At 44.2% G+C, this 221,556-nt stretch overlaps 2 protein-coding genes across 6 annotated transcripts; both read left to right on the top strand.

Moving 5' to 3' along the window:
• Positions 1-23,710: 23,710 nt before the first annotated feature.
• Positions 23,711-29,716, top strand: NDUFB8 (NADH:ubiquinone oxidoreductase subunit B8). The gene is made up of 5 exons (XM_077259165.1): positions 23,711-23,922; positions 26,584-26,710; positions 27,219-27,318; positions 27,478-27,633; positions 29,550-29,716. Exons 1-5 carry the CDS (start codon positions 23,805-23,807, stop codon positions 29,643-29,645), a joined length of 597 nt encoding a protein of 198 aa, XP_077115280.1. The 5' UTR covers positions 23,711-23,804; the 3' UTR covers positions 29,646-29,716.
• An 8,126-nt stretch (positions 29,717-37,842) lies between these two features.
• On the top strand, positions 37,843-164,555 carry SEC31B (SEC31 homolog B, COPII component). 5 transcript variants are annotated; one of them, XM_077259158.1, is made up of 27 exons: positions 37,843-38,185; positions 69,373-69,454; positions 69,711-69,834; positions 75,724-75,919; positions 76,134-76,229; positions 77,045-77,185; positions 77,752-77,894; positions 78,923-79,022; positions 88,615-88,776; positions 89,671-89,823; positions 97,957-98,187; positions 110,459-110,533; positions 114,704-114,796; positions 115,661-115,766; positions 116,893-117,071; positions 117,418-117,544; positions 119,905-120,050; positions 121,184-121,357; positions 122,667-122,825; positions 125,097-125,298; positions 137,109-137,405; positions 139,989-140,027; positions 141,543-141,604; positions 147,072-147,215; positions 148,906-149,022; positions 159,771-159,842; positions 162,536-164,555. In XM_077259158.1, the coding sequence occupies exons 1-27, from the start codon at positions 37,847-37,849 to the stop codon at positions 162,713-162,715; spliced, it is 3,939 nt and encodes a 1,312-aa protein (XP_077115273.1). In that variant the 5' UTR covers positions 37,843-37,846; the 3' UTR covers positions 162,716-164,555. The 5 variants fall into 5 exon arrangements, with proteins under 5 accessions (XP_077115273.1, XP_077115278.1, XP_077115275.1 ...); XM_077259159.1 differs by having other exon boundaries at positions 37,982-38,185; positions 147,072-147,203; XM_077259163.1 differs by lacking the exon at positions 139,989-140,027 and having other exon boundaries at positions 37,844-38,185; positions 141,546-141,604.
• Positions 164,556-221,556: the final 57,001 nt, after the last annotated feature.

The raw sequence follows: 221,556 nt of genomic DNA, 5'->3' as shown, positions 1-221,556 counted from the left end.
GGATGGGTGGTCCTGGCTAGCAATCTCCATTCTTGTTCATCCCAAAGTGTTGGAAGGGGTTGAAGTCAGGGCTCTGTCCGGCCTTAGCGGCTGCAGATACCTCACTGCTCCTTTAAATGATGCTGCTCCTCTGTCCCGGAATTATTCACTGCACACTCAATTCGGTTCAAGCAAAAGTGATGATTTGTATTTCTTTACATAGGTATAGGTCATGTATTCAAAAGGAATAAATCGCTTCTTGATTGAGACAAGGGATTGATGTTTCGATTCAATGAATCTTTCTCAAATATGTTGCAGGGTATTCCAGAAGCCAGGGTTATATAGGTTGTCCTGTAACGACACTATGCTGCGTCGTGTGTTATGACCCACCACATACTATATACACACCACATACTATATACACACACGACATACTATATACACACACCACATACTATATACACCCACCACATACTATATACACACACCATATTCTATACACACCACATACTATATACACACACCACATACTATACACACACCACATACTATATACACACCACATACTATATACACACCACATACTATATACACACACCACATACTATATACACACCACATACTATATACACACACCATACTATATACACACCACATACTATATACACACCACATACTATATACACACCACATACTATATACACACCACATACTATATACACACCACATACTATATACACACACCACATACTATATACACACACCACATACTATATACACACACCACATACTATATACACACCACATACTATATACACACCACATACTATATACACACCACATACTATATACACACCACATACTATATACACACACCATACTATACACCCACCACATACTATATACACACACCATACTCTATACACACCACATACTATATACACACCACATACTATACACACACCACATACTATATACACACACCATATACTATATACACACACCACATACTATATACACACCACATACTATATACACACCACATACTATATACACACCACATACTATATACACACACGACATACTATATACACACACGACATACTATATACACACACCATACTATATACACACACCATACTATATACACACCACATACTATATACACACACCATACTATATACACACCACATACTATATACACACACCATACTATATACACACCACATACTATATACACACACCATACTATATACACACACCACATACTATATACACACACACCATACTATATACACACCACATACTATATACACACCACATACTATATACACACACCACATACTATATACACACACACCATACTATATACACACCACATACTATATACACACCACATACTATATACACACACCATACTATATACACACCACATACTATATACACACCACATACTATATACACACACGACATACTATATACACACACGACATACTATATACACACACCATACTATATACACACCACATACTATATACACACACACCATACTATATACACACCACATACTATATACACACACCATACTATATACACACCACATACTATATACACACACCATACTATATACACACACCACATACTATATACACACACACCATACTATATACACACCACATACTATATACACACACCACATACTATATACACACCACATACTATACACACACACCACACATTATATACTCACACCATACTATATACACACACCACAAACTTTATACACACACCATACTATATACACACACCACATACTACCGTATTTTTCGGACTTTAAGACGCACCGGACCATAAGATGCACCGGACCATAAGACGCACCCCAAATTTGGGGTGAAAATTGCTGAAAAAAAGATTTTTTTATAAGATGAGGGTCCGTCTTATTGTCCGAATTTACAGTATCTTACCTGAGGGCTGGCGGTGGCAGAGCAGGGTCACAGGAGGCATGGTGTCGGCAGAGGTGGGGTGATGCGGTACGGCGTGCACCTGAGCAGGGTCCCTTCCTGCTTACGTGGGCGACGCCACGGCCTGGTGTCCATGGGGGTTGCAGCAGTGGTGTGGCGACGGCAGAGGTGCGGGGATAAAGAGCGGTATGGCGTGAGCAGGGTCCCTTCCACAGGTGAGGTGACGCAGCGGCCCGGTATGCAATGTGAGCAGCAGAGCCGGGTTAATCACCGGTTTATCGGTGGCGGCGGCCATCTTCCTGAGGCCGCGCATGCGCAGATGGAGTGCTCTGCTTCCCGGGGCTTCAGGAAAATGGCCGCGGGAGGCCACGCGTGCGCAGATGGAGATCGCTGCGGCCTTTTTCCTGAAGCCAAGATCTAAATCTGCGAACTCGGATTCAGGAAAATGGCCGCCGCGATCTCCATCTGCGCACGCATGGCCTCAAGCGGCCATTTTCCTGAAGCCCCGGTAAACAGAGCACTCCATCTGTGCACGAGCAGCCTCAGGAAGATGGCCGCCGTCACCGATAAACCGGTGATTAACCTGGCTCTGCTGCTCACATTGCATTCCGGGCCTCTGCGTCACCTCACCTGTGGAGGGGAGCCTGCGCACGCCATACCGCACCTCTGCCGCCGCCAGCACACCACTGTGGGTAAGCCTGCATTTCGATTATAAGACACACCCCCTATTTCCCCCCCTTTTTTTGGGGGAAAAAGTGCGTCTTGTAGTCCGAAAAATATGGTATATACACACCACATACTATATACACACACCACATACTATATACACACATCATACTATGTACACACACCATACTATATACACACACCACATACTATATACACACACCATACTATATACACACACCACATACTATATACACACACCATACTATATACACACACCACATACTATATACACACACCATACTATATACACACACACCATATTATATACACACACCACATACTATATACACACACCATACTATATACACACACCATACTATATACACACACCACATACTATATACACACACACCATATTATATACACACACCACATACTATATACACACACCATACTATATACACACCACATACTATATACACACACACCACATACTATATACTCACACCGTACTATATACACACACCACATACTATATACACACACCACATACTATATACACACACCATACTATATACACACCACATACTACATACACACCACATACTACATACACACCACATACTATACACACACCACATACTATAAACACACACCACATACTATATACACACACCACATACTATACACACACACCACATACTATACACACACACCATACTATATACACATCACATACTATATACACCCCACACACCACATACTATACACACACACCACATACTATATACACACACCATACTATATACACATCACATACTATATACACCCCACATGCTATATACACACACACAAGCCACATAGTATATACACACCACATACTATATACACACACACAAGCCACATACTATATACACACATCATACTATATACACTCACTGGCCACTTTATTAGGTACACCTGTCCAACTTCTTGTTAACACTTAATTTCTAATCAGCCAATCACATGGCGGCAACTCAGTGCATTTAGGCATGTAGACATGGTCAAGACAATCTCCTGCAGTTCAAACCGAGCATCAGTATGGGGAAGAAAGGTGATTTGAGTGCCTTTGAACGTGGCATGGTTGTTGGTGCCAGAAGGGCTGGTCTGAGTATTTCAGAAACTGCTGATCTACTGGGATTTTCACGCACAACCATCTCTAAGGTTTACAGAGAATGGTCCGAAAAAGAAAAAAAATCCAGTGACCGGCAGTTCTGTGGGCGGAAATGCCTTGTTGATGCCAGAGGTCAGAGGAGAATGGGCAGACTGGTTCGAGCTGATAGAAAGGCAACAGTGACTCAAATCGCCACCCGTTACAACCAAGGTAGGCCTAAGAGCATCTCTGAACGCACAGTGCGTCGAACTTTGAGGCAGATGGGCTACAGCAGCAGAAGACCACACCGGGTACCACTCCTTTCAGCTAAGAACAGGAAACTGAGGCTACAATTTGTACAAGCTCATCGAAATTGGACAGTAGAAGATTGGAAAAACGTTGCTTGGTCTGATGAGTCTCGATTTCTGCTGCGACATTCGGATGGTAGGGTCAGAATTTGGCGTAAACAACATGAAAGCATGGATCCATCCTGCCTTGTATGGAGCATCTTTGGGATGTGCAGCCGACAAATCTGCGGCAACTGTGTGATGCCATCATGTCAATATGGACCAAAATCTCTGAGGAATGCTTCCAGCACCTTGTTGAATCTATGCCACGAAGAATTGAGGCAGTTCTGAAGGCAAAAGGGGGTCCAACCCGTTACTAGCATGGTGTACCTAATAAAGTGGCCGGTGAGTGTACACACATCATACTATATACACACATCAGCCATATACTATATACACACACCACATACTATATACACACACACCACATACTATATATACACACACACAAGCCACATACTATATACACACACCAGCCATATATTATATACTCACATCATACTATATACACCCCACATACTATATACACACAAGCAATATACTATATATATACACACCACATACTATATACACACCACATACTATATACACACACACAAGCCACATATTCTATATACACCATACTATATACACACTGTGGAGAAACGGGGTCAGTGGGTGCTCTCGTCCGCTGGCCCGGCTGTCTTTAGCAAGACTGCATGGACCACGGCTCATACCACTGAACGCCCGCTCTATCTCCCCGTGAGCAATACACTACACAGACAACACAGGGTTAAGGTAAAACAATGTGGCAATACTTTATTGAACCACAACACACAATAGCAAACAGAACAATCCCACCATGACTGGAATTGTTTGGTTACATGGGCGCATATAAAATATCACTGTGTCTCCATGTATTTCCAGTATGACATGATGTCAGAGCTCCCAGGGTCACATGGGCACATATAAAATATCACTGCGTCTCCACGTATTTCCAGTATGACATGATGTCAGAGCTCCCAGGGTCGCTACTCCATCTGTGGATGAACGCACAGAGAAGGGGTAACGACAAGCATAGGGAGATGACCAAGAACTGTCCATAGAGTCCATACAAGGTCCAAAGCCAGTTGACACGAGTCACCACCTGGCTTATCTGACCCTCTCCATGGAACCAGGCGACCAGCGGGTCCCAACCCTGGCTTTCTCCAAACATATTCATGGTTCAGAGATGGTCACTGGATCAGATCTGTGTCCTTCCAACCGGAGCCGAAAACCCCTAGGTTGTATGCTATAGAATCATAGATCAGTGTCCCTCGTGATGGTGCCATGATGAATTGGCTGCAGTCCTTTCTCTTGTCTCTTGGGTGGTTTTCAGAATGTCTGGCTCCTAGCTCTGTATTACTTCAGTCTCCCAGGATGTGATCTCTGAGACTCTTAAGGCTATGTGCACACTTTGCGGGGTCCTCTGGGGGTTCTCCCGCAGCGGATTTGATAAATCTGCAGGGCAAAACCGCTGCGGTTATCCCTGCAGATTTATCGCGGTTTGTTTTGCGGTTTCCGCTGCGGGTTTACTCCTATACTATTGATGCTGCATATGCAGCAATATGCAACATCAATAGTAATGTTAAAAATAATAAAAAATGGTTATATACTCACCCTCTGACGTCCCGATCTCCTCGGCGCTGCACGCGGCGGTCCGCTTCCAAAGATGCTGTGCGAGAAGGACCTTCGTGACGTCACGATCATGTGACCGCGACGTCATCTCAGGCCCTGCTCGTACAGCAACCCTGCAACCGGATGGCGGCGTGCAGCGCTGAGAGGTGAGTATATCATTATTTTTTATTTTAATTCTTTTTTTTTACACAAATATGGTTCCCAGGGCCTGGAGGAGAGTCTCCTCTCCTCCACCCCAGGTACCATCTGCACATTATCTGCTTACTTCCCGCATCGTGGGCACATCGTATACAACCTGTGCCGGCCGTAAAGTAAGAGCAGAGCACAGCGGTGACGTCACCGCTGTGATCTGCTTTCACTTTACGGCGGCACTCAGTCAGAGCGGGAAGCAGACGGCAAGGGACCTGACGGACACCGGAATGTGAGTATGTACTGTTTTTTTTTTTTTACTTTTACGATGGTAACCAGGGTAAACATCGGGTTACTAAGCGTGGCCCTGCGCTTAGTAACCCGATGTTTACCCTGGTTACCCGGGGCCTTCGGCATCGTTGGTCGCTGGAGAGCGGTCTGTGTGACAGCTCTCCAGCGACCACACAACGACTTTCCAACGATCACAGCCAGGTCGTATCGCTGGTCGTGATCGTTGGAAAGTTGCAGAGTGTGACAGTACCCTTACACAGTATGTTAGATAGTATATCAGTGGACAAGTCTGTCTTCTTGACCCACCAGACATAAACACTTAAATTCGCAAGCCAATATACAGATAAAAAGCCAGTTCTTTTGTTTTTGCAAAACATGGTTGTCTGGGAAATTAAGATACAATCTGGTTTCTTCACATTCCTCCCCCATCTTAATTAACCAGACATGATAGGCTTCCGATCATCCAGTTTCCTTAGAGCATATTCCATATGCTCCTTACGAAAATAAACTCCATACGTAATTGAAGAGTAACAACTGGTGTAACGGGGTCTACCATGCTGGAGTACCTCTTTCAGCACCACCCCGTGTCTCAGGAGGCCCACTCTGCCCTGGCTGGAGTCTGAATGAGGGACGCTGGCTGGAACTCCTTGGTTACATGGACGCATATAAAAGATCACTGCTTCTCCACATATTTCCAGCGCGACAACACTCCACTCACAGGACACAGAATATAAGGACGCTTGCTGGAACTCCTTGGTTACATGGACGCATATAAAAGATCACTGCTTGTCCACGTATTTCGTAGCTCCTGCATTAAATTCTATTCAATCCGTTGAAGCTGGAACATCTCCTGTAGTTTCCGTTTCTTGTTGCGGTCATATAGCCACTCTAGTCCTCTTCCCAAGGCCGATTTGGTGGGGTTGGATATAGTGGCATCCGAAACCTGCTGTGCATGCCTCATCAATGGTCTGCTGGGTCTGTCTGTATACCTCCCTGGTTGTGAAGCCCTGGACGGTGACTACGAACACCAGTCCCCTGCAGCTCCCCCGGTTCCGCCGGGCTGAGTAGTGTCCCACTGCTGCCACCAATTGTGGAGAAACGGGGTCAGTGAGTGCTCTTGTCCGCTGGCCCGGCTGTCTTTAGCAAGACTGCATGGACCACGGCTCATACCACTGCACGCCCGCTCTATCTCCCCATGAGCAATACACTACACAGACAACACAGGGTTAAGGTAAAACAGTGTGGCAATACTTTATTGAACCACAACACACAATAGCTAACAGAACAATCCCACCATGACTGGAATTGTTTGGTTACATGAGCGCATATAAAATATCACTGCGTCTCCACGTATTTCCAGTATGACATGATGTCAGAGCTCCCAGGGTCGCTACTCCATCTGTGGATGAACGCACAGAGAAGGGGTAACGACAAGCATAGGGAGATGACCAAGAACTGTCCATAGAGTCCATACAAGGTCCAAAGCCAGTTGACACGAGAGTCACCACCTGGCTTATCTGACCCTCTCCATGGAACCAGGCGACCAGCAGGTCCAAACCTAGGCTTTCTCCAAACATATCCATGGTTCAGGTTACACAGTATGCTAGATAGTATATCAGTGGGCAAGTCTGTCTTCTTGACCCACCAGACATAAACACTTAAATTCACAAGCCAATATACAGATAAAAAGCCAGTTCTTTTGTTTTTGCAAAACATGGTTGTCTGGGAAATTAAGATACAGTCTGGTTTCTTCACACACACCACATACAATATACACCCACATACTATATACAGACACCACATACTATATACACACACAAGCCACATACTATATACACACACCACATCACCACATACTATATACACTGTAAGACTATTCTTACTGAGTGTGTTGGGGGACACTCGCTTGGCCGCGATATTCAGCACGCGGGCACGGTTTTTTAAAACAAAACAGTCCATACGTTTTATTATGCCTCATAAACCATACCATGAGCAGTCCATTTACATACTGAACCAGGACCTCCCTTTAAGTTTCAGGCCCTTATTCTGTGGCAACTAAACACACTGGTCCGCACTGACCAGTTGCCGTGGGTTACCACACAGTTCATGTTACAAGCACCAACGGTTTATGGAGGTACCTTATGGGAGCTCCTGCTCCATCTGCTGACTCCTTGTCAGACCTCTCTCCTGGGGAAACTGCCTTACGGGGTTCACCAACTTGCCTGGCCGGCACACATCAGTCAGTCCAGAGCCACCGAAGGCCGGTAGCTTCCCCAACACCGATCACCGATCATCCAAGTCCCCAGTCTCTCAGGTGCTCCAAGAAGACTCCAGTCACAAGAGCACTTAACCCAGACTGTCCAGGACCATGTTCACACTGTGGTCTTCAGAACATCCATCCCACCTGGGACCGCTCAACACCGAGGCATGTGGCCTGTCTGGGTGCTATACAGGACTTAGTCCAACACCCCAGACCAGCAGGTCCAAACCATGTGCTTTCCAGGAAGCCTCCTCCCGGGTCTTCCAGCACAGGAGCATACACAGCGCATACACAGGCCCTCAGGACCTTGCACTTGGACCATTCAGATCCAAACACTGGAACCACACAGGAACCACGTGACCCACACCCTGGCTACATTATGTACCTGTAAGCACACCCACAGTAATGGATCACCTGGGCTGGTCACGTGATCCTGACATCACTGCAGGTCGATTCTCACGGCCTCAATACGACTCTGTGCACATACCGAGGAGACCATGCAGCGCACCCTACCTGTTACAGGGGTCACTGCATCACAACACGCTATACACACACACAAGCCACATACTATATACACACACCGCATACTATATATACAGTACAGAGCAAAAGTTTGGACACACCTTCTCATTTAAAGATTTTTCTGTATTTTCATGACTATGAAAATTGTACATTCACACTGAAGGCATCAAAACTATGAATTAACCCATGTGCAATTATATACTTAACAAAAAAGTGTGAAACAACTGAAAATATGTCTTATATTCTAGGTTCTTCAAAGTAGCCACCTTTTGCTTTGATGACTGCTTTGCACACTCTTGGCATTCTCTTGATGAGCTTCAAGAGGTAGTCACCGGGAATGGTTTTCACTTCACAGGTGTGCCCTGTCAGGTTTAATAAGTGGGATTTCTTGCCTTATAAATGGCACTGCGACGGGCCGACGTACCGACGCTAGCAGTGAATGCGCCGCACAACGGGGGGCATCGGATGCATTTTTCCAGCGCATCCGCCGCCCCATTGTGAGGTGCGGGGAAGTGGGGGCGGAGTTCCGGCCGCGCATGCGCAGTCGGAAATGGCAGTCCGTCGGCTGCAAAAAACGTTACATGTAACGTTTTTTGCCGCCGACGGTCCGCCACAACACGGCGCAACCGTCGGACGACGGTTGCGACGTGTGGCAAAGCGTCGCAATGCGACGCTAATGCAAATCAATGGTGAAAAAACGCATCCTGCCAGCACTTTTGCAGGATGCGTTTTTACAACCAAACGACGCATAGCGACCTGCAGTGCACGACGCTAGTGTGAAAGTAGCCTAAGAAAGACATAGCTGAACTGGAGTGGGTGCAGAGAAGAGCGACCAAGGTTATTAGAGGACTGGGGGGTCTGCAATACCAAGATAGGTTATTACACTTGGGGCTGTTTAGTTTGAAAAAACGAAGGCTAAGGGGTGATCTTATTTTAATGTATAAATATATGAGGGGACAGTACAAAGACTTTCTGATGATCTTTTTAATCATAGACCTGAGACAGGGACAAGGGGGCATTCTCTACGTCTGGAGGAAAGAAGGTTTAAGCATATGTCATGTCGGACGCTGTTCAGACCAGGTCATCCGACAGACAGCGGTAGTTCCGCTTTTGACCACTATTTGCTCATTGGCGTCGGCTAGATTTTGTCTAGCTGTTCCGGGGTTAATTTACCTGATCCTCGGATTGGAGGCTGGGCCATGCCCATTGCCTTTTTATAGTTCTCCTGATCATTGGGTGTCGCCGATTATAGCTTCTGTCTTGCGCATTTGTTATCTCGGTCTGGTGTGGAGAGCTGGTCGTTGGAGTATCGTTGCTGGTGGTGTATTTTCCCTTGTCTTATTTACTCCTTCCTATATTTGTGTTTATTTTGCCCTGCACATTTATAGTGTATTCCTGAGTGGGAATTGCAGGGGCTGCGGTACCAGAGGCAGCGTCGGGGGAGCCACTGTTTGCAGCCTCCCCCCTCGTCTGATCGTCGCCATGGTCCGGGTTCGGTGCCGCTGGTCCGCCCGGCTCCATGAGGACGCGCGCGCTCAGCGGCCGGCTTCTTATCCAGCAGCCGCCGCATGGTAAGGAGAAGCGGCGCGTCTAACCCGGAAGTCGCTGGAGCACTTCCGGGTTGGGTCCGGGGAGGCAGGAGATTCGGCGCCAGATTTAAAAGTGCGGCACTAGCGTCGGCCGGTGTGTGTAAGTATGGCTTCACCGGCCGATGTAGCGCACTTGCCTGCAACAGAGCGGTCTCCCAGTAAGGAGACAAGCGCCAGGAGCAGCACTAAAAGTGGAGATCGATCCCAGGTTAAGCGATCTGCCACCAAACAGAAGGATGTTTCTTCAGAGAATCCGCCTCCAGAACCGGTACCTGTCAGCTTCACTGGGTGAGTTTTTAAAAGAGTCTCTTCCCATATGCTGATATATGTTCCTCCTGTATCCCCTTCCTCTAGACTAAGAAAAGGACACATAAATCCAAACATAAAGAATGTGCCTTATGCTTACAACCCCTCCCGGACTCATACACAAAGAGATTATGTGCAGAGTGCATCATATTGACCTTACGGGAAGAAAACGTAATGACTCCGTCTGACGTTAGAGCCATAATACGTGAAGAGATGCAGGGTTTGGCGCATACGAGTAGCACCAGTACCCGTCAGCCTAGCAGGTCCCGATCTCCAGTAAGCTCGGAGTCAGAGGTAGTACAAAAATCCTCTGATGAAGAGGAGTCCCAGCCAAGTTCATCGGAATATGAAGGAGGCCTTTGTCTACCAAATAGTAGTGTAGACAGTTTAATTAAAGCCGTCAGGAGCACGATGGGGTGCCCAGATGAGAAGGGAAAGAAGTCAGCGCAGGACATCATGTTTGCGGGGTTAGGACAAAGAAAACGAAGGTCCTTCCCCGCCATACCCACAATTAAGGAGCTGGTTAAAAAAGAGTGGGAGAAACAACACACGAGAGGATTCTTACCATCCTCTGCTAAAAGACGCTACCCCTTCAGTGATGAAGAACTTAGTTCCTGGCAAAAGATACCAAAGGTTGATGCGGCAGTGGCTTCAACTTCTAAACAGTCGGTCTTGCCTGTGGAGGACTCAGGGACTTTAACTGATCCGTTAGACCGAAAGGCAGAAGCCTTACTTAAGAGGTCATGGGAGGCTAATACGGGGGCATTCAGACCAGCCATCTCTAGCACCTGTACTGCAAGGTCACTGCTAGTATGGACAGAGCAGCTGGAGGAACAAATTAGAGGTGGAGCTTCGAGAAATAAAATTCTGTCGAAAATCCCTCTAATGAAAGATGCAGTAGCATTTCTAGCAGATGCGTCGGTGGATTCGCTACGCCTAACAGCCAGGTCAGCCGGCCTAGTAAACACAGCCCGGCGAGCACTCTGGTTGAAAAATTGGAAAGGGGACGCACAGGCCAAAGCAAAACTTTGTGCGATTCCCTGCCAGGGTGAGTTCCTATTTGGGAAAACTCTGGACGAGCTCTTAAATAAGGCAGGAGAGCGGAAGAAAGGCTTCCCTAACCAGTACCTTCCCTCTTACAGGAGAGCTTTCAGGAGACGCCCCTTTACCAGAAACAAACCTACTGAACAAAGGGAGCGCTGGGAGACAAAGGATCCAAAACAAAGAGGTGCTCTGTTTTCGGGATCCTATAACCAAAAACGTAACAAGTACCGTTAATTATGAAGTGGGCGGTAGATTGAAATATTTCTTTTCTAAATGGAAGCTGATTACATCTAGTCTTTGGATTCTGGACATTGTTAAAAACGGATTAAAATTAGAATTTGATAGAATCCCTTGGGATTCTTTTATTGTAACATCTCCGAGAGGTCAGCAACAACAAGAAGCTCTAGAATCAGAGATCCTGTCGCTTCTATCTAAAAAAGTATTGATAAAGGTTCCACGAGATCAAGAAGGGAGGGGGTTCTATTCCCCTTTATTTTTGATCAATAAGCCAGATGGTTCATTTTGAACCATCATAAACCTCAAAAAACTAAATTCCTTTTTGCGTAACCACACTTTCAAAATGGAATCCATTAGTTCTACCATCAAGCTTTTGTTCCCTAGGTGTGTCATGGCCGGGATAGACCTAAAAGATGCTTACTATCACCTTCCCATACATGCTGAACACCAGCAGTATCTAAGAGTAGCGGTCATCCTGGAGGGACAGGTTCGTCACTTTCAATATGTAGCAATATGGGCTTTCTATGGCCCCCCGCATCTTTACAAAAGTGATGTTAGAAGTGATGGCTCATCTACGCCAACGGGACACTTTAATAATACCATACCTGGATGACTTTTTAGTGATAGGCAATTCTGTGGCTCAATGTAAATTGCGGTTGTCTAACACAATCTCATCCCTGCAGGACTTGGGTTGGATTATCAACTTCGAAAAGTCCAGATTGAAGCCAGACACTACTCAAATGTTTCTAGGGATCCAGCTGGACTCCGTAAGTCAAAAAAGCTTCCTCCCACATTCAAAGAGAATGACTATACAGTCAAAAGTATCACCAAGGAGACGGACTCAGTGCTACAGGACCCTTGCAGACTCCGCCCACTCCGGACTGCCTCTGTACCTTTTCTACCCTCCATTAAAAGTGTGGTTTTGACAAAGACCAGCCTTGGTCGAAACGTTAACCGTAACTTAAAGTATCCGTCATTTTCTCTGAACACTAATAAGCATTTGGTGATGCCTGTACTAAAAATAAAAAATACAACTTTCACGTAAAAACCTGCAAGTCTTGAGTGTGCGGCTGTTTTTTCTATAGACATTATACAGTCAAAAGTGTCAGAAGCAATAAGAAACCCCTACATGACACTGAGAAAGGCTATGTCCTTATTAGGGTCATTGTCCTCATGTATCCCGGCTGTACCATGGGCTCAATTCCATACCCGCCAATTACAGTACGAAGTACTGTCAGCCCAGGGACGGAAAGGACACCTAGAGAGTAAACTAACTCTCTCTAGAGATGTCGTAGAATCTCTATCCTGGTGGCTAGATATGGGACACCTTTCAGGAGGCGTACCTTGGATAGTAGATCCATCCAAAATAATTACTACCGACGCCAGCCCTACGGGATGGGGTGCACATATGGAAAATGATGTAGTCCAGGATACCTGGAATCAGGCAGAATCATCATGTTCTTCAAATTGGAAAGAATTAACAGCAGTAGGGAAAGCCTTAAATTATTTTCTTCCACAGATTCAAGGAGCAGATGTAAGAGTTTTCTCAGACAACTCCACCACAGTGGCCTATGTAAACCGTCAGGGCGGTACACGGTCAGGAAGTCTGATGACCATCGCAGGGGAGATCTTCCAGTTCGCAGAGATTCATCTGGCATCTCTAACAGCCCTACACATCAGAGGAGTAGAGAATACCAAAGCGGACTACCTCAGTCAAAACAGGCTGCGCCAGGGAGAATGGTCCTTAAACAGAACCGTGTTCCGACTAATAACAAAAGCATGGGGAGTGCCTCAGATAGATCTATTTGCCACAAGAGGCAACAGACAGGTAGAAAGATTCGCTTCCCTGAACTCCTTGGATCATCCAGACATACTGGACTCCCTACACCATCCTTGGAACTTCAAACTGGCTTACGCCTTTCCTCCAATGTCTCTAGTTCCGCTAGTGATCAGGAAGATCAGGAGAGAACGGGCAAGGGTGATCCTCATCACACCCTTCTGGCCAAAGAGGCCGTGGTTCTCCTGCCTCCAGAGCATGTGTCTATGCGAGCCATGGATTCTTCCATTGGACAGGGAACTACTGTTCCAGGGGCCGTTTTTCCACCCGCAAGTGAAAGGGCTTCACTTGACGGCGTGGAACTTGAGCGGCAGTTACTAAGCTCAAGGGGTTTTTCAGAACAACTAGTGAAAACCCTGCTACTAAGTAGGAAAAGATCTACCACCCTGATATATAGCAGGGTATGGAAAAAATTCTTAAACTTTCATACAATACCGTTCACTAAACACGTTCCGATAACACCTATTCTAGAGTTCCTACAAAAAGGTAGAGAATTAGGACTATCAGTAAACACCTTAAGTGTCCAGATATCAGCGTTAGGAGCCCTATATGGATATAATATAGCCGCTGATAGATGGGTCTCCAGATTCATTAAATCTTGTGAACGAAGTAACCCGGTACATATTCCCCGTCTACCTCCGTGGGATTTAAATCTAGTGCTAGAGGCCTTAACCAGCTCCCCATTTGAGCCTCTAGATTCTATACCTCTAAATGTCCTCACATATAAAGTAGCCCTCTTGGTAGCCCTGACCTCAGCCAGACGTGTTAGCGACATCCAGGCCCTATCAGTAGACCCACCCTTCTTACTGATATTCCATGATCGGATAGTCCTAAAACCAGACCCCTCATACCTCCCTAAGGTAGCATCCACCTACCACAGGTCACAGGAAATATTTCTCCCTTCCTTCTTTGATTCTCCTGTAACCCCTGAACAACATAAGTTCCACACCTTAGATGTCAGAAGAGCCATCCTGACTTATATAGAAAGGTGTCAGACATGGAGGGAGAGTAGGGCTCTGTTTATCTCCTTTCAGGGCCACAAGAAAGGACATGGGGTCACGAGAGCTACCATATCTCGATGGATCAGAGATGCTATCTGCTTGGCCTATACATCAAAAGGCGAGATTCCTCCAGAGGGTATTAAAGCACACTCGACACGAGCCATGGCTTCCTCCTGGGCGGAACAAGCGGATGTCCCGATCCATTTAATATGTAAGGCCGCAACTTGGTCTACACCTTCTACCTTTTACAACCATTATAGACTTGATCTATCTTCATCTTCTGATTTGGCCTTTGGTAGAGCTGTTCTTAGTACAGTAATCCCACCCGAATAATGACTCTCTGAAAGTCTCTCATGTGGGGTGCTGTCGTGGCGAAGGGTAAAAAGCCGGATTACTCACCGGTAATGCTCTTTTAATGAGTCCACGACAGCACCCATTTACAACCCTCCCTGATTATGCACAGCTCTTTCTTTAGATTCACAAATAATGGTTGTATAGAGTTTTTAAGATATTTTGCTGAATAAGAATTAATACTAAAGCTTTTGCGGTTCCCTTTTTATACTCTGTAAACTAAACTGAGGAGGAGAGGGGACCGCCTCCTTTTATTCTGTAGGTTTCCTGTTCCTATGGGCGGATCCCTCTCTCTCTCATGTGGGGTGCTGTCGTGGACTCATTAAAAGAGCATTACCGGTGAGTAATCCGGCTTTTCCCTAGTCTTAGGGAAATTGCAGGGGCCCGGGTTATAAGCTCTCGCCCACCTAGTCTCTCCGTGACATTATAATCGGCCAACATTATTTCCATGGATCCCATGATTTCCATAAACCGCCAGTTGAGGGCGCTGTTCCTACAGGTCACTGAGTTGAGGGGGGCAGTGCAGCAACAGGGAATAGCAGTATCTAATGTGCAAGCCGTTGTTACAGATAAAGTTGCTGAACCTAAGTATCCGTTGCCTGAAAAATTTGCTGGGAAACGCAGTAAATTTGTTACTTTTCGTGAGGCTTGCAAACTATAATTTCGGATGCGTCCGACTTCCTCCGGTAATGAGGCTCAGCGTGTGGGCCTGGTGTTGTCATTATTAAGCGGGGATTCCCAAGCATGGGCGTTTTCTTTGCCATCTGATTCTACTGCATTTGACTCTGTGGAGAGTTTTTTTTCTGCACTTGGAAACATCTACGACGAGCCTGACAGAATGGCTCTAGCAGAATCTAAGATACGCACTATTTGCCAGGGGGAGCGAGTAGCAGAGGATTACTGTTCTGAATTGACACTCAGTGGAATGATTCCCTGCTGCGGAGTCATTTTATTCATGGAGTTTCTGACAGGGTTAAAAAAGCCCTCCTGATGTACGAGACTCCTACTTCACTAGATTCCGCTATGAGTCTTTTATCCGTATTGATCACCGTTTGCGTCTGGGAGAGCATGTGACGTCATCTGGGGGAGAAGGTTTGGGTTTACGTGAGGTTGCTGCAGGTGAGCCCACGGAACCTATGCAAATCGCAGGGGTATCACATGTTAAGCATCAGGCTTCTGTACATGGGAGGCAGGGAGCCTGCTTTTTCTGCGGTAAAACTGGTCATTTTATTAATATCTGTCCTCTGCTGTCAAAGAAAAACGGCGGAAAGACTTCTAAACTCAGAGGGTGTGGAGGAGTCCAATCTGAGCTTGTGTATGTCCTCCATGATGGTATCTCAGTGCATGCTCCCTGCCAAGGTTGTTGTTGCTGGCAGAGAGCTGCCAATCACTGTTTTTGTGGATAGTGGTTCTGCCACAAATCTCATTGATGAGGAGTTTGCGCGCACTGCTGGTTTTAGGATCGAAAAACTGCCTCATCCTATCCGCGTAGTCGCTATCAATTCTGCTCCTCTCCCACAGGGGGAGATTACTGAGTTTGTGTCTGAGATTAAACTCCACATTGGGGTTCTTCATTCTGAGCAGGTTACATGTAAGGTGCTCAAGAGTCTTCCGGCACCATTGGTTCTGGGTTTTCCATGGTTGTCTACACACAACCCGGTGATAGACTGGAAAACTCAGGACATAATTCAGTGGAGTGATTTCTGCCAGGAGAATTGCTTGGCCACATGTGTGGCTGCTGTGACTTCAACTGTCCCTGAGTCACTTCTGGATTTTGTGGATGTGTTCTCTGAGAAGGGTTGTTCAGAGTTGCCACCACATCGTCCCTATGACTGTACTATCAGGTTTAAACCAGGGGCTAAATTGCCCAAAGCAAGGATGTTTAACATCTCCGGTCCGGAGAGACAAGCGCTAAAGGATTACATTGCTGAAAGTTTGAGCAAAGGGCACATCAGGCCTTCATCCTCTCCGGTGGCAGCAGGGTTCTTCTTCGTTAAGAAGAAAGATGGTGGACTACGGCCGTGTCTGGATTTCCGGGAGTTAAACCAGATTACGGTTCGTGATTAGTGTTGAGCATTCCGATACTGCAAGTATCGGGTATCGGCCGATACTTGCTGTATCGGAATTTCCGATACCGAGATCCGATACTTTTGTGGTATCGGGTATCGGGTATCGCAACAACATTAATGTAATAATGTGTAAAAAAGAGAATTAAAATAAAAAATATCGCTATACTCACCTGTCCGACGCAGCCGGGACCTCAGCGAGGGAACCGGCAGCGTTGTTTGTTTAAATTTCGCGCTTTTACTTGGTTACGTGAAGTCCCGGCTTGTGATTGGTCAGGGCGGCCATGTTGCCGGGACGCGGACCAATCACAGCAAGCCGTGACGAAATTACGTCACGGCTTGCTGTGATTGGTCCGCGTCCCGGCAACATGGCCGCCATTAACCAATCACAAGCCGTGACGTCACGGGAGGCTGGACATGCGCGTATTTTGAAAAGCGCGCGTGTCCAGCCTCCAGTGACGTCCCGGCAACATGGCCGCCATTAACCAATCACAAGCCGGGACGTCACGGGAGGCTGGACATGCGCGTATTTTGAAAAGCGCGCGTGTCCAGCCTCCCGTGACGTCACGGCTTGTGATTGGTTAATGGCGGCCATGTTGCCGGGACGCGGACCAATCACAGCAAGCCGTGACGTAATTTCGTCACGGCTTGCTGTGATTGGTCCGCGTCCCGGCAACATGGCGCCGTGACCAATCATAAGCCGGGACGTCACTGGAGGCTGGACACGCGCGCTTTTCAAAATACGCGCATGTCCAGCCTCCCGTGACGTCACGGCTTGTGATTGGTTAATGGCGGCCATGTTGCCGGGACGCGGACCAATCACAGCAAGCCGTGACGTAATTTCATCACGGCTTGCTGTGATTGGTCCGCGTCCCGGCAACATGGCCGCCCTGACCAATCACAAGCCGGGACCTCACGTAACCAAGTAAAAGCGCGAATTTTAAACAAACAACGCTGCCGGTTCCCTCGCTGAGGTCCCGGCTGCGTCGGACAGGTGAGTATAGCGATATTTTTTATTTTAATTCTTTCTTTTACACATTAATATGGTTCCCAGGGCCTGAAGGAGAGTTTCCTCTCCTTCAGACCCTGGGAACCATCAGGAATACCGTCCGATACCTGAGTCCCATTGACTTGTATTGGTATCGGGTATCGGTATCGGATTGGATCCGATACTTTGCCGGTATCGGCCGATACTTTCCGATACCGATACTTTCAAGTATCGGACGGTATCGCTCAACACTATTCGTGATCCATACCCTATGCCATTGATACCGGATTTGTTCAACCAGGTGGCAGGTGCTAAGTGGTTTACCAAGCTTGACCTCAGGGGGGCGTACAACCTCATAAGAGTCCGTCAAGGTGATGAGTGGAAGACGGCTTTTAATACCCCTGAGGGTCATTTTGAAAATTTGGTGATGCCATTTGGGTTGACAAACGCACCTGCAGTGTTTCAGCATTTCATAAACGATGTGTTCTTGCATGTTTTGGGGAAATTCGTTATTGTGTACCTTGATGACATCCTCATATATTCTTGCGACCGTGACACTCATTTAGATCATGTCAGGCAGGTGTTACAGCTTCTCAGAGAGAATAAGCTGTATGCAAAACTGGAGAAATGTGTGTTTTCGGTACAGGAGTTGCCTTTCTTGGGCTATATCGTGTCTGCCTCTGGTTTTAAAATGGACGCCACTAAGGTGCAAGCGGTGTTGCATTGGGAACGGCCTGATAACCTGAAAGCACTTCAGCGGTTCCTTGGGTTTTCTAACTACTATAGGAAATTTATCAAGAATTTTTCCACCATTGCTAAACCGCTAACTGACATGACTAAAAAGGGTACCAATTTCTCCGTTTGGCCTGAGGCTGCTGTGTGCGCATTCGAATCTCTTAAAAACAGGTTTGTTTCGGCCCCCATTCTGGTGCAGCCAGATGTATCGAAACCTTTTGTGGTGGAAGTCGATGCATCTGAGGTTGGTGTGTGTGGGGGAGATGCTGTCACAAGGCTCATCCTTGAGCGGTTTGCGTCCGTGCGCTTATTTTGCCAAGAAATTGTCGCCCGCCGAACGTAACTACGATATCGGCAACAGAGAGTAGTTGGCAATCAAATTGGCCTTTGAGGAATGGCGACACTTCTTGGAGGGGTCGATTCATCAGGTCACTGTTGTTACCAACCATAAGAATTTGCTTTATTTGGAGTCTGCCAAGCGTCTGTCTCCCAGGCAGGCTCGCTGGGCATTGTTTTTCACGCGGTTCAATTTTGTTGTCACCTACAGACCGGGGTCTAAAAACACTAAGGCAGATGCTCTGTCCAGGTGTTTTCCGGGGGGAGAACCTCGGGAGGATCCAGTACCCATCCTCCAAAAGGGTGTTGTGGTTTCGGCTTTCACTACCGAGGTGGAGGCTGAGATTGCCGAGGCTCAGGAGGAGGTACCATCTGAGCTTCCTATCAACAAATCTTTTGTACCGCTTCATCTCCGCTTAAAGGTTTTGGCGGAGCATCATGATGCTGTCCTGGCTGGCCACCCAGGGGTTAGAGGTACCTTGGAGTTGGTGTCACGTCGGTTTTGGTGGCCCAAGATCCGACAGGACGTGGTCTCATACGTGTCAGCTTGTACCACGTGCGCTAGGGCTAAGACGCCTCGCTCCCGTCCTGTTGGCACACTACTTCCTCTTGAGGTACGTAGTAAGCCATGGACGGAAATCTCCATGGATTTCATCACTGATTTGCCCTCATCAGCTGGGAACACGGTCATCTTGGTGATTGTTGATCGGTTCTCAAAAATGTCGCACTTTGTGTCTTTGCCTTCGTTGCCTAACGCTAAGACTCTGGCGCAGGTATTTGTGCAGGAGGTGGTCAGACTTCATGGGGTTCCGTCTGACATCGTGTCTGATAGGGGGTCTCAGTTTGTGGCAAAATTTTGGAAAGCATTTTGCTCATGGCTGGGGATCAAGTTGTCTCATTCTTCGGCGTTTCATCCTCAGTTAAATGGTCAGACTGAGCGTATGAACCAAAATTTGGAACAGTACTTGCGCTGCTTTGTCTCTGATAATCAGTAGGAGTGGTCTACCTTTCTTCCTTTGGCTGAGTTTGCCATCAATAATCATCGCCAGGAGTCATCTGGGGAGTCTCCATTTTTTTGTGTTTACGGGCTACATCCTCAATTTTGTACTTTGAGTCAAAGGGGTTCTTCCGGCGTTCCGGAGGAGGACCGCTTAGGAGCACAATTTTCGTCAGTCTGGAGGAGAGTTAAACAGCGTCTGCTGAGTGTGGGTGCTAGGTACAAACGTGTGGCTGACAGTAGGCGTGTGCCAGGTCCGGACCTGAGTGTGGATGACTGGGTATGGTAATCCACAAAAAACATAAGACTCAAAATTCCATCCCTTTAATTGGGTCCACGGTTTATTGGTCCATTTAGGGTCACCGCCGTCATTAACCCAGTAGCGTACCGACTGGAGCTCCCTACGGTGTATAAGATACACAACGTGTTCCACAGGTCTCTTCTGAAGAGGGTGGTGGGTTCTGTGGACGCGGCGCCTATGCCATATCCAGTCTTGGTGGATGGTAACCTGGAATTTGAAGTCTCCAAGGTGGTTGACTCTCGTGTAGTGCGCCGCACTTTACAGTACTTGGTACACTGGCGTGGTTATGGGCCTGAGGAGAGGTCCTGGGTACCAGCCTCAGACATTCATGCGGATTGGCTGATCAGGTTTTTTCATCGTCGTCATCCGGACAAGCCGGGTCCTATAAGCCATGAGGGCCCTGGGGTCCCTCGTAGAAGGCGGGGTTCTGTCATGTCGGACGCTGTTCAGACCAGGTCATCCGACAGACAGCGGTAGTTCCGCTTTTGACCACTATTTGCTCATTGGCGTCGGCTAGATTTTGTCTAGCTGTTCCGGGGTTAATTTACCTGATCCTCGGATTGGAGGCTGGGCCATGCCCATTGCCTTTTTATAGTTCTCCTGATCATTGGGTGTCGCTGATTATAGCTTCTGTCTTGCGCATTTGTTATCTCGGTCTGGTGTGGAGAGCTGGTCGTTGGAGTATCGTTGCTGGTGGTGTATTTTCCCTTGTCTTATTTACTCCTTCCTATATTTGTGTTTATTTTGCCCTGCACATTTATAGTGTATTCCTGAGTGACTGCAACGTGATGTATATTTTCCTTTATCCTTGTCCATGCTAACTGTGGGTACTGGTGTATTGCATTCACTGGGTGGAGGGCGGAGGTTTCCAGCTCAGGGTTGTATCAGGAGGCAGGGTGAGGTTCGAGGCCTGAACATGCACACCATCAGTGTAAACTTCAGGTAGAGGGCCAGTCAGTATTTCCCTAGTCTTGGGGAAATTGCAGGGGCCCGGGTTATTAGCTCTCGCCCACCTAGTCTCTCCGTGACAGCATAATAACAGACGCGGGTTCTTTACTGTAAGAGCAGTGAGGCTATGGAACTCTCTGCCGTATGATGTTGTAATGAGTGATTCGTTACTTAAATTTAAAGGGAACCTGTCACCTTAATTAGGCGGGACCGGTTTTGGGTCATATGGGCGGGGTTTTCGGGTGTTTGATTCACCCTTTCCTTACCCGCTGGCTGCATGCTGGCCGCAATATTGGATTGAAGTTCATTCTCTGTCCTCCTGAGTACCGGTCCCGCCAAATTCAGGTGACAGGTTCCCTTTAAGAGGGGACTGGATGCCTTTCTTGAAAAGTATAATGTTACAGGGTATATATACTAGATTCCTTGTTAGGGAGTTAATCCAGGGAACTAGTCTGATTGCCGTATGTGGAGTCGGGAAGGAATTTTTTTCCCCAATGTGGAGCTTACTCTTTGCCACATGGTTTTTTTTTTGCCTTCCTCTGGATCAACATGTTAGGGCATGTTATGTTAGGCTATGGGTTGAACTAGATGGACTTAAAGTCTTCCTTCAACCTTAAAAACTATGTTACTATGTTACTAAAATCCATTTGGGTTTTGGTTTTGTATGTTTTTTGGTGCACCTGTAAAAATGGCGTGAAACTCTGACAACATTGTTTACAGCTGTGACCTAGGAGTCAGGAATGCTTCCAGGGGCGATCCCCATGATGTTCCCATGTCATTTTAGCAGTGTTTCCATAATTTTCAGGTGTTTTTAGACATTAAAAGGACCCCTGGGGGGATAGCGGTAAAAATACTCGGGTTTCCCATAGACTTACATTGGGCTCGTTGCTCGGGTCGAGTACCTGAGCATTTTAGTGCTCGCCCATCACTACCTCACAATAGCTCACTGTCACTATGGATGCCTCACTAACCACACCCCAAAGCTCTTGGCTGTGAGGTCACTTCCTATTGGCCATGACTTTTCTGCACAAAAAAAGCAGCAAGTAATGATACCTGTATTTTTGCAGCGCTTTTTCCAACACCCATTCAAGCCAGTGGGTGAAAAAAGCTGCAAAAACGTTGAAAGAAGTGACATGCTCTATGTCCAAAAAAAGCAGCAAAGCACAAAATCCTGAGGACACAAAAAACCAATGTGTGTGCATGAGATTTCTGAAATCTCATAGGCTTTGCTGGTACTGTATCCTGTAGAATGTAAGCCCGCAAGGGCAGGGTCCTCGCCCCTCTGTATCAGTCTGTCATTGTTAGTTTGCTTACTGTAAGTGATATCTGTATTTTGATGTAATCCTGTCTCATGTACAGCACCATGGAATCAATGGTGCTATATAAATAAATAATAATAATAATGGAAAAAGCAGCTGAAAATTAGCATTAAAAAACGCTGAAAAAAAAGTTACGAAATTTTGAACATTTGTTCATTGGAGTGATTTTATGGACGTTGACTATTTTTTGCTTAAATTTGGCAATATTTTAGTGAACCGTGTGACTTTTTGCATGAAAAAGTTACCAAAAAGTTAAAGACAAAAAGACAATTTTTGCGCAAAACTCAAGAACTTTAACTGCATGCGCCATTGTGAAGAATTTGGCACAAATAAAGTAAACGAACACACGATAAAAAAAGAAAAGGGTCTTAAACCCCCCACAAACGAGGAGTCGGCAGCCACGGTGCTTTCTGCGGGTGTTTTGTCCGTGTCATGTATGGCGTCTGTAACTCTTGCTGGGAATACTTTTGCTTTCTTTGTGTATATATTTAATTACAGCTAAATATGGCCGCAGCTACAGAAAATTCGCAGATTTATATCTAATTCTCTCAAAAGAGTCAAAACAGAAAACTATCTCACACAAAAAAACTGAAAAAAGGCAGTAGAGGAATAATAATATTATAATATTCACATCTAGAACAGAATTCCAGACGAGAAATAAAGACGCGCCTGGATATGAGGTATTGTGAAGCGCGATAGTCTTGTTTTGGCCACACGGAGCCGCCGTACTACAGGTCTTTGGTCCCTCCGTGGGTTCCGTTCTTTCTGCGCCTGCGTATTGGGCTGCTGCGGAGTGTCTAATCATGGCGGCGCTCAGGGCCGTGTTCCTGGCCGCGGTGACCCGCCGGGCTGTCCTTGCATCTCTTGCTGGGCGGGGAGCTTGTGCCGGGCGGCTCCTGCACAGCTCTGGTATTCGGGCAGGTAGGTGACATGTGGTAAGATCCAGTAATCGTCCTGTGGGAGATGCCAGCGAGGGCTGCGAGTCACCTTCACAGTGTAGGTGACAGCGCCACTGCTGGGGAGTAATCCGTGTGTAGCAGTAGGGGGCACAGGGCAGGAACCCAGCCTAGGTCATTAACCCCTATCCCCTTGTGTAGCAGTGGGCGACCATTGTATACAGGGGCCCTATCTGTGGGGCTCAGCAGGCGCCCCCTGCCGTGTGTGCGACACATTCCAGTGTACTGTCAGCTGACCAGTGTTGGTGTGGAGGAGGCTGGCTGACTTCATTACAGTAGCCAAGCCAGCCCCTTCTGTGTGAGTTAGCTCAGCAGTCCATGCGCCCTTCTATCAGTTTTCTTTGTCTAGCATAGGTCGGAGGAGATATCTGCAGAGCAGGGCACCTGATATAGTATTTATGTAACTTACTGTTCTTAGAGAAGCCGTCCTGTCTATATTTATTTCAATTTATGTGAGCGTATTAACCCCTTCGCGCCGCAGCCCTTTTACGGTTTTCATTTTTCGCTCCCCTCCTTCCAAGAGCCATAACTTTTTTTTTTTTTTCCGTCAATATGGCCATGTGAGGGCTTGTTTTTTGCGGGACTAGTTGTACTTTTGAATGACACCATTGGTTTTACCATATCGTGTACTCAAAAAGGGGGAAAAAAAATTCTAAGCATGGTGAAATTGCACAAAAGTATAATTCTACAACTGTTTTTGAGATTTTGTTTTCTTACCATGGTCACCAAATGCTAAAACTGACCGGCCATTATGGTTCTCCAGGTCATTACGAGTTCATAGACACCAAACATGTCTAGGTTCTTTTAAGTGGTGAAAAAAAAATCCAAAGTTTGTTAACAAAAAAAAAATTGCGCCATTTTCTGATACCCGTAGCGTCTCCATTTTTCGTGATCTGGGGTTGGGTGAGGGCTTATTTTTTGGGCGCTGAGCTGATGTTTTTATTGATACCATATTGGTGCAGATATGATCTTTTGATCTCCCATTATTGCATTTTAATACAATGTTGCAGCGACCAAAAAAACATAATTCTGGCATTTTGTATTTTCTTCTTATTACGCCGTTTAGCGATCAGGTTAATTCTTTTTTTCATAATGATCGGGCGATTCTGTATGCGGCAATACCAAACGTGTATGTTTTTTTTTTTATTTTGAATGTGGCGAACGGGGTGTGAGTTGAACTTTTATATATTTTTGAAAAAATTTATTAATAGTATATTTAAAAACATTATTTTGTTTACCTTTTTGGCATGTTCCAATAGTCTCCATGGGAGACTAGAAGCTGCCATAACCTGATCGGCTCTGCTACATACAGGCGATGATCAGATCACCGTCATGTAGCAGAATTGCTGACGTGCTATGAGTGCTGACCACCACCATTGACAACCATAGAGTTCTGCAGGAGACCTCTGGTCGTCATGCTGTCCCATCGATGACCCGTGATCACGTGACAGAGGTCACCGATGGGTCGATTTTTGGTAGTTTGACGTCAGGTGTTCAAAACAGCTGACATGTGGCAGGAAAGATGTGGGCTCAGCGGAGCCCACATCAAAGGGGGAAACACGACATGTGCTGTACGACACATGTCATGAAGGGTTAATCTACCCACCTACTGCTGCTCTCTCCAGGATCCAGCACCGTTCTTCTCTTACCAGTGCTGTCACCGATCTGCAGACTTCCCGGGTCACGCTTTGCTCTAGATTTTGCAGTGTAAGCCTATGGAGTGTCAGAGCGAGGCCCAATAGGCTTTCATTGTAAAAGAGACTTGTGGCTCACACACAGAGCATATGGGAGCCGGCTAGTTGTAATTGTGAAGACACTGAAAAGTGAAGCAGAACAGTGCTGGATCCCGGAGAGTGCGGCAGTCTGTAACTGTATTAACACAGTATGCAAATTACCTCTTCAGATAGCGCTGGAGTTTAACTCCTCTACCTATCTATTAGAAGCAGCAATCCTAAAAGTCACTTTCGACCCTTTAATGAGACTTGTCAAATGACTGAGATTAAAAGCCAAATCAGAATCTGTTTGCAGACACGGTGTTTCGGGGTACTGCCCCTCGTCAGTGCAAAGTATGAGATTTGATTTGGCTGTGTGAGAGGCTTAGACTTGGATCTAAGAGGTAAGTTTTTTCCTTATGGAAAGTGACATGACAGGTCTGTTATGTTTGTGCTCTTCATAATTTAGGGTCTTAAGGCTAGGTTCACATTGCGTTAGTGCCATCCGTTTAACGTATCCATTAAACGGATGCGCTAACGCTGATGCTCAAAATCTTTTTCTCTATGAGTGTGCTAACGCATGGTACCATTGCGTCAGCAATGGAGGTCTATGCACAGTGAACACGTCCGTTCGCTGTGCGTTAGACCTAACGTACCAGACAACGCGGTAGACCGGGTTCGAGGGTGTGTCACAAAGTAACGGATTATCGCTAACGCATGCCGATTTTGACATGCGATAGGATGCGTTACGATTATGGATGACAATGGGTGCGTTAATGGATCCGTTACATAGCGTTAGTGCCGCTTAGTAACGGATCCTTTTAACTTATCGCCCTAACGCAAGGTGAACCTACGGAAGCACACGTGAACCACTGTCTGCTATTTTGAGTTGATGAATTTCATGTATTTTCCAGCATCCGACCTTCCAAAGCACCTCTTACCTGGACCTTACCCGAAGACTGAAGCCGAGAGGGCGGCTGCGGCCAAGAAGTATAACATGTTATTAGAGGACTACAAGCCTTTCCCAGATGATGGAATGGGGTGAGAAGACTCTTCTGTGTTTTCGTGCTAGTGATATTTTGCTTTTTTATCTGTCTATTTAGCCCGGTTGCTTTGCAGAAGAACTGCAGAATACATCGGGGCATCCCACCCTAATTTTGACTTTGTTGGTTATTCCTAGCTAGCTAGGGTATGTCATTACTCCACGATCGCTAGGTATGCCTGCCTCAGGTACCTCACTGATCCTGAGAATGAAGGCTCCATACTGCTTCTTTAGTACTGAGTAACCTTAAAAATTTCCCCGACACATTGGTGATCCAGACCATCTGGCTGTGCAGGGAACATTAAGAAAGACATATATTCTCTGAATCTTCTCCTGTATCACACTTGTAGATGTGATGCTGTGCCCATGGTAACAATAAAGGGGATGCTATACTTTTTTAAGTATCCTTTTAAATATGCTCCTGACAATCTAGTCTAGTTTCTAAAATGTATTTCTTTACTGTATGTGCCACTTATTAGCCATCACGTACTGTTCTATTTTTTATAGATATGGTGATTATCCAATGCTGCCTGATAAATCACAGGAAGAAAGAGATCCCTGGTACACATGGGACAATCCTATTTCTCGGAGAAATTGGGGAGAGGCGGTAAGTGTCTAATTGAGGGATGAATGTGTAAATTGTAACCAGACAGTGGATCTGTTTGCATAGTATGCGGTATACAGCGCGATGACAGATCTACTTAAATATCATATTTTGTGGAGCATTTTTGTATTTTACAAAGCTATTTTTACCTGTTTCTGTTAGATGCACTGGGACTTTGACAAGTTCATCCGTGTCAGAGTTGATACATCCCCCACCCCTGCGCCATTCAATACCATGGTTAAAGTGTTGGTTATATTCCTGGTCACAATGTCTGCCTTGTTCTACATCGGTCACGTGTTTCCCTCATACTCGCCTGTTGTAAGTATTTTATAGCCAGCAAGACTATGTGCAATCAGTATACAGTATAAATGTAATATAGTGTAGAATTCAACTAATCGCATCAATTTAAGGGCAGTGGTTAACCACTTTGCAGCACTGGGTTCAAATCCCACCAATGTCAACATCTGCAAAGAGTTTATATGTATATGGGTTTCTTATGGCTGCTCTGGTTTGCTCCCACATCCCAAAGACATACTGATAGGGAATATTGATTGTGAGCCCCAATGGCGACAGTGATGTGTATAAAGCACTGTGGAATTAATGGCGCTATGTAAGCAAGTAAAATAAGGCCTCTGATGTAGCAAACCCCAAATTATAGAACAATACATGTAGATGGGGTTTTAAAAAATGCAATCTACATATAGAAGAAAATACCATGTTGTGGATTTCAGTTAAAGGGTTAATATTGACTTTTGGGATTATTACATCCAATTTAAAGGGGGTTGTCCAGACCAGATCAGTAAGGGTACTGTCACACTATACGATTTACCAACGATCACGACCAGCGATACGACCTGGCCGTGATCGTTGGTAAGTGGTTGTGTGGTCGCTGGGGAGCTGTCACACAGTCAGCTCTCCAGCGACCAACGATGCCGAAGTCCCCGGGTAACCAGGGTAAACATCGGGTTACTAAGCGCAGGGCCGCGCTTAGTAACCCGATGTTTACCGTGGTTACCAGCGTAAAAAAAAGTAAAAAAAAAACCAAACAGTACATACTTACATTCCGGTGTCTGTCCCCCGGCGTTCTGCTTCTCTCCACTGTGTCTGCGCCAGCCGGAAAGCACAGCGGTGATGTCAACGCTGTGCTCGCTTTCCGGCCAGCCGGCGCTCACAGTGCAGAGAAGCAGAACGCCGGGGGACAGACACCGGAATGTAAGTATGTACTGTTTGTTTTTTTTTTTTTACGTTTACGCTGGTAACCACAGTAAACATCGGGTTACTAAGCGCGGCCCTGCGCTTAGTTACCCGATGTTTACCCTGGTTACAAGCGAACGCATCGCTGGATCGCTGTCACACACAACGACCCAGCGATGACAGCGGGAGATCCAGCGACGAAAGAATGTTCCAAACGATCTGCTACGATGTACGATTCTCAGCAGGGTCCCTGATCGCTGCTGCGTGTCAGACACAGCGATATCGTATGGATATCGCTGGAACGTCACAGATCGTACCGTCGTAGCGACAAAAGTGACACTGTGTGACAGTAACCTAAGTCACACTGTGTGACTGCAGACTTATAAATTCCCCGCCCCCCAGTGCACGCACTTCGCTCTGCGAGGATTCACCGGTTTCTGAGCTGGGACCAGAGGGTACGTATGAGATAGGCCGGAGTCTACCGTATAACACGGCTGAGTGCTATGTGATACAACATCGTATAGCACTCGGCCCAGTGTTACTCTACGGGGAGATCACATCTGTGATTATTTTCTGATGCCGATTCGGCAAGAGAGAATAATTGCAGATTGCTGTGAGTGGCAGCGAGACTCAGCTAACTCGCACCCATACAAATCTATGGGTGCGAGTGAAACATTGCACTGCACTCTATCACCCGAGTGCAGTGTGATATACAGTGGGTACAGAAAGTATTCAGACCCCTTTACGTTTTTCACTCATTATTTCACTCATTGTTTCATTGCAGCCATTTGGTAAATTATTTTTTTTTCTTCACATTAATGTACACTCTGCATCCCATCTTGACTGAAAAAAAACAGAAATGTAGTAATGTTTGCAAATTTAATAAAAAAAAAAAAAAAAAGAAAAACTGAAATATCACATTATTATGCAGGTCACACTTTGGTTTGGTTCTTTCCCTTAAAACCTCATAAGACTTTGAATGTCCACTTTTAAATATTTATTATTAATTGCTCATCTTTTACTTGTGTCTTCCCTTCCAGGCTCCCAAACAATATCCTTACAACAATCTGTACTTGGAATATGGCGGAGATCCTGATAAAGCCCCAACAGAAGAGAAAAACTTTGTATTCAAATAAAGTACAGTCGTGGTTCACCGCTGTCCTTTATGTAATAAAGTGGAATCCTAAACAAATATTTATTTACCCTACATGCATCTGATTGTATTTGTTACATGGCAAGAATGTATATGCTATTCATTTAAAAAAAAAAAAAAAGGCTACAAAGGGGAAACGTGGTAGTTACATGACAGAGAGATTGAAATTTTTTTTTTCCCCTAGCTTCAAAGTTCAGGTCTCCATTAATTTCAATGGGGTTTGGGTACAGTTCTGGTATCTGAATCGAACTTTGGACTAAAGTTCGGTCATGTACCGAAACCCAAACTTCCACGGTTTTGATTATTCGTAGTTATTACCTACATAAAGAAGGACAGCTAAGATATGGTTATGGGCTCCCGATCCTCAGTAGGTGAGTGGGGCCCACCTGGTTTGATACTACAGAAGAGCTACGGTAGCCCAGTTTGCCCAAAAAGTATTGTTTGTGAAGCACCGTCATTTCCACATCAGTTGTGAATAGACCATATTGCACACCAGGGTCAATCAGAATGGCAGCCATCAGACATAATAAGGTAAGTTCATAACGGTATGTGCACACGTCGTCTTTTTCAGGCAGTTTATAGAGCATAACCCAATTTTTGTTATTGATGCAGAATGCCAAGCATTAAATAAGAACATGAGCAATAACGACTCGATGTGCATCTATTCCTCCTTTTCAGGTTCTTTTAAGGCTATATGCACACAGCGTCTTTTAGATGCCATTGCAGCCACAGAGTTTTTCAAGGCGAAGTCACTTCATGAAACCTCCAGTTATTTTTTATTTTTTTAAAGTGGCTTTGCTGTCGTTTTGCGGCATCATATTCTCTGTGCTGTGAAGTTCAGACTGCCGGCACCTTCCGAAGAGTGAGCATGATACTACTTTTAATCTCTTCAGGGTTTGGAGCTCTAGAAGACCAAGTATATGCAGAAGAATGCCATTTTGACACTAATGTCCATAATATAAATTTTATGGGGAGCTTTTACAGCGCTTTAAGATTAACAACTGAAAAGACGTAATTTTCCCATATCCTAATTACTTCATGTTTACAAAGACTGGAAATGGTAAAATGATTAAACTTGACCATTCTTCAAGCAGGAAGACTATGCAAAAGAAGGAGGAAAAGAATCGTCATTTATTGAAACGTCTTCTGCTTGAAAAACTCTGCGGGTTCACCCGCATGGAACAGACGTTGTGTGCAAATAGCCCTCTGGTGATGGACACTTGCCTTGACAAGTGACCCACCTGGCATTCAGCAGGGTGTCAAGCCTTGCTGCTGTAGTATAAAATCGAAAAACAGGAATAGCCAGCTCACCACAGTAGTCCATAATTCTCTGTAGCTTGGCTCGACGCCTGTAGTCAGAGCTGAATCAAGCTCCACAGATAAAAATTCCTGAACTTTTATTAGTTTGTATAAAAAAATCCATAACAGTCCAAAAGCAAAACACCACCTATGCTTTTCAAGAACATGTAGCAATTAGTCATGGTCCATGGAATTTGTAGTATGGACAAGTAAAAGTTTAGGAATGTGTATCTGGACTCCTCTCTAGTTTGGTTTAAAATGCCTATTCTGAGCCTGGAGACTATGGGGCATGTGGTACTAATGAGTGCTAGGCTCTAAAACCATGGAGAAAGGGGCCTAGTCTGATGAATCATGGTATGGACTACATGTGGATGGTCAGCTATTCGTACATTGCTTATTTAGATAGAAAAAGGCATCAGGATCCACCACAAGCCGATGGCAGCTGGGAATGTTCTCTTAGGAAACCTCGAGTCCTGACAAGAAGCTCATGTTTTCTTTGGCATATTCCACCTACTGAAAATTGTTGCAGATGTCATAGCAATGGTTTTTCCTTATAGTAATGGCCTCTTTCGACAGGATAATGCACCCTGCCATATAGCAAACATTGTTCAGAAATAGAGACAAAGATGTTGATTTGGCCTCCAAATCCCATTCAAGCATCTGTAGGATGTGCTGGAAAACAGCATGATCTGTGGAGGCCCCTTCTCAAAACTTACATAAATTCTACATGTCCGCTGCTGATACCTTGGCGCTAGATACTACAGAATGGCTTCAGAGCTCTTGAGGTCCAGGCTTCAATGAGTCAGCATCAAGGAGACATACACAATATATGACATCATCCTTATTTTTAGGCTTTGCTGCAGTGGAGCACCCTGAGCATACAATGAATCCTATGGCCGCAGTGAGCATGTAACCTAATGTGTGCTGATCTTCTGGGGCAGATAGATTGGGCCCCACCTCATCTAAATTTGCCAAAAGGCAAATAAGCCCTAACTAAAGACTTCTAAACATAAGTAATAATTATAAAGCATAACCTTTATCATACTGGGCAGTATTAAAATTGCACACGTTTGACGCGGCCAATATTTCTTGTTTTAGTCCTGAAGATACATAGTTTACACTTTCAATACCTTTACTGATAAGTTCAACCGTCGACTAAGTAGTTCACCAATTAACCCAGCCTGGATATTCAAGGGGCAAGAAGACCAATTCATCCATGTAGGGATATAGTTATTAACATTTCATTTATCGCTTTACGGTTGTTAGATCTACACGGGATTTCATTACAGAGATTACAGCTGTTCTGTTATGTATAACTAGGTATTGGACCTGTTCTACGTTCTGGGGGTGAGCATTTTCATTGGTAGGTTTTTTTTTTTTTTTCATCTCCTCGCTGGTGAAGCTGCTCCAACCAACGTCCTGGAGATAATGACGCCATTGTGCTGCATGCGCTGACTCCTGCGCATGTACCGGAGGCTTCGGGCAGAAGGACACATCTCCGGTTATATTATAGATGTCGACCCCTTTCAGTGGGAGTTATCGAGGCAACTTAACTTTCCTATAGTTCCTCTATTCTGAATCCCTACATGGATTAATTGGTCCCAACATATTTACACTATGGAACCCTCGAGAGCCCCCTTTTTTGGGGTTTGTTCACACAGACTTCTTTTCTGCAGACATTTAGGCTATGTGCCCACGTTCCGGATTTCTGTGCGGATTTTTCCGCTCAGTTATTGAAAAATCCACACGTAAAACGCACTGCGTTTTACCTGAGGATTCCCCCGCGGATTTACAGCTTTTTATCTGCAGCAACTCCCTGCTGCGGGAAATACGCACGCGGAATTGGCATGTGTATTCCCGCTAAACACTAGCGTTTTGCAAGCGTAATTAGCTTGCAGAATGCTAGTGTTTTCCAAGTGATCTGTAGCATCGCTTGGAAAACTGATTGACAGGTTGGTCAGACTTGTCAAACATACAGGTCCTTCTCAAAAAATTAGCATATAGTGTTAAATTTCATTATTTACCATAATGTAATGATTACAATTAAACTTTCATATATTATAGATTCATTATCCACCAACTGAAATTTGTCAGGTCTTTTATTGTTTTAATACTGATGATTTTGGCCTACAACTCCTGATAACCCAAAAAACCTGTCTCAATAAATTAGCATATTTCACCCGTCCAATCAAATAAAAGTGTTTTTTAATAACAAACAAAAAAACCATCAAATAATAATGTTCAGTTATGCACTCAATACTTGGTCGGGAATCCTTTGGCAGAAATGACTGCTTCAATGCGGCGTGGCATGGAGGCAATCAGCCTGTGACACTGCTGAGATGTTATGGAGGCCCAGGATGCTTCAATAGCGGCCTTAAGCTCATCCAGAGTGTTGGGTCTTGCGTCTCTCAACTTTCTCTTCACAATATCCCACAGATTCTCTATGGGGTTCAGGTCAGGAGAGTTGGCAGGCCAATTGAGCACAGAAATACCATGGTCAGTAAACCATTTACCAGTGGTTTTGGCACTGTGAGCAGGTGCCAGGTCATGCTGAAAAATGAAATCTTCATCTCCATAAAGCATTTCAGCCGATGGAAGCATGAAGTGCTCCAAAATCTCCTGATAGCTAGCTGCATTGACCCTGCCCTTGATGAAACACAGTGGACCAACACCAGCAGCTGACATGGCACCCCACACCATCACTGACTGTGGGTACTTGACACTGGACTTCAGGCATTTTGGCATTTCCTTCTCCCCAGTCTTCCTCCAGACTCTGGCACCTTGATTTCTGAATGACATGCAAAATTTGCTTTCATCAGAAAAAAGTACTTGGGACCACTTAGCAACAGTCCAGTGCTGCTTCTCTGTAGCCCAGGTCAGGCGCTTCTGCCGCTGTTTATGGTTCAAAAGTGGCTTTACCTGGGGAATGCGGCACCTGTAGCCCATTTCCTGCACACGCCTGTGCACGGTGGCTCTGGATGTTTCCACACCAGACTCAGTCCACTGCTTCCTCAGGTTCCCCAAGGTCTGGAATCGGTCCTTCTCCACAATCTTCCTCAGGGTCCGGTCACCTCTTCTCGTTGTACAGCGTTTTCTGCCACATTGTTTCCTTCCAACAGACTTACCATTGAGGTGCCTTGATACAGCACTCTGGGAACAGCCTATTTGTTGAGAAATTTCTTTCTGGGTCTTACCCTCTTGCTTGAGGGTGTCAATGATGGCCTTCTTGACATCTGTCAGGTCGCTAGTCTTACCCATGATGGGGGTTTTGAGTAATGAACCAGGCAGGGAGTTTTTAAAAGCCTCAGGTATCTTTTGCATGTGTTTAGAGTTAATTAGTTGATTCAGAAGATTAGGGTAATAGGTCCTTTAGAGAACCTTTTCTTGATATGCTAATTTATTGAGACAGGTTTTTTGGGTTATCAGGAGTTGTAGGCCAAAATCATCAGTATAAAAACAATAAAAGACCTGACAAATTTCAGTTGGTGGATAATGAATCTATAATATATGAAAGTTTAATTGTAATCATTACATTATGGTAAATAATGAAATTTAACACTATATGCTAATTTTTTGAGAAGGACCTGTAGTGTTTGATAAGTGTGACCAACTTTTTACTATTGATGCTGCCTATGCAGCATCAATAGTAAAAAGATATAATGTTAAAAATAATTAAAAAAAAAAAAATTGTGATATTCTCACCTTCCGGCATCCCCTGCAGCCTTTCCGCTCCTCGCGTTCCCAGCAACTCCCGTTCCCAGCGATGCCTCACGACAATGACCCCAGATGACGTAGCATCACGCGAGACAACTATGTCATGTCGACAGGTCATTGTTGCAAAGCATCACTGGGAACGCGAGCATCGCTAAGGCCTGGGCTGGATCCAGGGGCCGCCAGAAGGTGAGTATATAACTTTATTATTCTAATTCTTTTTTTAGAGCCTGGAGGAGAGTCTCCTCTCCTCCACCCCGGGTACCAACCGCACATGATCCGCTTACTTTGCATATGGTGGGCATAGCCCCATGCGGAAAGTAAGCGGATCAATGCATTACTATGTGTGCAGAATCACCGCATATAAGTCTATGGGTGCGTGTGAAACATCAAACTCCACTCGGATACCACCCGAGAGCAGTACCATTCCCACATATGCCGGCAGCAGAGGAGATGGGGAAATTACTTTCTCCATCTCCTCCGTACCTGTGCTGTGATCCTCATGATGCACAGAACACTGACACTTTGATCACGCTGGCTGCAGAGCAGGAGACGAGTGTCATTCACATATCACATCCGATACTCTCTCATCGCATGTGATACCCTAGTGTGACCCTGGGCTTAGCATGTAATCCTCAGCATCGCCATACAGAGGCGTGCCATAGGAGGATCTGAGGGGTGCCAGTGAGACCACACTGGATATACAGTTGTACTCAAAGTTTACATACCCCGGCAAAAATTTTTTCTTGGCCTTTTTTCAGAGAATATGAATGATAAGACCAAAACTTTTTCTCCACTCATGGTTAGTGGTTGGGTGAAACCAGTTATTGTCAAACTACTGTGTTTTCTCTTTATAAATCATAATGACAACCCAAAACATCCAAATGACCCTGATCAAAAGTTAACATACCCTTGTGATTTTGGCCTGATAACGTGTACAGAAGTTGATACAAATGGGTTTGACTGGCTACTAAAGGTGACATCCTCACCTGTGACCTGTTTGCTTGTAATCAGTGCGTGTGCATAAAAGCTGAGTGAGTTTATGGGATCCAGACATGCTCTTGCATCTTTCATCCAGCCACTGATGTTTCTGAATTGTGAGTCATGGGGAAAGGTAGTTGAACTGTATAAAACAGGAAAGGGATACAAAAAGATATCCAAGGAATTTATAATGCCAGTCAGCAGAGATCAAACTGATTAACAAATGGAAAATCAAGGCTCTGTAAAAACAAAATCACGGTCAAGTAGACCAACAAAAATGTTGTCCAAAACTGCCAGGAGAATTGTTCGGGATGCAAAGAAAAACCCACAAATAACATGAGCTGAAATACAGGACTCTCTGAAAACTAGCGGTGTGGCTGTTTCAAGATGCATAATAAGGAGGCACGTGAAGAAAAATTGGCTGCATGGTCGAGTCGCCAGAAGAAAGGCAATACTGCGCAAATGCCACATAGTATCTCGCCTACAATATGCAAAACAGCACAGCGGCAAGCCTCAAAACTTCTGGAACAAGGTAATTTGGAGTGATGAGACCAAAATATAACTTGTTGTCCACAACCATAAACGTTACATTTGGAGAGAAGGTAACAGGGCCTATGATGAAAAGAACACCATTCCTACTGTAAAGCATGGAGGTATGGAGGTGGATCCCTGATGTTTTGGGAATGTGTGAGCTACAAAGGCACAGGAAACTTGGTCAACGTTGAAGGAAAGATGAATGCAGCACGTTATCAGTAAAAAATACTGGAGGCAAATTTGCAATCATCAGCCCGGAAGCTGCGCGTGGGATGTACTTGGACGTTCCAACATGACAAGGATCCAAAACACAAGGCCAAGTCGACCTGTCATTGGCTACAGCAAAACAAAGTGAAGTTTCTGGAGTGGCCATCTCAGTCTCCTGACCTCAATATCATTGAGCCACTCTGGGGAAATCTCAAGTGCACAGGTCATGCTAGACAACCCAGAAATTTACAGGAATTGGAGGCTTTTTTTCCAAGAAGAGTGAGCAGCTTTACCATCTGAGAAAATAAAGAACCTCATCCACAACTACCACAAAAGACATCAAGCTGTCATTGATGTTAGAGGGGGCAATACACGGTATTAAGAAATGGGGTATGTGAACTTTTGATCAGGGTCATTTGGATGTTTGGGATGTCATTATGATTTAAAAACAGAAAATACAGTAGTTTGACAATAAATGGCTTCACCCAACCACTAACCAAGAGTGGAGAAAATTTTTTGGTGTTATCATTCATATGCTCTGAAAAAAGGCCAAGAAAGTAAAAATTCTGCCGGGGTATGTAAACTTTTGAGCACAACTGTAAGTGAGAGCGCCACCCTACTGGATGGAGATGTTATTCTTTAGTCCTCCAGATGGGGCGCTGATGAGGAAAACGGCTACCTGCTCTGGATCGTATCCAGCACAGTTCATATTTATCGCATTCAGAAATGGGCCCAATTCTGTGAACATTCCTAAAAATCGCGTTTTTATTTTTAACATTTTTTTTCTCACAAGTAATATTGGAAATCTCTTCCAGTTCATTTCTTTAGGGAATCCTCTTTGGTGTTCATATGAAGGTTTTTTGACCATATTTTTCCTGAAGGATATGTACACAAGTCTGACAATGGATTCCACCTGCAACTCCCCTGAAAAAGCGCTAAACAGCCGCCAAAAGCGATGAACATGAAGAAAAGTGTCCAACGACGAAAAGTAGTGACCATTCTTCTGGTGGAAGCTGGCCAGGGGCGGACACAGGATTGGAGTGGCCCCAAGAGGTAAGGGGCCACTCCAAAACGTGGGATTGTGCATTATGAGGAGCTATTGGATTGGAAAGGGTCCATCGTTCTGGCACAGGGGCCTGCTTCTCTCTATGTCCGCACCTGAAGTCGCCACTGACTTATATATGGAATCTAAGAAAAAGATGGAGGCTGGAGAAATATGTCTGTATGGACGTCAGGAAGAAAAATCGATTCAGGGAAACACCATCTTGTGCTTCAAAAAAGATGCGGCATACGCCGGTGTCTTAAAGACAGCGTCCATATACCCGCAGAGGTTTTGAAAAACGCCTGGTGATAAAAGCGCAGGTCACGTCTTTGAAGATCCTGAAGAAAACCCCTTCAAATGAAAAAAAATGCAAAAATCTCTGTTGTAAAAAAATTATTCAAAATCTCTACATGAAACAATTTGGAAAGGAAAAACTCTTCCAAAACCTCCTCAAAGAAGAAGCGTTTCCTGAAGCGGTTTTCTCTAGAAAACTGGTCACATCTCGGCTGCGTTATTTACAGGGAGCGCCTGCTGCCGGGATGCGAGCTCTGCGTGTAGTGCAGCCTGGGAACCAGCAGATGGCAGCAGCTGCTCCTCCTCCTCCTCCCTTGGCCTTGACCCGCCAGCCCCGGCAGACAGCGCGGACTGGGCAGCGGGTGGGTGCTGTGTGCAGCTACGCGTTCTCTTCGGTACGTCCCGCTCCGGCCGCCGTAAAGACCCCAGCCTGGACAAGTGATTCACCGTCACCGGTAAGCCGCAGCACCGGAGGGGAGGGCGGGGTGTGAGGATGACGGGAGTTCACACCTAGCTACTTCGGAGTTGTGCTGACCACAAGTGACGTATTCCAGGCCTGGCACTGGGGTGGTAGAGGGGGGCAGTGCCATGTACTTGGCATGGCAGAGAGACGTGAGTGCAGTGACCCCGGTGTGTGGAGGGCTGTACCAGAGCACAGGAGGGCAGCGCTGCCTCCTCGGTAGTAGAGTGGTAAACATGATGCCAGGCAGGGTGTATCCATGGCATACAGGCTCTGCCCCCAAAACATGGGCACAGCTGTGCCATCAGTGGCTGTCAGGAGAGCTGCTGGTGACAGGCCCTCCATCAGCCAGGACAGGACAGAGAGCTGCCATCTGATAATCCAGACTGACTGCACCATATAGAGGCAGCGCAGCCGTCCCAACCCCCGGCCTGTGCTCGTGTCCGTCCCGACCCCCGGCCTGTGCTCGTGTCCGTCCATGCCGGATATGTCTTATCACCTGTCCACAGGAGACGTCATAAGTGTGTGATTACCGGCCCTCCACTGCTTGGACCCCCGCTCATCACAAGAATGGGGGTCCCATGCCCCATGCGCATGACAGCGCAGCAAACACTGCTTCTGATCGGTGGTAAAATCATCAGCACCAGTCAGACAGCCGTGGTTCCTACGCTGTCAAATGACATTGTGAGCGGTATACAGTTTACCTACGGTCACTGGTGTCGGCTGATGGGACTACTGCTCCCATCAGCCGACACCTGCTGCCGCTAATAACTATGAGAGCAGGAACGGCTGATGGGGAATATTCATCAGCCGCTCCTGCTCTGTAAAAAAATAATAATAAAAAAAAAACTGCATGGGTTCACCTATATTTTTGATAACCAGCCAGGCAAAACTCACAGCTGGGGGCTGCAACCCTCAGCTGTCAGCGTTAGCAAGGTTGGCTATCAAGAATAGAGGGGTCCCCCACGCTGTGTATTTTAATTATTTAAATAAGTAATAAGAAAAAAAAACGTGGGGTTCCCCCCATTTTTGACAACCAACCTTGGTAAAGCTTACAGCTGGAGTCTGGTATTCTCAGGCTGGTAAGGGGCCTTGGATATTAACCTCCCCCCCCCAGCCTTAAAAATAGCAGCCCGCAACTGCCCAGAAAAGGCGCATCTATTAGGCTGCCGTCACACTAGCAGTATTTGGTCAGTAATTTACATCAGTATTTGTAAGCCAAAACCAGGAGTGGAACAATTAGAGGAGAAGTATAATAGAAACATATTCACCACTTCTGCATTTATCACCCACTCCTGGTTTTGGCTTACAAATACTGATGTAAAATACTGACCAAATACTGCTAGTGTGACGGCAGCCTAAGGCTACTTTCACACTAGCGTCGGTACGGGGCTGTCACCATGCGTCGGCCCGACGTACCGACGCACTTTGTGAAGTAAATGCACAACGGGGGCAGCGGATGCAGTTTTTCAACGCATCCGCTGCCCCATTGTAATGTCCGGGGAGGAGGGGGCGGAGTTTCGGCCGCGCATGCGCGGTCGAAAATGGAGGACGCGACGCACAAAAAAAAGTTACATGGAATGTTTTTTTGTGCCGACGGTCCGCCAAAACACGACGCAACCGTCGCACAACGGATGCGATGTGTGGCCATACGGCGCAATGCGTCGCTAATGCAAGTCTATGGAGAAAAAAATGCATCCTGCGGGCAACTTTGCAGGATGCGTTTTTTCTCCAAAACGACGCATTGCGACGTACGTCACACAACGCTAGTGTGAAAGTAGTCTTAGATGCGCCAATTTTTGCGCTTTGCCCGGCTCTTCCTACTTGCCCTGTAGCGGTGGCAAGTGGAGTTCATATTTGTGGGATTAATTTCATTTTTGCACTGTCAGGTGACATCAAGCCCACAGATTAGTAATGGAGAGGCATCTATAAGACCCTTATCCATTGCTAATCCTATATTGGTATGGTAAATAAACACAGCCAGAATAAAGTCTTTTATTTGAAATGAAAACAACACACTTTCCCTTTTTTTATGTAAAAATAGTAAACACAATTATACCAGCCTAACACCTAATTTCACTGAATCTCTCGTCTCCTGGAATGAAACAAAAATAAAAAACAACAATGTACCTCACCTGTCTGTCATTCTGTCCCACGCTGTATTCCATGTCTGGGGGATTAAGGCCATGTGCACACGTTGCAGTTTTCCATGCGGTGTACAGTACAATGTAAACCTATGGAAAACAAAAACCGTTGTGCACATGCTGCGGAAAAAAACACGCGGAAACGCTGCGGTTTTTTTTCCACAGCATGTCAATTCTTTGTGTGGAATCCACAGCGGTTTGACACCTGCTCTATATTAAAAAACCGCAGGTGTAAAACCGCAGTAGAATCCGCACAAAAACCGCAGTAAATCCGCAGTAAAACCGCGATAAATCCGCAGGAAAAACGCAGTGTTTTTGCCCTGCGGATTTATCAAAATCAGTGCGGAAAAATCCTAATAGTTTTCAACCTGGACGGAGCCAAGATTCGACTGTCCAGGTAGAGAACCATTGATGAATGACATGTAACGAGCGCAGCGTCAGTGACCGGCGGTGACGTCATCAAGGTTACTGCCGGTCACTGAAGCTCCGTTCCCAGCTGGGCTGAACTGCGGTGACTTCGGTGAGATCCCTGCTAGCACCATGAGAAAGTCTCACGGTGCAGAGGCGAGTTCACCGGGAGAATTCCACTGCGGTGAATTTGGACTGCGGTGAGACTTTCTCGCGGTGCTAGCGGGGATCTCACCTAAGTCACCGCAGTTCAGCCCGGCTGGAAATGCAGCCTCAGTGACTGGCGGTAACCTCGATGACGTCACAGCTGGCACTGATGTTGCACTCGTAGCAGCTCATTCACCAGTGGTTCTCAGCCTGGACAGTCGCATCTTCGCACCGTCCAGGTTGAAAACTGTTTATCCCCCAGACATGGATTACGGCGTGGGACAGACAGGTGAGAGATGTTGTTTTTGATTTTTGTTTTATTACAGGAGACGAGAGATTCAGTGGAATTAGGCGTTAGGTGAGTATAACTGTGTTTGTTGGTTTTAAATTAAAAATGGGAAAGTGTGTTCTGTTTTATTTCAAATAAAGGACTGTATTCTATATATTATATATTTTATATATATATATATATATATATATATATTATATTACAATATAACTATAGCATTAATAATGGATAAGTGTTTTATAGATGCCTCTCCATTACTAATCCATGGGCTTGATGCCACCTGACAGTGCAAAGGTTACAACAACCCCACAAATATGAACCCCGCTTGCCACCGCTACAGGGCAAGTGGGAAGAGCCGGGCAAAGCGCCAGAATTGGCGCATGTAATACATGTGCCATTTCTGGGTGGCTGCGGGCTGCTATTTTTTTAGTCTGGGGGAAGGGGTGGGCAAAATCCATGGCCACTTACCAGCCTGAGAGTACCAGTTCCGAGTTTTCTGCTTTAGCAAGGCTAGTTGTCAAAAATGGGGGGACCCCATGCCATTTTTAAAAATATTCATGTAAATAATTAAAAAATAAGGCATGTGACCCCTCTATGCTTGATTACCAGCCTTGTTGGAGCCCCCAGCTGTGAGTTTTGCCTGGCTGGTTATTGAAAATACAGGGAAACCCACACCAGTTTTTTTTTTTAAATATTTACAGCGCGGGCGCCTGCCGATGAATTCTCCCCGATGAATATTATCTTTATTGTCAGGAGTTTACTGCTTCTGGAGCAATGATGAGGACGTGACATAGTAATGACTGCGGTCACTGTGTAAACGCACAGCGTTCTCGCCACCCCGAGGGGCAGGCGAACAGTTCTAGCAAATTACACAGTACCAGTTTGTATCTCTTTCTTTATTTCATATTACAGCTTTCTTGCGGAGGACCCATTTTTCTAGCGTGTCTTATCTAGATGTATGAATTGTTATAGTGCTATGGACCTTTTGATCAGGTCAGACTACGAATTGTTCCTTTATGGTTGTTTTTTTCTCTTCGCCACGACAGCACCCACTTGAGAGAGGGGATCCGCCCCTTAGGAACAGGAAACCCTATGGAGAGAATAAAAGGGGCGGTCCCCCTCGCTCCCACAGTTGGTTTCCTGTTCCTAAGGGAACCCATGGAGAAGAGGATACCTAGCCTGGATGCCGCCTGTGCGGTTTACCTGTGAGGACGGCAGGGGCTCCAGTGCTGGAAGCAGCGTCGGGGGTCCTGGTGTCAGTTTTCCCCCCTCTGCTGGCAGGCTCCGTGAGGCCAGGGCAGGAGGTCACATGGATCACGGGCAGGAGGACGCATCAGCGGGCCTGCGGCAGATATTCATGCTCCGATGCGCGACGCTGCTGCTAGCGATATGCGCGAGTGTGTAGCTGCCATTTGGCTCCCCTGGAGGTGATGTGGAAGCGTCCAGGGCGAGAGCAGAGGAGAGATGACGCCGGGCAGTGCACACAAGATCCAAGATGGCCGCGACCCGGAAGTGGTGAGGACTTCCGGGTTCAACAGGAAGAAGATGGCTGCGCCCAGCATTGAATGACGCCGGCTCTGATTCCTCGGCGTCCAAGCAGGGCGACGCCACCTCGGGACTCAGCGGTGCTTTCAGAGGTCACAGCTAACTTCCCTCGCAGCAGCGCATGCAGCGGTCGAAAATCCTCCTCAAAGAGCACAAAAGAGAAGAGATCTGACCGATCTTCATCCTCAGCCTGTGCTTGCATCTCCTCCTCTACGGCCGGTACCTTGACCATCTGCTTCACTGGGGTGAGTGTGTACCCTCCCTATTAAGCTAATCATGGCCCCTCTTATTTATATACCCAAGACAAAAAAGATCGAAATCGAAGCACAGACAATGTGCCTTATGTACCCAGCCCCTCCCGGATAATTACACAAAGAAAATGTGTTATGTCTGTATTGAGAATGATCAGGGACGAGTTACGAGCGTTCCGTAGTTCAGAAAGTATTCCTAAAACTAAGAGCAGGAAGTATAATTCTCCAAGATCAGATCATTCTTCTGATAAGGAAGATACGGATGTGTCCCTGGAATATAATTCCTCGAAAGGGGAGCAAGATATGTGCTTTCCTACAGACAGTATAGATAATCTTGTCAGGTCTGTATTTAACACCGTGGGTATAAAAGAAAGTAAAGACCTTAGGACACCGCAAGATATAATGATCGCAGGATTGTCAGAAAAGAAAAGGCCTACCTTTCCCGTAATAACACCAATCAAGGATCTGGTTAAAAAAGAATGGGAGAGTCAGGGGCAGAGGATTACCATCGTCATCAAAGATGCGTTATCCCTTTAAGGATAAGGACATGTCTGCGTGGGTTAAAGCCCCGAAGGTAGACGCAGCGGTGGCAATGTCCAAAGAATCCTTGCTGCCTGTGGAAGATTCTGGTTCCTTACAAGACCCCCTAGATCGCAAAGCTGACTCTTTGTTAAAACGGGCATGGGAATCATGTACTGGGGCATTCAAACCGGCTATATCAGCTACATGTACGGCAAAGTCCATGTTAGTCTGGCTTAATGACCTGGAGGAAGGTCTAAAAAGGGGGCCTGTCTAGAGAAAAACTGATCTCTTCTTTAACCCTAATCAGAGGCGCTACAGCATTTTTAGCGGACTCATCTGCAGACTCTATCAGGTTGGCTGCCAAGTCAGCAAGCCTCACTAACGCGGCCCGTCGCGCCCTGTGGCTAAAAAGGTTGGAAGGGAGACGCCCAAACAAAAATCAAATTATGTGGCCTTCCATGCCAGGGTGAGTACCTTTTTGGTACAAAGTTAGATGAGATTCTAACTAAGGCGGGTGAAAGAGAAAAGGGATTCCCTAATAGCTTTTTCCATCTTATAGGAGAGCATTCCGAAGACCCATCCTTAATAAAAGGGATTTTAAAAACCAAGACCGCTGGGCCAATAGAGATAACAAACAAAGAGGCACCTTTTTCGGGAAACGTCCATTTAAAATGGAAGACAAACCGCGTTAGTGCAGATTTGCCAGTAGGTGGCAGATTGTCCTTTTTCACCACACAATGGTGTGCAGTTACATATAACTCCTGGGCGACTAGCCTCATAACTTTAGACTTAAAATTAAAGTTTGCCCGAGTCCCTCCGGACTCATTCCTATTGACTTCTTTAAAGTCTGAAGCCCAACAACAATTTTTGGAACAGGAAATAATTCATCTCCTATCCAAGAGAGTATTAGTGGAAGTTCCGTTCCATCAGAGGGGAAAAGGTTTTTACCCCCCTTTATTTTTGATCCCAAAGCCTGACGGATCATATAGGGCTATAATAAATCTTAAAAAAAAAAAAAAAAAAAATTGAATCTCTTTCTAGTAAATCAAACCTCCAAGACGGAATCAATTAGGTCCACAGTAAAACTTCTATTCCCTGGGTGCTTTATGGCAGTCCTCGACCTAAAAGATGCATATTACCATCTACCAATTTATATTGAACATCAGCAATATCTGCGTGTAGCAATCATGATCAAGGGGCAAATACGTCATTTTCAATACACAGCAATGCCCTTCGGACTGTCAATAGCTCCCGGAGTCTTTTCTAATGTCGGAAGTAATGTCGTTTTTAAGATTAAAAGATACCCTCATAGTTCCATATTTAGATGACCTTCTGGTGGTAAGAAACTCCCCCTCACAATGTGAACAGCCCCTATCTGATACGATCTCATCTCTACAGGAAATGGGATGGTTAATTAACTGGGAAAAATCCAGATTATCTCCAACAACCCGTCAGACATTTCTGGGTCTTATCCTAGACTCTGAATGTCAGCGATGCTTCCTCCCAGAATCCAAACAGTTAAAAATAAAAAAGATAGTACAATCAGTTATTAATAACCCGGTAATTTCCCTTAGAGAAGGTATGTCTCTTTTGGGTTCCTTTACATCATATATTCCGGTGGTTGCATGGGCTCAGTTTCACGCTAGGCGGTTACAATACACAATTTTACGGGAAGATGAAAAATTGCAAGGCCATTTGAGTAGTCGCCTCTGCCTCCCATTAAATGTGTTAGAGTCTCTCCACTGGTGGTTAGAACCAGACCATCTGATCGGTGGAGTCCCCTGGGTGAATAAACCTTCAAGAATAATTTTTTCTGACGCCAGTCCTACTGGTTGGGGAGCACATTTGGAAGACCAGATAGTTCAGAGCCAATGGTCTCTTAGTGAGTCGAAGGATTTCTTTAATGAAAGAGAGCTGAAAGCAGTTTATCATGCCATATGTAAATTCCTTCCACAGTTACACGGAACTCACACAAGGATACTGTCAGACAACATGACATCCGTTGCATATATAAACCATCAAGGAGGAACCCAATCGGGAACTCTCATGTCTATAACAGACAAGATCCTATCTATGGCCGAGATACATCTCCGGTCTTGGTCGACATTGCATGTCAGAGGAGTGGAAAATTCGAAGGCAGATTTCCTCAGCCGTCACTCTCCACCAAGGAGAGTGGGAACTCAGTCGGCATATCTTCAAGATGATAGCCAAGAAGGGGGGCACCCCCGACATAGACCTGTTTGAAACAAGAGGCAACAGACAGGTCAAAAAGTTTGCTTCATTGTTCCTGTCCGACAACCCAGATATCCTAAATGCTCTCCAAGTTCCATGGACATTCCGACAAGCTTATGCCTTCCCTCCATTAATACTCCTTCCGACCGTAATCAGGAAGATAAGGGAAGACAAAGTGAGCATAATCCTAATAGCACCATTCTGGCCCAAGAGGCCATGTTTTTCGTGCCTCAGGGCCATGTCGGTTGCAGATCCATGGATCCTTCCAGAGACTCAGGACCTTCTCTCTCAGGGTCCCTTCAACCACCCTCATGTGAAGGGCCTACGGTTGACAGCCTGGTGTTTGAAAGGCAACTATTAAAACTAAGGAGGTTTTCAGAGAGATTGATTGATTGATACCCTTCTACTTAGTAGAGAGAGGTCTACAACAACCATATATGTGAGAATATGGGGGAAAAAATTTCTAACTTTCTACCCTGCAGCTCTATCAGAAGAAATTCCTATTTCTGCAATTTTAGAATTTCTTCAGAAAGGACGTGACTTAGGCTTATCGGTCAGTACACTAAAAGTGCAGGTTTCTGCTCTAGGAGCTCTGTATAGTCACAATATTGCAGGAGACAGATGGGTAGCACGGTTCATCTCAGCATGCCAACGGGCAGAACCAATCCAGATTCCCCACTTACCACCATGGGATCTTAATCTAGTTCTAGAGGCCCTAACGGGGACCATTCGAGCCTATACACTCAGCCCATATAAAGTATGTTACTCTTAAAACAGCTTTCCTTGTTGCTTTAGTATCAGCCAGAAGAGTAGGCGATATTCAGACATTATCGATAGATCCTTCCCTTCTGTCAATTTTCCAGGATAGGATTGTCTTAAAAAACAGACCCTTCTTACGTACCTAAAGTACGGACCAAGTTTCACAGATCCCAAGAGATCTTCCTTCCTTCCTTCTATAAGTAATCCCACAAATCAGGAAGAGGAAAGGTACCATACTTTAGATGTTAAAAGAGCAGTAATAGCTTACCTAGACAGAACTAACCCCTGGAGGAAGAGCAGGGCTCTCTTTGTTTCCTTCCAGGGCCACAAGAAAGGTTCTGGTGTCACGAAGAACACGTTGTCTCGATGGATTTCGGACGCAAATTGTCTGGCCTATTCAGCAAAAGGGGAGAATCCGCCCGAGACTGTAAAAGAACACTCTACCCGGGCGATGTCTTCATCCTGGGCTGAGAGAGCAGAGGTTCCAATAAAACTGATATGTAAGGCCGCAACTTGGTCTTCTCCTACTACCTTCTATACTCACTATAGATTGGACTTGTCTTCCTCATCTGACTTGTCTTTCGGTAGATCTGTTCTTAACACGGTGATCCCTCCCAAATGACTATCTCTGTAAGTCTCTCAAGTGGGTGCTGTCGTGGCGAAGAGAAAACACCGGATTACGTACCGGTAATGCTCTTTTATAGAGCCACGACAGCACCCCTTCACTTCCCTCCCTAATAAGTAAATTTTATATATGAGCACTGATAAGGGTGAATGGTTCTTGTAGTTAGCTATACTTATGTTAACTAAAGATAAACGATGATATTGGATTGCCTACTAATACTGGTGGGCGGTTCCTCTCATTCTCTGTAACCCAACTGTGGGAGCGAGGGGGACCGCCCCTTTTATTCTCTCCATAGGGTTTCCTGTTCCTAAGGGGCGGATCCCCTCTCTCAAGTGGGTGCTGTCGTGGCTCTATAAAAGAGCATTACCGGTACGTAATCCGGTGTTTTGATGCCCACCCCTAGTTGGGGGAAACCCCATGTTGGCTTCTGTTTTCCTTACAGAGTGACCAGACATTAGTGGGCACCCAGCGTTTTCACTGGACTCTGCCTCTAGGCAATCAAGGAGGCTACTTTTGAGGGCGCCGTTTAAGACTGAATTCACACTAATTTTACATCTGCATTGGAAAAGCACCCAACATAAATGTCCGATACATTCGTTTCCTTGATCCATCTGACTGTTAAATACATGGTATTTTGCCCTCTGTTGTGCTGGTATGTCTGTCTGTGTGTATATACATGCATAGTATACCAAAAAAAGTATGCTGTGTCAAATACATATTTTGTTGAGACCGGTGAGATATGCCACTGTATGCCACCGTGACGGCCAACTGAAATATAGGTTGGGACCTCTGCTGGCATATACCGTACATCTGCCATTCAGTGCAGAGACATTGTGAATGTACCCTAACCTGAAATGACCTAGCTTCTGGCATTGCGGCATGCATGGATCCTGTACATAGCCATTTTATGGACAAACCTTGGCCTGATAACTTTGTGTATTATGGCTGTATACTCCTCTGTATAAAAGCAATGCTTGTATGTAAGAATACCGCTACAACCCAGCACGTGAGGACCCCTGGATGTACAGTGTGGGTACATCACGCGAGAATGCGGTGGTACTGATCAGTAACGCAGAACATGTGAATGGCTCCTAGTAAAGGTTGTGGAAAGCGACTAAGGCTACTTTTACACTAGCGTCGTGCACTGCACGTCGCTATGCGACGTTGCAGCGCAGCGACGCATAGTGTGGAAGCGCCGCACAACAGGGGCAGCGGATGCTGTTTTACATCGCATCCGCTGCCCCATTGTGATGTGCGGGGAGGCGGGGCGGAGATCCGGCAGCACATGCGCGGTCGGAAAAGATCGATGCACAAAAAAGTTACATGCAACTTTTTTTGTGCCGACGGTCCGACGCAACCGTCACACGACGGTTGCGACGTGTGGCAATGCGTCGCTAATTCAAGTCTATGGATAAAAAACGCATCCTGCAAGCAATTTTGCAGGATGCGTTTTTTCTACAGAACGACGCATAGCGACATGCAGTGCACGACGCTAGTTTGAAGGAGGCCTAAGTCCTTTATGAATAATAGCATTTGAGGGGGGGTCCAAGCTTGATAACCACCGCTGTGCCGTACTCCACCATCACAGGTTACCTTGCAGGTTTGCGGACTCTTCATTGTTGACTCAGTTATCTGAGACCATGTATCAGTAGACCCCAAATTAGTGTCATCTGCATGTGGCTTTTGACTACTGTATGGCGTCCATTGTTTGTAGTGTTACCATTGTCTGGTCGTCACCTTGTTTTGTCACTTCCGTATTGTCCACAATACTCGGGATAGGATCCTTTTGTTTTTAAATGTGATGTCATTAACGCCAACTTCACAAGCTGGCGGCAGTGACAGAAGTGGACCACTGATTCTGATGAGAGGTTCGTGACCAGTTGACAAGGAGTTGGGTCCTAAGTGACGACTCCTGCAGCCAACTGGCTGGAAGTGCAGCTGTCACTGTGGAAAAAGCAGGGAAACTTGAATGAAACTGTGCCATCAAAAAATGGCAGCTGATGAACATTAATTATTTCTTTTTCTATTGGGTAATGTTAGTGGGGAATCGGCTTTGCCAAAGGGGTTTTCACTTTCAGGAAAGTGGACCGTATGTGTACACGTTGCAGATTTGCCTGTGGAATTTTCTGCTCAGATTCTGCATCTCTTGGCAGAAAACGTAGGTAAAAAAACGCGCAGATTTGATGCAGATTTTCATGCGTTTTTGTAGGTTAAATAAAGATCTATTAGTTAACAAAAAAAAAAGAACTGTGATGTAATTTCTTGTCCAACCTCTTCATTTGCATACTCCATTGAAGAATAATGTTTACACACACAGGTAGATCTATAGATGGATAGATCCATAGATAGATAGATAATGCCAAGCCCGATGTTTAGTAATCAACCTAATACAATGGTACATAAAGAGTTAAATAAAGATGCTGAAATCACTGGTAGATGGAAGGGGGGTTCCATTATTTAGATTACCAATGGGTGGCAGCCAGCGATCTGTCACAGGAATGACATGTAAAAAATCCACTTGTAGGAAGGTTGTTAGTATGTGAAGTTATTAACCATTTAAGGCCACTTTTCACGGACCGACAATCAGGGAAGGCACGTGCTCCGTCATCAGCCCATGTAAACATGACTGCTAATTGGATCATTAAGGCCTCTTTCACACTTCCGTCTTTGAGCTCCCGTCACAATCCAACGATTTTTGAAAAGACAGGATCCAGCAAATTTTTCTGCTGGATCCTGTTTTTTCCCATAGACTTGCAACGAATTGTGATGGATGGCCATCCGTTTCATCCGTCGTGCACTGGATCCGTCGGAAAATCGCTGTCCGTCGGGCGGAGAAAACGTTCAGCGGAACGTTTTTTCTGCACGTCGGAAAATCGCTCAGTGACTCGCTGACTGTCAAAAGCAGGAATCCAGCGACGGGTTCCGTCTTTTGAAACGAAGCATGCGTGGAAGAATTTGCTGTCACAGCTGGAGCCCACCTCAAAGCGGAGCTTCTGACGTCGGACATACTATCCCGACGTCAGAAGGGGGTTAATGGCTGACTGAAAAGATGGTAACAAATTGCAAGCTTTCAGGACTACTCAGGTCTTTTCATCAGGCATAGAATAACAAAAAATCTGAAGAATCACATATTTATACACAACAGGACATCGGAATAATGCAATAGATAAAACAAGTGACCTGAAGCAGAACTATCACTATGGGAGAGGGATAAACCGTTGTGGCCTCTTTGATTGTCCTCTGGGGTCTGGTTCACAACAAGAACTATGCAAAGCACAAAATACTAATGACAAAAAAAAACAATGTGTTGACTCCCCTGCCAGGGCTGTGCAGTCAGTAAGCTAAACCTCCGACTCCTCAATTTCCATGACTCTATGAATATGCATTGTCTCGTTTAGGAACAGTCTAATAGTCCCTGATTCATAGCTCTAATGGGTGTCCACAGCTCGTGGATAATTTGACTTCTGTATTGGGTGGCCGATACGAAATGTTGCACCAGTTGTTTATTTGCCTGTGCTCTCTGCCCAGGCCTAAACCTACTTTCAGAGCTCCCTCGTGTGATTCAATATGGATGCTGGGTCAATAAGTCAGGTATGGTCCCAATTTAAAAAAAAAAAATGAAAACAATGCCAACAATATGCTGCACTGAGCTCACCTATTATAAATTATTTAATCTAGATGACATTAAGGATGGTGGAACCTCTTTAGAGGGTTTGTCCTGTTTATCTTGTATTCTACATAAAATAACAAACTGAACTTTTATTCCCCTGCCCCAGGTCCAGTGATGCCTGTCCTCCAATCTTTGTGTCTTAGTTGATTGGCTGCAGCAGTTGCGTCACATCTACAGTGCTGGAACCTCTTAACTAGGCTTAATGACTTGTGCCATCTATATCAGAACTGTGGAACCTAGTGATTGATGGCAGCAGTTATAAGCTCTGTAGGCGTGATATCACCTCTGCAGCTAATCAACAAAGACCGGAGTAGCAATGGAGAGACGTCACTGTATCGGAGGAGGGTAATTAAAAGCCCATTGTGTTATTTTCTGAGTCTATGACATATAAGAGGATAACCCTTTTAAGGGCAGAGTCACGCGGCCATTGATTCTCAATCGGGACAATCATGCTAATAACACTTGGATCAAACTCTGTCAGAGTTTGATCTGAGTCACCTTACTGTGATCCAATCCTCTCGTATGAGAGAATCATACCACAGGTGCGGAGAAGACGGAGAACTTAATTTCTCCATTCTCTTTGTCTGCGGATGTCGGACTGCACTCTGATGACATCCACGTGAAGTCCAGAGATTCACACGCACCCATAGACCTTTCTGGGTGTGCGTGATCCGATCATTAGATGCACCCACAGCGATAGTCTTCTTATGCCGAATCAGCATGAGAAATTCATCGCAGACCGGCACTGTCCCATAGTATAACATTGGGCTGAGCTGTCCGATAAAACATCACTCAGTGCTCGGCCGTGTTATACGCCAGTGTGAGCAAGCCTTAAATACAAGAAAAGAATATAGAGTAGCCAATGCATTAGGGCTCATTCACACGTCAGTGATTTAAAAAAAAAAAAAAATGTCCGAGTTTCATCAATGTTTTTGATCAGAGTCATCACTTTGGTCAGTGTTTCTTCGATGAAAAGGAAAACAACTGATGGACGTTTCTCAAGCTTCTCCTATCAAACAGTCCATGAAAAGCGGACAGCACATAGAAGTCAGACAGCACTTGGAAGCCTTCTTCGTTGAGTTTGAGTGGACACTGGAGTCAATATTGGACAAGTCTCTGTACTTTTGTCCAGAAAAAAATAGGACGTGAACTACCCCATAGACTCTCCTAGGTGCGAGTGCCGTCCTTTAAAGAACATGGATATCACTCGCACGAGAAAACCTGACGTCTGAATGAGTCCTTATAATGGGATCTATAAAAGGGTAAGTTTTCAGTAATACATTAAGCCGGAAGTTGAATTGTATTTAGCTGCGGAAAAAAAAAACTGAATAGAATAATTTGGTAAAAAAGTAGAACTTGAGGCTAAAGAGTAGCGGGGAACACATTCCAAGTCCTGATTTTTAGAGACAATGTCAGGTATTCATCTTTTCAGATGCAGATAAGATAAAGGCCATCTCTGACTGCTGCGGTTACTTGGTATGAGACAGAAAAAGCACATTTCCCACAGAAGAGGTTATGCCCTTGGGTCGGCATATGACAAACGTGATTTATTTGAACAATTCCCCTCTCTGGTGCCTGTGGCTTATAGACTCCCAGTGTGCCCAGTCTCCCCATCCCAGGTATGAATGGTGTCTGTCGTCTGTGATGTCAAATCGCCGCAGCTGCACACAACAAATGCCAAGTTCAATCTTCATCATCCCAGCTCTAGTTGGAGGGTGACAGATGTATAGAACCTGACATGTTTCCTCTTATGTTCTGTTACCTTATGGGAATGGCAGGCATAGGAAGGGTTCGACAGTTTTCTGCAGTAAAACATGATGTCTTTTCTAGTTCAGTGTCCTCAGATTCTGAAGTACGGTTTTGTCATATGACGGAGTGATGCACCTGATTGACTACCTGCGTTTTGCCTATTTTCTAAGTAAATAAACGAAGGCAGAGGAGCGCGGCCCTCTCCTTCAAAACTAATTTATGTTTTTGTTCTACTTTGGGCTCTGGCTACTTGTAATCCAGCTTGATATACATCTGTTTGTATAAATGTTGAGATCAATTGTCTATTTAAAGGTATGTTTCTAAAATTCTAAGTTACACAGGTCTACAAAAAAATATTTTTATAATCATCGCAGGTGATTTTGTACTTTTCTGAATCCTCTTCTTGTCCTGATTTGAAAAATGTATATTGTTTTTCTGTAGCACGTGTAGTTTCCATGGAGCAGCATCATTATTATAAGATTTAGGAAATATACTGGCGACATTAAGAAAACAGTAATCTACATATCAGAAAATAATGCTTCACCTTACAAAACAGTTTTTATTGGACCAAAATAATTTCACATGCAAAATAGAAATCAAAATATGAGCAAAAATTAAAAGTCCTTGACATTAGACTGTCGTTGATACGATGTTTCAAGGTTGTCCCTATATAACATCCAACAGTAATCTACCATAATTGAGTCCAAAAACCCTGGTAGCGGTGTTCCATTACTTTAATGTCCTGGTGAAACCGCTCGCCTTGTTCATCGCTTATATCCCCAAGATTTTGAGGGAAGAAATCTAAATGCGAAGACAAAAAGTGCATTTTCAGAGACATGCGATATCCAAGACACTGGTATGCATCTAGCAGTTCCTCAACACCTTCAACATATTCTGGAGATTTTTGTTTTCCTAAGAAGTTTTCACAGATCAAGCTTTTCCAAGATCTCAATTCCTTATCATTTAGAGTTCCTTCAAACACATCATCTCTTATAAGCTGTCTGATCTGAGGACCATCAATTTTCAGTGGTGAAATGCTGGAGAATATTTGTGAAATGTACTGGAACCCTTGTGAATTTTTCTTTGCCATGGCTTTCACAAAGTTTTTAATCAATCCCAACTTTATATGTAGTGGAGGAAGAAAGATTTTTGTTGGAACAACTTAAGGATTATGCTGAACGTTGTCTCTACTTGGAGAATAGATGTTTCTGTCTCCAGTCCCGATGAACGTAATGCTCTACTGTATTTATGGGACAGTAGAAACACAAGAAGCAACAATATTTTGTGAAACCTCCTTACATTCCCATTAGCAGATCGGTCACTTTCAAATTTCCACAGATATTCCATTTATGATGCTTATATTGTATAGCATCCAAAACAACTGACAGATTTTCATAACTTTCCTTTAGATGACATGAGAGCAATAGGGATTGATGGTTTCATATTTCCATTGTGATTCAACACTGCTTTCAAACTTCTCTGGGATGAGTCAGTAAACAATCACCAATCTGCAACAAAATACTCTTGATTCAGTTCTTCAAAGAGGCTATTCACATTGTTACAGTACACCATTGGTTCATCAACTGTGAAATATTGTGTTAAAGTGTTACTTCTGTTTCGGTAATAACACACTTTGACATCATCATGAAGAAGATTCTTCTGTTTCAATCTAGATGCAAGAACTTCAGCTTTATCTTTTGACAATGAAAGGTCTCTGAGATAATTTAATTCATGTTGAGTAAAGCATTCTGGCTACTCGGCTGCTCCATCAGGTACATACTCATCTTTACTTGAGGTCTCCATGTCTTCACCAGTAGCTTCAGCTCCATACTCTTCATATTCTACTTCATTTTCAGCCAATCCAGACAACGGTGGTACAGGAACTGGCAAGGTACCATCATGTGGAACTGGCCTAATCGCAGATTTAAGTTCAGGGTAATTAATCTTATGTTTGTTCTTTGTAGAAAAGCCCTTCAGTTTGACAAAACAAAAGTAGCAGTCATCACTATGATTTTTGGGTTCTCTACAAATCATGGAAACAGCAAATGGCATAGCCACTTTCCTCATATTCAACCACATACATACATTGAAAATGCAGAAATAACAAAAATACTTCTATCTCAGAAACTTTATTTGATAGGGCAAAACTAGGCATATTTTTTTGAATCAGCACATCAAACTCCATAAAACAGACATCTTACCTTTGCCGATGATTTTTTTGTGTTGACCAGTGTTATCGGACATACGGTTTTACTTAGGATATTACAAAACTTGCTGATGGTTTGGTTTCGGACCACTGGGGCTTTCAGTAATGTCAAGATCCAGAGCTCGATCTTCAATGGAACAGATGTGGTCATGCTTGAGCTCTGCTCAATTCATTGTTTATGGGACTTCCAGAGAAAACCGAATACAATGCTGGCTATCCCATAGACCAGTGTTCCCCAGCTCCGGTCCTCAAGAGCCACCAACAGGTCATGTTTTCAGGATTTCTTTAGTATTGCCCAGGTGATATTTGCATTACCTGGAAAGGGAAGAATTCCATCGCCTGTGCAATACTAAGGAAACACCGGATTACGTACCGGTAATGCTCTTTTATAGAGCCACGACAGCACCCACTGAGAGAGGGGATCCGCCCCTAGGAACAGGAAACCCTACGGAGAGATAAAAGGGACGGTCCCCCTCGCTCCCACAGTTTGGGTTACAGAGATTGCGAGGAACCGCCCACCAGTTTTAGTAGGTAATTCTATATCATCATTCATCTTAACTTAATTACGTATAATTACAAGAACCAATCACCCTTAACAGTGCTCATATGCAAACTAATATATATGGGAAGGAAGTGAAGGGGTGCTGTCGTGGCTCTATAAAAGAGCATTACCGGTACGTAATCTGGTGTTTTCTCTTCGCCACGACAGCACCCACTGAGAGACTTTCAGAGATAGTTATTTGGGGGGATTATTGTGTTAAGAACTGATCTACCGAAACACAAGTCAGTGGAGGCAGATAGATCTAGTCTATAGTGACTATAGAAGGTAGTAGGAGAAGACCAGGTTGCGGCCTTACATATAAGATCTATTGGAACCTCTGCTCGCTCAGCCCAAGATGATGCTATCGCCCGGGTGGAATGTGCCTTTACAGTCTCAGGTGGATCTTCCCCTTTAGACGAATAGGCCAGGTATATCGCCTCCCGAATCCATCAGGATAAAGTGCCTTTTGTAATACCAGCTCCTTTTCTTTGACCCTGGAAGGAAACAAAGAGAGCCCTGCTCTTCCTCCAGGCGCTAGTCCTGTCTAGATAAGTTATTACAGCCCTTCTCACATCTAAAGTATGGTACTTTTCCCTCTTCCTGATTTGTAGGGTTATTATGGAAGGAAGAAGAATTTCTTGAGATCTATGAAATTTAGTACACATTTTAGGTAGGTAGGAAGGGTCTGTTTTCAGGACAATTCTATCTGGAAATATTGACATAAAGGGAGGATCTACTGATAGTGCCTGTATGTCACTCACCCTTCTCGCCGACACTAACCGACAAGAAGAGCAGTCTTGAGGGAGATGTGTTTAATGTGAGCTGAGTGTAGAGGCTCAAACGGGTGACCTGTCAAGGCTTCAAGGACTTGATTAACATCCCAAGGAGGTAAGTGGGGAATTTGAACTGGTTCTGATCTCTGGCAGGCTGAAATAAATCTGGCTATCCACCTATCACCCGCAACGTTGTGACTATACAAGGCCCCTAGTGCAGAAACTTGTACTTTTAAAGTACTAACTGAAAGGCCTAAATCACGTCCTCTCTGGAGAAATTCTAAAATAGAAGAGACAGGAATTTCTTTCGACAGGGCCAATGGATAGAGGCTCAGGAATTTTTTCCACACCCTTACATAGATGTAGTGGATTTTTTCCTACTTAACAATAAGGTATCAATCACTTTATCAGAGAAGCCTCTTAGTTTTAACAGCTGCCTCTCAAATTCCAGGCTGTCAACCGTAAACCCTTCACATGAGGGTGGTTGAAGGGCCCCTGGAAGAGAAGATCCTGATCCTCTGGGAGAATCCATGGATCCGAGATGGACATGGCTCTGAGCAGGGAAAACCATGGTCTCTTTGGCCAAAACGGGGCAATCAGGATTATATTCGCCCTGTCCTCCCTTATCTTCCTGATTACTGTTGGAAGAAGAATTAATGGAGGAAAAGCATACGCTTTCTGAAATGTCCATGGAATCTGGAGGGCATCGAGAATATCGGGGTTGTTGGTTTGGAACATTGAACCGAATCTTTTTAACTGCCTGTTGTCTCTTGTAGCGAAGAGATCTATTTCGGGTATACCCCATCTCACGGTTATCATTTTGAAAATTCGATGATTTAGAACCCACTCGCCCTGGTGGAGGGTATGATGACTGAGGAAGTCTGCTTTTGAGTTGTCCACTCCTCTGACATGAAGCGCTGACAGGGACAGAAGATGTTCTTCGGCTATAGTTAGGATGTCTTCGGCTATAGACATGAGAGTTCCTGATCTTGTTCCTCCTTGATGATTGATATAAGCCACTGATGTCATGTTGTCTGACAGAATTCTGGTATGTGTTCCGTGTAGCTGCGGAAGGAATTCACATAGGGCATGATGGATAGCTTTTAGCTCTCTTTTATTAGATGAGTCGTCTGACTCTGTAACCGACCATAGTCCTTGGACTAACTGGTCCCCTAAGTGTGCTCCCCAACCACTAGGACTGGCATCTGTAAATATTGTGTTTGAGGGTTTAACTACCCAGGGGACCCCTCTAACCAGATGACTTGGTTCTAGCCACCAGGTTAGAGATTGGATTACCTCACTAGAAAGGGAAATATTACCGTCTAAACGACCTTGTAATTTTACCTCTTCATGTAAAATTGCATACTGTAAACGCCTCGAATGGAATTGAGCCCATGGAACAGCTGGAATACATGATGTGAAGGAGCCAAGAAGGGACATGCCTTCTCGCAAAGAAATTAGAGGTTTATCTAATACAGACTGAACCTTATTTCTAACTGTTATTTGTTTAATTTCTGGGAGAAAACATCTCTGGCTTATAGAGTCTAATATAATCCCCAGAAATGTTTGCCGCGTTGTTGGGAATAGCCTAGATTTTTCCCAATTTATTAACCACCCTAACCTCTGTAGAGATGAAATCATATCACACAATCGTTGCCGACATTGTGAAGGGGAATTTCCCACTACCAAGAGGTCGTCTAGGTATGGGATTATGAGGGTGTCTTTTGACCTTAAATATGACATTACCTCCGACATTAGTTTAGTAAACACTCTTGGAGCTATTGATAGTCCAAAGGGCATTGCTGTATACTGAAAGTGCCGTATACCTCCATTCAATATAATTGCCATGCGGAGATATTGTTGATGTTCTATAAAGATTGGTAGATGGTAATACGCATCTTTTAGGTCAAGAACCGTCATAAAGCAATGGGTAAACAGGAGTTTTATGGTGGATCAGATAGACTCCATTTTAAAGGTTTGATTTTCTAAGAAGGTGTTCAACTTTTTAAGGTTTATAATGGTTCTGAATGATCCATCCGGTTTTGGAATTAAAAATAAAGGGGAATAAAACCCCTTAACCTCATGAAGAAATGGAACTTCCACCAAGACTCCCTTGGATAGAAGATTCATTACTTCCTGCTCCAATGCCTTCTGTTGCGACTGAGACTTTAAAGAAGTCAATAGAAATGAGTCCGGAGGGACTCGGGAAAATTTTAACTTTAAGCCAGAGGCGATGAGGTTATTTGCCCAAACGTTTGATGTTATTTCTCGCCATTGATTTGAAAAGGAGGACAATCTACCTCCCACCGGTAGATCTGCTCTAACAGGGTTTGTCTTCAGTTTTGAAAGGGTGCTTCCCAAAGAATGCACCTCTTTGTTTGGTGTCTCTAGTGGCCCAGCGGTCTTGGTTCTTAAACTCCTTCCTTTTATTAAACACGGGCTTCCGGAACGCTCTCCTATAGGACGGAAGGTAATTGTTATTAGGGAAGCCCTTCTTTCTCTCCTGCTTTGGTTAGGATCTCGTCCAGTTTAGTACCAAACAGGTACTCACCCTGACATGGGAGGCCACACAATTTGGATTTTGTCTGGGGGATCACCTTTCCAGCCCTTAAGCCACAGGGCCCTACGTGCTGCATTCGTCAGACCTGCTGACTTGGCTGCCAGGCGTATGGAGTCAGCAGATGAGTCCGCCAGGAAGGCTGTAGCACCCCTAATTAAAGGTCTAGAGGACATCAACTTGTCTCTAGAGAGACCGCTTTTTAGTCCTTCCAAGTCATTTAGCCAGACTAGCATGGACCTAGCGGTGCATGTAGCCGATATAGCCAGTCTAAAAGCTCCCGTACACGACTCCCAGGCTCTTTTTAAAAGAGAGTCGGCTTTACGGTCCAGTGGGTCTTGCAATGAGCCCGAATCTTCCACAGGCAGCAAGGATCTTTTGGATGTGGATGCCACTGCTGCGTCTACCTTCGGGGCTTTTGACCATGCTGAGAACTCCGCGTCATTGAAGGGATAACGCCTTTTTGAGGACGGAGGTAATCCCCTTTGCCCCTGGCTTTCCCACTCTTTTTTGACTAAATTTTTTACCGCTGCTATTACCGGAAAGGAGGGTCTTTTCTTTTCCGATAGACCAGCGAACATTATGTCCTGCTGCATTCTAGGGACCTTAGAATCCTCGATGCCCATGGTGTTACAAATGGACTTCACCAGGTTATCGATACTATCGGTGGGAAAGCATGTATCCTGATCCTCATCTGAGGAAACATATTCGTGGGAAATGTCAGAGTCTGCATTCTCTATATCCGAAGACTGATCAGACATAGGGGAAACGTACCCCTTTTTTTCTTTAGTACGTGGCACCTTGTCAGCACTATGCAGGGCTCGTAATTCCTCCCTAATCATGACTCTAATGTCTTCTGATTTAACTGAGGCTTCCTCCCGTAAGGTAGAATTAATGCGTGGTTTACAAAGCCTCTTTTTGTAACTATCCGGAAGGGGCTGGAGACATAACGCACACTCTGTTTCGTTTTTTCAGTTCTTTTTGCCTAGGGTGTATAGAAGGAGAGGGAACAATAATCAGCTTAATAGGGTAGATGCACACTCACCCCAGTGAAGCTGTCTGTCAAGGTACCGGCTGACGAGGAGGAGACTGAGGCACAAGCAGAGGAGTAGCTCGGTCTGATTTCTTCCTAGAAGATCCGCTCTGTTTAGAGCGACTGCTGCTGGCACGGCTGCGTGGAGTGGTTGCAGTGGCTTCAACAGAAGACATCGCAGGGTCCGGCGCAGAATCCATATTGGAAGCCGGAGTGTCAACGCCGGCATCCTTTTCACATGGGGGCCGCCATTTTCTTCCGGTTGAACCCGGAAGTGCTAATCACCTCCGGGTCGCGGCCATACACTATGCGCCTGCGCTGCCACCGGTATCAGCGCAGGCGCCGTCTTCCTCCTCCATTACCCCGGAAGCTTTCGCTGCACTTCCGGGGGAAACATACTGGTGCTCCACGCCGCATGAGCGCCCGCCGAGGACGGCGCAGCGCTCACCATACCTCAGCGCTAGCTCCCCGCAGACGTCCCGGATGGATCTTCGTGAGCCAGCAACCCCTTCAGTCCAGGCCTCACGGCGTCTGCCAGCAGAGGGGGGAAGCTGACACCAGGACCCCCGACGCTGCATCCAGCTCTGGAGCCCTTGCCGTCCTCACAGGTAAACTGCGCAAGCGGCATCCAGGCTAGGCATCCTCTTCTCCGTGGATTCCCATAGGAACAGGAAACCAAACTGGGAGCGAGGGGGACCGCCCCTTTTATCTCTCCGTAGGGTTTCCTGTTCCTAGGGGCGGATCCCCTCTCTCAGTGGGTGATGTCGTGGCGAAGAGAAAATCCTGAATATATGACCTGTTGGTGGCTCTTGAAGACCGGAATTGGAGAGCACTGCCACAGAGCATAAATTATTCAGAGGTTGAACGTGTTCACCTCTGCCTTCTCATGATCGATGGGGGTCCCAGAGGTTGCCTATATTCACCACTTTCCCCAGATACTAGTAAGCAATTCTTCGTACTATGGATAGTAGATAACTTTATATTTGGGGAAAACCATTTATACCCTTATACGAATATTGGAAAATTTGTGTTTTCATGCATGCTCCTTGTGACTTAATATGCGTTCTGTCTGAGGCAGTGCACCTCCACCTTCAGTGACACATACAAGGTTTGACATATTTTCATATTGTAGAAGCAGGGAGGGAACGCTAGTGGTTAATGATGTATATACACCCTCATCATTTAGTTTTGTGGAAGAGGGACAGGTGCTGCTCTTTTGCCAATCAAAAAAGTTTTGCTGTTCTGTAACTCTAGACGTAAATGGTAAGTGAACAATGGAGAAACTTGCCCATATAGTGTCTGTCTGCAGAATTGTCTGCATGTGCCTCAAATAGTCGTGTAGAAATCCTCCAGAGAACACATGGAATAGTTTCCTGTTCATGTGATTTGTTTTTTTCTGGGTTATTTGGCAATTCTGTCTGTTGAGAGGTAGTGTGCTTCAGCGTTTCTGATCTTCTATAGCAGAGGGGGGAGGCTCCTGCTGCAGCCAGTTATCTACAGACAGCCACAGGTTTCTGAGAAGAAAAAATGTCTGATTTTTTCCCTTCACCTATGACAGCACATCGCAGAGAGGGATCCGCCCACCAAGGACCAGAAACCTACTGAAATAAAAGGGTGGCACCTCTCCCCTGCATTAGTTGGTTTTCTGTCCTTGATGGCAAGCTTGTGCTGAGATTTAGCTGTGAAGATGGAAGAAAAGCTCACCCAGCCCTGTCCCAGCGTCCGGAAAAGCAGGCGGCATGCCTAGAGCACCGGTCTTCAGAGTCCCGGTGAGCTCTGCTCTACATGCAGGCGGAGACAGAGATGCTGATTATGTCTTGAACTGCCGCGCCACCTTCCCCCTTCCGTTCTGTGAGATGCTGGAGGTGATTGTGCAGGAAATGCTGGTAATCTCCACTGACCGAGTGACGTCAGAGGAGATGTCGGCGCCCGTATGCGAGTATCGCCGATCGGGGCGCGCTGGTTAGATCATGCAAGGGGGGCATGGTCAGAATCTGGAGGCACCGGAGGAGAGGCAGACCAGGAAGGAGGCACTGTGGGTTCCACATAAATTGGGGACAGACCACAGATATAATAGCGCTCACGCTCCAGCTCTCCTTTCTGACTTGCCATGGAAGATCAGCAGTGTAGACACAGCAAAGGGGGCAGCCATTCTAGTGGCAGGAGGGGCAGCCGTTTCAGTTAGAGAAGCAGAGTATCTCAGGACTCCTCAGTATCCAGAGAGGATGCTTCGTGTATCCTACAACAGCTTTCAAATGTGATACCCTTAATGTGACAGTGGTGAGTGATCTTAGTAAAAGTCACCATTTTAATAGACCGACTTTGTGTTTAATCACTAGAGAAGGCCTAAAAAAAGAAAGCGCACAATTCCTGTTCTTCTTAGCACTACGTAAAACCCCACTGGCAGAAAAATCTCTGTACAGCGTGTATCCAGAAGACAATTATTGAGGAGACCCCTGACTTTGCTGCAAGCCTTAGATCTGTCAGCAGGGTTGAGGTGGAATGTTCCCTAAAATCCCTATTTAAAAAAGGAAGAGGAAATCTAAGGAAGTGTCTTCTCATTTTTTTTTTTTCCACTGGAGATACAAGGCAGACTTCCTTTGAGAGGAAAAGATGTAATGAGATTTCCTCTGGGGGTGGGGTGGGGGGGGGGGAGAAATGAGAGTCCAGGAGTAGGAGAGAACCCGGATTTATGTTTTGGAGGTTCCTCTTCGGCAACCAAGAAATCGCTTCCAGTGGCTGGATTCTGGACATATTAGGTCCAAGAGTAGAGTTTTATCAACTGCTGCGCCAAATCTTCATGGTGACACCCCTCCACCCCCCAGAAGGTCATCGGAAGAACAGCTAGCCCTAGAGGCAGAGTTCTTGTGCTTAATAGGGAAACAGGTGTGTGCCATTTGGAAGAAAATGAAAGGGGATTTTATTCCCCCCTCTTTTTGATAAAAAAATAAAACAGGCTGTTCATTCAGGACCATAATCAATCTGAAGAACCTAAACCGGTGCAAAAAAAAATCAGACCTTTTAAGATGGAATCTATAAGCAAGGCCATAAAACTTCTGTTTCACAATTGTTTCATGGTGGTCGTTGACTTAAAAGATGATCATTATCACATCCCGGTTCATCTAGACCAGAAGATCTTGGTTAGATGGTGAACACCCACCAATCGAGGCTAAATCCAGTAAGAGTACAGTCATTTCTGGGCCTCATTCTAAATTCCGAACTTCCGACTTGTCTCTTGCACAAGAACAAGATGGACAAGGTAGTAGATCTTGCCTCTGCTGCGGTAGAAGTACCAAAAATAACCCTGAGGAATGCAATGTCCCTGTTAGGAATTCAATCATCTTGCATTCCAGCAGTAAGGTGGGCCCAATTCCACAAAGGCTGCTTCAGTGGGAAATTCTGTCTTCGCAGAGGTTGCTAAAAGGACATTTTAGAAGGGACAGTGGATCTTTCTTTAGAAACCAGAAATTCCCACTTGTCATAGACAGACAGGGCAAACCTAACATCAGAGGTCCAGTGGATAAAGCTGGTGAGCAACTTGGTCACAACTGATATAAGCAATTCAGGTTGGGGGGCATACCTGACAGATCGCGCAATTCAGGGTTCTTGGTCACTCATCAAGAGGGCTCAATCGTCAAACCTGAGCTGTGTGTGGTAGAAAGCGCGCAAAAGGGCTTTCTTCCTTCCCTCCTTCGTCGCTGAGCCCGTGTCATGTCAGATAACCGGGTTAGTGTGGCGTATATCAACCACCAAGGGGGGTCCAAGGTCCCACTCCGGAATTAAAGCAGGGGCAGAGCAACATCACTGTCCCAAACACTGCACATAAAAGGGACGAAGAACACTAAGGCAGACATCCCAAGCTGCAGCAGACTGAAACAAGGAGCATGAACCCTGTACTCCCAGGTGTTTCAGAGGTTAGTTCACTCATGGGGTTTGCGAGAAATAGACTTGTTTGCCTACAAATGGAGGGGGAAGACGTTTATGCAGTGGATGCTTTTCCCCTGGAACTTCAAGATAGCATATGCCTTCCCTCCAATAGCATTAATTTCGGCAGTTGTGAGAAAGATCAGGGACGATCAAGCGAGGGTGATTCTGATTGCTCCATTCTGGCCGAATAGACCATGGTTTTCCCAATTAAGGGTAATTTTGGTGTCTTAACCATGGATCCTGCCAAAGATCCTGTAACTTCTCACTCAGGGTTCAGTATGCCACTCTCAAGTAAAGGGCTTCCATCTAGCAGCATGGAATTTGAGAGGGCAATACTGAGTTGTAGGGGGTTTTCTCCAGGGTTATTCTCCACCTTGATAAAAAGAAGAAAACCTTTAACAACAAAAATTTACAGCAGGACATGGAGAAAATTTCTGGAATTCTCAGGGAAGCCTTTGGGGCAGAAGGCTCTAGTCGGTTCCATTCTACAGTTTCTCCAGAAGGGGTTTGAGCAAGGGTTGGCCACTAGTACCTTCAAAGATCAGGTCTCCGCCTTGGGTGCACTATATACTTATAACCTCGCTGCTAAGTGGATTTCAAGGTTTATAAAATCCTGCGATCGATCCAGGCCAGTCCCAGTCCCCCTGGGATATAAACCTAGTACTGGAGGCATTAATCAAAGATCCATTCAAGCCTTTAAAGGAATTGTCGGTTAAATATCTTACCCTTAAAACTATTATACTGGTAGCACTGAACTCTGCCCGCAGGGTGAGTGATATCTAGGCCCTTTCAATGAACCCTCCGTATACACAAGTATATGAGGATATGGTTATATTAAGACCTGATACAGCCTACCTTCCCAAGGTAGACTTAAAATTTCATAGGAGTCTAGAGGTTGTCCAGCCCTCCTTCTGTAATAACCCCAGGAATTCAGGTGAGGAGAAATTTTTCAGTCTAGATGTTAGAACACTGTTAGAGTACATGTCTATAACTAGTTAGTGGAAGAAAACCCAGTCCCTGTAGCCTTTCAGGGTAGCAGAAAGATGTACGGGGTATCACAAAGTACTATTGCAAGGTGGGTCAGGGAGGATATTCGTATAGCCCTCTCTGCTAGCGATGATCCGGTTCCTGAGGGCATCATGGCTTACTCCACCAGATCATGGTGACCTCCTGGGCAGAGAAAGTGGAGGTATCAACAGGGCTGTGGAGTCGGTAAGCCACAGTTGCGACTCCGACTCCTGGATTTTATCAGGTTCCGACTCCGACTCCTTCATAAATGGCCAATTCGTAACAATAAATTTACTGTTGTAAAATATTAACATCGTGCTTATTCAGTTTCTCACCATCATTTAAGTAATCAGACCACTTAGAGCAAAAACGATATTTATTAGAATATAGCAAATAACTTTATAAACTTTTCTAAACTCTTGTAAGTAAATATGCAATAAACACTGTTATGCAGTTAATAAGAAGAAATCTATAAATTTGTCCTCAGAAAAAGTATTGCCTCTGTCAGATCCTTCTTCATGGATGCCCTCAAATCTGATCTAATTATTGTGAGAGCAGAGAACAACCTCTCTACACTAACTTGGGTTGGTGGCAAAGTAGTAACCACTCGGGCAACATCTCTGACAATGTCAGGATACAGAGGAATCGCTTGTTGCACTGTTATTTTTGATGAACGGTCAAATTTCTCAATTTCTTTTAGTGCACATGAAAAATTCTACTGAAATGTACTGGCTGTGTTCTTTGATGGGGATGACTCTTCTATGCGGGAACGCTTTGCACGGTCCTTGTGATCCAAATATTTTTCGAAACTAAATTCTTCATCAGTTGATGAGGGTGAAGATGTGGCAGGACGACCAAATTCTTCTTGTTCCTCCTGACTGTTCTGCAACCCTTTCATCCTTACTGCTATTTCAAACAGAGCTTCTTTTCCTTTAGTTAGCTGTTGATCATCTAGAAGAATCCGATGCATTGGGTCTACATAAACAGCAGCCAAAAGAATGTTATTTTGTAATAGTAGCTCCTCTCTCTGTTTCATGCCACTTGCAATTAACCCTCCTCTTTGGGACAGGCGAAACATCAGGTTCTTCCACTCCTTTAAGAAAATACATGGAGTTAAGTCCTTTGCTTGTAATTTTTTAGTCACTGTAAATGGGTGCTCTAGCAATTTTTCCAGCTCAGTCTCCTGATTCCACTGACTTTCATTTAGCGTCAGTTGAGGGTTAGCCATGTCTACAAGAAAGGTTTTCAGTTCAACCAAGCGCTGAATCATTAAGTAAGTACTGCCCCATCGTGTGGCTTAATCAATAATTGCCCCTTTTCCAGCACGTCTCTTCAAAATTGAGTCAACTTTAGGGGTTCTGGCAACAGTAGCCAATTTTCTCACCTTGCCAATCAGTGCAGCAGCATGTCCTTCTTGCAGACTGTCTCTTATAGCCAGCTGTAGCATATGCACAACACAGCGCATGTGATGAATGAAAGAACGTATTGACACAGTTTTAACAAGATCATCTAAACTATCATGTTGCTGTTCATCTGAAGCAACTTCAGTTTGCTCCTCATTTACAATACTGTGTTCCTCTATTTCAAACATTTCTGTGTCCTGAGGACCCAGAATGTTCTTCTAGCTGCTGGTCACCGTCATTACTCTCATTCATTAGCTTAATAGTACTTATCATATTTGAAGCATTGTCAGTTACGACAGAAAGAACTTGCTCTTTTTTAAGTTCATAGTCTTGCAGAACCTTTTCCACCAAGACCTGGAGAAACTCACTGGTGTGATGAGCTTTGGAGTCTTTTACTGCCAATGTCTTGGTAACTATTTCATTTTTGGCACAAACAAATCGGACATTGATGGCAAAATAGTTCACTCTGTGACGTATGCAGGCATCCATTTTAAGAAACAGAAAGCGTCCCATGAGAGTTCTTTTTAAGTTCTTCCTTTTGTTTGAAAGCTTCTTTGATTACTAATTTTCTAATACTCTCTCTCTCTCCAGAGAAACACCAAGCTTGCGGGCCATTTCCCCATTCAGACACATAAAAGCTGGTCATGAAAGTAATGAAATAGGCACACTATCCTTTACAATAAGCTCTATGATCTGTTTTTTAAATGTATCTACTGTCATTGTCACAGTAACTTTGTCACTGACAAAATATCTTGCAACTGATGGCTGCAAAGTTCTCTGCTCCTTTGTTTGGCTGGAAGAGCTGGGCACTGGTTCATTGGTTTGGATGAAGTCTTTCTCATCCACTGCTTTCAGTACTTCTGGATGAAAGTGCTGTAAATGTCTCTTTAGATTAGAAGCTCTTGTAGGAGCATTTTTATCTTTGCCTGAATATGCACTGATCTTGGCTTCACAGCATTTGTTTTCATCTGGATCATTTGTCATACACTGACAGACATAATGTTTTCTATCTTGAGTGATGGTAAAATGTTCAAATACAGCTGATTTAGTGTGACGCTTCTTTGACATTCTCAGGTTTTTAATTCTGCATTCACAATCCAAATGACAATTGTTTTTCCTAAAAACAATTGTACAAAATTGCCAGGTTGTACAACTGATATAGTGGTCAGTAATACTGTTATTCCTCATGTACTCACAGTTAACTGATGCAAAGTTTGTTGAAAGGATAATACTTCTTACAGTCTTCCTCTTCTGAGTAGCAGCTGTGAGATGCTTGGAAGACGCACACCTAGTAAACATCTGGTCTAGAGGAGGAGCTTTACTACTAAGAATTTGCAACACATTTTCACTTTCAGTTTGATACATTGTAAGTAGGTGGGTTGGGGCAGCATGAGGTTAACCAAGTATAAGATTAGATAAGGGCAGTGGAGAACAGTGACACAGAAGAAGTAAGAAATGTCTCTATCTCCAGCAGAACTGCTTATCACTGTTGTTCATAGTTTGATAGAACATATATATTTGAGTAACATTTATAAAATTCATATGAAAGTTCAATTATGAAATATTAATACATTTTTTTTAAAGCTGGAGTCGGTACATTTCTACCGACTCCGACTCCAACCAAAACTAACTCCGACTCCACGACTCCGACTCCACAGCCCTTGGTATCAATAGATCAGATGGGTGCTGCAAGCGGTGGTCCCTCTCTAAGGTGTTTCGTTTCTCTATAAATTGCTCAGGTGTGCTGTCATTGGTGAAGGGAAAACACTAACGTTAGTTACTGGTAGCCGGTTGCTCCAGAACCCATGCAGCACCCATATATCCCCCCCTCCCGCCAAATGGGTGTGCACTATAGATTGGGTGTTTCATGTGGTGTTGGTAATGTATATATTGTTGGCGTACCTGATGTTTGGAGAGGTGCCACCCTTTTATTTCAGTAGGTTTCCTGTCCTTGATGGGCGGATCCCTCTTTCAGGTGTGCTGTCATGGGTCCTGGAAAAACCGGCTAGCGGTAAGTGGCCTTGGTGTAGTTCTGCAATAGTTTATTTTATAGTCTCAGCTTTTAATGATTGTAAGGTGTGTGTGTGTGTGTTTGGGGTTTACTGTTACACAAAATATCTTTAAAATTTTTTTCTTTTATTTGACGTTCAGTAAATTGATATCATTTTGGTAGGAGACTGATGGATAAAGAAAAATAAGTTTTCTATAGCGTTCTAATCTACTCTCCAGTTAGCCTGCCTACTGATACGACCTTCCCTGGACTGTACTGTATTACATATTCAGTGGAGCTGGAAATGATCGGGCAGATAAACATGAAAGGCCCCTCAGCACGGCCATCAATTTTGTTCACCCATTGCTTATGCCCATGTGGCTAGGAAGATGCGTGTGTGAACGCATATTTAAATTGCTAATTTGCAGATAATCAAAAAGGTATTTGGTCTTCCCTTAGAGAAGGATGGGGTCATGCTGAAATACAATACCTCATTCTTTTGTTTCCCCAGGAAATAAGCTGTATGTCATTGGCTCACCCTGCTCCTCCCATTGAAATCACCTACATTTTTGGCTGCACACTATATGCCTGTGCATGGGTGAATCGCTGTCAGACAAAAAAGCGGACTCCTAACTAAGCTATTTAGATGCTAAGGAATGCATAGCTATCCTTTACATCGTACATCAGAAGATTGTGATCATTCCCTGCCTCACAAGGCATCTTCTCCTAGCTGCCATGTTGTCATCTTGCTGCCCTGATGTGCGTTCTAACATGTCCTACAGATATGTTGGAAGTCTAGTACCTTGCTGATACCAGAAGTGAGGGAATTCAGACACTGGAAATTAAAAAGTCACCAGTTTCCTTTTCTTTTATTCCCGCTACCCCACGGAACATTCCGTCTTTAGTTTTTCTTTCAAATCCGCCATATGGTTCCAGGGATAAGGACCTTTCTATTAAGTTCTAATTTTTATGTTCTTTACCAAGGGAGTGTGGCTGACAGGGTAATAATGCAAAGCAGGCTAACAATACAACCACCCAGTCCTGTGAGCCACGCCCCTTTGGTCAATCTTCGAAGAATTAGCCCTAAATAAAAAGTGCCATATCTATTGGAACCATATTTCAGATTTGGGGGGGAATGAAACAGATTACCGTACTCAATAGAGCAGTGGGAATAAAATTAGATCAAAGCTGGCCAGAATTAGGTCTTTCGCCAGGTTCTCTTTAAGCCCTTACTTTACAGAGGTGTGTAGGTATATTTGGTTCTGACTGTCGGTAATAAGTGGCCAGTGAGGTCCATTTACAGCTCTGTGATTGTGGGTCGCAGTGATTGTGCCCCTGATAATGAGGCTGAGGGGCCAGATCAGTTTGGCATAATAGTTTTACATTTCTCTCTTGTTCTACAGAAAATGAAGTTGAAAGAAATCGAGCGATCTGCTGTCCAATCCTGGAGTCCGGCCAAACATTACCCCATCTACCTAGCTACAGGTGCATGGCATAATGGTTCTATCTAGAATTTGTCGTTGAAACTAATTTTCTTTAGCTAATTTGATGATAAATGTTTGGAAATGTAGGAATATTCTATCTGAAAAGATTTTGATTTTGTGATGTCTATGTTTTTGTTTCTCCTGACATTATGTATTGGTAGCATGCATGCGAGAGCATAGAGCAGCCATAGATTTGTATCTTACAAGCGCCATAGTTTCGCTCTGAGATGTGTAGACTTGTCAATTATTTCTCTCAGGTACATCCGCACAACAGCTCGATGCCTCCTTTAACACTAGTGCAGCCCTTGAGATATTTGAGGTGGACTTTGGAGACCCTCACCCTGAAATGAAAAGAAAAGGCATCTTCTCAGCAGCCAACAGGTATAATAATTCTGTCTCCTTTCATGAACTCATATCCTTCATATGTTGTCATCAGCTGTGAATGATGTGAGAAATAAGACATATTGGTATCCTTGTTTGTGTGCATGCAGATGGTTAGTGGTGGCGCCATTTTCTATAGTGGAACAATTCTCTTAATAGTAAGGAAAACTTATGTTGTTACGTTTATATACAGTGCCTTGCGAAAGTATTTGGCCCTTTGGAACATTTCAACCTTTTCCCACATATCATACTTCAAACATAAAGATACCAAATGTAAATTTTTGGTGAAGAGTCAACAACAAGTGGAACACAATTGTGAAGTTGAACGAAATGTATTGGTTATTTAACATTTTTGTGGAAATTCAAAAACTGAAAAGTGGGGCGTGCAATATTATTCGGCCCCTTTATCTTAATACTTTCTTGCACCAACTTTTGCTGCTATTACAGCTACAAGTCGCTTGGGGTATGTCTCTATCAGTTTTGTACATCGAGAGACTGAAATTCTTGCCCATTCTTCCTTGGCAAACAGCTCGAGCTCAGTGAGGTTTGATGGAGATCGTTTGTGAACAGCAGTTTTCAGCTTTTTCCACAGATTCTCGATTGGATTGAGGTCTGGACTTTGACTTGGCCATTCTAACACCTGGATACGTTTATTTATGAACCATTCCATTGTAGATTTTGCTTTGTTTGGGATCATTGTCTTGTTGGAAGACAAATCTCCGTCCCAGTCTCAGGTCTTTTGCAGACTGAGGCTATGTGCATATGTTCAGGATTTCTTGCAGAAATTTCCTGAGCAAAACCAGACATTTTCTGCAAGAAATCCTCATGCGCTTTTTTCACGTTTTTTTGCACGTTTTTGACGCGTTTTTTGCGTGGTTTTTGATGCGTTTTTTTCCGGAGCTTCCCAATGCATTAAATAGCGGGAAATCGCGAAAAATCTGCAAAATTTGTGAACATGCTGCTTTTTTTTACCGCGATGCGTTTTTTTTGCAGAAAAAAACGCATCATGTGCACAAATTGCGGAATGCATTCTAAATTATGGGATGCATAATGTATGCATTTTTTATGCGTTTTTATAGCAAAAAAAATGTGAAAAATCCGCAAAGTGTGCACACAGCCTGAAACAGGTTTTCTTCAAGAATGGTCCTGTATTTGGCTCCATCCGTCTTCCCATCAATTTTAACCATCTTCCTTGCTGAAGAAAAGCAGGCCCAAACCATGATGCAGTCACCACCATGTTTCACAGTGGGGATGGTGTGTTCAGGGTGATGAGCTGTGTTGCCTTTACGCCAAACATATCATTTGGCATTGTTGCCTAAGAGTTTTATTTTGGTTTCATCTGACCTGAGCACCTTCTTTCACATGTTTGGTGTGTCTCCCAGGTGGCTTGCTGCAAACTTTAAACAACACTTTTTATTAATATCTTTGAGAAATGGTTTTCTTCTTGCCACTCTTCCATAAAGGCCAGATTTGTGCAGTGTACGACTGATTGTTGTCCTATGGACAGACTGTCCCACCTCAGCTGTAGATCTCTGCAGTTCATCCAGAGTGATCATGGGCCTCTTGGCTGCATCTCTGATCAGTCTTTCCCTTGTTTGAGATGAAAGTTTAGAGGGACGGCCGGGTCTTGGTAGATTTGCAGTGGTATGATATTCCTTCCATTTCAATATGATCGCTTGCACAGTGCTCCTTGGGATGTTTAAAGTTTTGGAAATCATTTTGTATCCAAATTCGGCTTTAAACTTCTCCACAACAGTATCACGGACCTGCCTGTTGTGTTCCTTGGTCTTCATGATGCTCTCTGTGCTTCAAACAGAACCCTGAGACTATCACAGAGCAGGTGCATTTATACGGAGACTTGATTACACACAGGTGGATTATATTTATCATCATTAGGCATTTAGGACAACATTGGATCATTCAGAGATCCACAATGAACTTCTGGAGTGAGTTTGCTGCACTTAAAGTAAAGGGGCCGAATAATATTGTGCACCCTACTTTTCAGTTATTGAATTTCCATAAAAATTTAAAATAACCAATACATTTCGTTCAACTTCACGATTGTGTTCCACTTGTTGTTGATTCTTCACCAAAATTTGGTATCTTTATGTTTAAGCATGATATGTGGGAAAAGGTTGAAAAGTTCCAGGGGGCCGAATACTTTCGCAAGGCACTGTACACGTTTGTAACATGGGCTATATTTGTAATTCACTCTTGTACTACAAAATTCTGTAGTCAGTAGTGTAACTGCCTCTAACGGGAATCTCTCAGCAGGATTTCATACCCCCTCAGCCATTTATATGTGCATTTAGTTCCATTAGCATATTTATGTGCATTTAACTCTGTTAGCTCCAGCAATACCTTTACATGGCCATTTAATTCCTCTGTTACTGAGAAATACGCATTTCAATTGATATGCAAATCTACAATTCTGAAGATCTAATTGTAGATCTGGAGTCTCTGTCACCCCAGCTCTATTCCCTGCCCAGCATAGCCTCCTCCTTCTTGACTTATGACTCCTGTGCATGAAGTGACACAGCATAGTGACTGTCCGTCGGGTTAAGGTCTTGTTGCACTTGTCTTTGAAAGAGATACATACTCGTATTCATCATTTGGGATGTGAAATCCTGCTGCCAGATTCCCTTTTAAAGGGAAGGTACCGCGTTTGTAGATCATTAATAAATCAATGTAATGTAGCATAACATGCTGTTATAACCAAGTTTTGAATGCATTTGAAACATATTTCGTGTGTTATAGGAGTTTAAAGAAGGCACTGAGGGATGACATCTTGCATTCACAGAAGCAGCAGGACACTATCAGTGTCATAATACGGCACCCCATGGTCATAGGAGATAACAGACCGCCACTGACCCTATCTATTGTAATTGAGCAGTCACTGCTGTGAACTGGGCACACCTTTGTGGGCTGAAAAATTCACAGTAGTGGGAGAGTTCTGCCATATTCATGGAGCCCTCGATCTGCTAACTAAACATAAGCAGTACTGCTTCCAACAGAACAGATCCTAGATTAATGGCTGACAGTAGTAAAAAAGCAGGGGAAAAGCCCAGCAGAATAGCAGAGACATCAAGGAGGAACAGTGTACAATTAGCATTATTGAGCAGGAGCTGTCAGCTGCTCTGCAGGAGCTGTGATTCATCCCTTCCTAAGATAAGATAAGGAGCTGCAGTGAATGGCCAGGCTTTGTGGAGTGGGGTGAGAGAATCATGTAATCTGGGTGAGAGAGACTGATGGGAGAGAGAGACAGTAACTGCTGGTGATAGCAGATCACAGGGCAGTCACCCACAAAATGGCGCTGCTCTGTGATGCTACGCTTCATTCTACCCCAGGGATACTAGACCACCCAAAAGGGGAGGGAAATGGTGATGTCAGCAGTTACTGCCACAGTTTTGCTGCTAACAGTACAGCTGGTAAGTCTTACTATACCTGCTTGAGGTCTAAAACGGAAAATGCTCCCCCTAGTGGTAAATGTGTGTGTGTGTGATATATATATATATATATATATATATAATATGTGTGTGTGTATTTGTAAGAAAATATATAATATTTTTCATATAGAAATGTTTGCAAACATTGAATTAATACATTTTAATTACTATTTTAACCCCTTTCTGCCAGCTGACGGAATAGTACGTCGGCTGGCAGATCCCCTGCTTTGAGGTGGGCTCCGGCGGTGAGCCATGTCAGCTGTTTTGTGCAGCTGACATGTGCGCGCAATGAGCGCGAGCGGAATCGCGATCCGCCCGCGCCCATTAACTAGTTAAATGCCGCCGTCAAGCGCTGACAGCGGCATTTAACTAGCGCGGCCGGAAGTGTTCGCACCGCTGACCCCCGTCACATGATCGGGGGTCAGCGGTGCATTGCCATAACAACCAGAAGTCTCCTTGAGACCTCTATGGTTGTTGATGGCCGATTGCTTTGAGCACCACCCTGTGGTCGGCGCTCAAAGTACACCTGGATTTCTGCTACATAGAGGTGATCTGTAGTTCACCTCTATGTAGCAGAGCCGATCGTGCGGTGCATGCTTCCAGCCTCCTATGGAGGCTATTGAAGCATGCCAAAATTAAAAAAAAGTGTTTAAAAATATAAAAAAAAATATAAAAGTTCAAATCACCCCCCTTTCGCTCCAATCAAAATCAAATTTTTCATGATCTGGGGTGTGGTGAGGGCTTATTTTGAGCTGGCATTTTTAATGATACCATCTTGGTGCAGATACGTTCTTTTGATCGCCCGTTATTGCATTTTAATGCAATGTTGCGGCGACCAAAAAATCGTAATTCTGGCATTTCAAATTTTTTTCTCGCTACGCAGTTTAGCGATCAGGTTAATCCTTTTTTTTATTAATAGATCGGGCGATTCTGAACGCAGCGATGCCAAATATGTGTAGGTTTGATTTTTTTTTAATTGTTTTATTTTGAAAGGGGGGGTGATTTAAACTTTTATATTTTTTTTTATTTTTTCATATTTTTTAAAACATTTTTTTTAAATTTTGCCATGTTTCAATAGCCTCCTTGGGAGGCTAGAAGCTGGCACAACTCGATCAGCTCAGCTACTTAGCAGCAATCATCAAATCGCTGTTATGTAGCTGAATTGCAGGCTTGCTATGAGCACAGGGTGGCACTCACAGCAGGCCGGCATCAGTAACCATAGAGGTCTCAAGGACCTCTATGGTTACCATCCTGACTCATCGCCGACCCCCGATCATGTGACGGGCTATTGCGGGCACATGTCAGCTGTTCAAAACAGCTGACATGTCCCGGCTTTGAGGTGGGCTCAGCGCCGGAGCCCACATCAAAGCAGGGGACCCGACCTCCGCAGTAATAGTACGGCAGAGGTCGGGAAGGGGTTAATGTGTGCCTTCAACAAAAACATACAACAACCTATGGCTGACATTCATTTATGGAGTACAGTAAGTGACGCCACTTTAGTTAAATTTGACAGGCACATATCCCACCGACATGGCTTTCATATTGGCGTAGTTGGCCTAGACTGGCATGTAAACACCTTCATAAGTCGTAATGTTTTTGCACCTCTGCTAATATTGCATTCATTAAGGCGTTTACGCCAGATTTCTGTATTTGCACCATTAATGAATCTCTATGTAACTAGTCACTCACATGGGTAAATAAGTACGGTATGTGCAAACTGTAAAAACAGAGTGCGCGCTACTTTCAACCATTTTGGTCATGGGAAATAATTTAAGTGTTTGGAGTGATTTTTTTTTTTTAAGTGCATACTTATCCATCTGCGATCCAAAGTACATCAGTATGTTGTCAGTATGTGATTCATGTTGGGTCTGTTGTATGAAGTGGCTGTATCATGTACCTTAGTTAAAGCTGTTGTCTACTGCCAGGATAACCCCTTCTCATTTCCCATGCTTGGCCCTGATAAAATAAAAAAAGCCTATACTTGCCTCCCGTGTCGGTGCTGTTCCCGCGGTGTCGGCACTTGCCCTCCCCAGGGTTCTCGTGCGACTGACGCCGGCGCCCAGTCAATGCTGACGTCACTGTCCCCACCTTCCGACAAATTGAACATGAAGAGGAAGTCCGAGATCAGCGGCAGCCTCCTGAACTCTGATACTACCAGGGAATTAAGAGCGAGTGATCTGTGCAGGAGACATCAAAGGAGAGGAGGAAAGAAGTCTGGGAAATGGAGAAAAAAGTAATGTTTTTGAGATGTTAGTTACTCCTGATCCACGGACCATGCTGCTCAGCCATTACATACTGCAGTAAGACAAGGAGAAAAAAACGCAGTAACTATTGTTTTATGTTTGTTTTTTTTTTTGTGGTGAACCCCCCCCCCCCCCCCCCAGATTGTCCAGAATCCATTGGTTTTGATTTAGTGAGCTGTAGTGCGAATTGTGTTTTTCAGATTCCATAAGATCATCTGGGGCAGCTTTGAAGGAGATTCAGTTGGGCCGTCTGGAGTGATTGTAGGCGGTGGAGATAATGGAGAAATAACATTGTATAGTACTTCACAAATTTTGACATCTGGAAAGGAACCAGTCATCACTAAGAATGGAAAACACACAGGTCCTGTCCGTGCACTTGACCTCAACCCATTTCAGGTACTACAATCCTTCAATCCTTTGATGCAAGTGGTATTATTTTTATGGTTCTTTTGTTCTATTATGTTTTGCTTCTAGACCTTACTCTTCCTGTTATACAATGAATCGTGGATCGACTATAGCCCTTCTGCTTGGTGCCATTTCTGTTCAGTCACTTTGAGTGTTTGGCAGTGTATAAAACCCTATTTTAAACATTTGTAATTTCCTCTTACAGAGCAATCTCCTAGCTTCTGGTGCCAATGATTCTGAAGTTTTCATTTGGGATCTAAATAATTTTAGTGTGCCAATGACTCCGGGAGCAAAATCCCAGGTAAGCCATTAATGATGAGTAGGAGCATGCCTTGTAGAGCAGTCCTTACATTCACTTGTGGATATGCAGAATATGAGGGAATCTTACAAGACTATTCCTAGTGAAGTATGGGGATGCCCAGTGCCTGATGCTGTATTTGTCTCTGACTAATGCTGTGAATTTTCCAATACTTTTTATGTTCTATGACTGGTAAATAATGTGTAATTACAAAAAAAAATGCACATGTTTGTATGTTTCCAGTATCTTCTAGAAATACACGGTGGCTCAGTGGTTAATAATACATGATAATAATAATAATAATCTTTATTTTTATATAGCGCTAACATATTCCGCAGCGCTTTACAGTTTGCACACATTATCATCACTGTCCCCGTTGGGGCTCACAATCTAAATTCCCTATCAGTATGTCTTTGGAATGTGGGAGGAAACCGGAGTACCCGGAGGAAACCCACGCAAACACGGAGAGAACATACAAACTCTTTGCAGATGTTGTCCTGGGTGGGATTAGATAATGTATGTAAAACGCTGCAGAATATGATAGCGCTATATAAGCAATGCATATTAATAAAAAATAGAGACTGAATAGGAGTATTGATATCACCGGTGTTGTGCCCAGAAGCCAGCAACACCAGTAGCACAGAGGCTAATTTTTCTTTTCCTGAGCACCATGTCCTTTTAGCTTCTGTCAATCCAACTGATATCACAAAACATAGAAGGTTTCTGCACGTCCTTCTTTATGTTGGCTATATACAGTATATAAGACATTCTTTCTTTTACTTCCAGTAATGACTTTAGTAATAATATTATATATTCAGCCTGTAGAAGACGTCAGCGCTGTTTCCTGGAACCAACAGGTTCAACACATCTTATCGTCGGCTCATCCGAGTGGTAAAGCGGTGGTTTGGGACCTCCGTAAGAACGAACCAGTAATTAAAGTCAGCGACCACAGTAACCGGGTAGGTGCACACACAAATAGTTAGTGAAATAGAATTTATAACTTTTATTTTTAGTCTCTATATATGAACATGTATAGTATAATGTTTCTCTTTTTTGTTATATGATTATGGGTGCAGCCATTTTACCTGCAACAGAAACCTAATTCCCAGCGGGCATGTAAACGTCAGATATTGACTCATTGCCTTCTATAAGAGACTGCTGTGGGCACGCTATGTATGACTGTAGTCATTGGGCAGGAGGTGTGGAGGGGCTCCTGAGCGGTCTCCATCCACTATTCACAGTGGTATGATTCTGTCCTCTTGGCCTTGGATGGGAATAAGATGACTGGTGGCTAATAAGAAAACAAGAACGCATTTAGATAATGACATGGGAGAAAAGAAAATGGATAATGCCATTTCTTCTTAAGTCATGCCCCTGAGGAGTACTAGGGTAGGGTTCAGAATTCATGTAATCAGACATCCACTACATGGATTAAAGGGGTTGTCAAGGAGTTTTAATTTGTAGTTGTTTCTGTCTGTACTCATGTGCTGAAGTTCAGAATTTTTGTTTTTCATTCCCCTTTAAGATGCACCTTTCAGGAATGTTGTGGCACCCCGAGATAGCGACTCAGCTTGTCCTCTCATCTGAAGATGATCGTTTACCGGTTGTCCAAGTTTGGGATCTGCGATTTGCTAGTTCTCCTCTAAAAATGCTGGAGAATCACACAAGGTAAAGATAATTGTGTCCTCTTTTCTGACAGTTGTACATCAGTGTACTCACTTGCTCAATTGCGGTTTCCCTTGGTTAACTGTACCTTTTCACTAGAGCCATTCTGCCCAACCCACGGGCAGCATGAATCAGAATGTTTCAGAGACTGCATTGCTTGAAGAACCAACCGGTGACCATAGGGAGAACCTTGACTGTTTCATCTCCTGGTCTGGCCGGCTTCTCTCCGAACCACTCCAGGTGAATCACAGGTCTTTCCCATGTTTTTACATAGGGAGAGACCTGTCAGTCAACTGGAGCGGTGCAGGGAGAAGCCGTCTGGCGGCAGCACTAGACTAGATTCCTCTCTTTATAGTCCCCGGCCGTCTCTTCAAGCCTGTTTTCTCAGAAATGTCTTGTCATTTCAGAGAAGAGCATACCTGGCTGCAGTCGTGCAACCAGGCTCCGATTCATGTCAGATTGCCCTGAATTGACTGACAGGAACACCAGCTATATCTGCAAGACCACTGATGGGTGAAGTGAATAACATTGGTTATCTTGGTGCAGTAACACTTGTGAAGGTGTAGGATATGTATTAAGTGGCAAGTGAACATTCAGTTCTTGAAGTTGATGTGCTGGGTACCGGTAAGGGGGTAAGTGTTAGGATGTGAGCGACTTTTATAAGGCGGAATTGTAATGACTAGACAACTAGATCAAAGCAGGTCTTGAGGGATGTTTCCAGTATGCAGTGGTTTGTGCTTATCTGGTCCAAAGAAGGACTAGATCTATGTTTTTCAAGGCGTGTTGGCATCCTTCCGGAATGAAGATGAACCCATTTGACCAGATCCTGCAGATGAACGACTGTCCCATAAATTGCTGAAAATGTTATTACTGGCTTTGATAGAAAGGTGTCGGAGTATGCGGTTGATTTCCACCTGCGGCGTAGCTGCAGACCTGTCAGGGTGCCCGTACTGACCTCTTTCCCCAGCCCCTACAATGGAGCGTTACGTAACCTTAGCAGTTTACATTAGTATTATATTTTTTCTCTATAGGGGTATTCTGTCAATTTCCTGGAGTAAAGATGACCCTGAATTACTTCTCAGTAGTTCTAAAGACCATCGCATACTCTGCTGGAATCCAAGCACTAGTGAGGTTGGTGATGTTTCTTCTCAATTCTAGACCTTTATTTATATACCTTAGAGGAGACATTCCCCTACAAGCTCATATTCTTTGTATGGCACACTCAAGAGGAAAGGTATAATAAAGCCACCATTGTCTTGGAGGTTATACAAAGAAAGTAGCTGTGGGAGATATATAAAGAAAAAAACCTGCTCACCCGAAGCCCTCTGCATATAAACCAATGCCTTACATGACTTTTTGCAAATAAAATCTTCAACTCTGATGGGCAGTGGTGGGAAGATGTATGGCCGTCAGCAGCTCCAGGTGACCACCAGGGCAATATTGTTTCTAGAAAGCCCAGTTGAAACAACCTTTAAAGAATAACGAAAATAAATAATTTTTTATATTAATTTTTATATCATTATTCTTCAGGCATTGGATAGTTTTGAAGTATTGTAATATGCTTCATGACCATTTTTGATCTTCTCCTAGGCCCAGATGCCATGCTGCAGTGCTGTTTTCTGGAATAAACTTATCTATATGTATATAAAGTAACAAATACTCTCGCCCTCTGGGGTCCAGCAATGCCCTTATGCTACTGCTCCGGTTTCCATTTACTGATTGCAGGGGCAACATCATGATGACAGCACATACAACCGCTGCAGCCAGTCGATAAGTTCAGCACTTTGTGCTGGTTACGTTGGCAGAGTTGCGGAGCGCAGTGATTGGTTGCAGAGATGATGTATGCTGTAGTCTTGATGTCAGTAAATCGGGGCAGAAAGGCATCTCTGCACCCGGGAGGGTGAGTAACAGCTATATTTGTTACTTTATACATATCCAAGCCTTTGCTGAGAAATAGTTTATCTGAGAAAACACTTTTTGAAGGGAATCTGTCTGCTAGTTCCATAACGAGAAATTGTGTATATGGGTATGTTGTCCTTTAAATCATAAGGCAAAATGCACTTTTACTTAAAGAGAACTTGTCACATTGTGTATGCAGTCCAATCTGTGGACCACATGGTGCAGAGGAGGAGAAGCCGAGCACAATGATAAATAGGTTTGTTGGAAAAGATCCAGTATTACTTGTATTTTATTAAATGAAATCCCTGGTGACTGTATACGTGAGTCATTTGGGCGGTCCTATTAGTGATTGACCGATCATGCAGAGAAGACGGTCACTCACCAATTAATACTGCTCGCTGGGGTCATATGTGCACAAACACCAGGGTTTAAGAAAATAAAATAACATTGTGCCTGCAGATCAGATAACATGTTCATCATGACAGGGTCCCTTTAAAGGGAACCTGTCAGCAGGATTGTGCACAGTAACCTACAGACAGTGTCAGGTCGGCGCCGTTATACTGAGTAAAATGATACCTTGGTTGATGAAATCCGTCTTGTTGTTTCTTAATCTTTATTTTCAGTTTTGTATTAATGAGATTCTCCTGGGTTGGTGTATGCGGTGCTCTGATTATATATTCATAATACAGACTGCTGACAGGTCACTGATCCCTCACTGACCCGCCCCCTAGTTTGCATAATGAATATACCAATGTGTGTATTTGATAAAAAGCATGTCACTTACTCAAAATGTAGGCTATATACAGCAGGCTGTGGGACTTCCTTGATGGAATCTCCTTTAGGCTAGGGTTACACAGCAATTCTCAGAATAGTCGCGCAACAAAAAAAATATTTGTGCAACTTGTATGTGATTTGCTGTTGCACAACTATTTTAGGGCTGTGAAAAATAAAAAGTGTCCATTAGGAAATGATTAGATGCAGTGTTGCAATGCGGCACTAGTTGACGTGTAGCCCCAGCCTGCCTGACTATGTGACCAATAAGAAGAGGTTTAGGTTGGACCTATTTAGAAAGAGCAGCTGTAATAGCAGTAGAAAGCCCCAGGATAGCTCTTCTGCTGACTCTGGCGGCCTGTCCTTCAGGATAATGTGGGGTGTACTATTGGAAAATGTTTAACTCTTTATTGAATGAGGCCCTAACCAATGGTTCCTTCCCAGTTTCGATGTCAGAAGAAGCTGTGATTAGTAAAACTGTAAACAGCCCTGCAGTCGTGTCAGCCGATATAACTCCATATCACTGATGGAAAACGAAGTTTGCAAATTACCTTATCAAGGGTCATGAAGTCAATAGTCCATACAAATGGAGATGGTTTTCTTCCCAGCAGGTCTTCAACCCTCAGTATTCGAAGGTTTTTTGAAAGCGTGCAGAAATGGTGCTGAGGGAATGTGAGGATTAAGGCCTCTGTTCACATAGTGTAGCAATTTGACTTGTTTTCATGTTTCGAAATTACCTGATCTAATTCTCTCCCTTTTGCTTTGGAAACTGTGGCAAAACCTGCACATTTTGAACTTGCCATTATTGCAACAGTTTCAAATACTTAGGGATCAACGTTTTTCAAGTAAGCTCGTAGAATAACCTGCCTTCGTCCTACATAAATTGACTTTTTTTTTACCTTAGCTTTTGTTTGCTTTTTTTTAAAAGTAAAAAAAAAAGATAGTTTGGCTGAAGACCTTTTTACCTGTTTATAACAGACAGAGAACATGGGGGTTACTGCTTATGCCAAAAATGAGGAATGTCTGAGTGTCTGCCTCCAGTAGGCGTTTATGCCCTAAAATGATGCACAAAACACGTTGACCCTGTTGGTGCCATTATAGGCAAGGCCCCCCCATTGGCACATACCACCAAATCTTGTTTTGAGGGGGAGGGGGACTTGAGCCCTGACAGGATCAATAAATGTTGCGAAGAGCGCAGTGTGAAGGGTCCTTATCAGGATTCGGGGCCATCTTTTATTTTTTTCAATTTGCTATCATTCCAATCTAAAGAAATTAGCAAATTTGGGTGGTGTGTGCAATGACAGGAATGAGGGACTGTATGTCTGTATGATACAGTACTCCAGGCAAATTTTGTCTTGTTGGAGAGCTCATGGTTTGTGCACGAGCAGATTATCGCTTAAGCGATGGGATCGTAACACACAATTAACAAACTGTCAGGCAAGTGTTATACAGGATAAGAGTCTTGAATTAAATGGTTGAATAGCTACAGTTCCACTATTCCTTTTTGCCTGTCTAAACATTAAACAATTTAACATTTTCCATTAACATTGAACAATCTTCAAAAGATTTACAAGGATTTTTTATTTTTTTTTGCTCACCTAAATGATTTCTGAGGAGACACGGGGGGGGGGGGGGGTGTCAGCGGGTAAACTGGTACACTAGCCGAAACCCCATAGAAAACAGTGTGGTGATACTTTATTGAACCACAAATCCGGCAAATAATACATTGTACAGTCCCAGCAAAATAACCAAGATGGTACACAATTAAAGTCTCACCCTTCCGCTGACTCACTGGGATAAGAGCAGTGTCTGTATGTGTTACAGAGGCGCATATCCTTTTTATAGTTAACATAACAATTGTCCTTCAAGCCAGCATTCACAGGTAAAGGGGAGGAATGGTAATGAGATCAACTTGCATTTATTTGAGTATGTAATCTATTTGCATAGTTTTTCCACTTATGTTTTGTAAGTCCACAAACTAGCTGGCCTGGACAATGTGTAGTCAAAATATCAGCAAACATCATTGTTCAATTATCCTGCATCTCCAGTCATCCAGGGTAACAGCACAATATGTTACAACAAATTGTCAACTTACAAGTCAATATTACAGACTTACACGAACAATAAAAATATAGTTCTTACCGATAACGGTATTTCTCTGAGCCCATGATGGCACCACGGAGAGGGGATCCGCCCACCAAGGACAGGAAACCTACAGATAAAAAGGCTGTACCACTCTCCCGCATCAGTTGTTTACTAGAGAACGATGGGAGACTATGGAATAGCTTATTAGTTTTAATATTACCTAAAAATAGCCTATGGCACTATGTTAGTGTGCACACCCATAAGTGAAGGGAGGGAATGTACGGGTGCCGTCATGGGCTCAGAGAATTACCGTTATCGGTAAGAACTATATTTTTCTCTGTCGCCCATGACGGCACCACGGAGAGATTAGCATAGATTGTACATTCAGGGAGGGACCACCGCTTCCAGAACCCTTTTACCGAAGGTAAGGTCTGAAGAGGAGATAAGGTCCAATCTATAGTGCCTATAGAATGTAGAAGGTGATGACCAGGTAGCAGCTCTATATATCTGGTCAATTGAAGCTCCGGCCTTCTCCGCCCAAGAAGCTGCTACTGCTCTCGTTGAGTGAGCCTTGACATTCCCTGGAACGGACATTCCACTTGACGAGTATGACATGCTGATAGCATCTGTGATCCATCTCGCCAGAGTGGCTTTGGAGGCTTTTTTTCCCCTTCCGGGGACCCTGAAAGCACACAAAATGAGAGGCATCCTCCCTACACTCTCTGGTGGCTTCTATTTTCTGCATGAGGCATCTCCTGACATCTAGTGTATGTAATGATTCCTCCTCCTTATTTTTAGGGTTAGGACAAAAGGAGGGGAGAGAGATCTCTTGAGTTCTGTGGAACCGGGATGCCACCTTCGGGAGGTATGCTGGGTCTATTTTGAGAATGACTCTATCCTCTAAAAACTGTGTATAAGGGGGGGTTAGCCGATCGTGCCTGTATGTCGCTAATTCTACGAGCAGATGTGAGGGCGGCAAGCAGGGAAGTTTTGAGGGATAGGAATTTTAATGGGATATCCCCTAAGGGTTCGAATGGAGGTTTAGTCAGGGCTTTAAGGACCAAATTTAAATCCCATTGAGGGGCAATTTTTAGTGGAAGTGGTCTTGATCTACCTGCTGCCCTGATGAACCTGGAAACCCACCGATTTCCTGCCAAATCATAATTAAACAGGGCTCCCAATGCTGCCACGTGGACTTTTAGGGTACTTGTGGCTAAACCGATCTCCAACCCGTTTTGTAAAAATTCTAATATGGATTTAAGAGGGACCTCTTCCCCTATTTTAGTGCCTGACGATGAAAGGAATTTTTTCCATATCTTTCCATACTGTTTTGTTGTAACCGGTTTCCTACTTTGTAAGAGAGTAGATACCAGCCCTTGAGAGAAAGCTCTGCTTTCTAGTAGCTTCCTCTCAAATGCCAAGCTGTCAAGTGTAAGCTCGTAACTTGTGGATGGTGGACTGGGCCCTGGGAGAGTAAGTTTGGAAAGTCTGGGAGTACCCACGGGTCAGATATCGACATTCTCCTCATCCAAGAGAACCAAGGCCTCTTCGGCCAGAACGGGGCTATTAAGATTACATGAACCCCGTCCTCCCGAATCTTCCTCAGCACTGCCGGAATCAGAGCAAAAGGGGGAAATGCGTAAGCCAGCTGGTGTAACCATGGAATCAGGAACGCATCCGGTGCCACTGGATTCCCCAATGGAGTTATGGAGCAAAAAGAGGTTACTTTTTTGTTTAGGTTGTTGGCAAAGAGGTCTATGTTGGGAACCCCCCATTTTTCTGTGATCTGGGTGAATACTTCCTGATTTAGCTCCCATTCCCCTTGCTTTAGACTGAAACGACTCAGAAAGTCCGCTTTGTAATTGTCCACCCCCCTTATATGTAGACTTGTCAGGGATAGAAGGTTGCACTCGGCTATTTGAAAGATTGACTCGGTTACTTCCATCAGATTTTTGGAGCGAGTACCCCCTTGGTGATTTAGGTATGCCACTACAACCCTGTTGTCTGACATGATTCTGACGTGGTGAGAGTGAAGGGCCCCCAAGAATTCCAGCAGGGCGAATTTGACCGCTAGAAGTTCTTTCATATTGGAAGTTTCTTTTGCTAGAGACGCCGACCAGGTGCCTTGAGCTACTAGGTCGCCCAAATGAGCCCCCACCCGCTGGGGCTTGCATCCGTTGTCAGTATTTTTGAGATCTGGGTTATCCACGGGACTCCCTGGGAAAGATTCTTTTGCGATGTCCACCAGATTAGTGACCGAGTTGTGTGTGGAGATAATCTCAACCGACCTTCTAAACGCCCCCCCCAGAGAGATCTCCTCTGACAAAATTTGCCATTGGAGGTGTCTCGAATGGAGCTGAGCCCATTGGACCCGCAGGTATGCATGAAGTCATGGATCCCAAGAGGGACATAGCCTGGCGGAGAGTTATGGAGGGGAGAGCTTTGTATCTTGGACACCAGCCCTGTTATTTTCTGTAATTTTTCCCTGGGAAGCCGGCATTCTTCCTTTATGGAGTCTAGAGTAAGACCTAGGTATTCTTGGACCTGGGAAGGCAACAATCTGGACTTTTTTAAGTTTATTAGCCAGCCCAGGTCCTCTAGAGAACACCTTACTGTTTCCAGCTGTTTGCTGCAATGTTGGGGAGAGGAGCCTATCATCAAAAAGTCATCCAGATATGGTACAATCAGGGTGTCCTGTTCTCTGAGATGAGCCATTACCTCCGCGATTAGTTTTGTGAATATTCTCGGGGCTATGGCTAGTCCGAAAGGTAGGGCTGAAAATTGAAAGTGGCATAATATCCCCCTGATCATCAAGATGGCGCCGCGCATGGCGCGCCTGAAACGCTGCCCCCGGAGCTCCCGGTTTCCTTGCAGCCTGCAGCCTTGCTGGGGTTTCGCCTAAGGCGCGGTGCTCTGCACGCCGGCCGGCTCTGCAGTGTGCAGACTGACGCTTCAAAGGGAGAGCCGCGCCGCTCCTCCCACAACCACAGAGGGACCCCCCTGGATGTTGTCGCTGCTGCATCTTACCTGGGGAGGTGACCGCGAACTCCATGTCACCTCCCCCGCACACCCTAGAGGCCCACTAGCCCCAGCGGTGGCGCCTCGGGTCACCACACCAGCCGAGGCAGGGGGACCCCCGCTGCCTGAGTCGGACTGATTGGCCCCGAAATCCCACGACGATCTTCCTGTTGGTAAGTCTGTAGGTCTCCCATCAAGGACAGGAAACCAACTGATGCGGGAGAGTGGTACCGCCTTTGTATCTGTAGGTTTCCTGTCCTTGGTGGGCGGATCGCCTCTCCGTGGTGCCGTCATGGGCGACAGAGAAACTGTTTTCTTGACCAACCAGAAAGAAACACATAAATTCAAAAGTCAGCATACAGTTAAGTCTATTCCTCCTGGCTTGCTGAAAATAGATGTCTGGTTAATTAAGATAAAATGCTGTGTCGTCACAATTTCTGCACAATGAACATGCGTTTCTGGACACATCGTTCTGTCGCTCATCCCATCCACATTACGCAATTATCGTAAACGAAGGGTTGCTATCTTTAGAATCTGATGGATTATTGGACATTGTAAGTGCCACTTTACAGTCAAAATGCAATTTGCCTAAAAATTCCTGCATGAATAATGTATGACGTGTGTATGTGTATATGTACATATATATGTTTGGTCCAGTAGCATTTGGACTGTGACAAAAGTTTTGGCATTTTAGCTGTTTACCAAAACATATTCAAGATAGTTATATAATCTATATGTGCTTACGGTGCAGGCTCCCTGCTTTAGATTGAGGGTATTCACATCTTAATTGAAATAAGGGTTTAGGAATTGCAACTCCTTTCATGTAGCAACCAAAAAAGGGACCAAAAGTAATTGGACAATAACCTCAAAAGCTCTTTAATGGGTTGCATAGGTTATTCCGTCATTAATCCATCATCAATTAAACAGGTAAAAAGGTCTGCAGCTGATTCCAGGTATGGCATTTGCATTTGGAAGCTGTTGCTGTGAACCCTCAACATGCGGTCATAGCGCTCTCAATGTAAGTGAAACAGACCATCATTAGTCTGGAAAAAAAAAAAAAAGAAGTGATTCTTCAGAGAGCAGAAATGTTAGGCATGTCCAGATATCAATAGTTTGGTATTTTGGCATATTCTCTTAAGAAAAAAATAATAAAAATCAGCGCACTGGCGAGTGTAGATATAATATATACATTATTTTTTTTTACTAATTTGAAAGTTAATATTAGTGCAAAAAACTGGTTATCTAGTGTATCCCTTAAGACTGGTGAGCGGTTCAATGTAATGATGAGGAATGTAGCATATGAACAGCTTTTACACTTAATTTGTCCCTTTCTTTCTCTAATCCTCTCTTCTTCCATCCAGGTACTTATTTGTTGGATGGGGGCTGACTGGCAATGGGTAATGAAAGGGGGAAATAAAAATATGAAATGAAAAGTAAATGTACTATATAATATTAATACTTTGTTAATTTATACTTTTTGTAATATTAACCCCTTTCTGCCAGCTGACGGAATAGTACGTCAGCTGGCAGATCCCCTGCTTTGAGGTGGGCTCCGGCGGTGAGCCCACCTCAAAGCCGCGACATGTCAGCTGTTTTGTACAGCTGACATGTGCGCGCAATGAGCGCGAGCGGAATCGCGATCCGCCCGCGCCCATTAACTAGTTAAATGCCGCCGTCAAGCGCTGACAGCGGCATTTAACTAGCGCTCCCGGCCGCGTGGCCGGAAGTGCTCGCACCGCTGACCCCCGTCACATGATCGGGGGTCATCGGTGCATTGCCATAACAACCAGAGGTCTCCTTGAGACCTCTATGGTTGTTGATGGCCGATTGCTTTGAGCGCCACCCTGTGGTCGGCGTTCAAAGTACACCTGCATTTCTGCTACATAGAGGTGAATCTGTACTTCACCTCTATGTAGCAGAGGCAATCGAGTTGTGCATGCTTCTAGCCTCCTATGGAGGCTATTGAAGCATGCCAAAATTTAAAAAAAAAAAGTATTTAAAAACATAAAAAAAATATATAAAAGTTCAAATCACCCCCCTTTCGCCCCAATCAAAATAAAACAATAAAAAAAAATCAAACATACACATATTTGGTATCGCCGCGTTCAGAATCACCCGATCTATCAATAAAAACAAAGGATTAACCTGACCGCTAAATGGCGTAGCGAGAAAAAAAATCAAAACGCCAAAATTACGTTTTTTTGGTCGCCGCGACATTGCATTAAAATGCAATAACGGGCGATCAAAAGAACGTATCTACACCAATATGGTATAATTAAAAACTTCAGCTTGGCACGCAAAAAATAAGCCCTCACCTGACCCCAGATCACGAAAATTGGAGACGCTACGGGTATCGGAAAATCGCGCAATTTTTTTTTTTAAGCAAACTTTGGAATTTTTTTTCACCACTTAGATAAAAAATAACCTAGACATGTTAGGTGTCTATGAACTCGTAATGACCTGGAGAATCATAATGGCAGGTCAGTTGTAGCATTTGGTGAACCTAGCAAAAAAGCCAAACAAAAAACTAGTGTGAGATTGCACTTTTTTTTGCAATTTCATCACACTTGGAATTTTTTTCCCGTTTTCTGTTACAGGACATGGTAAAACCAATGGTATCGTTCAAAAGTACATCTCGTCCCGCAAAAAATAAGCCCTCACATGACCATATTGACGGGAAAAATAAAAAAGTTATGGCTCTGGGAAGGAGGGGAGCAAAAAACAAAAACTAAAAAACGGAAAAAGCTCCGGGGGTGAAGGGGTTAATGTATGTATATACCAATAAATGCTTAGATGACCCGGATATTAATATAGTTTGTGCAAGTAAGAGATCATAAAAATCTTAGTCTAATGCTGTGAATGTATACAGTAAGAACGTTGTGTCTTCATTTGTGACATTTATAGGATGTCAGTTCTAAAATCTGATTTCTGTTTTCCTTTGTAAATCTAGGTGGTATATGAATTGCCGGTCAAAAACCAGTGGTGCTTTGATGTCCAGTGGTGCCCACGCAATCCATCGGTCTTCTCTGCTGCATCTTTTGATGGTTGGGTCAGTGTGTACTCCGTCATGGGTGGAAGCCTAGAAGCTCAGCAGAGGAGCCAAGCTGAAAGGGTATGTTCTGATGTGCTTCTAGAAGAATATAAAATGCTGTTTGTGACATTGGGTAGCCAACCACTAGAATAGGTGCTAATTGATTTCTAAGAGCCAGTCCAGCAGCCATATCCGTAATCTGTGGCTGCTGGATGGGAGGACCTGGGAACAGCCACTTACTTCCTAGCATATGTGGTTCTTTTCATTAACTCTCCATCATCACCGGACTGGTTAATAAGAAGAACAGCCTTGCATACTGGACTGTAGTGTCAGTGTGTTGATATATTCATCAGTTTCCTGTGCCATTGCGGTCCTCTTCTGAGTCGCATGACTTTTATTCTGACCGGTCGGATCACACTGCGCTCTTTGAGAGCTGGAAGCTGCGTTTCCAATGTCCGCTAATGAAGCCGTGTTCTGACACGCCATTGAGTTGCATTATAAAAGCCACTTTGGATCACAGACAGAGTGCAGTGTAATTCAGCTGGTCGACATAGAAGCCACATGAGTGGGAAAAGGACTGCAACAGTGGTCGACACCAGGGAAGACTGCAATCTGTGAGTGTATTACCGCACTTACACTTTCTACACAAACGTTTACACCGGTTTAGGGAATAAAATAAAAATGGTAGTGCTTCTTTAACTCTAAAGGGGTACGGATTCTCTCATGACAAGAAAGTGTAATGGGGATAAAAATTTCCCGTTGTGGCAATCTCTGCCGTTCCCAGCGACAATCCGCTGATCAGCAAGATCTATGGATAGATACATCATGTCTTCTTTCCACTTAACAACCCCTTTTTCTGCAGGTAAAGTGTTTCTGTCCTAAGGGCCAGCTTTGCCTACAGATGACAACCCTTTGAAAGTACAGGTCGAATTTCAGATATTGCCTTTACTTATTTCCTATAATTTTTTATCTTAGATATCATCTTCTTTCAACAACCTGGATCCTTTTGGGACTGGACAACCTCTACCTCCTCTCCAAGTGCCACAGCAGGCCACACAGACCACTGTTATTCCTCCGCTGAAAATGCCTCCTCGTTGGATTAGAAGACCAGTTGGAGTTTCCTTTGCGGTGAGCTGATGTCCTAATACTGCAGTGGTTTTAGAATTATTTGCTGGCCGGTCACCTTACTTTGTATTACACATGTTTTATAGTCCCTGGTGACGATTAGACTTGGGGCTCGCTCACACTAGCGTATATATCTGTCCCATTCTCATCCAGGAGAGCGGAATGATTTTTTCCTCAGTTGTCGTCCAAGTGCAATCCGTTTTTTTTTTTTTTTTTTTTTTTTTTTTTAAATTATTGGATTGCACTCGTCCGATTTATAGGCAAGTGTGCGCGAGGCCTGAGTGTCACTATCTATGAGGTATGATCTGTTTCCGTGTGAAAGTAGTGGCATACTTTTTGAGTACTGTGTTGTCTTTGGATGTGCTATGGAGCCACAATAATAGTAAAAGATACTTAAGAGGGTGTTATGCACTTGTGATAATTTAATAAAAAAATTGGTTTATTAACTAGCATTAGATAGCGGTCATCTATCTTCCCCTGACTCCTTTAATACACTGGGCTCCTCTGATCGCTTCTGTGCTTCTTTAAGAAAGAGATGCTGTCAGACATCTGAGTGCAATTTATCTCCAGGAAAATCAAAAGATTCTGCTGTTGTAATTCAGCATGTTGGATCCTTCTCTCCCCCAACATCTTCTATTGGGTGGAGATACGGGAGGGCCCATTCACATCAGTTTGCCAATACATGAGGGTCAGCCAAACTTTGTAGTGTAATGAGTATGGGGCCTTTAGACCTTTATCCACCAATTTGTATACCGCAGTGTATGAAGAGAGATTATTGATGAGTGAACATGCTCGGATAAGGTGTTACCTGAGCATGCTCGAGTGCTACCCGAGTGTCTTCGGCGTGCTCAAAAAATATGTTTGAGTCCCTGCAGCTGCATGTCTCGCGGCTGTTAGCCGCAGCACATTCAGGGATCGTTTAACCCCTTAACGACCGCCGATACGCCTTTTAACGGCGGCAGTTAAGGGTACTTAAACCACAGCGCCGTTAATTAACAGCGCTGTGGAAAAAATGAATAGTGCCCCCCAGAGTCGGATTTTCTCTGGGGTCTCGGTTACCAGGGGTAGCCGAGACCCCAGAGAACATGATTCGGGTTTTTTTTACCGATCACCGGGTTGCGATCGCCGGTAATTAACCGTTTACCGGCGGTCGCAAAAAAAAAAAACAAAACCGCGATTTCCCATTTAATTTCTCTGTCCTCCGTTGTGATCGCACATCAGAGGACAGAGAAGTGGGGTCCACGATTGCCCCCCGATACTCACCTGTCTCCCCTGGTGCTCCTCGTGGCTCCCGATGGGCGCCGCCATCTTGTTCCGGCCAAAAAATGGCGGGAGCATGCGCAAGTGCGCCTGCCGGCCGGCACCCGGAATGTCTTTGGGGTCTCGGCTGCCGGGGGTAGCCGAGACCCCAAAGAACATGATCGGGGTCGGTTTTTACCGCGACCCCTGTTTTGCGATCGCCGGTAATTAACTGTTTACTGGCGACCACAAAAAAAAAAAAAAGCTGTGTGTCATTCTTTGTCCTCTGATGTGATCGCACATCAGAGGACAGAGAAATAGGGAGATTCGGGGACCCTGATATACTTACCAGTGTCTCTGGGTCCTCCTGCGTTCCCTCCTGCCCGCCGGCTTCTTCATCCGGTAAGAAAATGGCGGGCGCATGCGCAGTGCTCCCGCCATGATCTGCCGGCCAGCAGCTAGAGGAGTTGGGGCTAAATTTAGGGTTAGGGTTGGGGCTGAATTTAGGGTTAGGGTTGAGGCTAAATTCAGGGTTAGGGTTGGGGCTAAATTTAGGGTTGGGGTTGGGGCTAAATTTAGGGTTAGAGTTAGGGTTGGGGCTAAAGTTAGCGTTAGGGTTGGGCTAGGGTTAGGGTTGGGGCTAAAGTTAGGGCTAGGGTTAGGGTTGAGGCTAAATTTAGGGTTAGGGTTGGGGCTAAAGTTAGGGTTAGAGCTAGGGTTAGGGTTGGGGCTAAAGTTAGGGCTAGGGTTGGGGATAAACTTAGGGCTAGGGTTGCGGCTAAAGTTAGGGTTACGTTTGGGATTAGGGTTAGGTTTGGGATAAGGTTTAAGGTTAGGGTTGGGATTAGGGTTAGGGGTGTATTGGGATTAGGGTTAGGTTTGAAGTTAGGGTTGAGGTTAGGGTTGAGATTAGGATTAGGGGTGTGTTGGATTTAAGGTTTTGATTAGTGTTATGGTTAGGGTTTAGATTAGAGTTGTCATTATCCTTAGGGTTGTGATTAGGATTATGGATCGGGTTGGGATTAGGGTTAGGGGTGTGTTGTTGTTAGGGATGGAGTTAGAATTTGGGGTTTTCCACTGTTTAGGTACATCAGGGGGTTTCCAAACACGACAGCCAATTTTGCGCTCAAAAAGTCAAATGGTGCTCCCTCCCTTCTGAGCTCTTCCGTGCTCCCAAACAGTGGTTTACCCCCACATATGGGGCATCAGCGTACTCAGGAGAAATTGGACCCCAAAAGTTGTTGTCCAATTAATCCCGTTACCTTGGTGAAAATAAAAACTTGGGGGCTAAAAAATCTTTTTTGTGGAAAAAAAATATATTTTTTATTTTCACGACTCTGCATTATAAACTTCAGTGAAGCACTTGGGCATTCAAAGTTCTCACCACACATCTAGATAAGTTCCTTGGGGGGTCTAGTTTCCAAAATGGGGTCACTTGTTTCTACTTTTCTACTGTTTAGGTACATCAGGGGCTCTGCAAACGTAACATAACGCCCGCAGACCATTCTATCAAATTCTGCATTCCAAAACGGCTCTCCTTCCCTTCTGAGCTCTGCCATGCACCCAAACAGGGGTTTACCGCCACATATGGGGTATCAGCCTACTCAGCATAAATTGCACAATAAATTTTGGGGTCCAATTTCTCCTGTCACCCTTGTGAAAGTAAAAATTTGGGGGTGAAAAGATCATTTTTGTGGAAAAAATGATTTTTTTTATTTTCATGGCTCTACATTATAAACTTCTGTGAAGCAGTTGGGGGTTCATAGTGCTCACCACACATCTAGATAAGCTCTATGGGGGGTCTAGTTTCCAAAATGGGGTCACTTGTGGGGGGTTTCCACTGTTTAGGTACATCAGGAGCTCTGCAAATGCAACATGATGCCCGCAGACCATCCCATCAAAGTCTGCATTCCAAGCGGCGCTCCTTCCCTTCCGAGCCCCGATGGGTGCCCAAACAGTGCCCCCACCCCACATATGGGGTATCGGCGTACTCAGGACAAACTGGTCAACAGATTTTGGGGTCCAATGTCTCCTGTTACCCTTGAGAAAATAAAAAATTGCAGGCTAAAAAATCATTTTTGAGGAAAAAAAAGGATTTTTTATTTTCATAGCTCTACTTTATAAATGTCTGTGAAGCACTTGGGGGTTTAAAGTGTTCACCACTCATCTAGATAAGTTCCTTAAGGGGTCTAGTTTCCAAAATGGTGCAACTTGAGGGGATTCTACTGTTTAGGCACATCAGGGGCTCTCCAAACGTGACATAGTGTCCGATCTCAATTCCAGCCAATTCTACATTGAAAAAGTAAAACAGCACTCCTTCTCTTCCAAGCTCTGCGGTGCGCCCAAACAGTGGTTTACCCCCACATATGGGGTATCGACGTACTCAGGAGAAATTGCACAACAACTTTTGTGGTCTAATTTCTCCTGTTACCCTTGTGAAAATAAGAATTTGTGGGCGAAAAGATCATTTTTGTGTAAACAAATGCAATTTTTTATTTTCACGGCTCTACGTTATAAACTTCTGTGAAGCACTTGGGGGTTCAAAGTGCTCACCACACATCTAGATAAGTTCCTTAAGGGGTCTAGTTTCCAAAATGGTGTCACTTGTGGAGCGTTTCCACTGTTTAGGCACATCAGGGGCTCTCCAAACGCGACATGGCGTCCGATCTCAATTCCAGCCAATTCTGCATTGAAAAAGTCAAACGGCACTCCTCTTCCAAGCTCTGCGGTGCACCCAAACAGTGGTTTACCCCCACATATGGGGTATCTGCGTATTCAGAAGAAATTGCACAACAAAATTTATGGTTAAATTTCAGTTTTTACACTTGTGAAAATAAAAAAAATGGTTCTGAAGTAAAATGTTTGCAAAATAAAGTTAAATGTTCACTTTTTCCTTCCACATTGTTTCAGTTCCTGTGAAGCACGTAAAGGGTTAATAAACTTCTTGAATGTGGTTTTGAACACCTTGAGGGGTGCAGTTTTTAGAATGGTGTCACACTTGGTTATTTTCTATCATATAGACCCCTCAAAATGACTTCAAATGTGATGTGGTCCCTAAAAAAAAAAATGGTTTTGTAAAAGTGATAAATTGCTGGTCAACTTTTAACCCTTATAACTCCCTAACAAAAAAAAAATTTGTTTCCAAAATTGTGCTGATGTAAAGTAGACATGTGGGAAATGTTATTCATTAACTATTTTTTGTGACATATCTCTGATTTAAGGGCATAAGAATGTAAAGTTTGAAAATTGCAAAATTTTAAAAATTTTCGCCAGATTTCTGTTTTTTTTTCATAATTAATCGCAAGTAATATCGAAGAAATGTTACCACTAACATGAAGTACAATATGTCACAAAAAAACAATCTCAGAATCAGCGGGATCTGTTAAAGCGTTCGAGTTATAACCTCATAAAGTGACAGTGGTCAGAATTGTAAAAATTGGCTCGGTCATTAAGTACCAAATTGGCTCTGTCACTAAGGGGTTAACAAACAGGCAATCCCTACATAGGTTGCTATTGTTGAACAGCCGCGAGACATACAGCCGTGGGGACTTGAATATTTCTTTCGAGCACGCTGAAATTACTCAGTTTGCACACAAGCAGGCAAAGATAACACCTTATCCGAGCAGATAGATATAGAGAGAGATATTAAATAAACACATCAAAGAGCCACATGAGACACTGACTGCTGTGGACTTAATTTAAGTTGGACTGAACTTTATTCTGCTTATTATTATTATTTTGATTTTTATAACTTAATATTGAGAATAATTACAGTAAGTATGTTGACTACCTGCTACTGTTGGTAAATGTTACTATAGGGCTTATCGTTCCATGTACCGGTACTCGTATGTGTAGCCAATAATCCAAACTGTAAAGATTATAAAAAGCAGTAAATCAATTCAGCCCTTGTACTGTGATCAACAGCTACTTGCACACAGGAGGCTGCACCTTTAGCCCCCCACACTGTATGATGTTTCCCCCAACTACTGACTGATAAAGAATAAATATAACTACTTCTCTCATCCCGTTACCTCCAAAGCTTTCTTTACGGTCTGTGCAGTGTGAGGACTGTGGCTCCGCACAGATGACTCCATCTAGTGACATTATCGCGCCTTCTGCGCTGAGATACTTGGTTGCACAGTAGAGTGCCGTTCATCCACTCTCTGTATCACCATTGTATTCACCGGTATTTGCATCCTGAGGATGCAGATATTGCTGAAATGTAGACTCTGCGTGGGGGGCGGCCGCGCCGTGCAGTACACCACCTGTTTATGGCCCTTCGGCTTTCTCAGGCTGGATAGGAACAGCCATAGTGCCAGATATAGCCAACAGGAGAGTGGTTCTCCATCGATTTTCTTTGTCAAATCAACTGATAACAAGCCTTTACTGTATTTGAGTAGCCAATCTATCAGAGTTAGCAGAAATGTTTCCAATCATTCCCAATAAATCATTCCCATTAAAATAAATGTGTGACCAAGGGATAGCCACCTGAACTATTGGGTAAAGCCATAGCCCAACAACCACTGAGACAAGTCAGCTATCAGCCATCCATACGTAACACCCGAGGCAGATAAGTTGGATTGCATTTATAACACAGAATTTAGAGTTGCTGTTTGAACGAAAACCTCTCCCTCAGTATGTCATGTTTTGCACAATCTTGCATATTTAGCGGTAGGATGTGTAGCCTACTTTGTGTAAATTGATTATATGTATTCCCTCCTCATGGACATATGTTTTTTTCTCTTCAGTCCTTACACAAGCATTTAGGCCGTACGGGCACAAAGGTATATGGACTGAGCTTGGGAACTGGATGCGCAGCATGCCCAGCTGTTGCTGGCTGTGTCATACAGCTGGTATCTGCCTGTAACAGCAGTGACCAAATCCAGCTCTGATCTCTGCTGTTTATACTTTTAAATGCTGCTGTCAAACATTTAAATGACTAGTTTGCTGCTGCTTGTGTACACCGACTCCCATCTTCCCCATCCACAATGCTGTCGCTGTGTGCTGATGGGTTGTCATGGCAGACTGAGCCTGCTATGTTGGTAATCCTATGGAGCCCTGCCTTTAGCTGGACTTCGTAGGACAAAGTTAAATTGGCGATCTACTGCAGTATGTAGTGTAAGCCAGGGATACCAAACTCAAATACACAGAGAGACAAAATTTTAAAGATAAGACAAAGTCGCGGGCCAACCTTGTATTTCCTTATCAAATACCTTATCAAACCTTTTCACATGGAAACAAACTTAGTGGGGTTGTCCCACAAACAAAGTACATTTTAATTAATAGATATTAGCATATTGGAATAATATATTATGTAAGAGCCGAAAAAGCATATGGCCATAATTTATATAAGTGATAAGAAAGGGTTAAAAAAACCTTTGAGCAATGCAGATAATAAGGTATGATGCCAGAAAAGTGCCCCCTTGGACACAGTAAGACACCCCCTCAGTGCCCTCCACATGCACGGTATGATGACCCTACTGGACCGCCCCTCAACCTGGCAAAGTATGGTGACTGCATCACAGTATGATTCCCCAACTGTAATCCCCACACAGCCCTTCATACAGTATAATGGGCCCTGCATTACCTTCCATACATTATAATGGCCCCACATTGTCCTCTATACAGTATAATGGTCCTGCATTTCCTTCCATTCCAGTATAGTGAGCCCACATTGTGCTCCATACAGAATAATGGCCCTACAAAGTGCTTCATATAGTATACTCGCTCCACTTGGTGCTCCATACAGTATACTGGCCGCAAATAGTGCTCCATACAGTATACTGGCCCTACATAGTGCTCCATACAGTATACTCACCCCACTTAGTGCTCCATACAGGATACTGGCCCACCTAGTGCTGCATACAGTATAATGGCCCCACATAGTGCTCCATACAGTATAATGGCCCCACATAGTTCTCTATACAATATAATGGCCCCACATAGTTCTCTATACAATATAATGGCCCCACATAGTGCTCCATACAGTATACTGGCCCCACATAGTGCTCCATACAATATAATGGCCCCACATAGTCCTCCATACAGTATAATGGTCCTATATTGCCTTCCATTCCAGTATAGTGGGCCCACATAGTGCTCAATACAGAATAATGGCCCTACAAAGTGCTTCATATAGTATACTCGCTCCACTTGGTGCTCCATACAGTATACCGGCCGCAAATAGTGCTCCATACAGTATACTCGCCCCACTTAGTGCCCCATACAGTGTACTGGCCCCACATAGTGCTCCATACAATATAATGGCCCCACATAGTGCCCCATACAGTATAATTGGCCTGCATTGTTTTTTATGCAGCATAATGGTCCCCACATAAAAAATAAATAAATACTCCCCCCTCCTAATTGCCCTGCTCCTGGTCTCTGCAGTGCATGTTCTGCTCCTCTGCACTCTTCAGCACAGTGGGAAAGTTTTAATCAAGTCATTGCGCCCGCTGCACCGAGACTTCAGACGCAGAGGGAGAATGATGGCGGAGGGAGTGTCAGCTGCCGCTCACTCCTCCATTATTGCTTTCAACAGTATCGTCAGCCAGGATGCAGATACAGTTGAAAGTGCAATGCAGGGCGGGCTGATATTGTCATGGGCCAAATGTACTCACTAAATTTGGCCCGTGGGCCAGTGTTTGACACGTGTGGTGTAAGCGATCAAATGATCAGATCACAAGTTAGTCTTCTAAGGGGATTGAAAAAGTAAAGATAAATACAATATTTTTCTTACAAACATATTAAATTGTGTCTCAACAGACTTGATATTGGATCCTTTGGTTAATAATGTTGTATTATTTCACAATCACATTAACTTTTTCAGGCTGAGTAATTCTAATATTGGCAGCAGAAGCTAAATGTATGATCTTCTTTTTCTTTTTTTCCTTTCAGTTTGGGGGAAAGTTGGTTACTTTTGACTCTCCCAAGGCTGCTGCACAACAAACACATGAGCCCGCTCCTCGCCAAGTGTGCATCAGTCAGGTGACCACGGAGAAGGAGTTCTTAATGCGATCTGATGAGCTACAAGCGGCACTGCTGTCCGGCAATCTCCTGGGCTTTTGCCAAAGTAAAGTTCAAAGCTCTTCACACGCTTTTGACAAAAGTATCTGGAATTTCCTCAAGGTAATTATATTTAATATTTGCCACCAACTAAGAAAAAGTATGGGTGCCCTGCAGGTCCCATGTATGTTCTAATACTACAATGGGCCTCTGTAAGTCAGAACATCAGGGAGATACCCCAACTAGGGAGCATAATTGTGGACATCAGTGAGCCCCCCGTGGGTCTGTGGAGTCACAGGGTACATGGCATAACCTGGAAATCCAGTAAGGTCGTGGTCACAGCTGTGCCGGACACTCCGGTCAGCGGCCTCGGTCAGAGAGACTTTAGGGTTCTTTTATTTTAGGATTAATGGTGCACTCAGTGTCATGCATGTTTTTCTGTACAGTAAAAAAGCAGGTATGCAGACACATCATTGCCCAGTGTATGTCAAAAGGACCCTTGTATTCAGTCTTATGTTGGCCGCTTGGGGTTCTCAGGCTGCAGTAATGCTTCTTTCATAGTGGAGTCATACACAGGGTCTTCAGTTCACACCTGGCAGTTCCTGTAGCCGCTGGCGGAGGAGACAAAATAAGCACTTAGACGAGTACAACAAGGTCTGACACTAAATTCCAGACAAGGGGAATGTCGCTGCCGAGCTGGCCTTCCTGCTCAGACCTAGTAAATCTGAGTTGCGCCCTTATGTGGTAACTACATTCAGATCCAGATACAACGAAGCACCACACTACCCAAAGGGTTTTTCCCCAAAATATCACGTTAGCCCCTAGCCATAGCATAGGGGATAACTGATTGCTAGGGGTCTGACCATATGGACTCCCATCAATTCCATGTTTGTAGCTCTGGATCCCTGAGAATTGCCCAGTTCTGAATGTAGTGCTGGTGCACAGGCTCCACATCCGCTCCATTCATTGTCATTGGGGGCTGCTGGAGAGAGTCGAGTACAGCACTCTGCTTTCCTTGGCAGTCCTGTAGGCAATAAGTGGAGTGGAGATAGAACAATTGCATCTCCGCTCCATTCAAAAGAGACCCTTTTTTTTATAATATGTGTAATTTTTATTAAATTTAATAAAATTTTACAAACAGAAATAAGACAAAACAATCACAATTTGGCTTACAAATTAGAGGATCAGAAAGAATGGAGTACAATTAGAATGAACTCTTGGAAGACGTTTCCCCATAGTGGCTTCAAAACATCTTGTGCAATAAAACAGAAGAAGGCAAAGTCCAACAGCAGTTCTAAATGATGCCAGATTAAGATGACTCCATCCCCATACACCTATTACAGTTCTTATAAAGCCACAATACTAAACACGATGAGACATACACATAGGGAAGGGAAGAAGAGACCTGTTCAAAAACCAACATGCTCCTAACTGTTCTTTTGGTCCGTAAAATAGTCCCAGGGAACTCAGACAGTCTCAAATCTGTCCAAACTGGCATTCAATAAGGCTGTCATGTGCTCCATCCTGAGGATGATGGCTAATCTATCCAAAACCTTCTGATAAGAGGGAGTAGCCTGTCCCCAATGAAGGACAATCAATCATCTCGCTGCCGTCAACAGATGTAACAGCAGTCAAATTCCTACCCATCCCTCTAAGGGAAACATTTAGTAGGTATACAGCAGGGTCCAGCTCAATCTCCACATATAGAACCTTTTGTATTAAGGTTTTCACCTTTTTCCAAAATCCAGCCAGCCCAGGGCAAGACCAGAAAATGTGGAACCGAGAAACCTGTGCTGAGCAACAATGCCAGCAAATATTTGGGAGCTGGTGGTTCAGTCTATGAAGGAGCTCTGGAGTGTGATACCAAAACACATAGAAATGTTATTTTGGTTTTCCTTATAGGGTGCAGATATTCTGCCAGCATTGGGGAGACAGTGTCCTTCCCAGGAGAGACTTGCATCTGATAATACACAGATGTTTCAAGAGGGGGTCAGTCCAGGGAGAACCCAAGATCCTGTAAATATCTGATATTAACCCTTTAGTTTATGTGCCTTTCTTTCAAAGCCTCTCAAATTCCTTTGTTTGAGAAACCATCAATGAGCCATATAGTGAAGACACCAGGTGCTTAATCTGCATGAACTGGAAGAGCTCTCTATTAGTTATAGCAAATTTAGGTTTTATAGCATCAAACGAGAACTTCCAATGTGTTTCAATCCACAAATGTAAATAATCTTTCCGAAATCCATGGGTGGACCATTGTCTGTTCCAAACTGTTTGGTATCAGAGGCTCATATATAAAAGATATCATAGGGGAATTGTTGGAGACAAACGCAAAATGCCTTGCACATGAGAGCCAAAGATCCCTCGTAAACTTCATAGGGCTCAACAAAGTAAATGGTATCTTATTAGGCTTAGTCGACCATAAAAGGGAGTTCGGATGGATCAGAGCCAACCTTATCTTTTCTATTTCAGTCCAAATATTGTAAGCCCATAATGATCCCACTAGGGAATCCTCCTGGGGTGTGCTCCCCGACAGTATTTAATGATATCCGGGACAGACAAGCGCCCTTGTAATCTATGAGATGTGAGAACACTTTTGGATGTTCTATAGCATCTTTCGTTCCATATAAACTTCATTATAGAAGAGTGAGAGACCTAAGTTCCCCAAGGGGAACTTTAACAGGGAGAGTCTTAAAATAATGAAGTAACTTAGGCAAGAGAGTCATCTTAACTGAAGCTATCCGGCCAATCAGTGAGAGCGAAAGTGGCATCCACTTAGTCAACAACCTCCTCAACTCTCCAAAAAGAGACGGATACTTACAATTATATAAATTGTTATAGGAAGAGGACAGATTAAAGGGAACCTGTCACCCCGTTTTTTCAGTATGAGATAAAAATACCGTTAAATAGGGCCTGAGCTGTGCTTTACAATACTGCATTTTTTGTCCCCTGATTCCCCACCTATGCTGCCGAAATACCTTACAAAAGTCACTGTTTTCGCCTGTCAATCACGCTGGTCTGGTCAAAAGGGCGTGGTGAAATGGCTGTTTCTCCCCCACCTCTTGCTTATCTTCCCGGCGTTGGCGTAGTGTTTGCGCATGCACAACATCCGAAAAAGAGCGCGATCTGTGCTATTCCCCTGGTTATCGGTGGCGGCGGCCATCTTCCTGAGGCCGCGCGTGCGCAGATGGGAGTGCTCTCCTTCCGGGGCTTCATGAAAATGGCCGCGGGATGCCGCGCATGCGCAGATGGAGATCGCGGCGGCCATTTTCCTGAAGCCGAGTTCGCATCTCGGCTTCAGGAAAATGGCCGCCGCGATCTCCATCTGCGCATGCGCGGCATCCCGCGGCCATTTTCCTGAAGCCACGAGAAGCAGAGCACTCCATCTGCGCACGCGCGGCCTCAGGAAGATGGCCGCCGCCACCGGTAACCAGGGGAATAGCACAGATCGCGCTCTTTTTCGGCTGTTGTGCATGCGCAAAACACTACGCCAACGCCGGAAAGATAAGCAAGAGGTGAGGGAGAAACAGCCATTTCACCACGCCCTTTTGACCAGACCAGCGTGATTGACAGGCGAAAACGGCGACTTTTGTAAGGTATTTCGGCAGCATAGGTGGGGAATCAGGGGACAAAAAATACAGTATTGTAAAGCACAGCTCAGGCCCTATTTAAAGGTATTTTATCTCATACTGAAAAAACGGGGTGACAGGTTCCCTTTAACCCCCACATATTTAATAGCTCCGGTTTTCCATCTAAATTTAAAGTTTGTTTAAATAGTCAAGGACATTAGGGGGAATGTTCAAGGGTAAGGCCTCTGTTTTAGAGGTATTTAATTTATATTCCAACAGCTGTCCATACTCCTTCAAAGTGACTGAGGTTGGGGAGTGTCATACGAAGTTTAGTGAGGGTCAGAAGAAACGTCATCAGCAAATAATGAAATCTTAAATGCCTTATTCTTGACTTCCACCCCTGAGATATTATGATTTTGACATATCATTGCAGCTAGAGGCTCTATACACATTACATATAGCAGGGGGGAAAGAGGTCATCCCTGCCTCGTGGCATTTCAGATGAGAATAGAGGAGGAGACACAAAAGGGCAATTTAATTGAGGCTGATGGGCAGGGCCGGACTGGCCATCGGGCAGTTTTGGCAAATGCCAGAAGGACTGGTGCCAGTAGTGGGCCGCTGCGCGCCGACTCACACCCCACCCCCCACCAGCGCCGCCGCCGCATTCAACTATACCGGCGTCTATGACGCCGGTACAGTTGAATGCAATGATGGAGGAGAGAGCGTCTGCTGACGCTCCCTCTCCCATCATTCCCCGCTCTGCCTCTGACACTGTGGGTGCGCGCGCACTCACTGTGTGCCAGGCAGAGCAGCGGCAGCCGCCGAGACAGGAGCAGGGAGCAACGCGGGCACAAGGAGAGGTGAGATGAGTGTTTTTTTTTTTTTACTGGACTGTGGGGCCATTCTCGCGGGGGGGGGGGGGGAGGAGAGATGCGGGCTGTGCTGTATACTACTATGTGGGCTACGCTATATACTACTATGTGGGCTGTGCTATATACTACTATGTGGGCTGTGCTGTTTACTACTTTGTGGGCTGTGCTGTATACTATGTGGGCTGTGCTGTATACTACTGCGTGGGCTGTGCTGTATACTGCTGCGTGGGCTGTGCTGTATACTGCTGCGTGGGCTGTGCTGTATACTGCAACGTGGGCTGTGCTGTATACTGCTACGTGGGCTGTGCTGTATACTGCTACGTGGGCTGTGCTGTATACTGCTACGTGGGCTGTGCTGTATACTGCTACGTGGGCTGTGCTGTATACTGCTACGTGGGCTGTGCTGTATACTACTGTGTGGGCTGTGCTGTATACTGCTACGTGGGCTGTGCTGTATACTACTGTGTGGGCTGTGCTGTATACAACTGTGTGGGCTGTGCTGTATACTACTGTGTGGGCTGTGCTGTATACTACTGTGTGGGCTGTGCTGTATACTACTGTGTGGGCTGTGCTGTATACTACTGTGTGGGCTGTGCTGTATACTACTGTGTGGGCTGTGCTGTATACTACTGTGTGGGCTGTGCTGTATACTACTGTGTGGGCTGTGCTGTATACTACTGTGTGGGCTGTGCTGTATACTACTGTGTGGGCTGTGCTGTATACTACTGTGTGGGCTGTGCTGTATACTACTGTGTGGGCTGTGCTGTATACTACTGTGTGGGCTGTGCTGTATACTACTTTGTGGGCTGTGCTGTATACTACTACCTGGGTTGTGCTATATGCTATGCAGGTTGTGCTATATACTATGCGGGCTTTGCTATATACTGTGCGGGTTGTGCTATATATTATGCGGGCGGTGTTATATACTATGGGGGGTATATTATATTCTATGGGGGCTACATTATATATTATGGGGAGGTGGGCTGTATTATATTCTACGGGGGGCTGTATTAGATTTTATGAGGGATGATTGCATCATACTCTTTGACGGGGCTGCATTATATTCTGTGGGGAGGTGGGCTGTATTATATTCTATTCGGGGCTACATTATATTCTATGGGGGGCTGTATTATATTTATATTCTTTGAGGGGTGATTGCTTCATACTCTATGAGTGGGGCTGCATTATATTCTATGGGGTGGCTGCATTATACTCTGGGGTGGCTGCATTATACTCTGGGGTGGCTGCATTATACTCTGGGGTGGCTGCATTATACTCTGGGGTGGCTGCATTATATTCTGTAGGGTGGTGGCTGCATTATACTATATGTGGGCTGCATTATATTGTATTGAGGACTATGGGGAATACGTTATACTATATGAAGAACTATGGGGTGCATTATACTATGGGAAGTGAATTGTACTACATGGATGACTATGGCGGTGCAATATACTATATGGATCCCTATGAGGAGTGTATTATGCTATATGGAGGACTATGAGGAGTGTATTATGCTATATGGAGAACTATGAGGAGTGTATTATGCTATATGGAGGACTGAGCAGTGTACTTTAATATATGCAGGACTATACGGAGTGTATTATACTATATGGAGGACTGTGGTGCACATTATAATATATGGAGGACTATGGGGTGTATTTTACTAAACAAGTAAAATTCTGCATATGCAGATTGTTTTTGTTGGAACAAAAATCATTGTTCTCAGCAGCACATCGCCGGTGTAAACTGTAGATGTGCTGCTGATAACATGATACTGTATGGTGATCTGTTAGTGATCTATTAGTGATCGTTCTGTCCCATCATTATTCCTCAGCTGGTGGAAAGAGGCCGGGAAACAAGCGTTGAACAACTTCAGTATTGTCAATCAAACTCATTTAGCGGCCTGAACTCAGCGCATGTAAATACAAATGAAATGCTTTTGTGTGATGTGCAATATGTTAGCATTTGGGGCCCCATTTTAAACTTTTGCCTAGGGCCCCTCTTTACCTAAAACCGGCCCTGCCTACAAGTGTACAAAGGTATTCTACAGTCACCATGTGACAAGTGGGCCTGTGTAACTTCAAATGCCAGGGCTGAATTTTAGTCCCATTCCGGCCCTGCTGATGGGTATCTATACAATGCCTTTAATGCTGTAAAAAAAAGCTCCAATGATACCAAATGTTTTCAATGTTTAAAACAAGAAAGACCAGTTAAGTCGGTCAAATGCCTTCTCTGCGTCTAATAAACTTAAAATAAGCATTTGTGTTTTATTTTTGTTGGACACCTCAAAACTATTGCCCTTCTGGTGTTGTTCCTCCCTGGCGAAAAGGGACAAAGCCTATCTGTTCCTTCCTAATAAGTCAGGGTGGCCACTGATTGTCTATTAGCCAACATATGGGTAAATATTTTCAAGTCTGAGTTTAATAGGGCTATCAAACGATAATTAGAACAATCCAGAGGGTCTTTTTCCCCCTTAGGAAAAAGTATCAAGTATGAATGCGACAAGGTAACTGGTATGGGAGAGCCCTCCATGAATGAGTTAAACATTTTAGTCATGTGTGGAATCAACTCCTCTGCAAAAGTTTTATAATAAAGATATGTCAACCTGTCTGGGTCAGGAGACTTTACCAAAATTTTTTATTATAAACTAAATTGGAAATCTCAGATGGATTGTAGTGTATAGTGCCATCGTCACTTCTTATTGCTTGGGGATTCGAGGACAAAGCCCTCTCCTTCGGTTGCCTCGCTAATAGTGTATGCGCTTTATTTCCCTTTTCATAATATTTTTGCTTTGTGTATAGAAGTAGTTTCTCTACTTTTTGCATATATAGGCTTTTCAACTTATTTCTAATCTCTACCACCTTCCTGAAAACTTGCAGAGAAGGAGGTGCAGTTAGTTTGTTTTTCTCTTCTGAGTTGCAAAGAAAGATTATATTAAAGTTTGGCCTTTTTTTTCAATTTGGAACCCTTTTTAATACAATGACCCCTCATTACTGCCTTATGAGCCTATCACAGCTTTGAAGGAGAAGAAACCGAGCCCTCATTTAGGTGGAAAAAGTCAGACAGATGCTCAGGTAGAGTTTTCCTAATGTTGAGGTCCTTGACAAGAAACTCATTCATGCGTCAGTGGCAAGCCCGAGTTAACGGCTGAGAATACTTCATGGACTGATCATGCCCCAATTCTGTTGGACAAGTGATTTGTCCCATCTCCACTATTTTCAACTTTCTAAAAATATATCTATTCTTGTATGTGTATGGTGAGGCTGGGAGAAAAAAAGAGAAGGCCCTCTCCTTAGGATGATCTATTCTCCATGAATCAAACATTCAGTTGGCCCTAATCAATTTCCTAAATTCCAGCGTTAACCTGACTAGGTTTTGTGGAGACAAACTGCCCGCCAATGAGTATTTATCAAAAACGTCTGAAAAAGGGACATTTGTCTCCACCCACTATTAGGCTATGTGCACACGTTGCGGATTTGCCTGTGGAATTTTCTATGCTGATTCTGCATCTCTAGGCAGAAAACACAGGTCAAAATCTGCACATTATTTTAATGTGGATTTTGTGCGTTTTTCCTGCGGAATCTGGGCAGATTTCATGCGTTTTTACCCCTTCGTTTTCCTATAATGGAATGGGTGCAGAAACGCACAAGGAATTGACATGGTCCTTTTTTTAATCCACTGCGGATTCCGTGCGGAATTTTCTGCACCATTTGCACAGCATTTTTTTTCCCATTGATTTACATTGTACTGTAAATCACTTGCGGTTCTGCAGCAAATCCGCAACATGTGCACATAGCATTAGGGCTAACGGAGGAAATTTCTGAAGTAAGGAGAAAACCTTTTGTAGAATCTGACCCGTGTTTGGTGCATAGTTACTACATAAAATGGTTGGCTTGCCCTCCAAAAGTGCTTCCAAGACAACAGATCTGCTCCCTCGATTGCTATGAGCTTTAGTCACCTGAAGTGGACAATTTGAAGATCACAAAATCGCTACTCCACCCTTCTTCTTGTCTTTGTAAGCTGAGTAGGCCCGGGGAAAAGAAGTGCGAACTTAAATGTGACTGTATGGTCATGATGCGTCTCCTGTAGAAACACTACCTCCGCTTTCTGGGACTTCATCTCCTACAAGGCAAGCCTTCTCTTTTTAGGGGAATTAAGACCCCTTACATTAAGTGAAATTATACGAGTACTGGTGTAAGCCTAAGTGTCTGCAAGTGTCGAGCGCAATACTCACATATGTGGAAGACCCTGAGCCTATCTCCCGGCCAGGACCTCCTAATGTATGCCAGATTAAAAAAATGAAACAGGCATATAATCTCAACCAGAGGCAACAGAAGAGAAGCCCCTACAAAAATGCACCACTACAGTAAAAGTCAGCTCAGCGAGGTCTATCAGGGGAACCTCTTCCTCCCCCATTGCCCCTCACGCTTGGTCCTCTAATATCTTTTCTTCTTTTTTGTTTCCAAATCGGCTGTGGTGCCCCCGAAAGCAGAGGGGCAGCCCAGTCCACAATTTTAGGAGGTTGTAGGTTAAAGTGAACCTGTCACCCCAAAATTCGCCTATAAGCTAAGGCCACCGCCATCAGGGGCTTATCTACAGCATTCTGTAATGCTGTAGATAAGCCCCCGATGTAACCTGAAAGATAAGAAAAGCAGGTTATATTATACTCACCCTGGGGCGGTCCTGGTTCTGTTCGGGTCCGATAGGCATCGCGGTCTGGCGCCTCCCATCTTCATACGATGACGTTTTCTTCTTTTCTTCCTGCCGCGGCTCCTGCGCAGGCGTACTTTATCTGCCCTGTTGAGGGCAGCGTAAAGTACTGCAGTGCTCAGGCATCGGGAAAGGTCCCAGAAGCCCAGGCAGCTTCTAGTCTCCCATGGAGAATATTGAATCCTGCCAAAAGTTAAAAAAAAGTTTTTAAAAATATTTAAAAAGTATTTAAAAAAATATTTAAAAATAAAGTACTGCAGAGCACCTGCGCACTGCAGTACTTTGCTCTGCCCTCAACAGGGCAGACAAAGTACGCCTGCGCAGGAGCCACGACAGAAGCAAGGAAGAGGGCATCATCGCATGAAGATGGGAGGCGCTGGACCCGGACCGTGACGCCCATCGGACAGGACCGCCCCCCAGGTGAGTCTAATATAACTTGTTTTTCTTATCTTTCAGGTTACATCAGGGGCTTATCTACAGCGTTGCAGAATGCTGGAGATAAGCTCCTAAAAGCGCAGCTTGTATACAAAAAAGTAGGTAACAGATTCCCTTTAGGCTGTGTGCACACGTAGCATATTTTTCGCGTTTTTTTCGCGTTTTTTCGCTATAAAAACGCTATAAAACCGCGAAAAAAACGCTTACATTAAGCATCCTATGTAATAGAATGCATTCCGCATTTTTTGTGCACATGCTGCATTTTTTTCCTGAGCGGAATCGCATTCCAGAAAAAAACGCAGCATGTTCATTAAAATTGCGGAATCGCGGCGATTCTGCACCCATAGGAGTGCATTGATCTGCTTACTTCCTGCACGGGGCTGTGCACACCATGCGGGAAGCAAGCAGATCATGTGCGGTTGGTACCCAGGGTGGAGGAGAGGAGACTCTCCTCCACGGACTGGGCACCATATAATTGGTAAAAAATAAAGAATTAAAATAAAAAATAGTCCTATACTCACCCTCTGATGGCCCCCGAAGTGTTCCCGCCTCTCTGGTGCATGATCTCTCTTCCGTTCCTATAGATGATGTGGTTCAGGACCTGTGATGACGTCACTGTCTTGTGATTGGTCGCGTGACCGCTCATGTGACTCACGCGACCAATCACAAGACAGTGACGTCATCGCAGGCCCTTCACTGCACTCCAGCTATAGGAACGGACGCCGCTGAGGCCTGCAGGTGAGTATAACCATGTTTTTTATTTTTTTTATTATTTTTAAACATTCGATCTTTTACTATAGATGCTGCATAGGCTGCATCTATAGTAAAAAGTTGGTCACACTTGTCAAACACTATGTTTGACAAGTGTGACCAACCTGTCAGTCAGTTTTCCAAGCGATGCTACAGATCGCTTGGAAAACTCTAGCATTCTGCAAGCTAATTATGCTTGCAAAACGCTAGTTTTCTGCGGGTATATGCATGCTAATTCTGCATGCGATATACCCGCGGCAGGAGGCGCAAAATTGCAGCGGAAATTTCCGCGGCAATTCTGCAACGTGTGAACTTAGCCTTAAAGCCTTAAAATCATCTTTAGAGGGAAAAAGGTAACAAGAGTCTTGTCCAGGCAGCTGAAGAAGGAGAATCATATGCCAGTCCCTCATCCTGATCCCCAGAGGAATCATCATGTGTGTCAGTCCAGTCCCCTTCTTTATTAGTAGAATAAAGTGCCTCTGAATGATCCTTTGCGGAACCTGTGGCTCTTATATGCCCTGGCCCTTTGTATGGAGAATTTTTTCCTTCCTGTCTGCAATACTTTCTAATAAGTTTCTAATTGCATGGCACTGTCAAAATGAAGAAAAAAAAGTATTCCATTTATATTACAAAATAAAAAAAACATTCTGACCGAAGTGTTCCTTTTGAATGATGAGAATATGTAATAAACACAATAAAAATGGTAATGTTGTTCTAGGCATAGCTAGATACCATTTCTCATGCAATGCCTGAAGTCAAAGGTCTGTATCTTAGCTGTGTAAGTAGTTTATGTTCTAATACGTGCTCAGGTATGTGAACTCTTACAAGATGCGGCACTGATAACTGGTATAATGGTGATAAACTTTGTACAGACGCGATCACATGACCAAGACAGATCTGTATCCACTAGCAGTAATCTCTAAAGGTGTCCATTGAATGACTGCTATAAAATGTCTTGAAAACTAAGAAAATAAGACTAGAGTATATTGAAAAATTCACCACTTTAAAATTTACCCCTGACTCCTTAAAGGAAACCTGTCACCCCCAAAATCGAGGGTGAGCTAAGCCCACCGGCATGCATACTGTAATGCTGTAGATAAGCCCCCCGATGTATCCTAAAAGATAAGAAAAAGGTTAGATTATACTCACCTGGGCGTCGTGGTCCGGTCCGGGGCCTCCCATCTTCATAGGATGACGTCCTCTTCTGGTCTTCACGCTGCGGCTCCGGCGCAGGCGTACTTTGTCTGCCCTGTTCAGGGCAGAACAAAGTACTGCAGTGCGCAGGCGCCGGGAAAGGTCAGAGAGGCAGGGCAGGCAACAGGGCATTCAAAGTACGCCGGAGCCGCAGCGTGAAGACCAGAAGAGGACGTCATCTGATGAAGATGGGAGGCGCCGGACCAGACCGCGACACCCATCGGACCGGGACCGCCCCGGGTGAGTATAATCTAACCTCTTTTTCTTCTCTTTTAGGATACATCCGGGGCTTATCTACAGCATTCCAGAGTCCTGTAGATAAGCCCCTGATGCTGGTGGGCTTAGCTCACCCTTTGATTTTGGGGGTGACAGGTTCCCTTTAAATCGATGGAAAAATAAAAAGAAAAGTTATGGATCTTGGAAGAAGAGGACAATGTTTGCTGAAATTATAGTATATTTTTAAGGGTCTGTGCACACATTGCAGATTTGTCACATTTTTGTCATGTTTAGCTACGCAGAGTTATCACAAAATCCGAAGGGTTTCCTGATGACAGCAAAGAGCATGAGAATCCTGACGCACATGTTGCTTATTTTTGACTGTCATATTTAAATCTGTAGCATGTCAATTCCTTCAGTGCTTTTGCTGCAAATTTCACCCATAAAAATGAGTGGGGAAAAACCTGCACCAAAAACGCGTGTAAAAATGTATCAAAAACGAGCCTATTATACTCTTTCTCTGCCAAGAGATGTAGAAATCGCTGCACCACATAGTTAACGTGTGCACGTATCCAGTAGTTTGTGGATATACGGTGCTTGTGACATCAACTTATCATTAACTTACCCTGACATCTTGTTTCATTACAGGTTAACTTTGAACCGGATGCAAGAGAAAAATTCTTGAAACTGCTTGGATATAGCAAGGAAGAGCTGCATAAGAAGGTCGGGCTTCCTAAGTCAGACATATGATGAGCGCAGTAATTCTCTGCATGTTTATTCTAGTGGAAAGAAGTTTAGAAAATCCATACACATTATGACAACTGTGTCTCCCAGCTCCCCCATACCTACAGTCATGGCCAAAAGTATTGACAACCCTGCAATTTTGTCAGATAATACTCAGTTTCTTCCTGAAAATGATTACAAACACAAATTCTTTGGTATTATTATCTTCATTTAATTTGTCTTAAATGAAAAAACACAAAAGAGAATGAAGCAAAAAGCAAAACATTGATCATTTCACACAAAACTCCAAAAATGGGCCAGACAAAAGTATTGGCACCCTCAGCCTAATACTTGGTTGCACAACCTTTAGCCAAAATAACTGCGACCAACTGCTTCCGGTAACCGTCAATGAGTTTCTTACAATGCTCTGCTGGAATTTTAGACCATTCTTCTTTGGCAAACTGCTCCAGGTCCCAGATATTTGAAGGGTGCCTTCTCCAAACTGCCATTTTTAGATCTCTCCACAGGTGTTCTATGGGATTCAGGTCTGGACTCATTGCTGGCCACCTTAGAAGTCTCCAGTGCTTTCTCTCAAACCATTTTCTAGTGCTTTTTGAAGTGTGTTTTGGGTCATTGTCCTGCTGGAAGACCCATGACCTCTGAGGGAGACCCAGCTTTCTCATATTGGGCCCTACATTATGCTGCAAAATTTGTTGGTAGTCTTCAGACTTCATAAAGCCATGCACACGGTCAAGCAGTCCAGTGCCAGAGGCAGCAAAGCAACCCCAAAACATCAGGGAACCTCCGCCATGTTTGACTGTAGGGACAGTGTTCTTTTCTTTGAATGCCTCTTTTTTTCTCCTGTAAACTCTATGTTGATGCCTTTGCCCAAAAAGCTCTACTTTTGTCTCATCTGACCAGAGAACATTCTTCCCAAACTTTTTAGGCTTTTTCAGGTAAGTTTTGGCAAACTCCAGCCTGGCTTTTTAATGTCTCGGGGTAAGAAGTGGGGTCTTCCTGGGTCTCCTACCATACAGTCCCTTTTCATTCAAATGCCGACGGATAGTAGGGGTTTACACTGTTGTACCCTCGGACTGCAGGGCAGCTTGAACTTGTTTGGATGTTAGTCGAAGTTCTTTATCCAACATCTGCACAATCTTGCCTTGAAATCTCTTGTCAAGTTTTCTTTTCCGTCCACATCTAGGGAGGTTAGCCACAGTGCCATGGGCTTTAAACTTCTTGATGACACTGCACACGGTAGACACAGGAACATTCAGGTCTTTGGAGATGGACTTGTAGCCTTGAGATTGCTCATGCTTCCTCACAATTTGGTTTCTCAAGTCCTCAGACAGTTCTTTGGTCTTCTTTCTTTTCTCCATGCTCAATGTGGTACACACAAGGACACAGGACAGAGGTTGAGTCAACTTTAATCCATGTCAACTGGCTGCAAGTGTGATTTAGATATTGCCAACACCTGTTAGGTGCCACAGGTAAGTTACAGGTGCTGTTAATTACACAAATTAGAGAAGCATCACATGATTTTTCGAACAGTGCCAATACTTTTGTCCACCCCCTTTTTTATGTTTGGTGTGGAATTATATCCAATTTGGCTTTAGGACAATTCTTTTTGTGTTTTTTCATTTAAGACAAATTAAATGAAGATAATACCAAATAATTTGTGTTTGCAATCATTTACAGGAAGAAACTGAGTATTATCTGACAGAATTGCAGGGGTGTCAATACTTTTGGCCATGACTGTAGGACCGCTCGCTGGGTCGAGCATGCCTTTGTTCTCCGAGAGAGCTGCTGTCAGAAATCTGTGTGGCTGCATTTTATCTCTCTACCAAAACACAGGACTGACTGTCATAAATCCAGCAACCTGGATCCCCCATTCTTATGAGAGTGCCTGACAACATTGGTGGGGTTGGCTGATTTTAGTCCAAGGTGTATCTCTGCCCTGTATGGTATGTCTTGGTCAGTGATGGGTACAATATGTGTAGCTATAGCGGTGTCAGGGGATCACTTTGTGCAGAGTTTGTGGCTGTCAGTAGCCAGGTCAGCACTGTCAGCTTCCTTCTTACCACTGTCACATGTGGGAAGCGTGTGCCTGTGCAGCTGTTCTTAGAAGAAGGGCTCGCTCACACTTGAGTATAAATAATCAGTCCCGTTCTCATCCAGGAGAGTGGGATGATTTTTTTTTCTTCCCCAGTCATCCGTATACAATCGGTTTTTTTACTCAGCAGCTGATAATCTTTTACAGGACCATTTACAGTTTCCTGTGCTGCAGAATTGTTATGTAGCCATAAAAATCCGATGCCATACTGATATGTTATATATCTACTTTTTTTTTCTCTCGTCCTGCCTGATTTTGGAGTGAAATCACCGCATGATACTTTTTTTTTTTTTTCTCATGCTGAATACAGATGAGAAAAAATATACAGATCTGCACTGTCATTGAATAACATTGGTCAGACTGCAATCCGATTTTATTTTTTTAAATTTATCAGATTGCACGCTTCCGATTTTTGCACTAGTGTGAACGAGCCCTAAAGGACTGAATTAAATATTGCATATTACGGATTAGATGATATAAACATGCATTTTGAATAATTTGTACACTAGAACCTTTTTAACAGGAATGTTTTAGGCTATGTGCACACTTTGCGGATTCCACTGCGGATCCGCAGCGGATTTGACCGCTGCGGATCCGCAGCAGTTTCCCATGAGTTTACAGTACAATGTAAACCTATGGGAAACAAAAAACGCTGTGCACATGCTGCGGAAAAAAACGCGCGGAAACGCAGCGGATTACATTCCGCAGCATGTCACTTCTTTTCTGCGGATTTTCACCTGCTCCAATAGGAAACTGCAGATGAAAATCCGCAGAAGAAACCGCAGTAAAAACCGCGATAAATCCGCAGTCAAAACCGCAACGGGTTTTCACTGCAGATTTTGGAATCCCGCTGCGGAAAAATCCGCAGTGGAATCCGCAAAGTTTGCACATAGCCTTATAAGAAAATAATTTGTCAAATTAAGTTACTTTTTTTTCTTACCCCATATCACGATCTATATGAAGATCTAAAGTCTTTCAATTTTCACACTGGCCACTGTGACGATTGATGATCTTTTCTGTAGAGATCACTTTCCTCATTATCATCACAGTCAAGATTAACCTGTAAATGCAAAATCACACAGAATCCACCATAACCAATTAACAGTCACAGCTCGCGCTCTCCTCCTCTCTCACTGCGCCAAGACCTCTGCACAGATCACAGAGCATGCCTAGAAAGCTGTGACCTGTGTGCCAGCTGTAAGGCTGATCTCTGAGAGTCAGTCTAGTCGGCAGCAGCTTAATTGTGTATGTAAGATAAGGTAGAAAACATCGTCAGTAGTAAAAGAAAAAAAAAATAGAAAATATGTATCGCCATTTGTTTTAATTATTTAAAAAGGTAATGTGCCTACAGTATATGATTTTTTTTTTAATGGCAGCTATAAGTGTCATATGGTGTATTGGATTTAAATCTTCCTATACACTGACTCCTATTTTCTTCAGTCTTGATAGCTTGAACCTAGGAGAATATTCATATCAGTGTCCTCAGGGGACCACAAAGGGCAAAAATAGGCCCGTACTTTCTTTAGCCCTGTGCACACGGCTAAGTTGCTTTCTAGCATTGGCATCTATGAATGAGAGAAGGAAACCCCGTACTGCTATCCATCACCACTTTCCTCGTAACACAGTCCAGTCTGGCTGAATATCGATGCATCTGAAATGTAGGGACCGAATGTATGTGGATTCCTGTAGGCTTTAAATGTCATTGATTGCCTGCTGTAGTGGTTGACACAAATCATAATGGGGGCTTAAAGGGATTAATTATCCTTGGGATAGGTCATCAATAACAGATCAGCACCCCCATGATCAGCAGTTATCGCCGTCTGCTGTGGCCAGTGTACGGAGAGCAACAGCACTACTCCGGACAAGGTGTAATGGCTGCCGCCAAGGTTTTCTAAATAAAGATCAGGATTTAATTTTTTATTTTTTTTAAATACGCTTAATAGAAAAACCGGAGTAAAAGGGGTTATCCTAGACTATTACATTGATGACTAACCTTAGGCCATGAATGTAAAAGAATGACAGTTAAGCAGTGGCTTAAAATGACTGCTTTATTTCAGATCTCCATTGCTTTGGGAGACGGTTGGCAAAACAAAATTAGCCCATCAGATGGAGAGGATCTAGTGCAGAGTATCCAGTCTGTCTCTAGCCAGGTAAGACACTTTCAGGCTGCTGATTTTTCACGTTTTTTTTCACATTTTTTCGCTATAAAAACGCTATAAGACCGCAAAAAAACAGCATACAATATGCATCCCATCATTTAGACTGAATTCCGCAATTTTTGTACACATGATGCGTTTTTTTTGGCGAAAAAAACACATCGTGGTAAAAAACGCAGCATGTTCATTAATTTTGCGGATTTCCCACTATAAAATGCATTGGGAAGTGTCCGGAAAAAAACGCACCAAAAACGTGGCAAAAACGCATGCAGATTTCTTGAAGATTTCTTGCAGAAAATTTCAGGTTTTCCTCAGGAATTTTCTGCAAGAAATCCTGAACGTGTGCACATAGCCTTACTGTAGAATACAGCAAAGACCTTTTCCGATAAATGTATGATGGCTGGTGCTATGTGTGTTTTGCATTCATAGTTGCAGTTTGTAAGACCTCTCTTTTTATGAATTAAGGAAATGTTCACACACGTTTTTGCAACATTACCCCCAAACCCGCGCAGTAAAAACACAGGTGTTAGAATGAAAAACATGACATCCATTACTCACATTTATTATGCGATTTTAGTTGCTTTTTTTAGGTATTTATTCTAATGAGTAAAAAACGCTGTTGGATTGACATGCTGCGTTTTCTCTAAAAATGCAGCAGATCTCCAAACACATGCATGTGCATGAGATTTTAAAAATGTCATTGATTTTGCTTATCCTGTAGAAAACTGCTTAATTTACCCACCAAATATATTGCATAAAATACGCAGCAAAAATGCTGCAATTACACCACAAATCAACATACCCTTAGTTATTGAAAAAAAACAAAATTTTGTAATTATTTATTTATTATTACTTTAGGCATCAAGTAGCTTTACTGGGCAAACTGTGTCCTCCTCCTCCTCCATGGAGTTTTTTAATCTACCTCCTCAGGAGACCACCAAGTTTGATATCCCTGTAACATCAGGTATGTACAAATATTGTCCTCCATTTTGCACCAGTGTTAATGCAGATTGATACTTATTTTCATTAAGGGCCTTGTCTAAAATTATAAAAAAAAGTGTTTGCTTCTCTTTACCCAGAACCTGTATCACATGTGACGATGGCTTTATTTCTGGTATCGCATGGAGTAGTGTTTTTTTTTTCTGTGAGGACAAAGGACTATATATAGTCTGTATTCTATATGGATGCATTGAGTACCAAAAAATGAGAATCTCTATATATGGCGGTTATCAGCTATAAAATAGATACATAGGTTTTTTTAATGGGACAGTTAAATTAATGCACAGGTCTCTAGTTTATATGGAAAGATTTGGAAAACTAAAATGATGAAATTGTGAAAAATAAAGCAAGTTACATTGCTGCTTCACGGTACATGGTATAGGTTATCTCCAGGTTACAGCAGTCACTCGGCATTCAGAAGGACAGGGCGGACAGCAGTGTGAGCACTTCTTACCTCAGCAACCTTGTATCTCCAGTTTAAGATCAGATGGACAAGGTAGACTGCAGTGTGAGCAGCCTCTTCATTCTTCAGAACTCCTGGTCTCTCCAGTATCGGATCAGATTTGGTGGACAACTGTGAGCAGCTTCTTCTTACTTCAGAAATTCGGCTGCTTCCTCTGTGCACTGCGCATTAGGAGTAATCTGCCAATCGGTGGTGGGGGCGGGGTTACACATCAGCCTGACTGCTGTGCACATGACACCTAGTCAGGCAGTGAAAATCCCTGGAATCAGAGTCTCTGTCTCTACGTTATACTGCTCTCAGATTGAATGGCAAAAACCTGATGACAGATTACCTTCCGCTATATTTGGAAAGTTATTTATAATCACATTTTTCTTTCATTATTTTATATCAGTGTTCCCCAACTCCAGTCCTCAAGAGCCACTAACCGATCATGTTTTCAGGATTTTCTTTGTATTGCACAGGTAATAATTGGAGTACCTGCACAGAGAATAATTCCATCACCAGTGCAATACCAAGGAAATCCTGAAAACATGACCTGTTAGTGGCTCTTGAGGACTGGAGTTGGGGAGCACTGTGTTATATGTTCCCAGACCATGGCCACTGACATTATATTCTGTTACTCTTTCAGACACTGATGGCCTGATAAGTCACGCGCTGTTATTGGGAAACTTTGAGGCCGCTGTGGACTTGTGCTTGAAGGATGGTCGCTACGCTGATGCCATCATATTGGCCAATGCTGGCGGGGAGGATTTGCTGAGAGAGACCCAGCAATGGTACTTCGCTCGTCAGAAAAATAAGATCACTACAGTAAGTAGCCGACCTCGCCTTGTTATAGACGATAACATTCCTGTAGTGAATTAATGTTCGCTTCTGTTATCACATGTCACAAAGCCTGAAGGCCTCTATATCTGACGGATATCAGCTGCTGTCAAAGTCCTAACTGGATGGAAATAAATGATTGCCATAAACCTCCATGCAGAAGTAGATCCCCAGTATTATTTGTGCCTCCTAATAATTAAGTAGGTGAGAAGCAATGTATCCTAATCGGAGAGTTGCTCTTCAGCCGCAGGAACGTTCCCCTAATAACTGACCATGTTATACAGAATTATTAAGGCGAGGCTGACTTACACAATGCCGTCTTGTCTGTCTGCAGCTCCTCTCCTCTGTAGTCCAGCACAAGTGGAAGGATGTCGTTCTCAGCTGTAACCTGCAGAGCTGGAAAGAAGCATTAGCTTTACTGCTGACATATTCTAAGCCAGAAGAATATGCTGAGCTTTGTGGTACGTGTTGGGATTGCTGCAGTTCTTCATTGCTGTGCTTGCGTTTCAAGGAACTTTCCACAATCTAAAACTACCCAAATATTAATAAGTCGTTAGTGTGAGGATGAGATCATATCCGTTTCACATACTGATATAGTGGATTTTTTTTTCCTATTTTGTTGTGGTTACTACATTAGTAGAGGTGACAAGAAGTGCAGCCATAATGGTTGTCACTCCTGTACTGGCTTCTCCGGATGTAAGTTGTAGTGTGGTAGTGTAAGGAAGCAGTCACCTTTACTATACCTCCATCCTTGAAGTCTTATTGGGGCAACTCTGTGATGAAATGGTTATTTAGGTTGTTAGAGCAAAGAAATCATCAGTGACTATTGCCGTCCCAAGCAACTCCCACAGGCGGACACGTGTGCATGATCCGCAGGTGTCAGCACATGTTCTGGTCATTTAGGATTGGGCCCATGGATAATAGCTACATGTCCTGGTCATTTAGGATCGGGCACATGGATAATAGCTACATGTCCTGGTCATTTAGGATCGGGCACATGGATAATAGCTACATGTCCTGGTCATTTAGGATCGGGCACATGGATAATAGCTACATGTCCTGGTCATTTAGGATCGGGCACATGGATAATAGCTACATGTCCTGGTCATTTAGGATCGGGCACATGGATAATAGCTACATGTCCTGGTCATTTAGGATCGGGCACATGGATAATAGCTACATGTCCTGGTCATTTAGGATCGGGCACATGGATAATAGCTACATGTCCTGGTCATTTAGGATCGGGCACATGGATAATAGCTACATGTCCTGGTCATTTAGGATCGGGCCCATGGATAATAGCTACATGTCCTGGTCATTTAGGATCGGGCACATGGATAATAGCTACATGTCCTGGTCATTTAGGATCGGGCACATGGATAATACCTACATGTCCTGGTCATTTAGGATCGGGCACATGCATAATACCTACATGTCTTGGTCATTTAGGATCTGGCATATGGATAATACCTACATGTCCTGGTCATTTAGGATCGGGCACATGGATAATACCTACATGTCCTGGCCATTTAGGATCGGGCACATGGATAATACCTACATGTCCTGGTCATTTAGGATCGGGCACATGGATAATAGCTACATATCCTGGTCATTTAGGATCGGGCACATGGATAATAGCTACATGTCCTGGTCATTTAGGATCGGGCACACGGATAATAGCTACATGTCCTGGTCATATAGGATCGGGCACATGGATAATAGCTACATGTCCTGGTCATTTAGGATCGGGCACATGGATAATAGCTACATGTCCTGGTCATTTAGGATCGGGCACATGGATAATAGCTACATGTCCTGGTCATATAGGATCGGGCACATGGATAATAGCTACATATCCTGGTCATTTAGGATCGGGCACATGCACAATACCTGCATGTCTTGGTCATTTAGGATCGGGCACATGGATAATACCTACATGTCCTGGTAATTTAGGATCGGGCACATGGATAATACCTACATGTCCTGGTAATTTAGGATCGGGCACATGGATAATACCTACATGTCCTGGTAATTTAGGATCGGGCACATGGATAATACCTACATGTCCTGGTCATTTAGGATCGGGCACATGGATAATAGCTACATGTCTTGGTCATTTAGGATCGGGTATATGGATAATAGCTACATATCCTGGTCACTTAGGATCGGGCACATGGATAATACCTACATGTCCTGGTCATTTAGGATCGGGCACATGGATAATACCTACATGTCTTGGTCATTTAGGATCGGGTATATGGATAATAGCTACATATCCTGGTCACTTAGGATCGGGCACATGGATAATACCTACATGTCCTGGTCATTTAGGATCGGGCACATGGATAATACCTACATGTCTTGGTCATTTAGGATCTGGCACATGGATAATACCTACATGTCCTGGTCATTTAGGATCGGTCACATGGATAATACCTACAGATCATGACTTCTGATGGGGAAGTGAATGACTCTGGATGGTGCCAGATAACCCCTTTGACATTCTATTATAACGGCGCCCCCTGCTGTTCTTTTGATTGTTTTTCCTGACATCATTTACGTTATCCAATATTGGTGAGAAGAAGCCTCTAGCACTTGTTATTGGCTAGTGTGCGAGAACCGCCCCCTGCCTCTGATCCAAGTGATGGGGCATGTGTGACCACCGGCAGTGTCTAGAACTAGGAGAATTTTATAACCATTATTCCAATTGAAAACGTGGTATGCTTGGCACAAGTCAAAATATAATTAATTGGCCAGAGATGTGACTTTAGTTTTGGAACTTGTGCTGAGTCCATGAACGATATCCATTCTTTGCTTGAAGACGTTCTTGGAAACCGCTTGGAGTCAGAAGGAGAAGGGAAGATGTCCTCGCAAGCTTGCTTGTGCTACATATCCTCGGGTAATGTGGACCGGCTGACGGAGTGCTGGGTCCGAAGCCATGAAACCTCAACACCCCTTGCACTGCAGGTAAGAGAACTGGCTTTTGGTGGTCAGCTATTTACATTTGTTTATGTGAGGATACAGTAATGGATTTATCTGGAGATGTGGTGTAAAGGCATGGGCACATACACATATGTGTAGCCAGTGTGATGGCATGCCTGTGGTGAGATGTCCACACATTAAAGGGGTATTCCCATCTCCAAGATCCTTTCCCAATAGTTAGTAGGGGTAATATTAATAATATTCGAAAATGCCTCCAAATAGAAATGTAGTATAGTTCTCCTGATTCGTTATGTCGCTTACCTCATGTAGGTCATTGCGATAGTTTAGGTATCCATGATTACGACCACTCATGTAGTGACACACAGCTCTTAATGGTCTTAACCATGGACACCTAAGCTACTGGAATGCCCTATATGAGGTAAGCAAGATAGCGAATCTGAAGAACTATACTACACTTCTAATCGGAGGTATTTGCTAATATTATTATTACACCTACTACATATTGAGATAGGATCTTGGATACTGGAATACCCCCTGAATTTTCACTTTTTTTTTTACCTTCTGCACATAATGAATGACAGCCGTATTGTACTACGTCATTAGTAAAAATGACAGCTTTGACTGCAAAGATAATTTACAATAGATGTTCACCCGAAGTTCTCATGTCCACTTTATGCAATATGTCTCAATCGAGTCCATATGGAGAAGCTGCACCTACTGACTCGTTTCGGGGGCACACCCTCTTCAGGGAAATTTCAGGCATGAAAGTTGATGTGTGGACATTTTGGTCTATTGAACTTATAAAGGTTAATGAGAGACCCCATTGGACACACCTTGGTCCCAAAGTTCACCTAAGACATATTTGATATTTATGACGTGCCTGTTTGCACAGCAGCGAAATGAAGTGTCTGCAGAAAATAATGCCTCTTGGTATAATGGGTGTAGCTGATTGAATCAAGTATTTTAATAAAGGGCATTTTACCAATTTCATCTTTCACAAAAACCTATTGACCTTTAATAAAGCAATAATGAATATAAAAAGAGGAATAAAGTCTAAAGTCACTCTGGTTAGTCTGCTGGTAAGATGGTACAGCTATGAAAATGAAGACGTCACATTTTTGATTACTTAATTCTCTGCCTGCTTCTTCTTTTTGTAGGACCTAGTGGAGAAGGCCATGGTACTAAGGAAGTCTATTGAGCTCCTCAGAGGGTCTCTACTGCCACCACAAGGGCCTGTGTTAGCAGAGAAGGTCGCACAATATGCCAGTCTCCTGGCATCTCAGGGGAACCTTCCTGCTGCCATGAGCTACTTACCCAGTGACACGGAGGAGGTATGTTAATAATTATATGGATGAATTGGTGAATAGATCATTCAATTTTTTCATCCTGTTACAATTGTTGTTCTACCAGGAGATCTCGTGTAGACATAGTATAGGGGGTCCCGTGCCTGGAGAGGCCCGAACAGGATATCACTTGTATTGCTGGCCACAGCTTCTCCATACTAGAGGATGTTTTGTTATGTAGCATCCCTGTAACCACTCTATGTGCATTTTGTTTCCTGCACCATTGTAAGGCAATGAGAAAATACCTAGCAGGCATTACTTAGAGAGAACCTGTCAGTCTTTTCCTAGTGCCTAAACCACGGGCAGCATGGATCGGAGCCCAGCTGTGCTATTGCAGCCAGGTAGGTTTCTTCTCTCCAGGGTTTAAGAGAAAAAATAGTTTGAAGAATCAACTGGAGTCCATAAGGAGAGAAGAGACTAGTCCAGCGCTGCTCTGACCGGCTTCTCCCCCGCCCTTCTCTAGTTGATTGACAGGTCTCTCTCTATGTACGCATGTGGGAGATCTGTCACCAGAGATTTCAGCAACAGCAGGGAGAAGGGCTAATGAGGAGGTGTCACTCTGGCTAAGTGGGTGACAATGGAGCCAACATTTTTATAAAGAATTTTTTTCATTCCTACTAATATGGATTTTTAATGTAAGCACACCAGTATCATCAGGTGTGAGATCCATTTAATGATGTATTGAGTTTGTGTTGTGAAATCTCGTGACCGATCTCCTTTAATAAGTCACTGACCTACAGTGTCCAGTTAACTTTACTATGACTGCAGCATATTGCGTCTTTCACTAGTTTGGTAGCATTGAAGTGTTCCAACGGCAAAAACGTAGAACATAAAGTTGCTGTGTCTCCACATTTACTAAGGTAAGTGGTGTAATATGTCATCGAATGCTGCATGCTGTGATTTTATGTTAATAGAAGGTATTCAAAGGTATCATAGGGCCCCATAAATCTCTCAATCTGCCTATATAGACATATACTGGCCAGATGCATACATGTATTTTAACTGTACTTCAAAGCATAGTTGATTACGTACTGGAGTGCTGTTCCCTGCACAATAAGTGGTCCGGAGCTTAGCACTATACCCCACCACCACCATCCTTTCTTCATTCTACTTACTCCTGGAGGTCCGAGCCCCTTAATCCTAGGGATATGCCATTACTTACGATGGTGGGAAGACCCCTTATTTGTGATAATTCCTTATTCCCAAGGTGGCTCAAAGGAATTGGGTAGTAAATCCTGTTCTTTACAATTGCTGCTGTTTAGCATTCTTACATTGTACAATACGCTTATCATTTCAGAGTTCGGTTCGTGAACTACGAGATCGTCTATTGAATGCTCAGGGACAGGCTGCAAATGGGCAGCGATACCCTTCAAAGACATCCAGTAGCTATCCATCGCCTACGGTCAAACCAAGCAGAGCATCGGAAGGCTTCTCCTATAAAGAAGGAAGCAAACAGGTTTGTGTTGGATCCCTTATACCATATATGTTCATTTTGATTCATTTTTTTTAAAGCCATAAGTAAAGTAGGGCAAAAAAAAATGTTAAACAAAATTGTACTACAGCGATTCCAGCAGCAGGTGGCAGTACAGGCCACGTCATGCTGCTTATACCTTATTTTTCTTACTGATACTTTCTTACATATCATAAATTTACATCTGAAGTTCTTGTACAGCCAATTCGCGCTTGAAAATCTCATGTACTGGTCTGAGAAAGGAGCAGCTCAGAAATGAAACTCAAGTCCTTCCTTTGTTTTGTTTTTATTTTTATTGTTTCTGTCTACAAGTATAAATGTGTACAGATTTAGCAACTAAAGCTTAGTCATTATAGAATATAAAACCTTAGACAAATTAAAAAAAACAATAAAGTCCACCTCTTTTCATCATTTTTTGGCGTGCACTGTACTAAAGTTTTATGCATGTTTAGAAAAAATTCTGCAGAGTAAGAACGCTTTCCAAAATAGAAGCGTCAATAGTTAATTTTTATCAATTATCTAAATTCAAAGTGAGTGAGCAGAGAGAAATCAAATCAATATTTGCTGTGACCTCCCTTTGCCTTCAAAACTGCAACGATTCTCCTAGGTAAACTTGTCACTCGCAGACAGTCTGAAGAAACTCTGTAGGGAGGATGCTCCAAACATCTTGGAGAACTAACCGCAGATCTTCTGTGGATGTCTCTTGTGCAAATCCTTTTAGCTGGTCATGTAACCCCAGACAGAGGTGGTCAGATCAGAATTGATGCCGTTTTGAAGGCAAATGGTTGTCACACCACATATTGATTTTACATTTCTCTTTTGCTAATTAATTTTGCAATTTGTTAATTGATTAAAATAAATGATTGACACGTCTATATATTAATTTTTAAGAATTTTTTCTTTGCCGCATTTTTTCCTCACCTGTCTAAAACTTTTTGCACATTAGGTTTAATTAGCATCATTTAGAAAACTTTCTGCAGTTTACAATAAACCAACCAACCAAACAAGAACAATTTTATATATCGCAACTCGAATAATATAACAAGTCTGTTCTCCAAATTCAACAGACAAATGCCACTTTTAATGATTTCTGCAGTCTCAGAATTATTCAACCCCACCTGAATAGAATCACATTTACAGATCATGTATTCTCTCAAGCACATTTGATATACTGAATGGAGCCCTTTAATTAGTAGCATCAAATGAGCTTGAGATAAGCCACATCGCACCCCTCGCCAGTCCAGGTATTTGACAGTGATGTTTGATTGCATGTTAGAAATATAGCTAAAAGCTCCCATACACTTTAGACTAGTGTAGGCTGAACCTGCTGAAATCAATGGGTCTGACAGTCTAATGTGAATGGGGCCTGAAATAGATAATGGTCAGGGGAGTTAAAGGGATTGTCCGGTCCAAATTGATAAGTCTGCGGTCACTTATGAATCCTCCCAGTGTACACACTGTGTGCTACAAGGGTTTGCCGGTTTCTGATTCGGGGACTGGACTTTATGTATGTGTTATACATACTCCCGGCCAGTGGGCATGGCCTCGCTCTCTCCGTACACGTGCCTGGACTAGACAACCCCTTTAAGGATTGTGCAAGTCTGATTTTGGACTGCTTTTGTTCTCCCCAAGATAAACTGCTGCCAGAGATCTATGGAAGAGGTTCTCATATAAGACACAGGAGCACTCCGCAGAGCAAGCACTCCGGTGAATAGAAGGGCTGGGCGAGCCGCCCGCCGCCCATACGATCAGCCAAATCGTCATTCAGCCAGCAGCCATCTAATGTGTATGGGGGACTTCAGTGGTGCAAACATGGAAAAGAGGAGATCATTGCTTTGCACCAGCAAGGAAAAAGATAACCAAGCCATTGAAAGTCTCTAGAGATATGGCTAGAAGCATTGATCACAGGTTCATGTAATCGTTGTTCATTTATCTGGCCGGGGCAGAAGGAGGAAGCAGTCACCAGATTCCTAAGAAGGCAGGGTGTCAAAAGACCACCCGTGACTGCAAGGGGCATACAGCAAGATTTGGTGGCAGCAGGCACTGAGGCTTCGGGTTGTAGGTAGGGAAGGTTTCTGTTTCCGATATCCATGATGTACATCCCTAGTAACCCAAAAGCACAAAAATAATTTAAATAAAATTAAGTAAGGCTCAGAATTTTGGGGATTCTGTATGTACAGTGTATGTATGTATGTTTTTTTTTTTTTCATTTTTTCACAATAACATTGACTATTATTACTTTTTTAATATTTGTAGGCTTTATTCCAGTCTCCAGTTAGCACTGTACTTCCACCCCCGCCTTCAGTGCCTTCACCATTCATACCTCAGCCAATGCCCGCTACAGTGCCACCCCCTCCATCCATCCCATTCCAACCTTCCTCTGGCCAGTCTTCTATCTACCATAGATATGGAGCCTGGCAGCCTTATCCAGGGTCACCGCCCCCGTCGGCTGTGCCAGGTGAGTGCTAAAAGATGAAGCTCTACAAGGAAACTTATTGATGCATTATGATATTGTATAGCTTTAGTAATCTGTTTTACAGCTTGATTTGTTTGTTCATCTTTAAAGTCCATACAGACAGGTCCGTTACAGTGCTTGTTTTTCATCAATTTGAAACTGATACTGACTTTTCTTTACTGAATATGTTTTAAACGGATGAGTACTAGTCATGTGAACACAGCCGAAGGCTACATTCTCACACTGAGGGAAAATGAACAGAACAAGGACATATAGCAGACAGCTCGCAGACCTGCGGAGTTACATAGATCTGCTCACACATTTGAGAAAACTATATACTGCGGCATGTAAAAGTTTGGGCACCCTCTGTCAAAATTATTGTTATTGTGAACATTTAAGCAAGTTGAAGATAAAATGATCTCTAAAAGACCTAAAGTGAAAGATGACACATATACTTTGTAGTTTAGGCAAAAAGGTGTATGTATATTTTCATCTTTTACATTTTAAAAATTACAAAAAAGGAAAATGGGCAAAAGTTTGGGCACCCTGCATGGTTAGTACTTAGTGCACTCCCATTTGCACGTATCACCGCTTGTAAACTTTTTGTATCCAGCGAAGAGACTTTCAGTTCTTGTTTGAAGGATTTTCATTCATTCTTCCTTGGACAATTCTTCCAGTTCTGTGAGATTCCTGGGTCCTCTTGCACGCACTGCTGTTCTTAGGTCTAGCCACACCACAGATTTTCAATGATGTTCAGATCAGGGGACTGTGAGGGTCATTGTAAAACCTTCAGGTTGTGCCTTGAGGTTTTGTGGATTTTGACGTTAGTTTAGGATCATTATCCATTAGTAGAAGCCGTCCTCTTTTCAACTTGAGCTTTTTTACAGATGGTGTTATGTTTACATCAAGAATTTGTTGAAATTTCATCAAATCCATTCTTATCTGTACCGGTGAAATGTTCCTCATACCATTGGCTGCAATACAACCCCAAAGCACTATTTATCCACCCCCATGCGTAATGTTTGGCAAGATGTACTTTTCATGAAATTCTGTGCTCTTTTGTTCTCCACACATACCTTTTGATCATTGTGGCCAAAGCGTTCTATTTTAACGTCATCGGTCCACAAGACTTGTTTCCCAAATGTATCAGGCTTGTTTAGATGCTCTTTTGCATACTTATGACACTGAATTTTATGGTGAGGACGCAGGAGAGGTTTTCTCCTGATGACTATTCACGACTCCAGAGTCAGCAAAATCTTTCTGAAGATCTTTTGCAGTGAAGCGGTGGTTCTGATTTCGCTTCTCTAGCGATCCTGCGAGCAGCCCTCACTGAAATTTTGCTGAATTTACCCTGGCCTCCACTGATGTGAACAGCCATTTCTTAATTGGATTTCGAACTGAGGAAAGGGTAACTTGAAAAAGCTTTTCTATCTTCTTATAGCCTTATCCTGCTTTGTGGACCTCCAGCATTTTCATTTTCAGAGTGCTAGGGACTAGTGATGAGTGAGTGTACTCGTTGCTTGGGTTTTCCCGAGCACGCTCGGGTGCTCTCCGAGTATTTGTAACTGCTCGGAGATTGTGTTTTTGTTGACGCAGCTGCATGATTTACAGCTGCTAGCCAGCCTGAGTACATGTGGGGGTTGCCTGTTTGCTAGGGAATCCCCACATGTATTCAAGCTGTCAATCAGAGGCAATGAAAACTAAATCTCCGAGCACTTACAAATACTCGGAGACCACCCGAGCAACGAGTATACTCGCTCATCACTACTAGGAACCCATGACTGCTCACAGAATGATAGGTAATACGGTATATTGCTCAGTGCACATAGGCTGCCATTGTGCTCAGCAGCACATGTCCTGTTTATATGAAGCAATCCACTGCCGAGAACGATAATCTTTTCTGCAGGGAAAAAGAGCATTTCACCCACTCAATGAGGGTTTTGCTGGTTTGCCGTGTGATCTGAACCCTATTTTGACTGCTCGATTATTGTAAACTACAAATGGACTTTAGCACAATTTGATTACCTTACCCACATAGACAATTACTAGCAGTCTGTGTCTGTAATAGTCATGTGATTACTGCAGCCTCGGCACACATTCATGCAGACAGTGTTTCTCTGCAGTGAAAGAGGAGGATGGAGTCATGTAACAATGGCTTCTAGACACAGTGGAGCAGCAGGCCGGTCTGGGTAATGGGATTTGTTCCCTGTGGATGCAGACCCATGGCAGTCCTGCCTCAAAATCTGGATGTGCTAAATTCTCATATTGCTGCTAATTTCTCCCCTATGTTATGAAGGGACAACATCCGAGGGGAATACCTGCTGCATTTCCACAACATAATGAGCATGCTGCAGATTTTGACAGCATGCGTTTTTCTTGCAGAAACTGAGGTACATGTGGATGTGTTTTTTTTTAAACTTACAAAATATGTATGGCACAGATTTTCTGCATATATTTCACCGTTTATGTTCACTTATATATGGCCCCAGTTTGCTATTAAATATTCCCCTACCACTCCTCTGTTCTGCTGGCCGGGTACCTGCTGCTCTTTTCTCCTTTTCTTCCTGCCTGTCGGCATCTGACCGCTGCAGATATAAAGCTCTGGCAAAAATTAAGAGACCACTGCACAATTTTATAAAAATCAGCTTCTCTACATGTCTGACAGCCATTCAATTCCAGTGTCAGCTGAATACCAACCAGAGTACACCTCATTCTGCTTAATGTGCTTCCTATTAGATGAACACATGAACCAAATCTTATTTAACAAAGGAAAGTATAAATAACGCTGTTGTGGTGTTCACAATCCTCTTGCAGTAGGACAAGCTGGATGGCAAAACAAGCGTTAGTAAAATCCCAAAAGTAATCGGAATGAAAAAATAACTTTTAACCATGCCAAAGGAGTTGAAAAGAAAAGTCTTGAGTGAGGAAATAAAGGGCTCAATTCAGGCTTTACTAGCAGAGGGACACAGTGAGCGTCATGGTTGCCTCCATCCTTAAAATTTCTAAGATGGCAGTCCATTACAACAAGGTCAAGTAGCAAACATTGGGAACAACAAAGCTACAGACCGGCAGAGGGTGAATATCATTCAGCAACCGCAGGATGACATCAAGTGACCTACAAAAGGAATGGCAAATGGCAGCTGGGGTGAAGTGCACGGTAAGAACAGTTCGTAACAGGCTCCTAGAGGCAGGACTCAAGTCATATAAAGCTAGAAAAAAGCCTTCCATCAATGAGAAGCAAAGGAGAGCCAGGCTGAAGTTTACCAAAGACCATAAGGATTTGACAATAGAGGACTGGAGTAAGGTAATCTTCTTTGATGAGTCTAATTTTCAGCTTTGCCCAACACCTGGTCATCTAATGGTTAGATGGAGACCTGGAGAGTCGGACAAGCCACAGTGTCTTGCACCCACTGTGAAATTTGGTGGAGGATCGGTGATGATCTGGGGATGCTTCAGCAATGTTGTGATTGGGCAGGTTGTTCTTGCCGAAGGACGTATGAATCAAGCCGCATACAAGGTTATCCTGGAAAAACAGTTGATTCCTTCTGCTCAGGCAATGTTCCCCAACTCTGAGTTTTTCCAGCAGGACAATGCGCCATGCCACACAGCTAGGTCAATCAAGGTGTGGATGAGAGACAGAGAGCTTTCAGTAATACTAATTGGTGATGGAATATCCTGCTGGACACCTATCATAAGATGGCTCGGTAGCTGGTCACAAGTAATCATGCATATACTGGGTTTAGCTAAATGATGATCATCTGCATTTAACTGAACAGTTGCAAATTGCACTTTAGTTATATCTAACAGACCACTTTAAAATAGAATTTTGAAGTTCGGCTGCAGCAGCCTAATTGTCATTTTTTGCCTCTTAGTTTATAATCATATCATTATATGTACCGTATTTCCGGATTATAAGACGCTCTTTTTTCCCCCAAATTTGGTGTGAAAATGGGGGTGCATTTTATAATGCGGATATACCTTACCGGTACCGTTGCTACAGGCCGCAGGCTGGGATGAGGGGTGTCCGGTGCTGCTGCTTGTGTCCGGCACTGCAGGGTGTCCGGCGGTGCTGCGAGGGTCTCCGATTTCCCCCTGGTACTTTGGATTCCTCCCACACTTCAAAGCCATACTGATAGGGAACATAGATTGTGAGCCCCAATGGGTACAGCAATGATAATTTATGTAAAGCGCTGCACGATATGATTGCGCTGTATAATAAAAAGAAATCAATAATAAATATTTCTATCATCCTTCCTGCAGCGGAACCTTAGACTGATCAGTCTCCAAATGTGACCGTTATCACATTAGGTCATGCTGGATGCTGAATTTGCTGCCTCTATAGACACTTTTGTCCCACATACTTGTCAGGTGATTTTCAAAAAGTCGCTAAACCACATGAAAAATGTGGTGCAGGGCAAGATAGCTTTTTAAATCTCCCATAATATATTTTAGAAAGTTGCATAACATCTCATTATTCCTCAAAATATGTATGATGCTACTTTTCTGCAGTCTGAATTCATAATATGCTGTTTTTTGCTGGGATCTGTTCGTAAGGACCACAAAACCATTTCCGCTTAAATCTCATGACATGGCAGGACTACACTTCCTATAACCGAATCCTCAGAGCGGGGGGTTCTCCGGGAAATTAGGACATTCTCAAAAAAATAAAAGAAATAAAATTAATACATTCTTAAATACCTTAAATTAGAAAATCACAGTTGTTTTGTTTAGACAGATTGTCACTAAATGGCATAAAAATTGCTGCTTTCTTGTTCAGTTGACTGAAAAATGTCTTGGAACGTTAGGACATGTCAGATGCCTGTGAGCATGTGCAGTAGGAGGCTCCGCTGCCGTGACCTGAAAACACCTATCCCCAGGTCACAGCAGCTGGGCTCCCTACTGCACATGCTCAGAGTCCTAACATTTTAGGAGAGGTTTCTATCACTGCAACAAGATGGCGGCCATTTTTACTATAGCGATTACCTCCCTAGACGAAACTAATGTGATTTGCTAATTAAAGGTATTTAGAAATGTATTCATAACAACATTTTTCTTCTATCTATTTTTTTTCCTTTCCCAGAGAACCCCTTTTATGTAATGCATTTACACGGTTATTTTAGCTTTTAAGTGACTTGTTATTTAATGTAGTACTCAACGTTGTGAGGTCTGACAAGACGATTAGGTGGGGACATGTAAGGATGGAGTTTATCCCTTCGGTATGTGCAGCACTGCGGCACATACTCCTCTGAAAAGGTTTGCTTCGGCTTTTTGTTAATATAGATTAGCCCGTGACTTGTATTTGCAGGTGCCACTTCTTTTATGTGCAATGTAACACTGAAAGAATATTTTTAAAGTTGTATTAAAGTCTGGTTTAGGTTTAGGTTTAGGAGAATGTAGGTTTTAATCCTTTAAATTTCTCTGCTCAGGCAAGCTGGGCTCCTTTTTTTCGTTTAATGCTCACATAATTGCTTTTACTTGCTGGTCATAGAATCAGTTTGATTCTAGACTTCTGCATGAAGTCTGTCACTCTTTGTCTGCAATCCATTTAGATCGCTGAAAGACTGGTGGCCGGTGGGCGGTTACTGGTCACATCTCAAGTGCTTAATCCGCCGACTGTTGCCAAACACTCCAGTGGCTGTGGGAGATTTCTGCGGGTCCTTCATGCTGTTTTGTTCGAATACAATTCTCCTGTGTTGGCTCTTTGTGGCCTTCTCTTTACAAGGGGCCGGGGATATAATAGCAGTGGGGAAATAAGTTTCTCCTGGCCTGTGACTTTCAGGCTGTTGACAAGTGTATTAGTAAGGGAATGTCGCTGTATTTCTTGATTTGACTCCCATAAAGATTGGCCTGTAATAAACAACATATAGCAACTTGGAGGACTGCTTTATAGTACAAGGGAAAGCTGTCATAGATCAAGTAATGTTTGCATGTGTTCCTTCCCTGCACTTTTTAAAGCAAACCGGTCAGCAGCATTTTGCTAAGTAGACTACAGTCATTGTCAGGTTGGCAGTGTTAAACTGATTAAAATGATACCTGGGGTGAAGAAATCTTTATGTAGTTCTTGTGTAATCAGTGTTAGAAGTTTTCAGTTAATGAGATGCTCGTGCTACAGGGCAGGACTGTAGGCAGAGTCTTATCTTTCTACTCTAGACCAGAAAAACCACGGAAATACCTGCCTACAGGCCGCCCCGAAGCACAAACAGTCTGTTGACTTAGTCCATGAGCCGGGCCAGATATCGGTACCACCCGGAGTGACTAATTTTCTTTGGTATTTTTAGGTAGATGCATGTCTGTAGTTTATTTTTTGATATGATAGCCCTTACATATACGTAGCTTATTAACCCCTTCAGCCCTAGGCCTATTTGTACCCAAGTGCCTAAGCCAATCTGACCTGTGCCACTTCATGGGCTAATAACTTTGGAACGCTTTCACCTATCCAAGCCATTCTGAGATTGTTTTCTCGTGACATATTGTACTTCACGTCAGTGCTAAATGGGAGTCAATATATTTTACCTTTCTATATAAAAAAATGCTAAATATTCGGAAATTTTGGAAAAATCGGCAATTTTTTAACTTTGAAATTCTCTGCTTTTTACAAAAATACTGATACCCCCCATAATAGTTATTAATTTACACTCCCCACATGTTTACTTCATATTGGCATCATTTTGAAAATGAAACCTTATTGTTTTACGACGTAATAGGGCTTATAGTTTTATGCGCAATTTTTCACATTTACAGCAAAACCCACTTTTCAAAGGACCAAGTCACTTCTGAAGTCACTTTAAGGGGCTTACATAACAGAAACCACCCATAAATTACCCCATTTTGCAAACTACACCCCTCAAGCTGTTCAAAACTCATTTTTAAAAACTGTTAACCCTTTAGGTGTTCCACAGGAATTTTAGCAGAATGAAGGCGAAATTTCAAAATTTCATTTTTTTTCCAGATATTACATTGTAATCCAATTTTACCTGCAACCTAGCAAGGGTTAACGGCAAACCCAAACTTGGTTACCCTAATTCTGCAGTTTATAGAAACACCCCACATGTACTCGTAAACTAAAGTATGGGCACACAGCACAGCTCAACACGGAAGGAGCGCTATGTGGTTTTTGGGTGGCGGATTCACTGGAAGAAATCTAGGGGGCCATGTCACATTTGAAGGCTGCCTGAGGTACCCCCACAGTGGAAACCCCAAAAAGTGACCCTATTTTGGAAACTACACCCCCAAGGAATCTTTTAGGGGGTATAGTGACCACTTTGACCCAACCAGTGTTTCACAGTAGTTGGAAACACTTGGTTGAGAAAATGGAAAAAGTGCATTTTTTACATGAAGGTGTCATTTTAGGCTCATTTTTTTATTTTTAAGAGGTGTACCAGCAAAAAATGCACCCCACTATTTGTTCACCAATCTCTCCCGAACACAACAACACCCGATATGTTGTCGTACACTGCAGTATTGGGGAACGGCAGGCCTCGGAAGGGAAGGAGCGCCAAATGACTTTTGGAGTGCAAATTTTACTGGAAGAAATCTAGGGGGCTATGTCACATTTGAAGACACCCTGAGGTGCCCCAACACACGCACACACACTGAGCAATCCGACAGATGATACCATGGTGTTTTGCCTATGACAAGGTCAACTATGCCCGATACCTAACCTATTACTATGCCACAATGTCTCGGCTGCCCATAGAACACCCAGAGGTCCATGAATACTTCATGCAAGGTGGCTTTTCGGTCCAGATCGGTAGCAAGAATCCTTTTGGACGAATTCCTGTGGACCAGACCATTGAAGAGACAATCAACAAAGACACCCAGACACCAGGGGGCACAAAAGGCTTCAGCCTCAAAGTTGGAGCTGTTTCCAGGTTCTACCTGACATCAGAGTACCGCAGTATGTACTTGAGGCAGCTGAGGGCCCTGGTAGGCCAACAATATACTGACTTCAGCCATTCAGACCTACAGGTGTCTAGGATTAGAAGAGATGAAGCCGATGTCCAATCTTTCGTTCAACTGCTGGAGACAGGTTGGGTGAACCCCTTCAACAAAGAGCATAATGGTGAACTTATCAGTTTGTCAACAGCGACTGTAGCACCACCAGATGTAGCCAAAGACCTTCAAGGGGCATACAGTATAGGAGAGGATGCATATCAAACATTCAAGGATGAGCGTTTGGGTACCGATAAGCCAACTACATTGTTTCATGACAAGATGACGAAGAACAAACTTAAAACGTTCTCTAACATCCAAATGAAGACACGCAGACAAGGTCTTGGCAAGGAGGTAATTTTGAAGGCTGACAGAAACCTATTTGGCCAGATGATACTTGTAGCTGAGAACAGAAAGCTACAAATGAGTGATGTCTTGACTCATCCCCTGGGTCCATTGCCATGGGCACTTGCCAATGGTGATGGGTCTATCCGCAAGACCAACAAGGCTGCCCTCGCAAGGGAGTTGGAGAGGAATGCTCGTCCTGCAGAAGTGATCCCCGAGCCCTCTGCAACCATCATTGATGGGATGAGCCTGGTTCAGAAACTGAAGGGAAACAATGCAACATTTGGCCAGCTAGCAGGCACAGCAATGAGTCGCGCTATCCATGAGGGTGCTAAGAGCAAGCGCATTGATATTGTCTTTGACGTCTACAAGGAGACATCCATCAAAGATACAGAAAGAGTCAACAGATATGAAGGCACAGGGATCCATTTCAAGAACATTCAACATGGGCACAACATCCAGCAGTGGAAAAAGCTTCTAAGTAGTTCCTCCAACAAGGCAAGTCTCATAAAGTTTCTGGTAGAAGAATGGAAGGCGAAACACCACAGGGAGAAGCTTGAGGAGAAGGAGCTGTATGTCACATGTGAGCAGCTCTGCTTTAAGATCACCAAAGAACAGTGGGAAGAGGCTGCTGACCTTAAGTCAAATCAAGAAGAAGCAGACACACGCCTCCTTCTCCATGCTCTTCATGCAGCAGAATCTGGTTACAAGTCGGTCATCATCACTTCGGAGGATACTGATGTCATGGTCCTGTGTCTGGGCATGTGCCACAAAATCCCATCCCACCTGTTCCAGAAATGCGGTACACAGAACCGGACAAGATTCCTGGATATCACCACTCTGAGCCGAACATTGGGAGGCAGCGTATGTGATTCATTGATTGGTATGCATGCATTTACAGGCTGTGACACCGTCAGTGCATTCGCTGGCCGTGGGAAGATGACGACACTCAAGCAGTTGAAGATGAACAAGACATACCAGGATGCCTTTCAGGAAGTTGGTCGTTCATGGGAAGTGTCTACCGAACTTTTTGAGAAGTTACAGGAAATCACCTGCCACATGTACCTGCCAACTACCCAAACAACTGAGGTAAACAGGCTCCGTTATCAGCTGTTCTGTGCCAGACGTGGAGTGGTAGAGTCAAGTCAACTCCCTCCTTGCCAGGACTGCCTTTTCATGCATGCACTGCGTGCAAACTACCAGGCTGCGATCTGGAGGAGAAGTCTGCAGAGCCAGCCATGGGTTGCAAACCCAACAGACTGCGGTTGGATGATAGATAACGACGGAAAGCTTGTTGTCAAGTGGATGCAAGGGGCACCAGCACCAGAAGCTATTATACAGCTACTGTCCTGCAAGTGTGTGCGGTCATGTGAACTTCCTCAGTGTACTTGCCTCAGCAATGGCCTGAAGTGCACAGACATGTGCAGATTACAGACATGCCAGAACAAGGGTACTGAAGACGAGCCAGTAGAACAACAGTCAGATGCAGAGTCCGATGTTGAAGATATTATGGAGTAACATATATATATATATATATATATATATATATATATATATATATATATATATATATATATATATATATATGCACATGACATGTTCAGTGTGTATTTACATAACTTGGATTAAATTTTGTTACAAATACTACATCTAGTCACTCCGGGTGGTACCGATATCGTCATATTTGGTTCTTGGCTCATGCTAAAATTCCTGTGGAACACCTAAAGGGTTAACAGTTTTTAAAAATGAGTTTTGAACAGCTTGAGGGGTGTAGTTTGCAAAATGGGGTAATTTATGGGTGGTTTCTGTTATGTAAGCCCCTTAAAGTGACTTCAGAAGTGACTTGGTCCTTTGAAAAGTGGGTTTTGCTGTAAATGTGAAAAATTGCGCATAAAACTATAAGCCCTATTACGTCGTAAAACAATAAGGTTTCATTTTCAAAATGATGCCAATATGAAGTAAACATGTGGGGAGTGTAAATTAATAACTATTATGGGGGGTATCAGTATTTTTGTAAAAAGCAGAGAATTTCAAAGTTAAAAAATTGCCGATTTTTCCAAAATTTCCGAATATTTAGCATTTTTTTATATAGAAAGGTAAAATATATTGACTCCCATTTAGCACTGACGTGAAGTACAATATGTCACGAGAAAACAATCTCAGAATGGCTTGGATAGGTGAAAGCGTTCCAAAGTTATTAGCCCATGAAGTGGCACAGGTCAGATTGGCTTAGGCACTTGGGTACAAATAGGCCTAGGGCTGAAGGGGTTAATAAGCTACGTATATGTAAGGGCTATCATATCAAAAAATAAACTACAGACATGCATCTACCTAAAAATACCAAAGAGAATTAGTCACTCCGCTTGGTACCGATATCGTCAAATTTGGTTCTTGGCTCATGGACTCTCTGATGAGGATCATGTTTGTGCTACGGGGCGGCCTGTAGGCAGGTCTTTCCTTGGTTTCTTTGGCCCCAAGCAGGAAGATAAGACTCTGCCTACAGTCTTGCACAGGCATATCGTTAACTGAAAACTTCTAACGCTAATTACACAAGACGGATTACTTCACCACAGCTTATCATGTTAATCAGTATAACAGCAGCAACCTGACAGTATCTGTAGTTTACTGAGCAAAATCCTTCTGACAGGTTCGCTTTAAAGGCTTTTATACTGCTTGTTTGTTTACTGTTAGAGCAAGGTGTCTATATTGTAGCAGTACAGACCTGTCCTCTTCCTTGCATTGGGGGGGCGGTCCCCTTCCTGGCATTGGGGGGGCGGTCCCCTTCCTGGCATTGGGGGGGCGGTCCCCTTCCTGGCATTGGGGGGGCGGTCCCCTTCCTGGCATTGGGGTCGGTCCCCTTCCTGGCATTGGGGTCGGTCCCCTTCCTGGCATTGGGGGGAAGGTCCCCTTCCTGGCATTGGGGGGGGGGGGGGCGGTCCTCTTCCTGGCATTGATTGTCTCCCCGTTTCAATGTGTTGTGAGGACCTGCACAGGAATGTGGTCTCCACAGGCGCTGCTCTATTGGCAAAGGAAGTGGGAAAGTTTATAGAAAGTCTGCTAATTTGATCTGTTTGTTTTTTTGCACAACTAAATGTAGCTATCAAAGTAATAAAAAAACAAAGATGACCCAAGACTTCATGATGGAGCTTAATTGATATGTTTGCCATATGGTTCCCAGTTCTCTGTGTATGCCACTATAAGTCTCCATATAGTTATTTCCACTCTTTAATGGATTACATAGATATTCTTTAAAGCAACTTAATATTTCTAATTCATCTTAAACAGAAAGGAGAAGAAATAAGTGTCCTTTCTCATAGTGGGTCTTTGGCTAACTTGTCATGGAGCTTGGTACAAGTCAGTGAAGTCTTCAAGATGATAGTGATGGTTGTAAAGTTTGCTCAGTAATTGCAGATGAATAAGCTTTGTGATAAATTTGGTTTCATAGGTAATGATTACCAACTTAATTACTGTACTTTCTGTTGCAAAAGGAATATTGTTTAAGTGTTTTATATTCTTATGAATTCTTTACTTTTCAGGAGTCCTGCAGCCTCCTCCATTGAAACCACCTCCCCCTATGTCAACCCATATGTCATTTCCTCCAGCTCCTCTTGATGTTCCTATGAATGTACCTGGAGTATCTAATGCATACTTGCAAGCCTTGGTTCCTCCTTTACACCCTCCTGCTTATCATCCTGCGACACGACCAGGCATTAATCAACCTCCTACACCACCCACCATGACCGCATCCCACGTTCCGTTTAGCTATCCAACAGATATGGGATTTCGAGAAGGAGGACCTGGGGCACCGACCGTCGTGCCACCACCTCCAACAGGTAATTTTTTTTTTCCACTTTCTTCTACCCTCATTTTGTGATATAATTTTAAACTGTTCACCAACTTTGCAATAATCTGACAACTGGATCAGAGTGATATGGAAATCTGCTCAAGGAGCAAAGATGTTATTTTCACAGGTAATTTGAAAAAAAAAAAAAAAAGAAACTTGTATAGAATGAGTTACAATTAAAACGAGATATAGATGAGAGTAAAAAAAAGCATATAGAGGGTCTCCTTTGAATTTGAGAGTGAGATTAGACCTGCTGCAAAAGGGTGCAGTATTCTACAAAAAAATTCTGTCACCACCAGTAATAATTAAACAATGCATAAGCAAAATATGAGCAATCATTCATTTTCAAGGATCATTGTTTCTTAAAGAAAAAACAAAACACTTTGAAGGTGTTTGGTTTCTGTGAATACAACTTATCTAGGGATCATCATGTTACATAACATTCTAAGATTTTCTGCGAACTTAGCTGAAACAAGACATGATTTTATAAAACTAGTATGTAACATATTGGCGAACTATAGGTTATAACCGCTATGATTAATTTCTTTATCAATAACTTATCCAAAATGGCAGATATTGTGGAGTGTATGTTGTGGTTAGCAACTATGAAGAAAAAAAACAAATGTATAATGTGGTGTCCCGTACAATTAGTCACCAATAAGAAAAGAAACCTTAAAAAGTTACTTTTAATAATTAACACTTAAATGTATATTCATATACACAACACTCTTAAAAACGGATACCAGACAATAAAGGGTCTAAATAGGGATAATCAATTATAAGGCTAACTGACCCTAATCGGCCTTGAAAAACTTTTAAGTTTACCTATCCGCGAAAGTTAGTACCCTAAATAGTCGACCTGGCGCCCCCGCTCAACTTTGACAGTTCCAGGAATCAATAAATATATAGATCTACACTATCCTTCTGGGGGATCTCCGGTAAGAATATAAATATGTTGGTGCGTGTACAGAAATATTACAGTGTGTAATGTCATGCCATCCATAAGTCCTGCCACATAACATATAATTCATCTAAGGTGCACATAAACATTCTCTAATGTGCACCCCTAACGATAAGTCACCCAACATATATCAAGAAAATCCCCAGAAATTACCGTACTTATCTCAGGAAATAGTTTTCAAAGGTAAATGTCCAATCCCTTTGGCCCGACGCGTTTCTCCCCACTAGTCTTTGGGTTCATCAGGGGACCTTTGGTAGAGAATGACCTTAATTCGTCAGAGGGCCAGGTTTCTCCAAACCACAAGGGTGACCATGTTCTTTATTGTCTGGTATCTGTTTTTAAAGAGATTGTTTAAAGTGGTTAGCAATTGCCAAAAGTATTCCAGGGAAGTACAAGCAATCAACCAGCGACAGGGTCATTGGCGCAAAAGGCTCATTGATGCGTGTGGTGTATGAAAACTAGAAAGTCTGGTCCTATAGAAGAACTACTGTATTACAAGATGCTCATAAAGTGAATGCTGGACACCTTAAGTCTTTTTGGAGTCCGAACCCTGGCAGATCAGAGATGTATAGGGAGGCCTTTAATGTGGCTGATCAGGGCACAATGGATATATCCTCTTTATGAGGAAAAAGGAGGCTGAAGTGAAAAGTAGTTAAAAGGAGGGCAACCAAGGGAGTAGACAAGTCTTGAGGCAGTCAGTTATAGTGGAATAGGTGAGCGAAAAGAATATGGGGGCCGTGGGTTGGGGAAATGGAAACCTAAAAATGTTGGCAATATATTGCCATGGAGAATTTTTACCTTTCTGCAAATAGGTAATATAGTATCTATAGACTTGGATTATGGTCTGTGGAGTCAATCTTGTCACTAGCAGTGTATATTCTTGTGCAGAATAAATACTTACACCGTAATGACTGTAGAAAAGTATTTCATGTCTCCAATTCCTGTTACTTCTAGAATGCAATCCATATTGCTAGTTAGAAGTTAACGGAGTTCTCCTGTGAGCAAAGTTAATTTTAAAGTTGATTTTAATCAATAGATCTTGGAATAGTAATGACTTCCACAATTGGATGTGTTTAAATAAAATGTTCCCGGGCAGAGATAATCTTATAAATGTGTACTGTGTAATGGCTGTGTCTGATCGTACAGGATCATGGTCTGATCATACCACAGCTCCTGGGCAGGGGAGGAAGGAAAAGAGAGGATACAGACAGGACAGCACGGGATCGAAAATAATTCTTTGAGATCAAGCATTTCACTTCCTGTTTTATTTCAGTCAAATAATTATTTTCGATCCTGTGCTGTCCTGTCTGTATACCCTTTTGCTTCCTCCCCTGCCCAGGAGCTGTGGTATGATCAGACCATGTTCCTGCACGGTCAGACACAGCTATTACGCAGTACACAGCAGGGGCACATTTATAAGATTATCTCAACCCTAGGAAAAAAAATTGTGAAACTTTATTATTATTATTATTATTATTATTATTATTTCAAGATGTATTGATTAAAATCAACTTTATAATAAATTTTGTTTGTGGGGAAACCCCTTTAAGCATGGCGCACACTTTTCTATCAGGGTGGACTTGACCTATTTGAATGACCGGTTATTTCTAGGCTCCTTTCCCTGGCTGCAGAACAGACATGATGGTACAGGTATAGACTGGGAAGTGCCATTGTGCTTTGTACTATCCACATTTTGAGGGAGATTTACTAAGAAAGTTGTACCAAAAATGTGGAATTTATGAATATGCTATTTACATAAGTTTTTATATAAATATATATATTTTTTTATGTCATTGTTGGTGCTTAATAAATTGGATGCCAATAATAACTTTTTTCATACTTTTAAAAAAATTGAATCAACTTTTTTTGGTACAAAATATTAGTGAACGGCCTAAATGCATGCATCGTAGAACACTATTAATAAATCTCCCCTTCTGAGTTGCTTTTTGTCTAGTGATTAGCTTTATGCAAAGTTTGTATTGTGTGTCTTATAACTAATGCAATGCATTACTTGATGTGCTTTGGCTTTGTTTGGCAGTAATACTTTTGGCATATACAACTTGGACTGTATTTGCGTTCCTGAAGTGAGAATCCTTGAGATGTGAACTTTGTGTAGAGCAGCTCCTTTTGCTAGCATGCCTAATAATATACCTAAAATTATACCTTAGGCACAATATTATTTAAAAATATCTATAGTCCAAATTGAACTGTCCTGAATATACTAAGCTCCTGGAGTCTCCTGGATGCAGTTAAAAAAAAAAAAAAAAAAAAAAAAAATCTGTGCTTTACTCACCCTCCCCAGTCCAGCGCTGAGTCTCCGCCGCTCTCTGTGTCTGCTAATCTCTGCAGCGCTGATGATGATAGAGCTGCAGCTATTTAGTGAGCTCAATGGCTCTGCCAGAGTTGACAGCACGTGCCGCTGAGAGCCGCTGAACTCGATGCAGTGCTATCAATGTGATGTCAGTGCTTCAGACAATAACAGACATCGGAAGCAGTAGCACAGACTCAGCGCTGGACCCAGAGAGAGTAAAGAAGTTTTGTTTTTTCTATTCTTTAAAACAAACTGTGTCTGTGTGCATGGGTTTTCCTGATACCAGAAAACTTTTTTAATTGTCTAGCTTTAGGGTACATGTCTGCAACCACTCTATGTAGCTGCAGACTTGTGAATAGTCACATAGTGCGCTGTGAGGATTTTCCTGTGACAGCACCAGGAGTGGCGGACGCATAACTGCAAGTAAGGGATTTTCATACTTGTGGTCACGTTCCAACTAGACTTGGGCAGCCTCACTCAATGCAAGCTTATTGAGCAAGGATGGACATCTCTAGTCGGAATGTGGCTGGAAGTATTCAAATCTCATATTTTTGGTCACATGACTGCCGACACTGGAGAATCCTCGCAGTGGGCACACACAGAGTAACTATAACACATGTAAAAGTAGAGTAAAAATGACACACAGACTTCTACCTGAAGGCCAGACAACCCCTTTAACTATTACAACTATATATCAATGATATGAAATAAAAGTGATTACTCCAATAAAACCCGCCAAACTGTTTACTTTTTGCAAAATATTTTTTTTTTTAGCAGAAAAGTACCCCCATGATTTTTGTTACAAAGAACTGCCTAAAAATTGTGTGCTCATTTCGTTTGTTGGGTTTTCTTAGCAGGTGAACAAGAAGGTTGGATAGATTCTTTCTCTATGAAATCTAGTATGCAACGGAAGAAGGTAATCTAATGATCGCACGTAAAATGTTATGCAAATGTTTTAAGAACCTAGACTATGTGGGTATATTAAAAGAAAATAAGCACCAGCATATAGAAAGGGTTCCAAGCCTCCCAGTTATAGACCAAAGCTTCAGAACAATAAAAAAAATAATTGGAGGCAGCACGTCATATAGAAGGTGAATATATATATATATGTATAAATAAAAAAACGATATATATATATATATATATATATATATATATATATATATATATATATATATATATATATATATATATATATATATATATATATATATATATTATACACACTGCACAAAAAATTAAAGGGAACACTTAAAAAACAGAATATAACTCCAAGTAAATCAAACTTCTGTGAAATCGAAATCAAACTGTCCACTTAGGAAGCAACACTGTTTGACAATCAGTTTCACATGCTGTTGTGCGAATGGAATAGACAACAGATGTAAATTATTGGCAATTATCAAGACACAATAAAGGAGTGGTTCTGCAGGTGGAGACCACATCTCAGTACCAATGCTTTCTGGCTGATGTTTTGGTCACTTTTGAATGTTAGTTGTGCTTTCACACTCATGGTAGCATGAGACGAACTCTACAACCCACACAAGTGGCTCAGGTAGTGCAGCTCATCCAGGATGGCACATCAATGCAAGCTGTGGAAAGAAGGTTTGCTGTGTCTGTCAGCATAGTGTCCAGAGTCTGGAAGCGCTACCAGGAGACAGGCCGGTACACCAGCAGACGTGGAGTGGGCCGTAGGAGGGCAACAATCCAGCAGCAGGACCGCTACCTCAGCCTTTGTGCAAGGAGGAACAGGAGGAGCACTGCCAGAGCCCTGCAAAATGACCTCCAGCAGGCCACAAATGTGCATGTGTCTGCACAAACGGTTAGAAACCGACTCCATGAGGATGGTCTGAGTGCCCGATGTCCACAGATGGGGATTGTGCTCACAGCCCAACACCGTGCAGGACGCTTGGCATTTGCCACAGAACACCAGGATTGGCAAATTCGACACTGGTGCCCTGTGCTCTTCACAGATGAAAGCAGGTTCTCACTGAGCACATGTGACAGACGTGACAGAGTCTGGAGACGCCGTGGAGAGCGATCTGCTGCCTGCAACATCCTTCAGCATGACCGGTTTGGCAGTGGGTTAGTAATGGTGTGGGGTGGCATTTCTTTGGAAGGCCGCACAGCCTTCCATGTGCTCGCCAGAGGTAGCCTGACTGCCATTAGGTACCGAGATGAGATCCCCAAACCCCTTGTGAGACCATATGCTGGTGCGGTTGGCGCTGGGTTCCTCCTAATGCAGGACAATGCCAGACCTCATGTGGCTGGAGCGTGTCAGCAGTTCCTGCAAGATGAAGGCATTGAAGCTATGGACTGGCCTGCCCTTTCCCCAGACCTGAATCCGATTGAACACCTCTGGGACCTCATGTCTCACACCATACACCAACGTCACGTTGCACCACAGACTGTCCAGGAGTAGGCAGATGCTTTAGTCCAGGTCTGGGAGGAGATCCCTCAGGAGACAATCCGCCGCCTCATCAGGAGCATGCCCATGCGTTGTAGGGAGGTCATACAGGCACGTGGAGGCCACACACAAATTTCCTTGTTTTGAGGCATTTCCACTGAAGTTGGATGAGCCTGTAACTTCATTTTCCACTTTGATTTTGAACATCATTCCAACTCCAGACCTCCGTGGGATATTAGTTGTGATTTAGGTTGATCATTTTTAGGTTTTATTGTTCTCAACAAGGATGTGGGATTTTAGTGTTCTCCTTATTTTTTTGAGCAGTGTGTGTGTGTGTGTGTGTGTGTGTATATATATATATATATATATATGTCTCAGCGACGTTTTGGCTCAACTGAGCCTTTCTCAAGCTTGAGAAAGGCTCAGTTGAGCCGAAACGTCGCTGAGACATGTGGGTTCATTAAAGTCCTGCATATTTTTCTGAAAACGGAGTGCTGCCTGCTTTTTTTGAATATTGATTGGAGACGACCGGTGGACGGGTGGTCTATGGGCATTGCACCCAAAGCTAAGTATAAGGAGTTGTGCTGTTCCATTTTTTGGGTAAAATATATATATATATATATATATATATATATATATATATATATATATATATATATATATATATATATATATATATATATATATATATATATATATATATATATATTTATATATATACACATATGCAGCCGGCCAAAACTTACAATTTGTACTGAGTGAACTGCTTTCTGATTCATCCTCTCCATGGTTCGGGCAGCATGAATGTGCTGATGATTTCCCTTTATGGGAAGCTTGTCAGCACCAAAACTCAAATTAAACCACTTATATAGTCATACAGGGAATTTGGCTCCTAAAAACCTCAGCCCTTTAGTACAGATTAGGTACATTAAAGATGTATTATTACATATGTAAATGAGGGGTCCTCGCTGCACCCTTGTTTGATATGGCTGAGGGCTCAGGGCACCGTTCCACCCCCTCAATCAAAGCTGCAGATTTTTGTGTTACTGTTATATTACAGGGTGATCTGGTTTTGGGTGTTGTAAGAGAATATGGTGTCACATATATTAATTACACACACACTTCTCTCCTACAATCATTTATTGGTAGTAATTATCCGTTGGCAGTATAAGGTTAGATGGCAACTTAAAGGATAGACTTGCCTTATTATGGCAGAAAAAAATATATAAAAAAATGACATTCATGTTTATCCATCACAGCATATAATGGAGGTTCTAATAAGATCCTAGAGGTGATATGCAGTTTTTGAGTTACTAAGTAACCCACATAAGTGGTGCTGCGGAGGGTATATCGTGTCCTTCCAGTATGGTGTACATGTCCCGTGCCTCGTACCTCCAGCTCTTGGCTGTCTACAGAAGGCCTGGCTGGGAATCCGCTGCAGGCTGTGCTCTCTACAACAGGATTAGCTTCTCGTTAAAACCATCTCCTTTTGATGTGGCCTTATTGGAGAGAATCTTCCTTGACTATGTGGCTTAGCCAGACCAGAATAATACTCTCACCTCTCAATCTCACATGCCAGAAGACTTGTATTTATGGGTTTAAATCCTCCCACAGCATCCAGAAAGCTGACATTATAAGGCAATTTACTAGTCCTGATTAGCTTCACTCGGGCTCAGCCGCCTGTTAAACAGCTGCGTGAGTCATGTATTCTTGCCTCAGAGGCGACTGAAGCCCTCGCCTCCAGGAGTAATGCAACACCCCTATTACACCCGCTACAGGGAGCCGACTTATCTCAGTGCAAATAATGCCATAAATACGATTACCTGCTGCAAGTAAGATTATATTGAGTATAACCGTGATTTTGTAACCAATACCTTGCAATCAGATGCTGGAATATCTAATTTTATGAAAATACTGTACATCTTCAGAGTGTAGACTTATTCTATACATTGTGTTCCAAATTATTATGCACAAAGAGTGTAGGAGTGATAAGGTTAGAATTTTTTTGTTTGTCATTTAAACTTATTGATGGTGATGTGTGTCAGGGCTCTTTATATCACTGAAAGCAATTGCAGATACCTGTGCTAATTAGTTTGGCAGGTGTGTCCAAATAAAGGCAAGACTACTTAAGAAGGCTGTTCCACATTATTAAGCAGCCTACATTTTTTGCCAAAATGGGAAAGAAAAAGGATGTGTCGGCTGCTTAGAAGCAACAAATTGTGGAGTATTTAGGTCAAGGCATGACTACAATCAACATTGCCAAGACACTTCATCGTGATCATCGCACAATCAAGAAGTATGTAGCTGATTCCCAGCACACACGTGTGCGTGCTGATAAGGAAAAATTGAGGACTCTTTCCAACAGGCAATTGCGTAAGATTAAAAGAGCAGCTGCAAAAATGCTTTGTCATAGCAGCAGACAAGTTTTTGAAGCTGCTGGTGCCTCCAACGTCCCCAGAACAACAAGATGGAGGGTCCTTCAGAGGTTTGCAGCTGTGCGTAAGCCATCCTGTCGACCACCTCTATCCACTGCACACAAGCAGAAACGGCTCCAGTGGGCCAGATACATGAAGACTGACTTACAAACTGTTTTGTTCACCGATGAGTGTCGTGCAACGCTCGATGGTCCAGATGGATGGAGTGGAGGATGGCTGGATGATGGACACCCCATGAATACACGGCTAAGGCGCCAACAAGGAGGAGGTGGAATAATGTTTTGGGCTGGAATCATGGGGAGAGAGATTGTCGGCCCCTTTATGATCCCTGAAGGGGTAAAGATGAACTCCATAATCTATGTGGAGTTTCTAAAACAACACTTCCTGCCATGGTTCAAGAGTAAGAACCGTGCTTTCTGCAGCAAGATCATTTTCATGCATGATAATGCACCGTCTCATGCTGCAAAAAACACATCTGCATCTCTGGCTGCTATGGGCATAAAAGAGGACAAACTTATGGGGTGGCCACCATCTTCCCCTGACCTCAACCGCATTGTGAACCTCTGGAGCATCATCAAAAGGAGTGTCTATGATGGCGGGAGGCAGTTCACATCTAAGCAACTGCTCTGGGAGGGTATTCTGTCCTCATGCAAAACAATTGAAGCAGAAACCATCCACAAACTGACAAATTCAATGGACGAGAGAGTTCAGAAGCTTCTTTCAAACAAGGGGTCCTATGTGCAAATGTAACATCACCTAGAATAAAGTTTTCACTTGAAAACTGTTTGAGTTCATTTTGTAATAAGCTGATAATGCTTATAACTTCACAATTGACCATTTTTTTGTTCAAAATAAAAAAAAAAAGGTTGAAAACTCTGTTGTGCATAATAATTTGGAACATGCATTTTGAGTGTTTATTTTTTTTAAAAAAAGATACTGTTTTCATAGGCAGTTTTTTCCAAAACATTGCAATTATACTAGAATAGTAGATGACTGGAAAATAACAATGACTGCAATTCAGATAGGTAATTTAGAGAAAATGTGAGGAAATATTATTTGCATAATAATTTGGAACACAGTGTAGACTGCTCTGTGAATGGCATTCCTAAAATGCAACGCTCTGCAAGGAAGATGCCAGGAATTTGCAAATCCCTACAGCCATAAATGTTAACTTCAGTGTGCGCCAATAGCTGAAAGAAAGGTTTCTAGGGATGCCAGCATTTCTTTACAGTTATCTCACCTGAGAATTTGCCAGTTGACCAAACTCCTTTTTATGGTTGACTTTTCAATAAAATTGTATAATGGTGTCTAGGTATAATTTTTGCATTAAAAAAAAAAGCCATTCCATTCCTCTAATTCGGAATGTTTTTTGCAGCAAGTGCATAGATTTCTGTAAGCTACATTCACACGACTGGGACAGTCACAGGATTTCTGCAAAAAATCACACCTTTTGCATAATGAATTTGAGATATTGTTCAAATGGTTGCAAAATGTTTTGCAGAGACAGTGTGTTCTAACCCCTCATATAACTGCTATTATTTCAGCCAAACCCTATGATCCCTCCAGCTCCCATTACAACTCCGGTGATGAAGCTGCCTTCTGAGCCAGAAATCCTCCAGCCGTATCCCAACAGCAATTTGGATCCTATTCAGACTCCCCCAGGAGCCCCCAAAGAAGTAAGCATGCAGGTATACCAGAAATATTAAAGGGAATCTGTCAGTAGGATCAGCCCTCCTAAGTCGTCTATGTGGGCATATGTGTCACAGGAAGCTGAGTAACATGATACCATGATATCTGCGATCCGATGTCTTATTCCAGAGAAATACACGTGTTTCTCATATGTTATTGTGCTGTTAAGATTCATGAGCAGGACACAGATCCGCATGAGAATCTGCTTCCAGGGCTTGTTTTTAATAAAAGGGGGTATTAACAGTGTGAGGCATGTAACGCAGAACTAAACTTTGTCTCCTTACAAACACATTTGCTGCAGCTCTCACAGCTCTGCTGTATTGCAACACTGGCTGCCTGTGACATGAAAGCTGAAGCACTGGAGGGATACCTGCAGATGTGTTTACTGCTAATGCTCACACAGTTCTGCATAGAGCAGCCATTACACCACACTGGGATTTAAGAGGTACTGTCTCTCCTAGTGCAGAATGACATGCCTGTGTAAGGAGACTTATAGGCCATGCAATTCTCCTCTGGGAAATTAAATATGCAAATTTCCTCTTCAGAGAGGAAGGGGATTTGAACTCTAGTGCCATCTATTGGATATGGAAAGCTTAAAAGTCAATATCGACCCTTTAACGAGCCTTGCAGTTTGCTGTGTTTCGGAATGTTGCCCCTCCTCAGTACAAATCATGAGAACTGATTATCTGTATGAGAGGCCTCTGACTTGGTTCTAAGAGATGATGTCTCCCCTTGTGGAGAGTGATTGCCTAACATGCCACTGTAAGGAGACTTGTAGGCCTTGCAATTCTCCTCTGGAAAAGTAAATTTGAATATCACACTGGTAACGTCCCCTTTAATTTAAAATCTGGTCTGGAGGCAGATACTCAGGGAGATCTATGTCCATCTGATAGATTAACAGCTCATTTGCATGTAGTCAAAATGTGGATTTCTCTGGAATAAGACATCGGATCGCAGATATCAAGGTATCATTTTATTCAGCTTCCTATGACCTATATGCCTATATAGATGGCTTAGGAGGGTTAATCCTACTGACAGAATCCCTTTAAGAGCAGCTCATTAATAGGACAGTTTGTACTAAAATCTCAGTTTGCATTAAAGGTTATATAAATTCTTGCATTAGTGATATTTTTGGGGACATTAAATTAGAACCTACCAATGGATCTAAACATGACCCCCCCCCCCCCCCGATATCAGATGTCTGTGAATAGAAAGATCAGGCAGTTGACCTTGAACACATCCAATCCTTTTGGTCTCAGGGAAGAGAGGAGTTTGCCAGCGGCTTACTCCCCGTCAGAACACACACACACTACCAACACGGGTGTGCATGTGTATGGGGTGTCAGAGGGAACAGCTGCTCAAGAACAGCTATTTAATGTGTATGGCCAGCTTTAAGGCTCGTGCACACAAGTACGTTCAGGATCTATACAACACTGATCTGAAATACAGCGTCCATCCATGGGAACACGAATATCTGTGTATGACAGTGTTTTTTGTGAGCACATCTGATATTGTGGGCTAGATACACTTGGAATACTGTATCTACTGTAATCTAGGTAGGTGTCCTGTAATAGAGGGCATCTAGTATGCAGTTATACTGATACTGTATTGAAGCCTGAAGATGATTAATCTTTTTGGTCCTACATTTAATCAGAACTAATACAAGCATGTACAATTTTATGTTTACAGTACCACCAGATGCCAGTTGAAAAGCTAGAGAAAAAAGAGTTGCCTGCAGAACATCTACCACTACAGACAGCATTCAATGGTCTAGTCCAACGCTGCTCCATAGTGGCATCTGACCCAGTATGTTCAATTGTTTGGCAAAACTAAGTGTGTGTATGTAACCATGCATTTTTATCAATTGGCAAACTAAAGTGAAAGCTGAATCAAATTAATATTTGGTGATTCCACCTTTTGAAAGTGTAGTTAGAAGAACTGATGCTTTGATGGCAAATAGTTTTTGAATTAATCAGCAGGGAAGTTGTTCCAAACATCTTGCAAATCTAACCACAAACCTTCTATGCATGTAGGCTTGTGCAAATCCTTCTGTCATTTGATGTAATCCCATTCAGGCTCTTTTATATTCAGATCCAGTCTCTGTGCGGTCCACATCATCACTTCCAGGATGCAATGTTCTTTTTTTTTTACGCTGAAGATAGTTCATACATTGGCTGTATGTTTGTCGTCGATTCCTTGATGGTGTTGCATGATGGATAAGTATCTGTCTCTATTTCTTACCACTGCGGACACTAACAAATGAGTATTGTTGATGACCACAGCTCGACCCTGCAAATCAAAATATGTCCATCAATGCCATCAGCTCCGATCTGGTGGGGCCAAGCTACACCCATGTAGTGTTTGAAAAAGTCTGTCCAGAAGAGGTCTTCACGGAAGAATCGTGGCCAAAATCCATACCTTTGATATGGAAACGAGGTCATTTAACTCAACTATGCAAGAAAACATAGGAATTGGTTGCAGAGAAATGCCAACAAGTGCTCTGGACTCGTGAAGCACAATGCAAAATATTTGGCTTTAACAGTAGGCAGTTTGTTTGCTGAATGGCTGGAGAGCAGTACAATAATGGGTGACTGCAGGATCTGTGTAGCGTGGTGGAGGTTCCTTGCAAGTTTGGGCTGCGTTTTCGCAAATGGAGTAGGGAATTTGATCAAGATTGTTGGCTGATTAATGTTGAGAAATGCAGGTCCAGGAAATTATATTGCCCCCACAGAGCTCGAATCCCAACATCATAGTCTGTCTGTGATTATTTGAACAGATCGAAGGATCTGCACAAGCCTACATCCACAGAAGATCTATGGTTAGTTCTCCAAGATGTTTGGAACAACTTCTCTACCAAGTTCCTTCAAAAACGGTGTGCGAGTTGTAGGCGTTCTACGCACTCTTTTGCGTTTTGAGGTAGCCACAGGAAGCGGTTTCAATAGAAATGTCCAGCTTGGTTTATTAAGACTTCAGGAACCGCTCAGGAAACCAAACAAAAAGACAGCTTTTTCTGGCACAAATTGAGAACACAAAGTAAAAAGTCCATACAGTATTGCGAGTTTACCCGCTTGGATTAGCGTCCAGTTCTTGAGCCCTTAGCAAGGACCAACACATTGGAAGACTACACACCTCCAGTCAGAGACCGAATGAGACAACTAGTCTCCATTTTATTTGCCATACCACGCCCCCAGGGTGGGGATATGTGAGCAGCCAGTCCCACCCATCTCTTTGACTGTTTGTAAACCCGGCGCCTGATACGCCCTATTAACTCTCTCATCACTATATGTGCTGAATCCTGCTTTTCCATGTTTATATCACCTAAGTTACCAGTCTCGATGATGCATACCTTCCCTCAAGGCCCTTCCGTCGGCCATGTTAAAAAGTGTATGTAAAAGAATTGATGATGTATTGAACCAAATAGTGATTTGATTTAGGTTTCTCTTGTTCATTCTTTGTACTTTGCTAATTGATAAAAAATAAACTATTAACACTTTTATTTTTTAAATCTTTCTTACCTTGCAATATTTTTCCCACAACTGCCTAACCTTTTGCACAGTACTATATGTGTATATACAGCTCTGGCAAAAATTAAGAGACCTAAAACCTTGTCATGGGCAGCCCAATCTCCAGACCTGAACCCCATTGAAAACCTCTGGAATGTAATCAAGAGAATGATGGATAGTCACAAGCCATCAAACAAAGAACTGCTTACATTTTTGCGCCAGAAGCAGTGTGAAAGACTGGTGGAAAGCATGCCAAGACGCATGAAAGCTGTGATTAAAAATCATGGTTATTCCACATAATATTGATTTCTGAACTCTTCCTGAGTTAAAACATTAGTATTCTTGTTTCTAAATGATTATGAACTTGATTTCTTTGCATTATTTGAGGTCTGAAAGCACTGGGGGTTTTTTATTTTGAACATTTTCTTTGTCAGGAAAAAAAACAAAATTTATTGCTTGGAAATTCAGAGACATGTCAGAAGTTTATAGAATAAAAGAACATTTTACTCAAAAAATATACCTATAAAGAGAACAATCTGACAAACTGAACATTTTTCAGTGGTCTCTTAATTTTTGGCAGAGCTGCGTGTATGTGTGTAAATATATATGTATGTATTGATTTACCTTATTACTCTACATTCATCTCATACCAGGGTGATTTACCCGAATTGACATGGTCATCTAGCCAGATGCATAACGAGATTAGTGACAGCTCTTCCTTGGTAGTAAGAGCCGTGGATTGCAGCCGTGCTCTATTGGGCACAGACTGATTGTTGGGCAGTTGTAAAAGAATGTTTGTACTTTAAAAAGAAATGTGAAATGGAATGAGTAGAAGAGCGGAGCCATTAGGCTGGTTGATCTACAGCGATGCCTGAGGGGAGGCCGTCTAGGTGAAGCAGCAGGAAGGATGAGGCTCAGCAGGGTGAATAATTCTTTCCCAGCACGGAAAATTGCTTGTATGAGATCCTAAATGGATGTGGAGACAAAGGATAGCAGTGAATACATATATTGAGTTGTTTCTCTATGGGCCTCTATGTATAGTATAAATACTGAATATTTGATGCATCTGTGTCATGGAGGAGGTTGGGAAAATCATGAGTCTTAAGATAACATATCTTGTATTTGCCGCCATGATTTATATATTTTTTTTTAATTTTTATTGCTTATATTCCGCTTTATTACATTCAAGCACCTTGCTATCCTCACAGAATGAAGTCACACGGAGTAATGATCTGCAATGCCAGGGCACTCCACCGTGATTCTTGGGAATCTGTCAATATGAAAGACTTTGTATCACACTGATGATCTTATTTTTGATCACACTAATCACCCCACTAAAATTCCAAACGGGGGAGGGGAATTAAAAAAAATAGCGACTCCCTAGTTCAGAGGAGATGCACAAATGATCCCTTCTCTCCCAGTCAGTAGATCTGAAAAAGATCACGTGATACAATTTGTGACTAGTCACCGTATGTCATTTTTTCCGGACTTTTAGATGACCTGTCATATGACCTGTCATACGACCCACACGTCCTAGTTCGCAGTCCCCTCATGTAATATCCAGAAGGTATTCTAATGTGGAATTGGATCAGTTTCTAAAATGCATGCTTCAGACAATGGATTCAGACTATGTACACTTGATGGCATATGGATACAGGTGCTTCTTCCAAAATTGGAATAGCATCAAAAAGTTAATTTATTTCAGTTCTTCAATACAAAAAGTGAAACTCATATTATTTAGAGTCTTTACAAACAGAGTGATCTATTTCAAGTGTTTATTTCTGTTAATGTTAATAATTATGGCTTATAGCCAATGAAAACCATAAAGTCATTATCTCCGTAAATTAGAATACTTTATAACACCAGCTTGAAAATTGATTTTAAAATCTGAAATGTTGACCTACTGAAATGTATGTTCAGTAAATGCACTCAATGCTTTGTCCGGGCTCCTTTTGCATCAGTTACTGCATCAATGCGGCATGGCATGGAGGCGATCAGTCTGTGGCACTGCTGAGGTGTTATGGAAGCCCAGGTTGCTGTGATAGCAGCATTCAGCACGTCAGCAGTGTTGGGACTGGTGTCTCATCTTTCTCTTGACAATATCCCATGGATTCTCTCTGGGGTTAAGGTCAGGCGAGTTTGCTGGCCAATGAAGCACAGTGATACTTCATTATAGGAAGCCTTTGCAGGTGTTTTTTAGTATTCTAATTTACTGTGATAATGACTTTTGTGTTTTCATTGGCTGTAAGCCATCATCATCAACATTAACAGAAATAAACACTTGAAATAGATCACTCTGTTTATAATGACTATATAATGAGTTTCACTTTTTGCATTGAAGAACTGACAAATTAACTTTTTGATACTCTAATTTTGTGAGAAGCACCTGCATATAATTAAATAAATTTATTGCAAAGCGGCTAGACCCGTTCACAGCATTTCACAATGCCCATTCTAATCACTAGGTTGCCTGTGTATTGCAGCACCAGACAGCTCCTCCAGACCAAGAGACACTTTATGAAGCCTCTTCGCTATCTGGCTAAGAGTTGAAGACCCTGATTTATTAAACAGTTTCCACCAGCATTTTGGCATAAAACTCCTTGAAATGCCAAAAAACTTTTGCCCAACTAGTTGTGTAAAAAATGTTTGTGAATGTCTGCATTTTTACGCCAGTCCCAACCAGCTCCACCATCTTTTTGAAAATAGGTCAGAGCTTAGCCTGGTGATGTATGGTCAGATTCAGAAGGCAATTTCATAGTAATGTAGACCACAAAAGTGGACTGGAGTACAATTCAGCTGATAGATACACCAAATTCTTTAAGAGGCGCATCTCACGCCTTCAGCCTTCTTTTAGAATGGCGTGCAAAACACCAATCTTCATGACTCAAGATTTCCCAAATAGTATTTTTCTCCTACGTATCATTGGGGGACACAGGACGAATGGGTGTTATGCTGCTGCCACCAGGAGGACACTAAGTTAAACACACACAAAAGATTAACTCCTCCCCTGCAGTATACACCCACAGGCTGGACAATCCAGAGCCAGTTCTTACTTAGTGTCTCAGGAGGCACTTGGGTCCTCAGGACCCCACCAATTTTTGTTTTTAACGGAAGGGAGCGACAGGCAAATTTTCAGCTCTGATCTCTCCCGCACCAACAACGGGCAAGTACATGGAGCGTTCCTCCTGTATCCTTTCCCGCGACGATGGATGCCAGCCCTGGCTCACTTTCCAGTGTGGCGACGGTTCCCTAGCGTTCCGATCTCCCTCCCTCCCTGTCAGGCGACCACGGGGACTAATCATCCACCTAAGTTTCCTGGAGCCAGGGCACAGCCGGACAGAATGCCATGGCGTCCGTGCAGCCGCCCACTGCATCACCACTGAACATAGCGGATGTTGCACGGCGGCAGAAGCTCTCCACCCTCTCCCTACTAAGGTGAAGGTGGATGGAGCATCGGCCCCATCGCACAAGGTAAGTGCGGGGGCCGACCAGCTGACAGGGGACCGCCCGTTCAGGGATCCATTATTCTCTTTCTAATGCGGCGCTGCAGCCGCGGGGCACGGGCAATCCGGCGCTCTGTTAGGGCGGTGGCACAGTTTACCGTCCCTGGTCCGGATTCCACCACGGACAATCTGTGGCAATGGCAGCGTTCCGACGCGCATAGCAGGGAATCCACCGCCCGCCCACGACACGCCCCCCTCCCTCTCTCTCTCTCTCTCTGGGCGCTTCTCGTTCCCGAGAAGCGCCCTTCTCACATCTCGGCGGCCATCTTGGACCAGGAAGTGCGCTGGCGGCTCTGCAGCACCACAGCGCACAGGACTTCAGGATCTCTCTGCCAAGCACCGCAGAACTTGGTGAGACGCACTCAGTAGGATTGTCTCTTCCCCTGCCAGTACGCTCACTTTATGGCAAAGATGTCACAGTCTAGGCAAAAACGGACTGGAAAGACCCACTCTGTTATTTTTGCTGTGTGCACCTCCTGCAAGGTATCTCTGCCCCGAGGTCACACTACCCCGCTGTGCTCCGCCTGCGAAATGTCTGCGGCACAGGATACTCCGGCCTCTGACCCGGAATGTAGTGAGCCTAGTACCCCCGCATGGGCGTCCTCCCTTGCTCGATCTGTGGCATCCTTGGAAAGGACGATACAGTCCCTCCGTGACCCGTCCCTTACCCAGGGCGCTTCCACGGATGATGTAACGCGGCCTAAAAACCCCTCTCGGCCTAGAGGTCGTACCGTTTCCAGAAGCCCTCTCTCATCTAGAAAGAAGTCCAGGGTAATATCTCCGGTCCGTGATCAGCCCTCCGGCTCAGAGAGCGAAGTCTCTCGTCACTCATCCCCAGCTCATAGCAGGGAATCCTTTCTGGACGACGCATCCAGCGTGTCCTGTTCCCCAGAGTATCGTCACGACCAAGAGACCCTAGATTCTCTCATAGACTCGGTAAGTCAGACGCTACAGTTAGAGGAGGAAACCCCGTCCAAGGCGGTTCATCCCGTGTCATTCGGGCGAACCACAAAGGCTCATAGATTTTTTCCTACGCATCCTCAATTTAAGGACATTGTCGATCTCCACAGGGTCCGTCCGGATAAACGCTTCTCAGGTCAGAAGGCTATGCAATTGAAGTATCCGTTTGCTCAGGACCTTGCTAAGGAGTGGTCTCAGTCACCCTCCGTGGACCCGCCAGTGTCGCGGCTAGCCACCAAGGCGGTTCTATCCTCCTCCGAGGGCGCGTCCATCAAGCATCCCACTGATAGACAAATTGACCAGATGGCTCGCTCGGCTTTTGAAGCTTCCTCGGCTTCTCTCTTCCCTTCTTTTGCCGCCACATGGGTTGCAAAAACCATGACCCATTGGGCCGAGTCTTTAGCCTCTACAGCTCTACACGCCGACTTACCCCCCGAGGTTTCACACCTGGCCACTCAGATTGCCAGAGCGGGGGACTTTGTAGTTTCCCGCATCCTTAGACGCGGCCAATTGTGCCTCACAGGCAGCGGCCAATGCTGTCACGATCCGCAGATCCCTGTGGCTCAGGGACTGGAAAGCGGACTCAGGATCCAAAAAATCTCTCACGTCCCTTCCATACCAGGGCGAGCGCCTTTTTGGGGACAAACTAGATAAAATTATCGCAGACTCCACAGGGGGAAAGAGCAAATTCCTTCCCCAGCAACGGACCTTTCGTCCCTTTCGCAACCAACAGGGCCGAGGCCGATATTTCCGTTTCGGCTCCAATTGGTCCAATTCTCCCTCCGCGCCACCCGGCGCCGGGAGAGGTCAGCGCAAGGACAGAACCTCCCAGCCATCTTACAAACCTTCTCCCTCTTGGAGAGGCAGACCCAGACAACAGGGGTCCAGGGGGCCCAGACCCAACAGGTCTCCACCTCAATGACTCTTGGCAGACGCCAAAGGACACCGACAGAGTTGGCGGCCGCCTACTCTTCTTTCGGGACGCGTGGCTCTCGGTAGTTCCCGACCGATGGGTCCGCGAACTGGTATCCTTCGGTTACAAGATAGAGTTTGTCTCTCTTCCCCCATCTCGTTTCTTCCAGTCCCCTCCTCCCAGAGCAAGGGTCCGTCAGTATTTTCAGGCCATAAGATCGCTATGGGAAGACGGGGTCATCATCCCGGTACCTCAGAACGAGAGGTACCAAGGTTTCTATTCCAATCTTTTCATTGTACCAAAGAAGGACGGCTCAGTACGTCCAATATTGGACCTCAAGCTCCTCAACAAGTACGTCCGTGTACGTCAATTCCGTATGGAGTCCCTCCGCTCGGTAATTGCCTCTCTGGAAGAGGGCGAGTTCCTTGCATCTCTAGATGTTCAAGACGCTTACTTGCACATTCCCATCCTACCGTCTCATCAGCGCTTCCTCCGCTTCGCGGTCCAGGGGCACCATTTTCAGTTTGTCGCCCTACCTTTCGGGCTGGCCACTGCTCCTCGGGTGTTCACCAAGGTCATGGCAGCTGCCGTGGCCATTCTACATGCTCGAGGCATAGTGGTGTTGCCCTACTTGGACGACATCCTCATAAAAGGCCCCTCTTTCCGGTCCTGTTCAGAAGCGGTAGACGTCACTATAAATACCTTTTTGCGCCTGGGCTGGAAAATCAATTTCAAAAAATCTTCCCCAGTCCCGGCCCAAACCATATCCTACCTGGGAATGATCTTAGACTCCTCTCAGGGTCTAGTACTTTTGCCTCCGGAAAAGGTATCCACTCTTCAGAGAGAAGTCCGAAAGCTTACTCAACCTCGCTCTCACTCCCTACGCTTCTCCATGAGGGTACTCGGCAGGATGGTGGCGGCAATGGAGGCAGTGCCCTTTGCGGTTTTTCACCTCCGTCCCTTACAACATGCCATTCTGGCAGTATGGGACAGGAATCCCGCCTCGCTCGACCGCCGTCTCCTTCTCTCTCGCCCAATCAGACAGTCCCTCAGGTGGTGGACCAAGAGGTCCTCCCTGACTCGGGGGAAGTCTTTCCTTCCGGTGCACTGGCTGGTTGTCACAACGGACGCCAGTCTCTTCGGCTGGGGTGCAGTGTTCCAGCGTCACTCGACTCAGGGTCGCTGGTCTCCGCAGGAGTCCCAGCTGCCCATCAATATCCTAGAGATTCGGGCAATCAGACTGGCTCTCCATCATTTTCAGCCGTTCCTCTCCGGCCGTGCGGTCAGAGTCCAGTCCGACAACGCCACTGCGGTAGCCTACATCAACCGCCAAGGGGGCACTCGCAGCAAGGCGGCCATGGTCGAGGTGACGCTAATTCTCCGCTGGGCCGAGACACATCATTCCATACTCTCAGCAGTTTTTATCCCAGGCGTGGAAAACTGGGAAGCGGACTTTCTCAGTCGCCACAGCCTCGATCCCGGAGAGTGGTCTCTCCATCCCGCAATCTTTCACCAGATATGCTCTCGATGGGGGACCCCGGACGTGGACCTAATGGCATCTCGCCTCAATTGCCAGGTTCCCGTCTTCATGGCCAGGTCTCACGACCCCTCAGCCTTCGGAGCCGACGCTCTCGTCCTCTCATGGCAGGGTTTCAGACTCCCATATATCTTTCCCCCAATTCCTCTTCTGACAAAGGTGATCAGGAAGATCAAGGCAGAACGGATCCCAGTACTTCTCATCGCTCCGGACTGGCCGCGCAGGACATGGTATGCCGAGATGGTTCAACTGGTCTCAGACGTACCTTGGAGGCTGCCGAGTCGCGCAGACCTCCTGTCTCAAGGGCCCATTTACCACCCGAACTCAGAGGCCCTGTGTTTAACGGTGTGGCCGTTGAGTCCTGGGTACTGAGGCAGAAGGGGTTGCCCCAGACGGTGATATCTACCATGCTCCGCGCACGCAAGCCTTCTTCTATGCGCATCTACCACCGCGCCTGGAAGGTATACTTCGCCTGGTGCAGGAAGCGGGGACGTTTCCCCCTCCGTTTTTCTATCCCTCACATTTTGGAATTCCTCCAATCAGGCGTAGACTTGGGTCTTGCTCTCAGCTCTCTTAAGGGCCAAATTTCTGCTCTCTCGGTTCTTTTTCAGAGAAAGATTGCAAACAGATTGCAGGTCAGGACCTTCATCCAGGGTGTTTCTCATATGGCTCCGCCTTACAAGATGCCTTTGGAACCATGGGACCTGAACCTAGTTCTCCGTGCTCTTCAAGAGCCCCCCTTTGAGCCCTTGCATGAAGTGTCTTTGCTGTTCTTGTCTTGGAAGATTGCCTTCCTCGTGGCTGTCACGTCTATTAGACGTGTCTCTGAGCTGGCAGCTCTGTCGTGCCGACCTCCTTTCCTCGTGTTCCACCAGGACAAGGTGGTTCTGCGGACATGTCCGACTTTTCTTCCGAAGGTCGTTTCCTCCTTCCATCTTAATGAGGAGATTGTCCTTCCCTCACTGTGCCCTGCTCCTTCTCACCGCACGGAAAGGGCGCTCCACACTCTGGACTTAGTGAGGGGTCTTAGACGTTACGTCTCCAGAACTGCGTCTCTCCGTAGGTCAGACGCCTTGTTCGTTCTTCCGCAGGGGCCACGGAAGGGACTACCTGCTTCCAAGGCCTCCATTGCCAAGTGGATTTGTTCCGCCATCCAAGAGTCCTACCGTGTCAAGGGTCACGCCGCACCTCCGGGGATCAAGGCTCATTCTACCCGGTCAGTCGGCGCGTCCTGGGCCATCCGGCACCAGGCATCGGCAGCGCAGGTCTGCAAGGCTGCTACATGGTCCAGCCTGCATACATTCACGAAGCACTACCATGTGCACTCTCAGGCCTCGGCAGACGCGTCCGTCGGTAGGCGAATCCTACAAGCGGCAGTGTCTCATCTGTAGCTCGTAGGCACGCACCGCATTTATAACTTCTTGTTGGCCCACCCAGGGACTGCTTTGGGACGTCCCATTCGTCCTGTGTCCCCCAATGATACGTAGGAGAAAAGGAGATTTTTGTGTACTCACCGTAAAATCTTTTTCTCCGAGTCATCATTGGGGGACACAGCACCCTCCCTGTTAGCCTAGTTGGCTCAATTGTTCTTTTCAGTCTGTGTTTTGACTATGACATGTTTTCTGTTTGTTAACTGGCTTACTCCTACTGCTTTGTTACCGAACTGGCTCTGGATTGTCCAGCCTGTGGGTGTATACTGCAGGGGAGGAGTTAATCTTTTGTGTGTGTTTAACTTAGTGTCCTCCTGGTGGCAGCAGCATAACACCCATTCGTCCTGTGTCCCCCAATGATGACTCGGAGAAAAAGATTTTACGGTGAGTACACAAAAATCTCCTTATTAACATGTTTGTTTTTAAATTTGGGAACTACTTGAATAAGGTCTGTTTTATAGTGCAGGTTCTCTGTGAGATAATAATCTGGTAAAATGGAGATTAGGTGTTGCACGTTACAATTTTGCTTAGGTCTCATATGGAATTCAATATGTCATCTGTCAGATCATGAATAGACCACCTAAAATCTATTGCAAATAAAATACAAACACCTATGAGCACACCTTGCAAAAAAATAAATCCATTTGCTTGTATATTTTGGTGATGAAATACAGTGTAATTTATTTCTTGTATGTTATGTGCCTGCAGAAAACTAAAAGGAAGCTTGAGGATGCATTGCAGAGGTTGGAGTGCCTGTATGAGAAGCTGAGAGAGAATGCCGTGAGTATATGTTCCCAACACTGAGCTTGCACACTGAGCCATTTAATCTTTCACATTAATAAAATTGCCCAAAGTGATCCCCGGATCACTGCTTCGAAGTGTATGATCCCATAAACCATTACTCCTTTCTAACCTTTTTTTTCTGCATAAATCAGACTGTGCCTTAGAAAGATGTTGTTTAGGGTATGTTCACACAAGGTGTTTTTGCTGCGTTTTTTTTGCTGTGTTTTTTTATGCTACTTTTCAGCTTGTTTTTACAGTACCAGCAAAGCCTATGAGATTTCAGAAATCTCATGCACACACAGTTTTTTTGTGTGATCAGTATTTTGTGCTTTGCTGCGTTTTTTGGGCATAGAGCATGTCACTTCTTTCAGCGTTTTTGCTGCCTTTTTTCAGTGTTTTCACCCATTGACTTGAATGGGTGTTGAAAAAAACGCTGCAAAAACGCAGCAAAAATTCAGGTATCATTATTTGCTGCGTTTGTGCTGCTGAAAATTCAAGGACATTAGCATGGACAAAGAGAAAAAAAACCGCACCAAATACGTACCAAAAAACGCACCAAAAACCCACCTAAACCTGCGTTTTTGACTCAGGTTCTTTACTGCCAAGAAGATCAGGTTTTGCTGCAGAAAAAAAAGCAGCAAAAACGCCCTGTGTGAACTTATCCTGAGGCTGTGTGCACACGTTGCAGATTTTTCGTGGGGTTTTTTCCGCATTTTTTCGCTATAAAAAGGCATACATTATGCATCCCATCATTTAGAATGCATTACGCAATTTTTGTGCATATGATGCGTTTTTTTTCCGCAAAAAAACGCATCACGGTAAAAAACGCAGCATGTTCATTAATTTTGTGGATTTTTTGTGGATTTCCCACTATATCATTGCATTGGGAAAAATCCACAAAAATGAGCAAGAAACTTGAGAAAAACGTGAAAAAAAACGCATGCGGATTTCTTGCAGAAAATGTCCAGTTTTGCTCAGGAAAGGAGTAATTTCTGAGATTTGGCATTCATTCAAATGAACAGAAGACAATGTAATACGGAATAACATCAAGGTCATTCTTCGTAGCAGCTCTTTACTCTGGCTATTAGACAAGAATGGATATGCCCCTTCCCCAAATATAATGTGCTTAAGGCCTATTAATGTGTGTCCTGTTTCAGGCCACTTCTCTTGTAGGTATAAGAATAGTAAAATATAAGCCCTAATGTGCTTGGGGAACAGCATGGCAGCAATCTAATGGACAACTTCATAATACACTGCTAAGAAGACATGTGGTCCTCCATAAATATCTGCACCACTTCTTTCTGTGACCTGTAGACAAGGCTATTGCAGTCATACACTGCAGTGGGCTGTAGTGCACAGTGCCTGTGGCACGCCGATTGCTGCTGCACGTGGAGCAATCTGTAGCCTCTCTTGTTCTTTAAGAAAAATAGTCCATAAAGTAAACAATTCATGCCGTTCAACCTCCTCTTTGATTCTCTTTAGCCTTTAACTTAATTCCCAGATTTCATACTGCAATTTGTCCAGTTATGATGCAAGAGTACAGCATCAAATAATCTGCTAAAAACAGTACCATCACAGCTTGCTGTGGTCATGTTGTGATACTTTTTTCTTTCCATATTCTCATAAATTAGCGAATATATACAGTCACAGTGGCTGGACTGTCACCTCCGTTATAACTGTATGACAGGAGCTGTCTAGTCATAATCATTATCTCTGATAGGAGCTTCAGTCTTTACCACTGAAGTTCTCCAGAAGAAAAAATTCATACAATTGCATTATACAGTAACGTCTGCTGATTAAGATGGTGACCCCCCCTTCAGAGAGCCTAAAGCTATGTATTGCCTAGGGATTCATCATCAGATCAGATGACCTGGTGAAGAGACGTACACCTTGAATTTCCCAATATAAAGGAACAACTATATAAGATAATATTACTGACAGTATGAATTGAAAACAAAATCGCTGGACTGCTACTTTTAAAGGCTTTGCCCCGTTAAGAAAACCCACTTTCATAAACCCTATTGTGCAGTTGGTAGAGAGGGGGCTGTGGATAAATATCCTTATCTGTCAGCATAAGTGGAGAGCAGTAAGAATATATTGTGCTTTGGAGAATCTGTCCTTTGTTACGGCCCCCATAAACATTAGACAAGTGTTGGCTGAATATGCCGGTATCGACAGTTTCGGCCAACGGTCTATTGCGCACGTCTGATTTTGTATTGACGATTGCACTGTTCTTCCGAAGATAAGCCCCCGGCTGACATGTCAGTTGACTGCTTTCTCATTGAGAACACTGGAGCGCTCGACCAAATGAGTGCCCTCAGGTATGGAAGAATTGCCAAAGCTGTCTACCTCACAAGTGATCAGCCAAAGCATTATTTGGCTGACAGCCATCTATTGTGTACGGCCAGCTTTATATTGGCAGCCTTACATAGGAACACTTTGTGTTCAGCTCACCATACCCAGAAGATAACTGGCCTCTGCTTGGTTGACTACATCTTTTTCCAACAACGTGAAAAGCTCATGTTCTGAATTTTCAACATTACCTGATGATGGGATGTTGAATGCAAAGATTTTGCAAAATAAAGCAAACTATACTTATTTTGTATTGTAATTATTACTAATACAAGTGATTTCTTTTTATATAGTTTGTGATTTGTGTATTGAATAGTCATCGTATCATTTTCTTTCAGCTATCTCCGCATATTCTGGCTGGGCTACATGACATTGCCTGTTGTATGGAGAGACGCAATTACCAGCAAGGTCTTGCTGTACACACACACGTGGTCAGTGGAAGCAACTTCAGTGAAGTCTCCGGTTTCATGCCCATTTTAAAGGTCCTAATGACAATTGCCAGCAAATTGGGGGTGTAGCACTAAAAACTGATGCGGACATTACAGCTATACACATGGGAGCTGGCAGCATAAAGTCTTTTTATACTGTAGAATGGTTAATCACATTGCACCATACTGGTGTAGATTTATCGGCCATCGGACACTTTCTAATATACAAACAGTACACGGGAAGCAGTGCAATACGTTCTTCATATAGATTATTGAACAAATGGAACGTAGATCTAGTGTGATGCCATCTTGATTTTTGTGCAGAATTAAAGATAAAATTTAGTGCTGTGCTCATTTTCGCCCAGAATGGAACAAACAAAGTGAAAAATTTAGCCCAGTACTGAGTGGTGTCGCAAACTTAAGATTGCTCGAGTTTACACATGGAATGGTTTTATGTTCAGGACAGAATTCCTAGAAATCAAAGCAGTTATATGAAAGGCTACAACTGTGCAGGGGAGCGCACATCTTCCTCCAAAGGCATCTGGAGTGCAGTACCGTTTAAAGGGAATCTGCCACCATTTTCTGAAGGCAAAAAAAGTGATATTTTCGGTAAAATCGCTGATTATTAGTAGCAGTGATGCCAAGTGTTGGAGTCCTCTTAGTGATGTGTACGTGGAATGAAGGCTTCTATATCTATGAACTGCTCTTCTGGCGTTTCGCCTCTGATCGTCGGCTTTGTCCCTCTGCACAGTGTAAGAGCAGTGCTGTCTGTCATTTGCAGGAGGGTTGGGGCTAGTACTTCAGAAGTGCTATCATTCAGCTGCAGGAGGGTTGGGGCTAGTCCACCGACTGTACAGTCAGTCAACTTCAGAAGGGTTGAGGCTAGTCCTCCTGCAGTGCTGTCAGTCAGCTGCAGGAGGGTTGGGGCTAGTCCACCGGCAGTACAGTCAGTCAACTGCAGGAGGGTTGGGGCTCGTCCACCTGCAGTGCTGTCAGTCAGCTGTGGGAGGGTTGGGGCTAGTCCTCGTGCTGTCAGTCAGCTGTGGGGGAGGGTTGGGGCTAGTCCGCCAGCAGTACAGTCAGTCAGCTGTGGGAGGGTTGGGTCTAGTCCACCAGTAGTACAGTCAGTCAGCTGTGGGAGGGTTGGGTCTAGTCCACCAGCAATACAGTCACCCAGCTGTGGGAGTGCTGGGTCTAGTCCTCCTGCAGTGCTGTCAGTCAGCTGTGGGAGGGTTGGGGCTAGTCCTCCGCTTCCGCTGTAGAACATAACTTGATATAGTGAAAACTGCTGCAAAACAAAGAAATTACTGGCCCAGTGATGAAATCTAGGTGTCTGTCACTACTTTGTTGCCCTCAAAACCTGGTGGCAGAATCCCTTTAATTGTTTGTATGTTATAGACCTTTCTAGTCATTGGTTTTGTGGTTATAATTAATTTTTAAAAGATCATGAGAAAATGAATATCTGCTCCATTGCCTGCATTTCGCACCCATCATCAGGGCTTCTGTTTGCTTTGATACTATTATTGGCTAATGCTGGCTGTAATAGAGATGCTGGATTAACAGAAGTTCCCTGGTCTTGGAATTGTGGACAATGTATGCCTCATTCTTACTTAAGAATATGGCGTACTTGTAAGATAAAGGAAACACTCAGGTCGCTACTGCAGTGTTTATTATTTTAAGTTATTGCGTTATTTAAAATCTGTTTCTAAAAGCACAAATATGCTGAATAAATCATCTGACATGACTCTTACTTCTTAATCGGAAAAAGGGGTTGTAAAGCTCTGATCAACAAAGAAGCGTCAGCTCTCCTGACATTTCCGGATTAGTAGTGACCCATAAAATAACCATTCTGGGGCATCTCTTCTTATATTTTTGCTTTGTGCTCTTCTGTTATTGCTACTATACATTTATGAATAAATTGGCAAACAGTTGTGTGGGTGTATTTGTTAGCTATAATCACTGCTGACATAGGGACACAGGGGTAATGGTGGCTCCTAGTTACAAATGTATTTGTACATTTCTAGGAGTAACAAAGTAATGGCACAACACGGAGAGCTCTTAAAAAAAGTTCCAGAATTATTGTTCTTACGCTGATTTCATAGGTTCATGCTATATACAGATGGCACACACCATAGACCCATTCATTTAAATGTATAAGTTTGGTTCACGTAGTAGAAAGCCAAGACAGACAAGTCAGGAGTCTCATTAAAGGCACAAAATGTTACACTCTGCCAACCGCTTCATTGAGTTATTGTTCTACTTTTTGGAAATTAATTACAGTGGGGCAAAAAAGTATTTAGTCAGTCAGCAATAGTGCAAGTTCCACCACTTAAAAAGATGAGAGGCGTCTGTAATTTACATCATAGGTAGACCTCAACTATGGGAGACAAACTGAGAAAAAAAATCCAGAAAATCACATTGTCTGTTTTTTTATCATTTTATTTGCATATTATGGTGGAAAATAAGTATTTGGTCAGAAACAAACAATCAAGATTTCTGGCTCTCACAGACCTGTAACTTCTTCTTTAAGAGTCTCCTCTTTCCTCCACTCATTACCTGTAGTAATGGCACCTGTTTAAACTTGTTATCAGTATAAAAAGACACCTGTGCACACCCTCAAACAGTCTGACTCCAAACTCCACTATGGTGAAGACCAAAGAGCTGTCAAAGGACACCAGAAACAAAATTGTAGCCCTGCACCAGGCTGGGAAGACTGAATCTGCAATAGCCAACCAGCTTGGAGTGAAGAAATCAACAGTGGGAGCAATAATTAGAAAATGGAAGACATTCCAGACCACTGATAGTCTCCCTCGATCTGGGGCTCCACGCAAAATTTCCCCCCGTGGGGTCAGAATGATCACAAGAACGGTGAGCAAAAATCCCAGAACCACGCGGGGGGACCTAGTGAATGAACTTCAGATAGCTGGGACCAATGTAACAAGGCCTACCATAAGTAACACACTACGCCACCATGGACTCGGATCCTGCAGTGCCAGACGTGTCCCACTGCTTAAGCCAGTACATGTCCGGGCCCATCTGAAGTTTGCTAGAGAGCATTTGGATGATCCAGAGGAGTTTTGGGAGAATGTCCTATGGTCTGATGAAACCAAACTGGAACTGTTTGGTAGAAACACAACTTGTCGTGTTTGGAGGAAAAAGAATACTGAGTTGCATCCATCAAACACCATACCTACTGTAAAGCATGGTGGTGGAAACATCATGCTTTGGGGCTGTTTCTCTGCAAAGGGGCCAGGACGACTGATCCGGGTACATGAAAGAATGAATGGGGCCATGTATCGTGAGATTTTGAGTGTAAACCTCCTTCCATCAGCAAGGGCATTGAAGATGAAACGTGGCTGGGTCTTTCAACATGACAATGATCCAAAGCACACCGCCAGGGCAACGAAGGAGTGGCTTCGTAAGAAGCATTTCAAGGTCCTGGAGTGGCCTAGCCAGTCTCCAGATCTCAACCCTATAGAAAACCTTTGGAGGGAGTTGAAAGTCCGTGTTGCCAAGCGAAAAGCCAAAAACATCACTGCTCTAGAGAGGAGATCTGTATGGAGGAATGGGCCAACATACCAACAACAGTGTGTGGCAACCTTGTGAAGACTTACAGAAAACGTTTGACCTCTGTCATTGCCAACAAAGGATATATTACAAAGTATTGAGATGAAATTTTGTTTCTGACCAAATACTTATTTTCCACCATAATATGCAAATAAAATGATAAAAAAACAGACAATGTGATTTTCTGGATTTTTTTTTCTCAGTTTGTCTCCCATAGTTGAGGTCTACCTATGATGTAAATTACAGACGCCTCTCATATTTTTAAGTGGTGGAACTTGCACTATTGCTGAATGACTAAATACTTTTTTGCCCCACTGTATATGTGCACAGCACTAATAATGGCGACAACTGATGTGCGAATGATCTGGACAAAGCCAAAATAAAATTTCTGTGGATGTTAAACTGAAAATACCAAAGTGTAAACAGGGATAACAGAAAACCACTATCATACAAAACCACTCACCAAAAATAGGGAGGAGGATAGGGACAGGGAGGAATAAACTAAATAGGACTAAGGACCAGGAAATAAACTCTCACGTACAATGGCAACAACGGATTACTACGCCACTCCAACTACTCAGCTTCAGCACTTGGCACACTAAGGCTACTTTCACACTAACGTTGGCACGGGTCCGTCGCTATGCGTCAGGCCGACGCACGTTGTGAAATTTATGCACGACGTGGGCAGTGGATGCTGTTTTTCAACGCATCCGCTGCCCAGTCTAAAGTCCGGGGATGAGGGGGGCGGAGTTTCGGCCATGCATGCGCGGTAGAAAATGGCAGACGCGACGGACAAAAAGCGTTCACTTGAACGTTTTTCGTGCCAACGGTCCGCCAAAACACGACGGATCTGTTGCACGACGGACGCGACGTGTGGCGATCCGTCGCTAATTCAAGTCTATGGGCAAAAAGAATGTTTTTTGCCCAAAACAACGGATTGCGAAAAACACAAGTGTGAAAGTAGCTTAACACAAATCTTTCACATGCAAGGACCAAAGACCCATAACCAGTATATATAAAGGGAGAAAATGATAAGCACTTGCAGCTGAGAACAACCAGGCTGTATGGTCTCAGCCAGCATGGAAAGAGTCCTTAATCCTCTCATCACTGAAGGAAAGTAACCCCATTTAAAGTAGGACATGAATCACACCATCTCAAAAGAGGACTGTGATTCATTACCCGACACGTCCTTCTAAGGCTACTTTCACACTAGCGTTTTTTTGCATACGTCGCAATGCGTCGTTTTGGCGAAAAAACGCATCCTGCAAAGTCGTCTGCAGGATGCGTTTTTTCCCCATAGACTAACATTAGCAACGCATTGCGACGTATTGACACACGTCGCAACCGTCGTGTTGTGGCGGACCTCCAGCAGCAAAAAATGTTACATGTAACTTTTTTTGTGCCGACGGTCCGCCATTTCCGACCGCGCATGGGTGGCCGGAACTCCGCCCCCACCTCCCCGCACCTCTCACAATGGGGCAGCGGGTGCGTGGAAAAACAGCATCCGCTGCCCCCGTTGTGCGGCGCTTGCACAGTATGCATCGGTACGTCGGGCCGACGCAGCGCGACGGCCCCGTACCGACGCTAGTGTGAAAGAAGCCTAACTCCGGGTCTTCCAGGGGAACGTGACATTCTTGTGACAATGGCACGCTGCAAAAATAGTTCCTGAATGGATTTATGAAGAACTATCTGATCACACTTACAAGTGCTTCTCACTAAATTAGAATATCGTGACAAAGTTAATTTATTTCAGTTCTTCAATACAAACAGTTAAACTCATATATAGAGTCATTACAAACAGTGATCTATTTCAAGTGTTTATTTCTGTTAATGATAGTTACTTACAGCCAATGAAAACCCAAAAGTCTTTATCTCAGTAAATTAGAATAATTAACAAGAAACACCTGCAAAGGCTTCCTAAGCGTTTAAAAAGGTTGCTCAGTCTGTTTCAGTAGTGTAATAATTATAGGGGATAACTCGGGAGACTCTTTGCGTGGAACAAGACAACTACAGGACACAGTTTTATAAGTGGTAAAGTCTATATTATCACACGGTGATTCAAACAGGTGCAGAGAGAAACTCAAGTCCACAACACTTGGTGCAAATATCAAATTCAGCTCAGCAGTCTATAGGAAACTTCAGAGGAAAATGAAATCACGCAGAAAGTCTATGAAGCACAATTATTCTTGAGGATACTTGACACGAATAAGTCCTTGCTTAGTCCAAAACACAGATAGATATGCTTATAAGGCAGTTCAAATAATATCTTAGCTCAACCAGGGAGGTCTGGGTAATAGTCTCAGGTTCTTGCAAAGCAGCAACAGCTTACATGTCCAGCAAATGCAGATGGAAGTAAACACGAGCAGCAGATGAAGGAGGATTACTGGAACTGGTGTATGCAGCAGGAACTCAGAGCAGAGTAGCAGGATAACCCCACAGGTTCACAGGAGCAGGTATATAGCCAGGGAGTTACCAGATGTCAGGAGCTGGATGCAAGGCAGAATACTCTAGCACAGACTGAAGGCTGGGGTGGAGTTTTATAGCAGGAAGACACAGTGCACATGAGACCAAAGATGCCATCTTGGAAAAGGGCAGTAATGCACAAAAAGGTAATAAAAAATGTTCAGAGTCCTGACAAGTAGGCTCCACAATCATGGAATCATGGGGAAGACTGCTGACTTGACAGATGTCCAGAAGGCAGTCATTGACATACTCCACAAGGAGGGTGAGCCACAAAAGGTAATTTCTAAAAAAAAAAAAAAAAAAAAAAAAAAAAAAGCTGGCTGTTCAGAGTGCTGTATCCAAACATATTAATGGAACGTTGCGTGGAAGGAAAAAGTGTGGTAGAAACAGGTGCACATGCAACTGGGATAACTGCAGCATTGAAAGGATTGTTAAAAGGCCGTTCAAAAACTTGGGGGAGATTCACAATGAGTGGACTGATACTGGAGTCATTGCCTCAAGAGCCACCACACAGAGGTATCCAGGACATGGGCTACAAGTGCTTTAATCCTTGTGTCAAGCCACTCATGACCAATAGACAACAGCAGAAGCATCTTACCTGGGAAAAAGAACTTGACTGTTACTCAGTAGTCCAAGGTGTTGATTTCAGTTGAAAATCAATTTTGAATTTCAATTGGAAATAATGGTCCCAGAGTCTGGAGGAAAGGTGGAGAGGGACACAATCCATGCTGCTTGAGGTCTAGTGTGAAGTTTCCACAATAAGTGATAGTTTGGAGAGCCATGCCATCTGCTGGTGTAGGTCCACTGTGTTTTATCAAGGCCAAAGTCAGTGCAGTCGTCTACCAGGAAATTTTAGAGCACTTCATGCTTCCCTCTGCCGACAAGCTTTTTGGAGATGGAAATTTCATTCTCCAGCAGTACTTGGCACCTGTTCACACTGCCGAAAGTACCAGTGCCTGGTTTAAAAACAACAGTATCACTGTGCTTGACTGGCCAGCAAACTCGCCTGACCTTAACCCCATAGGGTATTGTCAAGAGGAAGATGAGACGCCAGACCCAACAATGCAGACGAGCTGAAGACTGGTATCAAAGCAACCTAGGCCAAGCCCCGACCAAGTATTGAGAGCATTTACAGAACATACATTTCGGTAGGCCTACATTTTGGATTTTAAAATCATTTTTCAAGCTGGTGTTATAAAGTATTATAATTTACTGAGATGGTTTTTGGGTTGTCATTGGCTGTTAGCCATAATTATCAACATTAACAGAAATAAACACTTGAAATAGATCACTCTGATTGTAATGACTCTATATGAGTTTCACTTTTTGTATTGAAGAACTGCAATAAATTAACTTTTTGATGATATTCTAATTTAATGATATGCACTTGTATGTGCTTATGAAAAGTCTGTTCCATGGAGAGTCCCACCTTGCAATTTGTAGGAATTACATTATTTTTTTTATTAAGTTTTGAAGTCCATAAGTATGCCTGGGGAGCTAGCAGTTAGACTCCTCTCTGTTACTAAGGTATCTACCATCTTTGGCAGTAGGGAATAACTTTAAAAAAAAATTTCTGCAAAACAGTTAAGTCCATTCTTGAGTTCCAAGCTGTTTTGGTGGCACAAGGCAGACCTATACAATAAATCTCTGATTCACTCACAGGTGAATACCCCGGTTGGACCTGTGCAAGATTTTTCCCACCCCACTTTACATCAACAGTAGTTTGCACAATACACTTGATTCAAAAGCAACATTTCATCATTCATTTACCAAACTATCCAGTTTATTATATAGAAGCATAAATAAAGTTGTGAATTAGGGTGACATACGGCTGAACAGTGGCCCCCAGATTCAATGTTACTGGTGGACCCTAGGCACCTGAGTCCAACATTATACAATGTTATGGCTGATCAGTGTAATTACAATAGGATTTTGATTGTATATTTGCGTTCATGTAGCCTTAGGGGTGAGTCAAAACATTGCATGTTATCCGATACTGGGCTAAGCTGCCAGGATTGCAGTTTAAATAATTGACACCACTTCAGAAATCACTTTTATAGAGCTTCTTTTTGCTTTGTGCCCTGATCAATGAGGCACCTCTGGTACATGGACTCTTGATCAAAGCAGTGACCATTGTGCGTCTCTTAATCCTAATGTTGTTTACTTACAGAACTTCATGTTTAATTTAATTTTGCTCAGGTAAATAATGATACATGCTGCATGTCTGTCGTGGTATGAAATAGTAATTGGTTTCTATTCTATCACATTGAGAAATGCAATATTGGGCAACAAGTTAATATAAATTTAGATTTTTTTTTTTAAAGATTTATCGTCCAGCTCTTCATATGAAACTTCATTAAAGCCTATTATTTGGCAAGTACATGAAAAGAAATAACAAGTTCCCTCGTTATTTTCAGAATTGCTCTTTTTGGCCTAAGGTTCTGAAAAGAAAAATGTGAAGGGTTTCTTGTTTTCTCAGTTTTCAGCATTCAGACGAATACGGCCACCATTTTTAGAAGTGGTGTACTGTCCAAAGAAAAAAAAAAAACCAACATTTGTTTTGCAAACCTGTAGGTTACTATTGGATCACTGCCAGGAATGACTTTTAACAAAAATAGCAATTAGGATTTTCTGATTTTTGCAGCATCAGCAAACACATCTGCCTAAAGCAGGTCCTGAAATACTGACTGCAAGGAGGGGAGGGAAACCACTGTTACAGCAAATTGTTTGCCATACAAAGGGCAAAGAAAAATGCTGCAATCTACAAAGAAACTGTTTTTGTCTTGCTGAACAATATATATTCTCTCATTGGATTTGTTTTAATTTTTCATGACAGACATGCTTTTTTGGTATTAAATCCACTGCATATATATTGCATATTTAAATGAGGACACATGACAAAGTTACTTGTGTCCCCAAACATCCGGATGCAACAGAGCTAGGCCAGCAGTTATTGCATTCAGGAGTGGGATTTGTTATGACAAAAGACACAGAGAGGTGATAGTGTTAGTTGGCAGATCCACTGCATTGAGAGATCAGGCCTCTAATCCTGTTTTAGATAACATCATGTCTGGGGGCTAGAATGTTTTTGTGTCCATGTGTGTGTTTGGGAGGGAAGACGGGATTGTTGGCCTGAATTTGTTTGTAAAGCCACTTGCTCTGTGAATAATACTTGCACTAACTTCTATTGAGGCAGTTCTACGAAACTCTGCAAAGTCCTTTCCCAAAGTGTCTTTGAAGCAAGGAGACCATTGAAAGATGTAAAGGAAGGGAGAGGGGATTAGTGTGTTCAACAGCTGTGAATTTCGGTGGGAGGTTGATGAACTCTGAAGTCTTTGTTTAAATACAGGTTGAGAAAAAAGTTATCCATCTCTATTGGACTGGGCTCAGACACATACAGGAACTGCAAACTTAACTCCATAAGAAACACTTTGCTGTGCCTCTGCATTTCTTTACACATTTTTGGAGTATTCAAAGAAACAGCTTCTGTATTCTATAAAGAGTACTTTCAAGAGAAAAATCGGATTGCATTTGAAACTGTTAAACTGTATCACATCTGTGATTATTTTCTCATTCAACATGCAAAAAAAATCACAGCAAGCTGCGACTGCATCCGAGAATTGGATCACATACACCCCATGTAAATCTATGGATGCTTGTGAAACATCACACTGCACTCGTATATGACCGAATGCAGTGCGATCCCCGCTGATGCCGACAATGGAGAAATTAATTTCTCCGTCTCCTCCGCTCCTGTACTATGATTCTCTCATGTGGGAGGATCAGTGCACTGACACTCGGATCACGCTTGCAGCACAGCTTGAGCCAAGTGTCATTGACATCTCGCATCAGACGCCATACACTAATGTTGCTCCGGCATTAAGCAGTGCTACAGCTTTTCTAAGGGTACCGTCACACAGTACCATTTACATCGCTACGACGGCACGATTCGTGACGTAGCATCGTATGATTATCGCTCCAGCGTCGTAGACTGCGGTCACACGTTGCAATCACGGCGCTGGAGCGATGCCGAAGTCCCCGGGTAACCAGGGTAAACATCGGGTTACTAAGTGCAGGGCCGCGCTTAGTAACCCGATGTTTACTCTGGTTACCAGCGTAAACGTAAAAAACAAACAAACAGTACATACTTACATTCCGGTGTCTGTCCCCCGGCGTTCTGCTTCTCTCCACTGTGTAAGCGCCATAGCCGGAAAGCACAGCGGTGACGTCACCGCGTCACCGCTGTGCTCGCTTTCCGGCTTGCCGGCGCTCACAGTGCAGAGAAGCTAAGACGCCGGAGGACAAACACCGGAATGTGAGTATGTACTGTTTGTTTTTTTACGTTTACGCTGGTAACCACGGTAAACATTGGGTTACTAAGCGCGGCACTGCGCTTAGTTACCCGATGTTTACCCTGGTTACAAGCGAACACATCGCTGGATCGGTGTCACAACGATCCAGCGATGTCAGCGGGTGATCAAGCGACGAAAGAAAGTTCCATACGATCTGCTACGACGTACGATTCTCAGCAGGATCCCTGATCGCTGCTGCGTGTCAGACACAGCGATATCGTATGGATATCGCTAGAACGTCACGAATCGTACCATCGTAGCGATCAAAATGGCACTGTGTGACAGTACCCTAAATTGCACTATTACAGGATTTTGTAGTTAACACACAGCACGGACCAGCTGAAATATATGCTGCATTAAACTGTTGTCACTAAAAAGCAACATTCTGTAATGAAGTGCAGTAGAAGCGTTTTTCTAAATCAGTCCTGCACTATAATAACTTAGCACGTATAAGGAATCTGCCTCAAAAAAGTAACGTCACTGTATTTTTCCAGTCCCTGAAGAAGCCCACGCAAAACGGAGTGTGAGGCAGGGGAAATTTCCTTATCATCATCATGCAGTCATGTTTGAAAATCAGCTTCTGAATATATACATTTTAGATTCCATGTGCACGGTCATGTAATAATGCAATATAATAAGGTTTACACTTTGTGCACTGTGACTTTATCTTGCACTATTGTTCATTTGTGATTTTTCTCTTTCCTTATATTTTTTTTGTTCTACCTTTTATTGCGTTTATTGTTCCCCTGCCATTTGTGTGGAGTTTTTTAAAAGTTTTTTTTTTTTAAAGGAAATTGAAAAAAATAAATAAAGTTGTTAATCTTCAGGTTAATAGTATTCTGACACTGTGTGGCATTCTCCCTTAGAACCCCATCCCAGGAGGAAATTAAGTTTATTCCCTGTGGCTGTGTTTGTCATTCAGTAATAAGGGTTACGCTGGCATGGTTTCAGTCACCTGACAGCCGGCCCTAATGATGAGTCCGCTGTCAGTCAGAAACATGGCTGAGACCCTCTGACAAAGTCTCGGCTGCTGCTTTGTGTTGTGTTGGCCTTCACTTCACCCACACTCCTCAGCTTGGCAACAGACATGGTATAGGAGTTCATATACCGTATTTTTTGGACTATAAGGCACACTTTTTTTCCCCACAAATTAGGGAGGAAAATTAAGCTTCTTATAGTCTGAATGTAGCTTACTGGGGTGGGGGAGGCAGGGTCTCTGGAGGAGGGGTTGTCTCGGCGGTGTGAGGCTGTGGGCCCTGGGCTTTAACAAAATGGCAGTAAGGCAGGAGTGTAGTCCCTGCTCTGCCCATTGATTTCCCGGTGTTGGGCTTCAGGAAAATTGGGGATCCATTTTATAGTCCACAAAATACGGTACATAATTCCCAAACATGAGATTAGTGAATAGTAGCATGAACCATAGTCCCAAAGAACTTCTAATGTAGGAAACGCCTGAATAGTATATACAGCTCTGGCAAATATTAAGAGACCACTGCAAAATGTTCAGTTTGTCTGATTTTTCTCTTTATATCTGTATTTTTGAGTAAAATAAAAATTGTTCTTTTATTCTATAAACTACTGACAACAAGTCTCCGAAGTTCCAAGCAATACATTTTGTATTTATTTTCTGAAAACGAGAAATGGTCAAAATAGCAAAAAAATGCATTGCTTGCAGACCTTAAATAATGCAAAAAAAACCAAGTTCATAATCATTTAGAAACAGCAATACTAATGTTTTAACTCAGGAAGAGTTCAGAAATCAATATTTTGTGGAATAACCATGATTTTTAATCATAGATTTCATGTGTCTTGGCATGCTTGCCACCAGTCTTTAACATTGCTTTTGGGTGACCTTATGCCATTCCTGGTACAAAAATGTAATCATTTCTTCTTTGTTTGATGGCTTGTGACTATCCATCTTCCTCTTGATTACATTCCAGGGGTTTTCAATGAGTTTCAGGTCTGGAGATTGGGCTGGGCATGACAGGGATTTGATGTGGTGGTTCTTCATCCACATCTTGTTTGACCTCGCTGTGTGGCATGGTGCATTGTCCTGCTGGAAAAACCAGTCCTCAGAGTTGGGGAACATTGCCTGAGTAGAAGGAATCAACAGTTCTTCCAGGATAACCTTGTATGCAGCTTGATTCATACGTCCTTTGCAAAGATTAACCTGCCCAATTCCAGCCTTGCTGAAGCATCCCCAGATCAACACCTGGTCATCTAATGGTTAGAGACCTGGAGAGACATACAAGCCACAATGTCTTGTACCCACTGTGAAATTTGGTGGAGGATCGGTGATCTGTAATGTTGTTTCTAAATGATTATGAATTTGTTTGTGTTTTTGCATTATTTGAGGTCTGCAGGCAATTTATTTTTTTGTTATTTTGACCATTTCTCATTTTAAGAAAATAAATACAAAATTTATTGCTTGATACTTCGGAGACATGTTGTCAGTAGTTTATAGAATAAAAGAACAATTTACATTTTACTCAAAAATATAACTATAAAGAGAAAAATCAGACAAACTGAAAATTTTGCAGTGGTCTCTTAATTTTTGCCAGAGCTGTATATACCGAAGAGAGAAAGAAACTGTACAGAGTGCATCCACAATTGTAACCTCAATTTGAATACAATATCGTCTTCTGGTGCATGCAGCATATATAGTTGTAACGTGGTGCGGAACTGTGGCCATAGGTGAGGTACTCATCTCTTACACCCCAACGTATTGCATGAAGGTAGGGGTCTTGGCTGATAGTGTGGACTTCATCTATGTGGGTGCTACGCCCTTATAAGTCGTATGTTACCGATGACTTTGCTTGGTCTAAACCAGATGTTAATAACTTCAATTAGAGAGACCACCAGTCAAAAATGAACTTTTTACTGAATGATAACTTGGTGGGGATTATGTACAAAATATTTCATTCATCACACAGAGCATTTTCACACACAGTCTCAGAAACCAAGAGAGTTAAGAGAAATGATCTGTCTCCACTAGTTCACCTGCCTTCACCACAAACTAGCACGGTAATACAGTCCAGTAAGCAAGAGTCCTATTCTCAACCCACAGTTCCGCGTCCTCTTCCCTCTCAGAACTTAGCTTTTCAGCTTGCTGACTGTCACGATTCACACCGTGACTGTCACCCCTACGTCACTGATCGGGGTGACTTTAGGCCAACAGACGGCTATCACATGTGCAGGGGGGCTTATCTTAGCTATCCCTCCACTCCACAATGTGATAAAAAGACACACACAAGGCTATTGACCTCTTAGTTTACAGCAGGGGCTTATTCTAGGTATTCCACTGCTCTTCAATATACCACGAACTGCAGGGACTTATGTATCCCGCTTACAGTTCCACTTAACACTTGCAGCTCTCTGGTGCCCCCTTTACCCGCAGGTCAGATTAGGTACTGCACCTTGGGCAGTTAGTCGCCAGAAAGGCTGCCTGCTATGTACGGGCTATTGGGCACGCTGCAGCGACGCGATAACTACTCCCACTCAGGCAGGAACAATAATTATTAACGCCGCAGTCGCTACAACATCACCCAAAAGCCTGCACGGTATCGCTGCCACCAGCTTCGATTAAACGGGTCCGAAGCTAACCCAAAACAGTAGCGTAAATTCCCTTCAAGAAGACTTAGGGTACGTTTTTAGAGCATGGAGAAAGAACTGGCATGAAATAATATACCCCACAAAATGTAGGCAGTGCTTTATCAAAATATTTTACAAAGATGTTACAAGAGACAATTGCAAATATGTACAAGGTAATTATAAAAAAACAGGGAATAACATGAGAAATAACACTTACAGTTGTTCAAAGCATTGCAGGCAACAGGCTAGGGGAACTTTCCATCTATCCCAGTGCATTAGGGCGTGCACTCTGGGCTCTTCAGGTAAAAAAACTCAAATCTGACCCTCTTGGACGCCGGCCAGCACTTAAAACCTACAGCCTGTGACCTCACAGAAAGGGCTGGCTTTTCCAATTCCTCCTACCTCTTCCTTTTTACTAACAGGGCATGAAATATATCTGATGCCCGTAACTTCGCTACAGAACATGTCATAATCGTATCAAACCCAGCATTCATCTCGGATTAACGTGAGCATTCTAATGAGATCAAATATGTCCTATCTGGGATACATATTTGCAGAGAAATCCCTACTTTATTAGATGGAGTTAGAAGCCCGTGTTTCGAGGGATGGGTAGATCCTCCGAGTGTGATTATGACGATATATTTTTGAGTTCCTATCTCCCATGGTTGGCCTAATATCTTACAAAAATAGAACAAAAGACTTTCATGATTCTGGAAGTTTCTCATCCAGTTATAGCTGGACAAGAGCTTACACGGCAGGAAATGCCGGTCGTAAATACCTTGGCGGGGGCTGAGGCTTGGCAGCTGAAGTCAGGTATTTGCAGCTAGAAGCAATAAAACTTGTACACTCATTGACAAGACAGGCTGAACACAGTGAAGGGGGGTCACTGCCCACCCTATGTGTGCTGGCAGAGAAACTAACTTATATGATATTTCATACCATATCGTGACACTGACACCTTGGAATTCCCACTCGGGGCACTCTTTTTTTATCTCACGTTCTTTGTTCCATTCTGGCCCATTGATTCTCTGGAGAATTCGGAGCCGTACTCCTTGGCGTCCTGTATCAGGACCGGTCTCTGGTAAATCACTCTCCTTCTATTGTGATGTTACAGCAGCTAGTTGCGCGAGCGCTGCTGAACTAACACAAGTAACAAGGTCTCCAGCCAATTTAGCTGTACACCTATCTTGCAGGCATCTACATCATCCAAACAACCCTTGTGGATTCCCCCAGGACTCCTCTTCCTAACTTATATGCCTCCTTTATTTTTCACACCTTGGACTAAGCGACTCTATGATTAACCCCTTTACCCCCAAGGGTTGTTTGCACGTTAATGACCGGGCCAATTTTTACAATTCTGACCACTGTCCCTTTATGAGGTTATAACTCTGGAATGCTTCAACGGATCCCGGTGATTCTGACATTTTCTCGTGACATATTGTACTTCATTATAGTGGTAACATTTCTTTGATATTACCTGCGTTTATTTGTGAAAAAAAACGGAAATTTGGCAAAAATTTTGAAAATTTAGCAATTTTCCAACTTTGAATTTTTAAACAATTAAATCACAGAGATATGTCACACAAAATACTTAATAAGTAACATTTCCCACATATCTACTTTACATCAGCACAATTTTGGAACCCCAATTTTTTTTTTGTTAGGGAGTTATAAGGGTTAAAAGTTGACCAGCAATTTCTCATTTTTATAACACCATTTTTTTTTAGGGACCACATCTCATTTGAAGTCATTTTTAGGGGTCTATATGATGGAAAATACCCAAGTGTGACACCATTCTAAAAACTGCACCCCTCAAGGTGCTCAAAACCACATTCAAGAAGTTTATTAACCCTTCAGGTGTTTCCCAGGAATTTTTGGAATGTTTAAATAAAAATGAACATTTAACTTTTTTACACAAAAAAAATTACTTCAGCTCCAATTTGTTCTATTTTTACAAAGGGTCACAGGAGAAAATGGACCCCAAAAGTTGTTGTACAATTTGTCCTGAGTACGCCGATACCCCATATGTGGGGGTAAACCACTGTTTGGGCGCATGGTAGAGCTCAGAAGCGAAGGAGCGCCATTTGACTTTTCAATGCAAAATAGACTGAAATTCAGATGGGACGCCATGTTGCGTTTGGAGAGCCCCTGATGTGACTAAACGTTGAACCCCCCCACAAGTGACACCATTTTGGAAAGTAGACCCCCTAAGGAACTTATCTAGATGTGTGGTGAGCACTTTGAGCCATTAAGTGATTCACAGAAGTTTATAATGCAGAGCCGTAAAAATAAAAAATCATATTTTTTCACAAATATGATCTTTTCGCCCCCAATTTTTTTTTTTCCCAAGGGTAAGAGAAGAAATTGGACTCCAAAAGTTGTTGTACAATTTGTCCTGAGTACGCTGATAACCCATATGTGGGGGTAAACCACTGTTTGGGCGCATGGCAGAGCTCGGAAGGGAAGGAGCGCCATTTGACTTTTCAATGCAAAATTGACTGGAATTTGAGATGTTGCGTTTGGAGAGCCACTGATGTGCCTAAACATTGAAACCCCCCACAAGTGACACCATTTTGGAAAGCAGCCCCCCCTAAGGAACTCACCTAGATGTGTTGAGAGCTTTGAACCCCCAAGTGTTTCACTACAGTTAATAACGCAGAGCCGTGAAAATAAAAAAATTTTTTATTCCCCACAAAAATTATTTTTTAGCCCCCAGTTTTGTATTTTCCCAAGAGTAACAGGAGAAATTGGACCCCAAAAGTTGTTGTGCAATGTGTCCTGAGTACGCTGATACCCCATATGTGGGGGAGAACCACCGTTTGGGCGCATGGGAGAGCTCAGAAGGGAAGGAGCGCCATTTGGAATGCAGACTTAGATGGAATGGTCTGCAGGCGTCACGTTGCATTTGCAGAGCCCCTGATGTAACTAAACAGTAGAAACCCCCCATAAGTGACCCCATATTGGAAACTAGACCCCCCAAGGAACTTATCTAGATGTGTTGTGAGAACTTTGAACCCCCAAGTGTTTCACTACAGTTTATAACGTAGAGCCGTGAAAATAAAATAATTTTTTTTTTTTTACTCAAAAATTATTTTTTAGCCCCCAGTTTTGTATTTTCCCAAGAGTAACAGGAGAAATTGGACCCCAAAAGTTGTTGTTCATTGTGTCCTGAGTACGCTGATACCCCATATGTTGGGGAAAACCCCTGTTTGTGCGCACGGGAGAGCTCGGAAGGGAAGGAGCACTGTTTTACTTTTTTAACGCAGAATTGGCTGGAATTGAGATTGGACGCAATGTCGCATTTGGAGAGCCCCTGATGTGCCTAAACAGTGGAAACTGTTGTGAATTTGGATTCTGGGCTCCCCCGGTGGCCGCTTGTGGAATTGGACTTGTCATCCTCTTTCCTGTTTCACCTGGTTCCATCAGTAGTGGGTGTCGCTATTTAAGCTCATTTCTCTGGTGGTTTCTTGCCGGTCAACAATGTTATCTGATGCCTCTCAGTGCTTGTTCCTGCTTCTAGACAACTACTAGATAAGTTGGACTTTTGTCCATGTTTTGTTTTGCCTATTTGTTCCAGTTCACAGCTGAAGTTTTGTTACTGTGTCTGGAAAGCTCTCGTTGATCAGGGATTGCTACTCTGGCGTTATGAGTTTATGCCAGAGTTTAAGGTAATCTCTGGATGGTGTTTTGTTAGTGTTTTTCTGCTGACCATGAAAGTATACTATCTGTCTTCTGCTATCTAGTAAGCGGACCTCAAATTTGCTAGGACTATTTTCCTGCTGCGTTTGTTGTTTCATCTGAACTCACCGTCATTATATGTGGGGGGCTACTGTCTTCTTTGGAATATTTCTCTAGAGGTGAGCCAGGTCTTATATTTCCCTCTGCTAGCTATTTAGGTCTTAGGCCAGAGCTGGGCATCTAGCGATAAATAGGAAATGCTACCTGGCTATTTCTAGTTGCGCGGCAGGCTTAGTTCATGGTCAGTATAGTTCCATCTTCCGAGAGCTTGTCCCTCTATAGGCTTGCTATGATCTCTGCCTGCAGAGATCATGACAGTTTGACCGGCCTATAAAGTGTCAAAGACCCAGGTTGAGAAAGGAGAGTTATAAGAAGTCTGCTGGAATTTTTTTTTTTTTTTTTTTTCCTCCAGTCTGCCTTGCTGCAGTCTTTTTTCTCTCTCTCCTCCTAATCTCTGTATGCTCTGTGTGCACCTGACAATAATGGATCTCCAGAGTGTAACTGCGGGTTTGAATAATCTCATCACGAAAGTACAAAATTTACAAAATTTTGTGGTACATGCTCCGGTATCTGAGCCGAGAATTCCTTTGCCGGAGTTCTTCACAGGGAATAGAGCTAGCTTCCAGAATTTCCGAAATAATTGTAAGCTTTATTTGTCCCTGAAGTCTCGTTCAGCTGGAGACCCTGCTCAGCAGGTTAGGATTGTGATTTCCTTGCTCAGGGGTGACCCTCAAGATTGGGCCTTCTCATTGCCAGCAGGGGATCCTGCGTTACGCGATGTGGATGCGTTTTTTCTGGCCTTGGGCTTGCTTTATGAGGAACCTCATTTGGAACTTCAGGCAGAAAAAACTTTGATGGCACTATCTCAGGGGCAAGACGAAGCTGAAGTTTTCTGCCAAAAATTCCGTAAATGGTCTGTGCTTACTCAGTGGAATGAGTGCGCCTTGGCGGCAACTTTCAGAGAAGGTCTCTCTGATGCCGTTAAGGATGTTATGGTGGGGTTCCCTTTGCCTGCAGGTCTGAATGAGTCCATGACAATGGCTATTCAGATTGATAGGCGTCTGCGGGAGCGCAAACCGGTGCACCATCTGGCGGTGTCTATGGAAAAGACGCCAGAAAGTATGCAGTGTGATAGAATTCTGTCCAGGAGCGAGCGACAGAATTTTAGACGGAAGAATGGATTGTGTTTCTATTGTGGGGATTCTACTCATGTTATATCAGCATGCTCTAGGCGTACAAAGAAGCTTGATAAGTCTGTTTCCATTGGCACCATTCAGTCTAAGTTTATTTTGTCTGTAACCCTGATTTGTTCTTTGTCATCCATTGCCACGGACGCCTATGTTGACTCTGGCGCCGCTCTGAGTCTTATGGATTGGTCCTTTGCCAATCGTTGTGGTTTTGATTTAGAGCCTTTGGAGACTCTTATTCCTCTGAAGGGGATTGACTCCACCCCATTGGCTAATAATAAACCACAATACTGGACACAAGTAACCATGCGTATCAATCCGGATCACCAGGAGATTATTCGTTTCCTGGTGCTGTATAATTTACATGACGATTTGGTACTGGGATTGCCATGGTTGCAGTCTCACAACCCAGTCTTGGACTGGAGAGCAATGTCTGTGTTGAGCTGGGGATGTAAGGGTATTCATGGGGACGTACCTTTGGTTTCTATTTCGTCGTCCATTCCCTCTGAAGTCCCTGAGTTCCTCTCTGATTATCAAGACGTCTTTGACGAACCCAAGCTTGGGTCGTTACCTCCGCACCGTGAGTGCGATTGTGCCATAGATTTGATACCGGGTTGTAAATATCCAAAGGGTCGTTTGTTTAATTTGTCTGTGCCGGAACATGCTGCTATGCGGGAATATATAAAGGAGTCTTTGGAAAAGGGACATATTCGTCCATCTTCTTCTCCCTTGGGAGCTGGGTTTTTCTTTGTCTCAAAAAAAGACGGCTCTTTGAGACCATGTATTGATTATCGGCTTCTGAATAAGATCACTGTTAAGTATCAATACCCATTGCCATTGCTTACTGATTTGTTTGCTCGTATAGAGGGTGCTAAGTGGTTCTCTAAAATTGATCTTCGTGGGGCGTATAATTTGGTGCGGATCAGGCAGGGGGATGAGTGGAAGACCGCATTTAATACGCCCGAGGGCCACTTTGAGTATTTGGTCATGCCTTTTGGTCTTTCTAATGCCCCTTCAGTTTTCCAGTCTTTTATGCATGATATTTTCCGCGATTTTCTGGATAAATTTATGATAATATATCTGGATGATATTCTGATTTTTTCTGATGACTGGGACTCTCATGTCCAGCAGGTCAGGAGAGTTTTTCAGGTTCTGCGGTCTAATTCTTTATGTGTGAAGGGGTCTAAGTGCGTTTTTGGGGTCCAGAAAATTTCCTTTTTGGGGTATATTTTTTCTCCCTCTTCCATTGAGATGGATCCCGTCAAGGTGCAAGCTATTTGTGACTGGACTCAGCCCTCCTCTCTTAAGGGTCTTCAGAGATTTTTGGGCTTTGCCAACTTTTACCGCCGATTTATTGCTGGTTTTTCGGATGTCGTTAAACCACTGACTGATTTGACCAGACAAGGCGCTGATGTTGCTAATTGGTCCCCTCATGCTGTAGAGGCCTTTCAGGAGCTTAAGCGCCGTTTTGCCTCTGCCCCTGTGTTGCGTCAGCCTGATGTGAATCTGCCTTTTCAGGTTGAGGTTGACGCTTCGGAGATCGGAGCTGGGGCAGTGTTGTCGCAGAAAGGTTCCGACTGCTCCGTCATTAGGCCTTGTGCCTTCTTTTCTCGCAAATTTTCGCCCGCAGAGCGGAATTATGATGTTGGGAATCGGGAGCTTTTGGCCATGAAGTGGGCGTTTGAGGAGTGGCGCCATTGGCTCGAGGGGGCTAGGCATCAGGTGGTGGTATTGACTGACCACAAAAATTTGATTTATCTTGAGACTGCCAGACGCCTGAATCCTAGACAGGCGCGCTGGTCTTTATTTTTTTCTCGCTTTAATTTTGTGGTGTCATACCTACCGGGTTCTAAGAATGTTAAGGCAGATGCCCTTTCTAGGAGTTTTGACCCGGACTCTCCTGGTAATTCTGAACCCACAGGTATCCTTAGGGAGGGAGTAATTTTGTCGGCCGTTTCTCCTGATCTGCGGCGGTCCTTGCAAGAGTTTCAGGCGGATAGACCGGATCGTTGTCCGCCTGATAGACTGTTTGTTCCGGATGATTGGACCAGCAGAGTCATCTCTGAGGTACATTCTTCTGCATTGGCAGGTCATCCCGGAATTTTTGGTACCAGGGATTTGGTGGCAAGATCCTTCTGGTGGCCTTCCCTGTCACGAGATGTGCGAGTCTTTGTGCAGTCATGTGACGTTTGTGCTCGGGCCAAGTCTTGTAGTTCTCGGGCTAGCGGACTGCTGTTGCCCTTGCCTATTCCTAAGAGGCCTTGGACACACATCTCGATGGATTTTATTTCAGATCTGCCTGTTTCCCAGAAGATGTCTGTCATCTGGGTGGTCTGTGACCGTTTCTCTAAAATGGTCCATTTGGTTCCTCTGCCCAAGTTGCCTTCTTCTTCTGAGTTGGTTCCTCTGTTTTTTCAGAATGTTGTCCGATTGCACGGTATTCCTGAGAATATTGTTTCTGACAGAGGTACCCAATTTGTGTCTAGATTTTGGCGGGCATTCTGTGCTAGGATGGGCATAGATTTGTCTTTTTCATCTGCTTTTCACCCTCAGACTAATGGCCAGACCGAGCGGACTAATCAGACCCTTGAGACATATCTGAGGTGTTTTGTCTCTGCTGACCAGGATGATTGGGTTGCTTTTTTGCCATTGGCAGAGTTCGCCCTCAATAATCGGGCCAGTTCTTCCACCTTGGTGTCCCCGTTTTTCTGTAATTCGGGGTTTCACCCTCGATTTTCCTCCGGTCAGGTGGAATCCTCGGATTGTCCTGGAGTGGATGCGGTGGTGGAGAGATTGCATCACATCTGGGGGCAGGTTATGGACAATTTGAAGTTGTCCCAGGAGAAGACTCAGCGTTTTGCCAACCGTCATCGTCGTGTTGGTTCTCGGCTTTGTGTTGGAGATTTAGTGTGGTTGTCTTCTCATTTTGTCCCTATGAGGGTCTCTTCTCCTAAGTTTAAACCTCGGTTCATCGGCCCTTATAGAATATTGGAGATTCTTAATCCTGTTTCTTTCCGTTTGGACCTCCCTGCGTCCTTTTCCATTCATAACGTTTTTCATCGGTCGTTATTGCGCAGGTATGAGGTACCTGTTGTACCTTCAGTTGAGCCTCCTGCTCCGGTGTTGGTTGAGGGTGAGTTGGAGTACGTTGTGGAGAAAATTTTGGACTCTCGTATTTCCAGACGGAAACTCCAGTATCTGGTCAACTGGAAGGGTTACGGCCAGGAGGATAATTCTTGGGTCAATGCATCTGATGTTCATGCTTCTGATCTTGTTCGTGCCTTCCATAGGGCTCATCCTGGTCGCCCTGGTGGATCTGGTGAGGGTTCGGTGCCCCCTCCTTGAGGGGGGGGTACTGTTGTGAATTTGGATTCTGGGCTCCCCCGGTGGCCGCTTGTGGAATTGGACTTGTCATCCTCTTTCCTGTTTCACCTGGTTCCATCAGTAGTGGGTGTCGCTATTTAAGCTCATTTCTCTGGTGGTTTCTTGCCGGTCAACAATGTTATCTGATGCCTCTCAGTGCTTGTTCCTGCTTCTAGACAACTACTAGATAAGTTGGACTTTTGTCCATGTTTTGTTTTGCCTATTTGTTCCAGTTCACAGCTGAAGTTTTGTTACTGTGTCTGGAAAGCTCTCGTTGATCAGGGATTGCTACTCTGGCGTTATGAGTTTATGCCAGAGTTTAAGGTAATCTCTGGATGGTGTTTTGTTAGTGTTTTTCTGCTGACCATGAAAGTATACTATCTGTCTTCTGCTATCTAGTAAGCGGACCTCAAATTTGCTAGGACTATTTTCCTGCTGCGTTTGTTGTTTCATCTGAACTCACCGTCATTATATGTGGGGGGCTACTGTCTTCTTTGGAATATTTCTCTAGAGGTGAGCCAGGTCTTATATTTCCCTCTGCTAGCTATTTAGGTCTTAGGCCAGAGCTGGGCATCTAGCGATAAATAGGAAATGCTACCTGGCTATTTCTAGTTGCGCGGCAGGCTTAGTTCATGGTCAGTATAGTTCCATCTTCCGAGAGCTTGTCCCTCTATAGGCTTGCTATGATCTCTGCCTGCAGAGATCATGACAGGAAACCCCCCAATTATAACTGAAACCCTAATCCAAACACACCCCCTAACCCTAATCTCAACTGTAACCCTAACCACACCCCTAACCCTGACACACCCCTAACCCTAATCCCAACCCTATTCCCAACTGTAAATAATCCTAACCCTAACTTTAGCCCCAACCCTAACCCTAACTGTAGCCCTAACCCTAATGGGAAAATGGAAATAAATACATTTTTTTTTAATTTTTCGTAACTAAGGGGGTGATGAAGGGGGGGTTTGATTTACTATTTATAGCGGGTTTTCTAGTGGATTTTTATGATTGGCAGCGGTCACAAACTAAAAGACGCTTTTTATTGCAAAAAAATGTTTTTTGCGTTACCACATTTTGAGTGCTATAATTTTTCCATATTTTGGTCCACAGAGTCATGCGAGGTCTTGTTTTTTGCGGGACGAGTTGACGTTTTTATTGGTAACATTTTCGGGCACGTGACATTTTTTGATCGCTTTTATTCCGATTTTTGTGAGGCAGAATGACCAAAAACCAGCTATTCATGAATTTCTTTTGGGGGGAGCGCTTATACCGTTCCGCGTTTGGTAAAATGGATAAAGCCGTTTTATTCTTCGGGTCAGTACGATTATAGCGATATCTCATTTATATCATTTTTTTATGTTTTGGCGCTTTTATACGATAAAAACAATTTTATATAAAAAAATAATTATTTTTGCATCGCTTTATTCTGAGGACTATAACTTTTTTATTTTTTCGCTGATAATGCTGTATGGCTGCTCGTTTTTTGCGGGACAAGATGACGTTTTCAGCGGTACCATGGTTATTTATTTCCGTCTTTTTGATTGCATGTTATTCCACTTTTTGTTCGGCGGTATGATAATAAAGCGTTGTTTTTTTGCCTCGTTTTTTTTTACGGTGTTCACTGAAGGGGTTAACTAGTGGGACAGTTTTATAGGTTGGGTCGTTACGGACGCGGCGATACTAAATATGTGTACTTTTATTGTTTTTTATTTTTGTGGCGCTGTGAAGCCACCTTCCTGCAGGACCCGGATGCAGCCCCGCGGCCATTTTGGATCCGGGGACTGCAGGGAGGAGACGCTCGGTACAAGGTGAGCACATCACCTTGTACCGATCGTCTCAGGGAAGCCCGCAGGGAGCCCCACTCCCTGCGCGATGCTTCCCTATACCGCCGGCACACTGCAATCATGTTTGATCGCAGTGTTCCGGGGGTTAATGTGCCAGGGGCGGTCCGTGACCGCTCCTGGCACATAGCGCCGGATGTCAGCTGCGATAGCTGACACCCGGCCGCGATCGGCCGCGCTCCCCCCGTGAGCGCCGCTGATCGCGCTGGACGTACTATTCCGTCCTTGGGAAGTAGGGCCCACCCCACATGGACGGAATAGTACGTCCGATGACAGAAAGGGGTTAAGACCCAGGAGGGGTCGAAAATGTCATTTGATTTGTTCTAGCCGCTGTGCCATTATTTTTTATATCTTACTGCTCCCACTTTTGTATCTGCAATAAATTGAGAACTTTTTGCAAAGTATCCTGTTAGTGTGCGGTGAATATTGACTTCTTAAAGGGCTTAGGCTGGTTTCACACTTGCGTTTTGATCTGTAGCGTTTTAGCGCTAAAAAACGCATGCGTTTTTTTTCTATACTTAACATTAAAAAACGCATGCGTTTTGATGCGTTTTCGGCAACGCATGCATTTTTTGACGCGTGCTGTTGTGAATTCCGTTCTCGGGCTCCCTCCTGTGGTCGTGAATGGTACTTTGGTGAGTTCTGTTCTTGGACACCCTCTGGTGGCTTTGAGTGGAACTGCTGATCTTTGAGGTTGGCTTTCTCAGCTGCCCTCGCTTATTGCTTCTGCTGACTTCCCTATTTAACTCTGCCCAGGTCGTTAGTTCATGCCAGCTGTCAATGTCTCAGTACTGGTTCATATCTCTCTTGGATTTCTCAGTTGACCTGTCTACTCCAGCAGAAGCTAAGTCCCTGCTAATTCATTTGCTGTTTATTGGTTTTTGAATATATTTCTCAGTACATGCTATGTTTCTAGTCCAGCTTGCTATTATGATATTTCCTTGCTAGCTGGAAGCTCTGGGGGTGCAGAGCTGCACCTCCACACCGTGAGTCGGTGTGGAGGTCTTTTTGCACACTCTGCGTGGTTTATGTAGTTTTTTATACTGACCGCATAGTTCCCTTTCCTATCCTCTGTCTATCTAGAGAAGATTCGGCCTCCTTTGCTAAAATCTGTTTAATTCCTGTGTTTGTTACTTCCCTCTTAACTCACAGTCAATATTTGTGGGGGGCTACTTTTACTTTGGGGAATTTCTCTGAGGCTAGTTAGGCTGCTTTTTCTATCTTTAGGGGTAGTTAGCTCTTAGGCTGTGTAGAGGTGTCTAGGGAGAGTTAGGCACGCTCCACGGCTATTTCTAGTGTTTGTGATAGGATTAGGATTGCAGTCAGTAGAGTTTCCACCTCCTCAGAGCTTGTCCCAGGTTTTCTGTTTTAACCATCAGGTCATTTCGGGTGCTCCTAACCACCAGGTCCATAACAGTGTGAGTTTAGTTGCAGAAATGCAACCTGTAGTAATTTCTAGCGGCGTTTTTTTGCCGCAAAAAAAGGCATGCGTTTATTCGCGGCAAAAAAATGTATTGCTGTCTATGTAAACGCATACGTTTTTAAGTACATGCGTTTGCTTGCGTTAAAAACGCATGCGTTTTTATAGAAAAACACAAGAAAACCCTAAACACAAGAAAACCCTAACCCTAAACACAAGAAAAAACAAGGAAACCCTAACCCTAGGGTTACTAGGGATCCTAACCCTAACCCTAAGGTTAGGATCCCTAGTAACCCTAGGGATCCTAACCCTAACCCTTAGGGTTAGGATCCTAACCCTTAGGGTTAGGGTTAGGATCCCTAGGGTTAGGGTTAGGATCCCTAGGGTTACTAGGGATCCTAACCTTAGGGTTAGGGTTAGGATCCCTAGTAACCCTAGGGTTAGGGTTAGGATCCCTATGGTTACTAGGGATCATAACCTTAGGGTTAGGGTTAGGATCCTTAGTAACCCTAGGGTTAGAGTTAGGATCCCTAGGGTTAGGGTTAGGATCCCTAGGGTTACTAGGGATCCTAACCCTAGCTATTTCTGTTTATAGTGGGTTTTCTAGTTGATTTTGATGATTGGCAGCTGTCACACACTTCTCAGCATGCATTAAAAAAACGCAAACGCAGGAAAAAACGCATGTAAACGCGGCAAAACGCAGCATTTTTTTTCTGCATGCAAAAACGCATGCGTCTAAAAAACACTCCGTTTACATGCGTTTTTTCACCACATGCGTTTTTTTTTTTTTTAAACGCTGCAGATCAAAACGCAAGTGTGAAACCAGCCTTATACAGTCCGCTACACCGGCACCTCACAACTGTAGACAGAGTGCATGCCAATTTAACTCTTCACTACCTGACAGGGCCTCTCTGATCTTGCTACATAGCCCGTCCCAACTCTTAACTCTATCCATAACTACTAACTGCCTGTTGCTGGGCAGAACTCAACTCTCACATAGCAATGTAAAACATTAAAAAGCATCACATCAACAAGTGCGAACCTTGGCAGTATGTCCATCTCCTTACATAGTAAAATGTAAACTGAGCAATAACCAAGCAGTGCAAAAAACTGCAGTACATACAATAATCAAGGCTGACCCAAGTAACTATATGTCCTTGTGTGTGTGGCCGCAGCCCCGACGCACATTGTACTTGGGCTTCCTTGTAGGACTGTACTGCAATGTGTGAACGCGTAGAATAAAAACCCTCTGACAGGTGAACGTGTTTAAACCGCACTAATGGAGGGCATGCGTCTCGAAACTCTGCTGCATAGCTGTGGCTTCCAGACATCCTGATGATGAGTCAAAGGAAAAGTTTCCTGCGACGTCAGAGACCTGCGCATGCACCATGAGGATGCCTTCGGCGACAGGAGTGTCCTGGAGTGCTGACAGGCATGCACGCCAGTGGCCGCCATATTTGAAAGGGTAAAAAGTATGGGCAAATCCAAACACCACAGTGTGTATGTAGGAAATCTATGGAAAACAATACAAATTTGTGTAAGTTATTAGATACAAGAATAATCTATCAGAGACCATAATAGTGAAATGCTAAAAATATAATAAAGTGCTGACTTCATGGTGGTAAGTATAAAACAATGTATTAAAGTGTAAAGATATGGTTTGAAATTAAAAGTGAACGATCAAAAATAGTAACTACAAAATAACAAAAGAATGTGAACACCAAAATAATAATGAAAAATAATAAAAAGTAACAAATATAAATAATAAAATAAAATCCTTAGAAGGCGTTCGTAGTGCAGGGTAGAGTCCTGAGGATGAGGCAAGAGATCCAAAAGCAGGTCACCACTGGTCAAAAGACCAGTGAACTGATACTGAGGCTATACAAAAAAATAAAAAAACATACTAAAGTCCAAAAACAGAGATCTACAAGAATAAAGCAAAACTGAGTTTCTCATTCAAGCCAGAGGGTGTCATGAGTTCTACCTGGAAACGGGTTCTCACTGAATGGTTTGAGCAAAGATACATGGAACACGGTGAATTTTAAGGCTGTTAGGAAGTTTTTAATGGAAAGCATCTGGGTTAATTTGGGCAGAAATTTGAAAAGGTCCATTTTTTCAGAGACATATATTTGGTGGTTCTGCACCCAAAACCCTTCCTTAAAATAAAGATCAATGTGTTATAATAATGATAATAATTTTAATATAGCGCCAACATATTCCGCAGCACTTTACATTTTAGTGGGGACTTGTACATACAATAGACATTACAGCATAACAATAAACACATAGATCAAAACAGATGTCAAGAGGAATGAGGGCCCTGCTTGCAAGCTTAAAATCTATGAAGAAAAGGGGAGACCCAAAAGGTGGATGGTGTTCGGACCAGCCAAAGTGTAAGAATCGGGTGTTCATGTAATGCTGCATGAACCGGTTATCAGCCTAAGTATGTAACAGTTGTGATGCAGCGGTAGGACCATACACAGTGAAATGGCAGGGACCCAAGCAAGTTCAAACAAAACGTTTCTTTGTGTTACTTCACACAGTCTATACATTATACGGCTTCTTCATACAGTCCATTAGTTATACATGGCTATGTGTTGCAGTCAATAAACAGGCTGAACTTCCATCTGTCCAGTTTCCCTGGGTGACCACACGCCGGTATCCAGTCTCTGTACTCACTCAGTGCACTGCACTCTTTATCCTCTGGATTGCAGCCAGGTAAACACAAGACAGCCCAAGATGCAGGGTGTCAGTCACTGGTTCCTTCTGCCTCTGTGTTGCTCCACACAGAGAGTGCTCTGCAGACAACTGCTCTGTCTGCTTCCAAGCTCAACACTGGCACACCTCCCCCTCTACTCCAGGGCTTTTAATCAGTCACTGCTTCACTATTCTAATTACAGCCACACCTCTCTGCAGTACGCCCTCATGGCCTCACTACGCTTCCATGCATATTCTGGAACGCACATACAGTGCCCCCTAGCTGTAACAGGGGTCACTGCCTCACACAGTACAGAGACAGGGCTATTAAATGCATAAAGCATGTGAGAACATGATGCGAGGAACCTGGTTATGGTAAACATTTTGAATGGGCATCACAGGAATAGTTAGCTTAATGTGTTGAGATGGTAGGCCAGTCTGAACAAGTGCGTTTTTAGGGCATGATTAAAACTGAGGATTGGGGATTAATCGTATGCACCTGGGTAGTGCATTTCAAAGAATTAGTGCAGTATGTGAAAAGTCTTGGAGACGGGAGTGGGAGGTTCTAATTATTGAGGATGCTAACCTCAAGTCATTAGCAGAAGGGAGGGCACGGGTAGGGTGGTAGACTGAGACGAGGGAGGAGATGTAGGGTGGTGCTGAGCCATGGAATGCTTTGTGGGTGAGGGTAATAAGTTTATACTGGATTCTGGAGTGGATGAGTAACCAGTGTAATGAATGGCACAAGGTAGAGGCATCAGTGTAACGATTTGGTGAGGAATATGATCCTGGCTGCAGCATTCAAGACAGATTGGAGAGGGGAGAGTTAGGTAAGAGGGAGACCGATTAGTAGAGAGTTACAATAGTCCAGACGAGAATGAATACGAGAAACAGTGAGAGTTTTTGCAGAGTCGAAAGTAAGAAAGGGTCGAATTGTAGAAATGTTTTTGAGGTGCAGATAACAACAGCGAGCCAGTGATCGGATGTGGGGGGGGGGGGGGTGAATGAAAGCTCGGAATCAAGTATGACCCCGAGACAGCTGGCATGTTGCTGGGGAGTAATGGTAGAACCACACACGGAAATGGCAATGTCGGGCATAGGTACATTAGTAGATTGAGGAAACACAAGGCGTTCAGGGTTTTGACAGGTTCAGTTTCAGATAGAGAGAGTACACGATGTTAGAAACAGCGGTAAGACAATTACTGGTATTTTTTAAAAAGGCAGGCGTGATATCAGGAGAAGTGTATAATTGGGTGTCATCAGCATAGAGATGGTACTGGAAATCAAATCTGATTTGACCAATAGGGGCAGTATACAAAGAGAAGAGGGGACCTAGAACCGATCCTTGAGGAACCCCAACAGTAAGGGGAAGAGGAGGAGCCAGCAAAAGATACAGTGAAGGAGCGGTCAGAGAGATAGGAGAACCAGGAGAGAACGGTGTCCTTGAGGCCAATGGAGCGGAGCATAGTGAGGAGGAGCTGATGATCCACAGTGTCGATTGCTGCAGAGAGATCCAAGAGAATTAGCAGGGAGCAGTGACCATTAGATTTACAGTAGCTGTTAGTAGCTCATTAGAGACTTTAGTAAGGGCAGTTTCGGTAGCGTGTAAAGGGCAGAAACTGGATTGTAGAGGTTCGAGAAGAGATGGCAAATAAGACGGGAGTGGACCAGGCGTTCCAGGAGTTTAGAGATGAAGGGAAGATTAGAGACAAGTCTATAGTTAGCGGCACAGCTTTGATCGAGGGATGGTTTTTTAAGTAAAGGATGTATGATGGCATGCTTAAATGAGGAGGGAAAGATACCAGAAGAGAGAGAGGTTGAATATTTTTGTTAGGTGGGTGGTGACAGCAGGGGAAAGGGACTGGAGGAGATGTGGTGGAATGGGGTCACTGGTGCAAGTGGTCGGGCGAGAAGATGCAAGGAGCCTGAATACTTCTTCTGTGACTGGTTCAAAGTCAGAGAGTGGGCTAGATGCAGTGGGGGAGGGAGGACAGTGCATGGAATGAGGGGATTGAGAGATAATTTCCTGTCTGATGTGATCAGTTTTTTCTTTGAAGGATGGTTAAGAAAAAAGTCAGTTTGGTATCCATCTTTAATTTTCGTTAACAATTCTTTGGAGTCCAGTATTTCCCCCCAAAATTTTTTGGACGTAGGATGGTACAGTCAGTGTTATATAAAACTCCAACTCGCTGTGAAAGCACTGCTCCCACCGCAGAGTCTGAGGTGTCCACTTCGACAACAAACGGCAGTTCAGGGTTTGGATGGACTAGTAATGGTGCTTAAGTAAAAAGAGTCTTTACTTTGTCAAAATCCACTTTCGCCTCTGGAGACCAGAAAAACATTTTGGTTTTCTTTGTGAGTGAAGTAATTGGTAAAATGATTTTTGAAAAGTTTTTAATGAATCTTCTGTAGAAATTTGCAAATCCTATGAAGCGCTGAACATCTTTTATATTTCTTGGGGTAGGCCAGACAACTACCGCTCTGATTTTACAGAGATCCATGCTCAGACCTTCTGGGGAGATGATATATCCCAGAAATTGAATTCTGGTTTGTAAAAATTCATATTTTTCGAGTTTGATATAGTGATGGTTCTCCTATAGACGTGTCAGGACTAACTGGACATGTCTGTTCTGCTCCTCCCAGGAATCTGAAAATATCAAGATAAGCAGCAACAAATCAATCCAAAAAAACTTGAAAAACATCATTAATGAAGTAAAAACTTGAACACCCTGGCGCTCACCACAAGGTGGATTGGTAGTTAAATGGAGAGGGAAAAAAAAGGAGCTATCGAAAAATTGGTATAGGACAAGCACAACCGTCCCTAGCAGCTGGGATCAGGAGCAGGATATGTGCCTATCCTGTGTATGAATAAGATAACCACCACGATATATGATGCCGCGCTTGGGGTTCGGTCCTTGATATATTTACCCGCTTACTTGTCCCAATTGCTTCCCAGGAAACCTTGTTCAATGTAGATAAATTAATAAAAAATGCACAGCCAGCACAGCATTAAACATCACCCCTCAGTGTTTTTGCAATGGTCAGCGCTTACCCTATTTGCCGAAAGAGTAGTGCGTTCTTGTGCCAGGGTTCCAAAGATTATCGGCATTGAACATGCGGGGATCATATACCGCTTGCTGCTTGCTATTCGCTAGTAAGGGAGCGGGGGACAGGCCACAGCTGTGCCCCGGCCCGAAGGCGTCCCTGGTTACAGCTGGAGGTAATGGCTGCCGGTACTTGATCGGGCGTGTCTGAATGTGACATCACACAGCTACGGAGCGGAGTTAGGACCCATACAGGAGGGTAACCAATGCGTTTCGAAGGTTACCCTCCTGTATTGGTCCTAACGCTGCTCCGTAGCTCTGTGACGTCACATTCAGATACGCGTGAGCAGGTACCGGCAGATTTGTCCACATTGAGTTTGAGGAAGCAAGAGGAGAAGAAGGAGGATATGGCTGATAGACACTCCAGGATTCTGGACAGCAGAGCGGTGACGTCTGGGCCAGAAAGGTAGATCTGAAAGTCATCAGCATAAAGGTAGTACTTGAAACCATGAGACTTTGAGTTGTCCCAGGCCAAGTGTATAGATTGAGAAGAGTAGGAGTCCTAGAACAGAGCCTTGGGGGACTCCAACAGAGAGAGGGTGGGATGAGGAGGTAGTGTTGACCCTGATGAAGAAGGTTGTTTTACCTTCGGATACCCTCCTGTATTGGTCCTAACGCAGCTCCGTAGCTGTGTGACGTCACATTCAGATACGTGCGAGCAGGTACCGGCAGCCATTTCCTCCAGCTGTAACCAGGGACACCTTCGGCCGGGGCTCCCTTGTTGTACAGCTGTGGCATGCCCCCCGCTCCCTTACTAGCGAATAGCAAGCAGCAAGCGATATATGATTCCCCGCATGTTCAACGCTGATAATCTTTGGAACCCTGGCACAAGAACGTACTACTCTTTCAGCAACTAGGGTAAGCGCTGACCATTGCAAAAACACTGAGGGGTGATGTTTAATGCTGTGTTGGCTATGCATTTTTTATTAATTTATCTACATTGAACAAGGTTTCCTGGGAAGCAATTGGGACAAGTAAGCGGGTAAATATATCAAGAACCGAACCCCAAGCATGGCATCATATATCGTGGTGGTTATCATTAATGAAGTGCTGAAAGGTGGCGGGGGCGTTGCTAATGCCGAAAGGCATAACTGGATATTCAAAATGTCCGTATCCAGTTCTAAAGGCAGTTTGTCACTCCTCTCCCAGTTGGATTCGTATGAGATTATAATACCCTCTTAGATCGAATTAGGTAAATATTCTGGCAGAACGCAGTCTCTCTAGCAATCCAGGAGCTAAGAGGAGTGGGTAGTGATTTTTAATTGTAATCTTATTTATTTCTCTATAATCAATACATGGCCGCAGGTTGAGTCCTTCCTTTCTACAAAAAACAAGGGTGCTCCAGCTAGCGAAGAAGGTTGAATAAAGCCTTTCTGTAAATTTTCATCTAGATATTCTTTTAGTATTTTCAGTTCTGGCTCAGAAAGATTATAAATTCGCCCAAACGGAATGGATGCTTCAGAAAGTAATTCAATGGGACAGTTGTAAGAACGATAAGGAGGCAGTTGATCAGCTTTCTTCTTACTGTAGACCTCACTGAAATGCTGGTAGTTTATCATAATCATGATGAGCAATCTCGGATACTTGTATTTGTTTGTAAACATGTACAGTACTCAGAGGGAAAGGTAATGGTCCTCGATGTCCAGTTGAAAGGTTATGGATTGAAAACCAGTGCATTCCTAGAATAACTGGAAATTTCAGAGATGAAATAAGATGAAAACTAACCACATCATGATGCTTCGGTTCAATAAAGATTTCAAGTTCAATTGTCTCGTAACAGGTCCAGATGATAAAGGTGATCTATCCACAATTTCCTTATCGATTGGCATAGATTTAGTCCTACTTGCAATACTATTATCATGTGTGAATTGTAAGTCCATTAAATTCCCTCCTGCTCCAGAATCTAAAATGGCAGAGCATTGCATTTTTTGGCTCCCAATTATGACCTGTATGGGAAAGACAAAATGAGAAGATGGCGATTGCTGTTTGCCCTTATCCTGCATTACAGATGATGTGATCTGCATAACCGGATCTAACCATTCAGGAAGGTCTAAATTGCTTTCAGTTTTGGCATTTGTGAAGGCTATAGTCCTTTTATTAGGACAATTAACGAAAAAATGTCCAGAGCTCCCACACTACAGGCATACATTTTCTGTATGTCACCTCTCCTTCTTTACTGCAGAGAGAGGTTTTCGGATAACATCAATTTGCTTAGGTTCAGGCACACGTTCCATTTCCTGTTGTTTTTTTAATGCTGATTGAGTAAAGGAGTAGTTAGGGTTGTTTCCAAATACTCACAGTCTTTCCTTTCTTCGTTCAGTGAGTCTCTGATCAATTCTTATGCATAATTGAATAAAGTCTTCTAAATTATCAGGGGCCTCGATTCTTGCAAGTTCATCTTAGCTCTGATAATCCTCGGTGAAATTGACTCCTCGGGGCAGCTAAATTCCATGTTCTGTCTGCTACCCAGTGGCTGAATTCGGAGGTATATTCAGCTACAGAGCGCCGCCATTGACGTAGTTTATGCAACTTGGTTACAGCTGAAGCACAACAATTCAGGTCATCAAACACTTGATTCATCGCTGTGATGAAGAAAACTAAGTCATTCAGGAGGTCAGAATTCTTTTTCACGTAAGGTGAGGCCCATTCAAGAACCTCATCAGGTTGCCTCTGTAACTCAATAATTTCTTTTTGCTAACACAACACCTGAGTTTGCAACTTACAATATTTTTCTTGGCATGTGACCCCAAAATTCTGAAGTTCAGCAACTTGTTGCCTCAGTTTGGCTGCAACAGACTCCATTTTGTGAGCGATATTATTCTGTTATGGACTCACCTGGGTTGGAGTAGTGGAATTGCAACCACTATGGGCAGCATCAGTAGGTTACGTAGTCAAGGGTAGACAAGGAATTGGTACATGGGAGCAGTAATGTAGTTTAAAGGAGCAGCACGTAGCGTAGTCAGGGATAGCCAAGGAGTCGGTACACGGAAGCAGCAATATAATCTTAGCATGAAGGAGCAGGTGAAAGGAAGCTTGACTAGAGGCTGGTAGCTCAATAATGTCGCAAGGAAGGAAATGCAATGCCAGGTTTAAATAGGGTGTTCAATCAGGGTGGAGCCAATCAGAAACAACACAGGTACAAGTATTTGGGTTAGCACGGAACTCTCTAACTTCACCACCTCCCCTCTCCCTCTATCCGACCACCATCTGCTCACCTTCTCATCCTTGTCCTCCTCACCGGTCATCCATGTCCAGCAATATGCGCACACCTAGACACCCACACACTCTGACTCTATCCTACCACTGGCATCCATATCCTCACGACACAGTGCCACTGCTTTCTACAATGCCACCCTTGCATCAGCTATTGACATGGTCGCCCCTCTCGTTCATGGCAGAGTGCGACGTATCAGTAGACAACCTTGGCACAATAACACCACTAAAAAGCTCCGGCAAGTGTCCAGGGTTGCAGAGCGGCGTTGGAAGAAAACACTCACAAGATGACTTCACTGCATTCAAACAGTCAACACTCGCTTTTAAATCTGCTCTCACCTCTGCTAAACAGGCCTACTTCACAACCTTCATATCTTCCCTATCCTATAACCCCAGTTATTCAAAACCTTTAACTCCCTCCAACCTTCCTCATCTCTGCTGAGGACTTTGCCACACACTTTAAAAATAAGATCGACCAAGCAAGGCAAGTCTTCATTGTTCAACCACCACAACCCCTTTGTATACCAAACCAATTCCCAAACCCCATAACCTCCCTATCCAACATCACTGAAGGGGGGATTAATTGTCTCCTCTCCAAAACGCACCTCACCATATGTGCTCTCGACCCATCCCACCTCCTCCCCAACCTCACCACCACACTTATCCCATCCCTAACCCACCTCTTCAACCTATCACTAACTTCTGGTACATTCCTGTTGTGGATTCTGTTTTTGGGCTCCCTCTGGTGGTTACAACTGGTACTGGGTGACTTTGGTGGGTTGCGGTCTCTGGTTTCCACCTGTCCATCAGTGGCTGGGTGTTTCCTATTTAACCTGGCTTTCCTGTCATTCCCTTGCCGGCTATCAATGTATCAGTGTGTGTCTCTGTTACCTGCTCCTAGGCCTTCAAGACAAGCTAAGTCTGTATTTCCCTGTTTCATGATTGCTTTCATGTTTTTTTAGTCCAGCTTGCAGATATGTAATTCTCTGCTGCTGGTTGCTCTAGTGGGCTGAAGTGCCAACTCATGTACCATGAGTTGGCACATGAGTTCAAGTAATTTCAGGATGGTATTTTGAAGGGTTTTAAGCTGACCGCGCAGTTCACCTTTTGTATCCTCTGCTATCTAGCTTAAGCGGGCCTCATTTTGCTGAATCTGTTTTCATAACTACGTTTGTGCCTTCCTCTCATTTCACCGTCATTATATGTGGGGGGCTGCTATTTCTGTGGGAATATTTCTCTGGAGGCAAGATAGGTCTGTGATTCTTCTGATAGGGGTAGCTAGATCTCCGGCTGGCGTGAGACGTCTAGAGTCCCCCCAGGAACGTTCCCCGGCTGCTGTTAGTTGAGTGTTGAGGTTCAGGATCGCGGTCAGCTCAGGTTCCATCACCCTAGAGCTCGTCCTGTTTTTGCCCGTGTTATGTGTTTAATTCCCTGCCATTGGGAACATGACAGTTCCCCTTCCCGCATGTTATACCACCTTACACAGGGACAAAGAGGAAGGTGCAGATGAAAGTGCAGGTTCCTTCATCAGGTGGGGGGGCATACTCGTTGGCGACGTCACTGGCACAGGGCCCCTCAGAGTACGCAAAAGTGTCGCTGCTGGTGGGAGGCGCCCCCGCCGTGCAAACACACCGCTGTACTTTGAGGGGCCCTGTGCCAGTGCCAATGCCAACGAGTGGGCCCCCCCTGCTTGCTTAGGATCACAGCACTTGCAAACTTGACATACTTACCTCTCACTGCTCCACCGCCGTGACGTAGTCCACGTTTCCTGTGCCCACTAAAACCTTGAACCAGCCCTACCCTCCACAACTTTTGCCAAATGACCCCCAATTTCCAATGCCCAACTATTATTATAAAGTTAATTAAGATTGACAAGCTTCAGAAACAAGAATGGATGTTTTTAGCATTAAAATGGGCACTGTAGGTGTTTTCCTGGCCTCCACTCACTGCCGACTATGCTTCCCCATTGACTTGCATTGGGTTTCGTGTTTCGGTCGATCCCCGACTTTTAGCGATAATCGGCCGACTGCACTCGACTTGACTCTGGACAAAGTCGGGTTTCGCAAAACCCGACTCGATCTTAAAAAAATGAAAGTCGCTCAACCCTACCCAGCACCCCTGGTGGACCTTGCGCTAAACTGCACTGCAGCCGCATCACATCAAGTGATTGGCCCCGCAGTTTTGGGAGTGTACAGGGTCAAAATAAAAAAAGAGATTTTTTTTCCCCAGGTCAATAGAAGATTTTCAGATTCGACTCCTGTGACCATGAACCTACTGGATGATCTGGAGATAGTGTTTCACACTATATATTGTGAATCTGATGCAAGAGGGGGAAAACATCCAGAAACAGTGGCGTATCTAGGGGGGGCAGCCGGGGCATGTGCCCCGGGCGCAGCCGACAGGGAGGCGCCATCGGGCCGCGGTCCAAGGAGGCTCCCCATCTGCGGCATTCTGCCGCCCCCACACTAAAATTCTGCTGTTCTCTGAGCCGGCTGTCAAACTGACAGCCGGCTCAGAGAAAGTGCTGCATGTCAGTTCTCAGGGATTTGTACTAGCCTCTTCAGACGCAAGTACACTTCCCTGACCGCCCCCGACACTTCCTGATCAGAGAAACGCCAGCAGCGTGATCAGGTCACATGATCACGCTGCTGACGTCACTCACTCTTCAGAGGCGATAACACAGGGCACTGCGCTGCAGTTGGTGGTAAGTGCTCCAGACGGGGTAATGGAGCTGAAGACATCGAAGATTTTAATGGTGGAAATTTAAGGACAGTATGGGGGGGAGAAATCTGAGAACACTGCATGGGGGGAGAAATGTGAGAACACTGCATGGGGGGAGAAATGTGAGGACAGTATGGGGGGAAGAAATCTGAGGACAGTATGGGGGGATTAAATCTGAGGACACTGTATGGGGAGAAATCTGAGGACACTGCATGGGGAGAAATCTGAGGACAGTATGGGGAGGGAGAAATCTGAGGACACTACATGGGGGAGAAATCTGAGGACACTGCTCATATATAGCTTTGTTGCCATAAAAGGAGGGGGGCACAGACACAGTTCTTGCACAGGGACCCCAAGCTGTCAAGTGGGGATGGGGGATTTCTTGTGTGTGGGGAGAATTGGAGTGGGGATGAGGGTGTTTAATGTGTGAGGTGAGATTTGGAATGGAGATCGGGTTATCAATGGTGTGTGGGGAGATTTGTAGTGGGGATGGAGGGATTTAATGTGTGGTGGAGATTTGAGGACCCAAAATGAAGAGCAAAGGGGGAATGCGGTCAGAAGTAAACAAATCACATGCTTGTGCTGACATGACCGTCCACCGGCAAGGGAGAATCCTAAAAGTGTGCAGTGCATTAGTTGTGAGAATTCAGAAGCTGCGATGTCAGGATTCAGCTCTGCAGGTTCCAGTAGTCGTCACATGGACACTTCACTCATATGTGATTTTCATACTTGTGGTCCTGTGACAACGAGCTTCTCTTCTGCTTCTCTCTGTTTTTCACTGAACATTGAGAGCATTAGGGAGAGCGGCTCGTCGGTACATGACTAAGTGTGCAAATCGCATATGTCCTTGGAGGGGGGGGGGGGCGCCAAACTGAATTCTCGCCCCGGGTGCCAGAAACCCTAGATACGCCTCTGTCCAGAAAATCCAGAAACCAAAGAATACGAAGAAAAAGAGAAGACATATCGGATGAGTTGTGTTTGGTTGCCTCTTCTTTGTGTGTTGTAGACAGAAGTTGTTAAAAAAAAAAAAAAAAGACCTAAACTACTTTGAGAAATTGTATTGTCTCCGATCTCGAGTTAATCATCACATTCCTCTTAGCAGGCCTTATAACAGAATTGGAAGGAGATTAGTTTCTTTCAGGATTCATAGTCCTAGGAAATCTAGCCCTACTCTGCCAGATCAAGTTCAGACTGTCCTTGAAAAACAGGCTCACAAGTGTATAAAACTTACTCCCACGATAATCCTATTCATAATAATTCACTCCTGCATGTTACAGGCCTGTGAATTGTACTCTGCGAAGTGTATAAAAGGGGGAGTTGTAAGAGAATGATCAGTCCTAATATGTGGAATAGCCATGTTGGACCTAGCAGCCATCTTGGGCAAACGCTAGCCAACTAACTTTGTAGCTAGTGAGATACAGGTCTGAGAGCTTTACCCAGAATAGAGACACAAAATGACATTAGTGATATTAGTAGATATAGATGGAGTCGATAAAGGCTAATTGGAAAAACTGCAGGGGACTGTGATAGTAATAAGTGGTTTTATATGGTAGTAAGTAGTGTATATGTTGAGTAATGACATTAGCTAAAATGGATTATAATGGTTTTTTGTAATACTCAAATATTGTCATGTTGCACTATCACTTTCTTTGTGCTAAAATATGTTTTTCTCTGCAGTATGAGATTACCATGCATATGCCTTTTTCTCTGCAGTTTGTAGTTTCCCTTGTCTAACCAAATATAAAAAGCCCCTTATATTGTTGTCCGGGGTTAGGCCATCCCAAAACCATCTCCAGATTGCCATCCGTTGTGTTACTTGTCTGGACACCTGCGTGTGTCTGCATGCTTCAGCTCACTGACTTCTGCATCTGCTCTGATGTGCTTCTATAATAAATATCAGTCCCTGCTTCAAAGATGGATTGTCAACACTGTTTTATCAGATCTTTCAGCTCTCAATAAAGACTTTCTTACATTCTTGAGCGGAACCTGTTTTAGTCTGTCAGTGATTTGAGACTGGGACGGAGGTTCACCTTCCAACAAGACAATGACCCAAAGCATACTGCTAAAGCAACACTCAAGTGGTTTAAGGCAAAACGTGAAAATGTTTTGGAGTGGCTTAGTCAAAATCCAGACTTTATTCTACTTGAGAATCTGTGGTCAGACTTGAAGATTGCTGTTCACCAGAGGAAACCATGTAACCTGAAGGAGCTGGAGCAGTTTTGCTTTGAGGAATGGGCAAAAATCCCAGTGGCAAGATCTGGAAAGCACATAGAGACTTATCCAAAGCAAATTGCAGCTGTAATTGCCGCTAAAGGAGGCTCTACAAAGTACTGACTTTAGGTGCGTGAATAGTTATGCACAATGAAGTTTTCAGTTATTTTGTCCTATTTGTTGTTTACTTCACAATAAAAAGACAACCAAATGTTCACAGTTGTAGGCATGTTCTTTACATGAAGGGAAGCAAACCCTATAAAAAAGTGAAATTCCAATTTGCGAGGTAGCAAAACATGAAAAATGCGAAGGGGGTTGAATACTTTCACAAGTCATTGTACGTGTTTAAGCACAGATGTGTGAATGAGGCCTAAATTCAACCTCTGAAGCATAAAATATTCAGTAGAGCAGGATTGTTATTGTACTCTGTACATTGTGGATTGAAGATTTGCAGCGTCAAAGTGCTCTTTTTTTCTTTTTCTGCAAAATAAAAAAGGGCAGGAAAACGGCTTTATGTATTTGGGATTGTATGATTAATTGCACAACTTAAACAAGCAGTTTATGTTTAACTTGCCTCAGGGTATGTGCACACGTCAGGATTTCTTGCAGAAATTTCCTGAAGAAAACCGGAAATTTTCTGCAAGAAATCCACTTTTTTTTTTGCGTTTTTTTTCCCGTTTTTTAGCGGTTTTTTTAGCATTTTGCAAGCGAAATTAGCTTGCAGAATGCTAAAGTTTTCCAAGCGATCTGTAGCATCGCTTGGAAAACTGACTGACAGGTTGGTCACACTTGTCAAACATAGTGTTTGACAAGTGTGACCAACTTTTTACTATAGATGCAGCCTATGCAGCATCAATAGTAAAAGATAGAATGTTTAAAAGTAATAAAAAAAATGGTTATACTCACCTGCAGACAGCCGATCTCCTCAGCGGCGTCCGTTCCTATAGATGATGTGTGTGTGCAGGATCTTCGATGACGTCGCGGTCACGTGAGCGGTCACATGACCGGTCTCGCGACCAATCACAAGACCGCGACGTCATCGCAGGTCCTTCACCACACACCAGCTATAGGAACCGAAGCGGCAGCATGCACCTGAGAGGCGGGAAGACTCCGGGGCCATGGAAGGTGAGTATATCACTATTTTTTATTTTAATTCTTTTTTTTTTACCAATTATATGGTGCCCAGTCCGTGGAGGAGAGTCTCCTCTCCTCCACCCTGGGTACCAACCGCACATAATCTGCTTACTTCCTGCATGGTGTGCACAGCCCCGTGCGGGAAGTAAGCAAATCAATGCATTCCTAGGTGTGCGGAACCCCGCAATTCCGCAAATTTAATGAACATGTTGCTTTTTTTTCCGCGATGCAATTTTTTCGCGTTTTTATCACGTTTTTATAGCGAAAAACTCTGAATACTGAACGTGTGCACATGGCCTCAGAGAAATCTGTTGCAAGTACTCAATTTGTGCACATACCCTATCAGGCTTCAAGATACACTTTGTTTTCTTTTCCTGCAGTGTTGACACAGGCTGTCATGATGTGCTGATGACAACATCAATTAGCAGATAGTGAATGATATAGTTTGTACCTGTGCTCTGCTGACAGCTCCTGCAGGGTGAGCTATACAATGCTCTTATCTGATCATTTACACTTGTAAAGGATCATATGTATTTGCAAACACAACATTATTTTATAGACTTGATCGGTTTATTGGTAAAGGCCATAATCGGGGATCAATTGTTCATAGCCTGTTCTAAACAGGCTGTTAACCCCCTCCCCCCCCAATGAAGAAGCAAAAAGTTTGTCAGGTTTGATGATTTTCAAGCAAGCTGAGTTCTGTTCAGCCCTTTTAAATAGAGCACTAATTATTAACAGCAATGATTGGGAAATCTAAACCCAGCTAAAAAGAAAAAAACCTTGATTAAAATAATGTTTTTGCATTTAGATACATCGTCTTTTTATCTTTGTTACCTTGCCTTAGCTGAACTTGCAAGCATTGCACTCCTTGCCTAGGAGACTGACACCACTGATACACTGGAGTGTTGGTCTGTAACCACCTAATCAACGAATAGTAAACTATTAGCCCCTTAGTGACCGAGACAATTTTGACAGTAATGACCAAGCCAATTTTTACAATTCTGACCACTGTCACTTTTTGTGGTAATAACTCTGGAATGCTTCAATATATCCCACTGTTTCTGAGATCATTTTTTCGTGATATATTGTACTTCTGCAACACCCGCTAGGGCCGTGGGGTACTTAAAACTAGGTTAGACAGCTCTTAAAGGGATGGTCACGGCAGCAGTGACCCTGTCCGTGGCCCTGGGCACGCAATAAAATGGATGAGATAAATGTTTGTAGGGGATTATTTGTGACGCCACCTGTGGTGCTTAAGGGGACCGCTGGGGCCGGTGGTGTTGCAGCTGAGATGGTTTGACTCCCCACAGGATCGAGCGGGGCCCCACGGCTACCAGAACAGTCTATGAGGGGTTGTGGACATTGGGGTGCAAGAATAATTGGAGGACAAAGGGACTGTAGTTTCTTTACCTTTAATTGTAGGTGCAGTACTGAGCCCAGGTAACCGGTGGTATTGGAGATCCGAGCAGCCTGGAAGGAGTTCAGAAATCCCCTAGCCAGGTGGGCTTGGAAGCCTCCCTACTGCGCTGCTCTCTGGGTTCCTGATGCCTGTAGTTCTCCTCAAGTCCCTCTCTGTCTGTCCACTTAGTGAAACGCTACCCACATGGCAGGCAGCTTGAGCCTTTTCCAGGTGTCACTCCCTCGTGGTGACTCCAGGTTCTGATATGCGGCTGTGCCTTCGGGTGTCTGTTGTGGTCTGGAGACCTGCAATCTCCTGTCCTCTGGATTTGGCTGTGGGGCCTGTATTTCCCACACAACCACGGACTCAAGTGTCCACTCTGTTGCGCTCAATCCTGGGGTGAACTCAGTCGCAGCTCCACTCCCAGGCTCTCCCCACATACTTCCTTTCCCTTCACTGTCTCATACTGAACGCTCTATCCCCGCCTCCAGGCCAGAACTTATAGGGAAGCTACCCTTAAACCGGGTTTAGAGCTCCCCCTTCTGGTCTGGAGTCAGGAAAGGTGTTGTATGCCAGCGCACCTTGCTTCCAGGAATGGCATCACCAGAATTTCAAAAATATAAAAATTACAACAACCGAAAAGAACAATAAGAAATTGCCAATTAATTCCTGAGAGCAACACTGGTCCATTTGTGTTACCCTCCGGAGTTTTCTCGGTGGGAACTACCCCAACCTGCCTTTGCTTCGTTCCTAGCCTTGGCTACGGGACTCTAGACCTGACTTTATTTGGCTCTAGGGCCACGCCGACAGTTTATATTTATGTCAGGTCGGGGAACTATATACAATGAAGGTCCTGACCACACATAGTCCTGTGGCCCAATTGTCCATCAACAGGTTATAATGAATATTTTTAAAAGTTCATACAGTCTCCATAGGCTCATACACTTAACGATTGCAGTTGCACATATTATTAACTTATTTACATTATTAATACTTTTATACTTTAGTCTTTATACTGGGCTGAGATCTGACCTCTGGTACTAAGGATGGATCTACGCAGTACAGGTATTGATAGCATCCTGACCGGATTCACTATACTTGCTACCACTGGTGTAGTGAACGCTCTATTGGCTACGCTACGGGTGACTCTACATAGCACAGGTATACCTGATTTCCTACAACTACTCCTGCTCACTGTGGGCAAGGGGGTGGATTCTCTTGCTCCGCTGCTGGTGTGGCATCTGCTGCTTGAGCAATGGTCCACTATAATGTGGTGAGGGCGTAGACATAGCCTGACCAGCTTGGGGCCAGCCAAGGCTACCAGTTCGAGCTGTTGTTTGGTGAATATTGGCTGTAGGGTCTTTCCTGCGCAATTGCATGGGCCACACTCTCGGCACCACTTATCAATGGCTCTTCTCATGCCAATCTAGGAGAATCTCTCATGAAGTTGGACTTCCAGTTTCTTCCATCCAAAGTGTCCTGCTCCATCGTGATACACCTCTAAGACCATTGGCGCATCCCTCTTCAGGACTACCACCTGCCAGATCAGTTCATGAGTTGATGTTCCTTCGACACAGCTTACCCTCATAGATGAACAGCTTGCCCTTCTCTTTCCACAACTGTTGGGTCTCTTGAGGAGCATCTCGACCAGGGTGCGAATCAGCTTGTGTCAGTAGCTCCTTTACTAGGCAAACTGCTGGATCGCTATCCTGCGTCTCTGCCCACTTATGGTGGAGCAATGGGTTTAACGTGGCCTCCTGCACAATACAGCGCTTGTTCCTCATCCCCTGGGCTTCAACTGGGCAGTGGAAGGCTGGTAACTCAATTTCTTCAAATGCTTCTAGATCTTCTGCCTCGTCTGGTAAATTGGGCCTTCTGGACAGCACATCAGCATTAGCGTTCTTATGTCCCACTCGGTACTTGATGGTAAACTCGTAGTTGGACAGCTGAGCCATCCATCGCTGCTCCTGTGCACCCAGCTTTGCCGTTTCAAGGTGGGTGTTAGGTGTCGAGTTCCTGCCGCCGCTGCAGCTGATGCTGTGTGTCTGGTTACTGCTGCCGCCCCATGTCCAGCTATTGTAACCAGCATTAGTCAGCGGTGAGCAGATGTTCCTGGGACTAAGGGTACCATCACACAGTGCCATTTTGATCGCTACGACGGTACGATTCGTGACGTTCTAGCGATATCGTTACGATATCGCAGTGTCTGACACGCAGCAGCGATCAGGGATCCTGCTGAGAATCGTACGTCGTAGCAGATCGTATGGAACTTTCTTTCGTCGCTTGATCACCCGCTGACATCGCTGGATCGTTGTGTGTGACAGCGATCCAGCGAAGTGTTCGCTTGTAACCAGGATAAACATCGGGTAACTAAGCGCAGGGCCGCGCTTAGTAACCCGATGTTTACCGTGGTTACCAGCGTAAACGTAAAAAAAACAAACAGTACATACTCACATTCCGGTGTCTGTCCTCCGGCGTCTCAGCTTCTCTGCACTGTGAGCGCCGGCCGGAAAGCGAGCACAGCGGTGACGTCTGACGTCACCGCTGTGCTTTCCGGCCACTGTGCTTACACAGTGCAGAGAAGCTGAGACGCCGGAGGACAGACACCAGAATGTGAGTATGTACTGTTTGGTTTTTTTACGTTTACGCTGGTAACAAGGGTAAACATCGGGTTACTAAGCGCGGCCCTGCGCTTAGTAACCCGATGTTTACCCTGGTTACCCGGGGACTTCGGCATCGCTCCAGCGCCGTGATTGCAACGTGTGACCGCAGTCTACGACGCTGGAGCGATAATCATACGATCGCTGCGATGTCACGGATCGTGCCGTCGTAGCGATCAAAATGGTACTGTGTGACGGTACCCTTAGTCCTGTTTTTTGCCTACTGAGTATGCCCATGGGACAACCTCTCATTGGAGGTCAGGGGTCATATGCCCAGGTCCTCAAGCGGCTCTGATTAGACCACTGGGAAGGTTGCAACTATAAAAGGTTTGCATGACCGCTCGGCCATGCGCTAGTATAACCTCAAAATGTGTGTATGGATGCATGTATGTTCTGGTGAAAGCTCCTAATTGAACCCCTTCCCTAGCATTGTTGTCTGAGTATGGGTGATTGGAGCTGACTAGCGCCACTTAGGTGCCATCCAGCACTGAGCATGTTTCCTACAGCGTCATTAGCAGCATTCGCCAGTGCGGCCCCGTGCGCAACTGTTGCGCTTTCCGGTCCCTAGTTAGGGTGGTTAGTGGTGTCCGCCAGTGCGGTGCTGCGTGCACTCTGTGCGCTACATTTAATATTATAGTTTTTCCCTGGCACCGCAGGTGCGGCACCAAACGCTAGTGAATCTAGAGAGACTCTAACCCCGTGTACTTGGTGCATAGTTGTGTGACTAAACCCTAGCGTTCCTTCAGTGGTATAGCTGCTCTGTGATGCAACAGGGTCCGTCTCCATACATACATACATACATACAGGGTGACGTTAACCCGTGTGTGTTCTCATTATACCGCCATATACTGTCTGTCATTACCGAGCAGCAGGTAATATCTCTATGCAGCGCCCCAGAGACCTGGTCGTTGCAGTACTGATGCTCCGTCACTAAGGGGAGTGATGGTACGTCTGATGGCACTAAAGGAGTTCACCTGACCAGGTATCACAGTCACACATTACACTTCACGATCTGGCCACCAGGGGGAGCAAAGGGTTCTATGTATTAGGCCACTCCTCACAATCTGGTAAAACTGGGGGCTGGATAGGAAGTTAGCCAGAAGCTGACTGGGTTGGAACCAGGCAACATCCTGTGGCAGAGGGTGTTGCAGGGGAAGATTCAGGGGGGTCTCTGTCAGGGGTGGGATCCTGACAGTGACCTAGCGAACAGAACAGAACGTTACGGAGCCGCGCCTGCACTTGAATGCGGCGGCATCCTAAGAAAGGAAACGAAGCGAGGTTTATTGTGGAGAAGTGAGAAACGAGATCACAGCAAAAAGGAGATAAAGCCAGTTGGAGTCGTGCCTTAAGATTGTGGCAACATCCTACTGAGGCCGGTGGCCGGAACGTCGAGGAAGTATTGGGCTCCAAGCAGTACTTCAAACAGCGGCAGGACAGTTGATTATAGGTTGGCTGTCTCACCTAAATCACCTAAGCAGACATAGGGGGCAATTGTGGGAGAGGGGCGACGCTAGGGTCCCGGAAGAACTCCAGGCCTACCCGTCATACGGGTGCGTCCTAGCCATGTCATCTGGGGGACGGAGAAGAACATCAGAACAGATACAAGTTGTGAGAAAGAACATCAGGAACAGACACAACAGTTGTGAGGACTATCCCGTGGTGCTCAGCAGGGAGGTACTACAACACACAGGCGCTAGAAGGTAGGCACTGATTTCCACCTGCAAAGGGAACTCTGGATGTGCCTTCGGACTGGCCAGTCTCAGCCAGCCCTGTTAGTAGTGCTCTAGATTGCGGACCCTGAAGCCTTCAGTAAAGAGGTAAAGAGACTGCAACCCTGTGTCCTCGTTATTCATTGCACCTTGCACCACGCACCATCATCACACCTTTCATTGGACGCCCCTTAGCAGGGTCACGGACCAGGTCTAGCCACCATGACAACCCCAGGACTGAGACTTAGAGGCCCGGGATCGAGTACCCCGTGGCCCTGCGTCTGGGGGCGCTCCATCTGCATGGTGGACCCCGGGCTGCAAGCGCACCTTATATCTTCCTTTATATTATTTGGTGCATTCCGCCAGCCCTAACAGTAGATTAGCGGATTATTGTCCATATAGATAGTAAAGTTTGCTGACGCCTTGCTTGAAACACTCCTGTCACAGATCCCGGGTGTAACTACTGCCAGGAGGCTACTCACCGCAGTAAGAGAACCCAGAGCAGAACGGCAGAGAACTCAAGGGGTAACAAGCAGGACCTGAATCATGTGACAGAGGGGCAGTGGCCAGGGGAGGAGCCAGGTGCTGGGGTGCAATGGAGGCGAACGGCGCTGGAGAGTAGTCAAATGTGCCGAGGTCAATAACCGGGAGATAAGCGAGGTACTGGAGGGTGAGACACAAGGATAGTCAGGTGGAAGCCAGAGGTCAGAAAGCCGAGAGACTAAAACAGACCAGATCGAGCATGGAGAGCAAACAAACAACACAGTATGCACACACACACCAGGGGGTCAGGCACACAGACAGCACAAAAATATAACTGACAGAGAATCCTAGTCCAGCGTGGGTATAAATATCCCTCCCAGATCCAAAAGGAGGCCACAACAATTAACCCTGAGAGGGCAGGGCATTAACCCTGTCCAAACCATGACAGGACCCTCTCTTAACGGGGGGGCTACTTGACCCCCAGGTTTCCCTGGATATCTGGCATGAAAGGCCCGCACCAGATGAATGGCGTGCACCGAACTGGCTGGGACCCATGACCGATCCTCAAGAGAATGACCTTTCCAATGTATCAGATACTGGAGCTTCCGGCGCACCCACCGATAGTCAATGATGCGCCCCACCTCATACTCCAGCTGTCCCTCTACCAATATGGAGTATCAGACAAGGAATCTTCCCCATCCCCACTGGCTTTAACAAGGACCTGTGGAAGACATCAGATATTTTGATGGAGGTGGGCAGCTGTAGTCTGTAGGCTACTGGATTGACTACCTCCATGATTTTGTATGGACCAATAAACTTGGGGCCCAGCTTCATAGAGGGTATCTTAAGCTTGATATTACGGGTGGATAACCACACCTTCTCATCTACTACAAATGCCGGACCTGGCCCCCTCCTCCTGTCTGCAAATCGTTTGTACCTTTTCTGGGCTTTAGAGATGTTCGTCTGAACCTCCCTCCAAAGAGTTCTCAAACGTTGTACCATGCATTCGGCTCCAGGAAAACCTGAATCCATATGGGAAAATTCCCCAAAATGTGGGTCAAACCCATAGTTAACCTGAAAGGGAGACTTTCCAGTGGACTGACTCACATGAGAGTTGAACGCAAATTCTGCCATGGGCAATACCTCACACCAGTCCTCCTGTCTGGAAGAGGCCAGGCATCTCAGAATTAGCTCCAAAGATTGGTTCATGCATTTAGTCTGTCCATTAGACTCCGGGTGATAGGCAGAGGAGAAAGACCGTGTAATCCCCAGCTTCTTACAAAAAGCCCTCCAAATCCTGGCCACCAACTGCACACCTTTGTCCGACACCACATTCCCAGGCACTCCATGCAACCAAACAACATGCTGTATAAATAAGCGGGCCAAGGTTTCAGCAGACTGTAATGCGGTCAGAGGTACAAAGTGGGCTTGTTTGGAGAACCTATCCACCACCACCCATACCACTGAGGTGCCCCTGGAAGGAGGAAGATTTGTGATAAAGTCCATGGACAAATGTGTCCATGGCCTATCTGGAATTGGCAAAGGCACCAAAAAGAAAAAAGAGGACTTAAACTCTATAGCGCCACCTATTGGAAGTAGCGATCCTACAAGTGACAATCAACCCTTTAACGAGTCTTGCAATATGACTTAGGATAAGAGCCAAATCAGTATCTCAATTTGCAGACACAGTGTTTTGGACTGTTGGCCCTCATCAGTGCAAAGCATGAGAACTGATTTGGCTAGGTGAGAGGCTCTGGACTGAGGTCTGAGGTAAGAAGCCGAGGGTGAGTATATTCCTATTAGGTATATACTCACCCTCGGATGCACCCTGCTTCTTTCCGGCAGCCTTCCTTCTTAAGAATCAGCGCGTGAAGGACCTTTCGATGACGTCATGGCTTGTGATTGGTCGCGGCGGCCCACGTGACCGCTCAGCGACCAATCACAAGCCGTGACGTAATTCTCATGGCCTAAATTCCTAGAATGAGGAATTTAGGACCTGAGAATTACGTCACGGCTTGTTGTGATTGGTCGCTCAGCGGTCACGTGGGCCACCGCGACCAATCACAAGCCGTGACGTCATCAAAAGGTCTTTCAAGCGCCATTCTTAGGAACGGAAGATGCCGGTTACCAGCGGCGATGTCCAGGCTGCATCGGAGAGGTGAGTGTATCAATATTTTTTATTTTAATTCTTTATTTTACACTTAAATGTGGATTCCGATACCGAGTTCCGATATCGCAAACATATCGGAACTCGGTATCGGAATTCCGATACCAGATTCAGAAGATCGCTGACCTCATGGCCGACCCCACACAGGGGTCGGGTCGGGTTTCATGAAACCCGACTTTGCCAAAAGTCGGCGACTTCTGAAAATGGCCGACCCGTTTCGCTCAACCCTAGTTAGGAGAGCTCATTAACCTGCTCTGTGAGAGCCCGTACCAGATCCATAATAAATTCACACCCCACCACCTGGAAGAGACTGTATGGTCAATTATAATGTCACAGATCCCATGTATAAGTACTGCCGGGAGGCTACTCGCCGCAGTAAGGGAGCCCAGAGCAGAAAGGCAGAGAACTCACAGGGTATCAAACAGGGCCTGAACCATGTGACAGAGGGAGAGTGGTCAGGGGCAAAGCCAGGTGCCGGGGTGCAAAGGAGGCGAACGGCGCCAGAGAGTAGTCAAACGTGCCGAGATAAATAACCGGGAGATATGCGAGGTACTGGAGGGTGAGACAGAAGGATAGTCAGGTGGAAGCCGGAGGTCAGAAAGCCGAGAGAATAAAACAGATCGGATCAAGCACGGAGAGCAAACAAACAACACAGTATGCACACGCACACCAGGGGGTCAGGCACACAGAAAGAATGAAAGTATAACTGACAGAGAATCCTTGTCCACCATGGGTATAAATATCCCTCCCAGATCCAAAAGGAGGCCACAACAATTAACCCTGAGAGGGCAGGGCATTAACCCTGTCCAAACCATGACAGGACCCCCTCTTAACGGGGGGGGGGGCTACTTGACCCCAGGTTTCCCTGGATATATGGCATGAAAGGCCCGCACCAGACGAATGGCGTGCACCAAACTGGCTGGGACCCATGACCGATCCTCAAGAGAATGACCTTTCCAATGTATCAGATACTGGAGCTTCCGGCACACCCACCGATAGTCAATGATGCGCCCCACCTCATACTCCAGCTGTCCCTCTACCAATACGGAGTATCAGACAAGGAATCTTCCCTCTTCAAAGCCATAAGCGAAACGCGCGTCGGGCTGTGCGGACGTATCATTGGGGTATGTGTTATGATCTGGTGACCTTGGAGCCACATGAGAGACTTTCTCAGGAGTAGGTGGTACCTGTACTGACCGCAAACCCTAAACTAACACCGCAACTAGAAATAGCCGTGGGATGTACCTAACACGTCCTAGACATCTCGACACAGCCGGAGGACTAAATACCCCTATAGATGGAGATGGGAATTCTATCTTGCCTCAGAGCAGAACCCCAAAGGATAGGCAGCCCCCCACAAATATTGACTGTGAGTATAAGAGGAAAGACACACGCAGGCAGAAAAACAGGATTTAGCAAAAGAGGCACTTCTGTCATGGTTCTCAATGGCAAGAGACCGTAGTAAAGCATACAAAAGGACTAGCTCTTGGAAGATGGGAACTCGAGCTGACAGTGAGCTAAACCTACCGCACAACTAACAGTGGCCGGGTAGCGTGCCTACGTTTTATCCCTAGACGCCCAGCGCCAGCCGGAGGACTGACTGACCCTAGCAGAGGAAAATACAGACCTGGCTTACCTCTAGAGAAATTTTCCCCAAAAGGCAGACAGTAGCCCCCACATATATTGTCGGTGATTTTAGAGGAAAATGACACACGAAGTATGAAGATAGGTTTAGCAAATTGAGGTCCGCTTACTAGATAGTAGGAAGACAGAAAAGGGAACTTCACAGTCAGCTGAAAACCCTTTCAAAACACCATCCCGAAATTACTTTAAGACTCTAATATCAACTCATGACACCAGAGTGGCAATTTCAGCTCACAAGAGCTTCCAGCCTCAGAAATATTCAAAAACAGAGAACTGGAACAAAAATGCAAAACAATCTTAGGACTACAAGTCCAACTTAGCTGATAGTAGTCTAGGAGCAGGAACATGCAACAGAAAGGCTTCTGGTAACATTGTTGGCCGGCATAGAAATGACTGAGGAGCAAGGCTAAATAGAAACTCCCACATCCTGATGGAAACAGGTGAACAGAGGAGATGAAGCACACAAGTTCAGTACCACCAGTAACCACCGGGGGAGCCCAGAAACCAAATTCACAACACACTTCTAGCTAAATAGAAAAGGATAGGACAGAATTCTAAGCGGTCAGTATTAAAATCCTAAAAATATCCACAGCAGATAATACAAATATTCCATATCTAACTAAAGACATAGAAAGTATATCTACATCTCCTGAGAATCCAGCATGACTGAAAAATCCAAACAAAGTCTAAGCTGGACAAAAACACAATAAATTGCACTGAATTGCAAAGCACACTGCATGTGTGCACAGAGACAAAAAACCAGACACTTATCTTAGCTGAATTGACGGCAAGGCATGAGGAGCCAGAGAGAGATGCAATCCCTCCAAGTACAATGGACAACTGGCACAGACTAATGGATCCTGCACACCTAAATACCTAATAGAGCTGAAATCAGCAGAAACACCTGCCCGAATTACAACCCCAAGACAACTGCACTACCACCAACAACCACCGGAGGGAGCCCAAGAGCAGAATTCACAACAGTACCCCCCCTTGAAGAGGGGTCACCGAACCCTCACCAGAGCCCCCAGGCCGATCAGGACGAGCCAGATGAAAGGCACGGACCAAATCAGCAGCATGGACATCAGAGGCAAAAACCCAAGAATTATCCTCCTGGCCATAACCCTTCCATTTGACAAGGTACTGAAGCCTCCGCCTCGAAAAGCGAGAATCCAAAATCTTCTCAACCACATACTCCAACTCCCCATCAACCAACACAGGAGCAGGAGGATCAACCGAGGAAACAACGGGCACCACATATTTCCACAATAAAGATCTATGGAAAACATTATGGATGGCAAAAGAGGCCGGAAGGGCCAAACGAAAAGACACCGGATTGATAATCTCAGAAATCCTATAAGGACCAATAAACCGAGGCTTAAACTTAGGGGAAGAAACCTTCATAGGAACATGACGGGAAGACAACCAGACCAAATCCCCAACCCGAAGCCGGTAACGAACACACCGACGACGGTTAGCAAAACGCTGAGCCTCCTCCTGAGACAACACCAAATTGTCCACCACATGAGCCCAAATCTGCTGCAACCGGTCAACCACAGAATCCACACCAGGACAATCAGAAGGTTCAACTTGCCCCGAAAAACGAGGATGAAAACCAAAATTACACAAGAAGGGCGAAACCAAGGTAGCCGAACTAGCCTGATTATTAAGGGCAAACTCGGCCAATGGTAAGAAAGCCACCCAATCATCCTGATCAGCAGACACAAAGCATCTCAAATAAGTTTCCAAAGTCTAGTTAGTTCGCTCGGTCTGGCCATTTGTCTGAGGATGAAATGCGGAAGAAAAAGACAAATCAATGCCCAGCCTAGCACAAAAGGCCCGCCAAAACCTAGAAACAAACTGGGAACCTCTGTCAGACACAATATTCTCCGGAATACCATGCAAACGAACCACATGCTGAAAAAACAACGGAACCAAATCAGAAGAGGAAGGCAATTTAGGCAAAGGCACCAAATAAACCATCTTAGAAAACTGGTCACAAACCACCCAGATAACCGACATCCTCTGGGAAACCGGAAGATCTGAAATAAAATCCATAGAAATATGCATCCAGGGCCTCTCAGGGACCGGCAAAGGCAAAAGCAACCCACTAGCACGGGAACAACAAGGCTTGGCCCGCGCACAAGTCCCACAGGACAGCACAAAAGAACGCACATCACGCGACAAAGAAGGCCACCAAAAGGACCTACCAACCAAATCTCTGTTACCAAAAATACCAGGATGGCCAGCCAACACAGAACAATGAACCTCAGAAATCACTCTACTAGTCCATTTATCAGGAACAAACAGTTTCCCCACTAGACAGCGGTCAGGTTTGTCAGCCTGAAATTCCTGCAGAACCCGTCGCAAATCAGGGGAAATGGCAGAAAGGACCACCCCTTCCTTCAGAATGCCGACCGGCACAAGTACCTCAGGAGAATCAGGCAAAAAACTCCTAGAGAGGGCATCAGCCTTAATATTCTTAGAACCTGGAAGATACGAAACCACAAAATCAAAATGGGAGAAAAACAGGGACCATCGAGCCTGTCTAGGGTTCAGCCGTTTGGCAGATTCGAGGTAAATCAGATTTTTATGATCGGTCAAGACCACAATACGGTGCTTGGCTCCCTCAAGCCAATGTCGCCATTCCTCAAACGCCCACTTCATAGCCAACAACTCCCGATTGCCGACATCATAATTGCGATCAGCAGGCAAAAACTTACGGGAAAAGAAGGCACACGGTTTCATCAAGGAACCATCAGAATTCCTCTGAGACAAAACGGCCCCTGCCCCAATCTCAGAAGCGTCAACCTCAACCTGAAACGGAAGAGAAACATCTGGCTGACGCAACACCGGGGCAGAAGTAAATCGGCGTTTAAGCTCCTGAAAGGCAGAGACAGCCACAGAAGACCAATTCGTTACATCAGCGCCTTTCTTCGTCAAATCGGTCAGGGGTTTAACCACACTGGAGAAGTTAGCAATGAAACGGCGATAAAAATTAGCAAAGCCCAAAAATTTCTGAAGGCTCTTCACGGATGTGGGCTGAATCCAATCATGAATGGCCTGAACCTTAACCGGATCCATCTCTATAGATGAGGGAGAAAAATGAAGCCCAAAAAAGAAACCTTCTGCACTCCAAAGAGACACTTAGACCCCTTCACAAACAAAGCATTATCACGAAGGATCTGAAATACCATCCTGACCTGTTTCACATGAGACTCCCAATCATCGGAAAAAATTAAGATGTCATCCAAATATACAATCATGAATTTATCAAGATAATTCCGGAAGATATCATGCATGAAGGACTGAAAAACAGATGGAACATTAGAGAGCCCGAATGGCATCACAAGGTATTCAAAATGGCCTTCGGGCGTATTAAATGCAGTTTTCCATTCGTCACCCTGCTTAATACGAACAAGATTATATGCCCCCCGAAGGTCAATTTTAGTAAACCAACTAGCCCCCTTAATCCTGGCAAACAAATCGGAAAGCAAAGGTAAAGGGTATTGAAACTTGACCGTGATCTTATTCAAGAGGCGATAATCAATACAGGGTCTCAAGGAGCCATCCTTCTTAGCAACAAAAAAAAATCCCGCTCCCAACGGTGAAGAAGATGGCCGAATATGCCCTTTCTCCAAAGACTCCTTAACATAACTCCGCATGGCGGTATGTTCCGGCACAGACAGGTTGAAAAGTCGGCCCTTAGGAAACTTACAGCCTGGAATCAAGTCAATAGCACAATCACAGTCCCTATGCGGTGGAAGGGAACTGGACTTGGGCTCATCGAATACATCCTGAAAATCAGACAAAAACTCTGGAACTTCAGAAGAGGAAGAAGAGGAGATTGACATCACAGGAACGTCATTATGAACCCCCTGACAACCCCAACTAGTCACAGACATAGACTTCCAATCCAACACAGGATTATGTATCTGCAACCATGGAAAACCCAGCACAATAGCATCATGCAAATTATGCAACACCAGAAAACGACAATCTTCCTGATGGGCTGGCGCCATGCACATGGTCACCTGTGTCCAAAACTGGGGCTTATTTTTAGCCAAAGGTGTAGCATCAATGCCCCTTAAAGGAATAGGGTTTTGCAAAGACTGCAAGGGGAAACACAACGCCTGGCAAATTCAAAGTCCATTATGTTCAAAGCGGTGCCTGAATCCACAAACGCCATGACAGAAAATGACGACAATGAGCAGATTAAGCTCACAGATAACAGAAATTTAGGTTGTACAGTTCCGATGGTAACTGAACTACCGATTCTCTTTGTACGCTTTGGGCAGACTGAAATGACATGAGAAGCATCCTCACCACAATAAAAACACAACCTATTCTGATGTCTGAATCCTTGTTGTTCCGTTCTAGACAGAATCCTATCACACTGCATAGGCTCAGGCATCTGCTCTGAGGACAACGCCACAGCGCGCACAGTTCTGCGCTCCCGTAAGCGCCGATCGATCTGAATGGCCAGAGACATAGAATCACTCAGACCAACAGGCGTGGGAAACCCCACCATAACATCTTTAACAGATTCAGAAAGACCCTTTCTGAAAATTGCTGCCAAAGCATCCTCATTCCATTTAGTCAGCTGTTGTGAATTAGACTTTTTGGCTCCCTCTTGTGGTCACTAGTGATATGACTCTGGGATTGTCTTTCTTCACTTTGGCACTCACCTGGGCCGTTAGTCCAGGGGTGTTGCTATATTAACTTCCTGGATCCTTAGTCCAGTGCCTGGCATCGTTGTAATCAGATCCTTCTGTTTGCTCCTGTCCGCTGGTCCTGGTTTTTGCAAAATTAAGCTAAGTCTTGCTTTTTGGTTATTTGGGTCATTTGCTTGCTTCTATTTTTGTCCAGCTTGTACTAAATGTGATTTCTGACCTTGCTGTAAGCTCTTGGGGTGCTGGTGTTCTCCCCCCGGCCGTTAGACGGTTCGGAGGTTCTTGAATATCCAGCGTGGATATTTTAATAGGGTTTTTGCTGACCATATAAGTCATCTTACTATATTCTGCTATTAGCTAGTGGGCCTCTCTTTGCTAAATACCTAGTTCATTCTTATGTTTGTCTTTTCCTCTTACCTCACCGTTATTATTTGTTGGGGGCTTGTATCCAACTTTTTGGGGTCTTATCTCTGGAGGCAAGAAAGGTCTTTCTTTTCCCTTCTAGGGTTAGTTAGTTCTCCGGCTGGCGCGAGACGTCTAGAACCAACGTAGGCACGTTCCCCGGCTACTTCTATTTGTGGTGCTAGGATTAGCTATATGGTCAGCCCAGTTACCACTGCCCTATGAGCTGGTTTTTTGTTTGCAGACTTGGTTATTATTTCTGAGACCCTCTGCCATTGGGGTCTTAACAGTATGCCAGGCCAACATTGAATGTTTAATGCATTGCAGAAGTGGGATTATAAGAAAGGAAATTCTGAGTTTTGTTTTTTTTTCCTCTCTTCCTCCCCTTTACCTCAGAGTGGCTTGTGCTTGCTGCAGACATGAATGTCCAGACCTTGATTACAAGTGTGGACCAGCTTGCTGCTCGTGTGGAAGGCATACAAGATTTTGTTACCAGGAGTCCTTTGTCTGAACCTAAAATACCTATTCCTGAACTGTTTTCTGGAGATCGATTTAAGTTTAGGAATTTCAGGAATAATTGTAAATTGTTTCTATCTCTAAGACCCCGTTCATCTGGAGACTCAGCTCAGCAAGTTAAAATTGTTATCTCTTTTTTACGGGGCGACCCTCAGGATTGGGCCTTCTCGCTAGCGCCAGGAGATCCGGCATTGGCAAATATTGATGCGTTTTTTCTGGCGCTTGGATTGCTTTACGAGGAACCCAATCTTGAGGTTCAGGCAGAAAAAGCCTTGCTGGCTATTTCTCAGGGCCAGGATGAAGCTGAAGTGTATTGCCAAAAATTTCGGAAATGGTCCGTGCTTACTCAGTGGAATGAGTGCGCTCTGGCCGCAAATTTCAGAAATGGCCTTTCTGAAGCCATTAAGAATGTGATGGTGGGTTTCCCCATTCCTACAAGTCTGAATGATTCCATGGCGCTGGCTATTCAAATTGACCAGCGTTTGCGGGAGCGCAAAACCGCTAATCCTCTGGTGGTGTTGTCTGAACAAGCACCTGATTTGATGCAATGTGATAGAATTCAGACCAGAAATGAGCGGAAAAATCATAGACGTCAGAATGGGTTGTGTTTTTACTGTGGTGATTCTACACATGTTATATCAGCATGCTCTAAACGCTTAACAAGGGTTGTTAGTCCTGTCGCCATTGGTAATTTGCAACCTAAATTTATTTTGTCTGTAACTTAAATTTGCTCATTGTCCTCTTACCCTGTTAATTGTGGATTCAGGTGCTGCCCTGAGTCTTATGGATCTGTCATTCGCCAAGCGCTGTGGTTTTGTTCTTGAGCCGTTGGTAAATCCTATCCCTCTTAGAGGTATTGATGCTACGCCATTGGCGGAAAATAAACCGCAGTTTTGGACACAAGTAACCATGTGCATGACACCTGAACATCGGGAGGTGATTCGTTTTCTTGTTCTGCATAAAATGCATGATTTGGTCGTTTTGGGTTTGCCATGGTTACAGACTCATAATCCAGTCTTGGATTGGAAGGCGATGTCTGTGTCAAGTTGGGGCTGTCAGGGTATTCATGGTGATTCCCCGCCGGTGTCTATTGCTTCCTCTACTCCTTCGGAAGTTCCTGAGTATTTGTCTGATTATCAGGATGTGTTCAGCGAGTCCAGGTCCAGTGCTCTGCCCCCTCATAGGGACTGTGACTGTGCCATAGATTTGATTCCAGGTAGCAAATTTCCTAAGGGTAGACTATTTAATCTGTCTGTACCTGAGCATACCGCAATGCGTTCGTATATCAAGGAATCTCTGGAGAAGGGGCATATCCGTCCATCCTCTTCCCCTCTTGGTGCGGGATTCTTTTTTGTGGCCAAGAAGGACGGATCTTTGAGACCTTGTATTGACTATCGGCTTTTGAATAAAATCACTGTTAAATTTCAGTATCCTTTGCCTCTGTTGTCAGACTTGTTTGCCCGAATTAAAGGTGCCAAGTGGTTCACCAAGATAGATCTTCGTGGTGCGTACAACCTTGTGCGCATTAAGCAAGGAGATGAATGGAAAACCGCGTTTAATACGCCCGAAGGTCATTTTGAGTACTTGGTGATGCCTTTTGGGCTCTCTAATGCTCCTCCAGTGTTTCAGTCCTTTATGCATGATATTTTCCGGAAGTATCTGGATAAATTTATGATCGTTTATCTGGATGATATTCTGGTTTTTTCTGATGACTGGGACTCGCATGTGGAGCAGGTCAGGATGGTGTTTCAGGTTTTGCGCGAGAATGCGTTGTTTGTTAAGGGCTCAAAGTGTCTCTTTGGAGTACAGAAGGTTCCCTTTTTGGGGTTTATTTTTTCCCCTTCTGCGGTGGAGATGGACCCAGTCAAGGTCCGAGCTATTCATGATTGGACTCAGCCCACGTCAGTTAAGAGTCTTCAGAAGTTCTTGGGTTTTGCTAACTTCTACCGTCGTTTTATTGCTAATTTTTCTAGCATTGTTAAACCTTTGACGGATATGACCAAGAAAGGTTCTGATGTTGCTAACTGGGCTCCTGCAGACGTGGAGGCTTTCCAGGAGTTGAAGCGCCGGTTTACTTCGGCGCCTGTTTTGTGCCAGCCTGATGTCTCACTTCCCTTTCAGGTTGAAGTGGATGCTTCTGAGATTGGGGCAGGGGCCGTTTTGTTGCAGAGAGGCCCTGGTTGCTCTGTGATGAGACCTTGTGCCTTTTTCTGTAGGAAGTTTTCGCCTGCTGAGCGGAATTATGATGTTGGCAATCGGGAGTTGTTGGCCATGAAGTGGGCATTTGAGGAGTGGCGTCATTGGCTCGAGGGTGCTAAGCATCGTGTGGTGGTCTTGACTGATCACAAAAATTTGATGTATCTCGAGTCTGCTAAACGCCTGAATCCTAGACAGGCCCGCTGGCCATTGTTTTTCTCCCGTTTTGACTTTGTGGTCTCGTATTTACCAGGTTCAAAGAATGTGAAGGCTGATGCTCTTTCAAGGAGCTTTGTGCCTGACTCTCCGGGAGTCGCAGAACCAGTTGGTATTCTTAAAGAGGGAGTTATCTTGTCAGCCATTTCTCCGGATTTGCGACGTGTGTTGCAGAGATTTCAGGCTGGGAGACCTGATTCTTGTCCACCTGACAGACTGTTTGTTCCTGATAAGTGGACCAGCAGAGTCATTTCCGAGGTTCAT

Source organism: Ranitomeya variabilis, chromosome 4 (genome assembly GCF_051348905.1).
Source record: "Ranitomeya variabilis isolate aRanVar5 chromosome 4, aRanVar5.hap1, whole genome shotgun sequence".
In the NCBI taxonomy this organism is placed as follows: Eukaryota; Metazoa; Chordata; class Amphibia; order Anura; family Dendrobatidae; genus Ranitomeya; species Ranitomeya variabilis.
The sequence above is the reverse complement of the archived record's forward strand: the minus strand, read 5'-3'. Positions and strand labels throughout refer to the sequence as shown.

Excerpts from the sequence above, each read along its gene's own strand:
- SEC31B (XM_077259158.1), top strand. The coding sequence starts at position 37,847 with ATGAAACAATTTGGAAAGGAAAAACTCTTCCAAAACCTCCTCAAAGAA. Across the intron at positions 69,835-75,723 it reads ATCTTCTCAGCAGCCAACAG|ATTCCATAAGATCATCTGGG; the intron begins GTATAATAATTC and ends TGTGTTTTTCAG. Across the intron at positions 149,023-159,770 it reads CCATAGTGGCATCTGACCCA|AAAACTAAAAGGAAGCTTGA; the intron begins GTATGTTCAATT and ends ATGTGCCTGCAG.
- NDUFB8 (XM_077259165.1), top strand. The coding sequence starts at position 23,805 with ATGGCGGCGCTCAGGGCCGTGTTCCTGGCCGCGGTGACCCGCCGGGCT. Across the intron at positions 23,923-26,583 it reads CAGCTCTGGTATTCGGGCAG|CATCCGACCTTCCAAAGCAC; the intron begins GTAGGTGACATG and ends TGTATTTTCCAG. Across the intron at positions 27,319-27,477 it reads GGAGAAATTGGGGAGAGGCG|ATGCACTGGGACTTTGACAA; the intron begins GTAAGTGTCTAA and ends TGTTTCTGTTAG.